At 42.8% G+C, this 240,630-nt stretch overlaps 6 protein-coding genes and 1 pseudogene across 7 annotated transcripts; 3 read left to right on the top strand and 4 right to left on the bottom strand.

Moving 5' to 3' along the window:
- Nucleotides 1-6,320: 6,320 nt before the first annotated feature.
- Nucleotides 6,321-14,498, top strand: LOC307209853 (vomeronasal type-2 receptor 26-like; the record flags this gene model as incomplete). The annotated part of the gene is made up of 6 exons (XM_079965217.1): nucleotides 6,321-6,544; nucleotides 8,466-8,757; nucleotides 9,059-9,865; nucleotides 11,766-11,993; nucleotides 12,631-12,757; nucleotides 13,588-14,498. The coding sequence occupies 6 exons, from the start codon at nucleotides 6,321-6,323 to the stop codon at nucleotides 14,496-14,498; spliced, it is 2,589 nt and encodes an 862-aa protein (XP_079821343.1).
- A 15,240-nt stretch (nucleotides 14,499-29,738) lies between these two features.
- Nucleotides 29,739-191,613, bottom strand: LOC307209847 (vomeronasal type-2 receptor 26-like; the record flags this gene model as incomplete). The annotated part of the gene is made up of 6 exons (XM_079965211.1): nucleotides 29,739-30,649; nucleotides 184,904-185,030; nucleotides 186,968-187,195; nucleotides 189,324-189,488; nucleotides 190,730-190,968; nucleotides 191,586-191,613. The coding sequence occupies 6 exons, from the start codon at nucleotides 191,611-191,613 to the stop codon at nucleotides 29,739-29,741; spliced, it is 1,698 nt and encodes a 565-aa protein (XP_079821337.1).
- Nucleotides 74,963-90,796, bottom strand: LOC307209852 (vomeronasal type-2 receptor 26-like; the record flags this gene model as incomplete). Its single annotated transcript, XM_079965216.1, has 7 exons — nucleotides 74,963-75,861; nucleotides 80,459-80,585; nucleotides 81,853-82,080; nucleotides 87,430-88,239; nucleotides 88,520-88,759; nucleotides 90,186-90,280; nucleotides 90,754-90,796. The coding sequence occupies 7 exons, from the start codon at nucleotides 90,794-90,796 to the stop codon at nucleotides 74,963-74,965; spliced, it is 2,442 nt and encodes an 813-aa protein (XP_079821342.1).
- Nucleotides 91,718-100,472, bottom strand: LOC307209851 (vomeronasal type-2 receptor 26-like; the record flags this gene model as incomplete). The annotated part of the gene is made up of 6 exons (XM_079965215.1): nucleotides 91,718-92,628; nucleotides 93,452-93,578; nucleotides 94,520-94,747; nucleotides 96,645-97,451; nucleotides 97,761-98,052; nucleotides 100,249-100,472. The coding sequence occupies 6 exons, from the start codon at nucleotides 100,470-100,472 to the stop codon at nucleotides 91,718-91,720; spliced, it is 2,589 nt and encodes an 862-aa protein (XP_079821341.1).
- On the top strand, nucleotides 114,309-120,818 carry LOC307209850 (vomeronasal type-2 receptor 26-like; annotated as a pseudogene). The gene is made up of 6 exons: nucleotides 114,309-114,451; nucleotides 114,876-115,167; nucleotides 115,639-116,448; nucleotides 117,619-117,846; nucleotides 119,215-119,341; nucleotides 119,920-120,818. The product of its transcript is annotated as a vomeronasal type-2 receptor 26-like (transcript).
- Nucleotides 165,264-174,570, bottom strand: LOC307209849 (vomeronasal type-2 receptor 26-like; the record flags this gene model as incomplete). Its single annotated transcript, XM_079965214.1, has 6 exons — nucleotides 165,264-166,162; nucleotides 167,041-167,167; nucleotides 168,861-169,088; nucleotides 172,431-173,240; nucleotides 173,712-174,003; nucleotides 174,428-174,570. 6 exons carry the CDS (start codon nucleotides 174,568-174,570, stop codon nucleotides 165,264-165,266), a joined length of 2,499 nt encoding a protein of 832 aa, XP_079821340.1.
- Nucleotides 191,614-200,739: 9,126 nt separating the features above from the next.
- On the top strand, nucleotides 200,740-224,382 carry LOC307209846 (vomeronasal type-2 receptor 26-like; the record flags this gene model as incomplete). The annotated part of the gene is made up of 6 exons (XM_079965210.1): nucleotides 200,740-200,963; nucleotides 203,209-203,500; nucleotides 203,810-204,616; nucleotides 206,511-206,738; nucleotides 222,762-222,888; nucleotides 223,484-224,382. The coding sequence occupies 6 exons, from the start codon at nucleotides 200,740-200,742 to the stop codon at nucleotides 224,380-224,382; spliced, it is 2,577 nt and encodes an 858-aa protein (XP_079821336.1).
- Between the last annotated feature and the right edge of the window lie 16,248 nt (nucleotides 224,383-240,630).

Raw genomic sequence — 240,630 nt, 5'->3', positions numbered from 1 at the left:
GGCATGCATAACACAGATTTGGTTGGACGCAGCAGCTTGCCCTCTTCTTGCCACTGCTTGTACGCCAGGTCTCTCTTATGCACTCATGTTGGTGGGGAGTGGGGTAGCAGTGAATTTTTGGGAAGTCTTTAGTTTTCATGAAGTGACCTATTAGGAGGACACAGTTTTCTGAGTGCATGTTCTGGAACTCTGGCAATAGGGGCAGTGCAGGATTCCTGTTGGTGTACCAGCCTCCCTGCTGCACCAAGGACTCCCTACTTCAGCTGCTTCAGGTTCTGCCAGATGTTCTCCTGGAAACACCTCATCTGGAGGTCCAAGGGAATTTTAACATGCATGCCGACACGATCTTACAAGGGACTGCTCAGACTTCATGGAAAGCATGGCCTCCATGGGGCTGTCCCTGAATAAATCTGGCCTGTGTCATAGCTGTGGACATTCCTTAGATGTGGTGTTTCCCTCTGTGGATGTGGGTGATCTGACAATTTGAATGACCCAGCACCCCTTCTTCATGGATCCCCACAAAATTGTTTGTGTTGACACCCAAAAATAGCCCATTTGAGGATTCCTAAAGACAAGCACAGTCCTAACAAGGGGTGAGACTTTCAGTGAGGAGCACTGCTTGCTTTTTGTTTGTGATACAGAGCATGTACTTTATTTTTCTTACTAGCATAACGACTGAGGATATGATGGGACAAAATTAGGAAATTAAGAAAACTTCTCATCCCAATGCATCTAAAAAGAAATATCAAAACTCAAAAGTCTAGACCTCAGATGCTCAAACATGATTATTCATGGCACTGGGGAATGGACAAAACAGACTCTCAGCAGCATAGGGGCTATTTAACACACCAGGAGTTTCAGACACAATGCAATGAATGATCTTACCTTGCCTTTGATTCTGATATTGGGCTGGCTTGTCTCACAGGCAATCTTTGGCTCAGTCCCTAGAGCTTTGGTTAGAGTAAGGATAATTATACGAGAGGAAACGTCATCTTGGCAACACCATCGATTTTCTATGTGGCTTGATGCACAGGTGCAGAGGTGAAGGAAAACATGTTTATGAGAATTCACAGAAGTAGCTCCCTGGTTTTGACATGGGTCAGTGTGGGGAAAAGGTCAGCTTGGCCTTGAACTAACCAAGTACCTTCATAAGTGCCAGGACCAAGATATTCCTTTAGGATGTAAGTGAACACACAGACACACACAACATGGAGTAGCTACTTTGAGCTCATGAAACCAGGCCACAGTCCCTTCTGGGCAACCTTATGGGGGGGCATATGCCAATGGTGGGTATTGCTAGAGGCAAAAGTGGAAAGCACAATGAAAACCCCCCTTTGATCTTTTCTGCTGCAGCCTAGTTCCTACATACATATGCACACCCCTGTCTATTCTCTATCCAGACGAGCAAAGAGCAATATAAGAGTTCAAGGCAGCACTTCAGTCATGCAAAAACACACAAGAATGTCACAAAGCAGGACCAGTAAGGGGCATGGCTAGGGAGGGGTATGTGGCCTACGCCGGAACAGATAGAGAGGCTTTCAGGACCACCTTGGCCAGTGGTTCCACAGCCCTGCTTTCCTGGAACCATCAAGAAGCAATATTATCTGTTCTGACGAACAGGAGGTACCTGAGATCTCAAGCTGAGAAGGATTTCCCCCAACTTCTCTCCCATACCTGACCTCCTCAATTACACCTCCATTTCTGGATGAACAGATTTCACTAGCAAATCACAAATGGGGGGGGGGGGTGCAGGTACAGGTGAGACAAAAAATTCTGCTCAGCTATGGATTACCAATACTTTTTTTTCAAATAATATTTATTACTTTTAAAGTTTACAAAAAAGAGAAAAGAGCAAAAGAAAACAAAAGAAAACAAAAAGAAAACAATACAATACATAATATAAACAATACACAACACAACCTTAACACATTAAACTAAGCACATTAAACTAAACAAAATCCTGTCCCTAACCCTAACCCCAAACTGAACAAAACAAAAACAATTTAAAAGCATACATCACTCCTTTTCCAAACTCTATTTTCATTCCCTTGTTTCATCGACCTCCTCTCGCCTCCCTTTTTGTATTCCACTTCTATTAATTATTTCAGCAAATCCTTTCCATCTTTCTCTGTTTTCTGTCATACTATAGATATCTTAACATATTTTTAACCTTATTTTCCATTGAAACTAGAATACTTATATATGCTTAACTCCTTATAACACTTCCACTAAGGCCATAAAATTTCATTCCAACATTTTTCTATCATTCATTAATTTTACAGTATTTCTATAAATAAACTTTAACTTTCCCAATCTTGTTCCACCATCTCTTCTCCTTGGTCTCGGATTCTGCCAGTCCTTTCCGTCAATTCCATATAGTCCATCAACCTGGAGATCTTATGTCCGAGGCTCTTAACTCTTTTCCACGTCCCTTCTGCAGATCTTCTTCATGTTCTTTAATGCTAGAGAACAGATCTCGGGGAAACTCCAACCTAACAATGCTTTTATTCCTTCTCGACATGTCAGCCAAATTTCCATGGCTAAAATTAGGATCCAAACAGTATTTCAGAACATGTTTCAAGATTCTTCCAAGTCCAAAGGCCCGCAGAGCTTCAATCTCCTCCTGACCCAAGTCCATATCCCAAAAGTCCATTAATCCCTGCATAGAGGGATCTTTCCAACTTTCCTTCTCCAATCCAAGCCGGGCTCCAACCCCCAAAATCTGACTTTTCCTAAATTCAATCGTAAAAGGCCTCAACTTATAGTCATCAGTTTGCTTCTGTGAGGCTGAGGATCCCGCTTGTATTACTTTAGGTTTGGCAACAACAGCTTTCTCCTTCTCCTCCACACTTTGTCCTGCCAAAGTAGATTCCTGAACCAAATCCTGAATACTTTCTGTTTTGGTGCTCACTTTTTGTCCCAAATTAATCGCTTTTTGTCCCAAGTTGTCAGTTTTAATAGTCATGTCATCCGTCTTTTTATGAAGTTGTTCCAGCAAATAGCTTATCTTGCATAATGCAGTTACTATGGCTTCTCCTGTCAACATTTTTAAAAAGTCCAAGGTCCATCTCTAGTTCTCACAATTCTTTATCTTGCAGCTGGAGCTTTCCCAGTTACACTCCTGTAACAGTTTCAAAAGCTCCCTCTAGAGGGATACAGTCTCCACTTGTATCAGTCCTTTCAAGCACAACTCAAGCAATAAAGATAGTTTCAATTTTCAGGTACTTTTCCTCCTTCTTAAATGCAGAAGAGGACAATGGAAACAGTATCTTTCTCTTATTTAGCTAGCTGTCAAATACGTTCTGTTCATAGTCAATGAACTCTCCCAAAACATCACTTTTTCTGACAGCCCTTTTCCAGGTTCAGAGCAGTGGTAATTTGATTTTTTACTCTCTCCTGCAGGCTCGCTAGGTCCAGAATTTCCCCCCTCTTCTCCTGCTTCCAAGGGGTTTTTTGTAACTTTAACCAATGGAAATTTAATCCTTTACCAAAGGCTTTCCAAGACTTTAGCTTGTGGTGTTTTTGCTTCAGTCTATTTACAAAAAAGGAAGGTGGACTTCCTGTTTAAAACCTTCCCGTTTCGATGCCAAATTAAGGTATTTGAAAATCCAATTTTCCATTCTACTCACGGGTAGTTGTTTAAAGTCCAATTGTCCACAGGAAAAAGTCAGCGCTCTCCAACAACAGCAATGCGGCTTCACTCCATGAAAGAAGCAGTCAATTCAAAGCACCACGCCACTCACCCCACGTCGCTCCAGATCCCCAAAACAGGGTTTCCCCGCGAGTAGGGGAGGTGCAAAAGGTGCCAGCCGAATCCCAAGTTCCCAAGCTTCTCCCGCCTGTGATTTCAGTGGGTCTCTGCCTTCGCCGTGGCAGTCAGACCCTGCTTTCCATGGAGCAAGTTCCTCCCGATCGGAGGAGCTCTGCCATTGCTGGAGGCGCCAACCCGGAAGTCCTGGATTACCAATACTTAACATGGAATATAAATGATGCAAATTCTCCTCAAAAGAGAAAAGAGATACAGTTGTACCTCAAGTTAAGTATTTAATTCGTTCCGGAGGTCTGTACTTAACCTGAAACTGTTCTTAACCTGAAACACCATTTCAGCTAATGGGGCCTCCTGCTGCCGCTGCGCTGCCGGAGCAGGATTTCTGTTCTCATCCTGAAGCAAAGTTCTTAACCTGAAGCACTATTTCTGGGTTAGCGGAGTCTGTAACCTGAAGCGTATGTAACCTGGGGTACCACTGTATTTCGCTTTTTGGGGGGGACACACACACTGAAATTGGATCAAATTTGTTTACAAGAAACACACATTAGGAAAAAGGGTATCAGATATTCGATTTAAAAAGATTAGGTGAGGAATTTATCTTTGCAGGACTGAGGGGGCTAAATGGAGATGTTCTTTATATACACATTCCCAGTTCTGCCCCAAATGGATATTCTCTGATGAACAAAGTAGATATGTTGAGATGGAAGTTAATATCCAAGGAAATTAAATTGTGGTTGTAGGTGTACATGCACTCAAGGAAGACAAACCAATATTTTATAAGGGACTTATGGGAAGGTTGACGGATTTTGCATATGAAAATTGGTCCCTCGTGGAAGTCAGGAATGGAGTGGACACTTCAATGCAGGACAGAACTTCACATAAAAATATCGGAACTTCCCAGGATAAAATAAAGAAAACCACTGGGAGCAGTCAAATACAACATTCCTTGTTTTGCTAGAGTGGACATGCAAGGGAATGTTTGGTCCAGCCAGTCAAAACTTCCTGTTCCTCCTGGCCTGGAGCATCGTTCCTTGCGCATGTGACTAGTGGGTGGGCATGACCTTTCCAGACCTGGTAAAAGGCCAAGGAATGCCGCCACTCTCTCTCTTTTAGATCTTCCTTTTGTCCTGAAAACTTCCGAGACTGCTAACAGCAGTCACTAGGTCAACCCACATATGGGGTAAACCTGTTTGTATAGGCTTGTAACATTACGCCTGCCTTCAGGGAGCACACTGTGCTCTGCCTGATCGTGAGTAAACTGTCTTTTTATTGCTTATGAATAAGACTGTGGTGTCTTTATTTCGTTAGGAGGGATTTGAAAAGGGATCTTACCAGGAACATTCAATTCAATCTGAGGGAGATTGAATTGCATAATAGTAAGGGGTTCTACTTAGGAGAAAAGCAATGACAAACCTAGATAGCATCTTTAAAAACAGACACATCACCTTGCCAACAAAGGTCCATATAGTTAAAGCTATGGTTTTCCCAGTAGTGATGTATGGAAGCGAGAGCTGGACCATAAAGAAGGCTGGTCGCCAAAGAATTGATGCTTTTGAATTATGGTGTTGGAGGAGACTCTTGAGAGTCCCATGGACTGCAAGAAGATCAAACCTATCCATTCTGAAGGAAATCAGCCCTGAGCGCTCACTGGAAGGACAGATCCTGAAGCTGAGGCTCCAATACTTTGGCCACCTCATGAGAAGAGAAGACTCCCTGGAAAAGACCCTGATGTTGGGAAAGATGGAGGGCACAAGGAGAAGGGGACGACAGAGGATGAAATGGTTGGACAGTGTTGTCGAAGGGACCAGCATGAGTTTGACCAAACTGCTGGAGGGAGTGGAAGACAGGAGTGCCTGGCGTGCTCTGGTCCATGCGGTCATGAAGAGTTGGACATGACTAAACGACTAAACAACAACAACAAGGGGTTCTAACGAGCCTGCAACCAGATTTCTGCTATGCCTGAGAATGGGAATGTAAACTCTGCTAAGTAAAGGAACTTGCTAGCGCAAGCATGCATGGATATTAATAAACAATAGGTCCTCTTCTTCCACCCTGAACATTCCCACACTAAATTCAGCCCAAACTCACCCCACTCCAATTGACTCTTGTTAAACTTGGGAGCTACACCTCTGATTTCTCACAAACATGTTTCCCCCCACCTCCCAGCTCTGCCCCAGCCCCTTGAGTCACACAAGGACTCCAAGATGTTGCAGGAGTGAACTTCACCCTTTATAATTATCAAAATCATGGTAATTTATCCTTATTCTTGCCAAAGCTCGAGAGATATTTCTAGGGATTGCACAAACATCAGAAGCAAGGTAGCACAAGGTTATTTATTGCACTGGGAGGAGCGGGAAGATTAGTGTCCAGAATAAGAGTGTGATTGAGTCAAGATGGATATGCATGTAGTTTAATGGTTCTGAAGAAGAACCGTATTGGTGAAACCACAGCAGATTGGGTGATGTAAGAACTCCTTTTCTCTTTTGCTGATTGGCTAGCTCTAGAGGAGAGAGGAGCCACTCACAGGGGAGGTCTAGGAGGCAGAGCCAAAATGAGAGCCCTGCTGCTTCTGCTTCTGCTCCTTCTCCTGATGCCCTTTCGAGTCTGTGAGAACCCAAAAACAAAATGCCCCTTGAATCTGATCAAGGATGAAAATAAAGCACACAATTATTACCGGCCTGGAGACTTCCTCATCAGCGGAATCATATCCCCAAGAAATTATCATAGGCAACTTCCATATGTATTTTCCGACACCCCGCTAACCAGACTTGAGGGGTAAGTAAGTATTTTCTGGTAGATCTCATGTTTCTGCGTCTCCACACCATTGGTTCCGATTTACTAGGGAAATAGCCCCTATTTCAGGGCTGAAGAGGCTGTGGCCTTCCAAAAATCATACTGCGAAGTTTCCCTTCTGTCTTCAGGAAAAGTGTTGAATATAAAAGCAACATGTGCAAGAGTTACACAGTAATACGTTCATAAGGGTAAGGATCAGTACAGAATGAGGTCTGACGAAGGAAATCAGGACTAATAAAGGAGTCAGACAAGGTTGTCTGCTAGAATCACCCCTATTCAACCTCCATATTAATAGTATTGTAACAAACTTGAACAAACTATACGAATTTTGCCAATCAGAGCAACTCAGAATTAATTATGCAAAATAAAAGGTACCATTACAAATATTTTCTCCTGATATTTGGGTGAAAATTAGATTCTTTGTCATTCTTTTCCCCTTCCACCTTCTGGAGCTTACTCCTGGAAGATGTTGGCATAATTGGTGTCAAAGTATATTAATGCAATTAACACCCATATTTAAATGACACTAACACGACTAACATTGCTTTCAGCTATAAAGCAGAGACCCACAGAAGGAGAGTTGCCTTGTAATTCATTTTTTTATCCCTGAGGAAACTGCTCTCTTCTCAATCTCATTATACTTTGACACCAATTATGCCAACACCTGTGTGTGTGTGTGTGTGTGTGTGTATGTGTGTTGGCTAATTTATAGTCTTCTGAATCCATTAGCCTTTCAGCCTTCAGACTGAGTCAAGCTTCCAGTGTGACTACAACATCCTGATGGACTGCAGACTCTGATACAGACTGAGACAAGTTTTAATCTACTTTACTTAGTTAGTTTATAGTGTGTGGATCATGATACACCAGTAGCTTCTAACTTTATGCATATAGTGTAAATTGTTGTCTTCTTAGAATCATAGAGACATAGGATTGTAGAGTTAGAAGGGACCCCAAAGTCATCTGGTCCAACCCCCTGCAAAGCAGGAATTATCACCTGAGGCAATAAAAAAAACATGTAAATAGAACTGTATGGGAAAGGAATTTTCTTCATTGTCAACCCAGAAATGGCCAGGAATGGTAAAGAGTAATGATTTTGAAGTTCTGCTGCAGGAATCCTCTGGTTACACAGCTACTATATACATGTTCTTAAAACATTATCAAATCTAAAAGAACTCCCCCCCCCCCGCCCCACTGGAATAACACGAAACCCCCCCCCCCAATCCCCCGATACAAAGTAATGTATGCAATCATAGAATCATAGAGTTGGAAGAGACCACAAGGGCCATCGAGTCCAACCCACTGCCAAGCAGGAAACACCATCAGAGCACTCCTGACATATGGTTGTCAAGCCTCTGCTTAAAGACCTCCAAAGAAGGAGACTCCACCACACTCCTCGGCAGCAAATCCCACTGTCGAACAGCTCTTACTGTCAGGAAGTTCTTCCTAATGTTTAGGTGGAATCTTCTTTCTTGTAGTTTGGAGCCATTGCTCCGTGTCCGCTTCTCTGGAGCAGCAGAAAACAACCTTTCTCCCTCCTCTATGTGACATCCTTTTATATATTTGAACATGGCTATCATATCACCCCTTAACCTCCTCTTCTCCAGGCTAAACATGCCCAGCTCCCTTAGCCGTTCCTCATAAGGCATCGTTTGTGTGTGTGTGTGTGTGCATCGTTTGTGTGTGTGTGTGTTGTGTTTAGTTATTTGAAGGCTGTGTGCTTCTATTCTGCAATGAAGTGTGAATTCGCCCATTTTTATTCTTAAGCGGCAAATGAGTTTTCACATTTGCAACAAGGATATGTCTCACACAAGCATACAGACCATTATTTGGGGTTCAAATAGTGTTTAGTTTTATTAAATGCTGAACAGCAGTTTGACAATTAATTATTATTATTGAATTGCAGGTTCACCCCTGTTTCCTACTGGTATGCCTTGTCCTTCTTGTTCACCATTCAAGAGATCAACCAGGATCCTAGGCTCTTACCCAACATCACCCTGGGCTACAACCTCTATGAGAACTACTTTGATGCCCGGAGGACATCTGAGGCCATGCTAGACCTGGTTGCAGGCAGGGAAGGCAATATTCCCAACTATCACTGTGGAAAACAGAGCAAAATCCTGGCTGTTCTTGAAGGATCAAATTCTGACATCTCAAAAGGGATTTCAGTCTTGTCAGGCTCCTACAAAATCCCTCAGGTATTTGCAGGGGTGGGGCACAGGAATGGAGGGATAGTGGAGAAGTTCAGCAATATAACAGGAGCAAGAAAATCCTGAGCCATGGCTCCATGGGTTTTTCTTCAAAGCTTGATTGATTGATTGATTGATTGATTTAATAAAACCAAGCCCCCCTCCCACCTCATACACTCCCAATGCTTCAGAATAAAACTCTCAGCTTCAGCCAGTACACAGTTTGTTAGATATTGATCATCCCAGGTTAGTATCTGGTCTTTTCCTCTGAAAGCAAAGTAAAACACCAAACTCTTCTATTCCCCCCTAGATCAGTTATGGATTTATTGCTCAGGCACTTGAAGAAGTTCAGTTCCCTTTTGTCTACCGGATCGTCCCCAAAGAAGAAACTCAGTACCATGGGATTGTTGAGTTACTCCTGCATTTTGGATGGACATGGATTGGCCTCATTGCTCCAGACAATGACAATGGAGAAAGGTTCACAAGTGCCTTGAGGTCTTTAATGATCAAGAAAGGAATTTGCATTGCATTATCAAAAAGATTTCCAGAAAAGAATGGTCATCAAATGCTTGGTCTAATTGAACCATTCATTACCTGGACACAAGTCAGTGTCATTGTTTACCACGAAATAAATCGAATGGGATGGATTCCAATCATGACACTACAAGGGACATTTGGGAAAGAAATTGGGGCAAAAATCTGGATTGCGGCAGCTTTTCAGGACACCAATACATATATGTCTTCTCCTCCTGCTCTGTTCCAGTCCATCCATGGTTCTTTGTCCTTTGTATTGAAGGCTCAAAGAAGGACCAGCTGTGGCTACAATAGTCCATACTCATCTGCTCTCCAACAATTTTGGAACACAGCATTTCATTGTTCATATTCAAAGCATGTGTTGGCTGCAAAAGGCGAGACCAGATGCACAGAGGAGGAGAAACTGGAGATTCTGCCCAAAGAAGAGATGGAGACAGCCCAGTCTCAAGATAGCTACAACACTTACTTCAATGTCCAAGTTGTTGCACATGCCTTAAATGCTGCCTATTCATCTAAATCAAAGTGGATGGTGATGGGAGGTGGAAGAGACAGGTTGGAACATCAAAGGCTGCAGCCATGGCAGGTAATTCTTTCCCCATTTTTTCACACCGAAATTCATTGTCCCAGCCAGGTTTTTGTTTTGTTTTTTACAAAATGTGTGATGTTCTGTTCTGTTTTTGTATATTGGAAGTTGCGGCAACCCAGTCTTATGGGCAAGGTACAATGAAATGAAATGAAATGAAATGAAATAAATGAAATAAATGAAATGAAATACTACTAATAACTACAATAATAAATTCCAACTGCACAAGTTCCCCATCTCAACATACATAGAAAACAAAAGCCAAATGAATGGAAAGCATTGTTTCTGCTTACTTACACCCTTTATCAGTAGGAGTTACTGGTTGACATCTACTATTCAAGCCAGGACAGTGTGTTTGGAGGTCCTGGGATGCCTTGAGCACAAAAATACCCCCCTCACTCTCATTGTTATGGTCCAAAGGAAAGGAAAACAATGTGTTGGGCACTAGGGTGGATGCAGGAGTTGGCGGAAGGAGGAACACAAAATGCCCCCTAACCTGCTTTGGGACTCCAGATTTGTGTAGGGTTTACTCCTTAGCCTTTCCTTCTCCTGAAGATGCCTTACAGGGCAGCAGTTATGGGTTGTTCCTCAGGGTTTACTCCTGAAACCTTTCTCACAAATGTGTATGGCTGCAAGGCTGCATCCAAGCTTCCCTTCTCCTAGAAGGGCTGGCTTCAGGGGTGTCTTGCCCATAGAGGAAAGTGGTGCGGGGCACCAGGGCGTCAGGGAAGAGGTGGAGGTTGTTTGGGCCTCCCGGAATCAGCTTGCTCCCCTCACCTGTCTCACTGAAGCAGCGCCGCGCCCGAAACCTCCATCTCTTCCCCGCCGGAGGAGCCCCCTCCAGCCGCTGCCCCCTTCCTCCAGCCCCACAAAGCTACTGGCAGCGCCGTAAAAAGGTCAGCAACTCTGGGATACAGAGTGATGTGGGGCGCCAGAGGGATCTTTGCGCCAGATATACTTAAGACGGCCCTGGCTAGTTTCTCAGCTTGCAAAACCCCCATCCAGCTTTCATTTCCCTCTATAGCACATGCAGTAACCACCTTCTTGACCATAGGAGCCACTCTTGGTCTCACCCGCTCAATCCTCCAGAGCCTGGTTTTTTGTATACAGAGGAGGTCCCTAACTCACCAAGAGCTTGAGACCCATCAGCCACCCTCACCTGGTTTAGTCAAAGCCATTTCCCAGAGTGTGGCTGCTGTCACATGCTGGCACCTTCTAGGAGCCACGAGGGAGAGCTGAGGATCAAAGGTGGACAAACTACCTTTCCTAACACACCACACACCCCAGTGAATTCTACCCTTAAACAAGTTGTGTACGTATTGTCCCTAACATTGACCGCCTCTTATATGCAGCATTCCAACTGTATGACACCCCCCCCCAAACTCCACATTTTGTATACACTTTAAAAACCCCAAAACCAACTGGAATCCAATTGAGTAGTGAGACAAAATGTCTGTCCGTTACTGAAGCAAATCCAGTTTTGTGAGGCTTCTGGCTGAGGTCAAAGTTTTGTCAGAAGACCCCCACACTTTCTGGTGGTTCCTCCTTGCTGCCCACAGAGAGATCCAGCCTTCTCAGCTGAAGTTGGACCCTTCTCACCTCTTCCTCTGTCCCTGCTGAGTCTTGAAGATGCCCATCAACAGTTAGTAGCACCTAGAAAACAGACTGCACAGGCACAAGGTCTCCTGGCCATAGGATTCTACACTTGGTTGAGATGGGCTCTCTTTTCATTTTTATCTCAGCATTTATATACTGCCATTTGTCAAAAGCTGCCAGGCCAGTTTACAATACAGTAAAACAAAACAAAACAGTTTTTAAAAATGATACAAAAGAACTGAATATAGTATAAAACACCGTACAGAATACAGGCAGTTTATCTGATGTTTCCCTGTCACTGCAGCTTCACCCTTTCTTAAGAGAAATCCAGTTTTCAAATGGCTCAATCAATGGACTGCATTTGGATGAAAATGGGAAGCTGCCAGCCGAGTTTGATATTGAGAACTGGGTGATGTTTCCCAATAAGTCTCGTGTCAGAGTGAAAATAGGGAGTATACAGAGAAAGGCATCCGCTGACATGAACTTCACCATTAGCCCAGAAGCCATTGTGTGGCCAAAACGGTTTAACCAGGTAAGGGACACTTGATTCCATGTAACATTCCTTAAGCTGTAAATATTTTTGAATAATTCATGTGAGGCTTCAATTGCAATCCTTTGGACGCTTAACAGGGAGCAAATCTCATTGAATATGGTGCAGGGGTTGGAACTGACAGCTCAGGGGGGCTCCACTGCATAAAAGGAGTATGTGGTGTGGATGGTATTTTATATCCATGGAGGAAATATCGTATTTTTTGCTCTATAAGACACACCAGTCCACAAGACACACCTAGTTTTTGGAGGAGGAAAACAAGAACAAAAATATTCTGAATCTCAGAAGCCAGAACAGCAAGAAGGATCGCTGTGCAGTGAAAGCAGCAATCCCTCTTGCTGTTCTGGCTTCTGGGATAGCTGCGCAGCCTGCATTCACTCCATAAGACGCACACACATTTCCCCTTACTTTTTAGGATGGAAAAAGTGAGTCTCATAGAGCAAAAATATGGTATATGCTTTCGTGTGCATGCACACTTCAGCGTATACCCAGAAGAGGGTTCGGAGCCAGTGGAACCAGAGATCCAGTTGGTTTGTTTCCAAACTCTATGAATAACCTCTATAGACACAAAAACTCCTAACAATTTCTCCTTGATGTTCCTTTTTCTCTTTATGGCTAGACCGTGCCTTTCTCCAGGTGTACCAAAATCTGTCTACCTGGATACACCAAAGTGGTTCAAGAAGGAAAGCCGATTTGCTGCTATTCTTGTGCTCCATGTGCAGAAGGGACAATCTCTACTTGTGAAGGTGGGTGACTCCAAGTTAGAAGGAGAATAGGAATAGGAATCTCTGGCCAAAAAGTGGAGAGCAAAGTGGAGAACTTTGGGTGCACTGCCGACAATGCATTTATTTAGGGATATTAAACGGTGCGCTCAGTAAGTAAAGAACCAAAACCACACCAAAAAGAAAATGAGTTGTTTTTTTAAAATATATATATATATTAAAAAATAGTAAATGTTCACTTAGCGAAAGCACAATACAAAATAAAATAAATCATATTAAAATTATTACATGGAAGAAATACAAAAATGTTTCTGCTACCTATTTAAAGGCATATGTACCAACTTAATAGTGAACAATTATCCTTCTAACAACATTTCTCCAATCCAGCTAACTGAAATGTTGCTGGAGATGTTGGATAAATATATAAAAGTAAATAATTGCAAATAGACCAGAAGAATAAAAGAAAAAAACACACACCCAAATGATATGGGCCCCAGAAGACAAAATATGAACTGTAAAAGCTCAAGGTAAAGAGGCATGTCGTTGGTATTTGGTGAAAGCTGTACAATGTAGACACCAGGCCCATGTCCGTGGAGGTGAGAGTTTCTCAGCTATACCTATATCCCAAGGTTGTTTGGGTGAGAAAAAGCAAGGAAACCCTCTCTCTCCTTGAAGGAAAGTCAGGGTGCTATGGTAAACATTGAAAAAGGAAATAAACAAACTTTTGCCTCTCCCTCCCTACAATGCCTCCTTCCCTGATCACCCTTGCATCAGCATTATTCTTCCTCGTATTGTAGAACACAGATGGTTATTCATATGAATGATGTTTGGACCTCTTTTCTCCTCCTCCTTAGATGCAGATCATTGCATCAAATGTCCAGAAGATCAACATCCAAATAAAGACCGAGATCAATGTATCCACAAGATTATCACCTTCCTGGCTTATGAAGACTACTTGGGAATCATTTTAGCTTTCCTTTCCCTATTCCTGTCTTTAACAACAGGCTTTGCCTTGGGAATCTTCATTAAATACAAGGAAACACCCATCGTCAAAGCCAACAACAGGGACCTCTCTTACATCCTCCTCATTTCTCTCCTGCTTTCCTTTTTGTCTTCCTTCCTGTTCATTGGGGAGCCAAAGAGAGTGACTTGCCTTCTCCGGCAAACAGCTCTCAGCATCATCTTCTCCACTGCAGTTTCTTCTGTGTTGGCAAAAACCATCGCTGTGGTGCTGGCCTTTCTTGCTACTAAGCCAGGAAACAGAGTGAGGAGATGGCTGGGGAAAAGTCTGATGAACTCCATTGTCATTTCCTGTTCCAGTGTCCAAGTGGTTATCTGCACCATCTGGCTAGGGATCTCTTCTCCATTCCCAGAGTCTGACATGCACTCCCAGGCTGGGCAGATCATTGTGCAATGTAATGAAGGGTCTGTTGCTATGTTTTACAGTGCCCTGGGCTACATGGGCATCCTGGCTGCCATCTGTTTTATGGTGGCTTTTTTAGCCAGGAAGCTGCCTGGGGCCTTCAATGAGGCCAAGCTGATCACCTTCAGCATGCTGGTTTTCTGCAGTGTTTGGGTGTCCTTTGTGCCCACCTACCTGAGCACCAGGGGGAAATACATGGTAGCCGTGCAGGTCTTCTCTATTTTAGCATCCTGTGCTGGGCTTCTCGGTTGTATCTTCCTCCCTAAGTGCTACATTATTGTGCTGAGGCCTGACCTGAATACAAAGGAGCACCTAACAACTCAAATTAAAGATGCCCTATGATTCTCTAAGGGCTCAGCTACACAGCTGCAAATAAAACAATTTATTTATTTATTTTTGAATTTTATTTATTTATTAAAGTTCTTATGTTTCATCGGTAAACATAATCATATTACATCGCAAGGCTTATTGTACTATAATTTTCAACATGTATACAAAGTTTATATACTAAAAGAAGAAGCAAAAACAAGGACAAAAACCTATTCCAAAATCATATATGTACCCATACATTGGACTTCCTGTCTATCCTGTTGTATATTCCTTTTTTCTTTTTCTTTTTTTACAAATGAATGTACTCTTATTATTGTATATTTCTTTGCATTTTATCTAATACATTCCTGTATCAATATGTACCCTTGGTCTTATTTCTCAACTCAGTCTCTCTCCAACGTCAATTGAATGCTAGCATAGATAGTGACCCCTTACTGTATTTTTGAAGATATATCTTATATTTATCCCACTTTTGCATAAATTTTTGTTTTGAGTTGCCTCTCAGGCTATTTGTCAACTGCGCCATTTCAGTAAATTCTTGTAGCGTATTATGCCAATCTGTGCCACATTATTGTACTGAGGCCTGATCTGAATACAAAGGAGCACCTAACAACAAAAAATAAATATGTCATGTGATTCTCTAAGGACTCAGCTAAATAGCTGCAAGTAAAACATTTCAAACGTGTTGTAAAGTGCATTTTACAAATGTGACAACAGATGACAACAGCGAGCTATGCAAAATTCAATGTATTTTTCAAAACGTTTTTACTCTTCCTTTCCCATAAATAATGAATGATGAAAATGTTTTTGTAACGTTGGGGTGTGTGCAGTGTGCAGTCAGCTTGCCAGTGGATTGCGTAATTGAAGCCACAACATTGCTTGTAGAAGAAAATATCTCAGACAGTTAACTAAGGTCAGGGGTAGTATATTGTACTGGCACATAGTAGAACAACTATGTACAACACAGTTCTTTTAGCATCCCTAGAGCCCAAGGAAGGTCAGTAGCTTATGCAGTTAATGACATTCAGTATTGTAGCTGAAAGTGATTCTACCTTGGTCTGCCTCTCAATCCAGACAGATCGCTTATTGAATAGAGCAACCAAGTTTTTCCAGGAATAGAGCAACCAAGTTTTTCCTTAGGCAGGGAAGGTGGTGTTGCAGGGGCTCCCCCTAAGACTTCCTCCTTCTTAGTTGGAGTGATAATTTGGCATCTCCCAAGCTCCACTAAGCTCCAGTCTTGGTTGAAGGGTCTGTGTTTATTGCTGGAGCCTGAATGAAGTGTCTGGGTGGCTGGTGTTACCCATTGATTTATATGGGCATTTGTAATGTTTTTGTCCCATTGATACACTTTAAACCAATCTATTCCACCTTTTATACATGCCAGCATTCATTGTATTTCTTCTTCACTTTCTTTTTGCAGTTTCTTTTATTTCTTTTTTCTAAAGATCAGTTAATAGCTGTGTGCTGGGAATCTGTTTCTAGGAACCTGCACAATTTGATGCTGAGCCAAGAAGACATCTCTGAACTTCAGAAGAAAGATGTATTTTCCTGCAGTGCCCTATGCCTTGTTTTTTATTCTATATTTTGGAAATGTACATGCAGGTTTTTTCCCTTTAACCTTTTTTGGGGGCCCCAAGAGAGTGGGGCCGTAAGCTATAGCTTGTTTAGCTTATACGTAAATCTGGCACTGTCTCTGAATAGCGTTTGTTGCGGAACAAGACCACCAAAGGGCTCTTACCCCCATGCCCTGCTTGTGAGCTTCCCAAAGGTGTATGATCAGACACTGTAATATATGGGATGCTGGACTAGATGGGACTTGGTCTCATCTGGCTGCAGAGCTTTCCTAATGCTGTTGAGGCCAAACTTGCACACACACACATCAAACTTTGGCAATTCACCTGTGATTTCTTATAAACATGTTTTTCCTCCAGCTCTGCACCTGCCACCCAAACTTTGCAATGACTAAAGTTTGTTGCAGTGTCAAATTTATTCTCCTTATAATTATCAAAATCATAGCTGTTTATTCCTGCCAAGATCAAGATATATTTCTGGAGGTTGGCAAGACAGCACAATCAAGGACAGCAGGAAGTTATATCTAGCTCTGTGCCTGGGGAGAAAGGCTGATGCAGAGAATAGCTGTTTTGTCAGAGACAGTCTGAATGAACAGCTGAGGGATACCTGAATGTTGCCCATACTGGGAAAGTCACTGCAACATTCCTCTTGCAAGTGTTTTTGACTTCTGATTACCTGGCTGGGGAGGAGAGAGGAGCAGCCACAAGAGAATAGTAGGAGGCATAGGCAAAATGATTTCCCTCCTGCTTTTCCTGCTAATGACACATGGAGACTGCAAAAATCAAGGAAAAGAATGTCCCTTGAATCTGATCTGGGAAGAAAGTGAAACACAGAATTACTACCGGCCCGGAGACTTCATAATTGGTGGGATCATATCTCCAAGTGTGTTGACTCTAGAAGACCCATTCTTTTTTTCCCAGATTCCCTCAAAAAGGCTTGGATGGTAAGTAATTAGATGCCGCTGGATGTCATGCTTCTCCAACACCACTCCAACAGTTTCTACTTAATTCATAATAATAAAGGCAATTTTCCACTTTGAAAGATGTGTGTTTTCTTTCTTTCTTTGCAATGGAATTTGCAATCTCCTAGTTTTTATTTTTAAGTGGTAAATAGATTTACACCTTGTAACTAGGTGATCCTCAGATGAAGAGCGGTATATAAATTTATTACATAAATAATAATAAAAATATATTCCTTGTCTCAGCCCAAACTTCAAACATACATATCATTGTTTGGGGATGAGCTACTTTGAGATTGATATCAATTAGAAAGAAGATTTGTTTTCTTTACATGGTGAATAGGTTTCTGACCTTTTTTATTTGATGTTTAATTGCAGTTTTACGCCTAGGTTCTACTGGCACATCTTGTCCTTCTTGTTCCCCGTTCAGGAGATCAACCAGAATTCCAGGTTCTTACCCAACATCTCCTTGGGCTACAACCTCTTTGAGAACTTTTTAGATGCAAGGATGACTTCCGATGCCATGCTAGACCTGCTTGCAGGAGGGCAAAGCAATATTCCAAACTATAACTGTGGAGAATGGAATAACCTGCTGTCTGTTCTTGAAGGGGGCAATTCTGCCATCTCGAAAGAGATTTCAGCCATGTCTGGCATCTACAAAATCCCACAGGTATGAAGGATAGGGACAAGAAATAAATTCCACTTTCTTCCCAGGAGAGTCAATATGGGAAATGAAAAAGTGAGAAAATCCTTAGTGATAGTAGATCTTTCTTCCACCATCCACCAATCTGGCACTCTCCAAATATTTCAGACTAAAACTGCAATCAACCGCAGCAAGCACATTTTTTTCAGACAATAACAGATAATAAGTAATAACAGACAATAAATACAGTATCTATTCCTTTTCCTGAAAATCAAACAAATCACTAATCTCTTCCTTTCCTCACTAGATCAGTTATGGCGTTATGACTCAGACACTGGATGAGAAAACCGAAGCCCCCTTTGTCTACCAAATCGTCCCCAAGGGGGAAACTCAGTATTGGGGGATTGTCAAGTTGCTCCTGAATTTTGGATGGACGTGGACTGGCCTCTTGGTTTCAGACAATGATAATGGAGAAAGGTTCTTAAGTGCCTTGACACCTCTGATGATCAGCAATGGAATTTGCATTGCCTTATTAAAAAGAATACCAGAACATAACCTAGATCCATATCTCATCCCAAGTGAACCATTTACAATATGGGACCAAGTCAAAATATTTGTTTACTATAAAAGCAGTCAAGGGGCATGGACTGAACTCATGATAATACAACAATTTCTTGAGAAACAAATCGGGGGGAAAGTCTGGATCTCAATAGGTCTTCTAGACATTAATTTTGATTTTCATAGTGCTCCTGATCTCTTCCGGTACATCCATGGATCTTTGTCCTTCATAATGAAGCCCCAACTAAGGAACAAATACCAATCCTATGTGCCAGTTTCCAAAATTCTTGGACAGTTTTGGGATAAAGCATTTCATTGTTTATATAGAAAGCACACATTGGCTGTGAAACGTCGGACAAGATGCACAGAGAATGAGAAACTGGAGATGGTGCCTGAAGAGGAGCTGGAGAGAGCCCTGTCTCAAGACAGCTATATCACTTATTTCAGTGTCCAAGCTGTGGCTCAGGCTTTGAATGCTGCATATTCATCCAGATCAAAGGTCATGCTGATGGCGAGTGAAGGAGACAGGCTGGAACGTCAAAGGCTACAGCCATGGCAGGTATTTCCTTTTCCTTGTTGCAAATTTTCCCACCACTGGATTCAGATTTAGGACTGAGATTTTTATTTCTTTTTGCTCCTTTTGGCGGAAAATCTCATTAGTGAGTCTTGTGGCAGAAGCAGACCTTTCTGCCTATTGTGGATATGTCAGAACAGTCCCCCACCATCTAGTTCTTCCTCTCTGGCGCCCTGAGAGAGATGCAGCCATCATAGCAGAAGTTGGTTCCTCCTCATCTTCCACTGTGTCTCTGCTGGGACTTGAAATTGCCCATCAACTGTAAAACAGAAGGAATTTTTAATTCTATATTAATATCTAAACTTTTACATGATAAAATTGGCCTTTGTCAAAAGAGTGCAGGGCGGTTTAACAACTTGGATAGTATGAAACACACTGTAAAACTACAGAAAGAACAAGAAAAGCAAAGAGCTTCTCAGCTTGTTGGAAAAGCTGTTGAAAGAAACAGAATTTGTTAAAAGGATTTATATTTAAATTATATTAACTGTTAAAAAATTTACCTCTATGCCAATAAATTAGCACAACCCAATGATAATGGGAGACGATGTCCTCCTTTGTGGCACTGTGCAAGTTCTACTGAAAGCGGCTACACTATGAACGGAAAGGAGAAGTCTTCAATTTGCAGGCTTCCACATTACCTAGAATACTGAGCAACAAAAGTTTCAATCTCATGATAGTATGTATGTGCAAATTCCCCCTACTTTCAGATAATTTTACCAGGCAGGGGGACTACTCTGAACAGCCACACATCCCACTCCTACGCTCTTGGCTGTGAGGAGACCTGAGCAGCCCCTATTGACAAATAACCTTCCCTGGTGATACAGTCAGCAGCTGTGGAAATAGTGTTCTGTTCATAAGGTAAGGGTCTAACTGTGCACTAGGAGTGCCAATATGGCCCCTATGCCTGGGCCTGTAGGTGTCATGCAGCATGCATGGCTCTGGCACCAAAATTTGTGAATGCCTGACCCCTTCATGGGGAATTTTGTCGGTGCTTGGGCACCCAGGGCCCCATGGAGTTGGCATCTATGCTGTGCACTGATTTGTAGGACCATCTATGTTCAAAAGTTTGGTATTTGTGCTATTTTTATTTTTTAAGAAGTATTTTTATTGTCTTTTGTATTTATCTTATTCCCGGGAAACCTTATTAATTTATACAATGAGTTGCCTACAAATGTTCTAATAAAGAAAAAGGAATGGCTGCAAAAGGCTCACGAGTCCAGATGAAATATGCACACACCCCAATTCCTAGGAGATTAGAGCTCAAAGTGTAGAGGTCTGATATTCAACTTTTCTATTACATAAATGATGGTGTTTTTTAACTGCTCTTCCAGCTCCACCCTTTCTTAGGAGGACTCCAGTTTTTGAATACTTCCATGGGCAGCCTCAGATTGGATGAGAATGCGGAGATTCCATTCTACTATGACATTGAGAACTGGGTGATGTTTCCCAATAAGTCTCGTGTAAGAGTGCTGGTTGGGAGTGTAAGGAGAGACGGATCCACTGACACCAAGTTCACAATCAACTCACAAGCCATTGTGTGGCCCAAGTGGTTTGAGAAGGTATGGCATTCTACTTTATCCCGCATTACATTTGTAATGGTCTAATCACTTAATGAATAATTCCAAGGGCACTTTGACTACAGCCCTTTGCACACCTGCTGGGGAGTAAGGGCTTACTGACACTTCCATTTGTGCCACAATGTGACTTACAGGTCCTGATCTGTTTTATGGTGTTTTTTTCTCCCAGCACTTTCCTGTGGAAACCTGAATTGCCATTTGCTTTGATTCACTGCTAAAATATGGGTTTTCTTAGGGGAAGCACTGAGACACACAGGAAGGAAGGAAGGAAGGAAGGAAGGAAGGAAGGAAGGAAGGAAGGACTGCTTTGACACTGAGCTTTAAAGTATGGACCTGTGACTAGAAAGATGGCCCAAAAGGAAGTATGGATAAGCCCTAATCAGTGTAATGCTAGGTTTTCAAAAGTCAGCCCAGGGGGTGAATGAGAATCACGTCCAAACTTCAGGAAGTAAACAGTGGAAAGGAGAACAATTGCTCCCTGGATATTGATGGCATCTCCTGACCTGAGTGCTTGGACAGTTAACAAGCATGGTGCTAGCTTTGGAAAGAGAATAATAAAGTAACCATAATTTAGGAGGCAGTTTTTGAAGTTGGAGTCTTCGGGTGGCGGTATGTTTAACTGCTGCTCCCATTGCTCTGTCTCAGCTGCTGCCAGCCTAGCAGTTCAAAAGCATACCAGTGGAAGTAGATAAATAAGTACCGTTGCAGCGGAAATGTAAATGGTGTTTCTGTGCACTCTGGCACTCATCACAGTGTCCTATTGCTCCAGAAGTGGTTTAGTCATGCTGCCACATGACCCAGAAAGCTGCCTGAGGACGAATGCCGGCTCCCTTGGCCTGAAAGTGGAGATGAGCGCCACATCCCATAGTCAAATTTCACTGGACTTAACTATCTAGGGGTCCTTTGATTTTAACTTCATAAGTATGTTTTATTGCTGCTGTTTTGTTATCACTGTCATTGTAGGGTTTTAAAATTGCTTTTTTAATGTATACTTTTGCATAGAACAGTCCAATATAATTGTCCGAACAAAAAAGGAAACACACCAAAGAGTTTTCCCTGCCACATTGTCCTGCATCAAAATGCTTCCCTGGGAAAGTGCCTGGGGTCAGTGGGAATAGGGACCCTTGTTAGGTCCTTTCCAAATTCCATAAATGAATGACATAGACACAAATAGTCCTGAGACTTTCTGTTTGATGCATGTTCTCTATGTTTAGACTGTACCTAGCTCCAGGTGTACCAAAAGCTGTCAACCTGGATACGCCAAAGTGGTTGAAGAAGGAAAGCCCGTTTGCTGCTATGCTTGTGCCCCATGTGCAGATGGGACCATCTCTGCTCAGGAAGGTGGGTGAATATAAACGGGAGCCCTTTTGAGAATATAAATTGTGTAAACATTCACTTAGGAACACTTTCTTTGAAGAGTCAAAAGACATTTTTGATTGTGCCTCCTTTTTTGGCTTCTCTATTTTTATTCACCTACGTTAATTCTAGGAAGTGGGTTGACACAAAGAATGAAAAGGAAGCAATTTGTGGACTACAAATCAACGATCATTGTGAGGGCATCCTCAGTAATCAGATATATTATTTATTTAAGGTAAAACCATTTCACATAGAACAGGACAGTATAAATTCAGCAAAAGCTGTACAAGAAGCACCTCTGTGGGAGGTCACTGCCTCTCAGCTTTACCTGTATCACAAGGTTGTTTTGGTGATTAAAATGAGAAACTTTTCAAAACCGCCTCTATCATCATGGAAGAAGCCAACAGGATAAGCACAAATATTAAATAAGCAATTGAACAAACCAATTTTGTCCACTCCCTTTTTAGACATTCTTTTTACCTGACACTCCCATATATGGACATTGTTCCCCCTAAAATGTAATAAAACATAGATGGTTGTGGATTTAAATGATGCTAGAGCACTCCTTTTTCCTCCTTAGATGCAAAACATTGTACCAAATGTCCCGAAGATCAGCATCCAGACAAGGGTCAAGTTCAATGCCTTCCCAAAATTATCGCCTTCCTGACCTATGAAGAAACTTTGGGGAGCGTTCAAGCTTCCATCGCTATCTTGCTGCTATTAATGACAAGCATTGTTTTAGGAATCTTCCTTAAATACAAAGAAACGTCCATAGTCAAAGCCAATAACCGGGACCTCTCCTACATCCTCCTTGTCTCCCTCCTGCTCTCTTTTTCATCCTCCTTACTATTCATTGGCCGGCCGAAGAAAGAGACCTGTCTTCTCCGACAAATGGTCTTCAGCATCATCTTCTCTGTTGCCGTCTCTTCTTTGTTGGCTAAAACCATCACTGTGGTGCTGGCCTTCATGGCCACCAAGCCAGGGAACAGAGTGAGGAGATGGCTGGGGAAAAGTCTGGCCAACGCTGTTGTCATTTCCTGTTCCAGTGTCCAAGTTCTCATCTGCACCACCTGGCTGAGTACCTCTCCCCCATTCCCAGAGTCTGACATGCACTCTCAGCCTGCAGAGATTATCCTGCAATGCAATGAAGGGTCTGTGGCCATGTTTTATGGTGCCCTGGGCTACATGAGTTTCCTGGCTGCTATCTGCTTTGTGGTGGCTTTCTTAGCCAGGAAGCTGCCTGGGGCCTTCAATGAGGCCAAGCTGATCACCTTCAGCATGCTGGTCTTCTGCAGTGTTTGGGTGTCCTTTGTGCCCACCTACCTGAGCACCAAGGGGAAATACATGGTAGCCGTGCAGGTCTTCTCTATGTTGGCCTCCAGTGCTGGGCTCCTGGGCTGCATCTTCCTTCCCAAGTGCTACATCATTATACTGAGACCTGATCTGAACACAAAGGAGCACTTGACAACAAAATCCTAAAGATGGCAGCAGATTCTCCAGGCTATATAAAGGGATGGGTTTTGCTTAAAACAGAATATTAATCAGAAACAGTTGGTGTGAACTTAATTCAGGTTTGATACAGGACCTTGGGACATGTAGTGGGCTTCAGGGTCCCTGTTATTATTCTACAATAGGTACTTACATACAGTTACATAGCCTTTATCCTTTTCTTTTTTGCCAGAAGAAGGTTCTCTATATATATATATGTTAAAGCTTGTATACTTGCTAAAAGTTGGTGATGATCCGTTGCTGTTGCTTGAGATGCCTGAAGATGCTTCCCTGGTGGGTTTTGAGTGCTTAGATTCTTGTATGAATCAAGATGCAATGTGGCCACCCAAGGAGGAGAAACTTCTGAGCTTTATTGCAATATAAAAGAGGGACACTATTTTAACCTTTCTGAGTTATATAAAAGGGCAGCAATGCTTGAAGTAATATAAGTACTTCTATCATGATGTGATATTATCCTGTTTCTTTCCCAATAATCATTCGTTGGTGGGATGCACAGTGTGGGTTCCACCAAATGCTCTTTTCATAGTTCAAGCATTCATCAGGTTTTCCTTCCATGAGGATTTTCTGATGAAAAGTAACACTTGAGCTAAACCTGAAGTGACTTTCACCTTTGAAACATGAATACATTATTAAAGCAGTGTGACTATCATCAATAATTTTTTGCAAATTACATCTCAATTGTTTATGTCGCTTTATTTTCTTTAAATGTACCATCTTTTCTCGTTTATAAGACGCCCCCATGTAATAATAATAATATAGTGGATGATCGAGTTGCGAACTTGATCTGTGTGGGAAACACATTTCAACCCGCAGTGTTATCAACCCACAGTGCCGCGTCTGCGCACGCGTGGGTTCCGATTTGGCGCTTCTGGCCAAGCGCAAAGAGCGATTTAGCGTTTCTGCGCATGCACAAGCGCCAGAACCCAGAAGTAACCTGTTGAGAGCCAGTGTGGTGTAGTGGTTAAGAGCGGTAGTCACGTAATCCGGGGAACAGGGTTCGCGTCTCCGCTCCTCCACATGCAGCTGCTGGGTGACCTTGGGCCAGTCACACTTCTCTGAAGTCTCTCAGCCCCACTCACCTCACAGAGTGTTTGTTGTGGGGGAGGAAGGGAAAGGAGAATGTTAGCCGCTTTGATACTCCTTAAAGGGAGTGAAAGGCGGGATATCAAATCCAAACTCTTCTTCTTCCGGTACTTCCGGGTTCAGCGATGTGCGCAACCTGAAATCGCACAACCCGAAGTGTCTGTAAACCAAGGTATGACTGTAATAAATTAGAGGGCGGGCTGTACCGAATAGGCCCTCTGCCTGGTTCACTTTAACCTCACTTCTTGCAGTGATGGAACCTCCAGAAGAGCCTTGCAGCTGAACCTCAGTGTCCAGGCTGAATGAAGGGGATGGAGACAATCCTTCAGTTATAAGACGATACCTTTTTTTAAAAATCCAAAGAGATCATCCAAAGTTGTTGAGTCGCTTGTGTGGCTCTGCAGCACTGCCACCACGACCCAACAAGGGAAGTCCGCTGCTGGTGCTCTTACTTCAGTTTGTGGTCTATTCACTGCCAGAGGGGTAGAGGCATGGGGAGCACATTGTTGGTGCTTAATGCCAGGGTGTTTAAAAGTCCAACAACCTATGTTTCCCACACTTTGCAAAAGCTGCAGATATTTCAGTCTTAAACTCCACTGGGGCTCTTTTAGCTAGAGAATGAGTCAAACCCAATATTTTTCAAAGTTTTCCTTAGATCTAGTTCCCCCCTCTGCCATATTTAGAAGAGCAAAATAGAGGACACATTTGCCAACTTCTACTTTTATCGCTATGACAGCTCTCATTTTTAAGAAGTGGACATGCTCTGGAAAAAGAGGACATATGGCTGCTAGTTTCTCTTTGCCACTGAGCAGCTGCTTGGAGTCACAGGACTCTGTTTACATTCCAGAGACCTTCCAGGCTGTTGGAAGTCTCACGGAGGCAGGAGACGGATGTGATGTTTACTGGTGTCATGTTTTCTTTGTTCCTTTGTTTGAGTTGCTCTCTGCTTTCATAGAGAGAGGATGTATATTTCTTTGCTGTCTGTGTAGCCTAGAAATAAAAGTCTTTGCAATGTAGTCCAAACCTCTTGTCTCTTTCCTGTGCTGGAAACTCTGCTGAAGGGGGGAATGTGCCTTGGAGCCTCATGAAAGGCTCAGGTCGTTAATTATTCGTTGGGAGGGCGATTCCGGAAGATGAGATTTATCAGCTTGGCCGAGCAGAGATCCCGACAATGGCAACCCGAACAGGGCTCCCTGGACATCTGTGCCATGGTCCAATCCTGAAGGTGTAACTGCTTTATGTTCTGTGTTCCTGCTGCTTAGGGCTTCAGTGAATCGGTCTTAGAACACAACTAGTGGTAACTTAAATTAATAAATTAACTTTTAACTGCCATGTCAATGACCAATAAAAACAGTGCCATCTATGACTTGATCATGGATGGGGGAATTGACCTGGCATGAGTAACCCAGATTTGGTTGGACACAGCAGCTTGGCCTGTTCTTACCACTGCTTGTATGCCAGGTTTCTCTTACGCACAGCAACTCAGGTCATGTTGGCGGGGAGTGGGGTTGCAGTGATTTTTTAGGAAGTCTTTAGTTTTCACGAAGCGACCTATTAGGAGGACACAGTTTTCTGAGTGCATGTTCTGGAACTCTGGCAAAAGGGGCAGTGCAGGATTCCTGTTGGTGTACCAGCCTCCCTGCTGCACCAAGAACTCCCTACTTCAGCTGCTTCAGGTTCTGCCAGATGTTCTCCTGGAAACACCTCATCTGGAGGTCCAAGGGAATTTTAACATGCATGCCGACACGATCTTACAAGGGACTGCTCAGACTTTGTGGAAAGCAAGGACTCCATGGGGCTTTCCCTGAATAAATCTGGCCTGTGTCATCGCTGTGGACATTCCTTAGATGTGGTGCTTCCCTCTGTGGATGTGGGTGATATGACAATTCGAATGACCCAGCTCCCCTTCTTCATGGATCCCCCCAAAATGTTTGTGTTGACACCCTAAAATAGCCCATTTGAGGATTCCTAAAGACAAGCACAATCCTAACAAGGGGTGAGACTTTCAGTGAGGAGCACTGCTTGCTTTTTGTTTGTGATACAGAGCATGTACTTTATTTTTCTTACTAGCAAAACTACTTAGGATATCATGGGACAAAATTCAGAAACAAAGAAAACTTCGCATCCCAACGCATCTGAAAAGAAATATCAAAACTCAAAGTCTAGACCTCAGGTGCTCAAACATGATCATTTGTGGCACTGGGAAATGGACAAGACAGATTCTCAGCAGCATAGGGGCTATTTTACACACCATGAATTATCTTACCTTGCCTTTGATTCTGATATTGGGCTGGTTTTTCTCACAGGCAATCTTTGGCTCAATCCCTAGAGCTTTGGCTAGAGTAAGCATAATTATACGAGAGGAAACGTCACCTTGGCAACACCATAGATTTTCTATGTGGCTTGATGCGCAGGTGCAGAGGTGAAGGAAAACATGTTTATGAGAATTCACACAAGTAGCTCCCTGGTTTTGACATGGGTCAGTGTGGGGAAAAGGTCAGCTTGGCCTTGAACTAACCAAGTACCTTCATAAGTGCCAGGACCAAGATATTCCTTTAGGATGTAAGTGAACACACAGACACACACAACATGGAGTAGCTACTTTGAGCTCATGAAACCAGGCCACAGTCCCTTCTGGGCAACCTTATGGGGGGGTGGCATATGCCAATGGTGGGTATTGCTAGAGGCAAAAGTGGAAAGCACAATGAATACTCCCCCCTTTGACCTTTTCTGCTGCAGCCTAGTTCCTACATACATATGCACACCCCTGTCTATTCTCTATCCAGACAAGCAAGGAGCAATATAAGAGTTCAAGGCAGCACATCAGTCATGCAAAAACACACAGGAATGTCACAAAGCAGGACCAGTAAGGGGCATGGCTAGGGAGGGGTATGTGACCTACAGAGGACCAGATAGAGAGGACCACCTTGGCCAGTGGTTCCACAGCCCTGCTTTCTCGAGTCAGAACATGGAACCATCAAGAATCAATATTGTCTGCTCTGACGAACAGGAGGTAATTGAGATCTCAAGCTGAGAAGGATCTCCCCCAACTTCTCTCCCATACCTGACCTCCTCAATTACACCTCCATTTCTGGATGAACAGATTTCACTAGCAAATCACAAATGGGGGATGCAGGTACAGGCGTCACAAAATAATCTGCTCACCTATGGATTACCAATACTTAGCATAGAATATAAATGATGCAAATGCTCCTCAAAAGAGAAAGGAGATATTTCGTTATTGGGGGGAAAACACTGAAATTGGATCAAATTTGTTTATAAGAAACACACATTAGGAAAAAAGGTATCAGATATTTGATTAAAATAGATTAGGTGAGGAATTTATCTTTGCAGGACTGAAGGGGCTAAATGGAGTTGTTCTTTATATACACATTCCCAATTCTGCCCCAAATGGATATTCTCTGATGAACAAAGTAGATATGTTGAGATGGAAGTTTTTGGTTCTAGGCATATATGCTCCCAATGAAGACAAACCAGTATAAGGGACTTATGGAAAGGTTGACGGATTTTGCATCTGAAAATTGGTGCCTCATGGAAGACAGAAATGGAGTGGACTCTTCAGTGCAGGACAGTACTTCACATAAAAATATTAAAACATCCCAGGATAAACTAAAGAAAGTTTTTTTCTTTAAATGATGGACAATTTGGAACTTGTTGGCATCTGGAAATATAAAAATGAGGTTGTAAAGGGAATTACATATTTCTCTGAAAGACACAGATCTTTCTCAAGAAGAGTTATGATTTGGTTGACTAAGATGCTGGCCACTGGGGTACACAAATTTGACATATTCTATGAGCCACTCTGAGTTAGGGACTCTGGTGCATTGAGCTGACAAGACCGTCAAAAGGCGGTTACTGCAAGTGCTATAGAGGGAAATAGGGCAGATGCGGTTCATCAACTTTGGAAGGTACAGGGAAGGTGTGAAAGAATCACTGTGAAAGAATAATTGAAGTATCCCACAGTCCAGAATATATATACATATCTACCAAATATGTTTTATTCTGGGATATTTTATTTATTTCACTGGATTCATATACCACTTGATTGTAATAAAATTAAAGTAGGTAACAAAAGAATAAAATGGTGAAATTAATTAAGATCAAGGGCAGATGAAAACAACACTGAAAAACAACATGTCAACATTCTGCATGTCTGGATGGGCAATTGCATTAGAGAACCATCGGAATTGTCTCTTCACTGGGATCAATGTTTTCATAAGGCACCAGAAGGAGTGCAGTGAAGGCATCTACCTGATGTTTTGCTTGCTGTTTATTCCCTTGTGAGTTTCAGACTTCCTATTCTCATTTTTCACATTACCTGTTATTCTTATTTGAACTTCCTTCTCATTTGGATCACTCTGGATCCTGCATTCATCTTCCAAAACTTCCCACCTTAATCCCCAGAAGCCGTTTCCTTGACTCATCCTCCCGATGCCCCACTTAATATTTTGGTTAAATAGTGAAAAGAAAGAGCATTTATTAAACTTTTAAATATTAGAGCTTGTGGAACTTTCAGCAAGATGTAATCTGAGTTTAGGAATGACCATGTTTCATTCAGTACCGTTGGTTAATTGTTTTTGTATGCCAATCAAATACAGTTTTCCATTTATAAATCGCTCCTTTATATTCATGAACACTTTCTTACATTTCAGTGATTGCCAAGTCCATATGGTTACATTATTTCTGTGCTTTTTTTCATTTTCTGTAAGTTTTATTAAGGTTTATAGAAGAAAATACAAAACCTGATATATATTCACATTTCTTTACCAAGCCAAGACTTTTATATAGATACAATAAAGACACAGAAAGGGACGAGGAATAAAGAAGGAAAAAGAAAGAAATGTTTTAAAGAAAAGAAGTATAAAAAGAAAGATCGATGAATAAGATTCAGAAAGAAAACTTCTGATTCTTCATCGCTTCGTCATACAAAACAATATTTACCGGTACTTCATCCAATTCACTATATACCCCACAAGGCCATTTTTATAAACAAACATTATCTTCAATCCTCAAATCCAGATGTCTTTTTTTCTCGTAAAAAGTCTATGAGAAGTTACTGTTAACATTAATTTTCCTTTGATTAAACGTGTCAGTTTACCATCTCAGATAAGTCTGTTAGTTTTAATAGTCATTCTTCCATTGTTGGTAATGATGTGTCCTTCTATCTGTGTGCATATAAAAGTCTCACAGAAGCAATCATATATTACAACAAGGTTGCATAGTCTTTTCGTAATTATATATCCATACATCCCAGCAGGAAGATTTCTGGTGTCATTATTTCTGTGCTTTCATCTAAATGAATATTTCCAATTTATATTATTTTTGTCTGAATCTGGACAAGTATGTGAGCTTTATTACTACTATGCTGAACATAAAGGGTTAAAACTGAATACATTAAGACTCAGGTACCATCTTTAGATGTTCTTGTCAGGTAATCTTTTGTATTCAGATCAGGCCTCAATACAATAATATAACATTTTGGCATGAAGATGCAGCCCAGAAGCCCAGCACTGGAGGCTAAGATAGAGAAGACCTGCACGGCTACCATGTACTTCCCCTTGGTGCTCAGGTAGGTGGGCACAAAGGACACCCAAACACTGCAGAAGACCAGCATGCTGAAGGTGATCAGCTTGGCTTCATTGAAGGACCCAGGAAGCTTCCTGGCTAGGAAAGCCACCGTGAAGCAGATGGCAGCCAGGAAGCCCATGTAGCCAAGTGAACCATAAAACATGGCAGCAGACCCTTCATTACATTGTAGGATGATCTGCCCAGGTTGGGAGCTCATGTCAGAGTCTGGGAATGGGGGAGAGGTTCCCAACCAGATAGCACAGATGATCACTTGGACACTGGAACAGGAAAGGACAATGGAGTTGGCCAGACTCTTCCCCAGCCATCTCCTCACCTTGTTCCCTGGCTTTGTGGCCAGAAAGGCCAGCACCACAGTGATGGTTTTGGCCAACACAGAAGAGACGGCAACTGAGAAGATGATGCTGAAGGCAGATTGCTGGAGAAGGCAAGTGGCTTTCTTTGGCCGGCCAATGAAGAGAAAGGAGGACAAAAAAGAAAGCAGGAGGGAGAGAAGGAGGATGTAGGAGAGGTCCCGGTTGTTGGCTTTGACTATGGGAGTTTCCTGGTATTTTATGAAGATCCCTAACACAAAGCCTATGGTTAAGGACAAGAAGAGGGCAAAGGAAGATAGGACAATCCCCACGTTTTCTTCATAAGTCAAAAAGGTGATGATCTTGTGGACACATTGATCTCGGGCCTTGTTTGGATGTTGATCGTTTGGACATTTGACACAACGCTCTGCATCTGCAAAAAAAAAAGACTAATAACAGCCTTATATCTAACAGGACCTTTTTTACTTTAAAGAAGGAAATCTTGGGGCGGGGCATGCATAATGGTATCACAATTGAGAGGGTTCTTCTGCACACCTCACAATAACTCCATCAGATGATTTATAGTGAGAAACGCAGGCTTTTGTGAATTTATGCATTCATTCCTGCTTCTCGATGGACAGGCATTTATTGATTTATGTGTTTCTATCCTGCTTTTCAAGCAGATTGCAATATTAGCAAACAAATAAAATACTAATCTGTAAAGAAGTGGACTGCAACCCAAGTCCATAAGAAAACTCTTCCTATAGATGGTGGCTATCCAGTGTTAATCCAACTCAGAAGAGATCATGAAAATAGACATAAGTAACCTCAGACCTATGCCCTCTTCCTGAAGGGTGGTCCTTTACACTGAAGCCACCCACCTTCCTGAGTGGAGATGGTTCCTTCTGGGCAGAGAATGCAGTCATAGCAGCAAAGTGGCTTTCCTTCCTGAACCATCCTGAGGAACCCAGGGTGACATCTTTCCACACACCTGGAAGGTGGCAGGGGCTAGACATAAAAGCAAGGAGTGCCAAAGGAAATGTGTCAGAGCTAATTTATCCATTGAAATAAGGCACAGTTGGGAAGGATTCAATGCTGACTCCACAACCATGGTTTACCTATAAGCTTGTAAGTGTGCAAAACTATAACTCCATTGCCACTTGAGGTCTGTTTAGTGCAGGGCAGCCAAATGGGGTCACAGGGCCCCCGTGCTCCAAGAGCTGTATTGGCTGCCTGTTTGGTATGGAACCCAATCCATGGTGCTGGGACTTGTATGAAAGGTCCTTAAATGTTCAGGACCCAAGGACTTAAATGAGATGTATAAGAGAAGCCTTGCTTGCCGTCCAACAGACCAGCAGAACAACCTGCATGCAAACACACAACAGGGCCTTGTCTTCTGTGGCATCCTGGATGTGGGAATTCTAAGGAAGGGCAAGCTAAAAGTATAATAAATAATTATACTGCTTCCCTGTTCATTCCTGTGTCCACTTCCCTTCTTCTGTTTATTCTCCTGGGTCCAATTTTATAGTGCATACCTGTCCTCTAAGGTCAAAATAGATGTGGTCAGGGTGAACACAGTGGAAACTGCTATTTTCAAGTTTGCATTCAATAGAATTTTTCATTACCTATTTTACACACATCCTAAATAAACAGATACCCCGCCCCAAGCCTCACTGTTAGATCTTGAATGTTGGCATTGGAAAGCATTTGAAGGAACACACACACACACACACACACACACACACACACAACCTGGTACACTTATTAGACCTTGAAGAACTGGAAAAACTGTGAAATGAAAGAGATAATTTGTCCCACCTTATAGTTCCAATTGAGCCATGCAATGGCGTTCTGATCGATGGTGAACTGTACATCTGAGGATCCCTGTCTGCTGATACTCCCAAGCTTCAATTTAGAAATGGACTTGTTGGTAGACTTCATCCAGTTCACAATGTCCAGGTCAGCTGCCAACTCTCCATTCTCATCCAAGTACACTCTGTCCATGGAAGAATTGTAGAACTGGGAGTTCCCCATGAAAGGGTGGAGCTAGAATGGCAAAGAGAACAGCAGCATTTAGAAGACAGGAACCCACCTTGGCTACTCCATTTCGCCCATTTCTTGCTTGGCTCTCCTTTGACCAGTGGCTGAGAGTTGTGTGTCCTTAAAAAGTTGGCTACATTAATTCAAGGGAACATACAGGTAAGAAGGACTAAGGCTGCCATCCTGTATATGCATATCAGGGAACATGTTTAACTGAACCTAAAATGACGTTTTGCTAGACCTAAGTTAGTAGTGAAGGAAAACCTGTAATTTTATTACACAGCTAGACACAACTGTCTTTCTTCCTTCAGCATAAATGTGGGCTGGCGGAGCTAACTGTTAGGTGTGATTGGAGCTGGTTGACTGACTGTACCAAAAGAGAGCTCACTAATGGCTCCTTGTCATCTTGGGAAAAAGTGACAAGTGTCTATGTTGGAAAAGGGAATACCTGCCATGGCTGTAGCCTTTGAGCTTCCAGCTTCATCACCCTCTGCTGAGAATACGCAGCATTTAAGGCACGTGCCACAGTTTGGACAGTGTTGTAGATCTTGCCGCTGCCAAGAGAGAGGATTCTTTGCAACAAATCTTGTGGCAGCATCTCCCTTTTCTCTCTCTCTCTGCATCTGGTCCAGCCTTTCACTGATGGTGCATGCCTTAAATAGAAACAATTATAATCTGTCTCCACAATCTTTTTCATAAGAGGGAAAAGGTGAGGGAGAATATCATAGTTTCTCCATTCCTTTATCATAATAGGGAAGGAAAGAAAACCATGGATATATTGGAAAGATATGCTACTGTGCATTAAGTCCAAGGTGAGTTCCCCCATAGCTGTTGTGATCAAGACTTTCCCTGAAAGAGGTTTTATTAACATGCCAAATACAAATTGTATCATTTGTATTCCAATTAAGATATAATTGGTGTCCACGTAGTAAACAAATACATGGACTTGTCTCCACTTGAAGAAGGAAAGATAATTGATCACTGCACCATTCTTATTCTCCAGTGGGATATTTTGTAGGATGCCGACACAAATCCCCCTCTCAACGAGAACAGGCATCAAGGTCTTCTTGAACCTCTCTCCGTTGTCAGTTTCTGGCACAAGGAGACCAATAAAAGTCCATCTGAAGTGCTGGAGCAGCTTGACAATCCCTGGGTACAGAGCTTCTTCTTTGGGGACCATCCGGTAGAAAAACGGAAACTGCCTCTTACCATTCACACCATGAGAGACAAAAGCATAGCTGACCTGGGAAGAAAAGAAAGATTGTTGGCTTGTTTTGGCTCAAAGCCCACATAGTTCTTACCTCAGACAACAAACATTTCCCATGTAGAGATAAATCGTCCCAGACCCAGAAAACAGAAGCCCGCTTTTATCTGTATGGATTCCTTGAATTTCTGTTTTTATATGCTTTTTTATACTACTTTCATCTTGCATTTCTAATTTAATGACATTGTTACCGTTTTGATGTTGTGCAACACATGGGTGTTTTTTAAAAAATGAAGTGACTTGTAAAAGTTTTAAATAAATAAAAATTCAGTGTTTCACTCAGAGGAAACCAGTCCACTTTCCTTAGTATTTAGATACACAGACACCTGTACCACAATGTTTCTATCCTATTCCACTTTTACACATACAGAGGGGCAGAAGAAATTCATTGCTATTCAGGTATCCATCTGAATCTGCAAACAAGATCAGAAGACCCAGAGAAGCGGTGGGGTGAACGATTTGTCCAGTTATGAATGAGATCTCTGAAAATACTTTTGTCCAGAACTCTTAATTTGGAGCAGTCCTGCCACGCATGTCACTGGGTTATAATGTTTTGACAGCCCCTCCAGCATAAGGGGGGAGCACCCCTTTGTGCAAAAGATATTAATTGTGGTATGAAGTACCAGCCATGTATTATTTTCATGGAGAGTTCCCTAGTTTGAACCAAAGAATGCCCTGAAGAAGAGCTTACTCCAGTTCTACATGAATTCCTCAGTTGTGTTCTCAGTATGACTACTACTACTACTACTACTACTATTTTAAAACAAAATAAAAAAAAATCCGTCCAGTAGCACCTTAAAGACCAACTAAGTTAGTTCTTGGTATGAGCTTTCGTGTGCATGCACACTTCTTCCGATAGAAGTGTGCATGCACACGAAAGCTCATACCAAGAACTAACTTAGTTGGTCTTTAAGGTGCTACTGGAAGGAATTTTTTAAATTTTGTTTTGACTATGGCAGACCAACACAGCTACCTATCTGTAACTACTACTATTTTAATTATCCATCTTTTCCACTGATGAGAACATAAGGTGGTTTCCAGATAAAATAAGAACAGCTAAAAACATAGAAAAAATCATTAAAACAATACAGTGGTACCTTGGGTTACATACGCTTCAGGTTACATATGCTTCAGGTTACAGACTCTACTAACCCAGAAATAGTACCTCAGGTTAAGACCTTTGCTTCAGGATGAGAACAGAAATCGCAGCAGGAGGCCCGATTAGCTAAAGTGGTGCTTCAGGTTAAGAACAGTTTCAGGTTAAGAATGGACCTCCGGAATGAATTAAGTATTTAACCCGAGGTACGTTCGAATCCCTGCGGCGGGGTGCGCTCCCGCTGCTCGGTCCCAGCGCCTGCCAACCTAGCAGTTCGAAAGCACCTCCGGGTGCAAGTAGATAAATAGGGACCGCTTACCAGCGGGAAGGTAAACGGCGTTTCCGTGTGCGGCTCTGGCTCGCCAGAGCAGCGATGTCACGCTGGCCACGTGACCCGGAAGTGTCTCCGGACAGCGCTGGCCCCTGGCCTCTTAAGTGAGATGGGCGCACAACCCCAGAGTCTGTCAAGACTGGCCCGTACGGGCAGGGGTACCTTTACCTTTACCTTTTTTACCACTATACCTATGATTTTGATTTGAAGTAAAAGTTGGATTTAATAGAATTTTTAAGAATCTAACTAAGCCTTTAATGGTGCCCAAGATACCTATAATAATTCAAATTAATGAGATTGGTTGTCTTGCAGCTTCATTTTTAATAGATACAAACAGCTAAAAACATAGGGAAAATAGATAGGCGAGAGGAAATGAATGTAGCAGGAACCTCAAAGCCACTGAAGAGGATTATCTCCAAAGGAGTGTGCAGCACATCTATCGCCAATAGGATATCATCTTGTTCATTTTAATAAAGTCAGCATTGTGATTCTGCTACAAATTCTGAAAGAACTCCTTTGAGAAGAGATGCTCATTCGAGAGAATCTAGATATGTGTCTGTCCACCAAGAGAAATCACTCCCAAATCACTCTTCTGTCTCACTTTGCCCATCTCTTTTACCCCCCTTTTTAGTTCTCTGCAATGAGGCTCAGCCAGAAAATGCCATATCCCTCTCCATTCCTACCTGTGGGATTTTATAGATGCCCAATGTGCCTGAAAGCAAGATGGAGTTTTGAGAGTCAGCCATTTCCAGAACAGTCAGTAAATCATTCCGTCTTCCACATTTGTAGTTTGGAATATTTGCCTTCCCGGTAGACAGCATGTCTAGCAAAGCGTCATAGGTCACCCTTCCATCAAAAAAGTTCTCATGGATGCTGTAGCCCAGGGTGATGTTGAAGGAGAGCCTGGCATTCTGGTTGAACTCTTGAATGGCAAGCAAGAAGGAGAGCACCTCCCAGTACTTTGTGCTCCCTTTCCTGCAAAAATATACAGATTGTTTCGTCATCCATCCTGCAGTTAGTGATGTAGCAGATTTATCTGAGGGATTTTTAAAGCAAGCTTTAACCGGTGATATAAAAAACTGGATTTTATTTCCAGAATTTTACTTGTGCTTACACTGATTCAGAACCAAAGCCAGCAGCTTAAAAGCTCACCTAATTATATCTCATTGGAAGAGGGAGAGGATAGCCTTTGTGAAGGAACTGCACCGCTAAAAAGGAATAAACGTATTGTATTTATTTATTTTTTCGACATTTGGGGTTGATTTGTTTTCTAGGACAAATCTTGGCTGGCAGTCATCTGACTCTTCTTTGATTTTTAGCATGTTTATGGACCTACAGTCTATAATCAAATGTAGCTCGAAGGTATGATTGTGGGGAGAAGAAATAACTCCATCCCCACAAAATCTCTTACCATTTAAAGCTGGTAGAGGGTGTCCTGTTGAAGGTTTGTTCATGAAATATGGCTTTTGTGGGAGAGATGATCCCACTAATGAGGTGGTCTCCTGGCCTGTAATAGTTGAATGGGTCTATCTGACTCCTATCCAAAGTTAATGAGCATTTTGCTTTCTGCATCTCACAGTCTGCATAAGGCAGTAGCAGCAGCAGCAGAAGAACAAGAAGAAGAATCACCGTCATTCTGGTACTGCCTGGAACAGCCCTCTCCCTTGTGAATGCTCCCCTCAGTTCATTAAATGAAGCCAAACCCTTCTTGTAAAGCTGATGGAGTCCAAGCAAGACTTCACATCTGAAGGTATAGAAGACAAGCTCATGACCACATATTCTGACTCACCTGCCCTAAGTCTCTGTCCAAGCTGTTGATGACATTTATGCCCCTGTCCTTTCCACCTTGAATGCACAATGTTACCTCACGTAGCTCTTGTTTTTGGTTTTTATTTTAATGGCATCAGATATGATCTTTGGACAAATCCCAGAAGTTTTGGTGTGTAGAAATGAGGAGGGTCACTGTGATTTTGATAGCCATAAGGGAGATAAGCATTGGCTCTGCAACATCCTGCAATCTTTACATGGCTCCATCCTCAGGTGCAGGGTTGGAGAAAACATGTTTTGCAACAGCCCTCAGATGTCACTCTAGACTCTAAAATGGCGAAGGGAAAGACTCTCCTCCCTGCAAGAGAGGGGAGTGGTTGTGGCTGGGAGCCGGACTCCGACTCAAGCAGGGGGTGTTTGCCCCCTGCCTCCCACTCGCCTGGCTGGCGCCCACGCCCTCGGCCAGGCACCCAACCAGGTGCCTTCAAGGGGGCGTGTACAGCAGCCTAAATTGCTGCGGCGCCAGCCTCCAGACCTCACTTTTTGTCGTCCCGTCGTGAGTCACCCACCCTCCACTCCCTTAGAGCAGGGTTCCCAGTTTTCTTTTGGCCTTGCTATGGACCTTAGGTTGGTCGCCCTGGTTGTCCAGGGGGCCTGGTAGGAATTTTTCCATTTGGCATTAGGCTTTTTGGTTTTTTCGCCTACCTCGTAGCAATCGTCACAACTTTCGTGGTATTGGTGGGTAGGTTAGGCATTGGAATAATGTGTTGTGGTGTCGAAGGGCTAGGTGTGGCCATCGCCTATGCCTTCAATTTTTGGGTATTCCGTTAAAGGAATCCGGCGGTCGTGTACGCTGTCCGATGCCTGCTTGGCGGGAGGCCGTGGCACGACCCTCGGTGACATCAGGGGAGAGCCTATAGTTGGATTAGCATCAACAGGCTCCACCTACTGGTGAATAAACCCCCTTTGTCTTTTAGACTCACCCTTCTCCGAGTGGGTGGAGTCAGCTGACGTAATCCTATGCCTGAGCCAATACCTTTTCACTTGCTGTAATCAATAAAGTTGTGGCCTTTTCTTTTTTTATATATAGATATTTATTAAAATTTTGCAATTTAATACAAAAAGAAAAGACAACAGACAAAAAAGCAAAAATACACAATTAAAACAAACAAAACAAAACAAATATAGTTCCCATTTCTTATTTCCATTACCTTGTATCCCGGACCTCCTCTCACCTCCCCCTTTTGTATTCCAATTCAGATTCTTAATTCAGCAAATCCTTATTATAACTTAGTATAACTTATTTTAGCTTGTTGTTCAACCTTTACATTACAGCTGGTAACCATTTAATTTCTGTCCAACATCATTCTAACATTCATTAATTTTGCAGTATTTCTGTAAATAGTCTTTAAATTTCCTCCATTCCTCTTCCGCCGACTCTTCTCCTTGGTCTCGGATTCTGCCAGTCATTTCTGCCAAAGTTGTGGCCTTTTCTTGCCCATTAACCTTATATCACGTGTCCTTGTGTTTCATTCCACTGCGCGGGGTTCGGGTCCTTGAACCACAAGTAGCAGCTGAACATATCTAAACTTTTTGGAAAAGCACATTCACAAGAGACAGGGTCAACATTTGGTTTTCAGACAGTGGGGAGGAAACTCTGCTCTATAAACCAGATTAGGCCCATCATATCCCCCTCCCCTTTTGACCTGTATGGCTGTTACGGTCAAAAAAAAAATAGCAAAACAAATAAATTCTTTGCTCTACTGAGCTCATGACTTCCCTCCATCCCTTCAACCAGTTTTTAATTTTCAGATCTTTGTGTCACACTTTATATCCTCTACTTCAGACCTTTATATCCTTATAATCAACTCTGTCTCTTTTTCGTTCTTTTTTTAGATTTTTATTGATACAGCAAGAAAAGAAAAAAGAGAAAATAGAGAAAAAAGAGGAATAACAATAAACACAAAGTTTTCTTAAAAAACAATAAAACATAAATTGGTCTTAAGACTAAAGACCCAACCTCCTGTCTATTCCTTATTTCAGTTTCATATCACTTATTGCCAAACCTCCCATTTTGAGACAAATCCCTGTTTTGATTTATTCTTTATTTTTTTCTGATAGACCATCTAATTTGGCATATTCTGTCAGCTTTTGGATCCAATCTTGTATAGAAGGAATTTCATCATTCTGTCTCAATTGACTATAAAGTTTTGAGATTTACAGTTTTTTCGTTGCAGAATTTATATCAATCCCGCTAGCGTCTTTACATTTTTACAATAGTTATTCATATACTCAATAAATTTGCTCCAATCTCTTGGAAACTTTTGGTCATCTTGATTCTAGATCCTGGCTGTCAGTTTGGCCAATTCCGCATAGTCCATCATCTTCGTCTGCCACTCCTCAATCGTTGGTAATTCCTGCAATTTCCATCTTTGGGCTAATAAAATTCTTGCTGCTGTTGTGGCATACATAAATAGTCTTTGGTCTATCTTTGCAATTTCTTCTCCCATCAAATCAAGCAAAAAAAGCCTCGGGTTTTTTGGGAACGGTATATCTAAATATCTTTTTTAGTTCATTGTAGACCAATTACCAAAATACATTTATTTAATCACATTCCCACCACATATGATAAAAATCTCCATCTTTCTCTCCATACTTCCAACATAGTTTGTTCCTCATCCTATACGGCCAATTTCACCGGGGTTAAGTACCACCCCACCTGACATTTCTTTTCAAGGAGTGCTCAGGAAAGAAATGTGGGTGATTCTTACTCAGTATGCCTTCTGAGAAGACCTACCAAGGCTTGCATACTTCACACTCTTATTCTCTTTTACAGAGAGTAGCAGCTCTCTGCCATATATACCTTGGTCGAGAAGCCAGTCCCCGAAGCTCACCCAAGTTGGGTTGGACTCGATGGCCCTTGTGGTCTCTTCCAACTCTATGATTCTATGATTCTAAGTTCTACTTGGTGCCAGGAGTGCGCAGTGTCTCCTCATCCACCCTATAGTAAAGTGAGCAGAGGTCCTGCTGTCGATGTGAGCAGCAAAGGTTAGCAAATGATGCTTGCAGGTCATCTTTTCTGGATCTTGCCACTGACTCATCTAGTCCAGCATCCTGTTCTCACATTGGCCAAGCAAACACATATGGGAAACCCCACAATCAGGGGTCTTAGCCAGCCCTAAAGAACTCACTCCTGGATTCAAGCTTCATAGAATCATAGAGTTGGAAGAGACCTCAAGGGCCATCAAGTCCAACCCCCTGCCAAGCAGGAAACACCATCAGAGCACTCCTGACATATGGTTGTCAAGCCTCTGCTTAAAGACCTCCAAAGAAGGAGACTCCACCACACTCCTGGGCAGCAAATTCCACTGTTGGACAGCTCTTACTGTCAGGAAGTTCTTCCTAATGTTTAGGTGGAATCTTTTTTCTTGTAGTTTGGAACCATTGCTCCGTGTCCGCTTCTCTGGAGCAGCAGAAAACAACCTTTCTCCCTCCTCTATGTGACATCCTTTTATATATTTGAACATGGCTATCATATCACCCCTTAACCTCCTCTTCTCCAGGCTAAACATGCCCAGCTCCCTTAGCCGTTCCTCATAAGGCATCGTTTCCAGGCCTTTGACCATTTTGGTTGCCCTCCTCTGGACACGTTCCAGTTTGTCAGTGTCCTTCTTGAACTGTGGTGCCTAGAACTGGACACAGTACTCCCGGTGAGGTCGGACCAGAGCAGAATACAGTGGCACTATTACTTCCCTGATCTAGATGCTATATTCCTATGGATGCAGCCCAGAATTGCATTGGCTTTTTTAGCTGCCGCGTCACACTGTTGGCTCATGTCAAGTTTGTGGTCAACCAAGACTCCTAGATCCTTTTCACATGTACTGCTCTCAAGCCAGGTGTCACCCATCTTGTATTTGTGCCTATCATTTTTTTTGCCCAAGTGCAATACTTTACATTTCTCCCTGTTAAAATTCATCTTGTTTGTTTTGGCCCAGTTCTCTAATCTGTCAAGGTCGTTTTGAAGTGTGATCCTGTCCTCTGGGGTGTTAGCCACCCCTCTCAGTTTGGTGTCATCTGCAAATTTGATCAGGATGCCCTTGAGTCCATCATCCAAGTCATTGATAAAGATGTTGAATAAGACCGGGCCCAAGACAGAACCCAATCTGCTTCAACAGAACAGAATCTGCTTCAACCCAACTCATTGTCTTATACACGGCAAAATATGGTAATGATTTGTAACATTCTGCAAACTGCTTTATTTCATCCAAGTGTTATACAGTGGAGCTTCGGGTTATGGCGGGGATCCATTTTAGAGACCCCGCCACAACCCGACAATGACGTGACCCAAAGCGTCGCCTTTGTGCATGCACAGACACAATTTAGCACTTCTGCACGTGCGCGAACGGCGCGAACCCAGAAGTAACTCATTTCGGTACTTCCGGATTTGCACCTGTCGCAAGCCAAGGGTGATGTAAGCTGGTAAGGCAACGTTACCCAAGGCTCCACTGTAATATCATTAAACTTCGTACATCAATTGACACATTTCAGTGACAATATTGAACCTGTGTCTCCTGTGTATCATTGAACATTTACATTTTTAAAAAATGTAGTATAAACACCAACAACTGGGAAGTAGTGTCCTGCGAGCGCTCTAGTTGGAGAACAGCCTTTACCAAAGGTGTCATGGGCTTTGAAGACACTCAAACTCAGGATGCAAGGGAGAAACGTGATGAGAGTAAGGCACGCTTGGCAAATCCTCACTGTGATCAACTCCCACCTGGAAACTGGCCTCCACAGTCACCTACGGACTCATTGTTAAAACCGTGTTTATGGATGACAATCTTACTTGGCTATGAGTGATCACCAAAGAAGAAGAAGATCATTGAACAAATTTGAACCTGGAGTGAAAGACCCAGTTAGCGGTGGTGCATATGCCAGGATTAGGCCTGTTACGTGCTAGCATGAATTGGACCCCCAATGTAACCATGATGACATTATAATTTGTACAGGAAGACTAAACTATTGTAACAGTGATCTAGGCAGAGGAGTGTTGGGGTGAGGAATTGGATGACTGAAACATGTGTGGCCTTGTCTCATAGTAAAGACATCAGTCATATCAATAGGACTGTTTGTGAATTTTTCAGGAACAGTGTGGAAATATGTGGAAAGTCACGCTCCACATTTGCACTCCGGAAAAGGGTGTTTGGAAACCAGCACAAACAACCTTTGGTTGTTGTTATTATTTTGATTACGTCTTGTCAGGGAACTGCCATCAGAGCCAGAGGGAGAGGGAGGGCTCCAGAGGGATTCCGGAGAGCGTCCCGTGATGAGGAGAAGCAGCCCATCTTCTGGGGAAGGAAATCAGTGTAGCACCAGTGGCGCCGGTTTACGCACGAGCAACCCCTAGAACCATCACACATATATTGAGGTTTTATATTCTGGTTTTATTCTGTGAACCGCCCTGAGACCTGAGACCATAGGATGGTATATAAATTCAATAAATAATAATAATACTAATAACTTTTGTGAAACAACTTGTTAAGTTTCATTATGCATGAGTGAATGCACCTCTGTTCTCCAGAATATGGTTTCTCTGTTTATTATTTTTCTATACTGCCTTTTATCCAAAGCACCCAAGGAAGTTTATAATCTTAAAATATTAACAACAATAGTACTGAAACTCAGAGGGTCTCAATTAACACCCTCCCACCAAATTTGGGATGATAACATGGGATCATGGAGAGGTTACATGACACCAAAGAGGTCTGTGCCTTTACTGAATTTATTTTAGCACTCCTAATCAATTTTCACAATGAAAAATGAAAAATTATACTTTAAAAAATGGCCCAGCCATCAGTATAGACAATAAAGTAGCCTAACAAATCCAAACATCAGACTGCTATAGAAATGAAATGAATTAAAAATACAAATGTGCAAAATGAGTCTGGGTGACCCCAGATGAAAACTGCATAAAGACTAGTGTTGTTGAACAGATACATACTGGGATCAGGCAGTGGTACAACAGCATATGTCAAACATTATGCCCAAATGAACATTATGAATTCTTTTTCATCATTCAGGATTTAGGTGAAAGGAAAAAAAAAAAATTGTGTATGTGGAGTTCCTGACTTTTGTGCTGGACATCAATTGTTACAATGTAAAAGCATGTTAAAAATCAGATGCCTTCTTTAGTTTTCGTTGCTCCTTTGTATTCAGATCAGGTCTGTGTAGAATAATGTAGCACTTGGGAAAGAAGATGCAGCCCAGAAGCCCAGCACTGGAGGCCAAGATGGAGAAGACCTGCACAGCTACCATGTATTTCCCCTTGGTGCTCAGGTAAGTGGGCACAGAGGACACCCAAACACTGCAGAAGACCAGCATGCTGAAGGTGATCAGCTTGGCTTCATTGAAGGACCCAGGCAGCTTCCTGGCTAGGAAAGCCACTGTGAAGCAGATGGCAGCCAAGAAACCCATGTAGCAGAGGGAACTATAGAACAGGGCAATGGATCCTTCATTGCATTGCAAGACAATCTCTCCAGCGTGGGAGTGCAGGTCAGACTCTGGGAACGGTGGAGAAAGTCCCAACCAAAAGGTGCAGATAGCAACTTGGACAGTGGAACAAGAAAGGACAATGGAGTTGGCCAAACTCTTTCCCAGCCATCTCCTCATCCTGTTCCCTGGCTTAGTGGCCAGGAAGGCCAGCACTACAGTGATGGTTTTAGCCAACACAGAAGAGACAGCAGTTGAGAAGATGATGCTGAAGACTGTTTGTCGGAGAAAGCAGGTCATTTTCCTTGGCTGGCCTATGAAGAGGAAGGAGGACAGAAAGGAAAGCAGGAGGGATACAAGGAGGATGTAGGAGATGTCCCTGTTGTTGGCTTTGACTATGGGAGTGTCAAAGTATTTGATGAAGATTCCTAGCACAATCACTGTGGTTAAGGACAATAAGAGGGCAAAGGAAGTTAGGAGGATCCCCAAGGATTCTCCATAAGCGAGGAAGACCGTTATCTTGGGTACACATTTATACCGGGCCTTGTTTGGATGGTGATCTTCTAGACACTTGGTGCAATGCTCTGCATCTGCAAAGAGGAAGAGTAATGTTTAATAGAGCTTTTCAGTGGGTTCAGCCAAGGCCCTGAGCCATATCCACCCTATTTGACATGAGCCAACAGTGTGACGCGGCAGCTAAAAAAGCCAATGCAATTCTGGGCTGCATCCATAGGAATATAGCATCTAGATCAAGGGAAGTAATAGTGCCACTGTATTCTGCTCTGGTCCGACCTCACCTGGAGTACTGTGTCCAGTTCTGGGCACCACAGTTCAAGAAGGACACTGACAAACTGGAACGTGTCCAGAGGAGGGCAACCAAAACGGTCAAAGGCCTGGAAACGATGCCTTATGAGGAACGGCTAAGGGAGCTGGGCATGTTTAGCCTGGAGAAGAGGAGGTTAAGGGGTGATATGATAGCCATGTTCAAATATATAAAAGGATGTCACATAGAGGAGGGAGAAAGGTTGTTTTCTGCTGCTCCAGAGAAGCGGACTATCCAAACCCAAAGAGTGCTCATTTATAGTTTTTCATCATCCTGGAAAAAAGTAACAAGTAGGGTGCTGCAGGGTTCTGTCCTGGGCCTGTTGTTGTTCAATATCTTTATAAATGACTTGGATGAAGGAATTGATGGAGTGCTCATCCAATCTGTAGATAGGAGAACTAGGCCCATACTAACAAAATGAATTTCAATAGCAACAAATGTTACATGGAATCAAGTGTCCCTTACCTGGTTAAACCGTTTTGGCCACACAATGGCTTCTGGGCTAATGGTGAAGTTCATGTCAGCGGATGCCTTTCTCTGTATACTCCCTATTTTCACTCTGACACGAGACTTATTGGGAAACATCACCCAGTTCTCAATATCAAACTCGGCTGGCAGCTTCCCATTTTCATCCAAATGCAGTCCATCGATGGAGCCATTTGAAAACTGAATTTCTCTTAAGAAAGGGTGAAGCTGCAGTGACAGGGAAACATCAGATAAACTGCCTATATTCTGTACGGTGTTTTATACTATATTCAGTTCTTTTGTATCATTTTTAAAAACTGTTTTGTTTTGTTTTACTGTATTGTAAACTGGCCTGGCAGCTTTTGAAAAATGGCAGTATATAAATGCTGAGATAAAAATGAAAAGAGAGCCCATCTCAACCAAGTGTAGAATCCTATGGCCAGGAGACCTTGTGCCTGTGCAGTCTGTTTTCTAGGTGCTACTAACTCTTGATGGGCATCTTCAAGACTCAGCAGGGACAGAGGAAGAGGTGAGAAGGGTCCAACTTCAGCTGAGAAGGCTGGATCTCTTTGTGGGCAGCAAGGAGGAACCACCAGAAAGTGTGGGGGTCTTCTGACAAAACTTTGACCTCTGCCAGAAGCCTCACAAAATTGGATTTGCTTCAGTAACGGACAGACATTTTGTCTCACTACTCAATTTGATTCCAGTTGGTTTTGGGTTTTTTAAAGTGTATACAAAATATGGAGTGTTTTTTTTTTGGGGGGGGGGGTCATACAGTTGGAATGCTGCATTTAAGAGGCAGTCAGTGTTAGGGACAGTACGTACACAACTTGTACTTGAATTCACTGGGGTGTGTGGTGTGTTAGGGAAGGTATTTTGTCCACCTTTGATCCTCAGCTCTCCCTCGTGGCTCCTAGAAGGTGCCAGCATGTGACAGCAGCCACACTCTGGGAAATGGCTTTGACTAAGCCAGGTGAGGGGGGCTGATGGGTCTCAAGCTCTTGGTGAGTTAGGGACCTCCTCTGTATACAATAAACCAGGCTCCGGAGGATTGAGCGGGTGAGACCAAGAGTGGCTCCTATGGTCAAGAAGGTGGTTACTGCATGTGCTATAGAGGGAAATGAAAGCTGGATGGGGTTTTTGCAACCTGAGAAACTAGCCAGGGCTGTCTTAAGTATATCTGGTGCCGTGGTGCAAAGATCCCTCTGGCGCCCCCCATCACCCCGTATCCCAGAGTTGCTGACCTTTCTACGGCGCTGCCAGTAGCTTTGTGGGGCTGGAGGAAGGGGGCAGCGGCTGGAGGGGGAAGAGATGGAGGTTTCGGGCGCGGCACTGCTTCAGTGAGACAGGTGAGGGGAGCGAGCTGATGCCGGGAGGCCCAAACAACCTCCACCTCTTCCCTGACGCCCTGGTGCCCCGCACCACTTTCCTCTATGGGCAAGACGCCCCTGAAGCCAGCCCTTCTAGGAGAAGGGAAGCTTGGATGCAGCCTTGCAGCCATACACATTTGTGAGAAAGGTTTCAGGAGTAAACCCTGAGGAACAACCCATAACTGCTGCCCTGTAAGGCATCTTCAGGAGAAGGAAAGGCTAAGGAGTAAACCCTACACAAATCTGGAGTCCCAAAGCAGGTTAGGGGGCATTTTGTGTTCCTCGTTCCGCCAACTCCTGCATCCACCCTAGTGCCCAACACATTGTTTTCCTTTCCTTTGGACCATAACAATGAGAGTGAGGGGAGGGTATTCTTGTGCTCAAGGCATCCCAGGACCTCCAAACACACTGTCCACGCTTGCATAGTAGATGTCAACCAGTAACTCCTACTGATAAAGGGTGTAAGTAAGCAGAAACAATGCTTTCCATTCATTTGGCTTTTGTTTTCTATGTATGTTGTGATGGGGAACTTGTGCAGTTGGAATTTATTATTGTAGTTATTAGTAGTATTTCATTTCATTTCATCATTTCATTTCATTTCATTTCATTTCATTTCATTTCATTATTTCATTTCATTTCATTGTACCTTGCCCATCAGACTGGGTTGCCGCAACTTCCAATATACAAAAACAGAACAGAACATCACACATTTTGTAAAAAACAAAAACCTGGCTGGGACAATGAATTTCGGTGTGTTAAAATGGGGAAAGAATTACCTGCCATGGCTGCAGCCTTTGATGTTCCAACCAGTCTCTTCCACCTCCCATCACCATCCACTTTGATTTAGATGAATAGGCAGCATTTAAGGCATGTGCAACAACTTGGACATTGAAGTAAGTGTTGTAGCTATCTTGAGACTGGGCTGTCTCCATCTCTTCTTTGGGCAGAATCTCCAGTTTCTCCTCCTCTGTGCATCTGGTCTCGCCTTTTGCAGCCAACACATGCTTTGAATATGAACAATGAAATGCTGTGTTCCAAAATTGTTGGAGAGCAGATGAGTATGGACTATTGTAGCCACAGCTGGTCCTTCTTTGAGCCTTCAATACAAAGGACAAAGAACCATGGATGTACTGGAACAGAGCAGGAGGAGAAGACATATATGTATTGGTGTCCTGAAAAGCTGCCGCAATCCAGATTTTTGCCCCAATTTCTTTCCCAAATGTCCCTTGTAGAGTCATGATTGGAATCCATCCCATTTGATTTATTTCGTGGTAAACAATGACACTGACTTGTGTCCAGGTAATGAATGGTTCAATTAGACCAAGCATTTGATGACCATTCTTTTCTGGAAATCTTTTTGATAATGCAATGCAAATTCCTTTCTTGATCATTAAAGACCTCAAGGCACTTGTGAACCTTTCTCCGTTGTCATTGTCTGGAGCAATGAGGCCAATCCACGTCCATCCAAAATGCAGGAGCAACTCAACAATCCCATGGTACTGAGTTTCTTCTTTGGGGACGATCCGGTAGACAAAAGGGAACTGAACTTCTTCAAGTGCCTGAGCAATAAAGCCATAACTGATCTAGTGGGGAATAGAAGAGTTTGGTGTTTTACTTTGCTTTCAGAAGAAAAGACCAGATATCTAACAAAATGTGTGCTGGCTGAAGCTGAGAGTTTTATTCTGAAGCATTGGGAGTGTGTGAGGTGGTGGGGGCTTGGTTTTATTAAATCAATCAATCAATCAATCAAGCTTTGAAGAAAACCCATGGATCCATGGCTAAGGATTTTCTCACTTTTTGATGCTCTTGTTATATTGCTGAACTTCTCCACTATCCCTCCATTCTTGCGCCCCACCCCTGCCAATACCTGAGGGATTTTGTAGATGCCTGACAAGACTGAAATCTCTTTTGAGATGACAGAATTTGATCCTTCAAGAACAGCCAGGAGTTTGTTTTGTTTTCCACAGTGATAGTTGGGAATATTGCCTTCCCGGCCAGCAAGCAGGTCTAGCATGGCCTCAGATGTCCTCCGGGCATCAAAATAGTTCTCATAGAGGTTGTAGCCCAGGGTGATGTTGGGTAAGAGCCTAGGATCCTGGTTGATCTCTTGAATGGTGAACAAGAAGGACAAGGCATACCAGTAGGAAACAGGGGTGAACCTGCAATTCAAGAATAATCATTAATCGTCAAACTGCTGTTCAGCATTTAATAAAACGAAATACTATTTGAACCCCAAATAATGGTCTGTATGCTTGTGTGAGACATATCCTTGTTGCAAATGTGAAAACCCATTTGCTGCTTAAGAATAAAAATGGGCGAATTCACACTTCATTGCAGAATAGAAGCACACAGCCTTCAAATAACTAAACACAACACCCACCCACCCAAAGGCTGTGATTGCTGCAGTAGTCTTGGCTGCTTCAAAGGGAGTGGGGAAATACCCCTTTCCTGAAACAGAGAACTCTTGTCTGTGGAATAGGGGATATAAGGCTGCAATCCCCACCCTGCTTATCTACTGCATCCGTAGCATTTTCTTTTCAGCAGGCATGGACTGTGCTGTCAACAAAAGTCCCTTTTAGCCCCACCAATGATGGGCAGGGCAGCTCTTTTCTCAAGCAAACCATCAAGATGCACTTCTTTTTCCCTTTCTCTGAGACTGTCTTGGGTCCATGAGATTAGGGGGCAGACACAGCAGTGAGGAAGGATCCTTAGGAATATGTTTCCATGCCCAGAGCCAAATTGAGTCCCAAGATACATTGTACTTGACTGCATACATTACTTTGCATCAGGGGATTCGGGGGGGGGGGGGGGGGTCGTATCATTCCAGTGGGGCGGGGGGGGGGAGTTCTTTTAGATTTGATAATGTTTTAAGAGCATGTATATAGTAGCTGTGTAACCAGAGGATTCCTGCAGCAGAACTTCAACATCATTACTCTTTACCATTCCTGGCCATTTCTGGGTTGACAATGAAGAAAATTCCTTTCCCATACAGTTCAATTTACATGTTTTTTTTATTGCCTCAGGTGATAATTCCTGCTTTGCAGGGGGTTGGACCAGATGACTTTGGGGTCCCTTCTAACTCTACAATCCTATGTCTCTATGATTCTAAGAAGACAACAATTTACAGTATATGCATAAACTTAGAAGCTACTGGTGTATCATGAGCCACACACTATAAACTAACTAAGTCAAGTAGATTAATCCTTGTCTCAGTCTGTATCAGAGTCTGCAGTCCATCAGGATGTTGTAGTCAAACTGGAAGCTTGACTCAGTCTGAAGGCTGAAAGGCTAATGGATGCAGCAGGCTATAAATTAGCCAACACACACACTCACACAGAGATTTCCCTTCAGCGAGAAAAAGCTGGGGGGATGGACCCTTTCATAATGAGTCATGACAGATGTCTATATCCTTGACCTGTTTTCAGGAGGTCCACCTCAGCTGGCCTTCGAACCCTGAACAGAAATCAGAGGATAGGCAAGAGACAGGCCCAAGCACGATTAATGCAATTAACACCCATATTTAAATGACACTAACACGACTAACATTGCTTTCAGCTATAAAGCAGAGACCCACAGAAGGAGAGTTGCCTTGTAATTCATTTTTTTATCCCTGAGGAAACTGCTCTCTTCTCAATCTCATTATACTTTGACACCAATTATGCCAACATCTTCCAGGAGTAAGCTCCAGAAGGCGGAAGGGGAAAAGAATGACAAAGAATCTAATTTTCACCCAAATATCAGGAGAAAATATTTGTAACTGTCACCCAAGTTCTTACACCTACCAACACTGTCTGAGTACCTGAGGGAACTTGATCCATTTTCTTTCCACCTATATTCCTATTAAACTTGGGGGTACGTTTGCCAAAAATGGTCACCTTTGATTTTGCATAATTAATTCTGAGTTGCTCTGATTGGCAAAATTCGTATAGTTTGTTCAAGTTTGTTACAATACTATTAATATGGAGGTTGAATAGGGGTGATTCTAGCAGACAACCTTGTCTGACTCCTTTATTAGTCCTGATTTCCTTCGTCATACCTCCTTCTGTACTGATCCTTACCCTTATGAACGTATTACTGTGTAACTCTTGCACATGTTGCTTTTATATTCGACACTTTTCCTGAAGACAGAAGGGAAACTTCGCAGTATGATTTTTGGAAGGCCACAGCCTCTTCAGCCCTGAAATAGGGGCTATTTCCCTAGTAAATCGGAACCAATGGTGTGGAGACGCAGAAACATGAGATCCACCAGAAAGTACTTACTTACCCCTCAAGTCTGGTTAGCGGGGTGTCGGAAAATACATATGGAAGTTGCCTATGATAATTTCTTGGGGATATGATTCCGCTGATGAGGAAGTCTCCAGGCCGGTAATAATTGTGTGCTTTATTTTCATCCTTGATCAGATTCAAGGGGCATTTTGTTTTTGGGTTCTCACAGACTCGAAAGGGCATCAGGAGAAGCAGCAGAAGCAGAAGCAGCAGGGCTCTCATTTTGGCTCTGCCTCCTAGACCTCCCCTGTGAGTGGCTCCTCTCTCCTCTAGAGCTAGCCAATCAGCAAAAGAGAGAAGGAGTTATTACATCACCCAATCTGCTGTGGTTTCACCAATACGGTTCTTCTTCAGAACCATTAAACTACATGCATATCTATCTTGACTCAATCACACTCTTATTCTGGACACTAATCTTCCCACTCCCACCGGTTCAGTGCAATAAATAACCTTGTGCTACCTTGCTTCTGATGTTTGTGCAATCCCTAGAAATATCTCTCGAGCTTTGGCAAGAATAAGGATAAATTACCATGATTTTGATAATTATAAAGGGTGAAGTTCACTCCTGCAACATCTTGGAGTCCTTGTGTGACTCAAGGGGCTGGGGCAGAGCTGGGAGGTGGGGGGAAACATGTTTGTGAGAAATCAGAGGTGTAGCTCCCAAGTTTAACAAGAGTCAATTGGAGTGGGGTGAGTTTGGGCTGAATTTAGTGTGGGAATGTTCAGGGTGGAAGAAGAGGACATATTGTTTATTAATATCCATGCATGCTTGCGCTAGCAAGTTCCTTTACTTAGCAGAGTTTACATTCCCATTCTCAGGCATAGCAGAAATCTGGTTGCAGGCTCGTTAGAACCCCTTGTTGTTGTTGTTTAGTCGTTTAGTCATGTCCAACTCTTCATGACCGCATGGACCAGAGCACGCCAGGCACTCCTGTCTTCCACTACCTCCAGCAGTTTGGTCAAACTCATGCTGGTCCCTTCGACAACACTGTCCAACCATTTCATCCTCTGTCGTCCCCTTCTCCTTGTGCCCTCCATCTTTCCCAACATCAGGGTCTTTTCCAGGGAGTCTTCTCTTCTCATGAGGTGGCCAAAGTATTGGAGCCTCAGCTTCAGGATCTGTCCTTCCAGTGAGCACTCAGGGCTGATTTCCTTCAGAATGGAGAGGTTTGATCTTCTTGCAGTCCATGGGACTCTCAAGAGTCTCCTCCAACACCATAATTCAAAAGCATCAATTCTTTGGCGACCAGCCTTCTTTATGGTCCAGCTCTCACTTCCATACATCACTACTGGGAAAACCATAGCTTTAACTATATGGACCTTTGTTGGCAAGGTGATGTGTCTGTTTTTAAAGATGCTATCTAGGTTTGCCATTGCTTTTCTCCTAAGTAGAACCCCTTACTATTATGCAATTCAATCTCCCTCAGATTGAATTGAATGTTCCTGGTAAGATCCCTTTTCAAATCCCTCCTAACGAAATAAAGACACCACAGTCTTATTCATAAGCAATAAAAAGAAAGTTTACTCACGATCAGGCAGAGCACAGTGTGCTCCCTGAAGGCAGGCGTAATGTTACAAGCATATACAAACTGTTTTACCCCATATGTAGGTTGACCTAGTGACTGCAGTTAGCAGTCCGGGAAGTTTTCAGGACAAAAGGAAGATCGAAAAGAGAGAGAGTGGCGGCATTCCTTGGCCTTTTACCAGGTCTGGAAAGGTCATGCCCACCCACTAGTCACATGCGCAAGGAACGATGCTCCAGGCCAGGAGGAACAGGAAGTTTTGACTGGCTGGACCAAACATTCCCTTGCATGTCCACTCTAGCAAAACAAGGAATGTTGTATTTGACTGCTCCCAGTGGGTTTCTTTATTTTATTCTGGGAAGTTTTGATATTTTTATGTGAAGTTCTGTCCTGCATTGAAGTGTCCACTCCATTCCTGACTTCCACGAGGGACCAATTTTCATATGCAAAATCCGTCAACCTTCCCATAAGTCCCTTATAAAATATTGGTTTGTCTTCCTTGAGTGCATGTACACCTACAACCAAAATTCAATTTCCTTGGATATTAACTTCCATCTCAACATATCTACTTTGTTCATCAGAGAATATCCATTTGGGGCAGAACTGGGAATGTGTATATAAAGAACATCTCCATTTAGCCCCTTCAGTCCTGCAAAGATAAATTCCTCACCTAATCTATTTTAATCAAATATCTGATACCCTTTTTCCTAATGTGTGTTTCTTATAAACAAATTTGATCCAATTTCAGTGTTTTCCCCAAAACCCCCCGAAATACAGTGGTACCCCAGGTTACACACGCTTCAGGTTACAGACTTCGCTAACCCAGAAATAGTGCTTCAGGTTAAGAACTTTGCTTCAGGATGAGAACAGAAATCGTGCTCCGGCAGCGCAGCGGCAGCAGGAGGCCCCATTAGCTGAAATGGTGCTTCAGGTTAAGAACAGTTTCAGGTTAAGTACAGACCTCCGGAACGAATTAAATACTTAACTTGAGGTACCACTGTATCGCTTTTCTCTTTTGAGAAGCATTTGCATCATTTATATTCCATGTTAAGTATTGGTATTCCATAGCTGAGCAGATTTTTTTTGCCACACCTGTACCTGCATCCCCCATTTGTGATTTGCTAGTGAAATCTGTTCATCCAGAAATGGAGGTGTAATTGAGGAGGTCAGGTATGGGAGAGAAGTTGGGGGAAATCCTTCTCAGCTTGAGATCTCAGGTACCTCCTGTTCGTCAGAACAGATAATATTGATTCTTGATGGTTCCAGGAAAGCAGGGCTATGGAACCACTGGCCAAGGTAGTCCTCTCTATCTGGTCCTCTGTAGGCCACATACCCCTCCCTAGCCATGCCCCTTACTGGTCCTGCTTTGTGACATTCTTGTGTGTTTTTGCATGACTGAAGTGCTGCCTTGAACTCTTATATTGCTCCTTGCTTGTCTGGATAGAGAATAGACAGGGGTGCATATGTATGTAGGAACTAGGCTGCAGCAGAAAAGGTCAAAGGGGGGGTATTCATTGTGCTTTCCACTTTTGCCTCTAGCAATACCCACCATTGGCATATGCCCCCCCATAAGGTTGCCCAGAAGGGACTGTGGCCTGGTTTCATGAGCTCAAAGTAGCTACTCCATGTTGTGTGTGTCTGTGTGTTCACTTACATCCTAAAGGAATATCTTGGTCCTGGCACTTATGAAGGTACTTGGTTAGTTCAAGGCCAAGCTGACCTTTTCCCCACACTGACCCATGTCAAAACCAGGGAGCTACTTCTGTGAATTCTCATAAACATGTTTTCCTTCACCTCTGCACCTGCGCATCAAGCCACATAGAAAATCTATGGTGTTGCCAAGGTGACGTTTCCTCTCGTATAATTATCCTTACTCTAGCCAAAGCTCTAGGGATTGAGCCAAAGATTGCCTGTGAGAAAAACCAGCCCAATATCAGAATCAAAGGCAAGGTAAGATAATTCATGGTGTGTAAAATAGCCCCTATGCTGCTGAGAATCTGTCTTGTCCATTTCCCAGTGCCACAAATGATCATGTTTGAGCACCTGAGGTCTAGACTTTGAGTTTTGATATTTCTTTTCAGATGCATTGGGATGAGAAGTTTTCTTTATTTCCGAATTTTGTCCCATCGTATCCTCAGTAGTTTTGCTAGTAAGAAAAATAAAGTACATGCTCTGTATCACAAACAAAAAGCAACCAGTGCTCCTCACTGCAAGTCTCACCCCTTGTTAGGATTGTGCTTGTCTTTAGGAATCCTCAAATGGGCTATTTTTGGGTGTCAACACAAACATTTTGGGGAGATCCATGAAGAAGGGGAGCTGGGTCATTCGAATTGTCAGATCACCCACATCCACAGAGGGAAGCACCACATCTAAGGAATGTCCACAGCTATGACACAGGCCAGATTTATTCAGGGACAGCCCCATGGAGGCCATGCTTTCCAAGAATCTGAGCAGTCCCTTGTAAGATTGTGTCAGCATGCATGTTAAAATTCCCTTGGACCTCCAGATGAGGTGTTTCCAGGAGAACATCTGGCACAACCTGAAGCATCTCAAGCAGGGAGTCCTTGCTGCAGCAGGGAGGCTTGTACACCAACAGGAATCCTGCACTGCCCCTATTGCCAGAGTTCCAGAACTCAGAAAACTGTGTCCTCCTAACAGGTCGCTTGGTGAAAACTAAAGACTTCCTAAAAACTCACTGCAACCCCACTCCCTGCCAACACGACCTGAGTTGCTGTGCGTAAGAGAAACCTGGCATACAAGCAGTGGCAAGATCAGGGCAAGCTGCTGTGTCCAACCAAACCTGGGTTACTCATGCCAGGTCAATTCCCCCATCCATGATCAAGTCATAGATGGCACTGGTTTTATTGGTCATTGACCTGGCAGTTAAAAGTTAATTTATTAATTTAAGTTGCCACTAGTTATATTCTAAGAGCAATTCACTCAAGCCCTATGCAGCAGGAACACAGAACATAAAGCGGTTACACTTTCAGGATTGGACCATGATACAGATGTCCAGGGAGCCCTGTTCGGGTTGCCATTGTCGGGATCTCCGCTCGGCCATGCTGATTAAGCTCATCTTCCAGAATTGCCCTCCCGACGACCTGAGCCTTTGATGAGACTCCAAGGCATGTTCCCCCATTCAGCAGAGTTTCCAGCACAGGAAAGAGACAAGAGGTTTGTTGCTAGGTCGAATTGCTGCAATAAAAATGAATGTATTGCCAAGGATGTTGCTTTTGTTTCAAACTTTGCAAATTTTGGATAAGACAGATTGTTTCAAGAAGTGGCAGAGAGATATTTCCAGATTTGTCTGGCAGGGCAAGAAGCCTCAAATAAAATTTAAGATATTAACTGATGCTAAGGAAAGAGGTGGGTTTGCCCTGCCAGACTTTAAACTTTACTATGAATCAGCTGCTTTTTGCTGGCTGAGAGAATGGCTGCTTCTTGAAAATACTGATGTGCTAGACTTAGAAGGTTTTAACAATGTATTTGGTTGGCATGCATATCTGTGGTATGATAAGGTAAAAGCACACAAAGCGTTTAAAAACCATTTTGTTAGAAAAGCATTGTTTAATGTTTGGACAAGATATAAGGATTTGTTAGAAAATAAAAACCCAAGATGGTTGTCACCAATGGAAGCGAAGGCACAGAAAAAACTCAATATGGAGGCCAAATGGCCGAAATATTGCTAAATTTTGGAACAAGATGGAGACAGAGTAAAACTGCAGAGCTTTGAAAAATTAAAAAACAAAGTGTGAGATTGGCTCCATTATTACCAAATAATGGAGGCATATAATTTGGATAAAAAGGTTGGCTTCCAGGTGGAAAAATCAAAATTGGAAACAGAATTGTTAGATCCCAAAATTAAGAATTTGTCAAGAATGTATAACTTGCTGTTGAAATGGAACACTCAGGACGAAACGGTGAAATCTGTTATGATTAAATGGGCACAAGATGTTGGACATAACATAATGATGGCTTACTGGGAACAGTTATGGACCACAGGTATGAAATTTACGGCATGTAATGCCCTAAGAGAGAATTTAATGAAAATGATTTACAGGTGGTACATGACACCAGTCAAGCTTGCAAAAATTTACCATTTGCCCGAAAATAAATGTTGGAAATGTAATGAGACTGAAGGTACATTCTTTCACCTTTGGTGGACATGCCCAAGGATTAAGACATTCTGGGAGATGATTTATAATGAAATGAAAAAGGTATTTAAATATACCTTTCTAGGACTCCTAGAGTCCTAGAATTAATTCAAGTATTTGGTCAGGTTGCAGGATTTAAGTTGAATAAACAAAAAACTAAGGTACTGGAAAAAAATTTAAGAGAGATTCCAAGAGGAAACTGGGTTAACGGTAGCAAAGAGAGTAAAATACCTGGGGATTAACATGACATCTAAGAACGTAAACTTATTTAAGGATAATTATGATAAGTGCTGGACAGAGATAAAGAAAGATTTAGAAATATGGTCGAACCTGAAGCTTTCCTTGTTAGGTCGAATTGCAGTAATTAAAATGAATGTATTGCCTAGAATGTTATTTTTGTTTCAGACATTACAAATTGTTGATAAACTGGATTGTTTCAAGAAGTGGCAGAAAGATATATCTAAATTTGTCTGGCAGGGCAAAAAGCCCAGAATAAAGTTTAAGATACTCACTGATTCTAAAGAAAGAGCGGGGTTTGCCCTGCCAGACTTAAGACTGTATTATGAATCGGCAGCTTTCTGCTGGCTAAAAGACTGGCTACTTCTTGAAAATGCAGACATTCTAGACTTGGAAGGATTTGATAATAGTTTCGGTTGGCATGCATATATTTGGTATGACAAGGTTAAAGTGTATAAGGGTTTTAAAAATCATATTGTTAGGAAAGCACTGTACAATGTTTGGATTCGGTATAAGGATTTATTGGAAAATAAAACTCCCAGGTGGCTTTCACCGATGGAGGCTAAGGAGGTAAAGAAACTTAATATGAGAACCAATTGGCCAAAATATTCTGAAATTTTAGAACAAGAAGGTGGTGAATTTAAACTACAAAGTTTTGAGAAAATAAAGTCCAAGGTACGAGATTGGCTCCATTATTTCCAAATAATGGAGGCCTACAAACAAGACAGGAAAATTGGTTTCCAGGTGGAGAAATCGAAATTAGAAACAGAACTGTTAGAACCCAATACTAAGAATGTATCAAGAATGTATAACTTGCTGTTGAAGTGGAATACAATAGATGAGACAGTGAAGCCAGCTATGATTAGATGGGCACAAGACATAGGTCATAACATTATGTTTGCTGACTGGGAGCAGTTATGGACCACAGGTATTAAATTTACGGCATGCAATGCCTTAAGAGAAAACATTATGAAAATGATTTACAGGTGGTACATGACTCCAGTCAAGCTTGCGAAGATTTATCATCTGCCCAATAATAAATGTTGGAAATGTAAAGAGACTGAAGGTACCTTCTTCCACCTTTGGTGGACCTGCCCAAAGATTAAGGCCTTCTGGGAATTTATAATGAGATTAAGAAAGTACTTAAATGCACCTTTCATAAAAAACCAGAGGCATTTCTCTTGGGTATGGTCGGCCAATTGGTGCCGAGGAAGGACAAAACCTTTTTTTTGTACGCTACTACGGCAGCAAGGATTCTTCTAGCAAAGTATTGGAAGACACAAGAGCTACCCACGCTGGAGGAATGGCAGGCGAAAGTGATCGACTTTATGGGATTGGCAGAAATGACCGGCAGAATCCGTGACCAAGAGAAAGAGACTGTGGAGGAAGATTGGAAGAAGTTTAAAATATATCTTAAGAGCTACCATAAAATTGAGGAGTGCTAAAATGTTAAGGGAGAGGAAGACGTAGAATTACAGCGGTAAATTTTGTTTGACTTAGGGTGAAATTGAAAAGGAGAATGAATTTAAATTTAATTGGTTAAAAGGGTTGTTGAATAATTGTTAAAAAAAAAAGGATGCAAAAAGGGGAAGGTATGGGGAAGTCCGAGAAAAGATGCTTATGAAAATGAGGTTAAGAAATTATGAATTTATGTGTTCGTTTGTATGTTGTTCTTGTTGTGTTTTTTAAAAATTGGAAAACTAATAAAAATTTTATAAAAATAAATAAATAAATATACCTTTCTGAAGAAACCAGAGGCCTTTCTCCTGGGCATGGTCGGCCAATTGGTGTCAAAGAAGGACAGAACTTTCTTTATGTATGCAACAACAGCAGCAAGAATACTCATCGCGAGGTATTGGAAGACACAAGATTTACCCACTCGGGAAGAATGGCAGATGAAGTTGATGGACTATATGGAATTGGTGGAAATGACTGGCAGAATCCGAGACCAGGGAGAAGAGTCGGTGGAAGAAGATTGGAAAAAATTTAAAGATTATTTACAGAAATATTGTAAAATTAATGAGCTTTAGAAAAATGGTGGAATGAAGTTATATGGCTTTGGCAGGAATGTTATAAGGAACTAGGTACAGACAGATTGTTAATGTATTAAAGGGAAAAAACAAGGTTAGAATATGTTAAGATTAATTACAGGACAGAAAACAGAGGAAATGGAAAGGAATTGCTGAAACAGTTAATTGAAGTGGAATACAAAAAGGGAGGCGCGAGGAAGTCAAAGAAAAAAGTGAATGAAAGCTAAGATTGAAAATATTGGAAGTGTTTTTAATTGCTTTTGTTTTGTTTTGTTAATTCAATGTTCTATGTAGTGTTTTTGTTTTTGTTTTTGTTTTTGTATTGTATTATATTGATTTGTTTAATTCTTTTTCTTTCTTTTTGTAATCTTTAAATTCTTAATAAATATTTTTTAAAAAAGAGAAACGAGAGGTTTGGACTACACTGCAAAGACTTTTATTTCTAAGCTACACAGACAGCAAAGAAATATATATCCTCTCTCTATGAAAGCAGAGAGCAACTCAAACAAAGGAACAAAGGAAACATGACACCAGTAAACATCACATCCGTCTCCTGCCTCCGTGAGACTTCCAACAGCCTGGAAGGTCTCTGGAATGTAAACAGAGTCCTGTGACTCCAAGCAGCTGCTCAGTGGCAAAGAGAAACTAGCAGACATATGTCCTCTTTTTCCAGAGCATGTCCACTTCTTAAAAATGAGAGCTGTCCTAGCGATAAAAGTAGAAGTTGGCAAATGTGTCCTCTATTTTGCTCTTCTAAATATGGCAGAGGGGGGAACTAGATCTAAGGAAAACTTTGAAAAATATTGGGTTTGACTCATTCTCTAGCTAAAAGAGCCCCAGTGGAGTTTAAGACTGAAATATCTGCAGCTTTTGCAAAGTGTGGGAAACATAGGTTGTTGGACTTTTAAACACCCTGGCATTAAGCACCAACAATGTGCTCCCCATGCCTCTACCCCTCTGGCAGTGAATAGACCACAAACTGAAGTAAGAGCACCAGCAGCGGACTTCCCTTGTTGGGTCGTGGTGGCAGTGCTGCAGAGCCACACAAGCGACTCAACAACTTTGGATGATCTCTTTGGATTTTTTAAAAAAGGTATCGTCTTATAACTGAAGGATTGTCTCCATCCCCTTCATTCAGCCTGGACACTGAGGTTCAGCTGCAAGGCTCTTCTGGAGGTTCCATCACTGCAAGAAGTGAGGTTAAAGGGAACCAGGCAGAGGGCCTATTCGGTACAGCCCACCCTCTAATTTATTACAGTCATACATTGGGTTACAGACGTTTCGGGTTGTGTGATTTCAGGTTGCGCACATTGCTGAACCCGGAAGTACCGGAAGAAGAAGAGTTTGGATTTGATATCCCGCCTTTCACTCCCTTTAAGGAGTATCAAAGCGGCTAACATTCTCCTTTCCCTTCCTCCCCCACAACAAACACTCTGTGAGGTGAGTGGGGCTGAGAGACTTCAGAGAAGTGTGACTAGCCCAAGGTCACCCAGCAGCTGCATGTGGAGGAGCGGAGACGCGAACCTGGTTCCTCGGATTACGTGACTACCGCTCTTAACCACTACACCACACTGGCTCTCAACAGGTTACTTCTGGGTTCTGGCGCTTGTGCATGCGCAGAAACGCTAAATCGCTCTTTGCGCTTGGCCAGAAGCGCCGAATCGGAACCCACGTGTGCGCAGACGCGGCACTGTGGGTTGATAACACTGTGGGTTGAAACGTGTTTCCCACACAGATCAAGTTCGCAACTCGATCATCCACTATATTATTATTATTACATGGGGGCGTCTTATAAATGAGAAAAGATGGTACATTTAAAGAAAATAAAGCGACATAAACAATTGAGATGTAATTTGCAAAAAATAATTGATGATAGTCACACTGCTTTAATAATGTATTCATGTTTCAAAGGTGAAAGTCACTTCAGGTTTAGCTCAAGTGTTACTTTTCATCAGAAAATCCTCATGGAAGGAAAACCTGATGAATGCTTGAATTATGAAAAGAGCATTTGGTGGAACCCACACTGTGCGTCCCACCAACGAATGATTATTGGGAAAGAAACAGGATAATATCACATCATGTTAGAAGTACTTATATTACTTCAAGCCTTGCTGCCCTTTTATATAACTCAGAAAGGTTAAAATAGTGTCCCTCTTTTATATTGCAATAAAGCTCAGAAGTTTCTCCTCCTTGGGTGGCCACATTGCATCTTGATTCATCCAAGAATCTAAGCCATCAAAAGCCACCAGGGAAGCATCTTCAGGCAGCTCAACAACAGCAACGGATCATCACCAACTTTTAGCAAGTATACAAGCTTTAACATATATATATAGAGAACCTTCTTCTGGCAAAAAAGAAAAGGATAAAGGCTATGTAACTGTATGTAAGTACCTATTGTAGAATAATAACAGGGACCCTGAAGCCCACTACATGTCCCAAGGTCCTGTATCAAACCTGAATTAAGTTCACACCAACTGTTTCTGATTAATCTGCTGCCATCTTTAGGATTTTGTTGTCAAGTGCTCCTTTGTGTTCAGATCAGGTCTCAGTATAATGATGTAGCACTTGGGAAGGAAGATGCAGCCCAGGAGCCCAGCACTGGAGGCCAACATAGAGAAGACCTGCACGGCTACCATGTATTTCCCCTTGGTGCTCAGGTAGGTGGGCACAAAGGACACCCAAACACTGCAGAAGACCAGCATGCTGAAGGTGATCAGCTTGGCCTCATTGAAGGCCCCAGGCAGCTTCCTGGCTAGGAAAGCCACCATGAAGCAGATGGCTGCCAGGAAGCCCATGTAGCCCAGGGCACCATAAAACATGGCCACAGACCCTTCATTGCATTGCAGGATAATCTCTGCAGGTTGAGAGTGCATGTCAGACTCTGGGAATGGGGGAGAGGTACTCAGCCAGGTGGTGCAGATGAGAACTTGGACACTGGAACAGGAAATGACAACAGCGTTGGCCAGACTTTTCCCCAGCCATCTCCTCACTCTGTTCCCTGGCTTGGTGGCCATGAAGGCCAGCACCACAGTGATGGTTTTAGCCAACAAAGAAGAGACGGCAACAGAGAAGATGATGCTGAAGACCATTTGTCGGAGAAGGCAGGTCTCTTTCCTTGGCCAACCAATGAATAGGAAGGAGGATGAAAAAGAGAGCAGGAGGGATACAAGGAGGATGTAGGAGAGGTCCCGGTTATTGGCTTTGACTATGGAAGTTTCTTTGTACTTAAGCAAGATTCCTAAAACAATGCTTGTCATTAACAGCAGCAAGATAGCAATGGAAGCTAGAAGGCTTCCCAAAGTTTCTTCATAGGTCAGGAAGGAGATACTTTTGGGAAGGCATTGAACTTGACCCTTGTCTGGATGCTGATCTTCGGGACATTTGGTACAATTCTTTGCATCTAAGGAGGAAAAAGGAGTGCTTTAGCATCATTTAAATCCATCACCATCTATGTTCTATTACATTTTAGGGGGAACGATGTCCATATAAGGGTGTGTCAGGAAAAAAGAATGTCTAAAAAGGGAGTGGACAAAATTGGTTATTTCATTTGCTTATTTAATATTTCTGCTTATACTGTTGCCTTCCTCCATGATGATAGATGTGGTTTTCAAAGGTTTCTCAGTTTTATCACCCAAACAACCTTGCGATATAGGTAAAGCTGAGAGGCAGTGACCTCCCACAGAGGTGCTTCTTGTACAGCTTTTGCTGAATTTATACTGTCCTGTTCCATGGTTTTACCTTATATAAATAATATATTTGACCACTGAGGATGCCCTCACCATGATCATTAATTTGTAGACCACCAATTGCTTCCTTTTCATTCTTTGTTTCAACCCACTTCCTAGAATGAACATAGATGAATAGAGAAGCCAAAAAAGAGACACATTCAAAAATGTCTTTTGACTCTTCACAGAAAGTGTCTCCAAGTGAATGTTTCCACAATTTCTATTCTCAAAAGGGCTCCCGTTTATACTCACCCACCTTCCTGAGCAGAGATGGTCCCATCTGCACATGGGGCACAAGCATAGCAGCAAACGGGCTTTCCTTCTTGAACCACTTTGGCGTATCCAGGTTGACAGCTTTTGGTACACCTGGAGCTAGGTACAGTCTAAACATAGAGAACATGCATCAAACAGAAAGTGTCAGGACTATTTGTGTCTCTGCCATTCATTTCTGGAGTTTGGAATGGACCTAACAAGGGTCCCTATTCCCACTGACCCCAGGCACTTTTCCAGGGAAGCATTTTGATGCAGGACAACGTGGCAGGGAAAACTCTTTGGTGTGTTTCCTTTCTTGTTCAGAAAATTATATCTGCATATTCTATACAAAAGTATCCAAAAAGCAAATGACAAATCCTAGAATGACAGCGATAACAAAACAGCAGCAATAAAACATACTTATGAAGTTAAAATCAAAGGACCCCTAGATGGTTAAGTCCAGTGAAATTTGACTATGGGATGTGGCGCTCATCTCCACTTTCAGGCCAAGGGAGCCGGCATTCGTCCTCAGGCAGCTTTCTGGGTCATGTGGCAGCATGACTAAACCACTTCTGGAGCAATAGGACACTGTGATGAGTGCCAGAGTGCACAGAAACACCATTTACATTTCCGCTGCAACGGTACTTATTTATCTACTTTCACTGGTATGCTTTTGAACTGCTAGGCTGGCAGCAGCTGAGACAGTGCAATGGGAGAAGCAGTTAAACATACCACCACCCGAAGACTCCAACTTCAAAAACTGCCTCCTAAACTATGGTTACTTTATTATTCTCTTTCCAAAGCTAGCACCATGCTTGTTAACTGTCCAACCACTCAGGTCAGGAGATGCCATCAATATCCAGGGAGCAATTGTTCTCTTTTCCACTGTTTACTTCCTGAAGTTTGGACGTGATTCTCATTCACCCCCTGGGCTGACTTTGGAAAACCTTGCACTCCACTGATTAGGGCTTATCCACACTTCCTATTGGGCCATCTTTCTAGTGACAGGTCCATTCATTAAAGCTCCATGTCAAATCAGCCCCTTCCTTCCTTCCTTCCTTCCTTCCTTCCTTCCTTCCTTCCTTCCTTCCTCCCTCCCTCCCTCCCTCCCTCCCTCCCTCCCTCCCTCCCTTCCTTCCTTCCTTTTAGCAGTGAATCAAAGCAAATGGCAATTCAGGTTTCCATAGGAAATGCTGGCAGAAAAAAAACACCATAAAACAAAAATCCTGCTCAGACACAGATCAGGACCTGTAAGTCGCATTGTGGCAGAAATGGAAGTCTCAATGAGCCCTTACTCCCCAGCAGGTGTGCAAGGGGCTGTAGTCAAAGCGCCCTTGGAATTATTCAGTAAGTGATTAGACCATTACAGATGTCATGCGGGATAAAGTAGCATGCCATACCTTCTCAAACCACTTGGGCCACACAATGGCTTGTGAGTTGATTGTGAACTTGGTGTCAGTGGATCCGTCTCTCCTTACACTCCCAACCAGCACTCTTACACGAGACTTATTGGGAAACATCACCCAGTTCTCAATGTCATAGTAGAATGGAATCTCCCCATTCTCATCCAATCTGAGGCTGCCCATGGAAGTATTCAAAAACTGGAGTCCTCCTAAGAAAGGGTGGAGCTGGAAGAGCAGTTAAAAACACCATAATTTATAAAATAGAAAAGTTGAATATCAGACCTCTACACTTTGAGCTCTAATCTCCTAGGAATTGGGGTCTGTGCATATTTCATCTGGACTCGTGAGCCTTTTGCAGCCATTCCTTTTTCTTTATTAGAACATTTGTGCTAATTTATTGGCACAGAGGTAAATTTCTTAACAGTTACTATCATTTAAATATAAATCCTTTTTAAAGAATCCATTTATTTCAACAGCTTTTCCAGCAAGCTGAGAAGCTATTTGCTTTTCATATTCTTTCTGTAGTTTTACAGTGTGTTTCATACTATCCAAGTTGTTAAACCGCCCTGCACTCTTTTGACAAAGGCCAATTTTATCATGTAAAAGTTTAGATATTAATATAGAATTAAAAATTCCTTCTGTTTTACAGTTGATGGGCAATTTCAAGTCCCAGCAGAGACACAGTGGAAGATGAGGAGGAACCAACTTCTGCTATGATGGCTGCATCTCTCTCAGGGCGCCAGAGAGGAAGAACTAGATGGTGGGGGACTGTTCTGACATATCCACAATAGGCAGAAAGGTCTGCTTCTGCCACAAGACTCACTAATGAGATTTTCCGCCAAAAGGAGCAAAAAGAAATAAAAATCTCAGTCCTAAATCTGAATCCAGTGGTGGGAAAATTTGCAACAAGGAAAAGGAAATACCTGCCATGGCTGTAGCCTTTGACGTTCCAGCCTGTCTCCTTCACTCGCCATCAGCATGACCTTTGATCTGGATGAATATGCAGCATTCAAAGCCTGAGCCACAGCTTGGACACTGAAATAAGTGATATAGCTGTCTTGAGACAGGGCTCTCTCCAGCTCCTCTTCAGGCACCATCTCCAGTTTCTCATTCTCTGTGCATCTTGTCCGACGTTTCACAGCCAATGTGTGCTTTCTATATAAACAATGAAATGCTTTATCCCAAAACTGTCCAAGAATTTTGGAAACTGGCTCATAGGATTGGTATTTGTTCCTTAGTTGGGGCTTCATTATGAAGGACAAAGATCCATGGATGTACTGGAAGAGATCAGGAGCACTATGAAAACCAAAATTAATGTCTTGAAGACCTATTGTGATCCAGACTTTCCCCCCGATTTGTTTCTCAAGAAATTGTTGTATTATCATGAGTTCAGTCCATGCCCTGTAACTGCTTTTATAGTAAACAAATATTTTGACTTTGTCCCATATGATTAATGGTTCACTTGGGATGAGATATGGATCTAGGTTATGTTCTGGTATTCTTTTTAATAAGGCAATGCAGATTCCATTGTTGATCATCAGAGGTGTCAAGGCACTCAAGAACCTTTCTCCAGTATCATTGTCTGAAACCAAGAGGCCAGTCCACGTCCATCCAAAATTCAGTAGCAACTTCACAATCCCCCAATACTGACTTTCTCCCTTGGGGACCATTTGGTAGACAAAGGGGACTTCAGTTTTCTCATCCAGTTTCTGAGTCATAACGCCATAACTGATCTAGTGAGGAAAGGAAGAGATTAGTGATTTGTTTGATTTTCAGGAAAAGGAATAGATACTGTATTTATTGTCTGTTATTACTTATTATCTGTTATTGTCTGAAAAAAAATGTGCTTGCTGAGGTTGATTGCAGTTTTAGTCCGAAATATTTGGAGAGTGCCAGATTGGTGGATGCTGGAAGAAAGATCTACTATCACTAAGGGTTTTCTCACTTTTTCATTTCCCATATTGACTCTCCTGGAAAGAAAGTGGAATTTATTTCTTGTCCCTATCCTTCATACCTGTGGGATTTTGTAGATGCCAGACATGGCTGAAATCTCTTTCGAGATGGCAGAATTGCTCCCTTCAAGAACAGCCAGAAGGTTATTCCATCTTCCACAGCTATAGTTTGGAATATTGCTTTGCCCTCCTGCAAGCAGGTCTAGCATGGCATCGGAAGTCATCCTTGCATCCAAAAAGTTCTCAAAGAGGTTGTAGGCCAAGGAGATGTTGGGTAAGAACCTGGAATTCTGGTTGATCTCCTGAATGGAGAACAAGAAGGACAAGATGTGCCAGTAGAACCTAGGCATAAAACTGCAATGAAACATCAAATAAAAAATGTCAGAAACCTATTTACCATGTAAAGAAAACAAATGTTATTTCTAGGCAATCTCAAAGTAGCTCATCACCAAACAATGATATGTATGTTTGCAGTTTGGGCTGAGACAAGGAATATATTTTTATTATTATTTATGTAATAAATTTATATACCGCTCTTTATCTGAGGATCACCTAGTTACAAGGTGTAAATCTATTTACCACTTAACAATAAAAACTAGGAGATTGCAAATTCCATTGCAAAGAAAGAAAGAAAACACACATCTTTCAAAGTGGAAAATTGCCTTTATTATTATGAATTAAGTAGAAACTGTTGGAGTGGAGAAGCATGACACCCAGTGGCATCTAATTACTTACCATCCAAGCCTTTTTGAGGGAATCTGGGAAAAAATGTATGGGTCTTCTAGAGTCAACATACTTGGAGATATGATCCCACCAATTATGAAGTCTCCGGGCCGGTAGTAATTCTGTGTTTCACTTTCTTCCCAGATCAGATTCAAGGGACATACTTTTCCTTGATTTTCGCAGTCTCCATGTGTCATTAGCAGGAAAAGCAGGAGGGAAATCATTTTGCCTGTACCTCCTACATGCGGGTGGTGCTGTGGTCTAAACCACAGAGGCTAAGGTTTGCCTATCAAAAGGCCGGCGGTTCGAATCCCCGTGACGGTGTAAGTTCCGTTGCTCAGTTCCTGCTACTGCCAACCTAGCAGTTCGAAAGCATATCAAAGTGCAAGTAGATAAATAGCAGGAAGGTAAACTGTGTTTCCGTGCACTGCTCTGGTTCGCCAGAAGTGGCATAGTCATGCGGGCATATTACGACTCCCTCGGCCAATAAAGCGAGATGAGCACCGCAACCCCAGAGTTGTTTGCGACTGGACCTAATGGTCAGGGGTCCCTTTACCTTTACCTACACTTCTTTTTTGGCTGCTCCTTTCTCTTGCCCAGCCAGGTAATCAGAAGTCAAAAACACTTGCAAGAGGAGTGCTGCAGTGACTTTCCCAGTATGGGTAACATTCAGGTTTGCCTCAGCTGTTCATTCAGACTGTCTCTGACATAACAGCTATTCTCTGCATCAACCTTTCTCCCCAGGCGCAGAGCTAGATATAACCTCCTGCTGTCCTTGATTGTGCTGTCCTGGCAACCTCCAGAAATATCTCTTGATCTTGGCAGGAATAAATAGCTATGGTTTTGATAATTATAAGGAGAATAAATTTGACACTGCAACAAACTTTAGTCATTGCGAAGTTTGGGTGGCAGGTGCAGAGCTGGGAAAAACCATGTTTATAAGAAATCACAGGTGAATTGCCAAAGTTTGATGTGTGTGTGTGTGTGTGTGTGTGTGTGTGTGCAAGTTTGGCCTCAACAGCATTAGGAAAACTCTGCAGCCAGATGAGGCCAAGTCCCATCTAGTCCAGCATCCCATATATTGCAGTGTCTGATCATACACTTTTGGGAAGCTCACAAGCAGGGCATGGGGGTAACAGCCCTTTGGTGGTCTTGTTCCGCAACAAATGGTATTCAGAGACAGTGCCAGATTTACGTATAAGCTAAACAAGCCATAGCTTACGGCCCACTCTCTTAGGGTCCCCCCAAAAAAGGTTAAAGGGGAAAAAACTGCATGTACGTTTCCAAAATATAGGATAAAAAACAAATAATATAAACATACAGCAACAGTGTTTTGTGTTGTGCATGGACCTATTAGGTCCATAAATTACAGCATAGCCTATATTCAACACAAAATCCAACGACAATTAGTTGTTGACAAAGGACAGGTGGACATATAAAGGGCCCCATTATCTTCAGTAGCTGTTCAGAGACATGCAAGCCTCTGATCCCCACAAAAACCAGCCCACAGTTAGATCATTAAGAATTATCAACTGCTTGTTTCTTTAAGGCATATGCCCCATGGGGCTTACTCCCAGGTAAATAAGTCCAGGTTCTGTGTGTCCCATTGAACTGAAAGGGAATTCTGGCTAACAAGGCACTGCAGGAAAATACATCTTTCTTATGGAGTTGAGAGATGCCTTCTTGGCTCAGCATCAAATTGTGCAGGTTGGCAGATGCCAAATTAGCACTCCAACTAAGAGGGAGGAAGTCTTAGGGGGAGCCTCTGCAACACCACCTTCCCTGTTCATGAGTGAGAGGTGAGCAGGTCTTACTTGAAATGGGCCACTATAGACAAAACAGGGTTAGGCTAGTGATGGTGATTGTTAGTAGAGGTGCTGTGTTCTCTGAGATCAGAACAAGCAGCAGAACAAGCTTAGAAGGAAGTTTGAATGGCAACCATTTGACTAAATGAAGAAATTTGATGGGATCTTTTAACATTATCTGTAAGTTTGTGGTTCGAGGACCCGATCCCCCCAAAGTGGAATGAATACACCTATACCACAAAGGTTGTGACGATTGCTACGAGGTAGGCGAAAAAACCAAAAAGCCTAATGCCAAATGGAAAAATTCCTACCAGGCCCCCCAGACAACCAGGGCGACCAACCTAAGGTCCATAGCAAGGCCAAGGAAAACTAAGACCCTGAGCTCAAAGGGAGTGGTGGGTGGGTGAATCGCGACGGGACGATGAAGAGTGAGGCCGAGGAGGGGCTGGCGCCGCAGTATTAAGGCTGCTGTACACGCCCCCTTGGAGGCACCTGGTTGGGTGCCTGCCGATGGGCGTGGGTGCCAGCCAGGTGAATGGGTGGCAGGGGGCTAACGCCCCCTGCTAGAGGGTGGCTCGGGCTCCCGCCCACAACCACTCCCCTCTCTTCCAGGAGGAGAGTCTTTGTGGTTCGAGGACCCGATCCCCCCAAAGTGGAATGAATACACAAGGACATGTGATATAAGGTTAATGGGCAAGAAAAGGCCACAACTTTATTGATTACAGCAAGTGAAAAGGTATTGGCTTAGGCATTGGATTACGCTAGCTGACTCCACCCCCTCTGAGAGGGGTGAGTCTAAAACAAGGGGGTTTATTCACCAGTAGGTGGAGCCTGTTGATGCTAATCCAACTATAGGCTCTCCCCTGATGTCACCGAGGGTTGTGCCATGGCCTCCCGCCAAGCAGGCATCGGACAGAATACATGACCGCCAGATTCCTTTAACGGAATACCCCAAAATTGAAGGCATAGGCTATGGCCACACCTAGCCCTTCGACACCACAACACATTATTCCAATGCCTAACCACCACCCGAGCCCAAAAGGGGCTCGCCGCCAATACCCTCACAGCTGTAACCAATCCCTAATGCTGCTGATGACGCTATCTAACCAAATGTCATTCCCCTGGTCTGAGAGATGAACCCCGTCATTCTGATACAAGGCCTGGTCGCCAGTCCGGATACGGTCATGAGAAATGACTCGGCCATTCATAAAGCGCACCCAACGGGATATCACCCGATTTAAGAGTTTCCTGGTTTTTTCAATGGCCATACAGTTCTGCGCACCGCACCAAACAACTCTCTTCAGGAAGGAGGACCAGAACCCTGTTGTTCCGGGGAACAAGGCAGCAATCACATCCAAGTCTCTTTTTATGTTCCACGACAAGTCCACACTTCTTCTATTAACAAGGCCATTCTCCCCTAAATGAATGGTAAGGATGTCGGGAGGGCCGAACGTGGCTACTCTCTCCCTCAGCAATGGCATAAGCTCTTCCCAACGCATGCCTCGTCTCGAAAACCAGGAAACTCGAACTCCAGGTGGCAATCCAAGATAAAGAGTGAGGCCGCAGCTGACCGCCCGTACGCGGGCCCAATGGACTATACTGTGGCCGCAAATCCACAGACTTCTCCTGAAAATGGCTGAGAAAGAAAGGAAAGAAAAACGGGTAAGTAGGGGCAATGTAGCTGAGCGTATTCTAGCGAATATAACCTTTATAAGCATTGGATTTCCATCGGCCCATCTCCTTAATCTTATCCACAGGCAGACCCAAGCGTGCAGCTGTTGTGGCGGCGCCAATCCTGAATGAGTGTGCAGCATAATCCTGGGAAGATAAACCACAAGCATCAATAGCTTTGCGGAGTACCCTGGTGAATTGGTGTCTCAATAAGGGTGACCCATCTCCGTGAACCAGCAGTGGACCTGGGCCGGGAGGCCTGAGGTAAAGGTACTATCTAGTGTCCTTGACTGGGCATGGACCCTGCTGCGCTGACGCTGTAAGTTTAACCAGAACACCCCTACCGGCCTGATCAGTTTTGGATTGATGTATCTGCATCGTCATGCTAGTTTCGGACAACTGCACATCCTCCATAAGGAGGCCGCGCAATGAGCCGTTTGTGCTAACCTCGACTACAACTTCGCCAACTCTCAGGGCGCCAAAAAAGGCGATAGCATATGCTGCGGAAAAGAGGCGGGCCTCAAACTTGGTCCAGCAGATTGACCTAAGCTTTGTGCGTATCTGAGAGAGCAACCCCTAAGAAATTGGCTTACGGCCCTCGGCCCCAGGGGATTGTAGCCTGCCCCAACCCTCGATAGCTCTGCGCATCAGGAAGTCATTGCACGGATCGGAGGGAAACGTGGCTTTAGCAAAGAAGCTGATGGCAGCTAGATGTATCTTTAAGGTTTTGGGGGGACGTCCCAAATCATCAAGATGGGAAAGGTATTGCAGAATGTCGTCAGTGGTGGGTGGCACGCTAGGTGAAAGCCCAGATATCCCAGACCTGAAGCCCAAGAAATCGCACCAGGCCTTCTTGTAAGACCTGAGAGTGGAGGGTGCGACAGACGCTAATACTCCCTTGATCACTTTGCGTCTCCAATGTTCCACAGGTGCTCTGGAAAGGGTTCGGGCAACAGTTGCGCTCCAGGTGCTAGCGACCGGTAGCGAGACATCTGAAAGCGAGACAAAGCTATTTCATTATTGATCCCTGGTATGAATTTGGCTGAAAAAACAAACGACCGCAGAAGGGAGGAGACCCTCGCAGATCGAGATGACTGCCTGGCCAGTATGTTCACCACTGCCAGGTTGTCGGTCCTGAAGCACACCCGGCGATTTCGAAACTCCTCCGTCCTGATATGTACGGCCACTACTATTGGAAAAAACTCCAGAATAGTGAGATCCCGCGTGATGGCCTCGCCCTGCCACCCCGTTGGCCATCGTTGAGCGCACCATCGTCCCCTGAAGTACAAGCCAAAGCCCAGGGACCCTGCCGCATCTGATTGGACGTGGAAATCTGAGGACAATGGCGACGGGACGACGAAGAGTGAGGCCGAGGAGGGGCTGGCGCCGCAGTATTAAGGCTGCTGTACACGCCCCCTTGGAGGCACCTGGTTGGGTGCCTGCCGATGGGCGTGGGCTCCAGCCAGGTGAGTGGGTGGCAGGGGGCTAATGCCCCTTGCTAGAGGGTGGCTCGGGCTCCCGCCCACAACCACTCCCCTCTCTTCCAGGAGGAGAGTCTTTACAACCATGGCTCACCTGAACAGGGGTGCCATTTTGCCCCCACAATAGGGGGTGCCCGGTGCCATAGGTGCCATACAGCATGCATGGCCCTGGCACCAAAATTTGTGGGTGCTCAGCCACAGACCTTCCTTGGGCTATAGGGATGCTAAAAAATCTGTGTTGTACATAGTTGTTCTACTATGTTCCAGTACAATATACTACTGCTGACCTTAAGTTAACTGTCTGATATATTTTCTTCTACAATGTTGTGACTTCAGTTACACAATCCACTGGCGAGCTGACTGCACACTGCACACACCCCAACGTTACAAATACATTTTCATCATTCATTATTTATGGCAAAGGAAGAGAAAAAACGTTTTGAAAAATACATTGAATTTTGCATAGCTTGTTGTTGTCATCTGTTGTCACATTTGTAAATTGCACTTTACAAAACATTTAAAAAATTTTTTTGCAACTGAGTCCTTAGAGAATCACACGACATATTGTATGTCCTTTGTATTCAGATCAGGCCTCAGTACAATAATGCAGCACAGTTTGGCATAACAAGCTACAAGAATTTGCTGAAATGGCGCAGTTGAGAAATAGCCTGAGAGGCAACTCAAAACAAAAATTTATGCAAAAGTGGGATAGATATAAGATATATGTTCAAAAATACAGTAAAGGGTCACTATCTATGCTAGCATTCAACTGATGTTGGAGAGAGACTGAGTTGAGAAATAAGACCAAGGGTAAAACAAAAAAAATTCCTTCCAGTAGCACCTTAAAGACCAACTAAGTTAGTTCTTGGTATGAGCTTTCGTGTGCATGCACACTTCTTCAGATGCATGCACACGAAAGCTCATACCAAGAACTAACTTAGTTGGTCTTTAAGGTGCTACTGGAAGGAATTTTTTTTGTTTTGACTATGGCAGACCAACATGGCCACCTATCTGTAACAAGATATGAAAAAGGTATTAAATATACCTTTCTGAAGAAACCAGAGGCCTTTCTCCTGGGCATGGTCGGCCAATTGGTGCCAAAGAAGGACAGAACTTTCTTTATGTATGCAACAACAGCAGCAAGAATACTCATCGCGAAGTATTGGAAGACACAAGATTTACCCACCCGGGAAGAATGGCAGATGAAGTTGATGGACTATATGGAATTGGCGGAAATGACTGGCAGAATCCGAGACCAGGGAGAAGAGTCGGTGGAAGAAGATTGGAAAAAATTTAAAGATTATTTACAGAAATATTGTAAAATTAATGAGCTTTAGAAAAATGGTGGAATGAAGTTATATGGCTTTGGCAGGAATGTTATAAGGAACTAGGTACAGACAGATTGTTAATGTATTAAAGGGAAAAAACAAGGTTAGAATATGTTAAGATTAATTACAGGACAGAAAACAGAGGAAATGGAAAGGAATTGCTGAAACAGTTAATTGAAGTGGAATACAAAAAGGGAGGCGCGAGGAAGTCAATGAAACAAGTGAATGAAAGCTAAGATTGAAAATATTGGAAGTGTTTTTAATTGCTTTTGTTTTGTTTTGTTAATTCAATGTTCTATGTAGTGTTTTTGTTTTTGTTTTTGTATTGTATTATATTGATTTGTTTAATTCTTTTTCTTTCTTTTTGTAATCTTTAAATTCTTAATAAATGTTTTTAAAAAAAGAGAGACGAGAGGTTTGGACTACACTGCAAAGACTTTTATTTCTAAGCTACACAGACAGCAAAGAAATATATATCCTCTCTCTATGAAAGCAGAGAGCAACTCAAACAAAGGAACAAAGGAAACATGAAACCAGTAAACATCACATCCGTCTCCTGCCTCCGTGAGACTTCCAACAGCCTGGAAGGTCTCTGGAATGTAAACAGAGTCCTGTGACTCCAAGCAGCTGCACAGTGGCAAATAGAAACTAGCAGCCATATGTCCTCTTTTTCCAGAGCATGTCCACTTTTTAAAAATGAGAGCTATCCTAGCGATAAAAGTAGAAGTTGGCAAATGTGTCCTCTATTTTGCTCTTCTAAATATGGCAGAGGGGGGAACTAGATCTAAGGAAAACTTTGAAAAATATTGGGTTTGACTCATTCTCTAGCTAAAAGAGCCCCAGTGGAGTTTAAGACTGAAATATCTGCAGCTTTTGCAAAGTGTGGGAAACATCGGTTGTTGGACTTCTAAACACCCTGGCATTAAGCACCAACAATGTGCTCCCCATGCCTCTACCCCTCTGGCAGTGAATAGACCACAAACTGAAGTAAGAGCACCAGCAGCGGACTTCCCTTGTTGGGTTGTGGTGGCAGTGCTGCAGAGCCACACAAGCGACTCAACAACTTTGGATGATCTCTTTGGATTTTTAAAAAAAGGTATCGTCTTATAACTGAAGGATTGTCTCCATCCCCTTCATTCAGCCTGGACACTGAGGTTCAGCTGCAAGGCTCTTCTGGAGGTTCCATCACTGCAAGAAATGAGGTTAAAGGGAACCAGGCGGAGGGCCTATTCGGTACAGCCCACCCTCTAATTTATTACAGTCATACCTTGGTTTACAGACACTTCGGGTTGTGCGATTTCAGGTTGCGCACATTGCTGAACCCGGAAGTACCGGAAGAAGAAGAAGAGTTTGGATTTGATATCCCACCTTTCACTCCCTTTAAGGAGTATCAAAGCGGCTCACATTCTCCTTTCCCTTCCTCCCCCACAACAAACACTCTGTGAGGTGAGTGGGGCTGAGAGACTTCAGAGAAGTGTGACTGGCCCAAGGTCACCCAGCAGCTGCATGTGGAGGAGCGGAGACGCGAACCCTGTTCCCCAGATTACGTGACTACCGCTCTTCACCACTACACCACACTGGCTCTCAACAGGTTACTTCTGGGTTCTGGCGCTTGTGCATGCGCAGAAACGCTAAATCGCTCTTTGCGCATGGCCAGAAGCGCCGAATCGGAACCCACGCGTGCGCAGACGCGGCACTGTGGGTTGATAACACTGCGGGTTGAAACGTGTTTCCCACAAAGATCAAGTTTGCAACTCGATCATCCACTATATTATTATTATTACATGGGGCGTCTTATAAACGAGAAAAGATGGTACATTTAAAGAAAATAAAGCGACATAAACAATTGAGATGTAATTTGCAAAAAATTATTGATGATAGTCACACTGCTTTAATAATGTATTCATGTTTCAAAGGTGAGAGTCACTTCAGGTTTAGCTCAAGTGTTACTTTTCATCAGAAAATCCTCATGGAAGGAAAACCTGATGAATACTTGAACTATGAAAAGAGCATTTGGTGGAACCCACACTGTGCATCCCACCAACGAATGATTATTGGGAAAGAAACAGGATAATATCACATCATGTTAGAAGTACTTATATTACTTCAAGCCTTGCTGCCCTTTTATATAACTCAGAAAGGTTAAAATAGTGTCCCTCTTTTATATTGCAATAAAGCTCAGATGTTTCTCCTCCTTGGGTGGCCACATTGCATCTTGATTCATCCAAGAATCTAAGCCCTCAAATGCCACCAGAGAAGCATCTTCAGGCAGCTCAACAACAGCAACGGATCATCACCAACTTTTAGCAAGTATACAAGCTTTAACATATATATATAGAGAACCTTCTTCTGGCAAAAAAGAAAAGGATAAAGGCTATGTAACTGTATGTAAGTACCTATTGTAGAATATTAACAGGGACCCCGAAGCCCACTACATGTCCCAAGGTCCTGTATCAAACCTGAATTAAGTTCACACCAACTGTTTCTGATTAATATTCTGTTTTAAGCAAAACCCATCCCTTTATATAGCCTGGAGAATCTGCTGCCATCTTTAGGATTTTGTTGTCAAGTGCTCCTTTGTGTTCAGATCAGGTCTCAGTATAATGATGTAGCACTTGGGAAGGAAGATGCAGCCCAGGAGCCCAGCACTGGAGGCCAACATAGAGAAGACCTGCACGGCTACCATGTATTTCCCCTTGGTGCTCAGGTAGGTGGGCACAAAGGACACCCAAACACTGCAGAAGACCAGCATGCTGAAGGTGATCAGCTTGGCCTCATTGAAGGCCCCAGGCAGCTTCCTGGCTAAGAAAGCCACCACGAAGCAGATAGCAGCCAGGAAGCCCATGTAGCCCAGGGCACCATAAAACATGGCCACAGACCCTTCATTGCATTGCAGGATAATCTCTGCAGGCTGGGAGTGCATGTCAGACTCTGGAAATGGGGGAGAGGTACTCAGCCAGATGGTGCAGATGAGAACTTGGACACTGGAACAGGAAATGACAACAGCGTTGGCCAGACTTTTCCCCAGCCATCTCCTCACTCTGTTCCCTGGCTTGGTGGCCATGAAGGCCAGCACCACAGTGATGGTTTTAGCCAACAAAGAAGAGATGGCAACTGAGAAGATGATGCTGAAGACCATTTGTCGGAGAAGACAGGTCTCTTTCTTCGGCCGGCCAATGAATAGTAAGGAGGATGAAAAAGAGAGCAGGAGGGAGACAAGGAGGATGTAGGAGAGGTCCCGGTTATTGGCTTTGACTATGGACGTTTCTTTGTATTTAAGGAAGATTCCTAAAACAATGCTTGTCATTAATAGCAGCAAGATAGCAATGGAAGCTTGAACGCTCCCCAAAGTTTCTTCATAGGTCAGGAAGGCGATAATTTTGGGAAGGCACTGAACTTGACCCTTGTCTGGATGCTGATCTTTGGGACATTTGGTACAATGTTTTGCATCTAAGGAGGAAAAGGGAGTGCTCTAGCATCATTTAAATCCACAACCATCTATGTTTTATTACATTTTAGGGGGAACAATGTCCATATATGGGAGTGTCAGGTAAAAAGAATGTCTAAAAAGGGAGTGGACAAAATTGGTTTGTTCAATTGCTTATTTAATATTTGTGCTTATCCTGTTGGCTTCTTCCATGATGATAGAGGCGGTTTTGAAAAGTTTCTCATTTTAATCACCAAAACAACCTTGTGATACAGGTAAAGCTGAGAGGCAGTGACCTCCCACAGAGGTGCTTCTTGTACAGCTTTTGCTGAATTTATACTGTCCTGTTCTATGTGAAATGGTTTTACCTTAAATAAATAATATATCTGATTACTGAGGATGCCCTCACAATGATCGTTGATTTGTAGTCCACAAATTGCTTCCTTTTCATTCTTTGTGTCAACCCACTTCCTAGAATTTGTCAGAATTCAGAGCCGGTCAGAGGTATGTGCCTATCTCTCCAGGCACCGGCAGAATTCTTTCGACCTCCCTCCGGCGACTCCCGGTAGGAAAAACACACGAGGTCCGTTCCGGCGATTTTCCTCAGGCTGTGAGAAAAACACACCAAACTGCTTCTCCTCCTCCCTGCTCTCCAGCATATCCCCAGGGAGGGGAATCAGACTCAGACAGAAATGTATCTACATTGTCTTTATTCCTGTCTTTCACTTCAGTACAGAGAAAACATGTCTGCTCTGTTCAACAAACAGAGAGAAACTCCAAACTCCACCTATGTACATCCTGTACAGGTCATATGACACACACACTGAGCTAACATCCGGTGCTCAGTACAGAATGGACTGCCCCTTTGTTTCCATGGCAACAGTCACATACATCCTGTCTGGCTTTCCAGCCACAAGCAGCAGACTTGGCTGCTATAGCCTTTGCTTGCTGCTGCATTGCTGCTTTAGAATAACATACTCCCCCTAAAGTATCAATGCGTGCTGCAAGCAAAGCGTCATCCAGAGAAGAAAACAAACAGTTGTTATACTTATAACACTCCCCTGTTGTTTCAGTTCCACCCTTGGAACTACCCGCCACTGGTTTTACCAATGTACCTCTCTGGTTGTGTGACTTCCAAGGAATGAGTGCTTCTGCATTACCTTGGTTAGCAACTCTCTGTTGTGCCCTTGTCTCTGACTCAGACACAGCTTCAATTTGACCTTGGTCGTTTACAACAGCAACACATGCAATAGCTTGGTTGGCAAACTCTTTTGAATACCTCTTGGGTGGTACACCCTTCGTTGCTCTCTCAGACCTACGTAAGAGGTGCTGCTCTTCTCTGCTTTCTGGTTCAGCCTCTGAACTCTCTGAAGAACCAGTACTAAGCTTAATCAGTGGTTCATCCTCCTCTTCTGAGGGTCTAGTCATTGTGTGAGATTTCTTCTCAATGACTGTGACAACTGAGCTGTCTGAGCTATCGCTGTCATCATCAGTACTACTGAACTCAATAAGATCAAACTCATCATCATCAGAATCATCATCATCACCTGTGGGAAATGTGTGAACAATCACTCGCTCCTGTTCAGGAGCACTCTCTAGAAATTTTGTGAGAATCGCCTTACCAGATTCAGACAAAATTACTCTGTAGAGACCCTTTTCATAACCCACAAAAATGCCTCTGGCATTCTTTACTCCACCTGGAGCTTCTGTCCTCACATGAGACCCAAAAACCTTGAAATGGGCAACAGAAGGTTTTCTGTGGAACAGTTTCTCAAAAGGAGAACTTCCCAATTCGTTTGAAAACTTTCTCAACCACGTGTAACAATATGACATTAGCGACTCAGCCCAGTACTCATGTGGCAGATGTGAACTAAGCAATTGCGCATGCATTCCCTTTTGCAATTCTTTGTTCACCCTAACACAGATACATCTGTTCCAAGCTTCTTCGGAAGCTGCAATTTTGTGTCTTATCCCTTTCTTCTTCAGGAACCTCTGGAAATCCTGTAAGAGAAAAATTGGCTTCTCATCTGTGCAAAGACAATCTATGTCAGCATCATGCATATTTTTAACTTTGTCACAAAACTCTTTAAACCTTTCTAAGGCTTCTTTCGGTCTCTCCAAAAGATAAATCCAGACAAAACCTGTAAAAGAATCAACACATATTAGGTAATACTTTGCATTGCCTCTGGAAGGTGCTAAAGGACCAATCACATCAGCATACACCCGCTGAAATGCCTTGTCGACCCTCGAGGTGACCTGCTTGGCGTTCTTTTCAGCTACACCTGCAAAAGAAATCATGTTAGAATCACAAGAATTACATTCCATGTAATCACTTTGATCAAAAGTCAACAAATACAGTCCATCTTTCTCTTCGGCAGAAAGATACAGCTCTCCATCTTTGTAGATCTCGCAGTGTTGATCATCATAGGACAGTTTTAGTCCCTTCTTGGCAATCTGCGAAACGCTGAGCAGATTGTACTCCAACTCTGGAACCAAATAAACATCGTTTATAGTCAAGTTCAGACCTTTAAGATACACAGTCCCAATTCCGGTGGCTTCCAGCTCTTGACCGTTGGCTTGTTGTACAACGAAGCTTTGCTTCTTAAACGACGAAAACAAATCCCTGCGATGGGTCATGTGAACCGTCGCTCCCGTGTCTAAAATGAAGGAATTCCCCACTTGTGGTGTGGCTTTTAGGGACATCAAAGCCTTCGCAGGCTTCGCCTGTGACTTGGCATGACTTCTGCCTGACGCCTCAGACTTCGTGGAGCTTCCCTTGGCTCCTTTGTTCTGACGTGGCTTCCTGCAGTTCCGCTGAAGATGCCCAGTCTGTCCACAATTGTGGCATCGGACAACGTTCAAAGCTACGGCGTCTCCTCCAGTAGCTACAGCAGTGGGGGTGTTAGAACTCCGTTCTTCCCTCCCCCTGTCCTTGACTTCCAGGGCGGCAAGTCTGTCATGTTCGTTCAGGACCACGGCAAAGACCCTGTCCGAAGTCAAATCTTGCGCTGGGAGAGACCCCAGCTGACTGGCAATCGTTTTGTAAGTCCGATTCAGGCTGTTGATCACCATGAAGCAAAACACTTCCTCATCCAGATGGAAATTGCGTTCCACCATCTGCTGACGCAGAAATTTCATTTCCGTCAGGTGCGCTTGAACATCTCCATCAGGCGCAAGCCTCAGGTTAGTCAGCTTTTCAAAATACAGCAATGCTGAAGAACCTGCATCTCTCTGATGTGTCCTTCTCAGCGTGTCCCAAACATCTTTCGCGTGCTCTAAATCTTGTATATGAACAAGCTGAGAGTCTGACACGCACAGAATTATAGCAGTTCTGGCCTTCATATCCTGTGACTCCCAAACAGGCGTTGGTGCTGCAGGGATGGGGTTCTCAATCACCCTAAACAGTCTCTGATTCTGCAGCAAGGCCTTCATCTTAATAGACCAAGATGCATAATTGTCACTGGTCAAAAGGGGTGGAGAAGGCAGGCCCCCCCCTCTCTTGGCATCCATTTTGAGTCCTTGCATTGACTCTCAAACACAAGCCTCTAAAATCCAATAGCTGGCTTGTTTACACTCTGTGCACCTGGCAGCTATAACACTGGCCGCTTGGAAAGTTCCTTTGTAAGGACCTAGTCAAAACACAAGCTGTTTTTGCCACTCTGGGCATAGCCTGACTTCCAGCCCTTATCTGCGTTGCTAAGCAACCACATTCCTTTCCTTGGACAGGAAAAACCACAGGAATGTTTGGAATGCAGACTCTTCTCTCTCAGAGCTGTTTTTCCCAAACGTTGCTCCCATGAAGCAGAGAATTAATCCATCTGCATTCACACTCTTAAGCCCGAAAATCTCATACCTGGGCTCCGTAGCTTGGCTTTCAGCTTCTTCTGGTCAGCTTCTGGCTGCAGAGAATCAGCATCCATCTCAGGCTTCCATGGAGAGGGATGAATACAGTCTCCTTGATGCAGACTCCCATGGATCGTAGCAACCGTCAACTGCTACCAATGTCAGAATTCAGAGCCGGTCAGAGGTATGTGCCTATCTCTCCAGGCACCGGCAGAATTCTTTCGACCTCCCTCCGGCGACTCCCGGTAGGAAAAACACACGAGGTCCGTTCCGGCGATTTTCCTCAGGCTGTGAGAAAAACACACCAAACTGCTTCTCCTCCTCCCTGCTCTCCAGCATATCCCCAGGGAGGGGAATCAGACTCAGACAGAAATGTATCTACATTGTCTTTATTCCTGTCTTTCACTTCAGTACAGAGAAAACATGTCTGCTCTGTTCAACAAACAGAGAGAAACTCCAAACTCCACCTATGTACATCCTGTACAGGTCATATGACACACACACTGAGCTAACATCCGGTGCTCAGTACAGAATGGACTGCCCCTTTGTTTCCATGGCAACAGTCACATACATCCTGTCTGGCTTTCCAGCCACAAGCAGCAGACTTGGCTGCTATAGCCTTTGCTTGCTGCTGCATTCACGTAGGTGAATAAAAATAGAGAAGCCAAAAAAGGAGGCACAATCAAAAATGTCTTTTGACTCTTCAAAGAAAGTGTTCCTAAGTGAATGTTTACACAATTTATATTCTCAAAAGGGCTCCCGTTTATATTCACCCACCTTCCTGAGCAGAGATGGTCCCATCTGCACATGGGGCACAAGCATAGCAGCAAACGGGCTTTCCTTCTTGAACCACTTTGGCGTATCCAGGTTGACAGCTTTTGGTACACCTGGAGCTAGGTACAGTCTAAACATAGAGAACATGCATCAAACAGAAAGTCTCAGGACTATTTGTGTCTATGTCATTCATTTATGGAGTTTAGAAAGGACCTAACAAGGGTCCCTATTCCCACTGACCCCAGGCACTTTCCCAGGGAAGCATTTTGATGCAGGACAATGTGGCAGGGAAAACTCTTTGGTGTGTTTCCTTTTTTGTTCGGACAATTATATTGGACTGTTCTATGCAAAAGTATACATTAAAAAAGCAATTTTAAAACCCTAGAATGACAGTGATAACAAAACAGCAGCAATAAAACATACTTATGAAGTTAAAATCAAAGGACCCCTAGATAGTTAAGTCCAGTGAAATTTGACTATGGGATGTGGCGCTCATCTCCACTTTCAGGCCAAGGGAGCCGGCATTCGTCCTCAGACAGCTTTCTGGGTCATGTGGCAGCATGACTAAACCACTTCTGGAGCAATAGGACACTGTGATGAGTGCCAGAGTGCACAGAAACACCATTTACATTTCCGCTGCAACGGTACTTATTTATTTACTTCCACTGGTATGCTTTTGAACTGCTAGGCTGGCAGCAGCTGAGACAGAGCAATGGGAGCAGCAGTTAAACATACCGCCACCCGAAGACTCCAACTTCAAAAACTGCCTCCTAAATTATGGTTACTTTATTATTCTCTTTCCAAAGCTAGCACCATGCTTGTTAACTGTCCAAGCACTCAGGTCAGGAGATGCCATCAATATCCAGGGAGCAATTGTTCTCCTTTCCACTGTTTACTTCCTGAAGTTTGGACGTGATTCTCATTCACCCCCTGGGCTGACTTTTGAAAACCTAGCATTACACTGATTAGGGCTTATCCATACCTCCTTTTGGGCCATCTTTCTAGTCACAGGTCCATGCTTTAAAGCTCAGTGTCAAAGCAGTCCTTCCTTCCTTCCTTCCTTCCTTCCTTCCTTCCTTCCTTCCTTCCTTCCTTCCTTCCTTCCTTCCTTCCTTCCTTCCTTCCTGTGTGTCTCAGTGCTTCCCCTAAGAAAACCCACATTTTAGCAGTGAATCAAAGCAAATGGCAATTCAGGTTTCCACAGGAAAGTGCTGGCAGAAAAAACACCATCAAACAGATCAGGACCTGTAAGTCGCATTGTGGCACAAATGGAAGTGTCAGTAAGCCCTTACTCCCCAACAGGTGTGCAAAGGGCTGTAGTCAAAGTGCCCTTGGAATTATTCATTAAGTGATTAGACCATTACAGATGTAATGCGGGATAAAGTAGCATGCCATACCTTCTCAAACCACTTGGGCCACACAATAGCTTGTGAGTTGATTGTGAACTTGGTGTCAGTGGATCCGTCTCTCCTTACACTCCCAACCAGCACTCTTACACGAGACTTATTGGGAAACATCACCCAGTTCTCAATGTCATAGTAGAATGGAATCTCCCCATTCTCATCCAATCTGAGGCTGCCCATGGAAGTATTCAAAAACTGGAGTCCTCCTAAGAAAGGGTGGAGCTGGAAGAGCAGTTAAAAAACACCATAATTTATATAATAGAAAAGTTGAATATCAGACCTCTACACTTTGAGCTCTAATCTCCTAGGAATTGGGGTCTGTGCATATTTCATCTGGACTCGTGAGCCTTTTGCAGCCATTCCTTTTTCTTTATTAGAACATTTGTAGGCAACTCATTGTATAAATTAATAAGGTTTCCCGGGAATAAGATAAATACAAAAGACAATAAAAATACTTCTTAAAAAATAAAAATAGCACAAATACCAAACTTTTTGAACATAGATGGTCCTACAAATCAGTGCACAGCATAGATGCCAACTCCATGGGGCCCTGGGTGCCCAAGCACCGACAAAATTCCCCATGAAGGGGTCAGGCATCCACAAATTTTGGTGCCAGAGCCATGCATGCTGCATGACACCTACAGGCCCAGGCATAGGGGCCATATTGGCACTCCTAGTGCACAGTTAGACCCTTACCTTATGAACAGAACACTATTTCCCCAGCTGCTCACTGTATCACCAGGGAAGGTTATTTGTCAATAGGGGCTGCTCAGGTCTCCTCACAGCCAAGAGCGTAGGAGTGGGATGTGTGGCTGTTCAGAGTAGTCCCCCTGCCTGGTAAAATTATCTGAAAGTAGGGGGAATTTGCACATACATACTATCATGAGATTGAAACTTTTGTTGCTCAGTATTCTAGGTAATGTGGAAGCCTGCAAATTGAAGACTTCTCCTTTCCGTTCATAGTGTAGCCGCTTTCAGTAGAACTTGCACAGTGCCACAAAGGAGGACATCGTCTCCCATTATCATTGGGTTGTGCTAATTTATTGGCATAGAGGTAAATTTTTTAACAGTTAATATAATTTAAATATAAATCCTTTTAACAAAATCTGTTTCTTTCAACAGCTTTTCCAACAAGCTGAGAAGCTCTTTGCTTTTCTTGTTCTTTCTGTAGTTTTACAGTGTGTTTCATACTATCCAAGTTGTTAAACCGCCCTGCACTCTTTTGACAAAGGCCAATTTTATCATGTAAAAGTTTAGATATTAATATAGAATTAAAAATTCCTTCTGTTTTACAGTTGATGGGCAATTTCAAGTCCCAGCAGAGACACAGTGGAAGTGTTATTCTAAAGCAGCAATGCAGCAGCAAGCAAAGGCTATAGCAGCCAAGTCTGCTGCTTGTGGCTGGAAAGCCAAACAGGATGTATGTGACTGTTGCCGTGGAAACAAAGGGGCAGTCCATTCTGTACTGAGCACCGGATGTTAGCTCAGTGTGTGTGTCATATGACCTGTACAGGATGTACATGGGTGGAGTTTGGAGTTTCTCTCTGTTTGTTGATGAGAGCAGACATGTTTTCTCTATATGACTGCTGAAGACAGGAATAAAACATGTAGATACATTTCTGTCTGTGTCTGATTCCCCTCCCTGGGGATATGCTGGAGAGCAGGGAGGAAGAGAAGCAGTTTGGTGTGTTTTTCTCACAGCCTGAGGAAAATCGCCGGAACGGACCTCGTGTGTTTTTCCTACCGGGAGTCGCCGGAGGGAGGTCGAAAGAATTCAGCCGGTGCCTGGAGAGATAGGCACATACCTCTGACCGGCCTTGAATTCTGACATTGGTAGCAGTTGACGGTTGCTACGATCCATGGGAGTCTGCATCAAGGAGGCTGATTCTCTGCAGCTAGAAGCTGACCAGAAGAAGCTGAAAGCCAAGCTACGGAGCCCAGGTATGAGATTTTCGGGCTTAGAAGTGTGAATGCAGATGGATTAATTCTCTGCTTCATGGGAGCAACGTTTGGGAAAAACAGCTCCGAGAGAGAAGAGTCTGCATTCCAAACATTCCTGTGGTTTTTCCTGTCCAAGGAAAGGAATGTGGTTGCTAAGCAACGCAGATAAGGGCTGGAAGTCAGGCTATGCCCAGAGTGGCACAAACAAGTCGTGTTTTGACTAGGCCTTTACACAGGAACTGTTGGAAAGGGACTTTCCAAGCAGCCAGTGTTATAGCTGCCAGGTGCACAGAGTGTAAACAAGCCAGCTATTGGATTTTAGAGGCTTGTGTTTGAGAGTCAATGCAAGGACTCAAAATGGATGTCAAGAAGGGAAGCCTGCCTTCTCCACCCCTTTTGACCAGTGACAATTATGCATCTTGGTCTATTAAGATGAAGGCCTTGCTGCAGAATCAGAGACTGTTTGGGGTGATTGAGAACCCCATCCCTGCAGCACCAACGCGTCCTTGGGAGTCACAGGATGTGAAGGCCAGAACTGCTATAATTCTGTGCGTGTCAGACTCTCAGCTTGTTCATATACAAGATTTAGAGCACGCGAAAGATGTTTGGGACACACTGAGAAGGACACATCAGAGAGATGCAGGTTCTTCAGCGTTGCTGTATTTTGAAAAGCTGACTAACCTGAGGCTTGCGCCTGATGGAGATGTTCAAGCGCACCTGACGGAAATGAAATTTCTGCGTCAGCAGATGGTGGAACGCAATTTCCATCTGGATGAGGAAGTGTTTTGCTTCATGGTGATAAACAGTCTGAATCGGACTTACAAAACGGTTGCCAGTCAGCTGGGGTCTCTCCCAGCGCAAGATCTAACGTCGGACAGGGTCTTTGCCGTGGTTCTGAACGAACATGACAGACTTGCCGCCCTGGAAGTCAAGGACAGGGGGAGACAAGAACGGAGTTCTAACACCCCCACTGCTGTAGCTACTGGAGGAGACGCTGTAGCTTTGAACGTTGTCCGATGCCACAATTGTGGACAGACTGGGCATCTTCAGCGGAACTGCAGGAAGCCACGTCAGAACAAAGGAGCCAAGGGAAGCTCCACGAAGTCTGAGGCGTCAGGCAGAAGTCATGCCAAGTCACAGGCGAAGCCTGCAAAGGCTTTGATGTCCCTAAAAGCCATACCACAAGTGGGGAATTCCTTCGTTTTAGACACGGGAGCGACGGTTCACATGACCCATCGCAGGGATTTGTTTTCATTGTTTAAGCAGCAAAGCTTCGTTGTACAACAAGCCAACGGTCAAGAGCTGGAAGCCACCGGAATTGGGACTGTGTATCTTAAAAGTCTGAACTTGACTATAAACGATGTTTATTTGGTTCCAGAGTTGAAGTACAATCTGCTCAGCGTTTCGCAGATTGCCAAGAAGGGACTAAAACTGTCCTATGATGATCAACACTGCGAGATCTACAAAGATGGAGAGTTGTATCTTTCTGCCAAAGAGAAAGATGGACTGTATTTGTTGACTTTTGATCAAAGTGATTACATGGAATGTAATTCTTGTGATTCTAACATGATTTCTGTTGCAGGTGTAGCCAAGAAGAACACCAAGCAGGTCACCTCGAGGGTCGACAAGGCATTTCAGCGGGTGTATGCTGATGTGATTGGTCCTTTAGCACCATCTAGAGGCAATGCAAAGTATTACCTAATATGTGTTGATTCTTTTACAGGTTTTGTCTGGATTTATCTTTTGGAGAGACCGAAAGAAGCCTTAGAAAGGTTTAAAGAGTTTTGTGACAAGGTTAAAAATATGCATGATGCTGACATAGATTGTCTTTGCACAGATGAGAAGCCAATTTTTCTCTTACAGGATTTCCAGAGGTTCCTGAAGAAGAAAGGGATAAGACACAAAATTGCAGCTTCCGAAGAAGCTTGGAAGAGATGTATCTGTGTTAGGGTGAACAAAGAATTGCAAAAGGGAATGCATGCGCAATTGCTTAGTTCACATCTGCCACATGAGTACTGGGCTGAGTCACTAATGTCATTTTGTTACACGTGGTTGAGAAAGGTTTCAAAAGACTTGGGATGTTCTCCTTTTGAGAAACTGTTCCACAGAAAACCTTCTGTTGCCCATTTCAAGGTTTTCGGGTCTCATGTGAGAACAGAAGCTCCAGGTGGAGTAAAGAATGCCAGAGGCATTTTTGTGGGTTATGAAAAGGGTCTCTACAGAGTAATTTTGTCTGAATCTGGTAAGGTGATTCTCACAAAATTTCTAGAGAGTGCTCCTGAACAGGAGCAAGTGATTGTTCACACATTTCCCACAGGAGATGATGATGATTCTGATGATGATGATGATGATGAGTTTGATCTTATTGAGTTCAGTAGTACTGATGATGACAGCGATAGCTCAGACAGCTCAGTTGTCACAGTCATTGAGAGGAAATCTCACATAATGACTAGACCCTCAGAAGAGGAGGATGATCCACTGATTAAGCTTAGTACTGGTTCTTCAGAGAGTTCAGAGGCTGAACCAGAAAGCAAGGGAGAGCAGCACCTCTTACGTAGGTCTGAGAGAGCAACGAAGGGTGTACCACCCAAGAGGTATTCAAAAGAGTTTGCCAACCAAGCTATTGCATGTGTTGCTGTTGTAAACGACCAAGGTCAAATTGAAGCTGTGTCTGAGTCAGAGACAAGGGCACAACAGAGAGTTGCTAACCAAGGTAATGCAGAAGCACTCATTCCTTGGAAGTCACACAACCAGAGAGGTACATTGGTAAAACCAGTGGCGGGTAGTTCCAAGGATGGAACTGAAACAACAGGGGAGTGTTATACATATAACAACTGTTTGTTTTCTTCTCTGGATGACGCTTTGCTCGCAGCACGCATTGATACTTTAGGGGGAGTATGTTATTCTAAAGCAGCAATGCAGCAGCAAGCAAAGGCTATAGCAGCCAAGTCTGCTGCTTGTGGCTGGAAAGCCAAACAGGATGTATGTGACTGTTGCCGTGGAAACAAAGGGGCAGTCCATTCTGTACTGAGCACCGGATGTTAGCTCAGTGTGTGTGTCATATGACCTGTACAGGATGTACATGGGTGGAGTTTGGAGTTTCTCTCTGTTTGTTGATGAGAGCAGACATGTTTTCTCTATATGACTGCTGAAGACAGGAATAAAACATGTAGATACATTTCTGTCTGTGTCTGATTCCCCTCCCTGGGGATATGCTGGAGAGCAGGGAGGAAGAGAAGCAGTTTGGTGTGTTTTTCTCACAGCCTGAGGAAAATCGCCGGAACGGACCTCGTGTGTTTTTCCTACCGGGAGTCGCCGGAGGGAGGTCGAAAGAATTCAGCCGGTGCCTGGAGAGATAGGCACATACCTCTGACCGGCCTTGAATTCTGACAGGAAGATGAGGAGGAACCAACTTCTCCTATGATGGCTGCATCTCTCTCAGGGCGCCAGAGAGGAAGAACTAGATGGTGGGGGACTGTTCTGACATATCCACAATAGGCAGAAAGGTCTGCTTCTGCCACAAGACTCACTAATGAGATTTTCCTCCAAAAGGAGCAAAAAGAAATAAAAATCTCAGTCCTAAATCTGAATCCAGTGGTGGGAAAATTTGCAACAAGGAAAAGGAAATACCTGCCATGGCTGTAGCCTTTGACGTTCCAGCCTGTCTCCTTCACTCGCCATCAGCATGACCTTTGATCTGGATGAATATGCAGCATTCAAAGCCTGAGCCACAGCTTGGACACTGAAATAAGTGATATAGCTGTCTTGAGACAGGGCTCTCTCCAGCTCCTCTTCAGGCACCATCTCCAGTTTCTCATTCTCTGTGCATCTTGTCCGACGTTTCACAGCCAATGTGTGCTTTCTATATAAACAATGAAATGCTTTATCCCAAAACTGTCCAAGAATTTTGGAAACTGGCACATAGGATTGGTATTTGTTCCTTAGTTGGGGCTTCATTATGAAGGACAAAGATCCATGGATGTACTGGAAGAGATCAGGAGCACTATGAAAATCAAAATTAATGTCTAGAAGACCTATTGAGATCCAGACTTTCCCCCCGATTTGTTTCTCAAGAAATTGTTGTATTATCATGAGTTCAGTCCATGCCCCTTGACTGCTTTTATAGTAAACAAATATTTTGACTTGGTCCCATACGGTAAATGGTTCACTTGGGATGAGATATGGATCTACGTTATGTTCTGGTATTCTTTTTAATAAGGCAATGCAAATTCCATTGTTCGTCATCAGAGGTGTCAAGGCACTCAAGAACCTTTCTCCAGTATCATTGTCTGAAACCAAGAGGCCAGTCCACGTCCATCCAAAATTCAGGAGCAACTTGACAATCCCCCAATACTGACTTTCCCCCTTGGGAACCATTTGGTAGACAAAGGGGGCTTCAATTTTCTCATCCAGTTTCTGAGTCATAATGCCATAACTGATCTAGTGAGGAAAGGAAGAGATTAGTGATTTGTTTGATTTTCAGGAAAAGGAATAGATACTGCATTTATTGTCTGTTATTACTTATTATCTGTTATTGTCTGAAAAAAATGTGCTTGCTGCGGTTGATTGCAGTTTTAGTCTGAAATTTTTGGAGAGTGCCAGACTGGTGGATGCTGGAAGAAAGATCTACTATCACTAAGGGTTTTCTCACTTTTTCATTTCCCATATTGACTCTCCTGGAAAGAAAGTGGAATTTATTTCTTGTCCCTATCCTTCATACCTGTGGGATTTTGTAGATGCCAGACATGACTGAAATCTCTTTCGAGATGGCAGAATTGCTCCCTTCAAGAACAGACAGCAGGTTATTCCATTCTCCACAGTTATAGTTTGGAATATTGCTTTGCCCCCCTGCAAGCAGGTCTAGCATGGCAGCAGAAGTCATCCTTGCATCCAAAAAGTTCTCAAAGAGGTTGTAGCCCAAGGAGATGTTGGGTAAGAACCTGGAATCCCGGTTGATCTCCTGAACGGAGAACAAGAAGGACAAGATGTGCCAGTAGAACCTAGGCATAAAACTGCAATGAAACATCAAATAAAAAATGTCAGAAACCTATTTACCATGTAAAGAAAACAAATGTTATTTCTAGGCAATCTCAAAGTAGCTCATCACCAAACAATGATATGTATGTTTGCAGTTTGGGCTGAGACAAGGAATATATTTTTATTATTATTTATGTAATAAATTTATATACCGCTCTTCATCTGAGGATCACCTAGTTACAAGGTGTAAATCTATTTACCACTTAAAAATAAAAACTAGGAGATTGCAAATTCCATTGCAAAGAAAGAAAGAAAACACACATCTTTCAAAGTGGAAAATTGCCTTTATTATTATGAATTAAGTAGAAACTGTTGGAGTGGTGTTGGAGAAGCATGACATCCAGCGGCATCTAATTACTTACCATCCAAGCCTTTTTGAGGGAATCTGGGAAAAAAAGAATGGGTCTTCTAGAGTCAACACACTTGGAGATATGATCCCACCAATTATGAAGTCTCCGGGCCGGTAGTAATTCTGTGTTTCACTTTCTTCCCAGATCAGATTCAAGGGACATTCTTTTCCTTGATTTTTGCAGTCTCCATGTGTCATTAGCAGGAAAAGCAGGAGGGAAATCATTTTGCCTATGCCTCCTACTCTTCTCTTGTGGCTGCTCCTCTCTCCTCCCCAGCCAGGTCATCAGAAGTCAAAAACACTTGCAAGAGGAATGCAGCAGTGACTTTCCCAGTATGGGCAACATTCAGGTATCCCTCAGCTGTTCATTCAGACTGTCTCTGACAAAACAGCTATTCTCTGCATCAGCCTTTCTCCCCAGGCACAGAGCTAGATATAACTTCCTGCTGTCCTTGATTGTGGTGTCTTGGCAACCTCCAGAAATATATCTTGATCTTGGCAGGAATAAATAGCTATGATTTTGATAATTATAAGGAGAATAAATTTGACACTGCAACAAACTTTAGTCATTGCAAAGTTTGGGTGGCAGGTGCAGAGCTGGAGGAAAAACATGTTTATAAGAAATCACAGGTGAATTGCCAAAGTTTGATGTGTGTGTGTGTGTGTGTGTGTGCAAGATTGGCCTCAACAGCATTAGGAAAGCTCTGCAGCCAGATGAGACCAAGTCCCATCTAGTCCAGCATCCCATATATTACAGTGTCTGATCATACACCTTTGGGAAGCTCACAAGCAGGGCATGGGGGTAAGAGCCCTTTGGTGGTCTTGTTCCGCAACAAACACTATTCAGAGACAGTGCCAGATTTACGTATAAGCTAAACAAGCTATAGCTTACGGCCCCACTCTCTTGGGGGCCCCAAAAAAGGTTAAAGGGAAAAAACCTGCATGTACATTTCCAAAATATAGAATAAAAAACAAGGCATAGGGCACTGCAGGAAAATACATCTTTCTTCTGAAGTTCAGAGATGTCTTCTTGGCTCAGCATCAAATTGTGCAGGTTCCTAGAAACAGATTCCCAGCACACAGCTATTAACTGAGCTTTAGAAAAAAGAAATAAAAGAAACTGCAAAAAGAAAGCGAAGAAGAAATACAATGAATGCTGGCATGTAAAAAAGGTGGAATAGATTGGTTTAAAGTGTATCAATGGGAGAAAAACATTACAAATGCCCATATAAATCAATGGGTAACACCAGCCACCCAGACACTTCATTCAGGCTCCAGCAATAAACACAGACCCTTCAACCAAGACTGGAGCTTAGTGGAGCTTGGGAGATGCCAAATTATCACTCCAACTAAGAAGGAGGAAGTCTTAGGGGGAGCCCCTGCAACACCACCTTCCCTGCCCAAGGAAAAACTTGGTTGCTCTATTCCTGGAAAAACTTGGTTGCTCTATTCCTGGAAAAACTTGGTTGCTCTATTCAATAAGCGATCTGTCTGGATTGAGAGGCAGACCAAGGTAGAATCACTTTCAGCTACAATACTGAATGTCACTAACTGCATAAGCTACTGACCTTCCTTGGGCTCTAGGGATGCTAAAAGAACTGTGTTGTACATAGTTGTTCTACTATGTGCCAGTACAATATACTACCCCTGACCTTAGTTAACTGTCTGAGATATTTTCTTCTACAAGCAATGTTGTGGCTTCAATTACGCAATCCACTGGCAAGCTGACTGCACACTGCACACACCCCAACGTTACAAAAACATTTTCATCATTCATTATTTATGGGAAAGGAAGAGTAAAAACGTTTTGAAAAATACATTGAATTTTGCATAGCTCGCTGTTGTCATCTGTTGTCACATTTGTAAAATGCACTTTACAACACGTTTGAAATGTTTTACTTGCAGCTATTTAGCTGAGTCCTTAGAGAATCACATGACATATTTATTTTTTGTTGTTAGGTGCTCCTTTGTATTCAGATCAGGCCTCAGTACAATAATGTGGCACAGATTGGCATAATACGCTACAAGAATTTACTGAAATGGCGCAGTTGACAAATAGCCTGAGAGGCAACTCAAAACAAAAATTTATGCAAAAGTGGGATAGATATAAGATATATCTTCAAAAATACAGTAAGGGGTCACTATCTATGCTAGCATTCAATTGACGTTGGAGAGAGACTGAGTTGAGAAATAAGACCAAGGGTACATATTGATACAGGAATGTATTAGATAAAATGCAAAGAAATATACAATAATAAGAGTACATTCATTTGTAAAAAAAGAAAAAGAAAAAAGGAATATACAACAGGATAGACAGGAAGTCCAATGTATGGGTACATATATGATTTTGGAATAGGTTTTTGTCCTTGTTTTTGCTTCTTCTTTTAGTATATAAACTTTGTATACATGTTGAAAATTATAGTACAATAAGCCTTGTGATGTAATATGATAATGTTTACTGGTGAAACATAAGAACTTTAATAAATAAGTAAAATGTTTTATTTGCAGCTTTGTAGCTGAGCCCTTAGAGAATCATATGGCATCTTTAATTTGAGTTGTTAGGTGCTCCTTCGTATTCAGATCAGGCCTCAGCACAATAATGTAGCACTTAGGGAGGAAGATACAACCGAGAAGCCCAGCACTGGACGCTAAAATAGAGAAGATCTGCACGGCTACCGTGTATTTCCCCCTGGTGCTCAGGTAGGTGGGCACAAAGGACACCCAAACACTGCAGAAGACCAGCATGCTGAAGGTGATCAGCTTGGCCTCATTGAAGGCCCCAGGCAGCTTCCTGGCTAAAAAAGCCACCATAAAACAGATGGCAGCCAGGATGCCCATGTAGCCCAGGGCACTGTAAAACATAGCAACAGACCCTTCATTACATTGCACAATGATCTGCCCAGCCTGGGAGTGCATGTCAGACTCTGGGAATGGAGAAGAGATCCCTAGCCAGATGGTGCAGATAACCACTTGGACACTGGAACAGGAAATGACAATGGAGTTCATCAGACTCTTCCCCAGCCATCTCCTCACTCTGTTTCCTGGCTTAGTAGCAAGAAAGGCCAGCACCACAGCGATGGTTTTTGCCAACACAGAAGAAACTGCAGTGGAGAAGATGATGCTGAAAGCTGTTTGCCGGAGAAGGCAAGTCGCTCTCTTTGGCTCCCCAATGAACAGGAAGGAAGACAAAAAGGAAAGCAGGAGAGAAATGAGGAGGATGTAAGAGAGGTCCCTGTTGTTGGCTTTGACGATGGGTGTTTCCTTGTATTTAATGAAGATTCCCAAGGCGAAGCCTGTTGTTAAAGACAGGAATAGGGAAAGGAAAGCTAAAATGATTCCCAAGTAGTCTTCATAAGCCAGGAAGGTGATAATCTTGTGGATACATTGATCTCGGTCTTTATTTGGATGTTGATCTTCTGGACATTTGATGCAATGATCTGCATCTAAGGAGGAGGAGAAAAGAGGTCCAAACATCATTCATATGAATAACCATCTGTGTTCTACAATACGAGGAAGAATAATGCTGATGCAAGGGTGATCAGGGAAGGAGGCATTGTAGGGAGGGAGAGGCAAAAGTTTGTTTATTTCCTTTTTCAATGTTTACCATAGCATCCTGACTTTCCTTCAAGGAGAGAGAGGGTTTCCTTGCTTTTTATCACCCAAACAACCTTGGGATATAGGTATAGCTGAGAAACTCTCACCTCCACGGACATGGGCCTGGTGTCTACATTGTACAGCTTTCACCAAATACCAACGACATGCCTCTTTACCTTGAGCTTTTACCGTTCATATTTTGTCTTCTGGGGCCCATATCATTTGGGTGTGTGTTTTTTTCTTTTATTCTTCTGGTCTATTTGCAATTATTTACTTTTATATATTTATCTCCAGCAACATTTCAGTTAGCTGGATTGGAGAAAATTTGTTAGAAGGATAATTGTTCACTATTAAGTTTGTACATATTTCTTTAAATAGGTAGCACAAACATTTTTGTATTTCTTCCATGTAATAATTTTAATATGATTTATTTTATTTTGTATTGTGCTTTCGCTAAGTGAACATTTACTGTTTTTTTAAATATATATATATTTTAAAAAAACAACTCATTTTCTTTTTGGTGTGGTTTTGGTTCTTTACTTACTGAGCGCACCGTTTAATATCCCTAAATAAATGCATTGTCGGCAGTGCACCCAAAGTTCTCCACTTCGCTCTCCACTTTTTGGCCAGAGATTCCTATTCCTATTCTCCTTCTAACTTGGAGTCACCCACCTTCACAAGTAGAGATTGTCCCTTCTGCACATGGAGCACAAGAATAGCAGCAAATCGGCTTTCCTTCTTGAACCACTTTGGTGTATCCAGGTAGACAGATTTTGGTACACCTGGAGAAAGGCACAGTCTAGCCATAAAGAGAAAAAGGAACATCAAGGAGAAATTGTTAGGAGTTTTTGTGTCTATAGAGGTTATTCATAGAGTGTGGAAACAAACCAACTGGATCTCTGGTTCCACTGGCTCCGAACCCTTTGCTCACAAGAGCGCTTCTGTTGCAGAACAACATGGCAGGGAAATCTCTTTGGTGTGTTTTCTTCAACATTCATATCCCAGATAAGTATATTTAAGGCAAAAGATACAGTAACAATCTCTGAACAGCAGCAACAACAAAACAACAGCAATTAAACAGGCAATAAAACATACCAGCTACTGAAGATGCTAGCTTAAAAAAAATGATTCTAGATTCAGGTAGGTAGCTGTGATGGTCTGACGCAGTCGAAATAAATAAAAAAATTAAAAAATTGTCCAGTAGCACCTTAGAGACCAACTAAGTTTCTTCTGGGTATACGCTGAAGTGTGCATGCACACGAAAGCATATACCATATTTTTGCTCTATGAGACTCACTTTTTCCGTCCTAAAAAGTAAGGGGAAATGTGTGTGCGTCTTATGGAGCGAATGCAGGCTGCGCAGCTATCCCAGAAGCCAGAACAGCAAGAGGGATTGCTGCTTTCACTGCACAGCGATCCCTCTTGCTGTTCTGGCTTCTGAGATTCAGAATATTTTTGTTCTTGTTTTCCTCCTCCAAAAACTAGGTGTGTCTTGTGGACTGGTGTGTCTTATAGAGCAAAAAATACGATATTTCCTCCATGGATATAAAATACCATCCACACCACATACTCCTTTTATGCAGTGGAGCCCCCCTGAGCTGTCAGTTCCAACCCCTGCACCATATTCAATGAGATTTGCTCCCTGTTAAGCGTCCAAAGGATTGCAATTGAAGCCTCACATGAATTATTCAAAAATATTTACAGTTTAAGGAATGTTACATGGAATCAAGTGACCCTTACCTGGTTAAACCGTTTTGGCCACACAATGGCTTCTGGGCTAATGGTGAAGTTCATGTCAGCGGATGCCTTTCTCTGTATACTGCCTATTTTCACTCTGACGCGAGACTTATTGGGAAACATCACCCAGTTCTCAATATCAAACTCGGCTGGCAGCTTCCCATTTTCATCCAAATGCAGTCCATCGATGGAGCCATTTGAAAACTGGATTTCTCTTAAGAAAGGGTGAAGCTGCAGTGACAGGGAAACATCAGATAAACTGCCTGTATTCTGTACGGTGTTTTATACTATATTCAGTTCTTTTGTATCATTTTTAAAAACTGTTTTGTTTTGTTTTACTGTATTGTAAACTGGCCTGGCAGCTTTTGAAAAATGGCAGTATATAAATGCTGAGATAAAAATGAAAAGAGAGCCCATCTCAACCAAGTGTAGAATCCTATGGCCAGGAGACCTTGTGCCTGTGCAGTCTGTTTTCTAGGTGCTACTAACTGTTGATGGGCATCTTCAAGACTCAGCAGGGACAGAGGAAGAGGTGAGAAGGGTCCAACTTCAGCTGAGAAGGCTGGATCTCTCTGTGGGCAGCAAGGAGGAACCACCAGAAAGTGTGGGGGTCTTCTGACAAAACTTTGACCTCTGCCAGAAGCCTCACAAAACTGGATTTGCTTCAGTAACGGACAGACATTTTGTCTCACTACTCAATTGGATTCCAGTTGGTTTTGGGGTTTTTTAAGTGTATACAAAATGTGGAGTTTGGGGGGGGGTGTCATAGAGTTGGAATGCTGCATATAAGAGGCAGTCAATGTTAGGGACAATACGTACACAACTTGTTTAAGGGTAGAATTCACTGAGGTGTGTGGTGTGTTAGGGAAGGTAGTTTGTCCACCTTTGATCCTCAGCTCTCCCTCGTGGCTCCTAGAAGGTGCCAGCATGTGACAGCAGCCACACTCTGGGAAATGGCTTTGACTAAACCAGGTGAGGGGGGCTGATGGGTCTCAAGCTCTTGGTGAGTTAGGGACCTCCTCTGTATACAAAAAACCAGGCTCCGGAGGATTGAGCGGGTGAGACCAAGAGTGGCTCCTATGGTCAAGAAGGTGGTTACTGCATGTGCTATAGAGGGAAATGAAAGCTGGATGGGGGTTTTGCAAGCTGAGAAACTAGCCAGGGCCGTCTTAAGTATATCTGGTGCCGTGGTGCAAAGATCCCTCTGGCGCCCCCCATCACTCTGTATCCCAGAGTTGCTGACCTTTCTACGGCGCTGCCAGTAGCTTTGTGGGGCTGGAGGAAGGGGGCAGCGGCTGGAGGGGGCTCCTCCGGCGGGGAAGAGATGGAGGTTTCGGGCGCGGCACTGCTTCAGCGAGACAGGTGAGGGGAGCGAGCTGATGCCGGGAGGCCCAAACAACCTCCACCTCTTCCCTGACGCCCTGGTGCCCCACACCACTTTCCTCTATGGGCAAGACACCCCTGAAGCCAGCCCTTCTAGGAGAAGGGAAGCTTGGATGCAGCCTTGCAGCCATACACATTTGTGAGAAAGGTTTCAGGAGTAAACCCTGAGGAACAGCCCATAACTGCTGCCCTGTAAGGCATCTTCAGGAGAAGGAAAGGCTAAGGAGTAAACCCTACACAAATCTGGAGTCCCAAAGCAGGTTAAGGGGCATCTTGTGTTCCTCCTTCCGCCAACTCCTGCATCCACCCTAGTGCCCAACACATTGTTTTCCTTTCATTTGGACCATAACAATGAGAGTGAGGGGAGGGTATTCTTCTGCTCTAGGTCGCCCAGGACCTCCAAACACACTGTCCACGCTTGCATAGTAGATGTCAACCAGTAACTCCTACTGATAAAGGGTGTAAGTAAGCAGAAACAATGCTTTCCATTCATTTGGCTTTTGTTTTCTATGTATGTTGAGATGGGGAACTTGTGCAGTTGGAATTTATTATTGTAGTTATTAGTAGTATTTCATTTCATTTCATTTCATTTCATTTCATTTCATTGTACCTTGCCCATCAGACTGGGTTGCCGCAACTTCCAATATACAAAAACAGAACAGAACATCATACATTTTGTAAAAAACAAAACAAAAACCTGGCTGGGACAATGAATTTCGGTGTGAAAAAATGGGGAAAGAATTACCTGCCATGGCTGCAGCCTTTGATGTTCCAACCTGTCTCTTCCACCTCCCATCACCATCCACTTTGATTTAGATGAATAGGCAGCATTTAAGGCATGTGCAACAACTTGGACATTGAAGTAAGTGTTGTAGCTATCTTGAGACAGGGCTGTCTCCATCTCTTCTTTGGGCAGAATCTCCAATTTCTCCTCCTCTGTGCATCTGGTCTCGCCTTTTGCAGCCAACACATGCTTTGAGTATGAACAATGAAATGCTGTGTTCCAAAATTGTTGGAGAGCAGATGAGTATGGACTATTGTAGCCACAGCTGGTCCTTCTTTGAGCCTTCAATACAAAGGACAAAGAACCATGGATGTACTGGAACAGAGCAGGAGGAGAAGACATATATGTATTGGTGTCCTGAAAAGCTGCCGCAATCCAGATTTTTGCCCCAATTTCTTTCCCAAATGTCCCTTGTAGTGTCATGATTGGAATCCATCCCATTCGATTTATTTCGTGGTAAACAATGACACTGACTTGTGTCCAGGTAATGAATGGTTCAATTAGACCAAGCATTTGATGACCATTCTTTTCTGGAAATCTTTTTGATAATGCAATGCAAATTCCTTTCTTGATCATTAAAGACCTCAAGGCACTTGTGAACCTTTCTCCATTGTCATTGTCTGGAGCAATGAGGCCAATCCATGTCCATCCAAAATGCAGGAGCAACTCAACAATCCCATGGTACTGAGTTTCTTCTTTGGGGACGATCCGGTAGACAAAAGGGAACTGAACTTCTTCAAGTGCCTGAGCAATAAAGCCATAACTGATCTAGGGGGGAATAGAAGAGTTTGGTGTTTTACTTTGCTTTCAGAGGAAAAGACCAGATACTAACCTGGGATGATCAATATCTAACAAACTGTGTACTGGCTGAAGCTGAGAGTTTTATTCTGAAGCATTGGGAGTGCATGAGGTGGGAGGGGGGCTTGGTTTTATTAAATCAATCAATCAATCAATCAATCAATCAATCAAGCTTTGAAGAAAAACCCATGGAGCCATGGCTCAGGATTTTCTTGCTCCTGTTATATTGCTGAACTTCTCCACTATCCCTCCATTCCTGTGCCCCACCCCTGCAAATACCTGAGGGATTTTGTAGGAGCCTGACAAGACTGAAATCCCTTTTGAGATGTCAGAATTTGATCCTTCAAGAACAGCCAGGAATTTGCTCTGTTTTCCACAGTGATAGTTGGGAATATTGCCTTCCCTGCCTGCAACCAGGTCTAGCATGGCCTCAGATGTCCTCCGGGCATCAAAGTAGTTCTCATAGAGGTTGTAGCCCAGGGTGATGTTGGGTAAGAGCCTAGGATCCTGGTTGATCTCTTGAATGGTGAACAAGAAGGACAAGGCATACCAGTAGGAAACAGGGGTGAACCTGCAATTCAATAATAATAATTAATTGTCAAACTGCTGTTCAGCATTTAATAAAACTAAACACTATTTGAACCCCAAATAATGGTCTGTATGCTTGTGTGAGACATATCCTTGTTGCAAATGTGAAAACTCATTTGCCGCTTAAGAATAAAAATGGGCGAATTCACACTTCATTGCAGAATAGAAGCACACAGCCTTCAAATAACTAAACACAACACACACACACACAAACGATGCACACACACACACACACACAAACGATGCCTTATGAGGAACGGCTAAGGGAGCTGGGCATGTTTAGCCTGGAGAAGAGGAGGTTAAGGGGTGATATGATAGCCATGTTCAAATATATAAAAGGATGTCACATAGAGGAGGGAGAAAGGTTGTTTTCTGCTGCTCCAGAGAAGCGGACACGGAGCAATGGTTCCAAACTACAAGAAAGAAGATTCCACCTAAACATTAGGAAGAACTTCCTGACAGTAAGAGCTGTTCGACAGTGGAATTTGCTGCCAAGGAGTGTGGTGGAGTCTCCTTCTTTGGAGGTCTTTAAGCAGAGGCTTGACAACCATATGTCAGGAGTGCTCTGATGGTGTTTCCTGCTTGGCAGGGGGTTGGACTCGATGGCCCTTGTGGTCTCTTCCAACTCTAGGATTCTATGATTGCATACATTACTTTGTATCGGGGGATTCGGGGGGGGGGGTTTCGTGTTATTCCAGTGGGGGGGGGAGTTCTTTTAGATTTGATAATGTTTTAAGAACATGTATATAGTAGCTGTGTAACCAGAGGATTCCTGCAGCAGAACTTCAAGATCATTACTCTTTACCATTCCTGGCCATTTCTGGGTTGACAATGAAGAAAATTCCTTTCCCATACAGTTCTATTTACATGTTTTTTTTTATTGCCTCAGGTGATAATTGCTGCATTGCAGGGGGTTGGACCAGATGACTTTGGGGTCTCTTCTAACTCTACAATCCTATGTCTCTATGATTCTAAGAAGACAACAATTTACACTATATGCATAAAGTTAGAAGCTACTGGTGTATCATGATCCACACACTATAAACTAACTAAGTCAAGTAGATTAATCCTTGTCTCAGTCTGTATCAGAGTCTACAGTCCATCAGGATGTTGTAGTCACACTGGAAGCTTGACTCAGTCTGAAGGCTGAAAGGCTAATGGATTCAGAAGACTATAAATTAGCCAACACACACACACACACACACACACAGAGAGAGAGAGAGAGAGAGAGAGAGAGAGAGAGAGAGAGAGAGTTTTCTCCTTCAGTGAGAAAAAACTGGGGGGACGGACCCTTTCATAATGAGTCATGACAGATGTCTATATCCTTGACCTGTTTTCAGGAGGTCCACCTCAGCTGGCCTTCGAACCCTGAACAGAAATCAGAGGATAGGCAAGAGACAGGCCCAAGCACGATTAATGCAATTAACACCCATATTTAAATGACACTAACATGACTAACGTTGCTTTCAGCTATAAAGCAGAGACCCACAGAAGGAGAGTTGCCTTGTCATTCATTTTTTTATCCCCGAGGAAACTGATCTCTTCTCAATCTCATTATACTTTGACACCAATTATGCCAACATCTTCCAGGAGTAAGCTCCAGAAGGCGGAAGGGGAAAAGAATGACAAAGAATCTAATTTTCACCCAAATATCAGGAGAAAATATTTGTAACTGTCACCCAAGTTCTTACACCTACCAACACTGTCTGAGTACCTGAGGGAACTTGATCCATTTTCTTTCCACCTATATTCCTATTAAACTTGGGGGTACGTTTGCCAAAAATGGTCACCTTTGATTTTGCGTAATTAATTCTGAGTTGCTCTGATTGGCAAAATTCGTATAGTTTGTTCAAGTTTGTTACAATGCTATTAATATGGAGGTTGAATAGGGGTGATTCTAGCAGACAACCTTGTCTGACTCCTTTATTAGTCCTGATTTCCTTCGTCAGACCTCCTTCTGTACTGATCCTTACCCTTATGAACGTATTACTGTGTAACTCTTGCACATGTTACTTTTATATTCAACACTTTTCCTGAAGACAGAAGGGAAACTTTGCAGTATTATTTTTGGAAGGCCACAGCCTCTTCAGCCCTGAAATAGGGGCTATTTCCCTAGTAAATCGGAACCAATGGTGTGGAGACGCAGAAACATGAGATCCACTAGAAAATACTTACTTACCCCTCAAGTCTGGTTAGCGGGGTGTCGGAAAATACATATGGAAGTTGCCTATGATAATTTCTTGGGGATATGATTCCGCTGATGAGGAAGTCTCCAGGCCGGTAATAATTGTGTGCTTTATTTTCATCCTTGATCAGATTCAAGGGGCATTTTGTTTTTGGGTTCTCACAGACTCGAAAGGGCATCAGGAGAAGCAGCAGAAGCAGAAGCAGCAGGGCTCTCATTTTGGCTCTGCCTCCTAGATCTCCCCTGTGAGTGGCTCCTCTCTCCTCTAGAGCTAGCCAATCAGCAAAAGAGAAAAGGAGTTCTTACATCACCCAATCTGCTGTGGTTTCACCAATACGGTTCTTCTTCAGAACCATTAAACTACATGCATATCCATCTTGACTCAATCACACTCTTATTCTGGACACTAATCTTCCCGCTCCCACCGGTTCAGTGCAATAAATAACCTTGTGCTACCTTGCTTCTGATGTTTGTGCAATCCCTAGAAATATCTCTTGAGCTTTGGCAAGAATAAGGATAAATTACCATGATTTTGATAATTATAAAGGTGGAAGTTCACTTCTGCAACATCTTTGAGTAGTTGTGTGACTCAAGTGGCTGGGGCAAAGCTGGGAGGTGGGGGGAAACATGTTTGTGAGAAATCAGAGGTGTAGCTCCCAAGTTTAACAAGAGTCAATTGGAGTGGGGTGAGTTTGGGCTGAAATTATTGTGGGAATGTTCAGGGTGGAAGAAGAGGACATATTGTTTATTAATATCCATCCTTACTTGCGCTAGCAAGTTCCTTTACTTAGCAGAGTTTACATTCCCATTCTCAGGCACAGCAGAAATCTGGTTGCAGGCTCGTTAGAATCTCTTACTATTATGCAATTCAATCTCCCTCAGATTTAAGATCCCTTTTCAAATCCCTCCCAAAAAAATAACGACACCACGGATGTCAGGGAACTGCCTCAGCTCAGAGGCGAGAGGCAGAAGGGCAGTTGGGTTACAGGGAGCCTCCGAAGATCATGAGAAGCAGCACTTCCTCCGCGGAGGGGGGAAGCCACGCTTCCAGTGGGGAAGGGGTGCAGGGCTCGGAGGATGCAAGGGAGAGCCAGAGCATGAACAAAGCGGGGGGGGGGGGAGGCAGGTCCCCCTCTGCCCACGCCCTCTCTGCACAGTCGGTTTACGCGCAGAGACGGGAGGCGTAGGATGGGGGTCAAGAGACTACTCTGCTGGGGAAAGTTTAAAGACCTCCCACTCCCATATTCTGCTAGCGAGTGAGCAGACATGGAATTGAGTCGATCTGCATTGTGAACATTTTGGACAGACAATAAAGCCTTGAAAAGACCACGGGGAGTCTTGCCTGTTTGCTCTCGAGCAACCACGCTGGCACACATCACAACAGTCTTAAAGGTAAAGGTAAAGGTACCCCTGCCCGTACGGGCCAGTCTTGACAGACTCTGGGGTTGTGCGCCCATCTCACTTAAGAGGCCAGGGGCCAGCGCTGTCCGAAGACACTTCCGGGTCACGTGGCCAGCGTGACATCGCTGCTCTGGCGAGCCAGAGCCGCACACGGAAACGCCGTTTACCTTCCCGCTGGTAAGCGGTCCCTATTTATCTACTTGCACCCGGAGGTGCTTTCGAACTGCTAGGTTGGCAGGCGCTGGGACCGAGCAGCGGGAGCGCACCCCGCCGCAGGGATTCGAACCGCTGACCTTTCGATCGGCAAGTCCTAGGCGCTGAGGCTTTAACCCACAGCGCCACCTGCGTCCCCTAATTTCTCCATTAGCTTTACATTATTTGTTTGTTGACTTGTTTGCCTGTTTGTTTTTAGAAAACTCATCTTCACCCTAATTTTGGCACAACTTCCTCCTAACTTGCATGTTTTAATGGGCAATCCTAAAATCTCTTGGAGGATTGGTGATGTGTAATCCCATTTGGCTGCTTCCTCACTGAACAGCCCAGCAGCTGCATTTTGTACCAGCTGCATTTTCCAAACTGTCTTCAAAGTTATCCTGATTATAGGACAGCCAGACAGTTGTCAGAGCTTGGATAACAGACTGGACCTATCCTGTCCTGGAACAGCCATGGCAAGTGAAGCTGCCAGGCCCGGAAAGAGCCACTGTTTTCCACTGATACCATCTGGGTTTCAAGCAACTATGCAGCATAGGTGCCATTTCACGCCGAAGATTGTGGGTGCCCACAAGAAAAGGGCTTCAGCTTTGCCCATTAAGTTTGTAGCTGCCCAGCCCCACAAATATATTATTGTGGGCGCTGAAGTGTCAGGAATGAGCCAGCTCCTAGTGGAACTTTACAGCCGGCTGCAGAATGCAGTCTGAACAGTGGTCAGTGCCCACTGCTACTCCCCCACCCCTTGGAATGCCGGTTGCCGAGGGAACGACTGAGAGCATCAAAGCTCTCAGGAAGCTCAAACAGGTGGGAACAGACACAGAGATAGTCTGTCAGAACAGGAAGAGGCTGGAGCTAATCCAATAAGTCCAAAGAGTCGGCGAATGGGAGGGCTGCTAGATAGGAAGCAAAACAAGAGACACAAGGGGCGATGGTTCAATATATTCTGCAGACACCGGAAGGAGTCTTCAGAAGGGTCATCTTGAGTGATAATGCCAGTGGCTGCGTTAGAGCTGTCCGGAGCTATCTGTTTGTTTTTGCAATAAATCCTCCTTTTTAATTACCTATGCTTACTGTGTTATCAAGCTGGGAACCTGGACTCCTGACACGAAGCACTGATGGCCCCCTGGAGTTGGCTCCAGTGCTATGCAAATGTAGTTTTTAGTAACAAGCTTCAAATTAAAATTGTGCCCTTCCCAACCCTGTGCCTCATTTCCATAGAAAAATTAGGCCTAACCCATTTTCCTCGACACCCCTTGTTTTTATGTTCAGACCCTGCCTCCTTCCAGGTGTGTGGAAAGTTGTCGCCCTGGATTTGTCAAGATGGTTCAGGAAGGAAAACCACTCTGCTGCTACGACTGCAATCCCTGCCCAGAAGGAACTATCTCCTCTCAAGAAGGTGGGTGACTCCAGTGGCTTTTTATAGGGGAAATTTAGAACTGGCTATAATCCGTGCACAGAGTGTGACCCTCTACAAAACACCTGTGCATTTTCCTCCTGTGTGTGCATACATGCTTTCTTATTTAGAGTCACATTCCATGACCTTTAGAAATCTACACAGAGTTGGAGAGAATAATCAGAACTGTGAAATCGACAGCATAGATGCAGAAGACTGTTCATCAAGCTTTTCACAGTAGGCATCATGCACTCCAACATGTGGCATTATTTTCAGGCACAAATGTTTCATAGAATTCTGCTCCTTCCAGAGTGTCATATTGAATATTTTTGGGAGCAGGAGCCTATTCATAATATGGACATATTCTCAAGAAACATTGGTGAATGCTGTGTGGAGAGTGGCAGTGCAGTCCACAGAAACTCAAGGTGTGATCTTCAACTTGGGAAACCTGAGTTCTGCCCAAAGTTTCACAAGTTTCATAACTGTTCCATATTTTAAATTGTTGTCCTGATGATAATTTATGGCATTTCTGTGAAAATTTCTTGGAATGACAAGATAGAAATACACTGGTGCCTCGCAAGACGGAAAACCCGCTAGACGAAAGGGTTTTCCGTTTTGGAGGCACTTTGCAAAACGAATTTCCCTATGGGCTTGCTTCGCAAGACGAAAATGTCTTGTGAGTTCCTGCGGGTTTTTCCCCCTCCCCCCCCCCCCCCTTTTCCTAAGCCGCTAAGCCGCTTATCAGCTGATCTGCTGATAAGCCGCTTAACAGCTGATCGCTAAAAGCCGCTAAACCGCTAATAGCGCTAATCCGCTAAACTGTCAATGGGCTTGCTTTGCAAGACGAAAAAACCGCTATACGAAGAGCCTCACGGAACGGATTAATTTCGTCTTGCGAAGTACCACTGTACATCAATAATATAAATGCCTGCTAAGCAAGGAACAGGGATGACTAGAAGACTTTAAGCTAGTCCATTTTCCTTCCCTGAAACCACATGACAGTGTTATTGTGACTTTAAAGGAGGGCGTTCTGCATTGTGGTGCCTAGCAGATGGAATGTCCTCCCTGTTGACTTCACAACTAATGCAAGATACGCCTGTTGCCTCAGGTTTTACCTGACATGTAATATTCGTAATACTGTTTCTTGATCCCATTTATCACATACAATTGTACTGGATTTTTAAATGTTTTCTAATAGTGTGAACCAGTTTGGCATTACTTTCTGAAAATGGAAAGCAATTTAGGAGGATATAAGATCGATAATACTATTTTTTTGCAGATGCAGAGCATTGTGCCAAGTGTCCAGAGAATCAGCATCAAAACAATGACAAAGATCAATGTGACCCTAAGGTTATCACCTTCCTGACATATGAAGAACACTTGGGGATTGTCCTATCTTCCTTTGCCCTCTTCTTATCCATAACCACAAGTTTTGTGTTAGGAATCTTCATTACATACAAGAAAACTCCCATAGTCAAAGCCAACAACCGGGACCTCTCTTACATCCTCCTTCTCTCACTCCTGCTTTCATTTTTGTCTTCCTTCCTCTTCATTGGCCAGCCAAGGAAAGTGAACTGCCTTCTCCAGCAAACAGCCTTCAGCATCATCTTCTCTGTTGCCGTCTCTTCTGTGTTGGCCAAAACCATCACTGTGGTGCTGGCCTTCCTGGCCACAAAGCCAGGGAACAAGGTGAGGAGATGGCTGGGGAAGAGTCTCACCAACTCCATTGTCATTGCCTGCTCCAGTGTCCAAGTTGTCATCTGCACCATCTGGCTGGGCATCTCCCCCCCTTTCCCAGAGCCTGACATGCACTCCCAGCCCCGAGAGATCATCCTGCAATGTAATGAAGGATCTGTTGCCATGTTTTATGGTTCCCTTGGCTACATGGGCTTCCTGGCTGCCATCTGCTTCACTGTGGCTTTCCTGGCCAGGAAACTCCCAGGGTCCTTCAATGAAGCCAAGCTGATCACCTTCAGCATGCTGGTCTTCTGCAGTGTTTGGGTGTCCTTTGTGCCCACCTACCTGAGCACCAAGGGGAAATACATGGTAGCCGTGCAGGTCTTCTCCATCTTGACCTCCAGTGCTGGGCTTCTGGGCTGCATCTTCCTTCCCAAGTGCTACATTATTTTATTGCGGTCTGATCTGAATACAAAGGCATATATAACAACAACTAAATTAGAAATCTGATTATTCGAAGACTTTTTTCCCAAAGGTGTCATTTCGTAATTTTAATGCCGAACCTCAGTGTTGTTGTTGCTGTTGTTTTACGTTACAGAAATATCCTTCATCTTACCACTATATTCATACACTGTTCTAGGGCCTTTCCAGGAATTCATGGTTATGCCGAGAAATAAGAGCTGAGTATCTTCAGCATTCTGATGGCACCTTGTTCCAAAATTCTTCTTTTTTTTGCATAAATCTTTTTTTTATGATACTACAAAATAAAAAAACAAAGTTATACAAAAACAAAAGTAGAAAAAGAAACGGAAAGAGAAAGATGTACAGTGGTACCTCTGGTTAAGTACTTAATTCGTTCCGGAGGTCCATTCTTAACCTGAAACTGTTCTTAACCTGAAGCACCACTTTCGCTAATGGGGCCTCCTGCTGCCGCTGCGCTGCTAGAGCACGATTTCTGTTCTCATCCTGAAGCAAAGTTCTTAACCCGAGGTACTATTTCTGGGTTAGCGGAGTTTGTAACCTGAAGCGTCTGTAACCTGAAGCGTATGTAACCCGAGGTATCACTGTACATGTTTAGGGGGAGAAGGGGAGAAGGAGAGAGAGAGAGAGAGAGAGAGAGAGAGAGAGAAGCAAAGCGAAATACTTTCTGATTCTCTGCCTGCCAGTTACATAAAAATAATTATTCAAACCATTTGCTTCACAATAACATCCCGCTAAAAACAAGTATTGTTCAAAAGTTAAATCCCAAATACCACCGGGTTGGTGCCTCCAACAATGGCAGAATTCCTCTGATCGGGAGGAATTTGCTCCGTGGAAATCAGGGTCTGGCCGCCATGGTGAAGGTGGAGACCCACTAAAAATCACAGGCGGGAGAAGCCTGTGAACGTGGGATTCAGCTGGCACCTTTTGCGCCTCCCCTACTTATGGGGAGACCTGGTTTCGGGGATCCGGAGCGACGTGGGGTGAGCGGTGCAGTGCTTCGAATTGACTGCTTCTTTCACAGAGTGAAGCCGCACTGCTGTTGCCAGAGAGCGCTGACTTTTTCCTGTGGACAATTTGATCCTAAACAACCTCCCGTGAGTAGAACGGAAAACTGGAATTTTAAATGTCTTAATTTGGCACCGGAACGGGGAGGTTTCAAACAGGAAGTCCGCCTCCCCCTTTTGTAAATAGATTGAAGCAAAGAGCTTGCAAACTAAAGTCTTGGAAAGTCCTCTGTAAAGGATTAAACTTCCATCGGCTAAAATCATTAAACCCCCCTTGGAAGCAGGAGAAGAGGAGGGAGAGAAATTTGGGGTCGCGTAAGCCTGCAGGAGAGAGTGAAGAAAGTTAAATTACCACCGCTCTGAACCTGGAAACGGGCTGCTAGTAAGACTGACGTTTTGGGAAAGTTCACTGACAGTGAATAAAACGTATCTTGACAGCTAGTTAAATAAGAGAAATACATTGTTTCCATTGTCTCCTTCTGCGTTTAAAAAGGAGTAAAAGTAACTGAAAATTGAAACTAATTTTATTGCTTGAACTGCTTAAAAGGATTGATACAAATAGAAATTGTTTCCCTCTAGAGGGAGCCTTTGAACCTGTTACAAGAGTTGAGCTAGTGGAATCTCCAGCTGCAAGATAAAAAACTGTGAGAACAAGGGATTGACCATGGATAGGTTAAGAATGTTGACAGAAGAAGCCTTAGTGATTGCATTATGTAAGATAAGTGATTCATTGGGACAGCTCCCCAAGAAGACGGATTTGATGACTATTAAAATGGATAACTTGGGACAAAAAGTGACTAATTTGGGACAAAGAGTGAACATCTATACAGAAGCCGTTCAGGAATCGATGCAGGAATCTACTTTGGTGTGGCAGGCTGTGGAGAAGGCGAGGGAGAAAGTTGTTGTTGTTGAACCTAAAGTAATACGGGTGGAGAGGGAGAGAGCCCCAGCCTTACAGAGGCAATTTGATGACTATAAGTTGTTGCCTTCTATGATTGAATTCAGAGAAGGTCAGATTTTGAGGATTGGAGCCCTGCTTGGACTGGAGAAGGAAAGTTAGATAGATCACATCATGCAGGGATTTACTGACCTTTGGGACCTGGACCTGGGTCAGGAGGAGATTGGAGTTGTGGGGACTTTCAGATTTGGAGGGATTTTGAAACACATCCTGAAATATCTTTTGGATTTTAGTTTTAATTATGGAGATTTGGCTGACCTGTCAAGAAGGAATAAAAACATTGCTAGGTCGGAGCTTCCCCGAGATCTACTCTTCAGCATCAAAGGAAGGAAATTAAGAACAAGATCAGCAGAAGACAAAGTAAAGTGCATGTATAAATATGAAGAAGACCTGCAGAAGGGACTTGGAAAAGAGTTAAGAGCCTCGGACAGAAGATCACCAGGTTGATGAACTATATGGAATTGACGGAAATGACTGGCAGAATCCGAGACCAGGGAGAAGAGACGGTGGAAGAAGATTGGAAAAAGTTAAAAGTTTATTTATAGAAATACTGTAAAATTAATGAGTGTCAGGAAAATGTTGAAATGAAATTATAAGGCTTTAGTAGAAATGTTATAAGGAAAAACAAAAAAAATTCCTTCCAGTAGCACCTTAAAGACCAACTAAGTTAGTTCTTGGTATGAGCTTTCGTGTGCATGCACACTTCTTCAGATACACACATGTATATCTGTGTATCTGAAGAAGTGTGCATGCACACGAAAGCTCATACCAAGAACTAACTTAGTTGGTCTTTAAGGTGCTACTGGAAGGAATTTTTTTTGTTTTGACTATGGCAGACCAACACGGCTACCTATCTGTAACATGTTATAAGGAGTTAAGCATAAATAAGTATTATAGTATTAATGGAAAATAAGGTTAAAATAAGTTAAGATAATTATATGACAGAAAATATAGAAAGATGGAAAGGAATTGCTGAAACAATTAATAGAAGTGGAATACAAAAAGGGAGGTGAGAGGAGGTCGATGAAACAAGGGAATGAAAGATAAGGCATTGAAATGGTATGATGTATGTTTTTAAATTGTTTTTGCTTTGTTTTGTTTAGTCTAATGTGTTAATGTTGCATTGTGTACTGTTTATATATTGTATCGTATTGTTTTTTCTTTCATTTGCTTCTTTTTTTGCTTTCTTTTTCTTCTTTATTGTAAGGTTTAAAAGTAATAAATATTATTAAAAAAAAAAAAAGGAAAAGACCCTGATGTTGGGAAAGATGGAGGGCACAAGAAGAAGGGGACAACAGAGGGCGAGATGGTGAGACAGTGTTCTCGAAGCTACCAGCATGAGTTTGACCAAACTGCGGGAGGCAGTGGAAGACAGGAGTGCCTGGCGTGCTCTGGTCCATGGGGTCACGAAGAGTCGGACACGACTAAACGACTAAACAACAACAACAAATTGATTCAAGGGCCTAATGAACCTAAATATTTTGGGTGGTGTCGTGTAAAATCTCTATGGCTCTGTCCTACTGCACCTGATCCTAAGAAGCAGGTTTCTTTTCCTTCCTGCCATCTATGGGCCCATGAAACTTAGGGGTCCGTGGGGGGGGGGGAGACATTGCTTTGGAGTATCACTGTATGTCAGACAGTTAACAAAGCTCAGCAATACTATATTGCACTGGGACATAGTAGAACAACTATGTACAACACAGTTCTTTTAGCTTCCCTAGAGCCCAAGGAAAGTTGGAATGCAGTTATTCACATTCAGTATTGTAGCTGAAAGTGATTCTACATTTGTCTGCCTCTCAATCCAGACAGATAGCTTATTGAATGGAGCAACCAAGATTTTCCAGCAAAACTATCCCAACAAAACCCTCCCAGCAGAGATCCAACACAGGAAGGTTAGGTTGCAGCCAAGCAAATGTTACCAACACAAGGCTAGTCATGCTCTCCTTTGCATTGATTTATTTGCCTCTGAATCACACCTCACAAGCTCCTTGAGCTTGTGACCTTGAGCTGCACGTGCAAGCGAGTACTCTGAATTAACTCTGCCTTGGCTTTTTATCTGCAAGGATAAACTGACACACTCTGGCACATTCTGACTCTGCAGTGGCCACAGGTCCCCTGTGCATAATGTACTGCTTTTTCAGAGACAAGTCACAGAAAATACCTGATCAACCAAACCATTGCTACTAATGCTCCTCTGACTTGTCTTATTTGCTAGCAGATGATAAACTGAGGGACAGTTTTGCCATTGCAATATTCAGTCACACAGATGCACCCACAAGATGTTAGGATATAGTTCCGTTTCACCTTAAAAGGGTACAGGCATGACGTTTGTGTATCACATGCCTGTTTACTCCCTGCTGGGAGCTTCTGTTGTATGTTGCTTTTGTATTACGGCTGTTTTTCCTGGAGATGAAGGGATACAGTCATGTTTTCCTTTGTTCCTGAACTATGCTGAATAAAGCTGTAAATATGCTCTCTCTGTCTGCATCCTCTGTTGTGGATGATCTATACACTCTGCTGACAGAGTGTGCATGGGTCTCGGAATGTACCTGAGGCTCGTGTTGCTAACTGACTGATGTTGTTCCACAGGAGACCGGTGATCGTCCGGAGCCAGCTGGGGGCTTACCTGATGCCCTCGTCTCCCTGGCAGTATCCCAACACAGCATTCCCCATGAAGGGGCTAAGCAGCCACAAATTTCAGTGCCAGGGCCATCCATGCTGCATGGCACCCATGGCGTCGGGCATGCCCTATCATGGCACCAAAATGGCACTCCTTTTCAGTTGAGCCTGTTAGGATATTTCCGTTCCACCTTAAAAGGGAGCAGGCTTTGTGAGTCACAGAGTCTGCGCATTTCCTGTTCACAGGATGTTTCTGTTTTGATAGAGCTGTTGTCTCTCTCTCTCTGCGCCTGAACACGCAAGCAGGCAGTCATGGTTTTTTTCTTTGTCCTGACCAACGCTGAATAAACTTCTAAATAATACTCTCCTGAGTGCATCTTTCGCTGTACGAACTCTGCAATAGAGCGTGCATCAGCTTTGGAATGTGGAAAGCTATTTTCTGGAGCTCGTGTCGCTAATTACTGCTACTGTATCTATGGGAGATCGATGGACGTCCAGAGTCGACGTGGAGGCAGTGATGGCCTTTGTCTCCCTGGCAGTATCCCAACAGAGCCATGGTTGTAAACTTACAGATACTGTGAAAAGATCCAGTCAAACTTCATTTAGTCAAATGGTTGCCATTCAAACTTTCTTCTCTGCTTGTTATGCTGCCTAACATTGACCTCGGAGAACACAGCACCTCTACTAACCACCACCACTGGCCAAACCCTGTTTTGTCTGTAGTGTCCCATTTCAGGTAAGACCTGCTCACCTCCCACTCAAGAGCTCCCTTGGGCAGAGAAGATGGTGTTGCAGAGGTTCCCCCCAAGACTTCCTCCCCCTTCGTTGGAGTGCTACTTTGGCCCTTATCAAGCTCCACTAAGCTCCAGTCTTTGTTGAAGGATCTGTGTGTATTGCTGGAGTCTGAATTAAGTGTCTGGGTGGCTGGTGTTTCTGTTTGATTTGGTTGGAGATTTGTAAAGTTTTTGTTCCATTGATACACATGAAACCAATCTATTCCACCTTTTATATACACCAGCATTTCTTGTATTTCTTCTTCACTTTATTTTTCCAGTTTCTTTTATTTGTTGTTCTAAAGATCAGGTATTGGCTGTGTACTGGGAATATGTTTCTATTAACATGCAGAATTTGATGCCGAGCCAAGAAGGTATCTCCCGATTCCATTTGCCCGATAATAAATGTTGGAAATGTAAAGAGACTGAAGGTACATTCTTTCACCTTTGGTGGACATGCCCAAAGATTAAGACCTTCTGGGAGATGATCTATAATGAAATGAAAAAGGTATTTAAATATACCTTCCAGAAGAAACCAGAGGCCTTTCTCTTGGGCATGGTCGGCCAATTGGTGCGAAAGGAGGATAGAACAGCAGCAAGAATACTCATCGCAAAGTATTGGAAAATACAAGATTTACCCACCCGGGAAGAATGGCAGATGAAGGTGATAGAATATATCGAACTGGCTGAGATGACTGGCAGAATCCGGGACCAAGGAGAAGAGTTGGTGGAAGAAGATTGGAAAAAAATTAAAGTTTATCTTCAAAAATATTGTAAAATTAAGGATTGTTAGAAAGATGTTGGGAAAAGAAAATTACGTGTTTTTAGCAGAAAAGACATAAAGGATTAAGTAAAAATGAATTGGTGAAAGAGAGAAGGTAAAATTATAATATGTTAAGATAAATTATTAGGATAAAAACAAAGTTGGAAGGATTTGCTGGAATATTTAATTGAATTAGAATACAAAAATGGGAGGTGTGAGGAAGTCAAGGAAATAAGTGAATGTAAGTAAGTGAGTTAAAGGTTTGAATTGTTTTTTATTTCTTTTCTCTTTTTTCTGTTTCTTGATTTTTTTTTACATGTATTGTTTTTTTCTTTTTCTTCCTTGATTGTTTTCTTTTCTTTTTTTTCTGTAACCTTTAAAATCTTAATAAAAATTTATTTTTTAAAAAAAGAAAGATATATTTTCTGGCACTACCCTATGCCTTGTTATCCAGATTTCCCATTAAGTTCAATGGGACACACAGATAAGAATGTACTGAATGGGAACCTGGACTTACTTACCTGGGAGTAATCCCCATGGGCCACATGCCTCAATGAAAAAAGCAGTTCATGATTCTTAATGAATTAATGGTGAGTGGATTTCTGTGGGGGAACAGAGGTTTGCATGTCTCTGAATGTCATTTGTTGGGGAACAAGACCACCAAAGGTCTTGTAGTAAAACAGAGGGGACACTTATACATGTTTGGTGGACCTGTGAAAAAATCAAAAGCTTCTGGAACACAGTATATGACAAGCTTAAAAAACTGTTTAAGTGCCGTATTTTTTGCCCTATAGGACACACTTTTCCCCCTCCAAAAATTAAGGGGAAATGTGTGTGCGTCCTATGGGGCGAATGCAGGCTTTCGCTGAAGCCTGGAGAGCGAGAGGGGTCGGTGCGCACTGACCCCTCTCGCTCTCCAAGCTTCAGGAAGCCTTGGGAGCCTCCAAACCAGGTCGGGGGACAGTGGGAAGCCTCCCTGCTGTCCCCCAGCTTGTGGGGCTGGCAGCGGGGAGAAGCGCGCTTCTCCCCACCGCCAGCCCCACAAGTTCGGGGGACAGCGGGGAGGTGGAGCGCCGCCATCCCGCTGTTCCCCAACCTTGGTTTGGGCTTCAGGCAGATTTCCGCAAGGCGTGGGAGCCCGGCGTGAAGTCACACCGGTCTCCCAAGGCTTGCGGAGAGCTGCCAGTTCTGGGGGCTGGGGTCAGGGGAAGCTCGGGCTTCCCCCGCACCAACCCCATGCCTGGGGAGGGAAATAATTTTTTTTCTTTATTCCCTCCCCCAAACTAGGTGCGTACTATGGGGTGAAAAATACGGTATATCTTAATGAAAAATACATAAGCTTTTTTATTGGGGGAATGGACACAGGTATAGCAAGAGAAGATCAGAAAATATTCCTCTATGTCACAGACGCAACAAGGATCCTAACTGCTAAAAACTGGGGGGGGGGGGGGGGCTGTGCCAACAAAAAAAGGAATGTCAAGACAAACTGTTAGAGTATATTGAACTGGCTAGATTAACAGAGGCAATTAGAGATCACACTAGACAAGAGTTTCAAAAAGCATGGTGAAAATGCAGAGAATACTTCACAAAACAGTGCCCAAAAATACATACCTGGACTTGTTTTGATTAATGTCTGCAGGAGACTTTGTGGATATTTAACATAATAAGAAAAATCTTAATAATTATTCATAAAGGAACCAGTGAAGAAGAAGAAGAAGAAGAAGAAGAAGAGGAGGAGGAGGAGGAGGAGTTTGGATTTGATATCCCGCTTTATCACTACCCTAAGAAGTCTTAATCTCCTTTCCCTTCCTCCCCCACAACAAACACTCTGTGAGGTGAGTGGGGCTGAGAGACTTCAAAGAAGTGTGACTGGCCCAAGGTCACCCAGCAGCTGCAGGTGGAGGAGCGGAGACGCGAACCCGGTTCACCAGATTACGAGACAACCGCTCTTAACCACTACACCACACTGGCTAAATAAGGAGGCCTGATACAGGATAAAGGAAGTCTTTTATTTCGTTGTTTGTACTGTTGTATGTTATGCTCACTGTATGTTATGTTCACGTTTAATGAGGGTGGATTGTGTATTGGGGGGGTGGGGGGTTTATGTTATGTTGTAAATAAAATTCCAATAAAATTATTAAAATAAAAAGACCCCCATGCCCTGCTTGTGAGCTTCTCAAAGGTGTGTGATCAGCCACTGAAATATACGGCATGCTGGACTAGATGGGACTTAGTCTGACCTGCCTGTAGAGATTTCCTAATGCTGTTGAGGCCAAACTTGCTGCTCAGGCGCGCACACACGTCAAACTTTGGCACTGCACCTGTGATTTCTTGTAAACATGTTTTTGTTCATCTCTGCACCTGCCACTCAAGTTGCGCAAGGACTCCAGGTTGTTACAGTGGTCAGTTTTCTTCTCCTTATAATTGTCAAAATCATAGCTATTCATTCTTTCCAGGATCAGGATATATTTCTAGACATCACAATCAAGGGCAGCATGACGTTATTCCTAGCTCTGTGCCTGGAGAGAAAAGTGGATGCACAGAATAGCTGATATGTCAGACACAGTCTGAATGAACAGCTGAGGGATACCTGAACGCTACCCATACTGGGAAAGTCACTGCAGTTTTGCTCTTGCAAGAGTTTTTGGCTTCCGATTATCTGGAGAGGAGCAGCCACAAGAGAAGCGTAGGAGGTACAGGCAAAATGATTTCCCTCCTGCTTCTCCTGCTAATGCCGCATGGAGAATGCAAAAATCTTAGAAAACGATGTCCCATGAATCTGATCTGGGAAGAAAGTCAAACACTCAATTATTACCGGCCTGGAGACTTCATAATTGCTGGGATCATATCTCCACGTTCATTCAGTGAAGAAGACCCATACATTTTTTCCCAGACTCCCTCAAAGAGGCTTGCATGGTAAGTAATTAGATGCCACTGGATGTCATGCTTCTCCAACACCACTTCAATAGTTTATGTTTAATTAATCATAATAAAGCAATATTCCACTTTGAAGGCTGTGTGCTTCTCTGTTTTCTTTCTTTTTTTGCTATGGAATTTGCAATCTCCTAGTTTTTATTTTTAAATGGCCAATACATTTTCACCTTGTAACAAAGTGATCCTCAGATGAAGAGCGGTATGTAACTTTATTAAATAAAGCGGTATGTAACTTTATTAAATAAGAAATAAAATAAAATAAGTCTTGTCTCAGCCCAAACTACAAACATACATATCATTCTTTAGGGATGAGATACTTTGAGATTGATATCGATTACAAATAACATTTGTTTTCTTTACATGGTGAATAGGTTTCTGACATTTTTAATTTGATGTTTCATTGCAGTTTTACACTTAGCTTCTACTGGCACATCTTGTCCTTCTTGTTCTCTGTTCAGGAGATCAACCTGGATTCCAGGTTCTTACCCAACATCTCCTTGGGCTACAACCTCTTTGAGAACTTTTTGGATGCAAGGATGACTTCTGATGGCATGATAGACTTGCTTGCAGGTGGTGAAAGCATTATTCCAAACTATAGCTGTGGAAGATGGAATAACCTTTTGGCTGTTCTTGAACGGGCCAATTCTGCCATCTCAAAAGTGATTTCAGTCATGTCAGGTATCTACAAAATTGCACAGGTATGAAGGGAAGGGACAAGAAGGGTCTATGAAAAAGTGAGAAAACCCTTAGCTATAGTAGAAGACTGGATCCAGGGATGTTTCTTCCAGCATCCACCAATCTTGCACTCTCCAAATTTTTCAGACTAAAACTCCAATCAACTCCAGCCATAACAGATAATAAGTACAGTGGTACCTCGGGTTACATACGCTTCAGGTTACATACGCTTCAGGTTACAGACTCCGCTAACCCAGAAATAGTACCTCGGGTTAAAAACTTTGCTTCAGGATGGGAACAGAAATCGTGCTCCAGCGGTGCGGCAGCAGCAGGAGACCCCATTAGCTAAAGTGGTGCTTCAGGTTAAGAACAGACCTCTGGAACGAATTAAGTACTTAACCCGAGGTACCACAGTAATAACAGACAATAAATACAGTATCTATTCCTTTTACTGAAAGTCAAGCAAATCACTAATCTATTCCTTTCCTCACTAGATCAATTATGGCTTTATGACTCAGACACTGGATGAGAAAACTGAAGTCCCCTTTGTCTACCAAATGGTCCCCAAGGGGGAAACTCAGTATTGGGGGATTGTCAAGTTGCTTCTGAATTTTGGATGGACATGGACTGGCCTCTTGGTTTCAGACAATGATAATGGAGAAAGGTTCTTGAGTGCCTTGACACCTCTGATGACGAACAATGGAATTTGCATCGCCTTATTAAAAAGAATACCAGAACATAACTTAAATCCATATCTCATTCCAAGTGAACCATTTATCATATGGGACAAAGTCAAAATATTTGTTTACTATAGAAGCAGCCAAGCAGCATGGATTGATCTCATGATAATACAAAAATTTCTTGAGAAACAAATTGGGGGGAAAGTTTGGATCTCAACAGGTCTTCAAGACATTAATATTAATTTGAATAGTGATTCTGATCTTCTCCAGTACATTCATGGATCTTTGTCCTTCATAATGAAGCCCCAACTAAGGAAAAGATACCAACCCTATGATCCATCTTCCAAACTCCTTATACAGTTTTGGGATAAAGTATTTCATTGTTTATATAGAAAGGACACATTGGCTGGAAAAAGTCGGACAAGATGCACAGAGAATGAGAAACTGGAGATGGTGCCAGAAGAGGAGCTGGAGAGAGTCCTGTCTCAAGACAGCTACATGACGTACTTCAGTGTCCAAGCTGTGGCTCAGGCTTTGAATGCCGCCTATTCATCCAGATCAAAGGTCATGCTGATGGCGAGTGGTGGAGACAGGCTGGAACGTCAAAGGCTACAGCCATGGCAGGTATTTCCTTTTCCTTGCTGCAAATTGCACTCATTTTCCCACCACTGGAATCAAATTTAGGGCTGAGGATTCCCTCACCCCCCTATTTGCTCATTTTGGTGGAAAGTCTCATTAGTGAGTCTTGTGGTGGAAGTAAACCTTTCTGCCTATTGTGGTTATGTCAGAACAGCTCCCCACCATCTAGTTCTTCCTCTCGGGCGCCCTGAGAGAGATGCAGCCATCATAGCAGAAGTTGGTTCCTCCTCATCTTCCACTGTGTCTCTGCTGGGACTTGAAATTGCCCATCAACTGTAAAATAGAAGGAATTTTTAATTTTATATTAATATCTAAACTTTTACATGATAAAATTGGCCTTTGTCAAAAGAGTGCAGGGTGGTTTAACAACTTGGATAGTATGAAACACATTGTGCAAGTTCTACTGAAAGCGGCTACTCTTTGAAGGGAAAGGAGAGGCTTCAATTTGCAGGCTTCCACATTATCTAGAATTCTGAGCAACCAAAGTTTCAATCACATGGGAGTATGTATGTGCAAATTCCCCCTACTTTCAGATAATTTTACCAGGCAGGAGGACTACTCTGAAATGCCACACATCCCACTCCTATGCTCTTGACTGTGAGCAGACCTGAGTGGCCCCTCTTGACAAATAACCTTCCCTGGTGATACAATGAGCAGCTGAGGAAATGGTGTTCTGTTCATAAGGTAAGGGTCTAACTGTGCACTAGGAGGGCCAATATGGCCCCTATGCCTAGGCCTGTAGGTGTCATGCAGCGTGCATGGCTCTGGCACCAAAATTTGTGGATGCCCGACCCCTTCATGGGGAATTTTGTCGGTGCTTGGGCACCCAGGGCCCCATGCAGTTGGCATCTAAGCTGTGCACTGATTTCTAGGACCACCTATGTTGAAAAAGTTTGGTATTTGTGCTATTTTTATTTTTTAAGAAGTATTTTTATTGTCTTTTGTATTTATCTTAATCTCTGGAAACCTTGTTATTTTATACAATGAGTTGCCTACAAATGTTCTAATAAGGAAATGGAATAGCTGAAAAGGTTCATGACTCCGGATGAAATGTGCACAGGCCCCAATTCCTAGGAGATTAGAGCTCAAAGTGTAGAGGGCTTATATTCAACATTACTGTTTCATAAATGCTGGTGTTTCTTCCTGCCGTTCCAGCTTCACCCATTCTTAAGAGGTCTCCAGTTTTTGAATACTTCCATGGGCAGCCTCAGATAGGATGAGAACGGGGAGATTCCATTCTACTATGACATTGAGAACTGGGTGATGTTTCCCAATAAGTCTCGTGTAAGAGTGCCGGTTGGGAGTATAGGGAGAGACGGATCTACTGACATGAAGTTCACAATCAACTCACATGCCATTGTGTGGCCCAAGTGGTCTGAGAAGGTATGGCATTCTTTATCCCACATGACATCTGTAAAGCTCTAATCACTAACTGAATAATTCCAAGGGCACTTTGACTACAGCCCCTTGCACACCTGTTGGGGAGTAAGGGCTCATTGACACTTCCATTTGTGCCACAATGCGACTTACAGGTCCTGATCTGTGTCAGAGCAGGGTTTTGTTTAAGGAAGGAAGGAAGGAAAAAAGGAAGGAAGGAAGGAAGGAAGGAAGGAAGGAAGGAAGGAAGGAAGGAAGGAAGGGAGGGAGGGAGGGACTGCTTTGACATGGAGCTTTAATGCATGGACCTGTGACTAGAAAGATGGCCCAAAAAGATGTGTGGATAAGCCCTAATCAGTGGAGTGCAGGATTTCCAAAGTCAGCCCAGGGGGTGAATGAGATTCATGTCCAGATTTCAGGAAGCAAGGAGTGGAAAGGAGAGCTCTTGCTACCTGGAATCTTGATGGCATCTCCTGGCCTGTGTTAACAACATGGTGCCAGCATACTACCGTGCAGGGAGGGGTTGATTGGAAGCTGAATGCCGTACTCTTGACACCAAGGATTCCACCTTAAGCAATTAGCATTATTAGCAGCAGCAATGGCCTTAATAGAGGGATGGGAGACAGAAGGTCTAAGTGGAAGAAGCTGTCGCAAGAGACTCATCTCTCCATTCTTTGCCAGGAGACTCAAAACACTTTGGAAAAAGAATAATAATGTAACCATATTTCAGGGGGCACTTTTTGAAATTGGAGTCTTCAGGTGGTGGTATGTTTAACTGCTGCTCCCATTGTTGTGTCCCAGCTGCTGCCAACCTAGCAATTCAAAAGCATACCAGTGTGAGAAGATAAATCAGGACTGCTACAGCAGGAAGGTAAACAGAGTTTCTGTGCACTCTGGCACTCATCACAGTGTCCTGTTGCACCGGAAGCCATTTAGTCATGCTGGCCACGTGACCAGGAAATCTGTCTCAGGACGGACGCCGGCTCCCTGGTCTGAAAGGGGGGATGAGCGCCGCAGGACACAGTCACCTTTCACTGGATTTAACTATCTAGGGGTCCTTTGCTTTCACTGGATTTAACCATCTAGCGGTCCTTCATAAGTATGTTTTATTGCTGCTCTTTTGTCAATGTAGGGTTTTTAATTTGCTTTTTGATATATGCTTTTGCATAGAATAGTCCGATATAAATGTCTGAACAAAAAAGGAAACACACCAAAGAGTTTTCCCTGCCATGCATCAAAATGCTTCCCTGGAAAAGTGCCTGGGGTCAGTGGGAATAGGGACTCTTCTTAGGTCCTTTCCAAATTCCATAAATGAATGTCATAAACACAAATAGTCCTGACACTTTCTGTTTGATGCATGTTCTCTATGTTTAGACTGTACCTAGCTCCAGGTGTACCAAAAGCTGTCAACCTGGATACGCCAAAGTGGTTGAAGAAGGAAAGCCCATTTGCTGCTATGCTTGTGCCCCATGTGCAGAAGGGACCATCTCTGCTCAGGAAGGTGGGTGAATATAAAGGGCAGTCCTTGGGAGAATATAGATTGTGGAAACTTTCTGTGAAGAGTCAAAATACATTTTTGAATGTGTCTCCTTTTTTGGCTTATCTATTTTTATTCACCTACGTTAATTCTAGGAAGTGGGTTGAAACAAATAATGAAAAGGAAGCAATTTGTGGACAACAAATTAAAAATCATGGTGAGGGCATCCTCAGTGCTCAAATGTATTATTTATATAAGGTAAAACGATTTCACATGGAACAGGACAGTATAAATTCAGCAAAAGCTGAACAAGGAGCACCTCTGTGGGAGGTCACTGCCTCTCAGCTTTAACCTATACCACAAGGTTGTTTGGGTGATAAAACAGAATTTTTTGAAAACCACCTCTATCATCATGGAGGAAGGCAACAGTATAAGCACAAATATTAAGTAAGCAATTGAACAAACCCATTTTGTCCACTCCCTTTTTAGACATTCTTTTTACCTGACACTCCCATATATGGACATTGTTCCCCCTAAAATGTAATAAAACATAGATGGTTGTGGATTTAAATGATGCTAGAGCACTCCTTTTTCCTCCTTAGATGCAAAACATTGTACCAAATGTCCCGAAGATCAGCATCCAGACAAGGGTCAAGTTCAATGCCTTCCCAAAAGTATCTCCTTCCTGACCTATGAAGAAACTTTGGGAAGCCTTCTAGCTTCCATTGCAATCTTGCTGCTATTAATGACAAGCATTGTTTTAGGAATCTTCCTTAAGTACAAAGAAACGTCCATAGTCAAAGCCAATAACCGGGACCTCTCCTACATCCTCCTTGTCTCCCTCCTGCTCTCTTTTTTGTCCTCCTTCCTATTCATTGGCCGGCCAAAGAAAGAGACCTGCCTTCTCCGACAAATGGTCTTCAGCATCATCTTCTCAGTTGCCGTCTCTTCTTTGTTGGCTAAAACCATCACAGTGGTGCTGGCCTTCATGGCCACCAAGCCAGGGAACAGAGTGAGGAGATGGCTGGGGAAAAGTCTGGCCAACGCTGTTGTCATTTCCTGTTCCAGTGTCCAAGTTCTCATCTGCACCACCTGGCTGAGTACCTCTCCCCCATTCCCAGAGTCTGACATGCACTCTCAGCCTGCAGAGATTATCCTGCAATGCAATGAAGGGTCTGTGGCCATGTTTTATGGTGCCCTGGGCTACATGGGCTTCCTGGCTGCTATCTGCTTTGTGGTGGCTTTCTTAGCCAGGAAGCTGCCTGGGGCCTTCAATGAGGCCAAGCTGATCACCTTCAGCATGCTGGTCTTCTGCAGTGTTTGGGTGTCCTTTGTGCCCACCTACCTGAGCACCAAGGGGAAATACATGGTAGCCGTGCAGGTCTTCTCTATGTTGGCCTCCAGTGCTGGGCTTCTGGGCTGCATCTTCATCCCAAAGTGCTACATCATTATACTGAGGCCTGATCTGAACACAAAGGAGCACTTGACAACAAAAACCTAAAGATGGCAGAAGATTCACCAGGCTATATAAAGGGATGGGTTTTGCTTAAAACAGAATATTAATCAGAAACAGTTGGTCTGAACTTAATTCAGGTGTGATAGAGGACCTTGGGACATGTAGTGGGCTTCAGGGTCCCTGTTATTATTCTACAATAGGTACTTACGTACTTTTACATAGCCTTTATCCTTTTCTTTTTTGCCAGGACTAGGTTCACTATATATATATATATATATATATATATATATATATATATATATATTATATATTATATATTATATATATATATATATATATATATATATATATATATATATATATATTAAAGCTTGCTAAAAGTTGGTGATGATCCGTTGCTGTTGTTGAGCTGCCTGAAGATGCTTCCCTGGTGGCTTTTGACGGCTTAGATTCTTGGATGAATCAAGATGCAATGTGGCCACCCAAGGAGGAGAAACATCTGAGCTTTATTGCAATATAAAAGAGAGACACTATTTTATCCTTTCTGGATTCTTAAAAGGGCAGCAAGGCTTGAAGTAATATAAATACTTCTAACATGGTGTGGTATTTTCCTGTTTCTTTCCCATTAAACATTCATTGGTGGGATGCAAAGTGTGGGTTCCACCAAATGTTCTTTTCAGAGTTCAAGCATTTATCAGGTGTTTCTTCCATGAGGATTTTCTGATGAAAAGTAACACTTGAGCTAAACCTGAAGTGACTTTCACTTTTGAAACATGAATACATTATTAAAGCAGTATGATTATCATGAATAATTTTTTGCAATTTACATCTCATTGGTTTATGTTGCTTTATTTCCTTTAAATGTACCATATTTTTGTTAGGATATTTCCATTCCACCTTAAAAAGGGAGTAGGTTGTTGTCTCACAGCCTTCGTATTTCCTGTTCACAGGAAGTTTATGTTTTGTATATGCTTTCGTTTTCTCTCTGTGCCTGAGACATCGAAGCAGGCGGCCATGTTTTTTCTTTGTTCTGACCAACGCTGAATAAAGTTGTAAATAATGCTCTCCTGAGTGCATCTTTCGCTGTGCGAACTCTGCTGATAGAGCGTGCATCAGTTCTTGGAATATGGAAAGCTATTTCCGAGGCTTTTGTCGCTAATTGATTGATACTGCGTTTCTACGGGAGGTCTATGGATCATCCGGCATCGGCGTGGGGCCATGATGGCTTTTGTCTCCCTGGCAGTATCCCAACAATTTTCTCATGTATAAGATGCTCCCATGTAGTAGTAGTAGTAGTAGTAATTTTATTATTTATACCCCACCCATCTGGCTAGGTTTCCCCTGCTACTCTGGGTGGCTTAAAGCACTTAATAAATTGTAAAACATCAAACATTAAAAACGTATCTGTCTTCAAAAAGTCAGATAGTTGGATGCTTGAAAGATGTGTGGCCTTTTCTCATTGTAAAGACATCAGTCATATCAGTAGGACTGCTCATGAATTCTTTAGGAACCATGTGGAAAGTCACGCTCCATATTTGCACTCTGGGAAGGGAGTTTGCAAACCTGCGCAAACAACTTTCCCCTTTTGTTCTATTTTGATTATGTATTTTGAGGCTTTATATCTGATTTTATTCTGAGGACCGCCCTGACACCTGTGCGTGTAGGACGGTATATAACTTCAAATATAATACCACAATAATAATAACTTCTTGTTAATAATTTATAATAAGTTATTAACTTTCATTACCCGTGTGGGAATGCACCTCTGTTCTCCAGAATATGGTTTCTCTGTTTATTATTTTTCTATACTGCCTTTTATCCAAGGCACCCAAGGAACTTTATAATCTTAAAATATGAACACCAATAGTACTGGAACTCAGAGGGTCTCAATTAGCACCCTCCCACCAAATTCAGGATGATAACATGGGATCAAGGAGAGGTTACGGTCTGTGCCTTTACTGAATTTATTTTAGCACTCCTAAATATATTTCACAATGAAAATGAAAAATTATATTTTAAAAAATGGCACAGCCATCAGTATAGGCAATAAAGTAGCCTAACAAATCCAAGCATCAAAAAAGAGAGCAGGAGGGATGTAATCAGAATAGAGGAGAGGTTCTTTCTGTTGGCTTTGACTATGGGAATGTCAAGGTATTAGAAGAAGATTCCTAAAACAATCTCTGTGGTTAAGGACAATAAGAGTGCAAAGGACATTAGGAGGATCCCTAAATACTCTCCATAAGTGAGGAAGCTGATTACCTTGGGTATATACTTATCCTGGGCCTTGTTTGGGTGCTGATTTTCTAGACACTTGGTGCAATGCCCTGCATCTGCAAGGAACAGGAGTAATGTTTAATAGAGTTTTTCAGCTTTTTTATCCAGGAAGCTGCCTGGGGCCTTCCATGAAGCCAAGCTGATCACCTTCAGCATGCTGGTCTTCTGCAGTGTTTGGGTGTCCTTTGTGCCCACCTACCTGAGCACCAAGGGGAAGTACATGGTAGCCGTGCAGATCTTCTCTATTTTAGGGTCCAGTGCTGGGCTTTTTGGTTGTATCTTCCGACCTGAGTGCTACATTAATGTACTGAGGCCAGAACTGAATACAAAGGAGCACCTAACAACAAAAATTAAATATGTTGTGTGATTCTCTAAGGACTCAGCTAAACAGCTCCAAAGAAAACTTTTTAAATGTGTTGTAAAGTGCAATATACAAATGTGACACTAGAAAGAAACAGGGATCTATGCTAAATTCAATGTATTTGTAAAAAGTTTTTGTTTTTTAAAAAATGGCATTTTCACAACATTTTTTATGTGTAGAGATATCACCTATGGATTCTTTTCAATTTTGATGTTTGATATCCAACACAACAGTTGTGAAAACTACATACTTGTCATGTGACTGCAGCTATTTCAATGTAATTTTCTCTTCCACTAAAGTAAATGATAAATAAATAAATAAATAAATAAATAAATAAATAAATAAATAATATTATTTTTCTACCCCGCCCTCCCCGGCCAGAGCCGGCTCAGGGTGGCTAACACCACTAAAATTACATTAAAAACATAAATGGTGGTGGTGGGGGAACCCAATTTAAAATAGAGGTTAAAATGCAATTTAAAATGCAGCCTCATTTTAAAGTAGCCCATAGATCAAAACCATAAGGGGAGGGGAAAATAAGGGTCAGACCGAGCCCAAACCAAAGGCCAGGTGGAACAGCTCTGTCTTGCAGTTCCGGAGGAAAGATGTCAAGCCCCGCAGGGCCCCAGTCTCTTGTGACAGAGCATTCCACCAAGTCGGGGCCAGTACTGAAAAGGCCCTGGCCCTAGTTGAGACCAATCTAACCACCATGCAACTTGGGACCTTAAAATGTTGTCATGAATGATGAAAATGTATTTATCATGTTGGGGTGTGTGCAGTGGATTGTGTGCCGACCAGTGGATTGCGTAATTGAAGCCACAAGATTGCTTGTAGAAGAAAATATGTCAGACAGTTAACTAAGGTCAGGGGTAGTATATTGTACTGGCACATAGTAGAACAACTATGTACAACACAGTTCTTTTAGCATCCCTAGAGCCCAAGGAAGGTCAGTAGCTTATGCAGTTAGTGACATTCAGTATTGTAGCTGAAAGTGATTCTACCTTGGTCTGCCTCTCAATCCAGACAGATCGCTTATTGAATGGAGCAACCAAGTTTTTCCAGGAAAACAGCCTCCCAGTCAAACATCTGCGTTTAGTTAAATTGTTGCCATTCAAACTTTCTTCTAAGCTTCTTCTGCTGTCTAACATGGACCTCAGAGAGCACAGCACCTCTACTAATCACCACCAACACTACTGGCCTAACCCTGTTTTGTCTGTAGTGGCCCATTTCAGGTAAGACCTGCTCACCTCCCACTCAAGAGCTCCCTTGGGCAGGGAGAGGTGGTGTTGCAGGGGCTCCCCCTAAGACTTCCTTTAGTGGTGTTCTACTTTGACATCTCTCAAGCTTCACTGAGCTCCAGTCTTGGTTGAAGGATCTCTGTGTATTGCTGGAGCCTGAATGAAGTGGCTGGATGGCTGATGTCACTGTTTGAGTTATATGGAGATTTGTAATGTTATTGTCTGATTGATACACATGAAACCAATCTATTCCACCTTTAATCAATGCCAGCATTTCTTGTATTTCTTCTTCACTTCATGTTTGCAGTTCATTTTATTTGTTTTTCTAAAGATCAGGTATTGGCTGTGTTCTGGGAATATGTTTCTATGAACATGCAGAATTTGATGCTGAGCCAAGAAGATATGTCCCAACTCCATAAGAAAGATCTATTTTCCTGCAGTGCCCTATGCCTTGTTAGCCAAAATTCCCATTAAGTTCAATGGGACACACAGAACCTGGACTTCCTTACTTGGGACTAAGCCCAAGGGCCATATGCTGTTGAGGCCAAACTTGCACACAAACACATACATGTCAAACTTTGGCAATTCACCTGTGATTCATTGTAAACATGTTTTTCCTCCAGCTCTGCACCTGCCACCCAAGCTTCGCAATGACTAAAGTTTGTTGCAGTGGTCAAATTTATTCTCCTTATAATTATCGAAATCATAGCTATTTATCATTGCCAAGCTCTAGAGATATTTATGGAGGTTGCCAAGACAGCACAATCAAGGGCAGCATGAGGTTATATCTAGCTCTGTGCCTGGGGAGAAAGGTTGATGTAGAGAATAGCTGATATGTCAGAGACAGTCTCATTGAACAGCTGAGGGATACCTGAATGCTACTCATGCTGGGAATGTCAATGCAGCTTTGCTCTTGCAAGAGCTGTTGACTTCTGATTATCTGGCTGGGCAGGAGAGAGGAGCAGCCACAAGAGAAGTGTAGGAGCTACAGGCGAAATGATTTCCTTCCTGCTTCTCCTGCTAATGACACATGGAGACTGCGAAAATCAAGGAAAAAGATGTCCCTTCAATCTGATCTGGGAAGAGAGTCGAACACAGAATTACTACCGGCCTGGAGACTTCATAATTGCTGGGATCATATCTCCAAGTATGTTGACTCTAGAAGACCCATACATTTTTTCCCAGATTCCCTCAAAAAGGCTTGGATGGTAAGTGATTAGATGCCGCTGGATGTCATGCTTCTCCAACACCACTCCAATAGTTTCTACTTAATTCATAATAATAAAAGCAATATTCCACTTCGAAGGCTGTGTGCCTCTCTGTTTTCTTTCTTTCTTTCTTTCTTTCTTTCTTTCTTTCTTTCTTTCTTTCTTTCTTTCTTTCTTTCTTCCTTCCTTCCTTCCTTCCTTCCTTCCTTCCTTCCTTTCTTTCTTTCTTTGCAATGGAAGTTTTTATTTTTAAGTGGTAAATAGATTTACACCTTGTAATTAGTTGATCCTCAGATGAAGAGCAGTATATAAATTTATTAAATAAATAAATAATAATAAATATATGCCTTGTCTCAGCCCAAACTACAAACATACATATCATTGTTTGGGGATGAGCTACTTTGAGATTGAGATTGCCTAGAAATAACATTTGTTTTCTTTACATGGTGAATAGGTTTCTGACATTTTAGATTTGATATTTCATTGCAGTTTTACGCCTAGGTTCTTCTGGCACATCTTGTCCTTCTTGTTCTCCGTTCAGGAGATCAACCTGGATTCCAGATTCTTACCCAACATCTCCTTGGGCTACAACCTCTTTGAGAACTTTTTGGATGCAAGGATGACTTCTGCTGCCATGCTAGACCTGCTTGCAGGGGGACAAAGCAATATTCCAAACTATAACTGTGGGGAATGGAATAACTTGCTGTCTGTTCTTGAAGGGTGCAATTCTGCCATCTCGAAAGAGATTTTAGCCATGTCTGGCATCTACAAAATCCCACAGGTATGAAGGATAGGGACAAGAAATAAATTCCACTTTCTTTCCAGGAGAGTCAATATGGGAAATGAAAAAGTGAGAAAATCCTTAGTGATAGTAGATCTTTCTTCCACCATACACCAATCTGGCACTCTCCAAATATTTCAGACTAAAACTGCAATCAACCGCAGCAAGCACATTTTTTTTCCAGACAATAACAGATAATAAGTAATAACAGACAATAAATACAGTATCTATTCCTTTTCCTGAAAGTGAAACAAATCAATAATCTCTTCCTTTCCTCACTAGATCAGTTATGGCGTTATGACTCAGACACTGGATGAGAAAACTGAAATTCCCTTTGTCTACCAAATGGTCCCCAAGGGGGAAACCCAGTATTTGGGGATTGTCAAGTTGCTCCTGAATTTTGGATGGACATGGACTGGCCTCTTGGTTTCAGACAATGATGATGGAGAAAGGTTCTTGAGTGCCTTGACACCTCTGATGATCAACAATGGAATTTGCATTGCCTTATTAAAAAGAATACCAGAATATAACCTAGATCCATATCTCATCCCAAGTGAACCATTTATCATATGGGACAAAGTCAAAATATTTGTTTACTATCGAATCTCTCAAGTGGCATTTATTGATCTCATTGTAATACAACAATTTCTTGAGAATCAAATTGGGGGGAAAGTCTGGATCTCAACAAATCTTCCAGATGTTAATGTTAATTTAAATATGAATCCGGATCTCTTCCAGTACATCCATGGATCTTTGTCCTTCATAATGAAGCCCCAACTAAGGAAAAATTACCAACACTATAATACAATTTCCAAATTTCTTGAGCAGTTTTGGGTTAAAGCATTTCATTGTTTATATAGAAAGGACACATTGGCTGGAAAAGGTCGGACAAGATGCACAGAGAATGAGAAACTGGAGATGGTGCCTGAAGAGGAGCTGGAGAGAGCCCTGTCTCAAGACAGCTACATCACGTACTTCAGTGTCCAAGCTGTGGCTCAGGCTCTGAAGGCTGCCTATTCATCCAGATCAAAGGTCATGCTGATGGCGAGTGGTGGAGACAGGCTGGAACGTCAAAGGCTACAGCCATGGCAGGTATTTCCTTTTCCTTGTTGCAAATTGCACTCATTTTCCCATCACTGGATTCAGATTTATGACTGAGATTTTTATTTCTTTTTGCTCATTTTGACGGAAAATCTCATTAGTGAGTCTTGTGGTGGAAGTAAACCTTTCTGCCTATTGTGGTTATGTCAGAACAGTCCCCCACCATCTAGTTCTTCCTCTCTGGCACCCTGAGAGAGATGCAGCCATCATAGCAGAAGTTGGTTCCTCCTCATCTTCCACTGTGTCTCTGCTGGGACATGAAATTGCCCACCAACTGTTCAACAGCAGGAACAGAGAACACAGTTCTCCTAGACTTAGTCTTCCCCGTTATGGTATGATGTGATTCAATTTTTAAATCTATATTACTATCTAAACTTTTACATGATAAAATTGACCTTTGTCAAAAGAGTGCAGGGCGGTTTAACAACTTGGATAGTATGAAACACACTGTAAAACTACAGAAAGAACATGAAAAGCAAAGAGTTTCTCAGCTTGCTGGAAAAGCTGTTGAAAGAAACAGATTTTTTTAAAAAAGGATTTATATTTAAATGATAGTAACTGTTAAGAAATTTACCTCTGTGCCAATAAATTAGCACCACCAAATGATAATGGGAGACAATGTCCTCCTTTGTGGCATTGTGCAAGTTCCACTGAAAGCGGCTACACTTTGAAGGGAAAGGAGAGAGTTCAATTTGCTGGCTTCTACATTATCTAGAATTCTGAGCAATCAAAGTTTCAACCTCATTGGAGTATGTATGTGCAAATTCCCCCTACTTTCAGATAATTTTACCAGGCAGGGGGACTACTCTGTACAGCCACATATCCCACTCCTATGCTCTTGGCTGTGAGGAGACCTGAGTGGCCCCTATTGACAAATAACCTTCCCTGGCGATACAGTGAGTAGCTGAGGAAATGGTGTTCTATTCATAAGGTAAGGGTCTAACTGTATGCTAGGTGTGCCAATATTGCCCCTATGCCTGGGCCTGTAGGTGTCATGCAGCGCGCATGGCTCTGGCACCAAAATTTGTGCATACCCGACCCCTTCATGGGGAATTTTGTCGGTGCTTGGGCACCCAGGGCCCCATGGAGTTGGCATCTATGCTGTGCACTGAATTGTAGGATTTGTAGGACCATCTATGTTTAAAAAGTTTTTTATTTGTGCTATTTTTATTTTTTAAGAAGTATTTTATTGTCTTTTGTATTTATCTTATTCTTCAGAAACCTTTTTTTTAATACAATGAGTTGCCTACAAATGTTCTAATAAAGAAAAAGGAATGGTTGCAAAAGGCTCATGAGTCCAGATGAAATGTGCACAGACCCCAATTCCTACATATATATATATATATGTTTTCAAATACAAAACAGAATTATACATTCCATATATCTTAATTACATCTTATTTCTCTTTTTTGACTTCCCTCAATTTGTCTGCCAATCCTTCATATTTTAACTTTTTACACGTTTCTTCCTTATGGTTTATAATATTACTGTAAACTTCCTCCCATTTTTAATACTTATTATAACATTCTCCCATCACAGCGCTTCATTAAAACTTACAAACGTAATCTGATTATCACTTAATTTCTGCAAATATTCAATAAATTTTTCCCAGTCTTCTGTAAATCTTTGGTCTCGTCAGTTCCAGATCCTTCCTGTCATTCTGTCCAATTCTGCATAGTCCATCAATTTTGTTCTCCATTCTTCTATTGTAGGTAGCTCCTCCTATTTCCATTTCTGGGCCATCAATATTCTTGCCGCTGTCACTGCATATAAAAATAACTTCTTTTCTTTCTTATTTATCTCGTTACCTGGTTTCTTAACAAATGTATATTTCAACATTTTCTTCAATTCATTATATACTATTTCCCAAAAGCTTTTTACTTTCTTGCATTCCCACCACATATGATAGAATGTACCTTCTTTTTCTTTACATTTCCAACATTTGTTACTAGCCTTGTACATTTTTGCTAACTTCACCAGTGTTACATACCATTGATACATCATTTTCATCACATTTTCTTTTATAGTTGTACATGCAGTAAATCTTAGACCTTCTTTCCATAATTTTTCCCAATCCTCCATTTGTATATTATGTCCTAAGTCTTTGGCCCAATCAATCATAACTAATTTTACCTCTTCATCCTTCGTGCACCATTCTAGTCATATCTTGAAAATTTTGGTAAAATTTTAAAATCATTATTCAATATTTCTGTCTGAAATTTTGATTCTTTATCAGCAAAACCCCTTTGATTTAAATCTTTTCTGAACATTTCACTAATTTGAAAAAAATGCAACCAGTCATTAACATAATCCTTAATTTCTTGAAATGGTCTCATTTTCCATTTACCTTCTCTTTTACTTATTAACTTCTCATATGTCACCCATCCCCTAGTCAGATTGACTTTCTTCACACTCATCGCCTCCAACGGCGATAACCAATATGGAGTTTTTTGTTCCAACAGATTTTTATGTCTTTCCCACACTTCAAGTCTGGCAGGGCAAAGCCTCCTCTTGCTTTCGCATCTGTCAATATCTAAAATTTTATCCTCGGCTTCTTACCCTGCCAGATATACCTTGAAATTTCTCTTTGCCAATTTTTAAAAATTGCTGCCCCTTTGATTACTGGAACTGTTTGAAATAAAAATAACATCTTCGGTAGCACATTCATTTTAATCGTTGCAATTCTTCCCCAAAATGACAATTTCATTCTTCTCCACACCTCTAAGTCCCTTTTAATTTTAGTTCATGTTGGAACATAATTATTCTGAAACAAATCAATACTCATGGGGGTTAACCATACTCCTAAATATTTAACTTTCTTAACCACTTCTATCTCTGTTTGTTGCTGTAATCTATTAATTACCTCCTGATCTATATTTTTGGTAATTGCTTTAGTTTTTTTCTTGTTCAGAATAAATCCTGCCGACTGAAAATGGAATGGCTTCAAAAGGCTCATAAGTCCAGATGAAATATGCACAGACCCCAATTCCTAGGAGATTAAAGCTCAAAGTGTAGAGGGCTTATATTCAACTTTTCTATTTCATAAATGCCGGTGTTCTTTCCTGCCGTTCCAGCTTCACCCATTCTTAAGAGGACTCCAGTTTTTGAATACTTCCATGGGCAGCCTCAGATTGGATGAGAACGGGGAGATTCCATTCTACTATGACATTGAGAACTGGGTGATGTTTCCCAATAAGTCTCGTGTAAGAGTGCTGGTTGGGAGTATAGGGAGAGACGGATCCACTGACATGAAGTTCACAATCAACTCACAAGCCATTGTCTGGCCCAAGTGGTTTGAGAAGGTATGGCATACTACTCTATCCCACATCTGTAATGGTCTAATCACTAACTGAATAATTCCAAGGGCACTTTGACTAGAGCCCTTTGCACACCTGTTGGGGAGTAAGGGCTCATTGACACTTCCATTTGTGCCACAATGTGACTTACAGGTCCTGATCTGTTTTATGGTGTTTTTTTCTCCCAGCACTTTCCTGTGGAAACCTGATTGCCATTTGCTTTGATTCAGTGGTAAAATGTGGGTTTTCTTAGGGAAAGTACTGAGATAGACAGGAAGGAAGGAAGGAAGGAAGGAAGGAAGGAAGGAAGGAAGGAAGGAAGGAAGGAAGGACTGCTTTGACATGGAGCTTTAAAACATGGACCTGTGACTCGAAAGATGGCCCAAAAAGAAGTGTGGATAAGCCCTAATCAGTGGAGTGCAGGATTTCCAAAGTCAGCCCAGGGGGTGAATGAGATTCATGTTCAGATTTCAGGAAGCAAAGAGTGGAAAGGAGAGCTCTTGCTACCTGGAATCTTGATGGCATCTCCTGGCCTGTGTTAACAACATGGTGCCAGCATACTACCGTGCAGGGAGGGGTTGATTGGAAACTGAATGCCGTACTCTTGACACCAAGGATTCCACCTTAAGCAATTAGCATTATTAGCAGCAGCAATGGCATTAATAGAGGGATGGGAGATAGAAGGTCTAAGTTGAAGAAGCTGTCGCAAGAGGCTCATCTCCCCATTCTTTGCCAAGACTCAAAACACTTTGGAAAAAGAATAATAATGTAACCATAATTCCGGAGGCACTTTTTGAAATTGGAGTCTTCAGGTGGTGGTATGTTTAACTGCTGCTCCTGTTGCTCTGTCTCAGCTGCTGCCAACCTAGCAGTTCAAAAGCATACCAGTGCAAGTAGATAAATAAGTACCGCTGCAGCAGGAAGGTAAATAGTGTTTCTGTGCACTTTGGCACTCATCACAGTGTCCTATTGCACCGGAAGCCATTTAGTCATGCTGGCCACATGACCAGGAAAGCTGTCTCAGGATGGACGCCGGCTCCCTTGGCCTGAAAGGGGGGATGAGTGCCGCATGCCACAGTCACCTTTCACTGCATTTAACCATCTAGGGGTCCTTCATAAGTATGTTCTATTGCTGCTCTTTTCTTATCTCTGTCATTCTAGGGTTTCTCATTTGCTTTTTTAATATATACTTTTGCATAGAATAGTCCGATATAATTGTCTGAACAAAAAAGCAAACACACCAAAGAGTTTTCCCTGCCATGCATCAAAATGCTTCCCTGGAAAAGTGCCTGGGGTCAGTGGGAATATGGACCCTTCTTAGGTCCTTTCCAAATTCCATAAATGAATGTCATAGACACAAATAGTCCTGACACTTTCTGTTTGATGCATGTTCTCTATGTTTAGACTGTACCTAGCTCCAGGTGTACCAAAAGCTGTCAACCTGGATACGCCAAAGTGGTTCAAGAAGGAAAGCCCGTTTGCTGCTATGCTTGTGCCCCATGTGCAGAAGGGACCATCTCTGCTCAGGAAGGTGGGTGAATATAAACAGGAGCCCTTTTGAGAATAGAAATTGTGGAAACATTCACTTAGTGACCTTTTCTGTGAAGAGTCAAAATACATTTTTGAATGTATCTCCTTTTTTGGCTTCCCTATTTTTATTCATCTATGTTAATTCTAGGAAGTGGGTTGAAACAAAGAATGAAAAGGAAGCAATTGGTGGACAACAAAGTAACAATCATGGTGAGGGCATCCTCAGTGATCAAATATATTATTTATGTAAAGTAAAACCATTTCACATGGAAGAGGACAGTATAAATTCAGCAAAAGCTGCACAAGCAGCAGATCTGTGGGAGGTCACTGCCTCTCAGCTTTACCTGTATCACAAGGTTGTTTTGGTGATAAAACTGAGAAATTTTTGAAAACCACCTCTATCATCATGGAGGAAGGCAACAGTATAAGCACAAATATAAAATAAGCAAATAAACAAACCAATTTTATCTACTCCTTTTTTGGACAATCTTTTTTCCTGGCCCTCCCTTGTATGGACATCTTGCCCCCTAAAATGTAATAGAACATAGATGGTTATGAATTTAAATGATGCTAAAGCACTCCTTTTACCTCCTTAGATGCAAAGAATTGTACCAAATGTCCCGAAGATCAGCATCCAGACAAGGGTCAAGTTCAATGCATTCCCAAAAGTATCTCCTTCCTGACCTATGCAGAAACTTTGAGGAGGGTTCTAATGTCCATTGCAATCTTGCTGCTATTTATGACAAGCGTTGTTTTAGGAATCTTCCTTAAATACAAAGAAACGTCCATAGTCAAAGCCAATAACCGGGACCTCTCCTACATCCTCCTTGTATCCCTCCTGCTTTCCTTTTTGTCCTCCTTCCTATTTATTGGCCGGCCAAGGAAAGAGACCTGCCTTCTCCAACAAATGGTCTTCAGCATCAACTTCTCAGTTGCCGTCTCTTCTTTGTTGGCTAAAACCATCACTGTGGTGCTGGCCTTCATGGCCACAAAGCCAGGGAACAGAGTGAGGAGATGGCTGGGGAAAAGTCTGGCCAACACTGTTGTCATTTCCTGTTCCAGTATCCAAGTTGTCATCTGCACCATCTGGCTGAGTACCTCTCCCCCATTCCCAGAGTCTGACATGCATTCTCAGCCTGCAGAGATTATCCTGCAATGCAATGAAGGGTCTGTGGTCATGTTTTATGGTGCCCTGGGCTACATGGGCTTCCTGGCAGCCATCTGCTTCACGGTGGCTTTCCTAGCCAGGAAGCTGCCTGGGGCCTTCAATGAGGCCAAGCTGATCACCTTCAGCATGCTGGTCTTCTGCAGTGTTTGGGTGTCCTTTGTGCCCACCTACCTGAGCACCAAGGGGAAATACATGGTAGCCGTGCAGGTCTTCTCTATGTTGGCCTCCAGTGCTGGGCTTCTGGGCTGCATCTTCATCCCAAAGTGCTACATCATTATACTGAGACCTGATCTGAACACAAAGGAGCACTTGACAACAAAAACCTAAAGATGGCAGCAGATTCTCCAGGCTATATAAAGGGATGGGTGCTGCTTAAAACAGAAAATTAATCAGAAACAGTTGGTGTGAACTTAATTCAGGTGTGATAGAGGACCTTGGGACATGTAGTGGGCTTCAGGTTCCCTGTTATTATTCTACAATAGGTACTTACATACTTTTACATAGCCTTTACCCTTTTCTTTTTAGCCAGGAAAAGATTCACTATATATTTATTGTTGTAACCAATCCTAGTATCTTATGATGAAGGGCAGGTAGGGGGGAAAAATGAGGATGTGAGGATATCAGTGCTTCCTTTTATCCATTATTTCCCAACATGTGGGGATGATATCTAGTTTTTCTCCAAACAGTTCAAAATATCTAACAAGAATTCAGAATTCAGGTTGCAGCAAGGGAGATTCCGACGACACATATGGAAAAGCTCTTTGCCAGTAAGAGCTGTTTGACATTGGAGGTGGTGATCTCTCCTTCTTTGGAGGTTTTTAAGGAGAGTTTGGATGGCCAAATATCAAGGATGCTTTAGCTGAGATTCCTGCATTGCTGGTGGTTGGAGTAGATGACCCTCGGGGGTCCTTTCCAACTCTACAATTCTATGTGAACGTCTAGATTCCCCATCCTCCTGGCCCTAACTCAAAGACCACAAGCGCTTCAGCCTCTCTTCACAGTGAACATGCTCCAGCCACAAACATGCTTCGGACTCCTTACAATTCTTTCTTGACCTCATAAAATCTTGGAGAAGTGACCAGAATGACAAAGAATTCTGCTGTGTTTCTGCTGCAGCAGTGTGTGTGTGTGTGTGTGTGTGTGTGTAGAGTGCCAGGGCTGTTAGCTATCTATATCTATCTATCTATCTATCTATCTATCTATCTATATAAAATAATAATATTTATTAAAGTTTCAATTGTTACAAAAAGAGAAAGAAATAATTCCAAGTTAAACAAAAACTTAATAACACATCACAATAAAGAAAGAAGAGAATAGGGGGAAAAATTTATAAAAAAACAGAAAAACAGAAAAATAGAAACAATTAAAAAACACAACGAACCTTCCCATGACTTATCTTTCATTTGCTTGTTTCCTTGACCTCCTCGCACCTCCCTTTTTTGTATTCTAGTTCGGTTAGCTATTTCAGCAGATCCTTTCCATCTTTCCCAATTTTTATCCTATAATTTATCTTAATATAATGTAACTTTACCTTTCCTCCTTTCATCCATTAACAATCTATTTTTACTTAATCCTTTATAATATTTCTGCTAAAGCCACATAACTTCATTCCAGCCTCCTTCTAACATTCCTTAATTTTACAATGTTTCTGTTAATAAACTTTAAATTTCTTCCAATCTTCTTCCACCGACTCTTCTCCCTGGTCTCGGATTCTGCCAGTCATTTCCGCCAGTTCCATTGTTAGCTATATATTTTAAAGCTTGTATACTTGCTAAAAGTTGGTGATGATCCGTTGCTGTTGTTGAGCTGCCTGAAGATGCTTCCCTGGTGGTTTTTGAGGGCTAAGGTTCTTGGATGAATCAAGATGCAATGTGGCCACCCAAGGAGGAGAAACCTCTGAGCTTTATTGCAAGATAGAAGAGGGAGGCTTGAAGTAATATAAGTACTTCTAACATGGTGTGATATTTTTCTGTTTCTTTCCCCTATAAATATTCATTGGTGGGATACAAAGTGTGGGTTCCACCAAATGCTCTTTTCAGAGTCCAAGCATTTATCAGGTTTTTCTTCCATGTGGATTTTCTGATGAAAAGTGACATGAGCTAAACCTGAAGTGACTTTCACATTCAAAACATGAATGCATTATTAAAGGAGTGCAACTATCATCAATAAGTTTTTGCAAGTTACATCTCATTGGTTTATGTCACTTTATTTTCTTTAAATGTACCATATTTTCTCATGTATAAGCTGCTCCCATGTAGTAGTAGTAGTAGTAGTAGTAGTAATAATAATAATATTTTATTATTTATAACCCACCCATCTGGCTGGGTTTCCCCAGCCACTCTGGGCACATTACAACACTTAAAAAATGGTAAAACATCAAACATTAAAAAGTTCCGTAAACAGGATTACCATCAGATGTCTTCTAAAAGTCAGATAGTTGTTTCTTTCCTTGACATCTGGTGGGAGGGAGTTCCACAGGGAGGGTGCCACTACTGAGAAGGCCCTCTGCCTGGTTCCCTGTAACCTCATTTCTTGCAGTGCGGGAAATGCCAGAAGGCCCTTGGAGCTGGACCTCAGTTTCTGGGCTGAACAGTGGGGGGAGGAGACGCTCCTTCAGGTATAAAATGACCCCTACTTTTTAGAACTCAAAAAGATCACCGAAAGTTGTTGAGGTACTTGCATGGCTAATGCAGCACTGCCAGCACCACCCAACAAGGGAAGCCTGCTGCTGGTGCTCTTACTGCTTCCCACATCGCTGCCTTCGTATTAACATCTGAATCATAATATAGTAGTATCATAGTAGTCTCAACACAACCTGAATGCCAACATAATCATAGAATCATAGAGTTGGAAGAGACCACAAGGGCCATCGAGTTCAACCCCCTGCCAAGCAGGAAACACCATCAGAGCACTCCTGACATATGGTTGTCAAGCCTCTGCTTAAAGACCTCCAAAGAAGGAGACTCCACCACACTCCTTGGCAGCAAATTCCACTGTCGGACAGCTCTTACTGTCAGGAAGTTCTTCCTAATGTTTAGGTGGAATCTTTTTTCTTGTAGTTTGGAACCATTGCTCCGTGTCCGCTTCTCTGGAGCAGCAGAAAACAACCTTTCTCCCTCCTCTATGTGACATCCTTTTATATATTTGAACCTGGCTATCATATCACCCCCCCCTTCATGGATCACTGCCTTGCCGTGGCGAAGGGGCTTGAAGAACTCAGAGAAGCTATGAACTATGCCGAGCAGGGCACCCAAGATGAACAGGTCATAGTGGAGAGTTTTGACCAAACGTGATCCACCTGGAGGAGGAACCGGCAAGCCACTCCAGTATCCCTGCCAAGAAAACTCCATGGACAAAGACAACAGGCATATAAAAGTTATGACGCTGGAAGATGAGCCCCTCAGGTCGGAAGGCGTCCAACATGCTACTGGGGAAGAGCGGAGGGCAAGTACAAGTAGATCCAGAGCTGATGAAGCGGCTGGGCCAAAGCCGAAAGGACGCTCAGTTGCGGATATGCCTGGAAGCGAAAGGAAAGTCCAATGCTGTAAAGAAAAATATTGCATAGGAACCTGGAATGTAAGAACCATGAACATGGGTAAGTTGGAGGTGGTCAAAAATGAGATGGCAAGAATAAATATTGACATCCTGGGCATCAGTGAACTAAAATGGACGGGAATGGGCGAATTCAGTTCGAATGACCATCATATCTACTACTGTGGGCAAGAAACCCGTAAAAGAAATGGAGTGGCCCTCATAGTCAACAAAAGAGTGGCAAAAGCTGTACTGGGAAGCAATCTCAAAAATGATAGAATGATCTCGATACGAATCCAAGGCAGACCTTTTAACATCACAGTAATCCAAGTTTATGCACCAACTACTGGTGCTGAAGAAACTGAAATTGACCAATTCTATGAAGACTTACAACACCTTATAGAAGTGACACCAAAGAAGGATGTTCTTCTCATTATAGGGGATTGGAATGCTAAAGTAGGGAGTCAAGAGATAAAAGGAACAACTGGCAAGTTTGGCCTTGGAGATCAAAACGAAGCAGGGCAAAGGCTAATAGAGTTCTGTCAAGAGAACAAGCTGGTCATCACAAACACGCTTTTCCAACAACACAAGAGACGACTCTACACATGGACATCACCAGATGGGCAGCATCGAAATCAGATTGATTATATTCTCTGCAGCCAAAGATGGAGAAGCTCTATACAGTCAGCAAAAACAAGACCTGGAGCTGACTGTGGCTCAGATCATCAGCTTCTTATAGCAAAATTCAAGCTTAAACTGAAGAAAGTAGGAAAAACCACTGGGCCGGTAAGATACAATCTAAGTCAAATCCCTTATGAATACACAGTGGAAGTGAGGAACAGGTTTAAGGATTTAGATTTGGTGGACAGAGTGCCTGAAGAACTATGGATGGAGGCTTGTAACATTATACAGGAGGCAGCAACGAAAACCATCCCAATGAAAAGGAAATGCAAGAAAGCAAAGTGGCTGTCCAATGAGGCCTTACAAATAGCGGGGGAGAGAAGGCAAGCAAAATGCAAGGGAGATCGTGAAACATACAGGAAATTGAATGCAGATTTCCAAAGAATAGCAAGGAGAGACAAGAAGACCTTCTTAAACAAGCAATGCAAAGAAATAGAGGAAAGCAATAGAATGGGAAGAACCAGAGATCTGTTCAAGAAAATTGGAGATATGAAAGGAACATTTCGTACAAAGATTTCCATAATAAAGGACAAAAGTGGAAAGGACCTAACAGAAGCAGAAGACATCAAGAAGAGGTGGCAAGAATACACAGAGGAATTATACCAGAAAGAAACGGATGTCTCATATACCCCAGGTAGTGTGGTTGCTGACCTTGAGCCAGACATCCTGGAGAGTGAAGTCAAATGGGCCTTAGAAAGCACTGCAAATAACAAGGCCAGTGGAAGTGATGGTATTCCAGCTGAACTATTTAAAATTTTAAAAGATGATGCTGTTAAGGTGCTACACTCAATATGCCAGCAAGTTTGGAAAACTCAGCAGTGGCCAGAAGATTGGAGAAGATCAGTCTACATCCCAATCCCAAAGAAGGGCAGTGCCAAAGAATGCTCCAACTATCGCACAATTGCACTAATTTCTCACGCTAGCAAGGTTATGCTTAAAATTCTACAAGGAAGGCTCAAGCAGTATGTGGACCGAGAACTCCCAGAAGTGCAAGCTGGATTTAGAAGAGGCAGAGGAACCAGAGACCAAATTGCAAACATGCGCTGGATTATGGAGAAAGCTAGAGAGTTCCAGAAAGACATTTACTTCTGCTTCATTGACTATGCAAAAGCCTTTGACTGTGTCGACCATGGCAAACTATGGCAAGTTCTTAAAGAAATGGGAGTGCCTGATCACCTCATCTGTCTCCTGAGAAATCTCTATGTGGGACAAGAAGCTACAGTTAGAACTGGATATGGAACAACTGACTGGTTCAAAATTGGGAAAGGAGTACGACAAGGCTGCATTTTGTCTCCCTGCTTATTTAACTTATATGCAGAATTCATCATGCGAAAGGCTGGGCTGGATGAATCCCTAGCCGGAATTAAGATTGCCGGAAGAAATATCAACAACCTCAGATATGCAGATGACACAACCTTGATGGCAGAAAGTGAGGAGGAATTAAAGAACCTTTTATTGAGGGTGAAAGAGGAGAGTGCAAAATATGGTCTGAAGCTCAACATCAAAAAAAAACGAAGATCATGGCTACTGGTCCCATCACCTCCTGGCAAATAGAAGGGGAAGAAATGGAGGCAGTGAGAGATTTTACTTTCTTGGGCTCCATGATCACTGCTGATGGTGACAGCAGCCACGAAATTAAAAGACGCCTGCTTCTTGGGAGAAGGGCAATGACAGGCCTAGACAGCATCTTGAGAAGTAGAGACATCACCTTGCCAACAAAGGTCCGTATAGTTAAAGCTATGGTTTTCCCAGTAGTGATGTATGGAAGTGAGAGCTGGACCATAAAGAAGGCTGATCGCCGAAGAATTGATGCTTTTGAATTCTGGTGCTGGAGGAGACTCTTGAGAGTCCCATGGACTGCAAGAAGATCAAACCTCTCCATTCTGCAGGAAATCAGCCCTGAGTGCTCACTGGAAGGACAGATTGTGAAGCTGAGGCTCCAGTACTTTGGCCACCTCATGAGAAGAGAAGACTCCCTGGAGAAGACCCTGATGTTGGGAAAGATGGAGGGCACAAGGAGAAGGGGGCAACAGAGGACGAGATGGTTGGATAGTGTTTTCGAGGTTACCAGCATGAGTCTGACCAAGCTGCGGGGGGCAGTGGAGGACAGGAGTGCCTGGCGTTCTCTGGTCCATGGGGTCACAAAGAGTTGGACACGACTAAACGACTAAACAACAACATCATATCACCCCTTAACCTCCTCTTCTCCTGGCTAAACATGCCCAGCTCCCTTAGCCGTTCCTCATAAGGCATCGTTTCCAGGCCTTTGACCGTTTTGGTTGCCCTCCTCTGGACACGTTCCAGTTTGTCAGTGTCCTTCTTGAACTGTGGTGCCCAGAACTGGACACAGTACTCCCGGTGAGGTCGGACCAGAGCAGAATACAGTGGCACTATTACTTCCCTTGATCTAGATGCTATACTCCTATGGATGCAGCCCAGAATTGCATTGGCTTTTTTAGCTGCCGCGTCACACTGTTGGCTCATGTCAAATAGGGTGGATATGGCTCAGGGCCTTGGCTGAACCCACTGAAAAGCTCTATTAAACATTACTCTTCCTCTTTGCAGATGCAGAGCATTGCACCAAGTGTCTAGAAGATCACCATCCAAACAAGGCCCAGTATAAATGTGTACCCAAGATAACCGTCTTCCTCGCTTATGGAGAATATTTAGGGATCCTCCTAACTTCCTTTGCCCTCTTATTGTCCTTTACCACAGTGATTGTGCTAGGAATCTTCATCAAATACTTTGACACTCCCATAGTCAAAGCCAACAACAGGGACATCTCCTACATCCTCCTTGTATCCCTCCTGCTTTCCTTTCTGTCCTCCTTCCTCTTCATAGGCCAGCCAAGGAAAATGACCTGCTTTCTCCGACAAACAGTCTTCAGCATCATCTTCTCAGCTGCTGTCTCTTCTGTGTTGGCTAAAACCATCACTGTAGTGCTGGCCTTCCTGGCCACTAAGCCAGGGAACAGAGTGAGGAGATGGCTGGGGAAAAGTCTGGCCAACTCCATTGTCATTTCTTGTTCCACTGTCCAAGTTGCTATCTGCACCTTTTGGTTGGGACTTTCTCCACCGTTCCCAGAGTCTGACCTGCACTCCCATGCTGGAGAGATTGTCTTGCAATGCAATGAAGGATCCATTGCCCTGTTCTATAGTTCCCTCTGCTACATGGGTTTCTTGGCTGCCATCTGCTTCACAGTGGCTTTCCTAGCCAGGAAGCTGCCTGGGTCCTTCAATGAAGCCAAGCTGATCACCTTCAGCATGCTGGTCTTCTGCAGTGTTTGGGTGTCCTTTGTGCCCACTTACCTGAGCACCAAGGGGAAATACATGGTAGCTGTGCAGGTCTTCTCCATCTTGGCCTCCAGTGCTGGGCTTCTGGGCTGCATCTTCTTTCCCAAGTGCTACATTATTCTACACAGACCTGATCTGAATACAAAGGAGCAACGAAAACTAAAGAAGGCATCTGATTTTTAACATGCTTTTACATTGTAACAATTGATGTCCAGCACAAAAGTCAGGAACTCCACATACACAATTTTTTTTTTTTCCCTTTCACCTAAATCCTGAATGATGAAAAAGAATTCATAATGTTCATTTGGGCATAATGTTTGACATATGCTGTTGTACCACTGCCTGATCCCAGTATGTATCTGTTCCACAACACTAGTCTTTATGCAGTTTTCATCTGGGGTCACCCAGACTCATTTTGCACAGTTTTATTTTCTAATTCATTTCATTTCTATAGCAGTCTGATGCTTGGATTTGTTAGGCTACTTTATTGTCTATACTGATGGCTGGGCCATTTTTTTAAGTATAATTTTTCATTTTCATTGTGAAAATTGATTAGGAGTGCTAAAATAAATTCAGTAAAGGCACAGACCTCTTTGGTGTCATGTAACCTCTCCATGATCCCATGTTATCATCCCAAATTTGGTGGGAGGGTGTTAATTGAGACCCTCTGAGTTTCAGTACTATTGTTGTTAATATTTTAAGATTATAAACTTCCTTGGGTGCCTTGGATAAAAGGCAGTATAGAAAAATAATAAACAGAGAAACCATATTCTGGAGAACAGAGGTGCATTCACTCATGCATAATGAAAGTTAACAAGTTGTTTCACAAAAGTTATTAGTATTATTATTATTTATTGAATTTGTATACCATCCTATGGTCTCAGGTCTCAGGGCGGTTCACAGAATGAAACCAGAATATAAAACCTCAATATACGTGTCAGGGAACTGCCATCGGAGCTTCAGTTGGTGGAGGGGCTCCAGGATGCTAGGAGACCCTCGGATGCTGAGGAGGGAACCAGCAGGGGGAGAGGGAGAGTTTCAGTGGAAACCGAGTCGGAGGAACGGCTCCGAGACGCTTCCAGTGAGAACAGCAGGGAGAGCTCAGGACCTCCCCTTGGGACGCCTACTCTGCGCAGGAAGCTGTCACGTAGAGAATCAAGGCGTAGAGTTTCTGTCGAGGAACTCTTATGTTGGAAGAAATTCCGGAAGCGCCCACTGACGTATTCTGCCAGCGATTAAGGCAGTCATGCACCGATGGCTCCGCGGAGAGGGAGAGTTTTGAAACTGATTACAAAACTCTGAGAGAGTAAGCGCTTACGCACAAGCAGCCCCATATCCCATTACAGCAATCCGTCAGTCGCTGACGCTGCTTGTGCGAAGGAAAGGCATCATGAGCAACCCAACCGGAGCCGGAGGAGCGGGGGGAGCTGGAGGAGGACCAACTCTGGAGGAGAGAAACAGAGATTTGGAACACCAGCTGGCTCTGCTAACAGCGCGGCTCGATGAAAGGAGAGCTCAGGATGCACAGGGAAAACCCACCCCCATTGCAAGGAAGATACCGGGGTTGGTGCAGATATTCGGGGGTGACCCAAGAAACTACCAAGCCTTTAAGACAGAGATGCAGTATGCCCTGAACCTGCAGTACGATGACTTTGCCGATGAGGAGGCGAGGGTGGCTTTTGTGATTGGACACCTCGAGGGGGGGGGGGCTAGAGAATGAGTTAGACCCCTGATGGCATTGAATAATGACGCTTTGAAGGACTTGAGGAAATTCTTTATCGCGATGGACTTGATGTTTTCCAGCCAGATTGAACAGGGCGTGGTACGCAGGCAGTTGATGGCGTGCAAACAGGGAAATCAATCAGTCCGAGAGTATTGGGCGCAATTTACCATGCTCATACACAAACTGGGTTGGGACCTGGCTTCGGACCCGATACAAATGTTGTTTGAAGAAGGCCTAGCCCCAGTGGTGAAAGATGAACTTTCCCACGCGCCCCATCCGGAGTCCATGGATCAGCTGACCAAGGCGGCGCTTGCGATTGGGGCGCGCCAGGAGGCGAGGGCTCTGGAGAAGCGGGAAGGGAGAGGAGAGCGTTGGAATGATTTCCGCATTCCTGAGATGCCAGAGCAACCTTCCCCGCCAGTGGAACTGATGGAAATTGGAGGCGCGCGCGCGAGGGGAACTTCAAATTTCAACGAAGGGCGGAAGAAGGAGGGGAAGAGCGCCCAAAAGTGTTTCCTCTGCCAACAGCCAGGACATTTTGCCAGGGTCTGCCCACAAAGGAAGGCATGGCAAGGAATGGTGGGGGCTGTTGGGAGTGAGGAGGAGGGGGTTAAGGAGCAGGTAAAAGCCAACGCCTGGCTGCCAGCGACAGGGCACAGCAGCCAGGCCAAGGATCAGTGAATGTGCCCAAGCCTGAACCCCCCGAGCGGCCCTCGCCATAGAGGTGGTGCTAGAGCTACCCAACGGACATCCACTCACGATAAAAGCCTTGTTAGACTCAGGCAGCTCTTGCAATTTCATGAGTAAGGAATTTGCATCAGAGCATCAGATACAGACGCTGCCCTTAAGTCGTCCTTTGCAGGTCACTACGATTGATGGGAGGGAACTTCTGGGAGGAGAAGTAACCCAACAGACGGCCCCCACGACAATGAGGGTGGCAAGGCACGTGGAAGTCATTGCATTTCATGTAGCCACCCTAGCGGGACCTCCCATCATCTTGGGAATGAGCTGGCTGGCACTACATGACCCGCTAGTTGGATGGCACCAGTGAATGGTCTCTTTCGGGTCAGCTCATTGCTTGGAGCACTGCAAGGGAAGAGGAAACCCGGGGTTAGCCATGGCAAGTCTGGCAGGGATGGTGGTGGGGGAAAAGGGAGAAATACCACGGCAATACGCCGACCTGAGTGACGTCTTCAGTGAGAAGGAAGCAGATAGACTGCCCCCTCATAGACCCTTTGACTGTCAAATCAACCTACTCCCGGGAGCCCAGCTACCAGTGGGCAAACTGTACGCCATGTCGGACAGAGAGATGCAGGAGTTGAGGGAATTCATAGACAAGAACCTAAAGAGAGGTTTCATCAGGGAGTCGAGAGCGGTGGGGGGCAGTCCAGTGTTTTTTGTGGACAAAAAAGACATGAATAAGCCCAGGTTGGTAGTGGACTTTAGGGCCGTCAACTCGGTGTCGGAACCAGTAGCCTTCCCCATGCCCAGAATTGACGACATTTTGACCAGGGTTAGGAAGGGAAAGATTTTTACCAAGCTGGACCTGAGGGGGGCGTACAACCTGATACGGATGAGGGAGGGGGATGAATGGAAAACCACCATGTTTACCCCCTTGGGGGCCTTCGAGTACCCCGTTATGCCCTTTGGATTACAGGGGGGCTCAGCATGCTTTCAATCTTTCATGCATCACATTCTAGGACCTTTGCTGTACAAGAACTGTGTAGCCTTCTTAGACAACGTGCTGGTCTACTCAGAGGATGAGGAGCAGCATGTCAGAGATGTCCGGGAAGTACTAAGCAGGTTACAAGCAAACCAGCTATGGGTCAAACTGGAGAAGTGCCAGTTCCATACAAGAGAGGTGGAATTCCTGGGGTACCGTTTGTCAGACAAGGGATTATCAATGGATCCGAGCAAAGTACAGGCGGTACTGGAATGGAAGACACCTAGAACCAGGAAGGACGTGCAGAGATTCCTGGGGTTTGGAAATTTCTATCGGAAGTTCATCAAAAACTTTGCCCATTTAACGGCTCCCATCACCGATTGCCTCAGTAGTAAGAAGAAATTTGTATGGACGGAAGAGGCGCAGCAAGCGTTTGACCGCCTAAAGAAGGCGTTCGCTTCGGAAGAGCAGCTCTTGCACGTGGATCTGCAGAAACCAATGAGGGTGGAGACCGATGCATCAGACCGAGCGGTAGGGGCGGTACTGCTCCAGCCGGGGAAGGATCCATCGGACTGGAGGCCATGTGCCTTCTTCTCGCGGAAGTTGAATAAGTCCGAAAGGAATTACACAGTGTACGAGAGGGAACTGCTGGCCATTTATGAAGCATTTTGACACTGGCAACATCTACTAATAGGAGCGCAACACAAGGTCCAGGTGTGCACAGACCATAAGAACCTGGAATATTGGAGAACGGCCAGGGTACTGAACCAGAGACAAGTGCGACGGGCACAGGAATTTTCCAAGTTCCATTTTGAAATTCGCTACGTACCGGGGGAAGAAAACGTAAGGGCGGACGCTCTCTCCCGGAAGCCAGAATATATGGAGGGGGAGGGAGCACTGGAAGAAAGACATGTGATACCCGAGGACCACTGGGTGTGTGGGGCAGCATTGGTGGGACAACGAGAACTGGTAGAGGGGACCGAGAGCGATGAATAGGCCCAAAATAAGCTCAGAGAGCTCAGGGGAGCCAGGGAGAACCACGGGGGGGGGGTTGAGGAAAGGAACAGGGCACTGTACTACAAGGGTGCTTTGTATATACCAGAGGAGGAATTGAGGAGTAGGGTACTCAAACAACTGCATGACAGCCCCACAGCTGGGCACTTTGGGCAACACAAGACGATGTTGTTAGTCACCAGGCAGTTCTGGTGGCCAAAGGTGAGGGAAGATGTACAAGAATATATAAGGGGGTGCGACCGCTGCCAGAGAGCCAAAGGGGAGAGGGCGGCACCGGCGGGGTTGCTGGAACCATTACCCACACCAGAACAGCCATGGGAGGCAGTGTCCATCGATTTTATGACGGATTTACCCAAATCCAAGGGGAAAACGGCGGTCATGGTAGTAGTAGACTTGTTAACCAAGATGTGCCACTTTATAGCTTGCTCACATGCGGTAACGGCGGAAGAAACCGCCAGGTTGTTTGTAAAACACATTTTTAGGTTGCATGGCGCCCCCTTGAGGGTGGTCTCTGACAGAGGAAAACAATTTACATCCAGGTTCTGGAGGAAGCTCATGAGCCTACTGCACGTGGAGGTCAATTTCTCGACCGCCAGGCACCCAGAAACCAATGGGCAGGCGGAAAGGGCAAACAGTATTTTGCAACAATATCTGAGATGTTATGTAAATGACAGAGAGAATGACTGGGTAGAGAAATTAGCCCTGGCAGAATTCGCGTACAATAACGCAGAAAATGTGTCCACGGGCATGAGTCCATTTATGGCCAATTACGGGTGTCACCCCAGGGCCTTTCCAGGGGAAGGGGAGGAAAGATGGAGCGTACCGGCGGCGGAACATTTTGTGGAAGAAATGGAAGCAATACATCAACAAATGAAGTTGAATTTAGATAGGGCCAAGGAAGCATACAAGAAGCAGGCAGATAGGAGCAGAAGGGAAGGAGAGACTATAAGGGTTGGGGACCGGGTGTGGTTGTCAACACAAGGGTTACCATTTAAGGGAGGTTGCAAGAAATTGAGACCGAAAAGACTGGGACCCTTCGAGGTTACACAACAGGTCAATCCGGTGGCCTTCAAACTCAGGCTGCCAGACAACATGAAACTACATCCAGTATTTCATAGGTCATTACTGTCACCATACAGGGAAGGGCGGGAATTTCGGGGACGAGAGGGTGGGGTTCCCGCGGTACCACAAGTAGAAGAGAGGGAGCGCAGCAGTCATGTAGCAGAAATACTCGACTCTCGGTGGAAGGGCAAACAGGTGGAGTACTTAGTGCCATGGGAAGGGGAACCGGAGTCCGAAAATGCTTGGGTACCAGCAAAAACCGTCAAGGATGAGTTTATTGTAGGAAAGTTTCACCGCCGGTTCCCAAGGAGGCCCCAGCCCTTAGCTAGGTTCTGGGAGGAGCAATTCGGCACCTCTGACGAGGAAGAGGAGTTTGAGGGGTTCCCGGAATCAGGACAGGAAGAGGAAGAAGAATCAGATGGGGAAGATTATTTGGGAAGAAGGGATAGTAGTAGGTGGAGAGCAGTTTTCGAGTCATCCGAAGATGGGGGAGATTCTTTCCGGGGGTTCCCAGCCTCACCACCCAGAGAAAGGGGGAGAACGGGGGGTGAGGGGGGTCCTGGAGGGGAGGTGGATGTCAGGGAACTACCATCGGAGCTTCAGGTGGTGGAGGGGCTCCAGGATGCTAGGAGACCCTCGGATGCTGAGGAGGGAACCAGCAGGGGGAGAGGGAGAGTTTCAGCGGAAACCGAGTCGGAGGAATGGCTCCGAGACGCTTCCAGTGAGAACAGCAGGGAGAGCTCAGGACCTCCCCTTGGGACGCCTACTCTGCGCAGGAAGCTGTCACGTAGAGAATCAAGGCGTAGAGTTTCTGTCGAGGAACTCTTATGTTGGAAGAAATTCCGGAAGTGCCCACTGACGGATTCTGCCAGCGATTAAGGCAGTCATGCACCGATGGCTCCGCGGAGAGGGAGAGTTTTGAAACTGATTACAAAACTCTGAGAGAGTAAGCACTTACGCACAAGCAGCCCCATATCCCATTACAATACGTAATCAAAATAAAAACAACAGCCAAAGGTTGTTTGTGCTGGTTTCCAAACACCCTTTTCCGGAGTGCAAATGTGGAGTGTGACTTTCCACATATTTCCACACTGTTCCTGAAAAATTCACAAACAGTCCTGTTGATATGACTGATGTCTTTACTATGAGACAAGGCCACACATGTTTCAGTCATCCAATTCCTCACCCCAACACTCCTCTGCCTAGATCACTGTTACAATAGTTTAGTCTTCCTGTACAAATTATAATGTCATCATGGTTACATTGGGGGTCCAATTCATGCTAGCACGTAACAGGCCAAATCCTGGCATATGCACCACCGCTAACTGGGTCCTTCACTCCAGGTTCAAATTTGTTCAATGATCTTCTTCTTCTTTGGTGATCACTCATAGCCAAGTAAGATTGTCATCCATAAACACGGTTTTAACAATGAGTCCGTAGGTGACTGTGGAGGCCAGTTTCCAGGTGGGAGTTGATCACAGTGAGGATTTGCCAAGCGTGCCTTACTCTCATCACGTTTCTCCCTTGCATCCTGAGTTTGAGTGTCTTCAAAGCCCATGACACCTTTGGTAAAGGCTGTTCTCCAACTAGAGCAGTCTCAGGCCAGTACTTCCCAGTTGTCAGTGTTTATACTACGTTTTTTAAAAATGTAAATGTTCAATGATACACAGGAAATAAAGCATAACCAGTGTCAGACACAGGTTCAACTTTGTCACTGAAATGTGTCAATTGATGTACAAAGTTTAATGATATTATGGTGGAGCCTTGGGTAACATTGCCCGCGGCTTACATCACCCTTGGTTTGCGACCGGTGCAAATCCGGAAGTACCAGAATGAGTTACTTCCGGGTTTGCGCTGTTCACGCATGCGCAGACGTGATGCTTGGGGTCACATCATTTTCAGGTTGTGGCGGGGCCTCCAAAATTGATCCCCGCCATAACACAAGGTTCCACTGTATAACATTTGGATGAAATAAAGCAGTTTGCAGAATGTTACAAATCATTACCAAATTTTGCCATGTATAAGACAATGCTCCTGGCAAATAGAAGGGGAAGAAATGGAGGCAGTGAGAGATTTTACTTTCCTGGGCTCCACGATTGCTGCAGATGGTGCCAGCAGTCACAAAATTAAAAGGCGCCTGCTTCTTGGGAGAAAAGCAATGACAAACCTAGACAGCATCTTAAAAAGCAGAGACATCACCTTGACAACAAAGGTCCGTATAGTTAAAGCCATGGTTTTCCCAGTAGTGATGTATGGAAGTGAGAGCTGGACCATCAAGAAGGCTGATCGCCGAAGAATTTATGCTTTTGAATTATGGTGCTGGAGGAGACTTGAGAGTCCCATGGACTGCAAGAAGATCAAACGTATCCATTCTTTAGGAAATCAGCCCTGAGTGCTCACTGGAAGGACAGATCCTGAAGCTGAGGCTCCAATACTTTGGCCACCTCATGAGAAGACAAGACTCCCTGGAAAAGACCCTGATGTTGGGAAAGATTGAGGGCACAGGGAGAAGGGGACAACAGAGGATGAGATGGTTGGACTGTGTTCTCAAAGATACCAGCATGAGTCTGACCAAACTGCGGGAGGCAGTGGAAGACAGGAGTGCCTGACGTGCTCTGGTCCATGGGGTCACGAAGAGTCGGACACGACTAAATGACTAAACAACAACAACATAAAACAATGAGCTGGGTTGAAGCCGATGTTAATACGAAGACAGCGATGTGGGAAGCAGTAAGAGCACCAGCATTGAGCTTCCCTTGTTGGGTGGTGGTGGCAGTGCTGCGTAGCCATGCAAGAACCTCAACAACTTTCGGTGATCTTTTTGAGTTCTAAAAAATAGGGGTCATTTTGTATGTGAAGGAGCGTCTCCTCCACCCACTGTTCAGCCCAGAAACTGAGGTCCCGCTCCAAGGACCTTCTGGAATTTCCCGCACTGCAAAAAGTGAGGTTACAGGGAACCAGGCAGAGGGCCTTCTCAGTAGTGGTACCCTCCCTGTGGAACGCCCTCCCACCAGATGTCAAGGAAATAAACAACTTTGACTTTTAGAAGACATCTGATGGTAATCCTGTTTATGGAAGTTTTTAATGTTTGATGTTTTACCATTTTTTAAGTGTTGTAAGGCGCCCAGAGTGGCTGGGGAAACCCAGCCAGATGGGTGGGTTATAAATAATAAAATTGTTGTTGCTGTTGTTGTTGTTGTTGTTGTTGTTGTTGTTGTTGTTGTTACTATTACTACTACATGGAAGTATCTTATACATGATAAAATATGGTAAATTTAAAGAAAATAAAGTGACATAAACCAATGAGATGTAACTTGCAAAAACTTATTGATGATAGTCGCACTCCTGTAATAATGTATTCGTGTTTTGAATGTGAAAGTCACTTCAGGTTTAGCTCAAGTGTGATTTTTCATCAGAAAATCCACATGGAAGAAAAACCTTATAAATGCTTCAGCTTTGAAAAGAGCATTTGGTGGAACCCAAACTTTGCATCCCACCAATGAATGTTTATTGCGAAAGAAACAGGAAAATATCACACCATGTTAGAAGTACTTATATTACTTCAAGCCTCCCTCTTTTATATTGCAATAAAGCTCAGAGGTTTCTCCTCCTTGGGTGGCCACATTGCATCTTGATTCATCCAAGAACCTTAGCCCTCAAAAACCACCAGGGAAGCATCTTCAGGCAGCTCAAGCAACAGCAACGGATCATCACTAACTTTTAGCAAGTAAACAAGCTTTAAAATATATAGCTAACAATGGAACTGGCGGAAATGACTGGCAAAATCCGAGACCAGGGAGAAGAGTCGGTGGAAGAAGATTGGAAGAAATTTAAAGTTTATTAACAGAAACATTGTAAAATTAAGGAATGTTAGAAGGAGGCTGGAATGAAGTTATGTGGCTTTAGCAGAAATATTATAAAGGATTAAGTAAAAATAGATTGTTAATGGATGAAAGGAGGAAAGGTAAAGTTACATTATATTAAGATAAATTATAGGATAAAAATTGGGAAAGATGGAAAGGATCTGCTGAAATAGCTAACCGAACTAGAATACAAAAAAGGGAGGTGCGAGGAGGTCAAGGAAACAAGCAAATGAAAGATAAGTCATGGGAAGGTTCGTTGTGTTTTTTAATTGTTTCCATTTTTCTGTTTTTCTGTTTTTTTATAAATTTTTTCCCCTATTCTCTTCTTTCTTTATTGTGATGTGTTATTAAGTTTTTGTTTAACTTGGAATTATTTCTTTCTCTTTTTGTAACAATTGAAACTTTAATAAACATTATTATTTTATATAGATAGATAGATAGATAGATAGATAGATGATAGATAGATAGATAGCTAACAGCCCTGGCACTCTACACACACACACACACACACACACACACACACACACACACTGCTGCAGCAGAAACACAGCAGAATTCTTTGTCATTCTGGTCACTTCTCAAAGATTTTATGAGGTCAAGAAAGAATTGTAAAGAGTCCGAAGCATGTTTGAGGCTGGAGCATGTTCACTGTGAAGAGAGGCTGAAGCGCTTGTGGTCTTTGAGTTAGGGCCAGGAGGATGGGGAATCTAGAAGTTCACATAGAATTGTAGAGCTGGAAGGGACCCTGAGGGTCATCTCATCCAACCACCAACAATGCAGGAATCTCAGCTAAAGCATCCTTGATATTTGGCCACCCTAACTCTCCTTGAAAACCTCCAAAGAAGGAGAGATCACCACCTCCACTGTCAAACAGCTCTTACTGGCAAAGAGCTTTTCCATATGTGTCGTCGGAATCTCCCTTGCTGCAACCTGAATTCTGAATTCTTGTTAGATATTTTGAACTGTTTGGAGAAAAACTAGATATCATCACCACATGTTGGGAAAAACTAGATATCATCACCACATGTTGGGAAATAATGGATAAAAGGAAGCACTGATATCCTCACATTCTCACACACACCCCACCTGCCCTTCACCATAAGATACTAGGATTGGTTACAACAATAAATATATAGTGAATCTTTTCCTGGCTAAAAAGAAAAGGGTAAAGGCTATGTAAAAGTATGTAAGTACCTATTGTAGAATAATAAGAGGGAACCTGAAGCCCACTACATGTCCCAAGGTCCTCTATCACACCTGAATTAAGTTCACACCAACTGTTTCTGATTAATTTTCTGTTTTAAGCAGCACCCATCCCTTTATATAGCCTGGAGAATCTGCTGCCATCTTTAGGTTTTTGTTGTCAAGTGCTCCTTTGTGTTCAGATCAGGCCTCAGTATAATGATGTAGCACTTTGGGATGAAGATGCAGCCCAGAAGCCCAGCACTGGAGGCCAACATAGAGAAGACCTGCACGGCTACCATGTATTTTCCCTTGGTGCTCAGGTAGGTGGGCACAAAGGACACCCAAACACTGCAGAAAACCAGCATGCTGAAGGTGATCAGCTTGGCCTCATTGAAGGCCCCAGGCAGCTTCCTGGCTAGGAAAGCCACCGTGAAGCAGATGGCTGCCAGGAAGCCCATGTAGCCCAGGGCACCATAAAACATGGCCACAGACGCTTCATTGCATTGCAGGATAATCTCTGCAGGCTGAGAGTGCATGTCAGACTCTGGGAATGGGGGAGAGGTACTCAGCCAGGTGGTGCAGATGAGAACTTGGACACTGGAACAGGAAATGACAACAGCGTTGGCCAGACTTTTCCCCAGCCATCTCCTCACTCTGTTCCCTGGCTTGCTGGCCATGAAGGCCAGCACCACAGTGATGGTTTTAGCCAACAAAGAAGAGACGGCAACAGAGAAGATGATGCTGAAGACCATTTGTCGGAGAAGGCAGGTTTCTTTCTTTGGCCGACCAATGAATAGGAAGGAGGACGAAAAAGAGAGCAGGAGGGAGACAAGGAGGATGTAGGAGAGGTCCCGGTTATTGGCTTTGACTATGGACGTTTCTTTGTACTTAAGGAAGATTCCTAAAACAATGCTTGTCATTAATAGCAGCAAGATTGCAATGGAAGCTAGAAGGCTTCCCAAAGTTTCTTCATAGGTCAGGAAGGAGATACGTTTGGGAACACATTGAACTTGACCCTTGTCTGGATGCTGATCTTCGGGACATTTGGTACAATTCTTTGCATCTAAGGAGGTAAAAGGAGCGCTTTAGCATCATTTAAATTCATAACCATCTATGTTCTATTACATTTTAGGGGGCAAGATGTCCATACAAGGGAGGGCCAGGAAAAAAGAATGTCCAAAAAAGGAGTAGATAAAATTGGTTTGTTTATTTGCTTATTTTATATTTGTGCTTATACTGTTGCCTTCCTCCATGATGATAGAGGTGGTTTTCAAAAATTTCTCAGTTTTATCACCAAAACAACCTTGTGATACAGGTAAAGCTGAGAGGCAGTGACCTCCCACAGATCTGCTGCTTGTGCAGCTTTTGCTGAATTTATACTGTCCTCTTCCATGTGAAATGGTTTTACTTTACATAAATAATATATTTGATCACTGAGGATGCCCTCATCATGATTGTTACTTTGTTGTCCACCAATTGCTTCCTTTTCATTCTTTGTTTCAACCCACTTCCTAGAATTAACATAGATGAATAAAAATAGGGAAGCCAAAAAAGGAGATACATTCAAAAATGTATTTTGACTCTTCACAGAAAAGGTCACTAAGTGAATGTTTCCACAATTTCTATTCTCCAAAGAGCTGCCCTTTCCACTGAAGTCACCCACCTTCCTGAGCAGAGATGGTCTCTTCTGCACATGGGGCACAAGCATAGCAGCAAATGGGCTTTCCTTCTTCAACCACTTTGGCGTATCCAGGTTGACAGCTTTTGGTACACCTGGAGCTAGGTACAGTCTAAACATAGAGAACATGCATCAAACAGAAAGTGTCAGGACTATTTGTGTCTATGACATTCATTTATGGAATTTGGAAAGGACCTAAGAAGGGTCCCTATTCCCACTGTCCCCAGGCACTTTTCCAGGAAGCATTTTGATGCATGGCAGGGAAAACTCTTTGGTGTGTTTCCTTTTTTGTTCAGACAATTATATCGGACTATTCTATGCAAAAGTATATATTAAAAAAGCAAATGAGAAACCCTAGAATGACAGAGATAAGAAAAGAGCAGCAATAGAACATACTTATGAAGGACCCCTAGATGGTTAAATCCAGTGAAAGGTGACTGTGGCATGCGACACTCATCCCCCCTTTCAGGCCAAGGGAGCTGGCGTCCATCCTGAGACAGCTTTCCTGGTCATGTGGCCAGCATGACTAAATGGCTTCCGGTGCAATAGGACACTGTGATGAGTGCCAAAGTGCACAGAAACACTATTTACCTTCCTGCTGCAGCGGTACTTATTTATCTACTTGCACTGGTATGCTTTTGAACTGCTAGGTTGGCAGCAGCTGAGACAGAGCAACAGGAGCAGCAGTTAAACATACCACCACCTGAAGACTCCAATTTCAAAAAGTGCCTCCGGAATTATGGTTACATTATTATTCTTTTTCCAAAGTGTTTTGAGTCTTGGCAAAGAATGGGGAGATGAGCCTCTTGCGACAGCTTCTTCCACTTAGACCTTCTATCTCCCATCCCTCTATTAATGCCATTGCTGCTGCTAATAATGCTAATTGCTTAAGGTGGAATCCTTGGTGTCAAGAGTACGGCATTCAGTTTCCAATCAACCCCTCCCTGCACGGTAGTATGCTGGCACCATGTTGTTAACACAGGCCAGGAGATGCCATCAAGATTCCAGGTAGCAAGAGCTCTCCTTTCCACTCCTTGCTTCCTGAAATCTGGACATGAATCTCATTCACCCCCTAGGCTGACTTTGGAAATCCTGCACTCCACTGATTAGGGCTTATCCACACTTCCTTTTGGGCCATCTTTCTAGTCACAGGTCCATGCTTTAAAGCTCCATGTCAAAGCAGTCCTTCCTTCCTTCCTTCCTTCCTTCCTTCCTTCCTTCCTTCCTTCCTTCCTTCCTTCCTTCCTGTCTATCTCAGTACTTTCCCTAAGAAAACCCACATTTTACCACTGAATCAAAGCAAATGGCAATCAGGTTTCCACAGGAAAGTGCTGGGAGAAAAAAACACCATAAAACAGATCAGGACCTGTAAGTCACATTGTGGCACAAATGGAAGTGTCAATGAGCCCTTACTCCCCAACAGGTGTGCAAAGGGCTCTAGTCAAAGTGCCCTTGGAATTATTCAGTTAGTGATTAGACCATTACAGATGTGGGATAGAGTAGTATGCCATACCTTCTCAAACCACTTGGGCCAGACAATGGCTTGTGAGTTGATTGTGAACTTCATGTCAGTGGATCCGTCTCTCCCTATACTCCCAACCAGCACTCTTACACGAGACTTATTGGGAAACATCACCCAGTTCTCAATGTCATAGTAGAATGGAATCTCCCCGTTCTCATCCAATCTGAGGCTGCCCATGGAAGTATTCAAAAACTGGAGTCCTCTTAAGAATGGGTGAAGCTGGAACGGCAGGAAAGAACACCGGCATTTATGAAATAGAAAAGTTGAATATAAGCCCTCTACACTTTGAGCTTTAATCTCCTAGGAATTGGGGTCTGTGCATATTTCATCTGGACTTATGAGCCTTTTGAAGCCATTCCATTTTCAGTCGGCAGGATTTATTCTGAACAAGAAAAAAACTAAAGCAATTACCAAAAATATAGATCAGGAGGTAATTAATAGATTACAGCAACAAACAGAGATAGAAGTGGTTAAGAAAGTTAAATATTTAGGAGTATGGTTAACCCCCATGAGTATTGATTTGTTTCAGAATAATTATGTTCCAACATGAACTAAAATTAAAAGGGACTTAGAGGTGTGGAGAAGAATGAAATTGTCATTTTGGGGAAGAATTGCAACGATTAAAATGAATGTGCTACCGAAGATGTTATTTTTATTTCAAACAGTTCCAGTAATCAAAGGGGCAGCAATTTTTAAAAATTGGCAAAGAGAAATTTCAAGGTATATCTGGCAGGGTAAGAAGCCGAGGATAAAATTTTAGATATTGACAGATGCGAAAGCAAGAGGAGGCTTTGCCCTGCCAGACTTGAAACTGTACTATGAAGCATCCTGCCTCTGTTGGTTGAAGGAATGGATGAAATTAGAAGATACTGACTTGGAAGGTTTTGACAATAGATTCAGGTGGCATGCGTATTTGTGGTATGAAAAGAAACATGTACATAAAGGTTTCGAAAATCACATCATAAGAAGGTCTCTGATTGAAGTGTGGGAAAGAAGAAGAGTTTGGATTTGATATCCCGCCTTTCACTCCCTTTAAGGAGTCTCAAAGCGGCTAACATTCTCCTTTCCCTTCCTCCCCCACAACAAACACTCTGTGAGGTGAGTGGGGCTGAGAGACTTCAAAGAAGTGTGACTGGCCCAAGGTCACCCAGCAGCTGCATGTGGAGGAGCGGAGATGTGAACCCGGTTCCCCAGATTATGAGACTACCGCTCTTAACCACTACACCACACTGGCTCTCAAAATCTGTTGGAACAAAAAACTCCATATTGGTTATCGCCGTTGGAGGCGATGAGTGTGAAGAAAGTCAATCTGACTAGGGGATGGGTGACATATGAGAAGTTAATAAGTAAAAGAGAAGGTAAATGGAAAATGAGACCATTTCAAGAAATTAAGGATTATGTTAATGACTGGTTGCATTTTTTTCAAATTAGTGAAATGTTCAGAAAAGATTTAAATCAAAGGGGTTTTGCTGATGAGGAATCAAAATTTCAGACAGAAATATTGAATAATGATTTTAAAATTTTACCAAAATTTTCAAGATATGACTAGAATGGTGCACGAAGGATGAAGAGGTAAAATTAGTTATGATTGATTGGGCCAAAGACTTAGGACATAATATACAAATGGAGGATTGGGAAAAATTATGGAAAGAAGGTCTAAGATTTACTGCATGTACAACTATAAAAGAAAATGTGATGAAAATGATGTATCAATGGTATGTAACACTGGTGAAGTTAGCAAAAATGTACAAGACTAGTAACAAATGTTGGAAATGTAAAGAAAAAGAAGGTACATTCTATCATATGTGGTGGGAATGCAGGAAAGTAAAAAGCTTTTGGGAAATAGTATATAATGAATTGAAGAAAATGTTGAAATATACATTTGTTAAGAAACCAGGCATTACAGGTAACGAGATAAATAAGAAAGAAAAGAAGTTATTTTTATATGCAGTGACAGCGGCAAGAATATTGATGGCCCAGAAATGGAAATAGGAGGAGCTACCTACAATAGAAGAATGGAGAACAAAATTGATGGACTATGCAGAATTGGACAGAATGACAGGAAGGATCTGGAACTGACGAGACCAAAGATTTACAGAAGACTGGGAAAAATTTATTGAATATTTGCAGAAATTAAGTGATAATCAGATTACGTTTGTAAATTTTAATGAAGCGCTGTGATGGGAGAATGTTATAATAAGTATTAAAAATGGGAGGAAGTTTACAGTAATATTATAAACCATAAGGAAGAAACGTGTAAAAAGTTAAAATATGAAGGATTGGCAGACAAATTGAGGGAAGTCAAAAAAGAGAAATAAGATGTAATTAAGATATATGGAATGTATAATTCTGTTTTGTATTTGAAAACATATATATATATATATATATATATATATATATATAGGAATTGGGGTCTGTGCACATTTCATCTGGACTCATGAGCCTTTTGCAACCATTCCTTTTTCTTTATTAGAACATTTGTAGGCAACTCATTGTATTAAAAAAAAAAGGTTTCTGAAGAATAAGATAAATACAAAAGACAATAAAATACTTCTTAAAAAATAAAAATAGCACAAATAAAAAACTTTTTAAACATAGATGGTCCTACAAATCCTACAAATCAGTGCACAGCATAGATGCCAACTCCATGGGGCCCTGGGTGCCCAAGCACCGACAAAATTTCCCATGAAGGGGTCGCGTATGCACAAATTTTGGTGCCAGAGCCATGCGCGCTGCATGACACCTACAGGCCCAGGCATAGGGGCCATATTGGCACTCCTAGTGCACAGTTAGACCATTACCTTATGAATAGAACACCATTTCCTCAGCTACTCACTGTATCACCAGGGAAGGTTATTTGTCAATAGGGGCTGCTCAGGTCTCCTCACAGCCAAGAGCATAGGAGTGGGATATGTGGCTGTACAGAGTAGTCCCCCTGCCTGGTAAAATTATCTGAAAGTAGGGGGAATTTGCACATACATACTATCATGAGATTGAAACTTTGGTTGCTCAGAATCCTAGATAATGTGGAAGCCTGCAAATTGAAGTCTCTTCTTTCCTTTCAAAGAGTAGCCGCTTTCAGTGGAACTTGCACAATGCCACAAAGGAGGACATCGTCTCCCATTATCATTTGGTTGTGCTAATTTATTGGCATAGAGGTAAATTTCTTAACAGTTACTATCATTTAAATATAAATCCTTTAAAAAAAAAATTTTTATTTCAACAGCTTTTCCAGCAAGCTGAGAAGCTCTTTGCTTTTCATGTTCTTTCTGTAGTTTTACAGTGTGTTTCATACTATCCAAGTTGTTAAACCGCCCTGCACTCTTTTGACAAAGGCCAATTTTATCATGTAAAAGTTTAGATATTAATATAGAATTAAAGGGACGCAGGTGGCGCTGTGGGTTAAAGCCTCAGCGCCTAGGGCTTGCCGATCGAAAGGTCGGCGGTTCGAATCCCTGCGGCGGGGTGCGCTCCCGCTGCTCGGTCCCAGCGCCTGCCAACCTAGCAGTTCGAAAGCACCTCCGGGTGCAAGTAGATAAATAGGGACTGCTTACCAGCGGGAAGGTAAACGGCGTTTCCGTGTGCGGCTCTGGCTCGCCAGAGCAGCGATGTCACGCTGGCCACGTGACCCGGAAGTGTCTCCGGACAGCGCTGGCCCCTGGCCTCTTAAGTGAGATGGGCGCACAACCCCAGAGTCTGTCAAGACTGGCCCGTACGGGCAGGGGTACCTTTACCTTTACCTTTATAGAATTAAAAATTCCTTCTATTTTACAGTTGATGGGCAATTTCAAGTCCCAGCAGGGAAACAGTGGAAGATGAGGAGGAACCAACTTCTGCTATGATGGCTGCATCTCTCTCAGGGCGCCAGAGAAGAAGAACTAGATGGTGGGGGGCTGTTCTAACCTAACCACAAGAGGCAGAAAGGTTTACTTCCACCACAAGACTCACTAATGAGATTTTCCGCCAAAATGAGCAAAAAGGGGGGTGGGGGAATCCTCAGCCCTAAATTTGATTCCAGTGGTGGGGAAATGAGTTGCAATTTGCAACAAGGAAAAGGAAATACCTGCCATGGCTGTAGCCTTTGACGTTCCAGCCTGTCTCCACCACTCGCCATCAGCATGACCTTTGATCTAGATGAATATGCAGCATTCAAAGCCTGAGCCACAGCTTGGACACTGAAGTACGTGATGTAGCTGTCTTGAGACAGGGCTCTCTCCAGCTCCTCTCCAGGCAGCAACTCCAGTTTCTCATTCTCTGTGCATCTTGTCCGACCTTTTTCAGCCAATGTGTCCTTTCTATATAAGCAATGAAATGCTTTAACCCAAAACTGTCCAAGAATTTTGGAAACTGTATTATAGTAATTATGGTAATTTTTTCTTAGTTGGGGCTTCATTATGAAGGACAAAGATCCATGGATGTACTGGAAGAGATCCGGATTCGTATTCAAATTAACATTAATGTCTTGAAGACCTGTTGAGATCCAGACTTTCCCCCCAATTTGTTTCTCAAGAAATTGTTGTATTATCATGAGTTCAGTCCATGCCCTGTAACTGCTTTTATAGTAAACAAATATTTTGACTTTGTCCCATATGATTAATGGTTCACTTGGGATGAGATATGGATCTAGGTTATGTTCTGGTATTCTTTTTAATAAGGCAATGCAGATTCCATTGTTGATCATCAGAGGTGTCAAGGCACTCAAGAACCTTTCTCCAGTATCATTGTCTGAAACCAAGAGGCCAGTCCACGTCCATCCAAAATTCAGTAGCAACTTCACAATCCCCCAATACTGACTTTCTCCCTTGGGGACCATTTGGTAGACAAAGGGGACTTCAGTTTTCTCATCCAGTGTCTGAGTCATAAAGCCATAACTGATCTGTTGATAAAAGAAATAGATTAGTGATTTGTTTCACTTTCAGGAAAAGGAATAGATACTGTATTTATTGTCTGTTATTACTTATTATCTGTTATTGTCTGGAAAAAAATGTGCTTGCTGCGGTTGATTGCAGTTTTAGTCTGAAATATTTGGAGAGTGCCAGATTGGTGGATGCTGGAAGAAAGATCTACTATCACTAAGGATTTGCTCACTTTTTCATTTCCCATATTGACTCTCCTGGAAAGAAAGTGGAATTTATTTCTTGTCCCTATCCTTCATACCTGTGGGATTTTGTAGATGCCAGACATGACTGAAATCTCTTTCGAGATGGCAGAATTGCTCCCTTCAAGAACAGACAGCAGGTTATTCCATTCTCCACAGTTATAGTTTGGAATATTGCTTTGCCCCCCTGCAAGCAGGTCTAGCATGGCAGCAGAAGTCATCCTTGCATCCAAAAAGTTCTCAAAGAGGTTGTAGCCCAAGGAGATGTTGGGTAAGAATCTGGAATCCAGGTTGATCTCCTGAACGGAGAACAAGAAGGACAAGATGTGACAGTAGTACCTAGGCATAAAACTGCAATGAAACATCAAATTAAAAATGTCAGAAACCTATTCACCATGTAAAGAAAACAAATGTTATTTCTAGGCAATCTCAATCTCAAAGTAGCTCATCCCCAAACAATGATATGTATGTTTGTAGTTTGGGCTGAGACAAGGCATATATTTATTATTATTTATTTATTGAATAAATTTATATACTGCTCTTCATCTGAGGATCAACTAATTACAAGGTGTAAATCTATTTACCACTTAAAAATAAAAACTTCCATTGCAAAGAAAGAAAGAAAGAAAGAAAGAAAGAAAGAAAGAAAGAAAGAAAGAAAGAAAACAGAGAGGCACACAGCCTTCGAAGTGGAATATTGCTTTTATTATTATGAATTAAGTAGAAACTATTGGAGTGGTGTTGGAGAAGCATGACATCCAGCGGCATCTAATCACTTACCATCCAAGCCTTTTTGAGGGAATCTGGGAAAAAATGTATGGGTCTGCTAGAGTCAACATACTTGGAGATATGATCCCAGCAATTATGAAGTCTCCGGGCCGGTAGTAATTCTGTGTTCGACTCTCTTCCCAGATCAGATTGAAGGGACATCTTTTTCCTTGATTTTCGCAGTCTCCATGCGTCATTAGCAGGAGAAGCAGGAAGGAAATCATTTCGCCTGTAGCTCCTACACTTCTCTTGTGGCTGCTCCTCTCTCCTGCCCAGCCAGATAATCAGAAGTCAACAGCTCTTGCAAGAGCAAAGCTGCAGTGACTTTCCCAGTATGAGTAGCATTCAGGTATCCCTCAGCTGTTCAATGAGACTGTCTCTGACATATCAGCTATTCTCTGCATCAACCTTTCTCCCCAGGCACAGAGCTAGATATAACCTCATGCTGCCCTTGATTGTGCTGTCTTGGCAACCTCCATAAATATCTCTAGAGCTTGGCAATGATAAATAGCTATGATTTCGATAATTATAAGGAGAATAAATTTGACCACTGCAACAAACTTTAGTCATTGCGAAGCTTGGGTGGCAGGTGCAGAGCTGGAGGAAAAACATGTTTACAATGAATCACAGGTGAATTGCCAAAGTTTGACATGTATGTGTTTGTGTGCAAGTTTGGCCTCAACAGCATATGGCCCTTGGGCTTAGTCCCAAGTAAGGAAGTCCAGGTTCTGTGTGTCCCATTGAACTTAATGGGAATTTTGGCTAACAAGGCATAGGGCACTGCAGGAAAATAGATCTTTCTTATGGAGTTGGGACATATCTTCTTGGCTCAGCATCAAATTCTGCATGTTCATAGAAACATATTCCCAGCACACAGCCAATACCTGATCTTTAGAAAAACATGAAGTGAAGAAGAAATACAAGAAATGCTGGCATTTATAAAAGGTGGAATAGATTGGTTTCATGTGTATCAATCAGACAAAAACATTACAAATCTCCATATAACTCAAACAGTGACATCAGCCATCCAGCCACTTCATTCAGGCTCCAGCAATACACAGAGATCCTTCAACCAAGACTGGAGCTCAGTGAAGCTTGAGAGATGTCAAAGTAGAACACCACTAAAGGAAGTCTTAGGGGGAGCCCCTGCAACACCACCTCTCCCTGCCCAAGGGAGCTCTTGAGTGGGAGGTGAGCAGGTCTTACCTGAAATGGGCCACTACAGACAAAACAGGGTTAGGCCAGTAGTGTTGGTGGTGATTAGTAGAGGTGCTGTGCTCTCTGAGGTCCATGTTAGACAGCAGAAGAAGCTTAGAAGAAAGTTTGAATGGCAACAATTTAACTAAACGCAGATGTTTGACTGGGAGGCTGTTTTCCTGGAAAAACTTGGTTGCTCCATTCAATAAGCGATCTGTCTGGATTGAGAGGCAGACCAAGGTAGAATCACTTTCAGCTACAATACTGAATGTCACTAACTGCATAAGCTACTGACCTTCCTTGGGCTCTAGGGATGCTAAAAGAACTGTGTTGTACATAGTTGTTCTACTATGTGCCAGTACAATATACTACCCCTGACCTTAGTTAACTGTCTGACATATTTTCTTCTACAAGCAATCTTGTGGCTTCAATTACGCAATCCACTGGTCGGCACACAATCCACTGCACACACCCCAACATGATAAATACATTTTCATCATTCATGACAACATTTTAAGGTCCCAAGTTGCATGGTGGTTAGATTGGTCTCAACTAGGGCCAGGGCCTTTTCAGTACTGGCCCCGACTTGGTGGAATGCTCTGTCACAAGAGACTGGGGCCCTGCAGGGCTTGACATCTTTCCTCCGGAACTGCAAGATAGAGCTGTTCCACCTGGCCTTTGGTTTGGGCTAGGTCTGACCCTTATTTTCCCCTCCCCTTATGGTTTTGATCTATGGGCTACTTTTAAAATGAGGCTGCATTTTAAATTGCATTTTAACCTCTATTTTAAATTGGGTCCGTCCCCCCCCCCCTTTATGTTTTTAATGTAATTTTACTGGTGTTAGAATAGAATTTTACTGGTGTTAGAATAGAATTTTACTGGTGTCTAGAAAATCAACATTCACACAAGGCCCAGTATCAATATATACCCAAGGTAATCAGCTTCCTCACTTATGGAGCGTATTTAGGATCCTCCTGATGTTCCCTGCCCTCTTATTATCCTTAACCACAGAGATTGTTTTAGGAATCTTCTTCTAATACCTTGACTTTCCCATAGTCAAAGCCAACAGAAAGAACCTCTCCTCTATTCTGATTACATCCCTCCTGCTCTCTTTTTTGATGCTTGGTTTTGTTAGGCTACTCTATTGCCTATACTGATGGCTGTGCCATTTTTTAAAATATAATTTTGTCATTTTCATTGTGAAAAATGATTAGGAGTGCAAAAATAATTTCAGTTAAGGCACAGACCGTAACCTCTCCTTGATCCCATGTTAGCATCCTGAATTTGGTGGGAGGGTGCTAATTGAGACCCTCTGAGTTCCTGTACTATTGGTGTTCATATTTTAAGATTATAAAGTTCCTTGGGTGCCTTGGATAAAAGGCAGTATAGAAAAATAATAAACAGAGAAACCATATTCTGGAGAACAGAGGTGCATTCCCACACGGGTAATGAAAGTTAATAACTTATTATAAGTTAGAATCATAGAATCATAGAGTTGGAAGAGACCACAAGGGCCATCGAGTCCAACCCCCTGCCAAGCAGGAAACACCATCAGAGCACTCCTGACATATGGTTGTCAAGCCTCTGCTTAAAGACCTCCAAAGAAGGAGACTCCACCACACTCCTGGGCAGCAAATTCCACTGTCGAAAAGCTCTTACTGTCAGGAAGTTCTTCCTAATGTTTAGGTGGAATCTTTTTTCTTATTAACAAGTTATTAACAAGAAGTTATTATTATTGTGGTATTATATTTGAAGTTATATACCGTCCTACACGCACAGGTGTCAGGGCGGTCCTCAGAATAAAATCAGATATAAAACCTCAAAATACATAATCAAAATAGAACAAAAGGGGAAAGTTGTTTGCGCAGGTTTACAAACTCCCTTCCCGGAGTGCAAATATGGAGTCATATCCTATTGATATGACTGATGTCTTTACAATGAGAAAAGGCCACACATCTTTCAATCATCCAACTATCTGACTTTTTGAAGACAGATACGTTTTTAATGTTTGATGTTTTACAATTTATTAAGTGCTTTAAGCCACCCAGAGAAGCAGGGGAAACCTAGCCAGATGGGTGGGGTATAAATAATAAAATGATGATGATTATTATTATTACTACTACATGGGAGCATCTTATACATGAGAAAATTGTTGGGATACTGCCAGGGAGACAAAAGCCATCATGGCCCCACGCCGATGCCGGACGATCCATCGACCTCCCATAGAAACGCAGTATCACGCAATTAGCGACAAAAGCCTCAGAAATAGCTTTCCACATTCCAGACCTCATGCACGCTCTATCAGCAGAGTTCGCACAGCAAAAGATGCACTCAGGAGAGCATTATTTACAACTTTATCCAGCGTTGGTCAGAACAAAGAAAAAACATGACCGCCTGCTTAGATGTCTCAGGCACAGAGAGAAAACGAAACCATATACAAAACATAAACTTCCTGTGAACAAGAAATACGAAGGCTATGACACAACAACCTATTCCCTTTTTAAGGTGGAACGGAAATATCCTAACAAAAATATGGTACATTTAAAGGAAATAAAGCAACATAAACCAATGAGATGTAAATTGCAAAAATTTATTCATGATAATCATACTGCTTTAATAATGTATTCATGTTTCAAAAGTGAAAGTCACTTCAGGTTTAGCTCAAGTGTTACTTTTCATCAAAAAATCCTCATGGAAGAAAAACCTTACAAATGCTTGAACTATGAAAAGAGCATTTGGTGGAACCCACACTTTGCATCCCACCAATGAATGTTTAATGGGAAAGAAACAGGAAAATACCACACCATGTTAGAAGTATTTATATTACTTCAAGCCTTGCTGCCCTTTTAAGAATCCAGAAAGGATAAAATAGTGTCCCTCTTTTATATTGCAATAAAGCTCAGATGTTTCTCCTCCTTGGGTGGCCACATTGCATCTTGATTCATACAAGAATCTAAGCCGTCAAAACCCACCAGGGAAGCATCTTCAGGCAGCTCAAGCAACAGCAACGGATCATCACCAACTTTTAGCAAGTATACAAGCTTTAAATATATATATAGTGAACCTAGTCCTGGCAAAAAAGAAAAGGATAAAAGCTATGTAAAAGTATGTAAGTACCTATTGTAGAATAATAACAGGGAACCTGAAGCCCACTACATGTCCCAAGGTCCTCTATCACACCTGAATTAAGTTCACACCAACTGTTTCTGATTAATATTCTGTTTTAAGCAAAACCTGGAGAATCAGATGCCATCTTTAGGTTTTTGTTGTCAAGTGCTCCTTTGTGTTCAGATCAGGTCTCAGTATAATGATATAGCACTTTGGGATGAAGATGCAGCCCAGAAGCCCAGCACTGGAGGCCAACATAGAGAAGACCTGCACGGCTACCATGTATTTCCCCTTGGTGCTCAGGTAGGTGGGCACAAAGGACACCCAAACACTGCAGAAGACCAGCATGCTGAAGGTGATCAGCTTGGCCTCATTGAAGGCCCCAGGCAGCTTCCTGGCTAAGAAAGCCACCACAAAGCAGATAGCAGCCAGGAAACTCATGTAGCCCAGGGCACCATAAAACATGGCCACAGACCCTTCATTGCATTGCAGGATAATCTCTGCAGGCTGAGAGTGCATGTCAGACTCTGGGAATGGGGGAGAGGTACTCAGCCAGGTGGTGCAGATGAGAACTTGGACACTGGAACAGGAAATGACAACAGCGTTGGCCAGACTTTTCCCCAGCCATCTCCTCACTCTGTTCCCTGGCTTGGTGGCCATGAAGGCCAGCACCACAGTGATGGTTTTAGCCAACAAAGAAGAGACGGCAACAGAGAAGATGATGCTGAAGACCATTTGTCGGAGAAGGCAGGTCTCTTTCCTTGGCCGACCAATGAATAGGAAGGAGGATGAAAAAGAGAGCAGGAGGGATACAAGGAGGATGTAGGAGAGGTCCCGGTTATTGGCTTTGACTATGGACGTTTCTTTGTACTTAAGGAAGATTCCTAAAACAATGCTTGTCATTAATAGCAGCAAGATTGCAATGGAAGCTAGAAGGCTTCCCAAAGTTTCTTCATAGGTCAGGAAGGAGATACTTTTGGGAAGGCATTGAACTTGAGCCTTGTTTGGATACTGATCTTCTGGGCATTTTGTGCAATGTTTTGCATCTAAGGAGGAAAATTGAGTGATTTAGCATCATTTAAATCCATAACCAAGGGACGCAGGTGGCGCTGTGGGTTAAAGCCTCAGCGCCTAGGGCTTGCCGATCGAAAGGTCGGCGGTTCGAATCCCTGCGGCGGGGTGCGCTCCCGCTGCTCGGTCCCAGCGCCTGCCAACCTAGCAGTTCAAAAGCACCTCCGGGTGCAAGTAGATAAATAGGGACCGCTTACCAGCGGGAAGGTAAACGGCGTTTCCGTGTGCGGCTCTGGCTCGCCAGAGCAGCGATGTCACGCTGGCCACGTGACCCGGAAGTGTCTCCGGACAGCGCTGGCCCCTGGACTCTTAAGTGAGATGGGCGCACAACCCCAGAGTCTGTCAAGACTGGCCCGTACGGGCAGGGGTACCTTTACCTTTACCTTTAAATCCATAACCAACTATGTTCTATTACATTTTAGGGGGAAAAGTGCCCATATAAGGGAGGGTAAGGGGGGGATGTCTAAAAAAGGAGTGGACAAAATTGGTTATTTCATTTGCTTATTTATGTTTATACTGTTGCCTTCCTCCATGACAATAGAGGTGGTTTTGAAAAGTTTCTCAATTTTATCACCAAAACAAACTTGGGATATGGCTAAAGCTGAGAGGTACAGCTTTTGCTGAATTTATACTGTCCTGTCCCATGTGAAATTGTTTTACCTTATATAAATAATATATCTGATTACTGAGGATGCCCTCACAATGATCGTTGATTTGTAGTCCACCAACTGCTTCATTTAGAAAAATAGAGAAGCCAAAAAAGGAGACACAATCAAAAATGTCTTTTGACTCTTCACAGAAAGTGTCTCTAAGTGAATGTTTCCACAAAGGGCTCCCGTTTATATTCACCCACCTTTCTGAGCAGAGATGGTCCCTTCTGCACATGGGGCACAAGCATAGCAGCAAACGGGCTTTCCTTCTTGAACCACTTTGGCGTATCCAGGTTGACAGCTTTTGGTACACCTGGAGCTAGGTACAGTCTAAACATAGAGAACATGCATCAAACAGAAAGTATCAGGACAATTTGTGTCTCTGTCATTGATTTATGGAGTTTGGAATTGACCGAACAGGGTCCCTATTCCCACTGACCCCAGGCACTTTTCCAGGGAAGCATTTTGATGCTGGACAACGTGGCAGGGAAAACTCTTTGTTGTTCTGACAATTTTTTCAGACAATTATATCTGACTATTCTAAGCAAGTTGGGACGCGGGTGGCTCTGTGGGTTAAACCACAGAACCTAGGACTTGCCGATCAGAAGGTTGACAGTTCGAATCCCCACAACGGGGTGAGCTCCCATTGCTCAGTCCCTGCTCCTGCCAACCTAGCAGTTCGAAAGCACATCAAAGTGCAAGTAGATAAATAGGTACCGCTCCAACGTGAAGGTAAAGGGCATTTCCGTGCGCTGCTCTGGTTTGTCAGAAGTGGCTTAGTCATGCTGGCCACATGACCCAGAAGCTGTACGCGGGTTCCCTCGGCCAATAAAGCGAGATGAGCGCCGCAACTCCAGAGTCAGTCATGACTGGACCTAATGGTCAGGGGTTCTTTTACATTTACCTTTATTCTAAGCAAAAGTATATATTAAAAAAGCAATTTTAAAACCCTAGAATGACAGTGATAACAAAACAGCAGCAATAAAGCATACATGAAGGTAAAGGCAAAGGAACCCTAGATCCAGTGAAACTTGACTGTGGCATGCAGTGCTCATCCCCACTTTCAGGCCAAGGGAGCAGGCATTCATCCTCAGACAGCTTTCCGGGTCATGTGTCCAGCATGACCAAACCCCTTCTGGTGCAATGGGACACTGTGATGAGTGCCAAAGTGCGCAGAAACTCTGTTTACCTTCCTGCTGTAGTAGTACTGATTTATCTTCTCACACTGGTATGCTTTTGAACTGCTAGGTTGGCAGCAGCTGGGACACAACAACGGGAGCAGCAGTTAAACATACCACCACCTGAAGACTCCAATTTCAAAAAGTGCCTCCTGAATTATGGTTACATTATTATTATTCTTTTTCCAAAGTGTTTTGAGTCCTGGCAAAGAATGGAGAGATGAGTCTCTTGCGACAGCTTCTTCCACTTAGACCTTCTGTCTCCCATCCCTCTGTTAATGCCATTGCTGCCGCTAATAATGCTAATTGCTTAAGGTGGAATCCTTGGTGTCAAGAGTATGGCATTCAGTTTCCAATCAAGCTGTATGCTGGCACCATGTTGTTAACACAGGCCAGGAGATGTCATCAAGATTCCAGGTAGCAAGAGCTCTCCTTTCCACTCCTTGCTTCCTGAAATCTGGACATGAATCTCATTCACCCCCTGGGCTGACTTTGGAAATCCTGCACTCCACTGATTAGGGCTTATCCACACTTCCTTTTGGGCCATCTTTCTAGTCACAGGTCCATGCATTAAAGCTCCATGTCAAAGCAGTCCCTCCCTCCCACCCTCCCTCCCTTCCTTCCTTCCTTCCTTTCTTCCTTTTTTCCTTCCTTCCTTCCTTAAACAAAACCCTGCTGTGACACAGATCAGGACCTGTAAGTCGCATTGTGGCACAAATGGAAGTGTCAATGAGCCCTTATTCCCAGCAGGTATGCAAGGGGCTGTAGTCAAAGTGCCCTTGGAATTTTTCAGTAAGTGATTAGAGCTTTGCAGATGTCATGTGGGATAAAATAGAATGCCATACCTTCTCAGACCACTTGGGCCACACAATGGCTTGTGAGTTGATTGTGAACTTCATGTCAGTAGATCCGTCTCTCCCTATACTCCCAACTGGCACTCTTACACGAGACTTATTGGGAAACATCACCCAGTTCTCAATGTCATAGTAGGCTGGTATGTGCCCATTCTCATCCAATCTGAGGCTGCCCATGGAAGTATTCAAAAACTGGAGACCTCTTAAGAATGGGTGAAGCTGGAATGGCAGGAAAAAACACCAGCATTTATGAAACAGTAATGTTGAATATAAGCCCTCTACACTTTGAGCTCTAATCTCCTAGGAATTGGGGCCTGTGCACATTTCATTCAGAGTCATGAACCTTTTCAGCTATTCCATTTCCTTATTAGAACATTTGTAGGCAACTCATTGTATAAAATAACAAGGTTTCCAGAGATTAAGATAAATACAAAAGACAATAAAAATACTTCTTAAAAAATAAAAATAGCACAAATACCAAACATTTTAAACATAGGTGGTCCTAGAAATCAGTGCACAGCTTAGATGCCAACTCCATGGGACCCTGGGTGCCCAAGCACCGACAAAATTCCCCATGAAGGGGTTGGGCATCCACAAATTTTGGTGCCAGAGCCATGCACACTGCATGACACCTACAGGCCCAGGCATAGGGGCCATATTGGCACTCCTAGTGCACAGTTAGACCCTTACCTTATGAACAGAACACTATTTCCTCAGCTGCTCACTGTATCACCAGGGAAGGTTATTTGTCAATAGGGGCCACTCAGGTCTGCTCACAGCCAAGAGCATAGGAGTGGGATATGTGGCTGTTCAGAGTAGTCCCCCTGCCTGGTAAAATTATCTGAAAGTAGGGGGAATTTGCACATACATACTCCCATGTGATTGAAACTTTGGTTGCTCAGTATTCTAGATAATGTGGAAGCCTGCAAATTGAAGTCTCTCCTTTACCTTCAAAGTGTAGCCGCTTTCAGTAGAACTTGCACAATGTGTTTCATACTATCCAAGTTGTTAAACCACCCTGCACTCTTTTGACAAAGGCCAATTTTATCATGTAAAAGTTTAGATATTAATATAGAATTTAAAATTCCTTCTGTTTTACAGTTGATAGGCAACTTCAAGTCCCAGCAGAGACACAGTGGGAGGAAGACTTCCGGGTTAGCGCCATCGGCAATGGCGGAATTCCTCTGATTCAGAGGAACCCGCTCTGTGAAAATTGGGTCTTGCCGCCGCGGCGAGGGCGGAGACCCATTAAAAATCCCAGGCGGAGGAAGCCTGGGAACGTGGGATTCGGCTGACACCAGGAGCGCCTCCCCTACTTTTTTGGGGCCCTGAAGTGACATGGGGTGGGCAGCGCGGTGTCTTGAATCAACTGCTACTTTTACGGAGTGAAACCGCACAGCCGTTGCCGGAGAGCGCTGACTTTTTCCTGTGGACAATTGGACTCTAAACAAGTACCCATGAGAAGAACGGAAAATTGGATTAAGAAACACTTTAATTTGGCATTGAAGCGGGAAGGTCTAAACAGGAAGTCCGCCTTCCGCTTTTTGTATATAGACTGAAGCAAAAATTGTGCAAGCTAAAGTCTGGAAAGTCGTATATAAAGACCTAAATTTCCTTCATTTTTAACCATCAAAACCCCTCTTGGAAGCAGGGGGAAAGAGGGGGAATTTTAACTGTTTAAACCTGCAGAGAGAGGGTAAAGAAAGATAAATTTCCACCGTCTCAAACCTGGGAACGGGGTGTCAGACACAGAAACTTTTGGGAGCCCATCAACTGTGAGCGGAATGTTTTTTGACAGATAGTTAAAGAAGAGAAACAAATTGATTCCTAAGTTACCTTTTGCATTTAAAAGAAACATAATTTGAAAAATGAAAGTAACTTTCTTTTGCAGGACTTGCCTTCAAAAGATGGATACAAATGGAAATTGTTCCCTCTAGAGGGAGCTTGTTAAATTGTTGCTGGAGTCGATCTGGGGAATCCACAGCTGTGGAGATTAGGATCGTGAGACCAGACTCTGACCTTGAACAAAAATGGATATAGAAGAAGTTTTGGTGCTTGCTTTTTGCAAGACAAACGCTTTGTTGAAGCAGATGCACGAGAAGATGAATCTGATGACTGATGCAGTTCAAAATTTTGGACTAACAGTGAATACTTATATAGAAACCACTCAGGACTCAACCCAGGAATCTGTTCTGACAGGGCAAGTGCAAATGCAGAAGACAATAGAGGAGGTTGCTGTTGAACCTCAAGCAACACAAATGGATAGAACCGAGGCCCTGCAGGAGCATAAGCCGCTGTTTATAAAGATTGAACCTGGAGTGGGCCAGAGGGGTCTGGAGTTGTGGGGGTCCTTAATTTTGGAGGGACTTTGAAACATGCATCTAAATTTTTTCTGGACTACCTGGTTGAATGTGGGGAATGGGACTGTGGGGATTGGACTGATCTGTTGAGGGGAGATGGAGATATTTTTGGGTTGGAGTTTCCCCGAGACCTTCTCCTCAATGAGAAAGGAAAGAAATTAAGAAAGAGACCAACAAAAGACAAAAGTGCTGGTATAAACAAAAAGAAGAACCGCAGAAGGGACATGGAAAGGACTTAAGAGTCTCGGACATAAGATTACCAGGTTGATGGACTAGATGGAATGGACAGTAAGATCTGGCAAAACCCGAGACCAGGAAAAAGAGACGTTGGATGAAGATTGGAAGAAAGCTTTAAAAATTTATTTTGGGAATTAGGGTAAAATTTATTTTTGGAATTAGGAAAAGAGGTGGAATGAAATTATTTGGCTTTAGTAGAAATGATATTAGGAGTTATGTATAAATAAGTATTAAGTTTTAGGATTTAAGGTATTTTATCATAAGATAAGATAAGGTTAAAATAAAAAGGTAAATTGAATGACAGAATACTGTGAAAGATGAAAAGGATTTCTGAGTTAACTGACAGGTTAGACTGTTAAGATAAATTATCTAATAAAAAAAATTGAGAAAGATGGGAAGAATTTGCTGAAACAAATAATTAAACTAGAATACAAAAAGGGAGGTGTGAGGAGGTCGAAGAAACAAGTAAATGAAAGACAAAGAGATGGAATATTGGATGTGTGTTTTATTTTTTATTTTTTTATTGTTATTGCTGTATTTTTTAATCTAACTTTATTTTTTATTTTTTTATGTGTACCTTTTATATATTGTAATGTTTATGTTGTTTATTTTTTTTCTGCTGTTTCTTCCCCCCCCCTTTTCTCTCTTTTGTAACCTCTAAACTCTTAATAAATATTATTTTTAAAAAACCAAAAAAAACAGAGAAACAGTGGAAGATGAGGAGGAACCAACTTCTGCTATGATGGCTGCATCTCTCTCAGGGCACCAGAGAGGAAGAACTAGATGGTGGGGAGCTGTTCTGACATAACCACAATAGGCAGAAAGGTTTACTTCCACCACAAGAGTCACTAATGAGATTTTCCGCCAAAATGAGCAAAAAGGGGGGTGGGGGAATCCTCAGCCCTAAATTTGATTCCAGTGGTGGGAAAATGAGTTGCAATTTGCAACAAGGAAAAGGAAATACCTGCCATGGCTGTAGCCGTTGACGTTCCAGCCTGTCTCCACCACTCGCCATCAGCATGACCTTTGATCTAGATGAATATGCAGCATTCAAAGCCTGAGCCACAGCTTGGACACTGAAGTACGTGATGTAGCTGTCTTGAGACAGGACTCTCTCCAGCTCCTCTTCTGGCACCATCTCCAGTTTCTCATTCTCTGTGCATCTTGTCCGACTTTTTCCAGCCAATGTGTCCTTTCTATATAAACAATGAAATACTTTATCCCAAAACTGTATAAGGAGTTTGGAATCTGGATCATAGGGTTGGTATCTTTTCCTTAGTTGGGGCTTCATTATGAAGGACAAAGATCCATGAATGTAGTGGAGAAGATCAGAATCACTATTCAAATTAATATTAATGTCTTGAAGACCTGTTGAGATCCAAACTTTCCCCCCAATTTGTTTCTCAAGAAATTTTTGTATTATCATGAGATCAATCCATGCTGCTTGGCTGCTTCTATAGTAAACAAATATTTTGACTTTGTCCCATATGATAAATGGTTCACTTGGAATGAGATATGGATTTAAGTTATGTTCTGGTATTCTTTTTAATAAGGCGATGCAAATTCCATTGTTCGTCATCAGAGGTGTCAAGGCACTCGAGAACCTTTCTCCATTATCATTGTCTGAAACCAAGAGGCCAGTCCATGTCCATCCAAAATTCAGAAGCAACTTGACAATCCCCCAATACTGAGTTTCCCCCTTGGGGACCATTTGGTAGACAAAGGGGACTTCAGTTTTCTCATCCAGTGTCTGAGTCATAAAGCCATAATTGATCTAGTGAGGAAAGGAATAGATTAGTGATTTGCTTGACTTTCAGGAAAAGGAATAGATACTGTATTTATTGTCTGTTATTACTGTGGTACCTCGGGTTAAGTACTTAATTCGTTCCAGAGGTCTGTTCTTAACCTGAAGCACCACTTTAGCTAATGGGGTCTCCTGCTGCTGCCGCGCCACTGGAGCACGATTTCTGTTCCCATCCTGAAGCAAAGTTTTTAACCCGAGTTACTATTTCTGGGTTAGCGGAGTCTGTAACCTGAAGCGTATGTAACCTGAAGCGTATGTAACCCGAGGTACCACTGTACTTATTATCTGTTATGGGTGGAGTTGATTGGAGTTTTAGTCTGAAAAATTTGGAGAGTGCAAGATTGGTGGATGCTGGAAGAAACATCCCTGGATCTAGTCTTCTACTATAGCTAAGGGTTTTCTCACTTTTTCATAGTCCCTTCTTGTCCCTTCCCTTCATACCTGTGCAATTTTGTAGATACCTGACATGACTGAAATCACTTTTGAGATGGCAGAATTGGCCCGTTCAAGAACAGCCAAAAGGTTATTCCATCTTCCACAGCTATAGTTTGGAATAATGCTTTCACCACCTGCAAGCAAGTCTATCATGCCATCAGAAGTCATCCTTGCATCCAAAAAGTTCTCAAAGAGGTTGTAGCCCAAGGAGATGTTGGGTAAGAACCTGGAATCCAGGTTGATCTCCTGAACAGAGAACAAGAAGGACAAGATGTGCCAGTAGAACCTAGGTGTAAAACTGCAATAAAACATCAAATTAAAAATGTCAGAAACCTATTCACCATGTAAAGAAAACAAATGTTATTTGTAATCGATATCAATCTCAAAGTATCTCATCCCTAAAGAATGATATGTATGTTTGTAGTTTGGGCTGAGACAAGACTTATTTTATTTTATTTCTTATTTAATAAAGTTACATACCGCTTTATTTAATAAAGTTACATACCGCTCTTCATCTGAGGATCACTTTGTTACAAGGTGAAAATGTATTGGCCATTTAAAAATAAAAACTAGGAGATTGCAAATTCCATAGCAAAAAAAGAAAGAAAACAGAGAAGCACACAGCCTTCAAAGTGGAATATTGCTTTATTATGATTAATTAAACATAAACTATTGAAGTGGTGTTGGAGAAGCATGACATCCAGTGGCATCTAATTACTTACCATGCAAGCCTCTTTGAGGGAGTCTGGGAAAAAATGTATGGGTCTTCTTCACTGAATGAACGTGGAGATATGATCCCAGCAATTATGAAGTCTCCAGGCCGGTAATAATTGAGTGTTTGACTTTCTTCCCAGATCAGATTCATGGGACATCGTTTTCTAAGATTTTTGCATTCTCCATGCGGCATTAGCAGGAGAAGCAGGAGGGAAATCATTTTGCCTGTACCTCCTACGCTTCTCTTGTAGCTGCTCCTCTCCAGATAATCGGAAGCCAAAAACTCTTGCAAGAGCAAAACTGCAGTGACTTTCCCAGTATGGGTAGCGTTCAGGTATCCCTCAACTGTTCATTCAGACTGTGTCTGACATATCAGCTATTCTGTGCATCCACTTTTCTCTCCAGGCACAGAGCTAGGAATAACGTCATGCTGCCCTTGATTGTGATGTCTAGAAATATATCCTGATCCTGGAAAGAATGAATAGCTATGATTTTGACAATTATAAGGAGAAGAAAATTGACCACTGTAACAACCTGGAGTCCTTGCGCAACTTGAGTGGCAGGTGCAGAGATGAACAAAAACATGTTTACAAGAAATCACAGGTGCAGTGCCAAAGTTTGACGTGTGTGCGCGCCTGAGCAGCAAGTTTGGCCTCAACAGCATTAGGAAATCTCTACAGGCAGGTCAGACTAAGTCCCATCTAGTCCAGCATGCCGTATATTTCAGTGGCTGATCACACACCTTTGAGAAGCTCACAAGCAGGGCATGGGGGCAGTAGACCTTTGGTGGTCTTTTTATTTTAATAATTTTATTGGAATTTTATTTACAACATAACATAAACCCCCCACCCCCCCAATACACAATCCACCCTCATTAAACGTGAACATAACATACAGTGAGCATAACATACAACAGTACAAACAACGAAATAAAAGACTTCCTTTATCCTGTATCAGGCCTCCTTATTTAGCCAGCGTGGTGTAGTGGTTAAGAGCGGTTGTCTCGTAATCTGGTGAACCGGGTTCGCGTCTCCGCTCCTCCACAGGCAGCTGCTGGGTGACCTTGGGCCAGTCACACTTCTCTGAAGTCTCTCAGCCCCACTCACCTCACAGAGTGTTTGTTGTGGGGGAGGAAGGGAAAGGAGATTAAGACTTCTTAGGGTAGTGATAAAGCGGGATATCAAATCCAAACTCCTCCTCCTCCTCCTCCTCCTCCTCCTCCTCCTCCTCCTCTTCTTCTTCTTCTTCTTCTTCTTCTTCTTCTTCACTGGTTCCTTTATGAATAATTATTAAGATTTTTCTTATTATGTTAAATATCCACAAAGTCTCCTGCAGACATTAATCAAAACAAGTCCAGGTATGTATTTTAGGGCACTGTTTTGTGAAGTATTCTCTGCATTTTCGCCATGCTTTTTTAAACTCTTGTCTAGTGTGATCTCTAATTGCCTCTGTTAATCTAGCCAGTTCAGTATACTCTAACAGTTTGTCTTGACATTCCTTTTTTTGTTGGCACGGGTCCGTCCCCCCCCCCATTTTTTAGCAATTAGGATCCTTGTTGCGTCTGTGACATAGAGGAATATTTTCTGATCTTCTCTTGCTATACCTGTGTCCATTCCCCCAATAGAAAAGCTTATGTATTTTTCATTAAGTTATACTTAAACTTTTTTTAAGCTCGTCATATATTGTGTTCCAGAAGCTTTTGATTTTTTCACAGGTCCACCAAACATGTATAAGTGTCCCCTCTGTTTTACTACAAGACCTTTGGTGGTCTTGTTCCCCAACAAATGACATTCAGAGACATGCAAACCTCTGTTCCCCCACAGAAATCCACTCACCATTAATTCATTAAGAATTATGAACTGCTTTTTTCATTGAGGCATGTGGCCCATGGGGATTACTCCCAGGTAAGTAAGTCCAGGTTCCCATTCAGTACACTCTTATCTGTGTGTCCCATTGAACTTAATGGGAAATCTGGATAACAAGGCATAGGGTAGTGCCAGAAAATATATCTTTCTTTTTTAAAAAAATAAATTTTTATTAAGATTTTAAAGGTTACAGAAAAAAAAGAAAAGAAAACAATCAAGGAAGAAAAAGAAAAAAACAATACATGTAAAAAAAATCAAGAAACAGAAAAAAGAGAAAAGAAATAAAAAACAAGTCAAACCTTTAACTCACTTACTTACATTCACTTATTTCCTTGACTTCCTCACACCTCCCATTTTTGTATTCTAATTCAATTAAATATTCCAGCAAATCCTTCCAACTTTGTTTTTATCCTAATAATTTATCTTAACATATTATAATTTTACCTTCTCTCTTTCACCAATTCATTTTTACTTAATCCTTTATATCTTTTCTGCTAAAAACACATAATTTTCTTTTCCCAACATCTTTCTAACAATCCTTAATTTTACAATATTTTTGAAGATAAACTTTAAATTTTTTCCAATCTTCTTCCACCAACTCTTCTCCTTGGTCCCGGATTCTGCCAGTCATCTCAGCCAGTTCGATATATTCTATCACCTTCATCTGCCATTCTTCCCGGGTGGGTAAATCTTGTATTTTCCAATACTTTGTGATGAGTATTCTTGCTGCTGTTGTGGCGTACATAAAAAAAGTTCTATCCTCCTTTCGCACCAATTGGCCGACCATGCCCAAGAGAAAGGCCTCTGGTTTCTTCTGGAAGGTATATTTAAATACCTTTTTCATTTCATTATAGATCATCTCCCAGAAGGTCTTAATCTTTGGGCATGTCCACCAAAGGTGAAAGAATGTACCTTCAATCTCTTTACATTTCCAACATTTATTATCGGGCAAATGGAATTGGGAGATACCTCCTTGGCTCGGCATCAAATTCTGCATGTTAATAGAAACATATTCCCAGCACACAGCCAATACCTGATCTTTAGAACAGCAAATAAAAGAAACTGGAAAAATAAAGTGAAGAAGAAATACAAGAAATGCTGGTGTATATAAAAGGTGGAATAGATTGGTTTCATGTGTATCAATGGAGCAAAAACTTTACAAATCTCCAACCAAATCAAACAGAAACACCAGCCACCCAGACACTTAATTCAGACTCCAGCAATACACACAGATCCTTCAACAAAGACTGGAGCTTAGTGGAGCTTGATAAGGGCCAAAGTAGCACTCCAACGAAGGGGGAGGAAGTCTTGGGGGGAACCTCTGCAGCACCATCTTCTCTGCCCAAGGGAGCTCTTGAGTTGGAGATGAGCAGGTCTTACTTGAAATGGGACACTACAGACAAAACAGGGTTTGGCCAGTGGTGGTGGTTAGTAGAGGTGCTGTGTTCTCCGAGGTCAATGTTAGGCAGCATAACAAGCAGAGAAGTATGAATGGCAACCATTTGACTAAATGAAGTTTGACTGGATCTTTTCACAGTATCTGTAAGTTTACAACCATGGCTCTGTTGGGATACTGCCAGGGAGACAAAGGCCATCACTGCCTCCACGTCGACTCCGACGTCCATCGATCTCCCATAGATACAGTAGCAGTAATTAGCGACACGAGCTCCAGAAAATAGCTTTCCACATTCCAAAGCTGATGCACGCTCTATTGCAGAGTTCGTACAGCGAAAGACGCACTCAGGAGAGTATTATTTAGAAGTTTATTCAGCGTTGGTCAGGACAAAGAAAAAAAACATGACTGCCTGCTTGCGTGTTCAGGCACAGAGAGAGAGAGACAACAGCTCTATCAAAACAGAAACATCCTGTGAACAGGAAATGCGCAGACTCTGTGACTCACAAAGCCTGCTCCCTTTTAAGGTGGAACGGAAATATCCTAACAGGCTCAACTGAAAAGGAGTGCCATTTTGGTGCCATGATAGGGCATGCCCGACGCCATGGGTGCCATGCAGCATGAATGGCCCTGGCACTGAAATTTGTGGCTGCTCAGCTCCTTCATGGGGAATGCTGTGTTGGGATACTGCCAAGGAGACGAGGGCATCAGGTAAGCCCCCAGCTGGCTCCGGACGATCACCGGTCTCCTGTGGAACAGCATCAGTCAGTTAGCAACACGAGCCTCAGGTACATTCCGAGACCCATGCACACTCTGTCAGCAGAGTGTATAGATCATCCACAACAGAGGATGCAGACAGAGAGAGCATATTTACAGCTTTATTCAGCATAGTTCAGGAACAAAGGAAAACATGACTGTATCCCTTCATCTCCAGGAAAAACAGCCGTAATACAAAAGCAACATACAACAGAAGCTCCCAGCAGGGAGTAAACAGGCATGTGATACACAAACGTCATGCCTGTACCCTTTTAAGGTGAAACGGAACTATATCCTAACATCTTGTGGGTGCATCTATGTGACTGAATATTGCAATGGCAAAACTGTCCCTCAGTTTATCATCTGCTAGCAAATAAGACAAGTCAGAGGAGCATTAGTAGCAATGGTTTGGTTGATCAGGTATTTTCTGTGACTTGTCTCTGAAAAGGCAGTACATTATGCACAGGGGACCTGTGGCCACTGCAGAGTCAGAATGTGCCAGAGTGTGTCAGTTTATCCTTGCAGATAAAAAGCCAAGGCAGAGTTAATTCAGAGTACTCGCTTGCACGTGCAGCTCAAGGTCACAAGCTCAAGGAGCTTGTGAGGTGTGATTCAGAGGCAAATAAATCAATGCAAAGGAGAGCATGACTAGCCTTGTGTTGGTAACATTTGCTTGGCTGCAACCTAACCTTCCTGTGTTGGATCTCTGCTGGGAGGGTTTTGTTGGGATAGTTTTGCTGGAAAATCTTGGTTGCTCCATTCAATAAGCTATCTGTCTGGATTGAGAGGCAGACAAATGTAGAATCACTTTCAGCTACAATACTGAATGTGAATAACTGCATTCCAACTTTCCTTGGGCTCTAGGGACGCTAAAAGAACTGTGCTGTACATAGTTGTTCTACTATGTCCCAGTGCAATATAGTATTGCTGAGCTTTGTTAACTGTCTGACATACAGTGATACTCCAAAGCAATGTCTCCCCCCCCCACGGACCCCTAAGTTTCATGGGCCCATAGATGGCAGGAAGGAAAAGAAACCTGCTTCTTAGGATCAGGTGCAGTAGGACAGAGCCATAGAGATTTTACACGACACCACCCAAAATATTTAGGTTCATTAGGCCCTTGAATCAATTTGTTGTTGTTGTTTAGTCGTTTAGTCGTGTCCGACTCTTCGTGACCCCATGGACCAGAGCACGCCAGGCACTCCTGTCTTCCACTGCCTCCCGCAGTTTGGTCAAACTCATGCTGGTAGCTTCGAGAACACTGTCTCACCATCTCGTCCTCTGTTGTCCCCTTCTTCTTGTGCCCTCCATCTTTCCCAACATCAGGGTCTTTTCCTTTTTTTTTTAAAATAATATTTATTACTTTTAAACCTTACAATAAAGAAGAAAAAGAAAGCAAAAAAAGAAGCAAAAGAAAGAAAAAAACAATACGATACAATATATAAACAGTACACAATGCAACATTAACATATTAGACTAAACAAAACAAAGCAAAAACAATTTAAAAACATACATACCATTTCAATGCCTTATCTTTCATTCCCTTGTTTCATCGACCTCATCTCACCTCCCTTTTTGTATTCCACTTCTATTAATTGTTTCAGCAATTCCTTTCCATCTTTCTATATTTTCTGTCATATAATTATCTTAACTTATTTTAACCTTATTTTCCATTAATACTATAATACTTATTTATGCTTAACTCCTTATAACATTTCTACTAAAGCCTTATAATTTCATTCCAACATTTTTCTGACACTCATTAATTTTACAGTATTTCTATAAATAAACTTTTAACTTTTTCCAATCTTCTTCCACCGTCTCTTCTCCCTGGTCTCGGATTCTGCCAGTCATTTCCGTCAATTCCATAACCTGGTGATCTTCTGTCCGAGGCTCTTAACTCTTTTCCAAGTCCCTTCTGCAGATCTTCTTCATATTTATACATGCACTTTACTTTGTCTTCTGCTGATCTTGTTCTTAATTTCCTTCCTTTGATGCTGAAGAGTAGATCTCGGGGAAGCTCCGACCTAGCAATGTTTTTATTCCTTCTTGACAGGTCAGCCAAATCTCCATAATTAAAACTAAAATCCAAAAGATATTTTAGGATGTGTTTCAAAATCCCTCCAAATCTGAAAGTCCCCACAACTCCAATCTCCTCCTGACCCAGGTGCAGGTCCCAAAGGTCAGTAAATCCCTGCATGATGTGATCTATCTAACTTTCCTACTCCAGTCCAAGCAGGGCTCCAATCCTCAAAATCTGACCTTCTCTGAATTCAATCATAGAAGGCAACAACTTATAGTCATCAAATTGCCTCTGTAAGGCTGGGGCTCTCTCCCTCTTCACTTGTATTACTTTAGGTTCAACAACAACAAATTTCTCCGACGCCTTCTCCACAGCCTGCCACACCAAAGTAGATTCCTGCATCGATTCCTGAACGGCTTCTGTATAGATGTTCACTCTTTGTCCCAAATTAGTCACTTTTTGTCCCAAGTTATCCATTTTAATAGTCATCAAATCCGTCTTCTTGGGGAGCTGTCCCAATGAATCACTTATCTTACATAATGCAATCACTAAGGCTTCTTCTGTCAACATTCTTAACCTATCCATGGTCAATCCCTTGTTCTCACGGTTTTTTATCTTGCAGCTGGAGATTCCACTAGCTCAACTCTTGTAACAGGTTCAAAGGCTCCCTCTAGAGGGAAACAATTTCTATTTGTATCAATCCTTTTAAGCAGTTCAAGCAATAAAATTAGTTTCAATTTTCAGTTACTTTTACTCCTTTTTAAACGCAGAAGGAGACAATGGAAACAATGTATTTCTCTTATTTAACTAGCTGTCAAGATACGTTTTATTCTCTGTCAGTGAACTTTCCCAAAACGTCAGTCTTACTAGCAGCCCGTTTCCAGGTTCAGAGCGGTGGTAATTTAACTTTCTTCACTCTCTCCTGCAGGCTTACGCGAGCCCAAATTTCTCTCCCTCTTCTTCTCCTGCTTCCAAGGGGGGTTTAATGATTTTAGCCGATGGAAGTTTAATCCTTTACAGAGGACTTTCCAAGACTTTAGTTTGCAAGCTCTTTGCTTCAATCTATTTACAAAAGGGGGAGGCGGACTTCCTGTTTGAAACCTCCCCGTTCCGGTGCCAAATTAAGACATTTAAAAATCCAGTTTTCCATTCTACTCACGGGAGGTTGTTTAGGATCAAATTGTCCACAGGAAAAAGTCAGTGCTCTCTGGCAACAGCAGTGCGGCTTCACTCTGTGAAAGAAGCAGTCAATTCGAAGCACTGCACCGCTCACCCCACGTCGCTCCGGATCCCCGAAACCAGGTCTCCCCATGAGTAGGGGAGGCGCAAAAGGTGCCAGCTGAATCCCACGTTCACAGGCTTCTCCCGCCTGTGATTTTTAGTGGGTCTCCACCTTCACCATGGCGGCCAGACCCTGATTTCCACGGAGCAAATTCCTCCCGATCAGAGGAATTCTGCCATTGTTGGAGGCACCAACCCGGTGGTATTTGGGATTTAAGTTTGAACAATACTTGTTTTTAGTGGGATGTTATTGTGAAGCAAATGGTTTGAATAATTATTTTTATGTAACTGGCAGGCAGAGAATCAGAAAGTATTTCGCTTTGCTTCTCTCTCTCTCTCTCTCTCTCTCTCTCTCTCTCTCTCTCTTTCCTTCTCCCCTTCTCCCCCTAAACATGTACAGTGATACCTCGGGTTACATACGCTTCAGGTTACAGACGGTTCAGGTTACAAACTCCGCTAACCCAGAAATAGTACCTCGGGTTAAGAACTTTGCTTCAGGATGAGAACAGAAATCGTGCTCTAGCAGCGCAGCGGCAGCAGGAGGCCCCATTAGCGAAAGTGGTGCTTCAGGTTAAGAACAGTTTCAGGTTAAGAATGGACCTCTGGAACGAATTAAGTACTTAACCAGAGGTACCACTGTACATCTTTCTCTTTCCGTTTCTTTTTCTACTTTTGTTTTTGTATAACTTTGTTTTTTATTTTGTAGTATCATAAAAAAAAGATTTAATAAAAGATTTATGCAAAAAAAAAAAAAAAGAATTTTGGAACAAGGTGCCATCAGAATGCTGAAGATACTCAGCTCTTATTTCTCGGCATAACCATGAATTCCCGGAAAGGCCGTAGAACAGTGTATGAGCATAGTGGTAAGATGAAGGATATTTCTGTAACGTAAAACAACAGCAACAACAACACTGAGGTTCGGCATTAAAATTACGAAATGACACCTTTGGGAAAAAAGTCTTCGAATAATCAGATTTCTAATTTAGTTGTTGTTATATATGCCTTTGTATTCAGATCAGACCGCAATAAAATAATGTAGCACTTGGGAAGGAAGATGCAGCCCAGAAGCCCAGCACTGGAGGTCAAGATGGAGAAGACCTGCACGGCTACCATGTATTTCCCCTTGGTGCTCAGGTAGGTGGGCACAAAGGACACCCAAACACTGCAGAAGACCAGCATGCTGAAGGTGATCAGCTTGGCTTCATTGAAGGACCCTGGGAGTTTCCTGGCCAGGAAAGCCACAGTGAAGCAGATGGCAGCCAGGAAGCCCATGTAGCCAAGGGAACCATAAAACATGGCAACAGATCCTTCATTACATTGCAGGATGATCTCTCGGGGCTGGGAGTGCATGTCAGGCTCTGGGAAAGGGGGGGAGATGCCCAGCCAGATGGTGCAGATGACAACTTGGACACTGGAGCAGGCAATGACAATGGAGTTGGTGAGACTCTTCCCCAGCCATCTCCTCACCTTGTTCCCTGGCTTTGTGGCCAGGAAGGCCAGCACCACAGTGATGGTTTTGGCCAACACAGAAGAGACGGCAACAGAGAAGATGATGCTGAAGGCTGTTTGCTGGAGAAGGCAGTTCACTTTCCTTGGCTGGCCAATGAAGAGGAAGGAAGACAAAAATGAAAGCAGGAGTGAGAGAAGGAGGATGTAAGAGAGGTCCCGGTTGTTGGCTTTGACTATGGGAGTTTTCTTGTATGTAATGAAGATTCCTAACACAAAACTTGTGGTTATGGATAAGAAGAGGGCAAAGGAAGATAGGACAATCCCCAAGTGTTCTTCATATGTCAGGAAGGTGATAACCTTAGGGTCACATTGATCTTTGTCATTGTTTTGATGCTGATTCTCTGGACACTTGGCACAATGCTCTGCATCTGCAAAAAAATAGTATTATCGATCTTATATCCTCCTAAATTGCTTTCCATTTTCAGAAAGTAATGCCAAACTGGTTCACACTATTAGAAAACATTAAAAAATCCAGTACAATTGTATGTGATAAATGGGATCAAAAAACAGTATTACGAATATTACATGTCAGGTAAAACCTGAGGCAACAGGCGTATCTTGCATTAGTTGTGAAGTCAACAGGGAGGACATTCCATCTGCTAGGCACCACAATGCAGAACGCCCTCCTTTAAAGTCACAATAACACTGTCATGTGGTTTCAGGGAAGGAAAATGGACTAGCTTAAAGTCTTCTAGTCATCCCTGTTCCTTGCTTAGCAGGTATTTATATTATTGATGTACAGTGGTGCCTCGCAAGACGAAATTAATCCGTTCCGTGAGGCTCTTCGTATAGCGGTTTTTTCGTCTTGCGAAGCAAGCCCATTGACAGTTTAGCGGATTAGCGCTATTAGCGGTTTAGCGGCTTTTAGCGATCAGCTGTTAAGCGGCTTATCAGCAGATCAGCTAATAAGCGGCTTAGCGGCTTAGGAAAAGGGGGGGGAGGTGGGGGAAAAACCCGCAGGAACTCACAAGACATTTTCGTCTTGCGAAGCAAGCCCATAGGGAAATTCGTTTTGCAAAGTGCCTCCAAAACGGAAAACCCTTTCGTCTAGCGGGTTTTCCGTCTTGCGAGGCGTTCGTCTTGCGGGGCACCACTGTATTTCTATCTTGTCATTCCAAGAAATTTTCACAGAAATGCCATAAATTATCATCAGGACAACAATTTAAAATATGGAACAGTTATGAAACTTGTGAAACTTTGGGCAGAACTCAGGTTTCCCAAGTTGAAGATCACACCTTGAGTTTCTGTGGACTGCACTGCCACTCTCCACACAGCATTCACCAATGTTTCTTGAGAATATGTCCATATTATGAATAGGCTCCTGCTCCCAAAAATATCCAATATGACACTCTGGAAGGGGCAGAATTCTATGAAACATTTGTGCCTGAAAATAATGCCACATGTTGGAGTGCATGATGCCTACTGTGAAAAGCTTGATGAACAGTCTTCTGCATCTATGCTGTCAATTTCCCAGTTCTGATTATTCTCTCCAACTCTGTGTAGATTTCTAAAGGTCATGGAATGTGACTCTAAATAAGAAAGCATGTATGCACACACAGGAGGAAAATGCACAGGTGTTTTGTAGAGGGTCACACTCTGTGCACGGATTATAGCCAGTTCTAAATTTCCCCTATAAAAAGCCACTGGAGTCACCCACCTTCTTGAGAGGAGATGGTTCCTTCTGGGCAGGGATTGCAGTCGTAGCAACAGAGTGGTTTTCCTTCCTGAACCATCTTGACAAATCCAGGGCGACAACTTTCCACACACCTGGAAGGAGGCAGGGTCTGAACATAAAAACAAGGGGTGTCGAGGAAAATGGGTTAGGCCTAATTTTTCTATGGAAATGAGGCACAGGGTTGGGAAGGGCACAATTTTAATTTGAAGCTTGTTACTAAAAACTACATCTGCATAGCACTGGAGCCAACTCCAGGGGGCCATCAGTGCTTCGTGTCAGGAGTCCAGGTTCCCAGCTTGATAACACAGTAAGCATAGGTAATTAAAAAGGAGGATTTATTGCAAAAACAAACAGATAGCTCCGGACAGCTCTAACGCAGCCACTGGCATTATCACTCAAGATGACCCTTCTGAAGACTCCTTCCGGTGTCTGCAGAATATATTGAACCATCACCCCTTGTGTCTCTTGTTTTGCTTCCTATCTAGCAGCCCTCCCATTCGCCGACTCTTTGGACTTATTGGATTAGCTCGAGCCTCTTCCTGTTCTGACAGACTATCTCTGTGTCTGTTCCCACCTGTTTGAGCTTCCTGAGAGCTTTGATGCTCTCAGTCGTTCCCTCGGCAACCGGCATTCCAAGGGGTGGGGCAGTAGCAGTGGGCACTGACCACTGTTCAGACTGCATTCTGCAGCCGGCTGTAAAGTTCCACTAGGAGCTGGCTCATTCCTGACACTTCAGCGCCCACAATAATATATTTGTGGGGCTGGGCAGCTACAAACTTAATGGGCAAAGCTGAAGCCCTTTTCTTGTGGGCACCCACAATCTTCGGCGTGAAATGGCACCTATGCTGCATAGTTGCTTGAGACCCAGATGGTATCAGTGGGAAACAGCGGCTCTTTCCGGGCCTGGCAGCTTCACTTGCCATGGCTGTTCCAGGACAGGATAGGTCCAGTCTGTTATCCAAGCTCTGACAACTGTCTGGCTGTCCTATAATCAGGATAACTTTGAAGACAGTTTGGAAAATGCAGCTGGTACAAAATGCAGCTGCTGGGCTGTTCAATGAGGAAGCAGCCAAATGGGATTACACATCACCAATCCTCCAAGAGATTTTAGGATTGCCCATTAAAACATGCAAGTTAGGAGGAAGTTGTGCCAAAATTAGGGTGAAGATGAGTTTTCTAAAAACAAACTGGCAAACAAGTCAACAAACAAATAATGTAAAGCTAATGGAGAAATGGGGAGAACTGAACCCAGTGAGAAATAAAGACTGTATGTTTGCGGTCTAGTTTAGGATGTTGGCATGTGTGTATAAAGATCTCAATGGCCCAGAATGCAATTCTTAGAGGAGGACCTCCCCAATATCTGTAAAGATGAACTTTGAGCTACGTAGGATAGGATAGCATTTTCTCTTGAAAAATGGAGAAGGGCCTTCTCTGTTGCATTGGCACCAATATGGGAATTCATTTTTCTACTTTCCTTATCACTCACCCAGGGAATTTTATTTGCTGGGCGTGGATCACAAAACATTTGGGCAGTATAGCAACAGTAGTTCTACTGGAGAAGTCAATAAAGACTTTTTCAATAAATGCTATTTAAAAAAGGAGGAGGGGGCTCTTGGGAGCCACATGAAACTTTCTAAAAGTCTGGATAAGGGTATTGGGCTAGCCACGCTTAATAAGAATAAATAGTATAAAGTGAAGTGGTTCCACTTCCCCACAACCTGCGTTTGAGGTAGAAAAGGGTTGGGAGGGGTTTTTTTTGTATGTGAGGGATATATTTTCTTTATGGTATAAATAGGAGAGGGTGTGTGGAAGCTTTGGGACACCGCATCTAGTTGCTAAATTAAACAACCCCCTTAAAATTGCACCCCAAATTATGGGGCCTATATATACAGAGTTTCACAGGGACCCACCATTAGATAATTAAGAAATGTGGCATTTTGATGTTGACAAAGCCTTTGAAGGTAGCCCCACAAAAAAAACATGGCGTCATTATAAAAGCTTATGAGATGGGAGATGCAATAAAATGAAAGAAATTATTTCACCCACCTGGTTGAACCATTTGGGCCATATAATGGCATCCTGGTCGATGGTCAACTGAAGGAGTGGGGATCCCTGTCTCTTGATATTCCCAAACTTGACTCCGATGATGGACTTATTGGGAAACCTCACCCAGTTCACAATGTCCAAATCGGCTGCCAATTCCCCATTCTCATCCAAATACACTCCCTCTTTGGAAGAATTGTAAAACTGACCATTTCCCAGGAAAGGGTGGAGCTAGAATGGCCAAGAAAAAGGCAATGCTTAGAATATGTGAAACGACACTGTGCAGACTCAAGTAGCTGTGTGTCTTTTTCACTGTTTTCACCCAATGGAGCTCACACCCAAGTCAAAAAGCCTAGGCTCCCATCCCGTGCATGCTTATCTAAGAATATAACCCATTGAACTTAATGGGACTTCTGGCGAGCAAGTCTTAGGGTAGCACTGTAAAATATGATGTCCTTCTTATGTAGTTGGGACAGACATCTTGCTTCAACATTAAATTGTGCTCCTTGATCGAAACATATTCCCTGCACATAGCTATTATATGCTTTGTATGAAAACAAATACAATAAATTTTGATATATAAAAGGAGGGATAGGTTAGTTCAATGCATATTAATGGGTCAACAATGTAAAGACACCAGAAATATTACAGTGGTACCTCGGGTTAAGAACTTAATTAATTCCAGAGGTCCGTTCTTAACCTGAAACTGATCTTAACCTGAAGCACCACTTTAGCTAATGAGGCCTCCTGCTGCCGCCGTGCCAGAGCACGATTTCTGTTCTTATCCTGAAGCAAAGTTCTTAACCCGAGGTACTATTTCTGGGTTAGCGGAGTCTGTAACCTGAAGCGTCTGTAACCCGAGGTACCACTGTACATATATCCATATATATCAGACATTAACATAATGAGAACCTAAGCTAAGCAGGCACTTGCTTGATTCAGGCTCCAGCAACACACAGCCCATTAGGAGAAAAGATGGAGCTTAGTGGAGCTTGGTAGGTGCCCAAGTAGCACATCAGTCAGGAGGGAAGATAGCTCAGGGAGAGCTTGTGCAATGACATATCCCAGACCCTCCAAGTGTCCCTATTTTCCAGGCACAGTCCCAGATTTACAGAAGCTGTCCTGGTTTTTTATTTGATCCCCGAATGTCCTGCTTTCCCTTAGAACGTACTTATTTTCATCAGAGAAATGTTGGAGAGTATGGATGAATGTGCCCCTGGAGCCAAGGAGCTAAGCAACTACACAACCTTTAGAAGACATATGAATGTACCCAAGTATAGGGGAGCTTTTTAATATTTAATGTTTTATTATGTTTTCATATATGTTGGAAACTGTTCAGAGCTGCTGGGGGAATCCAGTTAGATGGGCAGATTATTATTATTATTATTATTATTATTATTATTATTATTATTTGGGGCCTCCCTATTTTCCTCAGAGAAATGTTGGAGGGTATGATATTCCATTCACAAAGGAACATATATGTAAAAGGCAAGGGTCTTAATTAAAATGAGTCACAGAAGACAAAGCGGGTGGTTAGGCCAATGTTTGGCATTGTTACCAGAGGCGTCACATCCTTAGACGGAAGTGTAAGGGGGGAATAAAGAGGGACCAATTCAGGGCACTTCACAAAGGGGTTTCCAAAATTTCACCTCCCCACAGTCAATTGACTTTACAGTCAGTCTCCATATTTGGTAGAGATATCTGAGATGAGAAAGGAAATACCTGCCATGGCTGTAGCTTTTGAATTTTCAGACTGTCCATAACTCTTTGCCTAGATCTTGATGAATCTGCAGCATTTAAGGAGTGTGCCACAGCTTGGACCGTGTTGTAGATCCTGTGGTTGTCGAGAGAGAGGATTCCCGCCCAATCATCTTGTGACAGCATCTCCAGATTCTCTCTCTCTCTGCACCTTGCACAGCCTTTCACTGCCAGTGCATGCTTTAAATATGAACAATTAAAACCTTCCTCCACAAACTCATTGATAGCAAACAATAGGGGTAGCAAATCACCATAGTTTGTCTGTTTATTTGTCTCAATTAAGAAAGAAAAAATACCATGGATAGGTTGGAGAGATAAGCCTCCATACATCAACTCCAATGAGATGTCCCACATTGCTGTTGTGATCACGACTTTCCCCCCGACAGGTTTTATCAACTTGTACATCAGTTCTATAAATAAAATTCCATTTAAGACATAAATATTGTCTACGTAGTAAACAAACAGATTAACTTGTTTCCATGAAAGAAAATGAAAGAAAATTTATTGGTGCAAAATTCAGTCCTCCTTTGACGATTTGTGAGATGGGAACACAAATCCCACTCTCAATGAGCACAGGTGTCAAGGTCTTCATGAACCTCACTCCGTTGTCAGTGTCTGGTGCAAGGAGGCCAATGAAGGTCCATCTGAAGTGATGGAGCAGCTTGACAATCCCTGGGTACAGGGCTTCTTCTTTGGGGACCATCCGGTAGAAAAAAGGAAACTGCCTCTTATCATTCAGAACATGAGAGACAAAAGCATAACTGACCTAGCAAAGAAAGGAAGATTGTTGGCTTGTTACATTTCGAATGAAAGCTGATTTCATAGCCCAAAATAACAAATTCTTTTGCCTAGGCATTTCTTCAGCAGGACCATGTTCCTCAAATCCCTATTCTTATTTATTTTTGCATACTTTTATACTACTGTTTCACTGGATTTATATTGTACCTTTGTTTTTATGATTTTGTTACTATTTTAATGTTGTACATAATTCAGAGATTTCTAAAATATCTAGTGGATTATTATTATTATTATTATTATTATTATTATTATTATTATTTTATTAATAAAACAAAACTTTCTGTGTTTCACTTAATGTATCAGTTTCCCCCAATATTAGGGATACAACCACCAGGACTATGGCTGGTCTCCTCTACTCTTTTACAAACACACAGCATACTTAGAGTCATCACCTTTCCCATGTTGCTGTTTTGCCCAAAGGGAACAGCCCTGCTGGCTTTTTGTCAGCATTGCTCACCATTCCCTTATTTATTCATTGAAAAAAGCCAATGTGGCTCAAGGCTGCAATCCCAAACCTACTATCTGCTATATACACTCATGGGGTCTGAACTAGTATTGACAGACCAGGAATGAGACCATGAGGTCCTAGCAGGTAGCTCATATTGACTCAGCATGTGGCAACTGCGAAAAAGCAAATTCCTTGCTAGGGATCCTTAAGAAATGGGAAGAAAATAAAACTGTCAATGTCTGCCTTTGCTTGAGAATTATTATTATTATTATTATTATTATTATTATTATTATTTTACCAGATTCTATTTGAAACGGAACACAGATCATTTCATTACAATATTCATAATAGTTGTTTCATAAGTTTCCTTTGATTCTCATAACCACCTGATGTTATTCAGAGCCTTGACATCCCAGGTCCTCATCATTTTGATGAGGACGACTGGATATCAAGAGCACACAAATCTTTCACACATAAGAAGCATCAAGTCTACAGTAAACTGGTATGTGGGAGGCTCCCTTGTGTTGTTTTCAAATTCTGAGTATCCCATTTGAGTAATGATGAGTACGTGATAAAAGAAAGATGTATGCTGTCCTCCAGGAGCAGTGAAAGCTCTCTCAAATCACTTTTGCAATACAAATAAGTAAATCAATTTATTTACTTTTGCAATACTGTTTTAGAAGCAAGTGTCTGTCTCCATTTTCATTTAACATCCACACCACACAGTCAGCCAGAAGATGCCACACCCTCTCCGTCCCTACCTGAGGGATTTTGTAGGTGCCCAACATGTTCGAAATCTGGATGGAGTTTTGAGTGTCAGCCCCTTCAAGAACAGCAAGCAGGTTATTCTGTCCTCCAAAGTTGTAGTTTGGAACATTTGCCTGCCCAGTGGAGAGCAGGTCTAGCAAAGATTCGCACGTTACCCTCCCATCAAAGAAGTTCTCATGGATGCTGTAGCCCAGAGTGATGTTGGGTAAAAGCCTGGGATTCTGGTTGATATCTTGAATGGCAAACAAGAAGGACAGGAGTTGCCAATATTTTGTGGATGCTTTCCTGCAAAAGCATACATATGCCAACATCTTAAGCATCCAACATTCAATAACACGGTTATTCAGTGGTCATTTTTCTAATCTATGGGTTGTGCTGAAGAAGATTCCAGAAAAACAGTCAGATTATCCGGGATCACTGTCCGTTGTTATTCACTTACTACTTCGGCACCATGAAAGCCTAAAGAAAAGTTTTACCACTTAGCCCACAAGATAGCATCTATTACTTTGTTTCAACCATAGACTTATTATACTTCTGCGGACTTTCAAAGATTGATTTCAAATATATTAGAGAATTTACAAATGCACACATTTTGTTTTTGTTACTAAATCATGTATATTATGCAATAAGAATTACAGTGCTATCTAGTATACTGGTCTGTGAGTTGCTTGTATTGTTTGTTTGTTCTGCAATGTCATATAAGGCAAACAGGTAAGTACAGGTAAGAATGCTCAATAAACAGCAGGTATCATATACCTTCCCTTCAAGCTCTGTGGAAACAAAACAGAATGCATGTGCAATAAATATGTAATCTAAAACTGATTTACAAGAGTTTCTTTGAAAATGTACCAGCAGCTGTTAGGTTGCTGAGGTTCATAGTGAATCTGGTCCTATTTTACTACAGAAAAGCTGGAATTGAGCAAAGTTTACTGTTTACATAGGTGGTACATGGAAGGATTGCATTTGAGGGAGGAAGGGACAGCAGCAAAGGCTAGGGTGCCCTGAACTTTTCCACTCACAAAACCAAGATAAAATGGATTTAGACACATGGCTCTGTCTCACTGGGCTGAAAAACAATGAATCGGGTGTTTATTCTGCAGATGAAATTTATGTCATTGTCCTATGCTACTATGCTTTACAGTTGAAAAGGGACTTTACTAGCAGCAGTTTCTGAAAAGGCTGGCGGCTGATGGTGTCGTAGCATCCACCAAAGGAGTACAGGGATTTAAGAGAAGCTGGAGAGAGCCTGGCATTTTTTTTTATTTTTTTTTATAATAATTTTTATTAATTTTCCAAACAAATAATAAGAACAGTATAGAACAGTATAACTTCAAGCTCATCAGTTCATACCCTTCTTTCTTTGACTCCCCCATACCTCCCCATCCCTGCATCCTTGTTTAATAATTCTTTAGCAACCCTTAGGTCCATTGTCTTAATTCCCTTTCATAAAAATTTCTTAAGTTTTTTTGTTTACTGCTGCAATTCTTTACTTCTTACCCCCTGACATCTTAACATTCCTCAATTTTGCAATTATTTTTAAGATATATTTTGAATTTCTTCCAGTCCTCTTCCACTGTCTCTTTCCCCTGGTCCCGGATTCTGCCCGTCATCTCGGCCAGTCCCATAAAGTCAATCACCTTTGTTTGCCATTCTTCCAGAGTAGGTAGTTCTGGCGTCTTCCAATACTTTGCCAGTAGAATTCTTGCTGCTGTAGTGGCATACATAAAGAAAATCCTATCCTTCCTTGGCACCACTTGGCCCACCATGCCCAGGAGGAAAGCCTCTGGTTTCTTAGGAAAAGTCCACTTAAGGACCTTCTTAATTTCATTATAGATCATTTCCCAGAAAGCTTTAACCTTTGGGCAGGTCCACCAAAGGTGATAGAAAGTGCCTTCAGTCTCATTACATTTCCAACACTTATTATTAGGCAAATGATAAATTTTTGCAAGCTTGACTGGGGTCATGTACCACCGGTAGATCATTTTCATAATATTTTCTTTTAAGGCATTACATGCAGTAAATTTAATACCGGTGGTCCATAACTGTTCCCAGTCAGCAAACATAATATCATGACCGATATCTTGTGCCCATTTAATCATAGCTGATTTCACCGTTTCATCCTGTGTATTCCATTTTAACAGCAAGTTATACATTTTTGATAAGTTCTTAGTATTGGGTTCCAACAATTCTGTTTCTAGTTTTGACTTCTCTTTCTGAAATCCTATTTTCCTGTCCTGTTTAAACGTCTCATTTATCTGATGGTAATGCAACCAATCTCGAACCTTAGGCTTTAGTTTCTCATAACTCTGAAGTTTCACCCTTTCGCCATCATATTCTAAAATCTCATAATATTTTGGCCATTTAGAATCCATATTAAGCTTTTTTACTTCCCTAGCTTCCATTGGTGACACCCACCTAGGGGTTTTACTTTCCAACAAATCTTTGTATCTAATCCAAACGTTATACAATGCTTTCCTTACAATATGGTTTTTAAAGCTTTTATACACCTTTACCTTGTCGTACCATAAGTATGCATGCCAACCAAAACTGTTGTCGTACCCTTCCAGATCCAAAATGTCGGTGTTCTCAAGAAGTAGCCAGTGTTTCAACCAGCAGAAAGCTGCTGATTCATAATAAAGTCTTAAGTCCGGCAGGGCAAACCCCCCTCTATCCTTTGCATCAGTTAAAATCTTAAATTTAATTCTGGGCTTTTTGCCCTGCCAGACAAATTTTGATATGTCTTTCTGCCACTTCTTGAAACAGTCCATCTTGTCCACAATCTGCAACGTCTGGAATAAAAACAGCATTCTAGGCAATACATTCATCTTAATAGTAGCAATTCGGCCTAACAAGGAAAGTTTCAACCTTGACCATATTTCCAGATCCTTTTTAACATCTGACCAACATTTTTCATAATTATCCTTAAATAAGTTCACATTCTTGGATGTTAAGTTTACCCCCAGGTATTTTACCCTTTTTGTTATTTCCAAGCCTGTTTCATTCTGAAAACTCTCTCTTTCTTCCATTGTTAAATTTTTTTCCAACACTTTCGTTTTTTGTTTATTCAATTTAAAACCTGCTACTCGACCAAATATTTCAATTAGTTCTAATACTCTTTTAGTACTAGTGTCTGGCTGTTGCAAGGTCAATACTAGGTCGTCTGCAAATGCTCTTAATTTGTAATGTCTAACTCCGACCTGAACTCCTTTAACCAAAACAAAAAAAATTCCTTCCAACTGGTCCTTTCTAATCATGTTTAACAAAACCTCCAGGACTGATATAAAAAGCAAGGGGGATATTGGGCATCCCTGCCGTGTACCTTTTTCTATGGGTATTTCTTCTGTTACCACATTGTTTACAATTAACTTGGCCTTTTGTTGGGAATATATTGCACCTATACCGTTTTCAAAACCTTGACCTACCCCCATCCCTTGGAGATTCTTTTTCATAAAAGTCCAACAGATATTGTCAAAGGCTTTCTCCGCATCCACAAAAATCAAAACTGCTTTCCTGTTAATGTCAACATCTAACAACTCCAAAATGTCTATAATGTTCCTCACATTGTCTGACATATGTCTACCTGGGAGAAAGCCTGTTTGGTCCTTATGAATCTCTTCTATCAACACTCTTTTCAATCTTTTTGCCAAAATGTCTGCAAAAATTTTGTAATCCACATTGAGTAAAGATATAGGGCGGTAGTTTTTAACCTGATTCTTCTCAGTCTCTGTTTTCGGTATAAGTGAGATGAAAGCCTCTTTCCACGATTCAGGTGCCTTTTTCCCCTTCAAAATTTCATTGCAAACTTCCTTCAATGGTTGTATCAGCCATTCTTTCAGCATTTTGTAGTATTTGGCCGTCAGGCCATCTGGTCCTGGTGATTTTCCCAATTTCATATTTTGGATGGCACCCTCTATTTCTTGGTCTGTTATTTCCTCATTTAAGATCCTTTTACTTTGTTCTGGAATTTTTGGTAGACCGTATTTTCTGATGAATTCTTCTATTTCTTGTTCATTGATTGGCCCTTGTGCATACAATTTCTTAAAAAAACTTTGAAAACAATTGTTTATCTCATTGGGTTTGTGGATAATTTTTCCATCCATTTCTAGACTTGTTACAGTGTTCATTCTCTGCCTTTTTTCAGTTGCCATGACAGAAGTTTCCTACATTTATCCGCTGATTCAAAAGTTCTTTGTCTCATTTGCTTTATCTTCCATTCTATTTGTTGGTTCATGAGCTCCATGTACTGCATCTGGTAAAACTTTATTTCTCTCAAAATCTCATGGGACTTTGGTTTGGACCTCAGCTTCTTCTCTCCTTCTTTTATTTTTTCTAAAAATTTTTCCTTCTTCTCATTTTGTTGCTTCCTCTTTATAGAATTTTGTTGAATTAGGAAACCTCGCATCACGGCTTTGCTTGCGTCCCAAATTATTCTTTTTTCCACATCTGTTTTCCTGTTGATCTCAAAATAGTCTTTTAATGTTTTAAGGGCCTTCTTGTGGATCTCTTCATCCTTAAATAGGGTGTCATTCATTCTCCATCTAAAAGATCCAGTTGTTGTTAGTTTCATCTCCATCTTCACCGCATTATGGTCGGAGCACGTTTTTGGACATATTTCTACTTTTTTTGTTCTTGACGCCAGACTGCTAGAAATCCAAATTTGGTCTATTCTTGTCCATGTCATTTTTGCTTCAGAGAAGAAAGTTCCCTCTCTCTCTAGAGGATTCCTTGTTCTCCAGATATCAATCAAATCCATTGTTTCAGTCATTTCGAAAAAGATCTTTGGTAATCTCCCTTCTTTTGAAATCACTTGTCTCTGTGCTTTATCCATGTTTGTTGAGACAACTCCATTCATATCTCCCATCATTAGGATTTTATAATCTAAAAAGTCAACTAATGTCTCATGCAACTTCCTAAAGAATTCAGCCTTCCCCTCATTTGGGGCATAAACTCCAACAATTAGTAACTTTTCTCCTTGAATTTGTATTTCAATTGCCAGGTATCTTCCTTGTTCATCTTTAAATATCAATTTTGGAGCCAATTTTTCCTTTGCATAGATCACCACACCTCTTTTCTTTACTTTGTCTGATGAGATAAATTCTTGACCAAGTCTCTTATTTGTCAGTAATTTCCTATGTATCCTGGCAATATGGGTTTCTTGCAAACATATTATATCTAATTGTTCTTTCTTGAGAGAGCCTGGCATTTGGGGCTCACGAAATCGGTGGCTAGTGGAGCAGCAGTAAACCCACGCCTATAAAATGACTTACTGGTAAAAGCTGGTTGAGGGAGGCTCATTGAATTTGTGTGGATTGAATAAAGCCCTTGTGGCAGAGATGACCCCACCAATGAGGTGGTCTCCTGGCCTGTAATAATTGAATCTGTCTAGCCAATCTCTCTCCAAAGTTAAGGGGCATTTCATCTCCATCCCACAATCTGCAAAAGGCAGCAGCAGCAGGAGCCGCAGGAGCAGTGCCATTCTGTGTCTTCCTGGAACAGCCCCTTCCCTTGTGACTGCAAAGAATCATTAGATGAAGCCAAACTCTGTGTACAATGATCAGTAGCATTCTTAATGTGAATGGAGCCCAACCAAGACTTCACATCTGAAACCTCACACCCACGTAGTCCGACCTACCTAAAGCTCAGCCCAAAATCCCAGAGGTGCAGAAGGCATTTCCAGCTCAGGTGCAATTATTGCTCTCAATTTTGAGGTTTATTTCAATGGACTCAAAGGTGATCTTTGGACAAACATCTGGAGTTTTGTTGAGAAGAAGATGAGAATGATAACTATGATTTTGAAAATTATAAGGGAAAGACGCATTGCCTTCACAGCATCCTGAACTCTTCATGCACAGGTGCAGGGCTGGAGAAAAACATCTTTGCAAAAGGCTCCCAGCTGTGGCTTTAAATTCTGAGCAGGACACTGGAGCAGGAAGCTGGTCATATCCAAACATTTGTGAAAAAAACAGAGACTCGCTGTTATGATGATCATCATCATTATTATTATGAATCTCTGGTGGGGAATCTTTCAGATCCTGTGAGATAATTGTCAAAGAACAACCAGATGCTCTGTGACAAAAGTTTCATGGGCCCATAGATGGCAGGAAGGAAAAGAAACCTGCTTCTTAGGATCAGGTGCAGTAGGACAGAGCCATAGAGATTTTACACGACACCACCCAAAATATTTAGGTTCATTAGGCCCTTGAATCAATTTGTTGTTGCTGTTTAGTTGTTTAGCCGTGTCTGACTCTTCATGAGCCCATGGACCAGAGCACACCAGGCACTCCTGTCTTCCACTCCCTCCAGCAGTTTGGTCAAACTCATGCTGGTAGCTTCAAGAACACTGTCCAACCATCTCGTCCTCTGTCGTCCCCTTCGCCTTGTGCCCTCCATCTTTCCCAACATCAGGGTCTTCTCCAGGGAGTCTTCTCTTCTCATGAGGTGGCCAAAGTCTTGGAGCCTCAGCTTCACGATCTATCCTTCCAGTGAGCACTCAGGGCTGATTTCCTTAAGAATGGATAGGTTTGATCTTCTTGCAGTCCATGGGACTCTCAAGAGTCTCCTCTAGCACCAGAATTCAAAAGCATCAATTCTTCAGCGATCAGCCTTCTTTATGGTCCAACTCTCACTTCCATACATCACTACTGGGAAAACCATAGCTTTAACTATACAGGTCTTTGTTGGCAAGGTGACAAAAGTTAGCCTATCTGAAATTTATAGAGGCTGATTGTCCTGTTTAACTCATATATTTAGGGAACAGTTTAGGAAATAAACCTGAATAAAAGTACATGTTATCTTCTTTTGCAGGTTAACCTTTTCTCCACCAATAAGACCGGTGCCATCTATGACTTGATCATGGATGGGAGAATTGACCTGGCATGCATAACACAGATTTGGTTGGACGCAGCAGCTTGGCCTGTTCTTGCCACTGCTTGTACACCAGGTCTCTCTTATGCACTCATGTTGGTGGGGAGTGGGGTAGCAGTGAATTTTTGGGAAGTCTTTAGTTTTCATGAAGCGACCTATTAGGAGGACACAGTTTTCTGAGTGCGTGTTCTGGAACTCTGGCAATAGGGGCAGTGCAGGATTCCTGTTGGTGTACCAGCCTCCCTGCTGCACCAAGGACTCCCTTGGTTCAGGTTGTGCCAGATGTTCTCCTGGAAACACCTCATCTGGAGGTCCAAGGGAATTTTAACATGCATGCCGACACGATCTTACAAGGGACTGCTCAGACTTCATGGAAAGCATGGCCTCCATGGGGCTGTCCCTAAATAAATCTGGCCTGTGTCATCGCTGTGGACATTCCTTAGATGTGCTGCTTCCCTCTGTGGATGTGGGTGATCTGACACTTCGAATGACCCAGCAACCCTTCTTCATGGATCCCCCAAAATGTTTGTGTTGACATCCAAAAATAGCCCATTTGAGGATTCCTAAAGACAAGCACAATCCTAAGAAGGGGTGAGACTTGCAGTGAGGAGCACTTGTTGCTTTTTGTTTGTGATACAGAGCATGTACTTTATTTTTCTTACTAGCAAAACTACTTAGGATATCATGGGACAAAATTCCGAAACAAAGAAAACTTCTCATCCCAATGCATCTGAAAAGAAATATCTAAACTCAAAGTCTAGACCTCAGATGCTCAAACATGATCATTCGTGGCACTGGGGAATGGACAAAACAGACTCTCAGCACCATAGGGGCTATTTAACACACCAGGAGTTTCAGACACAACACAATGAATTATCTTACCTTGCCTTTGATTCTGATATTGGGCTGGCTTGTCTCACAGGCAATCTTTGGCTCAATCCCTAGAGCTTTGGTTAGAGTAAGGATAATTATACGAGAGGAAACGTCACCTTGGCAACACCATCGATTTTCTATGTGGCTTGAGGCGCAGGTGCAGAGGTGAAGGAAAACATGTTTATGAGAATTCACACAAGTAGCTCCCTGGTTTTGACATGGGTCAGTGTGGGGAAAAGGTCAGCTTGGCCTTGAACTAACCAAGTACCTTCATAAGTGCCAGGACCAAGATATTCCTTTAGGATGTAAGTGAACACACAGACACACACAACATGGAGTAGCTACTTTGAGCTCATGAAACCAGGCCACAGTCCCTTCTGGGCAACCTTATGGGGGGGCATATGCCAATGGTGGGTATTGCTAGAGGCAAAAGTGGAAAGCACAATGAATACTCCCCCCTTTGACCTTTTCTGCTGCAGCCTAGTTCCTACATACATATGCACACCCCTGTCTATTCTCTATCCAGACAAGCAAGGAGCAATATAAGAGTTCAAGGCAGCACATCAGTCATGCAAAAACACACAGGAATGTCACAAAGCAGGACCAGTAAGGGGCATGGCTAGGGAGGGGTATGTGGCCTACAGAGGACCAGATAGAGAGGACCACCTTGGCCAATGGTTCCACAGCCCTGCTTTCTTGAGTCAGAACATGGAACCATCAAGAATCAATATTGTCTGCTCTGACCAACAGGAGATTCCTGAGATCTCAAGCTGAGAAGGATCTCCCCCAACTTCTCTCCCATACTTGACCTCCTCAATTACACCTCCATTTCTGGATGAACAGATTTCACTTGCAAATCACAAATGGGGGGTGCAGGTACAGGCGTCACAAAATAATCTGCTCAACTATGGATTACCAATACTTAACATGGAATATAAATGATGCAAATGCTCCTCAAAAGAGAAAAGAGATATTTCGTTATTGGGGGGGAAACCATTGAAATTGGATCAAATTTGTTTACAAGAAACACATTTTAGGGAAAAGGGTATCAGATATTTGATTTAAAAAGATTGGGTGAGGAATTTATCTTTGCAGGACTGAAGGGGGTAAATGGAGTTGTTCTTTATATACACATTCCCAGTTCTGCCCCAAATGGATATTCTCTGATGAACAAAGTAGATATGTTGAGATGGAAGTTAATATCCAAGAAAATTAAATTTTGGTTGTAGGTGTATATGCCCCCAAGGAAGACAAACCAATATTTTATAAGGGACTTATGGAAAGGGTGACGGATTTTGCATCTGAAAATTGGTGCCTCATGGAAGACAGGAATGGAGTGGACTCTTCAGTGCAGGACAGTACTTCACATAAAAATATCAAAACTTCCCAGGATAAAATAAAGAAACCCACTGGGAGCAGTCAAATACAACATTCCTTGTTTTGCTAGAGTGGACATGCAAGGGAATGTTTGGTCCAGCCAGTCAAAACTTCCTGTTCCTCCTGGCCTGGAGCATCGTTCCTTGCATGTGACTAGTGGGTGGGCATGACCTTTCCAGACCTGGTAAAAGGCCAAGGAATGCCGCCACTCTCTCTCTTTTCGATCTGAGGGAGATTGAATTGCATAATAGTAAGAGGTTCTAACGAGCCTGCAACCAGATTTCTGCTGTGCCTGAGAATGGGAATGTAAACTCTGCTAAGTAAAGGAACTTGCTAGCGCAAGTAAGCATGGATATTAATAAACACTATGTCCTCTTCTTCCACCCTGAACATTCCCACAATAATTTCAGCCCAAACTCACCCCACTCCAATTGACTCTTGTTAAACTTGGGAGCTACACCTCTGATTTCTCACAAACATGTTTCCCCCTACCTCCCAGCTTTGCCCCAGCCACTTGAGTCACACAACTACTCAAAGATGTTGCAGAAGTGAACTTCCACCTTTATAATTATCAAAATCATGGTAATTTATCCTTATTCTTGCCAAAGCTCAAGAGATATTTCTAGGGATTGCACAAACATCAGAAGCAAGGTAGCACAAGGTTATTTATTGCACTGAACCGGTGGGAGCGGGAAGATTAGTGTCCAGAATAAGAGTGTGATTGAGTCAAGATAGATATGCATGTAGTTTAATGGTTCTGAAGAAGAACCGTATTGGTGAAACCACAGCAGATTGGGTGATGTAAGAACTCCTTTTCTCTTTTGCTGATTGGCTAGCTCTAGAGGAGAGAGGAGCCACTCACAGGGGAGGTCTAGGAGGCAGAGCCAAAATGAGAGCCCTGCTGCTTCTGCTTCTGCTGCTTCTCCTGATGCCCTTTCGAGTCTGTGAGAACCCAAAAACAAAATGCCCCTTGAATCTGATCAAGGATGAAAATAAAGCACACAATTATTACCGGCCTGGAGACTTCCTCATCAGCGGAATCATATCCCCAAGAAATTATCATAGGCAACTTCCATATGTATTTTCCGACACCCCGCTAACCAGACTTGAGGGGTAAGTAAGTACTTTCTGGTGGATCTCATGTTTCTGCGTCTCCACACCATTGGTTCTGATTTACTAGGGAAATAGCCCCTATTTCAGGGCTGAAGAGGCTGTGGCCTTCCAAAAATCATACTGCGAAGTTTCCCTTCTGTCTTCAGGAAAAGTGTTGAATATAAAAGCAACATGTGCAAGAGTTACACAGTAAGACGTTCATAAGGGTAAGGATCAGTACAGAAGGAGGTCTGACGAAGGAAATCAGGACTAATAAAGGAGTCAGACAAGGTTGTCTGCTAGAATCACCCCTATTCAACCTCCATATTAATAGTATTGTAACAAACTTGAACAAACTATACGAATTTTGCCAATCAGAGCAACTCAGAATTAATTATGCAAAATAAAAGGTGACCATTTTTGGCAAACGTACCCCCAAGTTTAATAGGAATATAGGTGGAAACAAAATGGATCGAGTTCCCTCAGGTACTCAGACAGTGTTGATAGGTGTAAGAACTTGGGTGATAGTTACAAATATTTTCTCCTGATATTTGGGTGAAAATTAGATTCTTTGTCATTCTTTTCCCCTTCCGCCTTCTGGAGCTTACTCCTGGAAGATGTTGGCATAATTGGTGTCAAAGTATAATGAGATTGAGAAGAGAGCAGTTTCCTCAGGGATAAAAAAATGAATTACAAGGCAACTCTCCTTCTGTGGGTCTCTGCTTTATAGCTGAAAGCAATGTTAGTCGTGTTAGTGTCATTTATATATGGGTGTTAATTGCATTAATCGTGCTTGGGCCTGTCTCTTGCCTATCCTCTGATTTCTGTTCAGGGTTCGAAGGCCAGCTGAGGTGGACCTCCTGAAAACAGGTCAAGGATATAGACATCTGTCATGACTCATTATGAAAGGGTCCGTCCCTCCAGTTTTTTCTCACTGAAGGAGAAAACTCTCTCTCTCTCTCTCTCTCTCTCTCTCTCTCTCTCTTTCTCTCTCTCTCTCTCTCTCTCTCTCTCTCTCTCTCTCTCTGTGTGTGTGTGTGTGTGTATGTGTGTTGGCTAATTTATAGTCTTCTGAATCCATTAGCCTTTCAGCCTTCAGACTGAGTCAAGCTTCCAGTGTGACTACAACATCCTGATGGACTGCAGACTCTGATACAGACTGAGACAAGTTTTAATCTACTTTACTTAGTTAGTTTATAGTGTGTGGATCATGATACACCAGTAGCTTCTAACTTTATGCATATAGTGTTAATAGTTGTCTTCTTAGAATCATAGAGACATAGGATTGTAGAGTTAGAAGGGACCCCAAAGTCATCTGGTCCAACCCCCTGCAAAGCAGGAATTATCACCTGAGGCAATAAAAAAAAAACATGTAAATAGAACTGTATGGGAAAGGAATTTTCTTCATTGTCAACCCAGAAATGGCCAGGAATGGTAAAGAGTAATGATCTTGAAGTTCTGCTGCAGGAATCCTCTGGTTACACAGCTACTATATACATGTTCTTAAAACATTATCAAATCTAAAAGAACTCCCCCCCCCCCGCCCCACTGGAATGACACGAACCCCCCCCCCCCGAACCCCCCGATACAAAGTAATGTATGCAATCATAGAATCATAGAGTTGGAAGAGACCACAAGGGCCATCGAGTCCAACCCCCTGCCAAGCAGGAAACACCATCAGAGCACTCCTGACATATGGTTGTCAAGCCTCTGCTTAAAGACCTCCAAAGAAGGAGACTCCACCACACTCCTTGGCAGCAAATTCCACTGTCAAACAGCTCTTACTGTCAGGAAGTTCTTCCTAATGTTTAGGTGGAATCTTCTTTCTTGTACTTTGGATCCATTGCTCCGTGTCCGCTTCTCTGGAGCAGCAGAAAACAACCTTTCTCCCTCCTCTATGTGACATCCTTTTATATATTTGAACATGGCTATCATATCACCCCTTAACCTCCTCTTCTCCAGGCTGAACATGCCCAGCTCCCTTAGCCGTTCCTCATAAGGCATCGTTTGTGTGTGTGTGTGTGTGCATCGTTTGTGTGTGTGTGTGTGTTGTGTTTAGTTATTTGAAGGCTGTGTGCTTCTATTCTGCAATGAAGTGTGAATTCGCCCATTTTTATTCTTAAGCGGCAAATGAGTTTTCACATTTGCAACAAGGATATGTCTCACACAAGCATACAGACCATTATTTGGGGTTCAAATAGTGTTTAGTTTTATTAAATGCTGAACAGCAGTTTGACAATTAATTATTATTATTCTTGAATTGCAGGTTCACCCCTGTTTCCTACTGGTATGCCTTGTCCTTCTTGTTCACCATTCAAGAGATCAACCAGGATCCTAGGCTCTTACCCAACATCACCCTGGGCTACAACCTCTATGAGAACTACTTTGATGCCCGGAGGACATCTGAGGCCATGCTAGACCTGGTTGCAGGCAGGGAAGGCAATATTCCCAACTATCACTGTGGAAAACAGAGCAAATTCCTGGCTGTTCTTGAAGGATCAAATTCTGACATCTCAAAAGGGATTTCAGTCTTGTCAGGCTCCTACAAAATCCCTCAGGTATTTGCAGGGGTGGGGCACAGGAATGGAGGGATAGTGGAGAAGTTCAGCAATATAACAGGAGCAAGAAAATCCTGAGCCATGGCTCCATGGGTTTTTCTTCAAAGCTTGATTGATTGATTGATTGATTGATTGATTGATTTAATAAAACCAAGCCCCCCTCCCACCTCATACACTCCCAATGCTTCAGAATAAAACTCTCAGCTTCAGCCAGTACACAGTTTGTTAGATATTGATCATCCCAGGTTAGTATCTGGTCTTTTCCTCTGAAAGCAAAGTAAAACACCAAACTCTTCTATTCCCCCCTAGATCAGTTATGGATTTATTGCTCAGGCACTTGAAGAAGTTCTGTTCCCTTTTGTCTATCGGATCGTCCCCAAAGAAGAAACTCAGTACCATGGGATTGTTGAGTTGCTCCTGCATTTTGGATGGACATGGATTGGCCTCATTGCTCCAGACAATGACAATGGAGAAAGGTTCACAAGTGCCTTGAGGTCTTTAATGATCAAGAAAGGAATTTGCATTGCATTATCAAAAAGATTTCCAGAAAAGAATGGTCATCAAATGCTTGGTCTAATTGAACCATTCATTACCTGGACACAAGTCAGTGTCATTGTTTACCACGAAATAAATCGAATGGGATGGATTCCAATCATGACACTACAAGGGACATTTGGGAAAGAAATTGGGGCAAAAATCTGGATTGCGGCAGCTTTTCAGGACACCAATACATATATGTCTTCTCCTCCTGCTCTGTTCCAGTACATCCATGGTTCTTTGTCCTTTGTATTGAAGGCTCAAAGAAGGACCAGCTGTGGCTACAATAGTCCATACTCATCTGCTCTCCAACAATTTTGGAACACAGCATTTCATTGTTCATATTCAAAGCATGTGTTGGCTGCAAAAGGCGAGACCAGATGCACAGAGGAGGAGAAACTGGAGATTCTGCCCAAAGAAGAGATGGAGACAGCCCTGTCTCAAGATAGCTACAACACTTACTTCAATGTCCAAGTTGTTGCACATGCCTTAAATGCTGCCTATTCATCTAAATCAAAGTGGATGGTGATGGGAGGTGGAAGAGACAGGTTGGAACATCAAAGGCTGCAGCCATGGCAGGTAATTCTTTCCCCATTTTTTCACACCAAAATTCATTGTCCCAGCCAGGTTTTTGTTTTGTTTTCTACAAAATGTGTGATGTTCTGTTCTGTTTTTGTATATTGGAAGTTGCGGCAACCCAGTCTGATGGGCAAGGTACAATGAAATGAAATGAAATGAAATAAATGAAATAAATGAAATGAAATACTACTAATAACTACAATAATAAATTCCAACTGCACAAGTTCCCCATCTCAACATACATAGAAAACAAAAGCCAAATGAATGGAAAGCATTGTTTCTGCTTAACTTACACCCTTTATCAGTAGGAGTTACTGGTTGACATCTACTATTCAAGCCAGGACAGTGTGTTTGGAGGTCCTGGGATGCCTTGAGCACAAAAATACCCCCCTCACTCTCATTGTTATGGTCCAAAGGAAAGGAAAACAATGTGTTGGGCACTAGGGTGGATGCAGGAGTTGGCGGAAGGAGGAACACAAAATGCCCCCTAACCTGCTTTGGGACTCCAGATTTGTGTAGGGTTTACTCCTTAGCCTTTCCTTCTCCTGAAGATGCCTTACAGGGCAGCAGTTATGGGTTGTTCCTCAGGGTTTACTCCTGAAACCTTTCTCACAAATGTGTATGGCTGCAAGGCTGCATCCAAGCTTCCCTTCTCCTAGAAGGGCTGGCTTCAGGGGTGTCTTGCCCATAGAGGAAAGTGGTGCGGGGCACCAGGGCGTCAGGGAAGAGGTGGAGGTTGTTTGGGCCTCCCGGCATCAGCTCGCTCCCCTCCCCTGTCTCGCTGAAGCAGCGCCGCACCCGAAACCTCCATCTCTTCCCCGCCGGAGGAGCCCCCTCCAGCCGCTGCCCCCTTCCTCCAGCCCCACAAAGCTACTGGCAGCGCCGTAAAAAGGTCAGCAACTCTGGGATACAGAGTGATGGGGGGCGCCAGAGGGATCTTTGCACCACGGCACCAGATATACTTAAGACGGCCCTGGCTAGTTTCTCAGCTTGCAAAACCCCCATCCAGCTTTCATTTCCCTCTATAGCACATGCAGTAACCACCTTCTTGACCATAGGAGCCACTCTTGGTCTCACCCGCTCAATCCTCCGGAGCCTGGTTTTTTGTATACAGAGGAGGTCCCTAACTCACCAAGAGCTTGAGACCCATCAGCCACCCTCACCTGGTTTAGTCAAAGCCATTTCCCAGAGTGTGGCTGCTGTCACCTGCTGGCAGCTTCTAGGAGCCACGAGAGAGAGCTGAGGATCAAATTACCTTCCCTAACACACCACACACCCCAGTGAATTCTACCCTTAAACAAGTTGTGTACGTATTGTCCCTAACATTGACTGCCTCTTATATGCAGCATTCCAACTGTATGACACCCCCCCCCAAACTCCACATTTTGTATACACTTAAAAAACCCCAAAACCAACTGGAATCCAATTGAGTAGTGAGACAAAATGTCTGTCCGTTACTGAAGCAAATCCAGTTTTGTGAGGCTTCTGGCTGAGGTCAAAGTTTTGTCAGAAGACCCCCACACTTTCTGGTGGTTCCTCCTTGCTGCCCACAGAGAGATCCAGCCTTCTCAGCTGAAGTTGGACCCTTCTCACCTCTTCCTCTGTCCCTGCTGAGTCTTGAAGATGCCCATCAACAGTTAGTAGCACCTAGAAAACAGACTGCACAGGCACAAGGTCTCGTGGCCATAGGATTCTACACTTGGTTGAGATGGGCTCTCTTTTCATTTTTATCTCAGCATTTATATACTGCCATTTGTCAAAAGCTGCCAGGCCAGCTTACAATACAGTAAAACAAAACAAAACAGTTTTTAAAAATGATACAAAAGAACTGAATATAGTATAAAACACCGTACAGAATACAGGCAGTTTATCTGATGTTTCCCTGTCACTGCAGCTTCACCCTTTCTTAAGAGAAATCCAGTTTTCAAATGGCTCAATCGATGGACTGCATTTGGATGAAAATGGGAAGCTGCCAGCCGAGTTTGATATTGAGAACTGGGTGATGTTTCCCAATAAGTCTCGTGTCAGAGTGAAAATAGGGAGTATACAGAGAAAGGCATCCGCTGACATGAACTTCACCATTAGCCCAGAAGCCATTGTGTGGCCAAAACGGTTTAACCAGGTAAGGGACACTTGATTCCATGTAACATTCCTTAAGCTGTAAATATTTTTGAATAATTCATGTGAGGCTTCAATTGCAATCCTTTGGACGCTTAACAGGGAGCAAATCTCATTGAATATGGTGCAGGGGTTGGAACTGACAGCTCAGGGGGGCTCCACTGCATAAAAGGAGTATGTGGTGTGGATGGTATTTTATATCCATGGAGGAAATATCGTATTTTTTGCTCTATAAGACACACCAGTCCACAAGACACACCTAGTTTTTGGAGGAGGAAAACAAGAACAAAAATATTCTGAATCTCAGAAGCCAGAACAGCAAGAGGGATCGCTGTGCAGTGAAAGCAGCAATCCCTCTTGCTGTTCTGGCTTCTGGGATAGCTGCGCAGCCTGCATTCACTCCATAAGACGCACACACATTTCCCCTTACTTTTTAGGACGGAAAAAGTGAGTCTCATAGAGCAAAAATATGGTATATGCTTTCGTGTGCATGCACACTTCAGCGTATACCCAGAAGAAACTTAGTTGGTCTCTAAGGTGCTACTGGACAATTTTTTAATTTTTTTATTTATTTCGACTGCGTCAGACCATCACAGCTACCTACCTGAATCTAGAATCATTTTTTTTAAGCTAGCATCTTCAGTAGCTGGTATGTTTTATTGCCTGTTTAATTGCTGTTGTTTTGTTGTTGCTGCTGTTCAGAGATTGTTACTGTATCTTTTGCCTTAAATATACTTATCTGGGATATGAATGTTGAAGAAAACACACCAAAGAGATTTCCCTGCCATGTTGTTCTGCAACAGAAGCGCTCTTGTGAGCAAAGGGTTCGGAGCCAGTGGAACCAGAGATCCAGTTGGTTTGTTTCCAAACTCTAGGAATAACCTCTATAGACACAAAAACTCCTAACAATTTCTCCTTGATGTTCCTTTTTCTCTTTATGGCTAGACCGTGCCTTTCTCCAGGTGTACCAAAATCTGTCTACCTGGATACACCAAAGTGGTTCAAGAAGGAAAGCCGATTTGCTGCTATTCTTGTGCTCCATGTGCAGAAGGGACAATCTCTACTTGTGAAGGTGGGTGACTCCAAGTTAGAAGGAGAATAGGAATAGGAATCTCTGGCCAAAAAGTGGAGAGCGAAGTGGAGAACTTTGGATGCACTGCCCACAATGCATTTATTTAGGGATATTAAACGGTGCGCTCAGTAAGTAAAGAACCAAAACCACACCAAAAAGAAAATGAGTTGTTTTTTAAAAATATATATATATTTAAAAAAACAGTAAATGTTCACTTAGCGAAAGCACAATACAAAATAAAATAAATCATATTAAAATTATTACATGGAAGAAATACAAAAATGTTTCTGCTACCTATTTAAAGACATATGTACAAACTTAATAGTGAACAATTATCCTTCTAACAAATTTTCTCCAATCCAGCTAACTGAAATGTTGCTGGAGATGTTGGATAAATATATAACAGTAAATAATTGCAAATAGACCAGAAGAATAAAAGAAAAAAAACACACCCAAATGATATGGGCCCCAGAAGACAAAATATGAACTGTAAAAGCTCAAGGTAAAGAGGCATGTCGTTGGTATTTGGTGAAAGCTGTACAATGTAGACACCAGGCCCATGTCCGTGGAGGTGAGAGTTTCTCAGCTATACCTATATCCCAAGGTTGTTTGGGTGAGAAAAAGCAAGGAAACCCTCTCTCTCCTTGAAGGAAAGTCAGGATGCTATGGTAAACATTGAAAAAGGAAATAAACAAACTTTTGCCTCTCCCTCCCTACAATGCCTCCTTCCCTGATCACCCTTGCATCAGCATTATTCTTCCTCGTATTGTAGAACACAGATGGTTATTCATATGAATGATGTTTGGACCTCTTTTCTCCTCCTCCTTAGATGCAGATCATTGCATCAAATGTCCAGAAGATCAACATCCAAATAAAGACCGAGATCAATGTATCCACAAGATTATCACCTTCCTGGCTTATGAAGACTACTTGGGAATCATTTTAGCTTTCCTTTCCCTATTCCTGTCTTTAACAACAGGCTTTGCCTTGGGAATCTTCATTAAATACAAGGAAACACCCATCGTCAAAGCCAACAACAGGGACCTCTCTTACATCCTCCTCATTTCTCTCCTGCTTTCCTTTTTGTCTTCCTTCCTGTTCATTGGGGAGCCAAAGAGAGCGACTTGCCTTCTCCGGCAAACAGCTTTCAGCATCATCTTCTCCACTGCAGTTTCTTCTGTGTTGGCAAAAACCATCGCTGTGGTGCTGGCCTTTCTTGCTACTAAGCCAGGAAACAGAGTGAGGAGATGGCTGGGGAAAAGTCTGATGAACTCCATTGTCATTTCCTGTTCCAGTGTCCAAGTGGTTATCTGCACCATCTGGCTAGGGATCTCTTCTCCATTCCCAGAGTCTGACATGCACTCCCAGGCTGGACAGATCATTGTGCAATGTAATGAAGGGTCTGTTGCTATGTTTTACAGTGCCCTGGGCTACATGGGCATCCTGGCTGCCATCTGTTTTATGGTGGCTTTCCTAGCCAGGAAGCTGCCTGGGGCCTTCAATGAGGCCAAGCTGATCACCTTCAGCATGCTGGTCTTCTGCAGCGTTTGGGTGTCCTTTGTGCCCACCTACCTGAGCACCAAGGGGAAGTACATGATAGCCGTGCAGGTCTTCTCTATCTTGGCCTCCAGTGCCGGGCTTCTGGGCTGCATCTTCATGCCAAAATGTTATATTATTTTATTGAGGCCTGACCTGAATACAAAGGAGCACCTAACAACTCAAATTAAAGATGCCATATGATTCTCTAAGGGCTCAGCTACACAGCTGCAAATAAAACAATTTACTTATTTATTAAAGTTCTTATGTTTCACCAGTAAACATTATCATATTACATCACAAGGTTTATTGTACTATAATTTTCAACATGTATACAAAGTTTATATACTAAAAGAAGAAGAAGCAAAAACAAGGACAAAAACCTATTCCAAAATCATATATGTACCAATACATTGGATTTCCTGTCTATCCTCTTGTATATTCCTTTTTTCCTTTTTTTTTTTACAAATGAATGTACTCTTATTATTGTATATTTCTTTGCATTTTATTTAATACATTCCTGTATCAATATGTACCCTTGGTCTTATTTCTCAACTCAGTCTCTCTCCAACGTCAATTGAATGCTAGCATAGATAGTGACCCCTTACTGTATTTTTGAAGATATATCTTATATCTATCCAACTTTTTCATAAATTTTTGTTTTGAGTTGCCTCTCAGGCTATTTGTCAACTGTACCATTTCAGCAAATTCTTGTAGCGTGTTATGCCAATATGTGCCAGATTATTGTACTGAGGCCTGATCTGAATACAAAGGAGCACCTAACAACAAAAATTAAATATGTCATGTGATTCTCTAAGGACTCAGCTAAATAGCTGCAAGTAAAACATTTTAAAGGGACGCAGGTGGCGCTGTGGGTTAAAGCCTCAGCGCCTAGGACTTGCCGATCAAAAGGTCGGCGGTTCGAATCCCTGCGGCGGGGTGCGCTCCCGCTGCTTGGTCCCAGCGCCTGCCAACCTAGCAGTTCGAAAGCACCTCCGGGTGCAAGTAGATAAATAGGGACCGCTTACCAGAGGGAAGGTAAACGGCGTTTCCGTGTGCGACTCTGGCTCGCCAGAGCAGCGATGTCACGCTGGCCACGTGACCCGGAAGTGTCTCCGGACAGCGCTGGCCCCTGGCCTCTTAAGTGAGATGGGCGCACAACCCCAGAGTCTGTCAAGACTGGCCCGTATGGGCAGGGGTACCTTTACCTTTACTAAAACATTTTAAACGTGTTGTAAAGTGCTGTCAGGGAACTGCCATCGGAGCCAGAGGGAGAGGGAGGGCTCCAGAGGGATTCCGGAGAGTGTCCCAGGAGGGAGAGAAGTAGCCCATCTTCTGGGGAAGGAAATCAGCGATTGAGACAGCCACGGGTGGGTGGCTGTCCGGACAGAAAGGGTTCACCCACGTATCCCAGCCAAGCATGGCGCTGACTTACGCACGAGCAATCCCTAGAACCATTACAGCAATCCGTCAGTCCCTGACGTTGCTTGTGCGCAACCCCGGAGAGGCAGCACGATGAGCCAAACAGGGACAGCCGGAGAGACGGAGCAACCAGCTGCAATACAGAGTCTGGTAGAGAGGAACCGAGACTTGGAGCAGCATGTAGCTATCCTGACGGTGCGGCTGGACGAAAAACAGGCTCAGGATGCACAGGTCAGACCCACCCCCATCGCAAGGAAGGTACCGGGGCTGGTACACAAGTTTGGTGGGAAACCCCAAGATTACAATGCTTTCCGAACGGAAGTACAGTACGCTTTGGAACTGCAGAAAGATGACTTTGCTGATGACGGGGAGAGGGTGGCTTACATTGTGGGGCATCTGCAGGACGGGGCGCGCGAATGGATCAGGCCCCTGATGGCGACGCAAAGTGATGCCTTGAAGGACCTTAAGAAATTCTTCCAGGCGATGGATGCGATGTACTCCAGCGAGGTAGAGCAAAGTGTGACTCGGCGGGAACTGATGGGGTGCAAGCAGGGGAGCCAGTCCGTCAGAGACTACTGGTCGCGTTTTGCGATGCTGGTCCACTGACTAGGGTGGAATCTGGAGTCTGAACCGATACAAATGTTGTTTGAGGAGGGTCTTCTGGGGAAAGAAATCAGCGTAGCACCAGTGGAGAATGGGGGCAGATGGGGAAATCGGCGAGGGGGCTCCATGACACCTCACCGGAGACCAGCGGGGAGAGCACGGGTCCTCCGCTGCCCACACCCTCCCTGCACAGAAGGCTTCTGCGCAGGGAGAGTAGGCGGAGACTAGGCGTCAAAGAGCTTCTTTGCTGGAAGAAGTTCAAGAAACGCCCACTGACGGATTCTGCCAGTGATTGAGACAGCCACGGGTGGGTGGCTGTCCGGACAGAAAGGGTTCACCCAGGTACCCCAGCCAAGTGTGGCACTGACATACGCACGAGCAACCCCTAGAACCATTACAAGTGCATTTTACAAATGTGACAACAGATGGCAACAGCGAGCTGTGCAAAATTCAATGTATTTTTCAAAACGTTTTTACTCTTCCTTTCCCATAAATAATGAATGATGAAAATGTTTTTGTAACGTTGGGGTGTGTGCAGTGTGCAGTCAGCTTGCCAGTGGATTGCGTAACTGAAGTCACAACATTGTAAAAGAAAATATGTCAGACAGTTAACGAAGGTTAGCAGTAGTAGAACAACTATATACAACATAGTTCTTTTAGCATTCCTAGAGCCCAAGGAAGGTCAGTAGCTTATGCAGTTAATGACATTCAGTATTGTAGCTGAAAGTGATTCTACCTTGGTCTGCCTCTCAATCCAGACAGATCGCTTATTGAATAGAGCAACCAAGTTTTTCCAGCAAAACAGTCTCCCAGTCAAACTTCTGCATTTAGTCGAATTGTTGCCATTCAAACTTTCTTCTAAGCTTCTTCTGCTGCCTAATATGGACCTCAGAGAGCACAGCACCTCTACTAATCACCACCACCACTACTGGCCTAACCCTGTTTTGTCCGTAGTGACCCATTTCAAGTAAGACCTGCTCACCTCCCACTCAAGAGCTCCCTTGGGCAGGGGGAGGTGGTGTTGCAGGGGCTCCCCCTAAGACTTCCTCCTTCTTAGTTGGAGTGCTAATTTGGCATCTATCAAGCTCCACTAAGCTCCTGGTTGAAGGGTCTGTGTTTATTGCTGGAGCCTGAATGAAGTGTCTGGGTGGCTGGTGTTACTCATTGATTTATACAGTGGTGCCTCGCAAGACGAAATTAATTCGTTCCGCGAGATTTTTCATCTTGTGATTTTTTCGTCTTGCGAAGCACAGACTTTGGAAAAGCTTCAAAAATCACCAAAGTCTTCAAAAACCTCAAAAAAGGCTACCACACCGCGTGCTATGAGTTGCTCCTCGAAGTGAATGCACGGTTTTAAGAAAAAGGAAACAAACTTGCAAGACAAAGGAAACAAACTTGTAAGACGTTTTCGTCTTGCGAAGCAAGCCCATAGGGAAATCCATCTTGTGAAGTAACTCAAAAAACGAAAAACTCTTTCATTTTGCGAGTTTTTCGTCTTAGGAGGCATTCGTCTTGCGAGGTACCACTGTATGGAGATTTGTAATGTTTTTGTCCCATTGATACACTTTAAACCAATCTATTCCACCTTTTATACATGCCAGCATTCATTGTATTTCTTCTTCGCTTTCTTTTTGCAGTTTCTTTTATTTCTTTTTTCTAAAGATCAGTTAATAGCTGTGTGCTGGGAATCTGTTTCTAGGAACCTGCACAATTTGATGCTGAGCCAAGAAGGCATCTCTGAATTTCAGAAGAAAGATGTATTTTCCTGCAGTGCCCTATGCCTTGTTAGCCAGAATTCCCTTTAGGTTCAATGGGACACACAGAACCTGGACTTACTTACCTGGGAGTAAGCCCTATTGGGCCATATGCCTCAATGAAACAAATAGTTCATAATTCTTAACAATGTAATGGTGGGTTGGTTTCTGTGGGGATCAGAGGCTTGCATGTCTCTGAACAGGGCCAGATTTAGGTTTGATGAGACTCCAAGAGACTGAAGATAATGGAGATTTTCATATGTCCAGCTGTCTTTGGTCAACAACAAATTGTCACTGGTTTTGTGCTGAATATAGGCTACGCTGTAATTTATGGAACTAATAGGTCCATACACAACACAAAACACTGTTGCTGTATATAGGTTTTATATTATTTGTTTTTTATTCTATATTTTGGTAATGTACATGCAGGTTTTTTCCCTTTAACCTTTTTTGGGGCCCCCAAGAGAGTGGGGCTGTAAGCTATAGCTTGTTTAGCTTATACGTAAATCTGGCACTGTCTCTGAATAGCGTTTGTTGCGGAACAAGACCACCAAAGGGCTCTTACCCCCATGCCCTGCTTGTGAGCTTCCCAAAGGTGTATGATCAGACACTGCAATATATGGGATGCTGGACTAGATGGGACTAGTCTGTTGAGGCCAAACCTGTGTGCGCACGCGCGCGCGCGCACACACACACACACACACACACATCAAACTTTGGCACAGCACCTGTGATTTCTTATAAACATGGTTTTCCCCAGCTTTGCACCTGCCACCCAAACTTCGCAATGACTAAAGTTTGTTGCAGTGGTCAAATTTATTCTCCTTATAATTATCGAAATCATAGCTATTTATTCCTGCCAAGATCAAGAGATATTTCCGGAGGTTGCCAAGACAGCACAATCAAGGGCAGCAGGAAGTTATATCTAGCTCTGTGCCTGGGGAGAAAGGTAGATGCAGAGAATAGCTGATATGTCAGAGACAGTCTGAATGAACAGCTGAGGCAAACCTGAATGTTACCCATACTGGGAAAGTCACTGCAGCATTCCTCTTGCAAGTGTTTTTGACTTCTGATTACCTGGCTGGGCAAGAGAAAGGAGCAGCCACAAGAGAAGTGTAGGTAAAGGTAAAGGGACCCCTGACCATTAGGTCCAGTCGCAAACAACTCTGGGGTTGCGGTGCTCATCTTGCTTTATTGGCCGAGGGAGTCGGAATATGCCCGCATGACTAAGCCACTTCTGACGAACCAGAGCAGTGCACGGAAACACAGTTTACCTTCCTGCTGGAGCGGTACCTATTTATCTACTTGCACTTTGATATGCTTTCGAACTGCTAGGTTGGCAGTAGCAGGAACTGAGCAACGGAACTTACACCGTCACAGGGATTCGAACCGCTGACCTTTTGATAGGCAAGCCCTAGGCTCTGTGGTTTAGACCACAGCACCACCCGCATGTAGGAGGTACAGGCAAAATGATTTCCCTCCTGCTTTTCCTGCTAATGACACATGGAGACTGCGAAAATCAAGGAAAAGTATGTCCCTTGAATCTGATCTGGGAAGAAAGTGAAACACAGAATTACTACCAGCCCAGAGACTTCATAATTGCTGGGATCATATCTCCAAGTATGTTGATTATAGAAGAACCATACATTTTTTCGCAGATTCCCTCAAAAAGGCTTGGATGGTAAGTAATTAGATGCCACTGGATGTCATGCTTCTCCACTCCAACAGTTTCTACTTAATTCATAATAATAAAGGCAATTTTCCACTTTGAAGGCTGTGTGTTTTCTTTCTTTCTTTGCAATGGAATTTGCAATCTCCTAGTTTTTATTTTTAAGTGGTAAATAGATTTACACCTTGTAACTAGGTGATCCTCAGATGAAGAGTGGTATATAAATTTATTACATAAATAATAATAAAAATATATTCCTTGTCTCAGCCCAAACTGCAAACATACATATCATTGTTTGGGGATGAGCTACTTTGAGAATGCCTAGAAATAACATTTGTTTTCTTTACATGGTGAATAGGTTTCTGACATTTTTTATTTGATGTTTCATTGCAGTTTTACGCCTAGGTTCTACTGGCACATCTTGTCCTTCTTGTTCTCCGTTCAGGAGATCAACCTGGATTCCAGGTTCTTACCCAACATCTCCTTGGGCTACAACCTCTTTGAGAACTTTTTTGATGGAAGGATGACTTCCGATGCCATGCTAGACCTGCTTGCAGGGGGGCAAAGCAATATTCCAAACTATAACTGTGGAGAATGGAATAACTTGCTGTCTGTTCTTGAAGGGGGTAATTCTGCCATCTCGAAAGAGATTTCAGCCATGTCTAGCATCTACAAAATCCCACAGGTATGAAGGATAGGGACAAGAAATAAATTCCACTTTCTTTCCAGGAGAGTCAATATGGGAAATGAAAAAGTGAGAAAATCCTTAGTGATAGTAGATCTTTCTTCCACCATCCACCAATCTGGCACTCTCCAAATATTTCAGACTAAAACCACAATCAACCACAGCAAGCACATTTTTTTCAGACAATAACAGATAATAAGTAATAACAGACAATAAATACAGTATCTATTCCTTTTCCTAAAAATCAAACAAATCACTAATCTCTTCCTTTCCTCACTAGATCAGTTATGGCGTTATGACTCAGACACTGGATGAGAAAACTGAAGCCCCCTTTGTCTACCAAATGGTCCCCAAGGGGGAAAGTCAGTATTGGGGGATTGTCAAGTTGCTCCTGAATTTTGGATGGACGTGGACTGGCCTCTTGGTTTCAGACAATGATAATGGAGAAAGGTTCTTGAGTGCCTTGACACCTCTGATGACGAACAATGGAATTTGCATTGCCTTATTAAAAAGAATACCAGAACATAACGTAGATCCATATCTCATCCCAAGTGAACCATTTACCATATGGGACCAAGTCAAAATATTTGTTTACTATAAAAGCAGTCAAGGGGCATGGACTGAACTCATGATAATACAACAATTTCTTGAGAATCAAATTGGGGGGAAAGTCTGGATCTCAATAGGTCTTCTAGACATTAATTTTGGTTTTCATAGTGCTCCTGATCTCTTCCAGTACATCCATGGATCTTTGTCCTTCATAATGAAGCCCCAACTAAGGAACAAATACCAATCCTATGTGCCACTTTCTGAAATTCTTGGACAGTTTTGGGATAAAGCATTTCATTGTTTATATAGAAAGCACACATTGGCTGTGAAAGGTCGGACAAGATGCACAGAGAATGAGAAACTGGAGATGGTGCCTGAAGAGGAGCTGGAGAGAGCCCTGTCTCAAGACAGCTACATGACTTACTTCAGTGTCCAAGCTGTGGCTCAGGCTTTAAAAGCTGCATATTCATCCAGATCAAAGGTCATGCTGATGGCGAGTGGAGGAGACAGCCTGGAACGTCAAAGGCTACAGCCATGGCAGGTATTTCCTTTTCCTTGTTGCAAGTTGCTACTCATTTCCCCACCACTGGAATCAGATTTAGGACTGAGATTTTTATTTCTTTCTGCTCCTTTTGGTGGAGAATCTCATTAGTGAGTCTTGTGGCAGAAGCAGACCTTTCTGCCTATTCTGGTTATGTCAGAACAGTCCCCCACCATCTAGTTCTTCCTCTCTGGCGAGAAATGCAGCCATCATAGCAGAAGTTGGTTCCTCCTCATCTCCCACTGTGTCTCTGCTGGGACTTGAAGTTGCACATCAACTGTAAAACAGAAGGAATTTTGAATTATAGATTAATATCTAAACTTTTACATGAAAAAATTGGCCTTTGTCAAAAGAGTGCAAGGCGGTTTAACAACTTGGATAGTATGAAGCACACTGTAAAACTACAGAAAGCACATGAAAAGCAAATAGCTTCTCAGCTTGCTGGAAAAGCTGTTGAAATAAAAATATTAAGAAATGTACCTCTATGCCAATAAATTAACACAACCAAATGATAATGGGAGACGGTGTCCTCTTTTGTGGCATTGTGCAAGTTCCACTGAAAGCGGCTACACTTTGAAGGGAAAGGAGAGAGTTTAATTTGCAGGCTTCCACATTATCTAAAATACTGAGAAACCAAAGTTTCAATCTCATGGAAGTATGCATTTGTAAATCCACCCTGTTGTTGTTTAGTCATTTAGTCGTGTCCGACTCTTCATGACCCCATGGACCAGAGCACGCCAGGCACTCCTGTCTTCCACTGCCTCCCACTGTTTGGTCAGACTCATGCTGGTAGCTTCAAGAACACTGTCCAACCATCTCGTCCTCTGTCGTCCCCTTCTCCTTGTGCCCTCCATCTTTCCCAACATCAGGGTCTTCTCCAGGGAGTCTTCTCTTCTCATGAGGTGGCCAAAGTCTTGGAGCCTCAGCTTCACAATCTGTCCTTCCAGTGAGCACTCAGGGCTGATTTCCTTAAGAATGGATAGGTTTGATCTTCTTGCAGTCCATGGGACTCTCAAGAGTCTCCTCCAGCACCATAATTCAAAAGCATTAATTCTTCGGCGATCAGCCTTCTTGATGGTCCAGCTCTCACTTCCATACATCACTACTGGGAAAACCATAGCTTTAACTATACGGACCTTTGTTGGCAAGGTGCTGTCTCTGTGTTTTAAGATGCTGTCTAGGTTTGTCATTGCTTTTCTCCCAAGAAGCAGGGGTCTTTTAATTTTGTGGCTGCTTTCACCATCTGCAGTGATCATGGAGCCCAAGAAAGTAAAATCTCTCACTGCCTCCATTTCTTCCCCTTCTATTTGCCAGGAGGTGATGGGACCAGTGGCCATGATCTTCGTTTTTTTGATGTTGAGCTTCAAACCGTATTTTGAGCTCTCCTCTTTCACCCTCAATAAAAGGTTCTTTAATTCCTCCTCACTTTCTGCCATCAAGGTTGTGTCATCTGCATATCTGAGGTTGTTGATATTTCTTCCGGCAATCTTAATTCTGTCTAGGGATTCATCCAACCCAGCCTTTCGCATGATGAATTCTGCATATAAGTTGAATAAGCAGGGAGACAATATACAGCCTTGTCGTACTCCTTTCCTAATTTTGAACCAATCCGTTGTTCCATACCCAGTTCTAACTGTAGCTTCTTGTCCCACATAGAGATTTCTCAGGAGACAGATGAGGTGATCAGGCACTCCCATTTCTTTAAGAACTTGCCATAGTTTGCTGTGGTCGACACAGTCAAAGGCTTTTGCATAGTCAATGAAGCAGAAGTAGATGTCCTTCTGGAACTCTCTAGCTTTCTCCATAATCCAGCACATGTTTGCAATTTGGTCTCTGGTTCCTCTGCCCCTTCGAAATCCAGCTTGCACTTCTGGGAGTTCTCGGTCTACATACTGCTTAAGCCTACCTTGTAGAATTTTAAGCAAAGCCTTGCTAGCATGTGAAATGAGTGCAATTGTGTGGTAGTTGGAGCATTCTTGGCACTGCCCTTCTTTGGGATTGGGATGTAGACTTCTTCTCCAATCCTCTGGCCACTGCTGAGTTTTCCAAATTTGCTGGCATATTGAGTGTAGCACTTTCACAGCATCGTCTTTTAAAATTTTAAATAGTTCAGCTGGAATACCATCACTTCCACTGGCCTTGTTATTTGCAGTGCTTTTAAGGCCCATTTGACTTCACTCTCCAGGATGTCTGGCTCAAGGTCAGCAACCCCACTACCTGGGGTGTACGAGCCATCCATATCTTTCTGGTATAATTCCTCTGTGTATTCTTGCCACCTCTTCTTGATGTCTTCTGCTTCTGTTAGGTCTTTACCACTTTTGTCCTCTGTTATGGTAATCTTTGTATGAAATGTTCCTTTCATATCTCCAATTTTCTTGAACAGATCTCTGGTTCTTCCCATTCTGTTGTTTTCTTCTATTTCTTTGCATTGCTCGTTTAAGAAGGCCTTCTTGTCTCTCCTTGCTATTTTTTGGAAATCTGCATTCAATTTCCTGTATCTTTCATGATCTCCCTCGCATTTTGCTTACGTTCCCTTCCCTGCTTTTTGTAAGGCCTCGTTGGACAGCCACTTTGCTTTCTTGCATTTCCTTTTCATTGGGATGGTTTTCGTTGCTGCCTTCTGTATAATGTTGCAAGCTTCCATCCATAGTTCTTCAGGCACTCTGTCCAGCAAATCTAAATCCTTAAACCTGTTCCTCACTTCCACTGTGTATTCATAAGGGATTTGATTTAGATTGTATCGTACCGGCCCAGTGGTTTTTCCTACTTTCTTCAGTTTAAGCTTGAATTTTGCTATAAGAAGCTGATGATCTGAGCCACAGTCAGCTCCAGGTCTTATTTTTGCTGACTGTATAGAGCTTCTCCATCTTTGGCTGCAGAGAATATAATCAGATTTCAATGCTGCCCATCTGGTGATGTCCATGTGTAGAGACGTCACTTGTGTTGTTGGAAAAGCGTGTCTGTGATGACCAGCTTGTTCTCTTGACAGAACTCTATTAGCCTTTGCCCTGCTTCGTTTTGATCTACAAGGCCAAACTTGCCAGTTGTTCCCTTTATCTCTTGATTCCCCACTTTAGCATTCCAATCCCCTATAATGAGAAGAACATCCTTCTTTGGTGTCACTTCTATAAGGTGTTGTAAGTCTTCATAGAATTGGTCAATTTCAGTTTCTTCAGCACCAGTGGTTGGTGTATAAATTTGGATTACTGTGATGTTAATAGGTTTGCCTTGGATTCGTATCGAGATCATTCTATCATTTTTGAGATTGCATCCCAGTACAGCTTTCGCCACTCTTTTGTTGACTATGAGGGCCACTCCATTTCTCTTATGGGATTCTTGCCCACAGTAGTAGATATGATGGTCATCCGAACTGAATTCGCCCATTCCCGTCCATTTTAGTTCACTGATGCCCAGGATGTCAATATTTATTCTTGCCATCTCATTTTTGACCACCTCCAACTTACCCAGGTTCATGGTTCTTACATTCCAGGTTCCTATGCAATATTTTTCTTTACAGCATTGGACTTTCCTTTCGCTTCCAGGCATATCCGCAACTGAGCATCCTTTCGGCTTTGGCCCAGCCGCTTCATCAGCTCTGAATCTACTTGCACTTGTCCTCTGCTCTTCCTCAGTAGCAAGTTGGACGCCTTCAGACCTGAGGGGCTCATCTTCCAGGTTCATAACTTTTATATGCCTGTTGTCTTTGTCCATGGAGTTTTCTTGGCAGGGATACTGGAGTGGTTTGCCGGTTCCTCCTCCAAGTGGAACACGTTTGGTCAAAACTCTCCACTATGACCTGTCCATCTTGGGTGCCCTACTCAGCATAGTTCATAGCTTGTCTGAGTTATTCAAGCCCCTTCGCCATGGCAAGGCAATGATCCATGAAGGGGAAATTCCCCCTACTTTCAGATAATTTTACCAGGCAGGGGGACTACTCTGAACAGCCACACATCCCACTCCTATGCTCTTGGCTGTGAGCAGACCTGAGTGGCCCCTATTGACAAATAACCTTCCCTGGTGATACAGTGAGCAGCTGAGGAAATGGTGTTCTATTCATAAGGTAAGGGTCTAACTGTGCACTAGGAGTGCCAATATGGCCCTATGCCTGGGACTGTAGGTGTCATGCAGCATGCATGGCTCTGGCACCAAAATTTGTGGATGCCCAACCCCTTCATGGGGAATTTTGTCGGTGCTTGGGCACCCAGGGCCCTATGGAGTTGGCATCTATGCTGTGCACTGATTTGTAGGACCATCTATGTTTAAAAAGTTTGGTATTTGTGCTATTTTTATTTTTATGTAGTATTTTTATTGTCTTTTGTATTTATTTTATTCTCTGGAGACCTTGTTATTTTATACAATGAGTTGCCTACAAATGTTCTAATAAAGAAAAAGAAATGGCTGCAAAAGGTTCATGAGTCCAGATGAAATGTGTCTCCAATTCCTGGGAGATTAGAGCTCAAAGTGTAGAGGGCTTATATTCAACTTTTCTATTTCATAAAGGCTGGTGTTTTTTCCTGCTGTTCCAGCTTCACCCTTTCTTAAGAGGAATGCAGTTTTTGAATACTTCCATGGGCAGCCTCACATTGGATGAGAATGGGCAGATTCCATTCTACTATGACATTGAGAACTGGGTGATGTTTCCCAATAAGTCTCGTGTAAGAGTGCCAGTTGGGAGTGTAAGGAGAGACGGATCCACTGACACCAAGTTCACAATCAACTCACAAGCCATTGTGTGGCCCAAGTGGTTTGAGAAGGTATGGCATTCTATTTTATCCCACATCTGTAATGGTCTAATCACTTAATGAATAATTCCAAGGGCACTTTGACTACAGCCCTTTGCACACCTGCTGGGAATAAGGGCTCACTGGGACTTCCATTTCTGCCACAATTTGACTTACAGGTCCTGATCTGGGTCAGAGCAGGGTTTTGTTTTCGTTTATTGTCCCAGCACTTCCTGTGGAAAACCTGACTGCCATTTGCTTTGATTCAGTGTTAAAATGTGGGTTTTCTTAGGGGAAGAAAGACAGCTAGACAGGATGGATGGGTGAATGGATGGATGGATGGATGGAGGAAAATTTTTGACATGGAGCATTGACATGGACCTGTGACTAGAAATGTGGCACAAAAGGAAGTGTGGGTGAGCCCTAATCAGTGTAGTGCAGAGTTTTCCAAAGTCAGCCCAGGGGGTGAATGAGATTCATGTTTAGACTTGAGGAATTAAAGAGTGGAAAGGAGATCTCTTGCTCCCTGGAATCTTGATGACATCTCCTGGACTGAGTGCCTGGACGCTTAAGAAGCGTGGTGCCAGCTTACTATGGTGTGGAGAGGGGTTGATTGGAGGTTGAGGTGCAGGTAGGGGTCGACTGGAAACCGAATGCTGTAATATTGACACCAGGGATGCCACCTTAAGCAATTAGCATTACTGGCAGCAGCAATGGCATTAATAGAGGGGTGGGAGAGAGAGGGGCTAAGTGGAGGAGGCTGCCCCAAGAGGCTCATCTCCCCATTCTTTGCCAGGACTCAAAACACTTTGGAAAAATAAAAACCATAATTCAGGAGGCACTTTTTGAATTTGGAGTCTTCAGATCATGGTATGTTTAACTGCTGCTCTCGTTGCTCTGTCCCAGCTGCTGCCAACCCAGCAGTTCAAAAGCATACCAGGGCAAGTAGATAAAAAATTACCGCTGCAGCGGGAATGTAAATGGTGTTTCTGTGCACTCTGGCACTCATCACAGTGTTCCATTGCACCAGAAGTGGTTTAGTCATGCTGCCACATGACCCAGAAAGCTGCCTGAGGACAAATGCCGGCTCCCTTTGCCTGAAAGTGGAGATGAGCGCCACATCCCATAGTCAAATTTCACTGGACTTAACCATCTAGGGGTCCTTTGATTTTAACTTCATATGTATGTTTTATTGCTGCTGTTTTGTTATCACTGTCATCCTAGGGTTCTAAAATTGCTTTTTTAATGTATACTTTTGCATAGAACAGTCCAATATAATTGTCCGAACAAAAAAGGAAACACACCAAAGAGTTTTCCCTGCCATGTTGTCCTGCATCAAAATGCTTCCCTGGAAAAGTGCCTGGGGTCAGTGGGAATAGGGACCCTTGTTAGGTCCATTCCAAACTCCAGAAATGAATGACAGAGACACAAATAGTCCTGACACTTTCTGTTTGATGCATGTTCTTTATGTTTAGACTGTACCTAGCTCCAGGTGTACCAAAAGCTGTCAACCTGGATACGCCAAAGTGGTTCAAGAAGGAAAGCCCGTTTGCTGCTATGCTTGTGCCCCATGTGCAGAAGGGACCATCTCTGCTCAGGAAGGTGGGTGAATATAAACAGGAGCCCTTTTGAGAATATAAATTGTGTAAACATTCACTTAGGAACACTTTCTGTGAAGAGTCAAAATACATTTTTGATTGTGCCTCCTTTTTTCGCTTCTCTTTTTTTATTCACCTACGTTAATTCTAGGAAGTGGGTTGAAACAAAGAATGAATAGGAAGCAATTTGTGGACTACAAATCAACGATCATTGTGAGGGTATCCTCAGTAATCAGATATATTATTTATTTAAGGTAAAACCATTTCACATAGAACAGGACAGTATAAATTCAGCAAAAGCTGTACAAGAAGCACCTCTGTGGGAGGTCACTGCCTCTCAGCTTTACCTGTATCACAAGGTTGTTTTGGTGATTAAAATGAGAAACTTTTCAAAACTGCCTCTATCATCATGGAAGAAGCCAACAGGATAAGCACAAATATTAAATAAGCAATTGAACAAACCCATTTTGTCCACTCCCTTTTTATACATTCTTTTTACCTGACACTCCCATATATGGACATTGTTCCCCCTAAAATGTAATAAAACATAGATGGTTGTGGATTTAAATGATGCTAGAGCACTCCTTTTTCCTCCTTAGATGCAAAACATTGTACCAAATGTCCCGAAGATCAGCATCCAGACAAGGGTCAAGTTCAATGCCTTCCCAAAATTATCTCCTTCCTGACCTATGAAGAAACTTTGGGGAGCGTTCAAGCTTCCATTGCTATCTTGCTGCTATTAATGACAAGCATTGTTTTAGGAATCTTCCTTAAATACAAAGAAACGTCCATAGTCAAAGCCAATAACCGGGACCTCTCCTACATCCTCCTTGTCTCCCTCCTGCTCTCTTTTTCATCCTCCTTACTATTCATTGGCCAGCCGAAGAAAGAGACCTGCCTTCTCCGACAAATGGTCTTCAGCATCATCTTCTCAGTTGCCGTCTCTTCTTTGTTGGCTAAAACCATCACTGTGGTGCTGGCCTTCATGGCCACCAAGCCAGGGAACAGAGTGAGGAGATGGCTGGGGAAAAGTCTGGCCAACGCTGTTGTCATTTCCTGTTCCAGTGTCCAAGTTCTCATCTGCACCATCTGGCTGAGTACCTCTCCCCCATTCCCAGAGTCTGACATGCACTCCCAGCCTGCAGAGATTATCCTGCAATGCAATGAAGGGTCTGTGGCCATGTTTTATGGTGCCCTGGGCTACATGGGCTTCCTGGCTGCTATCTGCTTCGTTGTGGCTTTCTTAGCCAGGAAGCTGCCTGGGGCATTCAATGAGGCCAAGCTGATCACCTTCAGCATGCTGGTCTTCTGCAGTGTTTGGGTGTCCTTTGTGCCCACCTACCTGAGCACCAAGGGGAAATACATGGTAGCCGTGCAGGTCTTCTCTATGTTGGCCTCCAGTGCTGGGCTCCTGGGCTGCATCTTCCTTCCCAAGTGCTACATCATTATACTGAGACCTGATCTGAACACAAAGGAGCACTTGACAACAAAAACCTAAAGATGGCAGCAGATTCTCCAGGCTATATAAAGGGATGGGTTTTGCTTAAAACAGAATATTAATCAGAAACAGTTGGTGTGAACTTAATTCAGGTTTGATACAGGACCTTGGGACATGTAGTGGGCTTCAGGGTCCCTGTTATTATTCTACAATAGGTACTTACATACAGTTACATACCCTTTATCCTTTTCTTTTTTGCCAGAAGAAGGTTCTCTATATATATATTTAAAGCTTGTATACTTGCTAAAAGTTGGTGATGATCCGTTGCTGTTGCTTGAGCTGCCTGAAGATGCTTCCCTGGTGGCTTTTGACGGCTTAGATTCTTGGATGAATCAAGATGCAATGTGGCCACCCAAGGAGGAGAAACATCTGAGCTTTATTGCAATATAAAAGAGGGACACTATTTTAACCTTTCTGAGTTATATAAAAGGGCAGCAAGGCTTGAAGTAATATAAGTACTTCTAACATGATGTGATATTATCCTGTTTCTTTCCCAATAATCATTCGTTGGTGGGATGCACAGTGTGGGTTCCACCAAATGCTCTTTTCATAGTTCAAGCATTTATCAGGTTTTCCTTCCATGAGGATTTTCTGATGAAAAGTAACACTTGAGCTAAACCTGAAGTGACTTTCACCTTTGAAACATGAATACATTATTAAAGCAGTGTGACTATCATCAATAATTTTTTGCAAATTACATCTCAATTGTTTATGTCGCTTTATTTTCTTTAAATGTACCATCTTTTCTCGTTTATAAGACGCCCCCATGTAATAATAATAATATAGTGGATGATCGAGTTGCGAACTTGATCTTTGTGGGAAACACGTTTCAACCCGCAGTGTTATCAACCCACAGTGCCGTGTCTGCGCACACGTGGGTTCCGATTCGGCGCTTCTGGCCAAGCGCAAAGAGCAATTTAGCGTTTCTGCGCATGCACAAGCGCCAGAACCCAGAAGTAACCTGTTGAGAGCCAGTGTGGTGTAGTGGTGAAGAGCGGTAGTCACGTAATCCGGGGAACCAGGTTCGCGTCTCCGCTCCTCCACATGCAGCTGCTGGGTAACCTTGGGCCAGTCACACTTCTTTGAAGTCTCTCAGCCCCACTCACCTCACAGAGTGTTTGTTGTGGGGGAGGAAGGGAAAGGAGAATGTGAGCCGCTTTGATACTCCTTAAAGGGAGTGAAAGGCGGGATATCAAATCCAAACTCTTCTTCTTCTTCCGGTACTTCCGGGTTCAGCAATGTGCGCAACCTGAAATCGCACAACCCGAAGTGTCTGTAAACCAAGGTATGACTGTAATAAATTAGAGGGTGGGCTGTACTGAATAGGCCCTCTGCCTGGTTCCCTTTAACCTCACTTCTTGCAGTGATGGAACCTCCAGAAGAGCCTTGCAGCTGAACCTCAGTGTCCAGGCTGAATGAAGGGGATGGAGACAATCCTTCAGTTATAAGACGATACCTTTTTAAAAAAATCCAAAGAGATCATCCAAAGTTGTTGAGTCGCTTGTGTGGCTCTGCAGCACTGCCACCACGACCCAACAAGGGAAGTCCGCTGCTGGTGCTCTTACTTCAGTTTGTGGTCTATTCACTGCCAGAGGGGTAGAGGCATGGGGAGCACATTGTTGGTGCTTAATGCCAGGGTGTTTAAAAGTCCAACAACCTATGTTTCCCACACTTTGCAAAAGCTGCAGATATTTCAGTCTTAAACTCCACTGGGGCTCTTTTAGCTAGAGAATGAGTCAAACCCAATATTTTTCAAAGTTTTCCTTAGATCTAGTTCCCCGCTCTGCCATATTTAGAAGAGCAAAATAGAGGACACATTTGCCAACTTCTACTTTTATCGCTAGGACAGCTCTCATTTTTAAGAAGTGGACATGCTCTGGAAAAAGAGGACATATGTCTGCTAGTTTCTCTTTGCCACTGAGCAGCTGCTTGGAGTCACAGGACTCTGTTTACATTCCAGAGACCTTCCAGGCTGTTGGAAGTCTCACGGAGGCAGGAGACGGATGTGATGTTTACTGGTGTCATGTTTCCTTTGTTCCTTTGTTTGAGTTGCTCTCTGCTTTCATAGAGAGAGGATGTATATTTCTTTGCTGTCTGTGTAGCTTGGAAATAAAAGTCTTTGCAGTGTAGTCCAAACCTCTTGTCTCTTTCCTGTGCTGGAAACTCTGCTGAAGGGGGGAATGTGCCTTGGAGCCTCATGAAAGGCTCAGGTCGTTAATTATTCGTTGGGAGGGCGATTCCGGAAGATGAGATTTATCAGCTTGGCCGAGCAGAGATCCCGACAATGGCAACCCGAACAGGGCTCCCTGGACATCTGTGCCATGGTCCAATCCTGAAGGTGTAACTGCTTTATGTTCTGTGTTCCTGCTGCTTAGGGCTTCAGTGAATCGGTCTTAGAACACAACTAGTGGTAACTTAAATTAATAAATTAACTTTTAACTGCCATGTCAATGACCAATAAAAACAGTGCCATCTATGACTTGATCATGGATGGGGGAATTGACCTGGCATGAGTAACCCAGATTTGGTTGGACACAGCAGCTTGGCCTGTTCTTACCACTGCTTGTATGCCAGGTTTCTCTTACGCACAGCAACTCAGGTCATGTTGGCGGGGAGTGGGGTTGCAGTGATTTTTTAGGAAGTCTTTAGTTTTCACGAAGCGACCTATTAGGAGGACACAGTTTTCTGAGTGCATGTTCTGGAACTCTGGCAAAAGGGGCAGTGCAGGATTCCTGTTGGTGTACCAGCCTCCCTGCTGCACCAAGAACTCCCTACTTCAGCTGCTTCAGGTTCTGCCAGATGTTCTCCTGGAAACACCTCATCTGGAGGTCCAAGGGAATTTTAACATGCATGCCGACACGATCTTACAAGGGACTGCTCAGACTTTGTGGAAAGCAAGGACTCCATGGGGCTTTCCCTGAATAAATCTGGCCTGTGTCATCGCTGTGGACATTCCTTAGATGTGGTGCTTCCCTCTGTGGATGTGGGTGATCTGACAATTCGAATGACCCAGCTCCCCTTCTTCATGGATCCCCCCAAAATGTTTGTGTTGACACCCTAAAATAGCCCATTTGAGGATTCCTAAAGACAAGCACAATCCTAACAAGGGGTGAGACTTTCAGTGAGGAGCACTGCTTGCTTTTTGTTTGTGATACAGAGCATGTACTTTATTTTTCTTACTAGCAAAACTACTTAGGATATCATGGGACAAAATTCAGAAACAAAGAAAACTTCTCATCCCAACGCATCTGAAAAGAAATATCAACACTCAAAGTCTAGACCTCAGGTGCTCAAACATGATCATTTGTGGCACTGGGAAATGGACAAGACAGATTCTCAGCAGCATAGGGGCTATTTTACACACCATGAATTATCTTACCTTGCCTTTGATTCTGATATTGGGCTGGTTTTTCTCACAGGCAATCTTTGGCTCAATCCCTAGAGCTTTGGCTAGAGTAAGGATAATTATACGAGAGGAAACGTCACCTTGGCAACACCATAGATTTTCTATGTGGCTTGATGCGCAGGTGCAGAGGTGAAGGAAAACATGTTTATGAGAATTCACAGAAGTAGCTCCCTGGTTTTGACATGGGTCAGTGTGGGGAAAAGGTCAGCTTGGCCTTTAACTAACCAAGTACCTTCATAAGTGCCAGGACCAAGATATTCCTTTAGGATGTAAGTGAACACACAGACACACACAACATGGAGTAGCTACTTTGAGCTCATGAAACCAGGCCACAGTCCCTTCTGGGCAACCTTATGGGGGGGGGCATATGCCAATGGTGGGTATTGCTAGAGGCAAAAGTGGAAAGCACAATGAATACTCCCCCCTTTGACCTTTTCTGCTGCAGCCTAGTTCCTACATACATATGCACCCCTGTCTATTCTCTATCCAGACAAGCAAGGAGCAATATAAGAGTTCAAGGCAGCACATCAGTCATGCAAAAACACACAGGAATGTCACAAAGCAGGACCAGTAAGGGGCATGGCTAGGGAGGGGTATGTGGCCTACAGAGGACCAGATAGAGAGGACCACCTTGGCCAGTGGTTCCACAGCCCTGCTTTCTCGAGTCAGAACATGGAACCATCAAGAATCAATATTGTCTGCTCTGACGAACAGGAGGTAATTGAGATCTCAAGCTGAGAAGGATCTCCCCCAACTTCTCTCCCATACCTGACCTCCTCAATTACACCTCCATTTCTGGATGAACAGATTTCACTAGCAAATCACAAATGGGGGATGCAGGTACAGGCGTCACAAAATAATCTGCTCACCTATGGATTACCAATACTTAGCATAGAATATAAATGATGCAAATGCTCCTCAAAAGAGAAAGGAGATATTTCGTTATTGGGGGGAAAACACTGAAATTGGATCAAATTTGTTTATAAGAAACACACATTAGGAAAAAGGGTATCAGATATTTGATTAAAATAGATTAGGTGAGGAATTTATCTTTGCAGGACTGAAGGGGCTAAATGGAGTTGTTCTTTATATACACATTCCCAATTCTGCCCCAAATGGATATTCTCTGATGAACAAAGTAGATATGTTGAGATGGAAGTTTTTGGTTCTAGGCATATATGCTCCCAATGAAGACAAACCAGTATAAGGGACTTATGGAAAGGTTGACGGATTTTGCATCTGAAAATTGGTGCCTCATGGAAGACAGAAATGGAGTGGACTCTTCAGTGCAGGACAGTACTTCACATAAAAATATTAAAACATCCCAGGATAAACTAAAGAAAGTTTTTTTCTTTAAATGATGGACAATTTGGAACTTGTTGGCATCTGGAAATATAAAAATGAGGTTGTAAAGGGAATTACATATTTCTCTGAAAGACACAGATCTTTCTCAAGAAGAGTTATGATTTGGTTGACTAAGATGCTGGCCACTGGGGTACACAAATTTGACATATTCTATGAGCCACTCTGAGTTAGGGACTCTGGTGCATTGAGCTGACAAGACCGTCAAAAGGCGGTTACTGCAAGTGCTATAGAGGGAAATAGGGCAGATGCGGTTCATCAACTTTGGAAGGTACAGGGAAGGTGTGAAAGAATCACTGTGAAAGAATAATTGAAGTATCCCACAGTCCAGAATATATATACATATCTACCAAATATGTTTTATTCTGGGATATTTTATTTATTTCACTGGATTCATATACCACTTGATTGTAATAAAATTAAAGTAGGTAACAAAAGAATAAAATGGTGAAATTAATTAAGATCAAGGGCAGATGAAAACAACACTGAAAAACAACATGTCAACATTCTGCATGTCTGGATGGGCAATTGCATTAGAGAACCATCGGAATTGTCTCTTCACTGGGATCAATGTTTTCATAAGGCACCAGAAGGAGTGCAGTGAAGGCATCTACCTGATGTTTTGCTTGCTGTTTATTCCCTTGTGAGTTTCAGACTTCCTATTCTCATTTTTCACATTACCTGTTATTCTTATTTGAACTTCCTTCTCATTTGGATCACTCTGGATCCTGCATTCATCTTCCAAAACTTCCCACCTTAATCCCCAGAAGCCGTTTCCTTGACTCATCCTCCCGATGCCCCACTTAATATTTTGGTTAAATAGTGAAAAGAAAGAGCATTTATTAAGCTTTTAAATATTAGAGCTTGTGGAACTTTCAGCAAGATGTAATCTGAGTTTAGGAATGATCATGTTTCATTCAGTACCGTTGGTTAATTGTTTTTGTATGCCAATCAAATACAGTTTTCCATTTATAAATCGCTCCTTTATATTCATGAACACTTTCTTACATTTCAGTGATTGCCAAGTCCATATGGTTACATTATTTCTGTGCTTTTTTTCATTTTCTGTAAGTTTTATTAAGGTTTATAGAAGAAAATACAAAACCTGATATATATTCACATTTCTTTACCAAGCCAAGACTTTTATATAGATACAATAAAGACACAGAAAGGGACGAGGAATAAAGAAGGAAAAAGAAAGAAATGTTTTAAAGAAATGAAGTATAAAAAGAAAGATCGATGAATAAGATTCAGAAAGAAAACTTCTGATTCTTCATCGCTTCGTCATACAAAACAATATTTACTGGTACTTCATCCAATTCACTATATACCCCACAAGGCCATTTTTATAAACAAACATTATCTTCAATCCTCAAATCCAGATGTCTTTTTTTCTCGTAAAAAGTCTATGAGAAGTTACTGTTAACATTAATTTTCCTTTGATTAAACATGTCAGTTTACCATCTCAGATAAGTCTGTTAGTTTTAATAGTCATTCTTCCATTGTTGGTAATGATGTGTCCTTCTATCTGTGTGCATATAAAAGTCTCACAGAAGCAATCATATATTACAACAAGGTTGCATAGTCTTTTCGTAATTATATATCCATACATCCCAGCAGGAAGATTTCTGGTGTCATTATTTCTGTGCTTTCATCTAAATGAATATTTCCAATTTATTTTATTTTTGTCTGACTCTGGACAAGTATGTGAGCTTTATTACTACTATGCTGAACATAAAGGGTTAAAACTGAATACTTTAAGACTCAGGTACCATCTTTAGATGTTCTTGTCAGGTAATCTTTTGTATTCAGATCAGGCCTCAATACAATAATATAACATTTTGGCATGAAGATGCAGCCCAGAAGCCCAGCACTGGAGGCTAAGATAGAGAAGACCTGCACGGCTACCATGTACTTCCCCTTGGTGCTCAGGTAGGTGGGAACAAAGGACACCCAAACACTGCAGAAGACCAGCATGCTGAAGGTGATCAGCTTAGCTTCATTGAAGGACCCAGGCAGCTTCCTGGCTAGGAAAGCCACCATGAAGCAGATGGCAGAAAGGAAGCCCATGTAACCAAGTGAACCATAAAACATGGCAGCAGACCCTTCATTACATTGTAGGATGATCTGCCCAGGTTGGGAGCTCATGTCAGAGTCTGGGAATGGGGGAGAGGTTCCCAACCAGATAGCAGAGATGATCACTTGGACACTGGAACAGGAAAGGACAATGGAGTTGGCCAGACTCTTCCCCAGCCATCTCCTCACCTTGTTCCCTGGCTTTGTGGCCAGAAAGGCCAGCACCACATTGATGGTTTTGGCCAACACAGAAGAGACGGCAACTGAGAAGATGATGCTGAAGGCAGATTGCTGGAGAAGGCAAGTGGCTTTCTTTGGCCGGCCAATGAAGAGAAAGGAGGACAAAAAAGAAAGCAGGAGGCAGAGAAGGAGGATGTAGGAGAGGTCCCGGTTGTTGGCTTTGACTATGGGAGTTTCCTGGTATTTTATGAAGATCCCTAACACAAAGCCTATGGTTAAGGACAAGAAGAGGGCAAAGGAAGATAGGACAATCCCCACGTTTTCTTCATAAGTCAAAAAGGTGATGATCTTGTGGACACATTGATCTCGGGCCTTGTTTGAATGTTGATCGTTTGGACATTTGACACAACGCTCTGCATCTGCAAAAAAAAAGACTAATAACAGCCTTATATCTAACAGGACCTTTTTTACTTTAAAGAAGGAAATCTTGGGGCGGGGCATGCATAATGGTATCACAATTGAGAGGGTTCTTCTGCACACCTCACAATAACTCCATCAGATGATTTATAGTGAGAAACGCAGGCTTTTGTGAATTTATGCATTCATTCCTGCTTCTCGATGGACAGGCATTTATTGATTTATATGTTTCTATCCTGCTTTTCAAGCAGATTGCAATATTAGCAAACAAATAAAATACTAATCTGTAAAGAAGTGGACTGCAACCCAAGTCCATAAGAAAACTCTTCCTATAGATGGTGGCTATCCAGTGTTAATCCAACTCAGAAGAGATCATGAAAATAGACATAAGTAACCTCAGACCTATGCCCTCTTCCTGAAGGGTGGTCCTTTACACTGAAGCCACCCACCTTCCTGAGTGGAGATGGTCCCTTCTGGGCAGGGAATGCAGTCATAGCAGCAAAGTGGCTTTCCTTCCTGAACCATCCTGAGGAACCCAGGGTGACATCTTTCCACACACCTGGAAGGTGGCAGGGGCTAGACATAAAAGCAAGGAGTGCCAAAGGAAATGTGTCAGAGCTAATTTATCCATTGAAATAAGGCACAGTTGGGAAGGATTCAATGCTGACTCCACAACCATGGTTTACCTATAAGCTTGTAAGTGTGCAAAACTATAACTCCATTGCCACTTGAGGTCTGTTTAGTGCAGGGCAGCCAAATGGGGTCACAGGGCCCCCGTGCTCCAAGAGCTGTATTGGCTGCCTGTTTGGTATGGAACCCAATCCATGGTGCTGGGACTTGTATGAAAGGTCCTTAAATGTTCAGGACCCAAGGACTTAAATGAGATGTATAAGAGAAGCCTTGCTTGCCGTCCAACAGACCAGCAGAACAACCTGCATGCAAACACACAACAGGGCCTTGTCTTCTGTGGCATCCTGGATGTGGGAATTCTAAGGAAGGGCAAGCTAAAAGTATAATAAATAATTATACTGCTTCCCTGTTCATTCCTGTGTCCACTTCCCTTCTTCTGTTTATTCTCCTGGGTCCAATTTTATAGTGCATACCTGTCCTCTAAGGTCAAAATAGATGTGGTCAGGGTGAACACAGTGGAAACTGCTATTTTCAAGTTTGCATTCAATAGAATTTTTCATTACCTATTTTACACACATCCTAAATAAACAGATACCCCGCCCCAAGCCTCACTGTTAGATCTTGAATGTTGGCATTGGAAAGCATTTGAAGGAACACACACACACACACACACACACACACACACACACAACCTGGTACACTTATTACACCTTGAAGAACTGGAAAAACTGTGAAATGAAAGAGATAATTTGTCCCACCTTATAGTTCCAATTGAGCCATGCAATGGCGTTCTGATCGATGGTGAACTGTACATCTGAGGATCCCTGTCTGCTGATACTCCCAAGCTTCAATTTAGAAATGGACTTATTGGTAGACTTCATCCAGTTCACAATGTCCAGGTCAGCTGCCAACTCTCCATTCTCATCCAAGTACACTCTGTCCATGGAAGAATTGTAGAACTGGGAGTTCCCCATGAAAGGGTGGAGCTAGAATGGCAAAGAGAACAGCAGCATTTAGAAGACAGGAACCCACCTTGGCTACTCCATTTCACCCATTTCTTGCTTGGCTCTCCTTTGAACAGTGGCTGAGAGTTGTGTGTCCTTAAAAAGTTGGCTACATTAATTCAAGGGAACATACAGGTAAGAAGGACTAAGGCTGCCATCCTGTATATGCATATCAGGGAACATGTTTAACTGAACCTAAAATGATGTTTTGCTAGACCTAAGTTAGTAGTGAAGGAAAACCTGTACTTTTATTACACAGCTAGACACAACTGTCTTTCTTCCTTCAGCATAAATGTGGGCTGGCGGAGCTAACTGTTAGGTGTGATTGGAGCTGGTTGACTGACTACCAAAAGAGAGCTCACTAATGGCTCCTTGTCATCTTGGGAAAAAGTGACAAGTGTCTATGTTGGAAAAGGGAATACCTGCCATGGCTGTAGCCTTTGAGCTTCCAGCTTCATCACCCTCTGCTGAGAATACGCAGCATTTAAGGCACGTGCCACAGTTTGGACAGTGTTGTAGATCTTGCCGCTGCCAAGAGAGAGGATTCTTTGCAACAAATCTTGTGGCAGCATCTCCCTTTTCTCTCTCTCTCTGCATCTGGTCCAGCCTTTCACTGATGGTGCATGCCTTAAATAGAAACAATTATAATCTGTCTCCACAATCTTTTTCATAAGAGGGAAAAGGTGAGGGAGAATATCATAGTTTCTCCATTCCTTTATCATAATAGGGAAGGAAAGAAAACCATGGATATGTTGGAAAGATATGCTACTGTGCATTAAGTCCAAGGTGAGTTCCCCCATAGCTGTTGTGATCAAGACTTTCCCTGAAAGAGGTTTTATTAACATGCCAAATACAAATTGTATCATTTGTATTCCAATTAAGATATAATTGGTGTCCACGTAGTAAACAAATACATGGACTTGTCTCCACTTGAAGAAGGAAAGATAATTGATCACTGCACCATTCTTATTCTCCAGTGGGATATTTTGTAGGATGCCGACACAAATCCCCCTCTCAATGAGAACAGGCATCAAGGTCCTCTTGAACCTCTCTCCGTTGTCAGTTTCTGGCACAAGGAGACCAATAAAAGTCCATCTGAAGTGCTGGAGCAGCTTAACAATCCCTGGGTACAGAGCTTCTTCTTTGGGGACCATCCGGTAGAAAAACGGAAACTGCCTCTTATCATTTGCACCATGAGAGACAAAAGCATAGCTGACCTGGGAAGAAAAGAAAGATTGTTGGCTTGTTTTGGCTCAAAGCCCACATAGTTCTTACCTCAGATAACAAACATTTCCCATGTAGAGATAAATCGTCCCAGACCCAGAAAACAGAAGCCCGCTTTTATCTGTATGGATTCCTTGAATTTCTGTTTTTATATGCTTTTTTATACTACTTTCATCTTGCATTTCTAATTTAATGACATTGTTACCGTTTTGATGTTGTGCAACACATGGGTGTTTTTTAAAAAATGAAGTGACTTGTAAAAGTTTTAAATAAATAAAAATTCAGTGTTTCACTCAGAGGAAACCAGTCCACTTTCCTTAGTATTTAGATACACAGACACCTGTACCACAATGTTTCTATCCTATTCCACTTTTACACATACAGAGGGGCAGAAGAAATTCATTGCTATTCAGGTATCCATCTGAATCTGCAAACAAGATCAGAAGACCCAGAGAAGCGGTGGGGTGAACGATTTGTCCAGTTATGAATGAGATCTCTGAAAATACTTTTGTCCAGAACTCTTAATTTGGAGCAGTCCTGCCACGCATGTCACTGGGTTATAATGTTTTGACAGCCCCTCCAGCATAAGGGGGGAGCACCCCTTTGTGCAAAAGATATTAATTGTGGTATGAAGTACCAGCCATGTATTATTTTCATGGAGAGTTCCCTAGTTTGAACCAAAGAATGCCCTGAAGCAGAACTTACTCCAGTTCTACATGAATTCCTCAGTTGTGTTCTCAGTATGACTACTACTACTACTACTACTACTATTTTAAAACAAAATAAAAAAAAATCCGTCCAGTAGCACCTTAAAGACCAACTAAGTTAGTTCTTGGTATGAGCTCTCGTGTGCATGCACACTTCTTCAGATACACTAAGTTAGTTCTTGGTATGAGCTCTCGTGTGCATGCACACTTCTTCAGATACACTGAAGAAGTGTGCATGCACACGAAAGCTCATACCAAGAACTAACTTAGTTGGTCTTTAAGGTGCTACTGGAAGGAATTTTTTAAATTTTGTTTTGACTATGGCAGACCAACACAGCTACCTATCTGTAACTACTACTATTTTAATTATCCATCTTTTCCACTGATGAGAACATAAGGTGGTTTCCAGATAAAATAAGAACAGCTAAAAACATAGAAAAAATCATTAAAACAATACAGTGGTACCTTGGGTTACATACGCTTCAGGTTACATATGCTTCAGGTTACAGACTCTACTAACCCAGAAATAGAACCTCAGGTTAAGACCTTTGCTTCAGGATGAGAACAGAAATCGCAGCAGGAGGCCCGATTAGCTAAAGTGGTGCTTCAGGTTAAGAACAGTTTCAGGTTAAGAATGGACCTCCGGAATGAATTAAGTATTTAACCCGAGGTACGTTCGAATCCCTGCGGCGGGGTGCGCCCCCGCTGCTCGGTCCCAGCGCCTGCCAACCTAGCAGTTCGAAAGCACCTCCAGGTGCAAGTAGATAAATAGGGACCGCTTACCAGCGGGAAGGTAAACGGCGTTTCCGTGTGCGGCTCTGGCTCGCCAGAGCAGCGATGTCACGCTGGCCACGTGACCCGGAAGTGTCTCCGGACAGCACTGGCCCCTGGCCTCTTGAGTGAGATGGGCGCACAACCCCAGAGTCTGTCAAGACTGGCCCGTACGGGCAGGGGTACCTTTACCTTTACCTTTTTCACCACTATACCTATGATTTTGATTTGAAGTAAAAGTTGGATTTAATAGAATTTTTAAAGAATATAACTAAGCCTTTAATGGTGCCCAAGATACCTATAATAATTCAAATTAATGAGATTGGTTGTCTTGCAGCTTCATTTTTAATAGATACAAACAGCTAAAAACATAGGGAAAATAGATAGGCGAGAGGAAATGAATGTAGCAGGAACCTCAAAGCCACTGAAGAGGATTATCTCCAAAGGAGTGTGCAGCACATCTATCGCCAATAGGATATCATCTTGTTCATTTTAATAAAGTCAGCATTGTGATTCTGCTACAAATTCTGAAAGAACTCCTTTGAGAAGAGATACTCGTTCGAGAGAATCTAGATATGTGTCTGTCCACCAAGAGAAATCACTCCCAAATCACTCTTCTGTCTCACTTTGCCCATCTCTTTTACCCCCTTTTTAGTTCTCTGCAATGAGGCTCAGCCAGAAAATGCCATATCCCTCTCCATTCCTACCTGTGGGATTTTATAGATGCCCAATGTGCCTGAAAGCAAGATGGAGTTTTGAGAGTCAGCCATTTCCAGAACAGTCAGTAAATCATTCCGTCTTCCACATTTGTAGTTTGGAATATTTGCCTTCCCGGTAGACAGCAGGTCTAGCAAAGCGTCATAGGTCACCCTTCCATCAAAAAAGTTCTCATGGATGCTGTAGCCCAGGGTGATGTTGAAGGAGAGCCTGGCATTCTGGTTGAACTCTTGAATGGCAAGCAAGAAGGAGAGCACCTCCCAGTACTTTGTGCTCCCTTTCCTGCAAAAATATACAGATTGTTTCGTCATCCATCCTGCAGTTAGTGATGTAGCAGATTTATCTGAGGGATTTTTAAAGGAAGCTTTAACCGGTGATATAAAAACCTGGATTTTATTTCCAGAACTTTACTTGTTCTTACACTGATTCAGAACCAAAGCCAGCAGCTCAAAAGCTCACCTAATTATATATCATTGGGAGAGAGGGAGAGAGGGGATAGCCTTTGTGAAGGAACTGCACTGCTAAAAAGGAATAAATGTATTGTATTTATTTTTGGGGGGACATTTGGGGTTGATTTGTTTTCTAGAACAAATCTTGGTTGGCAGTCATTTGACTCTTCTTTGATTTTTAGTATGTTTATGGACCTACAGCCTAAAATCAAATGTATCTCAAATGTATGATTGTGGGGAGAATAACTCCTTCCCCATAAAATATCTTACAGGTTAAAGCTGGTAGAGGGAGTCCTGTTGAAGGTTTGTTCATGAAATATGGCTTTTGTGGGGGAGATGATCCCACTAATGAGGTGGTCTCCTGGCCTGTAATAGTTGAATGGGTCTATGTGACTCCTCTCCAAAGTTAATGAGCATTTTGCTTTCTGCATCTCACAGTCTGCATAAGGCAGTAGCAGCAGCAGAAGAAGAACAACAAGAAGAAGAATCACTGTCATTCTGGGACTGCCTGGAACAGCCCTCTCTGTTGTGTATTCTTCCCTCAGTTCATTAAATGAAGCCAAACCCTTCTTGTAAAGCTGATGAAGTCCAAACAAGACTTCACATCTGAAGGTATAGAAGACAAGCTCATGACTATATATTCTGACTCACCTGCCCTAAACCTCTGTCCAAGCTGTTGATGACATTTATGCCCCTGTCCTTTCCACCTTGAATGCACAATGTTACCTCATGTAGTTCTTGTTTTTGGTTTTTATTTTAATGGCATCAGATATGATCTTTGGACAAATCCCAGAAGTTTTGGTGTGTAGAAATGAGGAGGGTCACTGTGATTTTGATAGCCATAAGGGAGATAAGCATTGGCTCTGCAGCATCCTGCAATCTTTACATGGCTCCATCCTCAGGTGCAGGGTTGGAGAAAACATGTTTTGCAACAGCCCTCAGATGTCACTCTAGACTCTAAAATGGCGAAGGGAAAGACTCTCCTCCCTGCAAGAGAGGGGAGTGGTTGTGGCTGGGAGCCGGTCTCCGCCTCAAGCAGGGGGTGTTTGCCCCCTGCCTCCCACTCGCCTGGCTGGCGCCCACGCCCTCGGCCAGGCACCCAACCAGGTGCCTTCAAGGGGGCGTGTACAGCAGCCTAAATTGCTGCGGCGCCAGCCTCCAGACCTCACTTTTTGCCGTCCCGTCGTGAGTCACCCACCCTCCACTCCCTTAGAGCAGGGTTCCCAGTTTTCTTTTGGCCTTGCTATGGACCTTAGGTTGGTCGCCCTGGTTGTCCAGGGGGCCTGGTAGGAATTTTTCCATTTGGCATTAGGCTTTTTGGTTTTTTCGCCTACCTCGTAGCAATCGTCACAACTTTCGTGGTATTGGTGGGTAGGTTAGGCATTGGAATAATGTGTTGTGGTGTGTCGAAGGGCTAGGTGTGGCCATCGCCTATGCCTTCAATTTTTGGGTATTCCGTTAAAGGAATCCGGCGGTCGTGTACGCTGTCCGATGCCTGCTTGGCGGGAGGCCGTGGCACGACCCTCGGTGACATCAGGGGAGAGCCTATAGTTGGATTAGCATCAACAGGCTCCACCTACTGGTGAATAAACCCCCTTTGTCTTTTAGACTCACCCTTCTCCGAGTGGGTGGAGTCAGCTGACGTAATCCTATGCCTGAGCCAATACCTTTTCACTTGCTGTAATCAATAAAGTTGTGGCCTTTTCTTTTTTTATATATAGATATTTATTAAAATTTTGCAATTTAATACAAAAAGAAAAGACAACAGACAAAAAAGCAAAAATACACAATTAAAACAAACAAAACAAAACAAATATAGTTCCCATTTCTTATTTCCATTACCTTGTATCCCGGACCTCCTCTCACCTCCCCCTTTTGTATTCCAATTCAGATTCTTAATTCAGCAAATCCTTATTATAACTTAGTATAACTTATTTTAGCTTGTTGTTCAACCTTTACATTACAGCTGGTAACCATTTAATTTCTGTCCAACATCATTCTAACATTCATTAATTTTGCAGTATTTCTGTAAATAGTCTTTAAATTTCCTCCATTCCTCTTCCGCCGACTCTTCTCCTTGGTCTCGGATTCTGCCAGTCATTTCTGCCAAAGTTGTGGCCTTTTCTTGCCCATTAACCTTATATCACGTGTCCTTGTGTTTCATTCCACTGCGCGGGGTTCGGGTCCTTGAACCACAAGTAGCAGCTGAACATATCTAAACTTTTTGGAAAAGCACATTCACAAGAGACAGGGTCAACATTTGGTTTTCAGACAGTGGGGAGGAAACTCTGCTCTATAAACTAGATTAGGCCCATCATATCCCCCTCCCCTTTTGACCTGTATGGCTGTTACGGTCAATCTGTGTCATCCCAACAACCCTTCACTTGACATATCTTTTCTTTCTTTCTTTTAATATGATTTTTATTAATTTCTTTTTTAACTCAATATTTCAGCATACCAATAGCAAAACAAATAAATTCTTTGCTCTACTGAGCTCATGACTTCCCTCCATCCCTTCAACCAGTTTTTAATTTTCAGATCTTTGTGTCACACTTTATATCCTCTACTTCAGACCTTTATATCCTTATAATCAACTCTGTCTCTTTTTTGTTCTTTTTTTAGATTTTTATTGATACAGCAAGAAAAGAAAAAAGAGAAAATAGAGAAAAAAGAGGAATAACAATAAACACAAAGTTTTCTTAAAAAACAATAAAACATAAATTGGTCTTAAGACTAAAGACCCAACCTCCTGTCTATTCCTTATTTCAGTTTCATATCACTTATTGCCAAACCTCCCATTTTGAGACAAATCCCTGTTTTGATTTATTCTTTATTTTTTTCTGATAGACCATCTAATTTGGCATATTCTGTCAGCTTTTGGATCCAATCTTGTATAGAAGGAATTTCATCATTCTGTCTCAATTGACTATAAAGTTTTGAGATTTACAGTTTTTTCGTTGCAGAATTTATATCAATCCCGCTAGCGTCTTTACATTTTTACAATAGTTATTCATATACTCAATAAATTTGCTCCAATCTCTTGGAAACTTTTGGTCATCTTGATTCTAGATCCTGGCTGTCAGTTTGGCCAATTCCGCATAGTCCATCATCTTCGTCTGCCACTCCTCAATCGTTGGTAATTCCTGCAATTTCCATCTTTGGGCTAATAAAATTCTTGCTGCTGTTGTGGCATACATAAATAGTCTTTGGTCTATCTTTGCAATTTCTTCTCCCATCAAACCAAGCAAAAAAAGCCTCGGGTTTTTTGGGAAAGGTATATCTAATTATCTTTTTTAGTTCATTGT

The sequence above is a fragment of the Podarcis cretensis genome, assembly GCF_951804945.1.
Source record: "Podarcis cretensis genome assembly, chromosome: 2".
Taxonomy (NCBI): domain Eukaryota; kingdom Metazoa; phylum Chordata; class Lepidosauria; order Squamata; family Lacertidae; genus Podarcis; species Podarcis cretensis.
Note: the sequence above shows the minus strand (reverse complement) of the source record. Positions and strands in the feature narration are given on the sequence as shown.